The sequence below is a fragment of the Mobula birostris genome, chromosome 12 (genome assembly GCF_030028105.1).
Source record: "Mobula birostris isolate sMobBir1 chromosome 12, sMobBir1.hap1, whole genome shotgun sequence".
NCBI classification, from domain to species: domain Eukaryota; kingdom Metazoa; phylum Chordata; class Chondrichthyes; order Myliobatiformes; family Myliobatidae; genus Mobula; species Mobula birostris.
The window spans coordinates 83,916,241-84,204,598 of NC_092381.1; the positions used below are offsets into that span (position 1 = coordinate 83,916,241).

At 41.8% G+C, this 288,358-nt stretch overlaps 2 protein-coding genes, 1 long non-coding RNA gene and 1 pseudogene across 5 annotated transcripts; 2 read left to right on the plus strand and 2 right to left on the minus strand.

Annotated features, from left to right (window-relative positions):
* The first annotated feature begins 786 nt into the window (after window positions 1-786).
* On the plus strand, window positions 787-16,945 carry LOC140206106 (uncharacterized). The gene is made up of 3 exons (XR_011888062.1): window positions 787-875; window positions 1,884-2,034; window positions 16,770-16,945. It is a non-coding gene; the product is annotated as an uncharacterized lncRNA (long non-coding RNA).
* Window positions 16,946-76,952: 60,007 nt separating this feature from the next.
* On the minus strand, window positions 76,953-120,746 carry tmed5 (transmembrane p24 trafficking protein 5). The gene is made up of 4 exons (XM_072274274.1): window positions 120,459-120,746; window positions 92,522-92,619; window positions 82,796-82,976; window positions 76,953-78,466 (listed from the first exon to the last, which is right to left on the minus strand). The coding sequence occupies exons 1-4, from the start codon at window positions 120,624-120,626 to the stop codon at window positions 78,248-78,250; spliced, it is 666 nt and encodes a 221-aa protein (XP_072130375.1). The 5' UTR covers window positions 120,627-120,746; the 3' UTR covers window positions 76,953-78,247.
* A 142-nt stretch (window positions 120,747-120,888) lies between these two features.
* suco (SUN domain containing ossification factor) lies at window positions 120,889-232,116 on the plus strand. 3 transcript variants are annotated; one of them, XM_072274272.1, is made up of 25 exons: window positions 120,889-120,963; window positions 121,291-121,522; window positions 164,542-164,632; window positions 165,292-165,393; window positions 169,259-169,401; window positions 169,710-169,841; window positions 170,030-170,210; window positions 173,354-173,474; window positions 173,953-174,074; window positions 178,750-178,817; window positions 181,488-181,595; window positions 182,057-182,162; window positions 186,409-186,429; window positions 188,107-188,162; window positions 189,690-189,781; window positions 203,438-203,503; window positions 207,691-207,771; window positions 209,510-209,600; window positions 216,407-217,648; window positions 224,794-224,881; window positions 226,378-226,482; window positions 226,976-227,115; window positions 228,746-228,837; window positions 230,274-230,332; window positions 230,470-232,116. In XM_072274272.1, exons 2-25 carry the CDS (start codon window positions 121,470-121,472, stop codon window positions 230,911-230,913), a joined length of 3,804 nt encoding a protein of 1,267 aa, XP_072130373.1. In that variant the 5' UTR covers window positions 120,889-120,963; window positions 121,291-121,469; the 3' UTR covers window positions 230,914-232,116. The 3 variants fall into 3 exon arrangements, with proteins under 3 accessions (XP_072130373.1, XP_072130371.1, XP_072130374.1); XM_072274270.1 differs by lacking the exon at window positions 120,889-120,963 and having other exon boundaries at window positions 121,254-121,522; XM_072274273.1 differs by lacking the exons at window positions 120,889-120,963; window positions 186,409-186,429 and having other exon boundaries at window positions 121,254-121,522.
* A 26,081-nt stretch (window positions 232,117-258,197) lies between these two features.
* LOC140206476 (U2 spliceosomal RNA) lies at window positions 258,198-258,425 on the minus strand (annotated as a pseudogene).
* Between the last annotated feature and the right edge of the window lie 29,933 nt (window positions 258,426-288,358).

The following is a 288,358-nucleotide window of genomic DNA, read 5'->3' on the forward strand; positions in this document are numbered from 1 at the left end:
AGGGTCTGTTCCACCTGGAGTTTGTGGCCTTCTGCTGCTTTGGCCCATCCACTTCAAGGTTTGATATGTCGTGCATTCAGAGATGCTCTTCTGCACACCGCTATTGCAACACATGTTTATTTAAATTACTTTCTCCTTCTTATCAGTTTGAACCAGTATGGCAATTCTCTTCTGACCTATTTTACGAACAAGGCGTTTTTGCCTACAGAGCTGCCATCATTGTCTATATTTTGTTCATCACACCATTTTTCTGCAAACTCTATGGACATGAAAATCTGAGGAGATCAGCAATTTCTGAGATCCTCAAGCTACCCCGTCTGGCACAAGCAATCATTCCACAGTCAAAGTCACTGAGATCACATTTCTGATATTTGGTCTGAATTACATATGAACCTCTTGACCATGTCTGCATGCTTTACCGTATTGAGTTGCTGTTACATGACTGGCTGACTAGATATGTGTATTCACAAACAGGTATACCTAATAAAGTGGCCATTGAGTGTATGTCTTTCTGAGTCACACTGAAAAGATTTGTCCAGTAACAGGAATATTTACCAATGCCTCCAACAAGTGTGAATGGAAATGTAATTATAGGGCCAAATTCTGTCAGTGTCAAGAGAGAGAACCTTGCACGTCTTTATGTCTGAGTTTTGTGTAACTTCTTGTTCTCTCAAGATCTACAGATGCCAAATTAAGCTCAGAACAATGAAGATGCAGAATATTAATAGCTAGTGTTTTACATTGGCTTAAGGATAAATATGAGTTGACTGCGAGTAGGCTTTCACGGGCTAATTTAATCCCTCTCATAATTCTAATTGTTTCTCAGTTGGAGTATGTATTAGCCTTATCTTGGAAGGAGGAGAAGGTAACACCAGGTAAATTGGAACAGATGCAATTCGTATCTGATAAGATGACAGAGCAGTTTCACTGAATAATCTGTATATGAAATCAATGTGGCCAAGTTCAGTAACCATGAACTGGAAATCCACAATTACTGATTATTGTCTTACCAACTTGTAAATTGCATTTGAGAAGTAAACAAGTCATTTTTGTTCAATAAGAATAAGATTAAGACTCTTATTCTTATTGACTGCGTGTATTAAGGACAACACTCAGTATGAATAAGAGTCACTTAATGTACGTGTGTGAACATTAAATGTTTTGTGCATTTGCTAGTAATATAAAACCTACATCTGCGAGTTTTTTTTACGGTTCAAGTCCCTTCTTGGTTTCTGAATGGTGATTGACGTTTGTTAGCCAAGGTAAAGTGCAGTTGTGAGATTTTTCCTGTAGAAATTACAAAACTAAACTATGCAGTGTATAACACTTGTGTAAACTGCACATCTGTCTGCGTAGGGAAGAGTAAATAGTGCTGTGCTGCTCTTTCAATACATGAACAAAGATTTGATCTGTTCAGATTGATACATAAAATGGTTCTAATGTGGGGCTATTCAGCCTAGAGCCCTGTTAAATTAAACCACATGGGATCTATAGCTCAGCCTGTTCTATCCACCCTTGTTCCACATTCCCCAAACCACCCCCAAACAATGTCTGCCCAAATTAAAACAGGCTTAACCGCCACAACCTCTTGGGACAGCAGATTCGAAATGTACAGCCTTTTCGTTTCAATATTGCCTAATTGGAACTTCAGACCAGATGATAAAACAGTTTTTATCCAGCCTATGAAGTTTCTTAATTATCTTAAGCATCCTCAACCTAATAAGCTTAAAACCCATTCTCACAACTTAATCCTTTGAATATCTCATTTCTAATCACTTGCATCTGTATCTCACCAGAAAGTATTCCATTTTGGTGAAAGTCTTCCCTTAACATGCACTTTTCTCAATTCTAATTTAGGTTTTGTTTTTGCTGCTTCACTACAGCAGACCATGAGGCTGTGCCTGAAACCAGCAGGCAGCAAGAAGGACAAGGATTGTTGTGACCTAATGAAGCAACAGACCCAGGCTGGAAACATTCGTCAGATCAGGGTGCACACACCGAGAAAGAAACTCAAACCCCATTCGAAACGGTGATGTAAGCAAAGTTGTGCTTGTTTCTATTTAGGCAGCAACGGGTGTCATGAGAACAGGCAGAATAGAATTGGGGGGTGAATCAAACAACTCTGAAAGTCTGCTTTATAGACTCATTTCCTTTGGGTAAATTATTTGAGTGTTGTTGCATGAATTGGACATAAAAGAGCAAGCAACCCACACCCTAGAGACAGTGCACCTTTGTATGCATGTGTTAGAGAGAAATGAAGCAAGTATTCTGTACCACCGTGTCAGAGCCGACACTCAAGCAGTACAGCCGGGAGCTGCACGTACAGCAGGCCATGCAAGGTATGTTTAATAAGAAGCGGCTGCCCAGATGAAATCCACGCTGGTCTCCCTGACTCCCTGCCTGTGGACACTCCCTGCTGGTCCCCGGGGTTAAACCCTGCCCCGTCCACCACCAATCAGCCAGGTGCACACAGAGCTCCCACTAGAAGCTCTTCTCAGCATTTTGTCAAACTCTGCAACCAGGTAATGCTGGGCGCGCTGCACGAGCCAGCTGCGGAGAGGGGAAAAGGGCAGGGAAGAAGGAATATATTTTACATTTTATATTTATTTACAAGGCCACGGCAGAATAATAATAAACTGGGAAGCAGTGTGTTGCAAAACATTGGAAATATATGCTCACCTCCACAGTTCCCTCTAGAGTGCACGGCTACGCAGTAACTGAAATGCTCCCGTGCACATACCCTTTGTTGCTGTGCAGCTGGAATTTTCTTTTACTGTATATAATGTTAATTTAAAGTGCTGCACGGTTTTCATGCTGTGTAAAATTTTCCTGCTCAGAGCAATGGTTTGTCGGCGCAGCTGTAAAAAATATTAGAGGGAACATAGCTCACCTCCCAGCATCCAGGAATGTTGACCCTTTCCTGCCGTTGGCTCTGGCTTTTCACATTCCTTGTAGCACAGCACTGTAATTGAACATTCTTACACTCCAGAGAGTAGCACTTACAAAATGTTCAGAATACGGAGCCTCCGTAATACGTGGCTTTAGGTCAAGTCTGAGGGAAGGAACACACTAGTAAAAAAACGTTTGAAACAGCTATCCAGCAAGTCTTAAATGCTAGAGAGGAACTTCCTGCAGCATTATTTTGTGGAGATCAACTCTATGCATTGAAGTTTTGTTTTTAAGAGACAAGTGGTGGCTAAAGCACAACCTCCCTTTCAAATGAATAGATTGAGGAAGAGTAAGAGGTTGAAGGGATATTGAAACAGACAATTTAATGTAAATAAGCAACATCTGCTTGCAAGAGTAAAAAGGGAAGTGTCAGTTGTGCAGCTTGGTGGCATGCTTCTTTCTGAATAGTAAAAGTGTTTCTGGAGTGAGCCCTAGAAATCAGTGAAACAAATACAAACACCATTTTGTTTAAGCTGCAAATGTTGGAATCTGGAGCCACAGACGGGACGCTGGAGGAACTCAGGGTGTCAGTCAGCATCTGTGGAGGGAAACATTATGGATCAAGGCCCATCGTCTGGACTAAAAGACAAAGGGGAGGTTGCCTATACAAAAAAGTGGAGGGAAGGGGTGGACCAAGAATTAATCTCCTCACAATAATGCGCGATAGGAGATAAATGGATCCGGGTGGCGGGGGCGGGGGTTGCAATTGATAGGTTGATGGGGAGGAGAAGGTGTGATTGACATTAGAAGCTGGGAGGAAGGTGGGAAGTAGAAGAGGAGGGAAACACTCCTTCCACGAGTCCCCTGCTGCCTCTCACCCCCACTTTTCCACTCTGCCCTTCCTCCCTGTCTGTTTCATTCACCACTGTCCTCTGCTATTGAATTTCATCATCTTTCGACCAATTTTCCCTTCCAAGTTTCACCCCCAGCTTCTACCACCATTACCACTCTCCCCTTACACATCTACCTATCACCCCCTCACCTGGATCCATTTATCACCTTCCAGCTCTTGCTTCACCCTTCCCTCACCTTTCTGTACTGGCTACATCTCCTCTTTCTTTCCAGTCCAGGTGAAGAGTCTCAACCTGAAGTAATGGCTCTCCTTTTCCCTCCATAGATGCTGCCTGACCTGCAGAGTTCCTCAGCAACTCATGTGCTGTATTATTTTATTTAGAATCCGCGTAAATCTCAATGCGCCTTCCAGAAATATAAACAGAAAATGCTGGGAACATTGAGAAGCTCAGATCTCTGGAGAGAGAAACAGTTAAAGTTTCAGATTAATTGACCTTCCGAAGAACTGGAATAGGACTTTCCAACTGGTTAAATTTACACAGGTTCTTGCAGTCTGAAAAATATACAATGCAATGTCAAAGGGAATAGTTAGGTTATTATATTTATCCTTGGAGTTACCTTGCCGATGGAAAAGACCACATTATTACTCATCTCCTTACTATGAGGAGAGGACTGCAGTCCTGCACTTTGGTGGAAGAAATGAAAGGGTTGACTATTTTCTAAATGTAGAGAAATTACAAAAAATTGAGGTGCAAGGGGATTTAGGAGTCCCTCTGCAGGATTCTCTAAAGGTTAATTTGCAGGTTGAGTCTGTGGTGAGGAAAGCAAATGCAATGCTAACATTCGTTTCAAGAGGACTGGAATATAAAAGCAAAGATGTAATGTCGACACTTCATAAAGCACTGGTAAGGCTTCACAGAGAATTGTGAGCAGTTTTGGGCCCCTTATCTAAGAAAATATGTGCTGAAACTGTAGAGGGTTCAAAGGAGGTTCATGAAGATGACTCCAGGATTAAACCATTTATGAAGAGCGTTTGATGGCTCTGGGCCTGTATTCACTGGAATTCAGAATGAGGGGTGACCTAGTTGAAACTATCAAATGGTGAAAGGCTTTGACAGAGTGGATGTGGAGAGGATGTTTCCTATGATGGGAAAGTCTAAGACTAAAGGACACAGCCTCAGAATAGAGGGACGTCCATTTAGAATGGAGGTGAAGAAGACTTTCTTTAACCATAGAGTAGAGAATCTGTGGAATTTGTTGCCACAGGCAGCCATAGAGAGCAAATCTTTATGTATACTTAAGGCAGTGGTCGATAGATTCTTGATTGGTCAGGGCATGAAAAGATGGGGATGGGGTGGGGCACAGGAAGACAGCAGATTGGGGCTGAGAGGAAAAATGGATCAGCCATGATGAAATGGCAGAGCAGACTCAATGAGTCAAATGGCCTAATTCTGCTCCAATATCTTATGGTCTTATGCAGAGTTGGGGAGAGATGCCCCAGATCTCAACTCAGTTATGATGAAAGGACGTCAATATGTACTCAGTGGCCACTTCACGAGGTGCACCTGTACACCTGTACACCTCGTTAATGCAAATATCTAATCAGCCAAGCATGTGACAGCAACTCAATGCATCAAAGCATGCAGACATGGTCAAGAGGTTCAATTATTGTTCAGACCAGACATCAGAATGGGGAAGAAAAGTGACTTTGACTGTGGAATGATTGTTGGTGCCAGATGGGGCGATTTGAGTAACTCAGAAACTGCTGATCTGCTGGGATTTTCACACACAGCGATCTCTATGGTTTACAGAGAATGGTGTGGGAGAAAGTCCAGTGAGTGACAGTTCTGTAGGTAAAGACGCCTTGAGAATGAGAGCAGTCAGAGGAGAATGATCAGGCTGATTCAAGTTGACAGGAAGATGACAGTAACTCAGATAACCACGTGTTACAAACGTGGTGTGCAGAAGAGCGTCTCTGAATGCACAATACATCGAACCTCAAAGCGGATGGGCTCAGCAGCAGAAGACCAGACCAAGTTACACTCCTGTGGCCACTTTTTTAGGTGCTCTCCTGCACCTAATAAAGTGGCCACTGTATGTTTATCCAGACTGGTATATCTGGATATTGGGAGGGAATTTTTGCATAACAATACTCTAGTATAAGTAGTGATTGCAAGTCTGGGAACTACAGTGGACATGCCTTGGTGAATTTATTTATTTATTTGGAGATGCTGTATAGAACAGGCCCTTCTGGCCCAAAAAGCTGCACCACCCAGCTACTCACCTATTTAACCCTACCCTAACCACAGGACAATTTATAATGACCAATTAACCTACTAACCAGTGCGCCTTTGGACTGTGGAGGGAAACTGGTGCACTGAGAGGAAAAGCATGCGTTCATGGGGAGAATGTACAAACTCCTTACAGAGGGCGTTGGAATTGAACTCTGAACTCCAACACCCTGAGGTGCAATAGTGTTGCACTAACCGCTGCGATACCATGGCGCCCCATGGTTTAGCTGCTATAGTGCATTCTATAAGGTAGAAAACATGACTGAAGGAGGAAATACCTGAGTTGTAAGAAAAGATGATAAAATTAACAGTGTTATTTAAAGACCATAACACATATTTGCTTTGTTAAATCTGGAACAAATTTCTTGAGTTACTGCCACTAATATTTTTAATAGTTCCAGCAAAAATGACTCAATTACTGTGAAGAACTACTTCTACATCTGAAAGGAGGCAATGGCCAAGATTTTGTGGTCAGCAACTCACTGGTGTTCTTAAAGAAGGCTGCCACAAAAATCAAATTTGTGCGGTGTGGACTCCCCCCTTTCTGGCGTCTGACGCTGCAGCTCAAAGCGATCTCTTGCATCTGCCAACTATAATATCAACAGGCTGCCTGGCTTTCAGTCACTTTGAAAAGTTCTCCCTGAAAATAAACTAATTTGGAAAAGGAGTGCACAAAATCAAAATACAGCGGATGCTGCAGATATGAATATAGACCATAAAAGTGCAGGAATTACTCAGCAGATCAGATAGCAGTTGTGGAAAGAGTATGCTTCAGATCATGTGGTTCATGGGGAGAATGGTTATTAACCTGAAGTGTTACTTTCATCTTCTTTCACCACAGATGCTGCCTGCCCTGCAAAGAAAAGCTGCAATTATAATTTAAAATTGTAATCATTTCAAAGCGGTGTAATCAATGTTGGAAATTCCATATTACATTGAGACAGAAAGTTAAAAAGAATTCAATATAATGGGATACTTTACATTGTGCATTGAAAGATCTGTTCCCGTGCTACATGACACTGACTCGATGGATTACAATCTACAAGTGTAATTTTTCGGTGACTAGAAAAGCTACCAAGCATTACGAGAATCCTTACTCATCAGGCAACAAAGCATTATGCATTGTGGCTATTTTGAAGTCATATTCATTGTTAAATATTTGACATTCCCATGAGTTTGCTGATTGATAGCAATAATACCAGTCTCCTCTGATTGAGAAAGGGTTAACTTCCTAAAGGGATCTATTAAACAGGTAGTGAGTTTCATGTTGGTACCCCATCTCAAGAAGGTTGTGGTGAAGAAGGTGGAAGTGGACCTTTGAGGTTTTGGAGTGGGTCGGCTCCATCCCAACCAGTGAATCTTATTCCAGCCAGTTTAACCAAATGAAAACTTACTGTCCTTGGACAGGTGTAATTTCTCCATCTGAAAGCACCGATTCCCAAGAAGGCAGCTCACCGACTGACATCAGTACATTTGTGCCCATCATTCTCCAGATGGTTGTTCTTTGCTTGGAGATCCCAAGGCAGATGGGGTGCTTTTCCAGGTCCAGTTGACCCACCTGGATAGGTGCCCCCCCCCAAAGGCACATGGTGTGTTTATCCGGGTCCAACTGAGTCTGGAGAAGTGCAGTTTATTTTCTGGCCTTTGTTGTAGTCCAGCAAAACTTTTGTCAAGTGAAGGATCGCATTCAGTAACAACCTTTGTTGTCGTGAAAATTTGTTCAGCCTGTGTTGCCCAACTGGGTGAGACTGTTCTGCAGAAGGACACAAAATTATACCCGCTTTGGGGGTGAAAGGATCAGAAGTGGAGAGAGTGACTAATTTCACGTTCCTGGATGTCAAGATCTCTGAGGATCTAACCTGGTCCCAATATATCCATGCAGCTATAAAGAAGGCAAAGCAATGACTATATATCATTTGGAGTTTGAGGAGATTTGGTTTATCACCTGAAACTCGAAAACCTCTATAGATGTACCTGGAGAGTGTTCTGATTGGCTGCATCACCGTCTAATATGGGGGAGGGGGCAACACTGTACAGGACCGAAGTAAACTGCACAGAGTGGTAAAGTTAGTCAGCTCGATCATGGGTACTGGCCTCCATAGTGTCCAAGACATCTTCAAGGAGAAGTGCCTCAGAATGGCAGAGGACCCCCACCACCCAGGACATGCTTTCTTCTCATTGTTACCATCAGGTAGGAGGTACAGAAGCCTGAAGGCACACACTCAGCGATTCAGAAACAGCTTCTCACCCTCTGCCATCTGATTTCTAAATGGACATTGAACCCAAGAACACTTATTTATATTTCTCTTTTTGCACTAGTTATTTTAATTTAACTATTTAATATACATAAATACTTACTGTAATTCAATTTTTTTCTATATTTATTGTGTACTGCACTGAACTGCTGCTGCAAAGTTAACAAATTTCACAACGTATGCCGGTGATATTAAACCTGATTCTGATTTTGATTCTGACAGCAGCTAGATTATTTCACTTAACTGTGCCCCTACCCCCATCTCTTGTCTTAGAGTCACATAGTCATACAGCACAGAACACAAGCCCTGTGGCTTCCAATCTAAATGGAAGTTAGATCCATTTAGATCTAAATGGATCCTGCCAACCAAGATTCCCATCTAAACCAATGTCATGCGCCAGCATTTGGCCCATATCATTTCCATCCATGTACTTGTCCAATGGTCTATTAAATATCGTTGATATATCAAAGTTCAAAGTAAATGTATAATCATATCAAGTACATATATGTCATCATATACAACCCTGAGATTCATTTTCTTGTGGACATACTCAATAAATCCATAGAATAATAACCATAACATGGAAGACCTCATCTACCTAGGCATTCAACCAGTGTACAAAAGACAACAAACTATGCAAATATAAATAGAGAGAAATAATAATAATAAATGAATTAGCAATAAAAACATGAGATGAAGAGTCCTTGAAAGTGAGCCCATAGGTTGCGGGAACATTTCAATGACGGGGCGAGTGATGTTATCTCCTTTGGTTCAAGAACCTGGTGGTTGAGGGGTAATAGCTGTTCCTGAACCTGGTGGTGTGAGTTCTAAGGCTCCTGTACCTTCTTTCTGATGGCAACAGTGAGATAAGACCATAAGACATAGGAGCAAAATCAACTCATTTAGCCCGTTGAGTCTGCTCCACCATTCAATCATGATTGCTAAATACGATGTCTTAAGTATGTGTAAAAATGGGTCTACCTAGGACATTATTTCTCTCCATTCTGTTACTCTAAATGGAACATGTGTTCTTTAGCCTGTGCAGGTAGCAATTATAAATATTAATCGAATTCAAGCCCCCACTGCAAGTATGATGGGCAGAGTATCCAAATCTTCAGTGGCTCGAACTCCTTCCAGTCACGGTAAAGTTGCTAAGAAGTGTAGACTGCCTGCATCTGACTGTTAAGCTTAAGCTCAGCTAATGCAAAGATAATGTGCTCACAGGCTGTATTGTATATTTTAGCAGCAAAAAATCTCGGTAGGTTTACAATTGACTGCATCTATCAGTGGTTGTGATTATTCTGAAATAAGGGACACAATATGGCCCTCTGAAGGAGCAGCTATGGAAGTCTTTGTTCAATACTGTCCCATTGGTCAATCAGACTGTAGTTGCTGGACCAGCAATCTGGACAAGAGCTTAAATCCTGTTGTGGCAGCTGAGAATGTTAAATTCAGTTAATTCAGATCTGGAATTAGTGTCAGTAATGCTGATTGTTTTGTTGTCAGAGCCTGTTGAATAGAGACGTGTCGTTGACCTGGCCCATGTATAAAATCAGGCTTGGGACCAGATGGCAAACAGGGAATTCTGGCCCTTGGCACTCGAAGGGAGAATAAGTAGTAGACGGTGCATATTCTGCCTGGAGGTCAGTGATTAGTGGTGCTCTGCAGAGGTCTGTTCTGGGACTCCTGCTCTTTGTGGTTTTTTTGTCAATGACTTGGATGAGAAAGTGTAAGAGTGGGTTAGTAACTTTAGAGGTGACAAAAAGATTGGTGGTGGTGTGGTTAGCGTAGAGGATTGTTATAGTTACAATGGGATATAGACAGGATACATTCTTGGGTGGAGAAGTGGCAGGTGGAGTTCAATCCAGAAAAAGTGCAAAGTGATAAACTTTGGAAAATTGAACTTGAAGGTGGAATACAGGGTTAATGGCAGGAATTTTAGCAGTGTGGAGAAACAGAGGGATTTTGGGGTCCAAGTCTATATATTTCTCAGTTTCCAGACAAGTTGATATGGTGATTAAGTAGATGTATGGTATGCGGGCCTTCACTTGTTGGAAGATTGTGTTAGTTGTTTCTCCACTTCCTGAGGAGGCTGAGGTGAGTGAGGCTATCCACCCACCCTAACCAATTTTTGCAGGAGTGTCCTGACCAGCTGCATCATCATCTGGTACGGAATTGCAAGGCATCTGACAGCGAGTCCCTGCAAAGGCGATTGCAAATACTGCAGAGTACCATCAGGGTCTCTCCTCCACCATCAGAGATATTTTTCAGGAGTGCTGTGTGCACAGGGTCCTTAACATTGTCAATGATTCCTCCCATCTGTCCAGCAAGTTCCTTGATCCCTGACCATCAGGCAGGAGGTACTGTAGTATTAGGACAAGAACTGTACAGATGGGAAACAGCTTCTTCTCCCCACCCCACCGCCACCCAGGTCTCATCACGTGTGAAGCACCGATAGCGTTATACTGTTTACTTGTTCACTTGTGCCGTAGATGCACCTTATTATTTGTTAATTTATTTGTGATACTATCACTTTATGTGTTAAGTGTGTGAGTTGTATGAGCTGTGCTGTGCACCTTGGTCCAGAGGAATGTTGTTGCATTTGGCGGTGTACGTGTGTACAGTTGACTGACAATAAACTGAACCTAAACTTGAGCTTGAACTTGGTGGCTGAGGTTGATGCAATAAAGACATTTAAACAGGCATGTACATTTCAGAAAAATAGAGGCTTAAGGGTTATATACATAGGAGGGAAGTGTTAGATTGATAAAGGTTTATACAGGTTGGCATAACATAGTGGGCCAAAAACCCTATACTGTTCTATGTTATAAGTTTTACCTTTAGGCAAACAGACCTCTAGGTACTTGTGCATACTTGGCAGAGCCTGTGAAGTTCAGGGAGCCAGGGTCAGCATCATTGGCCAAGTGATGAGATTGCTCTGTCCTGCACACAGTGGCTGATGATTGGTTGATAGGTGTATCATGCCAAAACAAGACAGCTTACTAGCCCAACAGTGACCCTGCTCCTCATACAGATACAACTTTGCTGTTTGGATACACTGATTACTGGGAACAGAGCCCGGTCTCCACAGAACCTGACATGATTAAATAAGGTCCAAAAAAGCAAGACAAGTCCACATAACAGCCAAATAGTCTGTGGAACGGTTGGAATATTCTGAATGTGGAATATCCTGAATGGTTGGTTTCTGATAGGTGCCACTTGCATGTCTAACATACCTGAATGAGGTAGTGCATTATGTGACAACAAATGCCACCTTTCCTCTGCTGTTGTTGCTAGCTCTGGCCCAACATCCCTTCACATAAAGGTGCAGTTTCCCCATTTCCTGCCATCTCACTCTGGCCACCACGAAGTGATGATCCCATCAGTCTAGGCTGAGTTTGCAATTAGGGATTCGAGATGCAAGATCAGCAGTTTAACTAAATGGATTCAGCTTGCCGTCTCTTGCTCCAGCTTTCCTGCTCACCTCCCTGTACTTGCTGTCTCCCCTTTACTCTTTCAGTCTAGTTGAAGGCTCTGAAACTGAAATGTCAATTGTTCATTTCCTTCTACAAATGTTGCCCAGCCTCCTGAGCTCCTCCTGCAGCTTGATCCAGCAGCATGACCTCAAAGGTAGTAATCCCGGGATTACAGCCTGTGCCATGCGACAGTGAGTATAGGAATAGGATGAGGTGGAGGATGAATGTGTGGCTGAGGGATTGGAGCAGAAGGCAGGGATTCAGATTTCTGGATCATTGGGACCTCTTCTGAGGCAGGCATGACTTGTACAAGGACGGTTTGCACTTGAATCCCAGGGTGACCAATATCCTGGCGGGGAAGTTTGCAAAGGCTATTGGGGGGAGTTTAAACTAGAATTGCTGGGAGGTGGGAACCGAACTGAAAAGATGGAGGAAGAGGCAGTTGGCTCACAAATAGAGAAAGCTTGGAGACAGTGTGTGAGGGAGGATAGGCAGGTGATAGAGAAGGGATGTGCTCAGACCGATGGTTTGAGATGTGTCTATTTTAATGCAAGAAGTATTATGAACAAAGCGGATGAGCTTAGAGCATGGATCAGTACCTGGAGCTATGATGTGGTGGCCATTACAGAGACTTGGATGGCTCAGAGACAGGAATGGTTACTTCGAGGGCAAGGCTTTGGATGTTTCAGAAAGGACAGGGAGGGAGACAAAAGAGGTGGGGGTATGGCACTGTTGATCAGAGGTAATGTCACGGCTGCAGAAAAGGAGGAAGACATGGAGGGATTGTCTATGGAGTCTCTGTGGGTGGAAGTTAGGAACAGGAAGGGATCAATAACTTTACTGAGTGTTTTTTATAGACTACGAGGAGCAGATAGGGAGACAGATTCTGAGAAGGTGTAATAGTAACAGGGTTGTTGTGGTGGGAGATTTTAATTTCCCAAAAATTTCCCCTCCTTAGAGCAAGGGGTTTAGATGGTGTGGAGTTTGTTAGGTGTGTTCTGGAAGGTTTCTTGACACAATATGTAGATAAGCCTACAAGTGGAGAGGCTGTACTTAATCTGGTATTGGCAAATGAACCTGGTCAGGTGTCAGATCTCTCAGTGGGAGAGCATTTTGGAGATAGTGATCATAATCCTACCTCCTTTACCATAGCATTGGAGAGGGATAGGAACAGACAAGTTAGGAAAGTGCTTATTTGGAGTAAGGGGAAATATGAGGCTATCAGGCAGAAACTTGGACGTATAAATTGGAAACAGATGTTCTCAGGGAAACGTATGGAAGAAATATGGCAAATGTTCAGGGGATATTTGCGTGGTGTTCTGCATAGGTATGTTCCAATGAGACAGGAAAAGGATGATAAGGTACTGGAACCATGATGTATAAAGGTTGTTGTAAATCTAGTCAAGAAAAAAAAGAAGAGCTTATGAAAGGTTCAAAAAACTAGGTAATGATAGAGATCTAGAAGATTATAAGGCTGGCAGGAAGGAGCTTAAGAAATAAATTAGGAGAGCCAGAAGGGGCCATGAGAAGGGGACAGGATTAAGGAAAACCCCAAGGCATTCTACAAGTATGTGAAGAGCAAGAGGATAAGACATGGGAGAATAGAACCAATCAAGTGTGACAGTGGAAAAGTGTGTATGGAACCGGCGGAGAAGTAGAGGTACTTAATGAATACTTTGCTTCAGTATTCACTACGGAAAAGGATCTTGGTGATTGTAGTGATGACTTACAGCGGACTGAAAAGCTTGAGCATGTAGATATTAAGGAAGAGGATGTGCTGGAGCTTTTGGAAAGCATTAAGTTGGATAAGTCACCAGGATCAGACGAGATGTACCCCAGGCTACTGTGGGAGGCAAGGAAGGGGATTGCTGAGCCTCTGGCAATGATATTTGCATCATCAATGGAGAAGGGAGAGGTTCCAGAGGATTGGAGGGTTGTGGATATTGTTCCCTTATTCAAGAAAGGGCTTAGAGATAGCTGAGGAAATTACAGACCAGTGAGTCTTTCTTCAGTGGTTGGTAAATTGATAGAAAAGATCCTGAGAGCAGGATTTATGAACATTTGAAGAGGCATAATATGATTAGGAATAGTCAGCATGGCTTTGTCAAAGACAGGCCGTGCCTTACGAGCCTAATTGAATTTTTTGAGGATGTGACTAAACACATTGATGAAGGTAGAGCAGTAGATGTAGTGTATATGGATTTCAGCGAGGCATTTGATCAGGTACCCCATGCAAGGCTTATTGAGAAAGTAAGAGGTGTGGGATCCAAGGGGACATTGCTTTGTGGATCCAGAACTGGCTTGCCCACAGAAGGCAAAGAGTGGTTATAGATGGGTCATATTCTGCATGGAGGTTGGTCACCAGTGGTGTGCCTCAGGGATCTGTTCTGGGATCCCTACTCTTTGTGATTTTTACAAATGACCTGGATGAGGAAGTGGAGGGATGGGTTAGTAAATTTGCTGATGACACAAAGGTTGGGAGTGTTGTGGATAGTGTGGAGGGCTGTCAGAGGTTATAGTGAGACATTGATAGGATGAAAAACTGTGCTGAGAAGTGGCAGATGGAGTTCAACCCAGATAAGTGTGAGGTGGTTCATTTTGGTTGACTCTGTGGTTAAGAGGGCATACGGTGCATTAGCCTTCATCAGTCGTGGGATTAAGAGCCGAGAGGTAATGTTGCAGCTCTAAGGGACCCTGGTCAGACCCCACTTGGAGTACTGTGCTCAGTTCTGGTCACCTCACTACAGGAAGGATGTGGAAACCATTGAAAAGTTGCAGAGGGGAATTATAAGGATGTTGCCTGGATTGGGGAGCATGCCTTATGAGAATAGGTCGAGTGAACTCGGCCTTTTCTCCTTGGAGCGACGAAGGATGAGAGGTGACCTAATAGAGGTGTACAAGGTGATGAGAGTCATTGATCATGTGGATAGTCAGAGGCTTTTTCCCAGGGCTGAAATGGCTAGCACGAGAGGGCACAGTTTTAAGGTACCTGGAAGTAGTTACAGAGGAGATGTCAGGGGTAAGTTTTTAATGTAGAGAGTGGTGAGTGTGTGGAATGGGCTGCCGGCGACGGTGGTGGAGGCAGATACGATAGGGTCTTTTAAGAGACTCCTAGATTGGTACCTGGAGCTTAGAAAAATAGAGGACTATGGGTAACCCTAGGTAATTTCTAAGGTAAGGACATGTTCAGCACAGCTCTGTGGGCCGAAGGGCCTGTACTGCGCTGTAGGCTTTCTATGTTTCTATGCTTCTAAGACACAGGATTCCAAAATGTGGGTCTAACTTCGAGTTTACTTTACATGAGGCGCACAAGTATCTCATGGTAGCGGGATGACATATGCAATTCACATATGTATACATATAACCCGTAATGAATTATTTAAACAAACAATATATTTACGAGATTACTCTAATATTACTTAAATATTAAATAGAGAACAGAAGCTATAGCACTAGAGCAGGGGTTCCCAGACTCCTCAGTTAATGGTAGGGGCCCACGGCAAAAAACAGGTGGGAACCCCTGCTCTTGTGTGAGGCAGCAGCGAGAACAAACGAAGCGACTGAACACATGTAACTGAATTTAATAAGTTAGCATTTAAAAGATATTTCCTGGTAACATACTTGGTACCTCGTTATCACTTGAAGAGTTACATCCGATCTTCCAAACCGCCACTCAATTTATTTATTATATTGACTATAAAGCAGATGGCTCTATTGCAACCCAGGGAAACTAAAATGTTAGAACGGCCCTGAATCAGTTGCTCACTTGCCTTGAAATATTCCCTCAGGTCAGACACCAGCGCGGTTGGTGAATAGGGTGAAAGTAGGAGGGGTGGGGAAGAACCTGCCCCTTTCTCTGGGGCTGCACTAAACAATGCCACAGATCGTGTGCCCGCAAAAAAACTGGAGTGAATGAATAGCCTGGGGAGGAATTCTGATGCACTTTGAAATCTTTGCCTGTTTGATTTGAATGAAATTTTGAATTCAGTTCCATTAAGTGGAATTTGATCTTCAAAGGGTTAACTCTAAAAAAATGCCCCTCTACAAGGAAATGGGATTGGATCAGTGAGTGGGACCCAGGCAGAGTAATCAGTTCTGCCCTCCCCCAGTTACGTTTCTTGCCCCGAAAGTTGGGGTTTGAAGTAAATTGAGAGGCCTTTCATGCTTAAATGTTTTCTATTGGGCACATCAAGATGCTTATCTGAACAGATAATGCAAAGGGTCCAGCCTGAAGTATGATGGCAGATTTGATTATCAGGAGTTCCTATCTCTGCTGCTGCAAGAATTGACACCAAATTGACAGCCGTGGAGAATTACTTTCGATTTGGACTTACAATTGTCTCAACACGGGTCTGGAAGGTGGGGGCAATGGGAGATATGACGCAGCAATGTTGCTGAATTTAACAGGCTCGAGACTCCCTGTGACAGCCCTTGGTCACATGATCGAATAACTGCATATCAGACCGGATCTCTCTCCAGACTGTATGTAATGAAGGAGATTGTTGACCGCAAGGAGTATCTCATGTTGGCCTGTGCAACCCACCGCCCCATTACCAAACCTTACAGCCCCATTTATTATTCAGCAATAATACATTTGAAACCCAAGGTGAGCATCGATGATTCACTTTGATTGCTTGACTTTTTTTTCCAAACGCGGTCTAGCCACACGTTTAAGAATTTGTTGAAACAGCTGGTTTCACATTCTGGCAGAGCAAATTTTGATTCCTTGTTTTAAAGGAAAACATTTGGTTCTATACTTAAATATCACGTTTTTTGAAAGTGCAGTTTTTAAATAATGGTAATTTGGATCATAACTGAAAGAGCTCTTTGGTACCCACCCACAGGACATGCTGTGATTTATTAATGTGAGCTCAGTGCATATTTATACCTCGGATTCAGCACGCTGCTCTGAAGGGGCATTTTATGTTACACAGCTGTGATGCATATGAGTGGGTGTTTTCAATATCCCCCTCCCATATCACAAATTTCTTTCTTTCCTCTTTTAGATCTCTTCCATTATGTACTTCCTCAAGCAAAAGAACAGAATAAATGAACTGTCCCCAGGCCCTCTTGAACTGGCTGCTGTTGGCATCTTTTCAGCCATCTCTCCCTTTTCTCTAGCTTCAATTACCTTGTACCCACTTGGCGTCTCTCCCAAATGCATGGCTTTGATTGGAAAATGTCTGGGGAATCCTGTGGCGTAGAGCATTTTTGCTTTAATGTGTCACACAATGTATATCTCTGTTGAATTTGTAATTTCCTATGGTTCTGAGTGGACCTATGTACATGACTAACTTTTCTGGTAATGGCTTTACCCCATAGTTTTCCTGCTAACCCAGCAGCGGGAGCAGTGAATTTGGGGACTGGCTCAGCCAGAGTTCGCAATGATCTGCCTAAGACAGCACAAGCAAAAATAAATCATTTGGTTAGCTCTCCTTTCAAACAGAGCAGTGTACCTCGCCTCCATCACATGGTGCGTCATTGCAGTTTCTTTTTGGAAAGAGTGAATCATGTAGGTTTTATTATGTCTTGGCTAGCTCAACAGTCAGGCTTGTTATTATGCTTACTCTCAAATGCTCATTGAGGGTTCTTTATGCATGTTGCCAGTAACTTACTTTCATGCGTTACAATAGCTCTCTGGTTGTGGGAATGTGTCAGCCCCAAAGCAAAACTGCAGCCTCAAGATGTGCTAACCTTGCTTTTATTACTGTGAGAAGCAGAAATAAGCAGAATATCATTTGTTTGTTGCTCATATCCCAGCCCTGGGGTGCAGTGCATCACCAACAGAATGAAGGTACACTGCGGGCTCTGGGTTTGTAGAGTTTGATACACTGACAGGGTAGAGTTAGTCATTATGTTTGCAAAGGTGGTAGCACTCACAATGAAACTGAAATTCTTCCAGTTAAACAACTCAAGAACCTTTCAGTGGACACGTTCAGCTCCTGCCCTCCGGCTGTACTTTCATCTTCCACTTTCCCTTTGTTGCACTTATCCACAAGTGGTTCTCTTAATTTTCTCCTCACCTCTTTGTTCCACTTCATCTCCCACCCCCTCTCTCCCCCAACACTGAGTGGATGCTGCCAACACTTCGACTGGTGAATCTTGCCCGAGAGCAACCGTAAACTGTGATTCAAAGTTGCACCCAGTGTTGGGCCCACTTTGCTCATGGGATAAAGTGTTTGAGAACCCCCTAAAGTTTATTGGCACACTCGGAAAACTTAAAATTGAGAAATACCACTGCAAACCATCAGGGGCCAGCCAAACGTTCTTACCTAAATGCTCCTAACAACACACACTCAGCCCACTGGGTTCATGCCAGCTTCAGGGAAAATAATTCCATTAGTTATATTCCCTTCTTATTTCTCTGCAACCCCGCAACTTTGTCTGTTTATTTATTTAGCGATACAGTGCAGGGTTGGCCTTTCCGACCTTTGGGGCTACACTGCCCCAGCAACTCCACAACCCCGATTAACCCTGACTTAATCACGGGACAATTTACAAGGACCAATTAACCTTCTCGTTATGTCTAAGGACAGTGGGAGGAACCCGGAGCACCTGGGGAAAACCCGTGAATTCCATGGGGAGGATGTACAGAGATTCATTACCGAATGGCACCAGAATTGAACTTTGAACTTTGAACTCTGAACTCTGAACTCTGGAACAACCTGAGCTTAATAGCGTTTTGCTAACTGCCACATTACCGTGCCTCCACTGCCTCTCATACCTGTATGTCAGCTCCCTTCTGATTCTTTGTGCCATTAATCCACACTAAGGGGTCACTTACAGCAGTCAATTAACATATCAACATATCTCTGGGATGTGGAAGGAAACCGGGGCAGCACTGGATCGGAATTGGAGCAGCAACAGCATTGGAAATCAGGATCAAACCTGGGTCTCAGGAGCCGTGAGGCAGCAGGACTAACTGCTCCACACTAATGTTATTTTGCTTTGAGTCTTAATATTTTAAAGTTAATTTGTTCAACCATTAGACACATACTCAGAAAGACATTAACATTTTCCTGTAACATATGCAGCCCCCTCACAGGGCTCATATGAGACTTGGCTTGTTAGCCAGCCCTGCTAAGAGCCACAGACAGGACGCAGAGGTCAGAAGGGCACCCTTCATAAAGAGTAGGTGTCAAGGCCTGTGGTATGATTTGAGGTTCAACCAAACAAGAATGTCGTGATGTTCTGATTAAAGAAACCTTGATTTGAGCGAATGCTGGGTAAATACTGCCCATACACAATTGTCGGTCGGCAAGAAGTAACAAATCGGACACCACATAAAATTATAAAGAAAGTTCAAACTTCAGCTTTATTGAACAATTAGTAGGAAAAAGAAAAAGGGGAAAAAAAAATAAAAGGGTACATTACAGTAAGCCGGACTAAATGTGCATGTTGTTGGAGATCATCTTGTCTTTTTACTCACATGCTGGATCCACGGTCTGTGGGAAAGCACACCCCACATTCCGAGCTTCACTCGACATCCATCTCGAACAAATGGGCTCTCTCTCTCTCAGGAGTATTGGCCTTTCCTCCTTGGAGCTATTCATCTGCACAAAGCATCTTGTGCAACAGGGACGCTCCTTCCCATGGCATCCTCAGCCATCTTCCCTCCTGTCCACTCCGCAGATCCTGCCAAAAAGACCACGAACCCCACCAATGTCTGATACGAATCTCTTTCCACCCATCTATCTCTGGAACCTTCTCCCAATTCCACCATCCAGGTTGGCTGACACAACATTCCTAAGTTGAACATCCTAGCCCCTCATCTTCAGCCAAAAACCCAAACATGCTACCAGCAGGACACACTGCTTCTACAGAAAGCTACTAAATGAAATACCCTACAGTATTAGCAGTAAAGAGTCTTAACCAGGGCATTACGCAAATGAAAGCAGAAAAACAATGTAGGAGATAAGATCATAGTAATGGGGTTTCTTATGTACAATGCTGAAATCCTGCAGAACACTGGGAGTGGGAGAATGAGTTTACCTCACAAAACTTTGGTTGTGACTTGCAGCAGTTTTAGAATAGATGCAGTGAGGGGTGTAAAGTGAGGGTAGAAACAAAAAGTACTATGGAGAAAAGTAAAAGTGGCAGGCCGACAAATCCAGGGCAAGCATTAAAAAGGGCCACTTTTCAGCATAATTGTATAAGGGCTAAGAGAGTTGTAAAAGAGCGCCTGAAGGCTTTGTGTGTCAATGCGAGGAGCATTTGTAATAAGGTGGATGAATTGAAAGTGCAGATTGTTATTAATGATTATGATATAGTTGGGATCACAGAGACATGGCTCCAGGGTGACCAGGGATGGGAGCTCAACGTTCAGGGATATTCAATATTCAGGAGGGATAGACATGAAGGAAGGGGAGGTGGGGTGGCATTGCTGGTTAAAGAAGAGATTAATGCAATAGAAAGGAAGGACATAAGCCGGGAAGATGTGGAATCGATATGGGTAGAGCTGCGTAATACTAAGGGGCAGAAGACACTGGTGGGAGTTGTGTACAGGCCTCCTAACAGTAGTAGTGAGGTCGGAGATGGTATTAAACAGGAAATTAGAAATGTGTGCAATAAAGGAACAGCAGTTATAATGGGTGACTTCAATCTACATGTAGATTGGGTGAACCAAATTGGTAAAGGTGCTGAGGAAGAGGATTTCTTGGAATGTATGCGGGATGGTTTTTTGAACCAACATGTCGAGGAACCGACTAGAGAGCAGGCTATTCTGGACTGGGTTTTGAGCAATGAGGAAGGGTTAATTAGCAATCTTGTCGTGAGAGGCCCCTTGGGTAAGAGTGACCATAATATGGTGGAATTCTTCATTAAGATGGAGAGTGACATAGTTAATTCAGAAACAAAGGTTCTGAACTTAAAGAGGGGTAACTTTGAAGGTATGAGACGTGAATTAGCTAAGATAGACTGGCTAATGACACTTAAAGGATTGACAGTGGATATGCAATGGCAAGCATTTAAAGGTTGCATGGATGAACTACAACAAACGTTCATCCCTGTTTGGCAAAAGAATAAATCAAGGAAGGTAATGCACCCGTGGCTGACAAGAGAAATTAGGGATAGTATCAATTCCAAAGAAGCAGCATACAAATTAGCCAGAGAAAGTGGCTCACCTGAGGACTGGGAGAAATTCAGAGTTCAGCAGAGGAGGACAAAGGGCTTAATTAGGAAGGGGAAAAAAGATTATGAGAGAAAACTGGCAGGCAACATAAAAACGGACCGTAAAAGCTTTTATAGATATGTAAAAAGGAAAAGACTGGTAAAGACAAATGTAGGTCCCCTGCAGACAGAAACAGGTGAATTGATTATGGGGAGCAAGGACATGGCAGACCAATTGAATAATTACTTTGGTTCTGTCTTCACTAAGGAGGACATAAATAATCTTCCAGAAATAGTAGGGGACAGAGGGTCCAGTGAGATGGAGGAACTGAGCGAAATACATGTTAGTAGGGAAGTGGTGTTAGGTAAATTGAAGGGATTGAAGGCAGATAAATCCCCAGGGCCAGATGGCCTGCATCCCAGAGTGCTTAAGGAAGTAGCCCAAGAAATAGTGGATGCATTAGTGATAATTTTTCAAAACTCGTTAGATTCTGGACTAGTTCCTGAGGATTGGAGGGTGGCTAATGTAACTCCACTTTTTAAAAAAGGAGGGAGAGAGAAACCGGGGAATTATAGACCGGTTAGCCTAACGTCGGTGGTGGGGAAACTGCTGGAGTCAGTTATCAAGGATGTGATAACAGCACATTTGGAAAGTGGTGAAATGATCGGACAAAGTCAGCATGGTTTTGTGAAAGGAAAATCATGTCTGACGAATCTCATAGAATTTTTTGAGGATGTAACTAGTAAAGTGGATAGGGGAGAACCAGTGGATGTGGTATATTTGGATTTTCAGAAGGCTTTTGACAAGGTACCACACAGGAGATTAGTGTGCAAACTTAAAGCACACGGTATTAGGGGTAAGGTATTGGTGTGGGTGGAGAGTTGGTTAGCAGACAGGAAGCAAAGAGTGGGAATAAACGGGACCTTCTCAGAATGGCAGGCGGTGACTAGCGGGGTACCGCAAGGCTCAGTGCTGGGACCCCAGTTCTTTACAATATATATTAATGACTTGGATGAGGGAATTAAATGCAGCATCTCCAAGTTTGCGGATGACACGAAGCTGGGTGGCAGTGTTAGCTGTGAGGAGGATGCTAAGAGGATGCAGGGTGACTTGGATAGGTTGGGTGAGTGGGCAAATTCATGGCAGATGCAATTTAATGTGGATAAATGTGAAGTTATCCACTTTGGTGGCAAAAATAGGAAAACAGATTATTATCTGAATGGTGGCCGATTAGGAAAAGGGGAGGTGCAACATGACCTGGGTGTCATTATACACCAGTCATTGAAAGTGGGCATGCAGGTACAGCAGGCGGTGAAAAAGGCGAATGGTATGCTGGCATTTATAGCGAGAGGATTTGAGTACAGGAGCAGGGAGGTGCTACTGCAGTTGTACAAGGCCTTGGTGAGACCGCACCTGGAGTATTGTGTGCAGTTTTGGTCCCCTAATCTGAGAAAAGACATCCTTGCCATAGAGGGAGTACAGAGAAAGTTCACCAAATTGATTCCTGGGATGGCAGGACTTTCATATGAAGAAAGAATGGATGAACTGGGTTTGTACTCGTTGGAATTTAGAAGATTGAGGGGGGATCTGATTGAAACGTATAAGATCCTAAAGGGATTGGACAGGCTAGATGCAGGAAGATTGTTCCCGATGTTGGGAAGTCCAGAACGAGGGGTCACAGTTTGAGGATAGAGGGGAAGCCTTTTAGGACTGAGATTAGGAAAAACTTCTTCACACAGAGAGTGGTGAATCTGTGGAATTCTCTGCCATAGGAAACAGTTGAGGCCAGTTCATTGGCTATATTTAAGAGGGAGTTAGATATGGCCCTTGTGGCTACGGGGGTCAGGGGGTATGGAGGGAAGGCTGGTGCGGTGTTCTGAGTTGGATGATCAGCCATGATCATAATAAATGGCGGTGCAGGCTCGAAAGGCCGAATGGCCTACTCCTGCACCTATTTTCTATGTTTCTATGTTTCTATGAAGCTTGCACTGAGGATTTGGGGACACGTTAAGTTTTCTGGCTGGAGATATGTCCATGTAGACTGGTGTAGAAGGTTGAGAAAACCAGGATGTACTTAAGTATGGTTTGTGCTTCATCCTCACATCTAGTCCGTCTTTTAAACTGCGTTTAAAACTTTTTATTTTCCATCCAAACTACAACTGTATCTGGGTATAAATGTGGAGAACACTCATCCCTCTAAGACTTTCTGCCTATTTTATGGAGTTCCATCAATAACATGAAACGTGTTAACTGCGATAAGGCAAAGCTAAATTCGTCATCAGGTGAAAACATGATCAATGGGGCAGAATTTGAGGTTCAGTTTAAGGCCAAACCACTTGCTGTTGAGCTAATAGAAAGCTGCCACAAAGATACACCCTGCCCATTAAATGAGAATCATTATTTTAAGTTGTCAGTTGAAATGGATACCTAGTGTCTAGTGCAATCAGAAGCGATAAAAATGAAGCTTGCCATTATTGTTCTAATTTTGGTTCAATGACCTTTGGAGTATTTCCTTCCTCATTCACCGCCTTCACACAGTCTTCTTATTTAGGACATTTAGGACCTGAGTTTTGGAATTCCCTTGCAAAGTCAGCATGGCTTTGTGAAAGGCAAGTCGTGCCTTACAAGCCTGATTGATTTTTTTGAGGATGTGACTAAACACATTGACGATGGCAGAGCAGTAGATGTAGTGTATATGGATTTCAGCAAGGCATTTTACAAGGTATCCCATGCAAGGCTTATTGAGTAAGTAAGGAGGCATGGGATCCAAGGGGACACTGCTTTGTGGATCCAGAACTGGCTTGCCCACAGAAGGCAAAGAGTGGTTGTAGACAGGTCATATTCTGCATGGAGGTCGGTCACCAGTGGTGTGCCTCAGGGATCTGTTCTGGGACCCTTACTCTTCGTGATTTTTACAAGTGACCTGGATGAGGAAGTGGAGGGATGGGTTAGTAAATTTGCTGATGACACAAAGGTTGGGTGTGTTGTGGATAGTGTGGAGGGCTGTCAGAGGTTACAGCGAGACATTGATAGGATGCAAAACTGGGCTGAGAAGTGGCAGATGGAGTTCAACCCAGATAAGTGTGAGGTGGTTCATTTTGGTAGGTCAAATATGATGGCAGAATATAGTATTAATGGTAAGACTCCTGGCAGTGTGGAGGATCAGAAGGATCTTGGGGTCCAAGTCCATAGGACACTCAAAGCTGCTGCGCAGGTTGACTGTGATTAAGAAAGCATACGGTGCATTGGCCTTCATCAATCGTGGGATTGAGTTTAGGAGCCGAGAGGTAATGTTGCAGCTATATAGGACCCTGGCCAGACCCCACTTGGAGTACTGTAAACACTAGAAAATCTGCAGATGATGAAAATTCAAGCAACACACACAAAGTGCTGGTGGAACGCAGCAGGCCAGGAAGCATCAACAGGAAGAAGTACAGTCGACGTTTCCGGCTGAGACCCTTCATCAGGACTGTACTTCTTCCTATAGATGCTGCCTGGCCTGCTGCGTTCCTCCAGCATCTTGGAGTACTATGCTCAGTTCTGGTCGCCTCACTACAGGAAGGATGTGGAAACCTTAGGGAGGGTGCAGAGGAGATTTACAAGGATGTTGCCTGGATTGGAGAGTATGCCTTATGAGAATAGATTGAGTAAGCTTGTCCTTTTCTTCTTGGAGCAATGGAGGATGAGAGGTGACCTGATGGAGGTGTACAAGATGATGAGAGGCATTGATCATGTAGATAGTCAGAGGCTTTTTCCCAGGGCTGAAATGACTAGCACAAGAGGGCACAGTTTTAAGGTGCTTGGAAGTAGGTACAAAGGAGATATCGGGGTAAGTTTTTTACGCAGAGAGTAGTGAGTGCGTGGAATGGGCTGCTGGCGACGGTGGTGGAGGCGGATACAATAGGGTCTTTTAAGAGACTCCTGGACAGGTATATGGAGCTCAGAAAAATAGAGGGTATGGGTAACCCTGGGTAATTTCTCAGGTAAGGCCATGTTTGGCACAGCTTTGTGGGCCGTATTGTGCCGTAGGTTTTCTATGTTTCTAAACTCTTATCTTGTTTTTGAGGCAGTCTTTAAATTGTCCAGACTTTCAAGGCCTGTGATAATATCTGCTCATGTGAATCAGTGTCTGGTGGTACTCCTGTGAAATACCTTGCGGCTTTTCACGGTGTTGAATGTATTATGTAATTGCAAGCATGATTGCTATCTCTACATTGGATGGATCACAGAAAGTGTTTAACATAGATATCTATAGTCCGTTCTTTTCATAGAACCTTGAATGAACATCAGGGCATCTTTTTCAGGATGACAGACTGGTAGCTAATCTGGAATAACAAAATTGAATGGTTTGGGGGTGCAAGAACAGAGTATGTCACTTTGCATTCCATAGACAGCTGTATAAAGTGAGAATAGATTCAACTGCCAACTGTCCAGGACCACCTATATTCACTTTATCAATCAGCTTGATTTCAGAATTGATGCTGAGACAAACATAATCTTTAAGCCAGCTTTCCCATGTAAAACATTATTCAACTTGCTAAGCTTATCTGAATGTTGGAAAATTTCAAAAAATAAATTAAACTAGTATTTATTTCTAATGCACTATTCAGTTCAGATAATAAGGCACAAATATAATTACGTATTATTAATCACCAGCAACCTGAAACAAAATACATAGGGAAATAGTCATAGTTATACTTTATTGATCCCGGGGAAATTGATTTTCGTTACAGTTGCACCATAATAATAAATAGTAATAGAACCATAAATAGTTAAATAGTAGTATGTAAATTATGCCAGTAAATTATGAAATAAGTCCAGGGCCAGCCTATTGGCTCAGAGTGTCTGACCCTCCAAGGGAGGAGTTGTAAAGTTTGATGGCCACAGGCAGGAATGACTTCCTATGACGCTCTGTGCTACATCTCAGTGGACTGAATCTCTGGCTGAATGTACTCCTGTGCCCACCCAGTACATTATGTGGTGGACGGGAGACATTGACCAAGATGGCATGCAACTTAGACAGCATCCTCTTTTCAGACACCACTGTGAGAGAGTCCATTTCCATCCCCACAACATCACTAGCCTTACGGATGAGTTTGTTGATTCTATTGGTGTCTGCTACCCTCAGCCTGCTGCCCCAGCCCACAACAGCAAACATGATAGCACTGGCCACCACAGACTCGTAGAACATCCTCAGTATCGTCCGGCAGATGTTAAAGGACCTCAGTCTCCTCAGGAAATAGAGACGGCTCTGACCCATCTTGTAGACAGCCTCAGTGTTCTTAGACCAGTCCAGTTTATTGTCAATTCGTATCCCCAGGTATTTGTAATCCTCCACCATGTCCACACTGACCCCCTGGATGGAAACAGGGGTCACCGGTACCTTAGCTCTCCTCAGGTCTACCACCAGCTCCTTAGTCTTTTTCACATTAAACTGCAGATAATTCTGCTCACACCATGTGACAAAGTTTCCTACCGTAGCCCTGTACTCAGCCTCATCTCCCTTGCTGATGCATCCAACTATGGCAGAGTCATCCGAAAACTTCTGAAGATGACAAGACTCTGTGCAGTAGTTGAAGTCCGAGGTGTAAATGGTGAAGAGAAAGTGAGACAAGACAGTCCCCTGTGGAGCCCCAGTGCTGCTGATCACTCTGTCGGATACACAGTGGCTGTCTACCCACACCACACTAAATACAAACCTTGGCTGCAAATTGCATCTTTAAAACCATTGACATATTGCAGTGATAATGTTTGTAGTACAGCTTATGTTTTTTTTCATTGTGTTGGAATGAATATTAGCAATAAAATATGTGAAATTCCACTATTGTGTAACATTTTAAATTTTAAATGTAAGTTTTACGCGCCAATATTTAGTCCATTTTGATAGTATGTAAAGCATCTCCTACATTTAATTATTATTACTTCATATAACTTACAGCTCTCGAAAGGTGTTTGTTTTATAACTGTAAACCTGTTGAAGATTGATAATAAAATGTCATTTGATACAGCTGCTAATCTTAGTAAAGAATTCTTGCACACAGAGTACCAGAAGGTAAAAAGCCCAATTTTTAATGAACTTTTACAAGTTTTCACAAACTATGAAAGAGAAATTGGAATGTACACACATGATTAAGATAGGAACTGCTTCTTCTTCTCTTGCATCCAATTTCTAAATGGACATTGAGCCCATAAACACTACCTCACTTCTTTTTTGTACCACTTCACTTCACTTCACTATTTAATATGCTTACATTTACTTACTCTAACTCAGCTTTTTTCTATATTTATCATGTATTGTATTGTGCTGCTGCCACAAAGTTACCAAATTTCATGACATATGCTGGTGATATTAAACTTGATTTTGATCCTGATTCTGATATATTGAAAAGTTATTGTTTGTGTGCCAGATCATTTCATACATAAATTTATTGAGGTAGTAAAAAAAAATAGAATGCAGAATACAGTTCCAGTTCCAGAAGAAGAGTGGTGCGGGTAGACAGGTAAAGTGCAAGGGCCACAGTGAGGTAGATTGGAAGATCGGAATTGGATAAATTGCTAAATAATAATGATTGTCCAGTACTCTATTAGACCTCACCCAGCAGCATAAGTCAGTGTTCAGGGGATCTTGCTGAGAAACTGATTTGTAATGAGCTTGTTCCTGACAATTCATGCGAATTCCTTTAATTTCACTGCTGAAGGTACACTATGAAGAAGCTGAGCAACTTTCTGTATTAAACAACATGTAGATGGAAACCCCTGGTGTTGCGGCCACTTAATGATAATCAGTGCCAAGAGGTTCACTATTGTAATAACTACAGAACTTGGGTAATTGACTATAAATACAAAGAACTGACTACCCCTGCACCAGTCAGCCAAAAGGACCCCATAACACAGCAAAGCTGCAGTTTTTTAAAGATCCTTCACTGAGGTGGAGAATTCTGCAGGGGAGACGTGTACCACCTGGGGTGGCCATCTCCCCGTCCAATCAGTTACAAAGAGTGACCACTGCTTCAAGCGGCTGAGGTAGTCAGACAATCTGGTTAGAAAGATGATGCATAAACAAAAGAGATTTTGCAGATGCTGGAGGATTCGGCAAGTGAGGCAGCATCTATAGAGAGAGATAAACAGTCGATGTTTCAGGCTGAGACCATTGGGACATTCCTGTTGAAGGATCTTGTCCGAAAACTTTGACTGTTAATTTCCCTCCATAGAAGTTTCCTGCCCTTTCTGTATTCCAGAAAGCTGGTACGATAGCACTGCACACTGATTAAATTTATCCTTGTTTGTTTGGTTGAACTCTGTTTGTTGGAGTCTAAGATCCTGTGTGCCAACCACTGTTTTTGTTTTGGAGGCAGCACTTTTCCCCAGGCAAGGAGCTGAAGTATGAAATCCTCAACGAAATAGAAAAAATGAAGAATCTGCTGAGCAGCCGGAGACCTGTTTGTGAGCGCCGCCTTGTGGCTGGTCAACTGCTCAAAGCCAGGTACAGAATATCAGGTGAAAGAACAGGTCCACCATGTGAACACTTGTGGGATATTACTGTGTTTAAAAAAAAATGTTGTTGAGTTTCCTATACCACACTAGTGACAGTACATTTATAAGTATCTCGTTGCTCGGTGCTCTGGAATGACCTGCAAATGTGAAGATTGCTGTAGTTCTGGGATGCAAAATATTCTGCATATCATTTGACATATGCACTATGTGTTTCTTTTTTTGAAGCACTTTATGAAAGTTCAGTGGATCAGGAGCAAAGACAGGCCCTTACTCAAGGCGTCATCCCGGTAGGATCTTGTCCGGCAGTGGGCATGTTATTATCGCATCATAATTCCAAATCTAAATTTGGGACTATCTATTTGCTGATTCCACGTACACTCAATGTCAGTGGTTCAAATGATGAAGAACCTGGATTTCAGGCCATGGATCCCATGATAACATAAATGGTGCTCTTGTAGGAACATAGGTGGAAGGTTAACTTTCTGATTTCCAGGCAGATGATTGGCAGCAAGTCTGGAGAAGGAGGTCTGGTCACATTTTGGTAGGGAATAGGGTGAGGTGCTCTCCAAAGTCTTGTTGGAAAATCAGAAGTTCTAGGAGATCAGGGGTGAGGCTGGAGGGACGATACAGTTCATGGTTGGGAAGAAGGCATAAGAATTAAGTGCTGAGAGTAAGGCCTCAGAGTAGACAACATGATAAGAACCTAATCTTTTCTTTCCTCTTACATGGTATTTTGAAGTGGGCTTTCAAGGGGTCCCCAACCTTGTTTGCACTGCGGACCAGTTTAATATTGACAATATTCTTGTGGACCGGCCGACCCATAGGGGTGGGCGGTTAAGGGTTGCCAACGGACAAGAGTAGCAGTCAAATACGTTGTGTTCACCCAGAAAAGACTACAATGACCATGAAGCCTTGCGGGACCTGCGCATGCGTGTACCTGCCGATTTTTCCTCCACTAATTGTTTTTGGTGATTCTGTTCGGGGGGGCGCAGGGAGGTGTTAATCACGACCGCAATATAGGTGATAAGTGGCTAATACACTCAATTTCATTTCTAAAAGGGTTTATCTAACGAATTTAATATTAAATACACAGCGCATATTTTCCTCGCATGAATACAGAGATAAATCAATTATCGGGGAGGACAGAGGAGCTTGAAGTAAGTGTTGAACGAACTTCCAGTAGAAGTGGCAGAAACAGGTTTGATATTATCATTTAAAGAAAAATTGGATAGGTATATGGACAGGAAAGGAATGGAGGCTTATGGGCTGAGTGCAGGTCGGTGGGATTAGGTGAGAGTAAGCGTTTGGTGTGGACTAGAAGGGCCGAGATAGCCTGTTTCTGTGCTGTAATTGTTATATGGTTATATAAGTCACTTATAAGTCAATAGCATCATAACATTTTAAGTAACGTTTGGATATTAAACACATAGCACATATTTTCCCCGTATGAACATATAAAGTCATTGCAAAACACCAGTATCGCTGAATCAGTGGGAGCCCTGGGCTTGTTTCCCTGAAACAAGACGGTCCTATCGAGGGGTGACGGGAGACAGCGATACTCGAAGGAGGTTCCTTATGTCCAGTCTGTTCCGCGATTTAGTTTCCATTGCATTCATTGCAGAGATATGTTGGAAGTGGAAGCAACGTTTTCAGTGCTTTCGTGGCTATCTCAGGATATTTAGCCTTGACTTTGATCCAGAATGCCGGCACAGATGTTATGTCAAACATACTTTTCAGCCCGCCGTCATTTGCAAGCTTGAAGAGTTGATCTCCTTACCGTACTGACATGGATGACGCGTGGGTAATGACCTCACATGCGTAATGGCTCAACAGTGGTTGTGACGGAGAATGAGGAAAGGTGCAGCTGACTCCTATCGCCAAATCATATCATTTCCTCGCGGCCCGGCAGCGCATGCTTTGCGGCCCAGTACCGGTCCGCGGCCTGGTCGTTGGGGACCGCTGTTCTAAAGAGACCATCTTCAATATAATTGCAGTCCAGATAAGTGAAAATTGACAGTGTTCAGAATGTACCAGTGGACTAATGCCCAGTCCAAGTGTGGGCAAATGATGCCTTGTGTTTGCTTGTAGTCAAGGTTGCAGCTGGTGTTGTTCCAATCAAAACTATACATCGACATTCTGTATGTTTGTGTGTTGGGGATTTGAGTGATACCTAAAAGATGGATGAAGCAATGAGAAAATTCAGTTTGGAAATGTACACCTTCTTTAGAGAGTGCCTTTTCTGTTGCAATACTGCCTAACCATCTTCTAAATTTTCTTGCTCATCAGAATGAAGCCGCTTTGTCCAACAATTGTTGAAGGACTAAGTATTAGTCAATGCCTCGGTATTTTACCAGGTTAGTTCCAAGTGATTATACTGAGGGAAGGGAAGCTAACATGTTGGTGCTCTGTTAATTCGATAATAGTACAATGAGTCTGAGAAATGATTTCTCATGTTGGTATGTGTAATGTCTTTTATTATCACCACCATGGATTTAGCTGCAGTGTTCTCCCAGTCCCTGGACTGCCTTGTGAGGTGAGGGTTTGCACTTCTTAGAGCCATTGTTTCCTCAAGAGGCCTTCTCTCCATCAAGTCCATGATCTTACACTAATTCCATTTTATTTTCCCCATATTCCTTTCAAATGTCATCAAGTTCTACACCCACCCAGTAACCAATGCTCTAGACACAATTTAAAGTGGCCTGCTAACCTACCAATCTATACACCTTCATGAATTCCTTTTCCCATTTGTTCTCTGAACCCGCTCTTTGTTAGTTGACCTTTTCCTATTGAGTGATGAGGTCCTTGAGAAGCTAGTGGGGGGGGGGGGGCGGCTAGAATTTGGGAGAGGGGCAGAGGAGGAGAAATTACCTTCTCAATAGGACATCAGCAAATGCTGATCTCTGGCAAGACCTGGACAATATTCAGCCTTGGCTGATAGTTGATAGGTGATATGTGCACCATACAAGTAATGGACAATGACTCTCCAGTGAGGGAAAATTTGACCATCTGCTGAGTAAAACATTACTGGACTGGCCATGTAAATATTAGGATGACACCAAAACCTAGGAAGGCATGTGGGGTCTCTTGGGTTGACGACATAAAGTTTTTTCCAGCACATACAGGAAAGTGATGGAGTTCTTTTCACTTGGCTGGATGAGTGCATCTCCAACAATACTCTTGAAACCAAACTATTCAAGGCATGCAGCCTATATGTTCACTCCTGCATTGTAGGTACAGCAAGAATCAACTACAAATGGCACTGTAATGAATCAACAAGGCTTCTTCAATGCCACCTAAATCCTTGACCTCTACAACCAAGGAGAGGACAAGAACAGCAGACTCATGGGAATACCACCAAATATCATGCAGCATAGAAACAGTCCCTGTGACCCAAACCTACAAAGTCCATGCCAACCATCAAGTACCCATCTGTACAACCCCATTTACTCTCACTTCTTTTCTGTGCCCTGGTGATTTATGTGCTAGAGACATTTTAACTATTGTGAGATTACCTGCCTCCACCACCTCAGGCAGTGTGTTCCAAATTGCAGCCACGCTCTGGGTGAAAATAAATTTTCTCAGGTCCTTTGTTATCATCTTAATGCTCATTTTAAACCTTAGCCCCTTGGTTTTAAATATGTCCATTATCAGGCAAAGTTTTTCACTATCTATGCCCCTCATTATTCTGTACATCGATATCACATCCCCCTTTGACCTCATTCGCTCTAAGGGAAACAAAACTGATATCTGCTCAAAACTGATATGTTCCATCCCAAGTACTCTGTCCAGTACAATGCCATCCTTCCTATGGAGCTGCAGACGGAACTACACAGATTCTTCCAGCTGTGGCCTAGATGAAGTTTTATAAAGTTGTACCATGACCTCAATGTTCTGATGATGAGCATAGACAGGGAGAAGAATCTAAGTTTAATTAATGAATTAATAAATTAATGAAAGCAAGTATTCTTTCTCCACTTTCTTAACCACCTGTGCTGTCACTTTCGGGATTTATCATCAAAGTCCCTCAATACTACCGAGAGTCCTATCATTCATGGTGTGCATCGTGCCCTTACTGTACTGCCCAACATGCATCACAGTGCCCTTGTTGAATTACCTTCTGCCTGCCATTGCTCTGCCTAATTTAAGCTAACAAGATAGTCTTTGATGTTGAAACAATCTCTCACACTATCAATACTACCAATTTTTGTGTCTTTTGTAAGCTTATTAGTCACACCTCCAGCATTCACATCCAAATTGTTCACATGTATGGCAAACAGTGAGGGTCTCAGAACTGATCAATGTCATCACTGGAATTCACTACTCAACAGTGCTGAAGTACTGCAGTGGTTCAAGATGCCTTCAAGGGGAATAAATACAGTCTTGCCAGCAATGCCTACATCGAATACAGGAAAGTTTTCTAAGTTGGTTGTGAGGGGACAGGTTGGTGGGAGTGGGCAGTCTAGAGGGTAGTGCAGTTACCAAGGGTACAGGTATATACCATCTACCTCAGTTAATAATCTTCAGACCTCTTCACTCACCCTCACTTGAGATTTTCCTTCTGTATTTCAACATCCCATCTCTTTCAGCATCCTCCCCATTCATGACAGAGATAATATCATGATTTATCTAATATTACATTTGTTTATTCCTGGTGCCCATGCTTTATCAAACAATTTCCCTTTTGAAGTGTTTCCCAATTCAATTTTAAGTGTTACAATTGAATCTATCACTGGCACTCTTTCACAAGAATGTGCATTCCAGGGTCATAGTTCACTGAGTAAGGAACCTTAACTGATCTGAGTCCTCTGGTCACTGCATGTTCTGCCAGTGGGAAAAATTGCTCCTTAATTATTTTGCAAGAAACATTCATGGTTTTGGAATATTGGCTCCAGTCTGACACATGCTCAATTATTTAAAATTGATGCCAAATCATTTAAAATTTGAAGTAAATAATTCAACAGTAAGAATTATTCAACTGTTGAGGAAGTAGGAGGCTGAATGGTACAGCTGGAAGAGCTGTAACCTCAGAGTTTTAGCATTCCAGGTTAGACCATAAGACCGTAAGAGCAGAATTAGACCATTTGGCCATCAAGCCTACTTTGCCAATTGATCACAGCTGATTTGTTTTCCCCCTCAACCCCATTCTCCTCCCTTCTCTCAGCAGCCTTTGATGCCCTTACTAAACAAGTACCTATCAAACTCCATTTTAAATACACTTGGCCTCCGCAGATTAACCACCCTCTGGCTAAAAAAAATTCTCTTTGTCTCCGTTTTAGAGGGACGTCCTTCTATTCAAAGACTGTGTCCTCTGGTCCTCAAAACCCCCACTATAAGAAACATCCTCTCCACATCCACTCTATCTAGGCCTTTCAATATTCGATAGGTTTCAAAGAGATCCTCCCTCATTCTTCTAAACTCCAATGTGTTCAGGCCCAAGCTATCAAACGCTCCTCATACGTTAACCTTTTCATTCCTGGAAGAGACTCTCCAATGCCAACACATCCTTTCTTAGATATGGGGCCCAAAACTGCTCACTATACTCTGAGTGTGGTCTAACCAATGTAATGCCTCAGCATTACATCCTTGCTTTTGTATTCTAGCTAACATTGCATTTGCCTTCCTGACCACCAAGTTAACCTGCAAGTTGACCTTTAGTGAATCCTCCACGAGGATGCCTAAGTCCCCTTGCACCTTTGATTTCTGAACATCTTCCCCAGTTAGAAAATAGTCTGCACCTTTATTCCTTCTACTAAAGTGGACAACCATACACCTCCCAACACTATATTCCACCTGTCACTTCTTTGCCCATTCCCTTAATCTGTCTGAATCCTTCTGCAGACTCTGCTTTTTCAACACAACCTGTCTGCATATCTAACTTTCTATTGTCTGCAGACTTGGTCACAAAGCTATCAATTCCATCATCCAAATCATTGACATATAATGTGAAAAGAACTGTCGTTACACCGACCCCTGCAGAACAACATTAGTCACCAGCAGCCAACCATAAAAGGCCCCCTTTATACCCACTCCTCGTCTCCTGCCAGTCAGCCAACCTTCTATCCATGCTAGTATCTTTCCTGTAATACCATGGACTCTTATCTTGTTTAGTAGCCTCATGTGTGACACCTTGTCAAAAGACTTCTGAAAATCCAAGTAACATCATCCACTGATTCTCCTTTGTCTATCTATCCTGCCTGATATTTTCTCAAAGAATTCCAACAGAATTCTTTGTGAGGGAAGATTTTCTCTTCAGGGAAAATGCTGACTTCAGCCTATTTTATTATGTGCCTCCATGTACCCCGAAACCTCATCCTTAATAATAGACTCCAACACCTTCCTAACCATTGAAGTCAGGTTAACTGGCGTATAATTTCCTGTCTTTTGCCTCCCTTCTTAAAGAGCTTGGTGACATTTGCGATTTTTCGGTCCCCTTGGATCATTCCAGAATCTAGTGATTCTTGAAAGATCATTACTAATGGCTCCACAATCTCTTCAGCTCCCTCTTTCAGAACCCTGGGGTGTAATCTATCTGGTCTAGGTCAATATCTAGTCTAACCTCAGATCTTTCAGCTTCCCAAGCATCTTCTCCTTAGTAACTACACCCACTTCTACCCCCTGATACTCTTGAATTTCTGGCATATTGCTAGTGCCTTGCACAGTGAAGACTGATGCAAAATATTTATTAAGTTAGAAATAAGCCAAGCTAAATATTTATTAAGTTTTTATTAAGGATTCAGTCCTAATCTTGGGTGCTGTCTGAGTGGAGTTTGTACATTCTTCGTGACTGCATAGGATTCCTCCTGATGCTCTGGACTCCTCCTATATCCCAAAGACACACAGATTAGTCGGTTGATTGGCTGCTTTAAATTGCCCGTAGTGTATAGGTGAGTGGTAGATTCTGGAGTGAGATGATAAGAAAGTGGAGAAGGTAGGTGACAGGATGACAGGGAGTGGAATTGCTCTGTGAGCCGGTACAGACTTAATGGGCTGAAATAGCCTCTTTCTATGTCATTATGGAAATAGGTGTAACTAAAAAGAGTGAACTGAATTAAAGTAATTAAAACAATAACATAGAATTGAACAATAAATAAATATAGGTGAATTTAATACGAATAGATGCAGTGATGCATTTTGAGAGGTCTCGTAAGGGTAGGACAACGATGGGGCAAAATCAGTTTATTATCAATGACATATGAAGGGAGATTGATAAGTTCGTGGCCTAAGGTAGAAGGAGTCAATTTTAGAAAACCTAGCACATTTACCTTTCAACATAGTGCCCTCCTACATTTACACACATAGTCCAGCGGTCGTGGAGCATTCGGATCTTGGACCTCCAGAAAGTGCCCACAGATCGTGGCCTAAGGTAGAAGGAGATGAGTTATACAGCTCTTGTTACATACACATGCAGGTCAGCTCTTTGAGTGATTATGCAGAAAGTTTGAAGTTAATAACTCATCTCCTTCTACCCTACGCCACGAACTTATCAATCACCCCTGATGAGTTATTAACTGATTAATGCATGACCTCTAGTTCTAGTCTCATTCAACTTCTGTGGAAAGAGCATTTACCTTATTTATACCACTCATAATTTTGTATATCTCCATCAATCTCCCCTCATTTGCCTACACTCCAAGGAATAAAGTTCTAATCTATTTAACCTTTCCCAGAAACTCAGGTCCTCAAGTCCTGGCAGTATTCTTGTGAATTTTCTCTGTCCTCTTTCAATCTTATTGACATCTTTCCTGTAGGTAGGTGACCAGGACTGCATACAATACTCACAATTTGGCCTCATCAATGCCTTATACAATTTCAACATAACATCCCAACTCCTGTAATCAATTATTTGGTTTCTGAAAATAAATGTGCCTGAAGTTCTATTTATGACCCTAACTACCTGTGACACCACTTTCAAGGAATTATGGGTCTGTATTCCCAGTCCTTCTGTTCTACCACACTCCTCAGGGCGCTACTGCTCACTGTGTAATTCATCATGTAAAGGGCAACACCTCACACTTACCTGCATTAAGTTCCATCTGCCATTTTTCAGCACATTTTTCTAGCTGTCCAGATTACACTGCAAGCTTTGAAGGCCTTCCTCGCTGTCCACTACATCCCAATCTTGGCGTCATTCATGAATTTGCTGAGCCAGTTTACGAAATTATCATCCACATCATGGATATAGATGACAAGCAACAATGGACTCGTTGCCAATTCCTGTGGCGCACCACTAGTCACAGGCCTCCAGACAAAGAGGTAAAATTCTGGAAAATAAGTATTACATTTGTTGAACAGGCCAGAAAGGTGCCCAACCAAGTTAGATCAAAGTCAATACTCTCAAATGAAGTATCTGAAATATATCCATAGTCCTTTCCTCGGGACAAGAACAGGTATATATATATATATATACCTCCAGTAAACCATCTCACCTCTGCACGTCTGAAAGAGATTTTGGCTCCAAAACCAGTCACAAATGAGAAAGCTGCAGTTTGATGTTCTGGGTTTGATAAAGTGAATGAATGTCACCACCATGCTAGGAGCACTGTAGAGTTCAGGTTCAATATACCAAGGGCCTCTTATCATCAAAAAAAGTGTCTAATTAGCACAAACTGCAAAGCCAGAAAATTTCCTCTTGTAAAACACTCTCGCAGGCAGACACCAATGCAACATGCCCTGCTGAAATCATCCAAGGATTTTAAAATATTTGCTGTTTTTATAGCTGTCTTTTCTTAACAAATCATAGTTTATTTTCTTCTCTCACACATACCAAACATGGCCAAATCAATGGGACATCTTATAAATAGCTGTGGATTCAATGCACTAGAGCAGTGATTCTCAACCATTTGTAGGAGCTCTTCTCAGGTTTCAGGGACCCCCTTTCCAACAGGGATACAACACAAACAGATAGACAGAAAATAATTTATTATTGAACACCAAGAAAACTTGAACTCCGACATTCTGTTCAAAACTTTTAAAAAGTCTGTATGAAATTAAACATCTATCAGGCCTAATGTGATCCTTGAGTTTGGTGCTTTTCTGCAAGTTTCATGATATTGGGCTCCAAATTAGACAATGACAGTTGGAGGTCACCTCTTGTTGTAATATCAATTCTGTTCCTGGATTTTGTCAAGGAAACTACCTTTTTAGAATCTGCTCTCAACCAAATATGTTGAGGGAAAGGCAATAAAAAATCTTTGGGCTTTTTCCCACAGTGTTGTAAATTTATTCGGCAGATCACTCTTGATCCAAAACTCTTTGGAAACTGACTGAACTGACGATGTGCAGTTATATCACTCTGAAGATCAATCAAACTCTCTTGAAATTCTGCCTCAACTTGGGTAGGTTGTACTTCAAATGGATTCAAAATCCAATCTGGGACACCGAGGTTTAACAGGTCATAATATCTTTCTTGCATATCCTTGTGTACCTGCTTGAGATGTTTCACATAAACCCTTGGAAAGCCACCTCACCTCAGTATGCAGCAGCAGCACCCGGAAGTCTTCATCATTTTCTTCACACAGCTGCCGGAAAAGACGATCCTGAAGGGCATGGGATTTGATGAAGTTTACAGCCTTTAAGACAACTGAAAGCAAAAGATTGAGACGTTCTCCTAAGTTTTTAGCTGCTAGGTGCTCCCCCTGTGAATGATGCAATGAATAGTAAAGACAGAAGGTATAACTCTTTTTAGATGGGCGATGAATCCTCTGTATCGACCAACCATAGAAGCAGCACCATCAGTTGCACAAGCAATTATATTCTCCATTGGAATATTGTTCTCGCTTAAGTAACATTTCATTTCTTCAAAAATAGACAGTCCCTTAGTACCCGTTTTAATCCTCCAGGCAAACAACATCTTTTCCATCTCTTTTCCATCAGTTCGTTTCCGTTCCAGAATCTCACATAAGCCATGAGAAGAGCATCGTTATCTTGTAGAGTAGTTTCATCTAATTGTAAAGAGAATTTCTTGGATTGTAATGAACTGACCAATCCCTCTTCAATATCCCGTGCCTTCTCATCGATTCTTCTGGTAACAGTAGAATTACTGAAAGGAATTGCCTGAATTATTTCTTTGGCACTCAAATTCATGACATCAGATATTATTAAGGACACTGAAGGCAGGATAAGCGACTCGCCAATGTTGTGAGCATTTTCAGTTTTAGCAATCAGTTTACTAATTTTGTATGATGCAACAAGACCCTCCTCTAATTTCTGCGACGTTTGAGTAAGCATTTGTTTCAGCATTGGCCTTCTCTCAAAATTATCTCGAAGGTTTTTGAAGAAATCTAAGTGTTCATCCTTCTTCTCTGGATGCAAGGTATCCAAATGTTTTTTTCAATTTGCTTGGCCTCATGCTTTCATTTGACAATGTAGTCATGCAGTTTAAACACATGGGCAAAGATGGGTTTTGCGGAGATGCGGTGAAACCATACGATAAGTATTCCACTGAATACTGCTGACACATTTTTTTCGCCAAGGAACTCATGGGTAGAATTATTTCTGAAAATAATAAGCGCGCAAAATACAGATACATTACTGACAAAAAATGCTGTCACCCGGAGCCAGGGATTCCTTTTTTCAGTAACTTCATATGCAGTAATAAACACTTTTCACAACCTACCTTAACGTATAATATATCCAACCACATATACTTTAAAGTTACTAGACTAAAAAAGGCCTAGCAAGACACGCTGATCTTCGGAGAATGAAGTATGGCGATAATGGATGTGAGAACCCTTGACTGAATACGTTGACCTGGTGCAGTCTTATTCGCGACTGACTCTGAAGTGAGGCTGTGTGGGAGGAGCTGAAGCAATGAATTTACCAGGTGCACTGAATTCAAACGGTGTGTTGGAAACAGATTATAAATAGGAGGGAAGCTATTGACTCCAACGAAGGTTGCTGCTTGGGTATTTCTTCGGTTCAGTTACCAGGGCCCCCTTAAACCCTTGAGGCTCCCCTTCTCACAGTTTTCAGTTGGTGGCCCCCTTCAAGTGTGGCAGGGCCCCCGTTGAGAATGGCTGCACTAGAGTACAAAGTTATTGTTTTCTACAGACTGACAGTCATTCCATCAATAGCAGAATCAGTTTTTTTTCTTTCTCTCTCTCTCCCTTTCTTCCTTCCCCTCCCTCTTCCTCTCCCTCTCTTTCCGTCCTCCTCTTTCTCTATCTTTTTCTCTCTATTTCTCTCTCCTGCTCCCCTTCTCTCTCTCTCTCCCACTCTCCCCTTTCCCTCCTTCTTTGTCCCTTTCCCTCTCTTTATTTCTTTCTCTTTCTCTTTCTCTGTCTTTCTCTCTCTCTTTCTCAATGGTTTAATGGTGTCATTTAATATCAGAGGATGTATACAGTGTACAACCTGAAATACTATTCGCAAACATCCATGAAACAAATGAAAATCCAAAAGAATGAATGACAGAAAATTGTTAGAACCCCAAAGACCCACTCCCCCACTCCCATACACAAGCAGCAGCAAAGCATTAACCCTCCCCTTCCCCCACTTGTTCCAGGAACCATCAGCACCCATCACCCACCGAGCAAGTAATAGCAAGCCCCCAAAGATAGTCCATGATCTGCAGAACAACAAAAACTACAAAAACCCAGCACTTTGACATGCCACAAGCTCTCACTCTCTCACGAGCAAGGGGCAGAGAGGTATCACCCTTTCCACAGCAAGAGTGAGAGGGACAGATCACCGTTTCCGTGTTACAACCTGAAGCGACGCTTACTTAAACTTACTCAACTCGAGAACCAGCAGATTCTTCCCCCCCACCCCCACTGAGAGGGAGAAAGAGGGTGATCGTCTGAGTACAGAGGCCTTCAATAGCCACATCCATTGTCTTGATGTTCCAATCTCCATGGCGTTTCAGTTGGCAACCCTGGCAAGGAATCGAGTCGTCCACAGGCACCAACCGAAGCTGTACCCCCAAAGGCATATGTCTTCCAGGCCGCTCCTGGAGACATCAAAAATGCTGAGCCAGTTGGTGAGCTCCAGAAGCGGGACCCCATCATCGTACTGGACCGCAGATTCAGTGCAGGGTGTGTGAAGCAAGCCTAGTAGGGAACAGAGTCTGAGCATAAAGGATGAGGGCCCTGGTAGTCATGAGGTAAAGGACAAGTTGCTCCATATTAAGGGTAGGGCAGAGGTACGAGTAGTGCAGCTGGTGCTCCACAATTCTGGAGACCCAGGTTCTCTGTGTGGAGTTTGCATGATCTTGTGGGTTTCCTCCAGATTCCTCCCGCATCCCAAAAATATTCAGGTTCGTAGATTAATTGGCCGCTGTAAAATTTTCCCAAGTGTATTGGTGAGTGGTAGAACCTTTGAGTTGATGAGAATGTATTCTAGAGTAGGATTCGCATAAATGGGTGGTTGATGGTCAGGATTGACCTTGTGGCTGAAATGTGCTACATCTCCTTGACTTTCTTAAGGCAATCTTATCGATGACATAGACAACTAGTTGCAAGTTCATCCTGGGATTTAAAAAAAACAGTGAGATGCAAGCTGTCAGACGGCAGGTAAGAAGAGCAGTTCTGTGACCCATGCAACCATCTTCAGCTCTCAGGCAAGAACGTTTGAGTTCCAGTCAATATGCTTCAGGCACAAATGCTACTCTTTGTATCTTGTAATAGTTATTAAAGTACCCTAATGTGGTGCTTCATGGTTTTGAAGAACTGAATACTTCTGGCATGAGGCAATCACTGCTAGATTCCCAGTTTGAATACTACCGACAATTTCCTCTAAACAGATAAGGTAGTTTCAAGGAGGATTGTGATCTCTCGAAAGCTTCAGAGACCCATAGGTCATTGAAGACTCCCCACTGAGAACCCCGTGAATGATTTTATGACATAGGGGTAGCACCCTCATCTTCGATGGGAGATCAGAATGATATCTCTGTCCACTTTGATCTCCCATTTAATTATCAGACTATATGCAATTGATTATTAGAAGAACTACAAGAAGGGTGGCTTGCAGAACACTTTGCTCTTCCCTGATTGAAGCAATCTTCTTTATTCATATGGATGGATGAATTAAAGAACTGATTGTACAAGCTACAGTTGCTGACCACTTGAACTGTACCACTTCACAAACCACTTTGTACCTTGTCAAGAGAGACCATTCACTCATTCCACCTCATCGTGTTAGGTTGGATGCTGGAAACCTCCACCAGTCTTGTCAAAAGATCACTGAATGCATGCATCAATGTAATTCAGATCAAAAATTCAATTGTTAATGATGGTTAGTGCCCTGGCACTCATCCACAGAAACCAGGTATTTGTTCCAATTCTTTCCAATGGTGAATGGATCATTTTGAATAGGCATCAGCTTACTTGAAGATAATGATTAAGTTTCCAAATCAATAGAATAGAATAAATCTTATTACATTACAATTTTAAAAAAGTAATGGTATTGAGAGCAGTCCTGATGTGAGATGATAGTTAAGCTTCATTGCAAAACTGCAAGTGCCTGGATAAAATGCCGAATAATTTAACCATCACATTGACAGAAATTTACTTCACTTCAAACTAGAGCAAATTATTACAGACAACATAACAATGAAGCCATTGTTCTTCAAAACAGCAACACTCTCATTTATGGACTCTATGCATGAATAGTTGCTTGAACTGCTGTGTGTTTGTTTCAGTTATATACTGCTGCACATTGCTACTTTAATTGCCATAATAGAGTTCAAGGTTATGTTTACAAAAGTATTGTTTGTCCCCGTCGTCATAAATCAGCTGTGCTCTGACATCTGGGGAACCCCTAATCTTGGACAAAGAATTTGATCCCTTAAGATCCAAATAATATATTATTTTTTATAACCAGATTTAAAACTTGCAAAGATCTTGTAACAATGGATTAAACTAAATTAATGGGGTTCACTTGTTATACTTTTGGAAATAAATACTTATTCCTGGGACAAGGATGATAGTATAAATTGCAGCTGTTTCAGATCTGAAACTATGCTGACCCTCACTGGCAAATTATTGAGTGAAACTGAATGACACAGACCGGACATAAAACAAAGATAGCAACAGTAATCTTCACTAATCCCATTATCCCTTTCCTTAGCCTGATGTCTATTTCAATTTGCACACATCAGTTGATTTTAATTCAAGAATGTATGAACGCCCGTCAGGGAAATTTGCTTTTTATGAAATGCCCCGACAATTCCATAGACCTAACTGGGTCTTAAAATCTGCATGAGGAATCTGATTAAATAAAATGCACATGGACATTATTTTGGGTCCGATTTATGGAATACTAACTTCGAATATAACAAGTTCATAAATATTTGGCATGATTCATACATAGGCATCATTTTTAAGGTTATAAGTTCGCTTCAGATTAATTATCAGACTAAAAATAAACAGCCAGTGAAAGTATCCTCTATCTGATATTTATGCTAATGTATCCTGTAAATTTCCTCACACTATCCGCTACCGAGTATTTCCAGAATGTTGCTGCAATCTGAGCTGGGATTTCCTAAAGTTTGGTCAGCACATTGAACTTGATGCCGGAACTGGTGAATTTTGACACCTGCCTCTGAAAGAGGAAGGATTAGATATTTCCGCCGACAACTATCTGACCGCATCCATTTGTTCGACCAGTATCAATCATCAGGCATATCCAAGCTACGTTACAGGGATGATTGATATAGAATACTTTTTCAATTTAATTGATATTTAAGGGTGCCGTGCATTTGTCAGAATTGGGAACATTTATTCTTTGGTTCCAAGGCAGATTTACAACAACTGTCACAAATTCCAGATAAACAGCAACTACCATCATCATAGAGTCACAGAAACAGATTCTTCAGCTTATCACATCCACACAAATCTCATTTGTCTGCATTCTTCTCTGCTTTGACTATTCAATTGTGTCTCTAAATGTGACATAAATTTAGTGAATGTACATACCTAACCACCCACTTCTCCAACAGCACATATCAGGTATCAGTCACCGATTGTGTAAAACGCATTCCCCTCAAATCACTTTTAAAACTCTTTCCTCTCACCTTAAACCTATGCTTCTTGATTTTGATAAGCCTGCCATTGAAAAAAGATTCTGACTAACTACCCTATCTATGTCTCTTACAATTTTATACATTTTGGGTAATCCCTGAGCCGATTTTATTCCAGGGAAAACAAACCCAGCCTTTCCAATCTCTCCACATAGCTAAAGTCCTCCTATATAGGCCATGAGCTGGTGGATCTGCTCTGTATTCTCTGCAGTGCAATCACATCCTTCCTAGAGTATGGCGTCCAGAACTGAACATACGAGGGGTGATTGATAAGTTCGTGGCCTAAGGTAGAAGGAGATGTTATACAGCTCTCGTTACATGCACATGCAGTTCAACTCGTTGAGTGATTATGCAGAAAGTTTGAAGTTACACGAACAACTTATCAATCACCCCTGCTGTGGACCACTTCTGGAGGTCCAAGATGCCGACTCCTACAAAGAAGGGATCCGTATGCTCCACGACCGCTGGACTAAGTGTGTAAATGTAGGAGGGGACTATGTTGAAAAATAAATGTGCTAGGATGCAGTAACTGGGACGTGGACCACAGATTACAACAGGATATAGAAAAGACATGTCAAAAGTTCAATGCTATGACAGTCATGGGAGATTTCAACATGCGGGTCAATTGGGAAAATCAGGTTGGAAATGGAGAGAGTGGATTTGTTGAATGTCTACGAGATAGATGTTTAGAGCAGTTTGTCATTGAGCCTACTAGGGAATCAGCGAAACTGGATTCGGTGTTATGTAATGAACTGGAGGTGATTAGGAAGCTTAAGGTAAAAGAACCCTTAGGAGACAGTGATCACAATAAGATTGAGTTCAACTTGAAATGTGATAGAGAAAGTAAAGCCTGACATAGCAGTATTTCAGAGAAGTAATGGAAATTACATGGTATGAGAGAGGAGTTGGCCATAGTAAATTGGAAGGAGATTCTGGCAGGGATGACAGCAGAGCAGCAATAGCATGAGTTTCTAGGAAAAATGAGGAAAGTGCAGGATAGATATATTCCAAAAACAAGGAGATAACCAATGGCAAAATAATACAACTGTTGCTGACAAGGGAAGTCAAAGCTAATGTAAAAGTAAAAGAAAGGGCAAACAATAAAGCAAAATTTAGTGGGGAGACAGAGGATTGGGAAGCTTTTAAAATCCTACTGACAGCAACTAAAAGAATCTTTAGGGGGGAAAAGATGAAGTACGAAAGCAACCTAGCAAATAATATCAAAGTGGATAATAAAAGCGTTTTCAAGTATGTAACAATATAAGAGAGATGAGCGTGGATATTGGACCACTAGAAAATGAGGCCAGAGAAATAACAACGGGGACCAAGGAGTTGGCAGATGAACTAAATGAATAGTTTGCATCTGTCTTCACTGTGGAAGACATTAGTAGAGTGCCAGATGTTGAAGGGTATGAGGGAAGAGAAGTGAGTATATTTACTATTAAAAAGGGAGAAGGTGCTCAAAAAGCTGGAAGACCTAAGGGTGCATATGTTACCCAGGCCTGATGAACTGCACCCTACGGTTCTGATAGGGGTAATGGCAGAGATTGAGGAGGCATTTGTAATGATATTTCAAAAATCATTGGACTCTGGTGCCAGAGGACTAGAAGCATCCTGTTTCGGGTTTGATTCGAAGAAGGAGTCTGAGAGTCTGAGTGGGAGTGCCGAGAAAGACATTTTTGAAATTTTCGTTATTTTTTTTCCTCCAACGGCGTTCTGAGAGGCGGGACTGTGCAGGCGTGTGACGTCGGGCTGTACAGCGTGGTAGATTTAAAAGGAACAGAGCCTCGTACAGCGGGCAGCGTAGTTTGCGGGCTGCGGAGTGAGCCCGGAGCAGAGTGAAGACTTAAGGGCTTTGGCTCAACGGGCTTAGGCGGAAACAGGCGAGGAAGGATTGGCATTCATTTTCTGTTGTTATTTGAGGAGAGGGGCAGTATGAGTGTGAGAGCAGTTTGCTGTTCTCGGTGTTGGATGTGGGAGGCCCTGGAGTCTCCAAGCCTCCCGGCCGTCTACATCTGCGCCAAGTGCATCGAGATGCAGCTCCTAAGGGACCGCGTTACGGAACTGGAGCTGCAGCTCGATGACCTTCGTCTGGTCAGGGAGAGTGAGGAGGTGATAGAGAGGAGTTGCAGGCAGGTGGTCACGCCGGGGCCACGGGAGGCAGACAAGTGGGTCACGGTTAGGAGGGGGAAGGGGAAAAGTCAGGTAATAGGGAGTACCCCGGTGGCTGTGCCCCTTAACAACAGGTACTCCTGTTTGAGTACTGTTGGGGGGGACGGCTTACCCGGGGGAAGCGACAGTGGCCGTGCCTCGGCACAGAGTCCGGCCCTGTAGCTCAGAAGGGTAGGGCAAGGAAGAGGAGGGCAGTTGTGATAGGGACCTCGATAGTAAGGGGGTCAGATAGGCGATTCCGTGGATGCAGTCCAGAGACCCGGATGGTAGTTTGCCTCCCTGGTGCCAGGGTCTAGGATATTTCTGATTGTGTCCAAAATATCCTGAAGTGGGAGGGTGAGGAGCCAGAGGTCGTGGTACATATAGGTACCAATGACATAGGTAGGAAAAAGGATGAGGTCCTGAAAGGAGAATATAGGGAGCTAGGAAGGGAGTTGAGAAAAAGGACCGCAAATGTAGTAATCTCGAGATTACTGCCTGTGCCACGCGACAGTGAGAGTAGGGATGCGATGAGGTGGAGGATAAATGCGTGGCTGAGGGATTGGAGCAGGGGGCAGGGATTCAAGTTTTTGGATCATTGGGACCTCTTTTGGCGCAGGCGTGACCTGTACAAAAAGGACGGGTTGCACTTGAATCCTAGGGGGACCAATATCCTGGCAGGGAGATTAGCGGGAGCTGCTAAGGTGACTTTAAACTAAAGTGGTTGGGGGGTGGGAATCAAATTAAAGAGGCTAGGCGTGAGGAGGTTAGTTCACTACAGGGGGATGGGAACCAGTGCAGAGAGGCAGAGGGGTGTAAAGTGAGGGTAGAAACAAAAAGTACTATGGAGAAAAGTAAAAGTGGCAGGCCGACAAATCCAGGGCAAGCATTAAAAAGGTCCACTTTTCAGCATAATTGTATAAGGGCTAAGAGAGTTGTAAAAGAGCGCCTGAAGGCTTTGTGTGTCAATGCAAGGAGCATTCGTAATAAGGTGGATGAATTGAAAGTGCAGATTGTTATTAATGATTATGATATAGTTGGGATCACAGAGACATGGCTCCAGGGTGACCAGGGATGGGAGCTCAACGTTCAGGGATATTCAATATTCAGGAGGGATAGACATGAAGGAAGGGGAGGTGGGGTGGTGTTACTGGTTAAAGAAGAGATTAACGCAATAGAAAGGAAGGACATAAGCCGGGAAGATGTGGAATCGATATGGGTAGAGCTGCATAAGTGACTTCAATCTACATGTAGATTGGGTGAACCAAATTGGTAAAGGTGCTGAGGAAGAGGATTTCTTGGAATGTATGCGGGATGGTTTTTTGAACCAACATGTCGAGGAACCAACTAGAGAGCAGGCTATTCTAGACTGGGTTTTGAGCAATGAGGAAGGGTTAATTAGCAATCTTGTCGTGAGAGCCCCCTTGGGTAAGAGTGACCATAATATGGTGGAATTCTTCATTAAGATGGAGAGTGACATAGTTAATTCAGAAACAAAGGTTCTGAACTTAAACAGGGGTAACTTTGAATGTATGAGATGTGAATTAGCTAAGATAGACTGGCAAATGACACTTAAAGGATTGACGGTGGATATGCAATGGCAAGCATTTAAAGGTTGCATGGATGAACTGCAACAAATGTTCATCCCAGTTTGGCAAAAGAATAAATCAAGGAAGGTAGTGCACCTGTGGCTGACAAGAGAAATTAGGGATAGTATCAATTCCAAAGAAGAAGCATACAAATTAGCCAGAGAAAGTGGCTCACCTGAGGACTGGGAGAAATTCAGAGTTCAGCAGAGGAGGACAAAGGGCTTAATTAGGAAGGGGAAAAATGATTATGAGAGAAAACTGGCAGGAAACATAAAAACGGACTGTAAAAGCTTTTATAGATATGTAAAAAGGAAAAGACTGGTAAAGACAAATGTAGGTCCCCTGCAGACAGAAACAGGTGAATTGATTATGGGGAGCAAGGACATGGCAGACCAATTGAATAATTACTTTGGTTCTGTCTTCACTAAGGAGGACATAAATAATCTTCCAGAAATAGTAGGGGACAGAGGGTCCAGTGAGATGGAGGAACTGAGCAAAATACATGTTAGTAGGGAAGTGGTGTTAGGTAAATTGAAGGGATTGAAGGCAGATAAATCCCCAGGGCCAGATGGTCTGCATCCCAGGATGCTTAAGGAAGTAGCCCAAGAAATAGTGGATGCATTAGTTATAATTTTTCAAAACTCGTTAGATTCTGGACTAGTTCCTGAGGATTGGAGGGTGGCTAATGTAACTCCACTTTTTAAAAAAGGAGGGAGAGAGAAACCAGGGAATTATAGACCGGTTAGCCTAACGTCGGTGGTGGGGAAACTGCTGGAGTCAGTTATCAAGGATGTGATAACAGCACATTTGGAAAGCGGTGAAATGATCGGACAAAGTCAGCATGGATTTGTGAAAGGAAAATCATGTCTGACAAATCTCATAGAATTTTTTGAGGATGTAACTAGTAGAGTGGATAGGGGAGAACCAGTGGATGTGGTATATTTGGATTTTCAGAAGGCTTTTGACAAGGTCCCACACAGGAGATTAGTGTGCAAACTTAAAGCACACGGTATTGGGGGTAAGGTATTGGTGTGGGTGGAGAGTTGGTTAGCAGACAGGAAGCAAAGAGTGGGAATAAACAGGACCTTTTCAGAATGGCAGGCGGTGACTAGTGGGGTACCGCAAGGCTCAGTGCTGGGACCCCAGTTGTTTACAATATATATTAATGACTTGGATGAGGGAATTAAATGCAGCATCTCCAAGTTTGCGGATGACACGAAGCTGGGTGGCAGTGTTAGCTGTGAGGAGGATGCTAAGAGGATGCAGGGTGACTTGGATAGGTTGGGTGAGTGGGCAAATTCATGGCAGACGCAATTTAATGTGGATAAATGTGAAGTTATCCACTTTGGTGGCAAAAATAGGAAAACAGATTATTATCTGAACGGTGGCCGATTAGGAAAAGGGGAGGTGCAACGAGACCTGGGTGTCATTATACACCAGTCATTGAAAGTGGGCATGCAGGTACAGCAGGCGGTGAAAAAGGCGAATGGTATGCTGGCATTTATAGCGAGAGGATTTGAGTACAGGAGCAGGGAGGTACTACTGCAGTTGTACAAGGCCTTGGTGAGACCACACCTGGAGTATTGTGTGCAGTTTTGGTCCCCTAATCTGAGGAAAGACATCCTTGCCATAGAGGGAGTACAAAGAAGGTTCACCAGATTGATTCCTGGGATGGCAGGACTTTCATATGAAGAAAGACTGGATGAACTGGGCTTGTACTCATTGGAATTTAGAAGATTGAGGGGGGATCTGATTGAAACGTATAAGATCCTAAAGGGATTGGATAGGCTAGATGCAGGAAGATTGTTCCCGATGTTGGGGAAGTCCAGAACGAGGGGTCACAGTTTGAGGATAGAGGAGAAGCCTTTTAGGACCGAGATTAGGAAAAACTTCTTCACACAGAGAGTGGTGAATCTGTGGAATTCTCTGCCACAGGAAACAGTTGAGGCCAGTTCATTGGCTATATTTAAGAGGGAGTTAGATATGGCCCTTGTGGCTACAGGGGTCAGGGGGTATGGAGGGAAGGCTGGGGCGGTGTTCTGAGTTGGATGATCAGCCATGATCATAATAAATGGCGGTGCAGGCTCGAAGGGCCGAATGGCCTACTCCTGCACCTATTTTCTATGTTTCTATGTTTCTATAAAATTGCAAATGTCACTCCACTCTTTAGGAAAGAAGGAAGGTAGCAGAAGGGAAATTGTAGACCAGTTAGCCTGACCTCAGTAGCTGGGAAGATGTTGGAATCAATTTTTAAGGATGAAGTTATGGAGTACTTGGTGACACAGGACAAGATAGGACAAGGTCAGCATGGCTTGCTTAAGGGAAAATCTTGCCTGATGAACCTGTTGGAAGTCTTTGAGGAGATTACAAGTAGGATGGATAAAGGGGATGCAGTGGATGCTGTATATTTGGACTTTCAGAAGCCTTTGACAAGGTGTCACACATGAGGCTGTTTAGAGGTTGCCAAGTTAAGAGCCCATGGTATTACAGGAAAGTTACTAACATGGTCAGAATATTGGCTGATTGGTAGGAGGCAGCATGCGGGAATAAAAGGATTATTTTCTGGTTGGCTGCCAGTGACGAGTGGTGTTCCATAGGGATCGGTGTGGGACTTTTTATGCTGTATATTCATGATTTAGGTGATGGAATAGATGGTTTTGTTGCCAAGTTTGCAGATTATATGAAGATTGGTGGAGGGGCAGGTAGAGTTCAGGAAACATGTAGGCTGCAGAGGGATTTAGACAGATTAGGAGAATGGGTAAGAAGGTGGCAAATGAAATACAATGTTGGAAAATGCTTAGTCATGCACTGGGTAGAAATAAATGTGTGGACTATTTTCTAAATGGGGAGAAAATCCAAAAATCTGAGAAGGAAAGGGACTTGGGAGTCCTTGTGCAGACCACCCTAAAGGTTAACTTGCAGTTAGAGTCAGTGGTGAGGAAGGCAAGTGCAATGTTAGCATTCATTTCAAGAGGTTTAGAAATCAAGAGCATGGATGTGATGCTGAGGCTTTACAAGACATTGGTGGGGCCTCACCTTGAGTACTGTGAACAGTTTTGGGCTGCTCATGTAAGAAAAGATGTGCTGGCATTGGAGAGGGTTCAGAGGAGGTTCACAAGGATGATTCTGGGAATGAAAAGTTTATCATATGAGGGACGTTTGATGGCTCTGGGTCTGTACTCACTGGAATTTAGAAGGATGAGGGGAGATCTCATTGAAACCCTTCAAATATTGAAAGGCTGAGACAGAGTGAATGTGGAAAGGATGTTTCCCATGGTGGGGGAGTCTAGGACAAGAGCGCACAGCCTCAGGATAAAGGGGCCTCCACTTACAACAGAAACGAAGATAAGAAGAAATTTCTTTAGCCAGAGGGTGGTGAATTTGTGGAAATTATTACCACAGGCGGCTGTGGAGGCCAGGTTGTTGCGTTTGATCAGAGTTTGATCAGTTCTTCATCTGACACAGCATTAAAAGTTATGGGGAGAGGCAGGGGAGTGGGGCTGAGGAGGGGAAGAAAGGATCAGCTGTGATTAAATGGTGGAGCAGACTTGAGAGGCCAAATGGGCTAATTCTGCTCCTATGTCTTATGGTCTTATGGTTAATCTTTTGGGACTCCTGCACAAGGACTTCCGAATCCATTAGCACCTTGGATTTTTGAATTTTCTCCCAGTTTAGAAAAGCCTAAGCATTTATTCTTCTACCAAAGTACATGACCATGCACATCCTGACAATCTATTTCATCTCCCTCTTCTTTGCCCATTCTCGTAATCTGTCTAACTCCTTCTACAGCCTCCCTGCTTCCTCAACACCTCCTGCCCCTCCGCCCATCTTCATATCATCCATAAACCTGGCCACAAAGCCATCGATTCCATCATCCAAATCATTGACATAAAATGTGAAAAGAAGCAGTCCCAACACTGACCCCTATGGAACACCACTAGTCACTGGCAGCCAGTCAGAAAAATCTCCTTTTATTCGTACTCTTTGCTTCCTGCAAATCAGCAAATCCACTATCTATGCTAGTATCTTTCCTGTAATACCATGGGCTTTTATCTTGATAAGCAGCCTCAAGTGTGGCACCTTGTCAAGGAATTCTGAAAATCCAAGTACACAATATCCACCAATTCTCCTTTTTTCTCTCTTGCTTGTTACTTCCTCAAAGAATTCCAGCAGATATGTCAAGCAAGATTTTCTCTTAAAGAAACCATGCTGACTTTGGCCTTTGTTATCATTTGCCTCGAAACACCCCAAAACCTCATCCGAAACAATCAACTCCAACATCTTTCAACCACTGAGTTCAGGCTAACTGGCCTATAACCTCCTTCCTTCTGCCTCCCTTCCTTCTTGAAGAGTGGAGTGACATTTGCAATTTTCCAGTCTTCCAAAACCTTGCAGATTCTAGTGATTCCAGAGAGATCATTCTCCACTGTCTCTTCAGCGAGAGCCGTTGGGGAGAGTTTAAACTAATTTTGTTGGGGAATGGGAAACTGGGTGATAGGGCTGAGGTGACAGTCTTTTCAGCTACCTCTTATAGAACCCTGGGTTGTACATCTGGTCCAGGTGACTTATCTACCTTCAGACCTTTCAGCTTCCCAAGTACCTTCCCCTTAGTCATAGCTTCATTATCTCTCTTTTGAATGGAAGAGCCCTGGCCAGGGCTACTGTGCGTGGGAATGAAGGTCAAAAATTTGCTCGAATTTGGAGGAATTCCTGGCTGCCATGAGGTAGGTGTTCCATCAGTCTGCCACAGACAACTGAGGCTCGGACAATCTGATGAAGATTCAACGGGGCAGACAGTCAGCGGCCAACTTCACTATCGAGTTTTGGACCTTGCCCCAAGGGAGTGGCTGGAATGGGGTGGCGCCGGTCACTCTATGGCCTCTGAGATGAACTGAAGGATGGACCCACCTCAGGAAGCCAGCAGAGGACTTAAAGATTCTGATCAACCAATCTATTCATCTCGATAATCATTTGGCAGAGCGTAAGTGGGATTACATCAAGAGGTCGAAGGGGGCTAATCCAAGCCTGGCCTCAATGCATTGTAGTTCCAATCTCTGATCTCGACCCATGACCGGCCCATCTCCTGCTCAGGATCCCATCGAGCCCATGCAAATCAGCTGCATGAGAATCATTCCCGAGGAGAGGTTCTAGCGATGGAGTCGAGGTTGCTGCTATTACTGCGGGGAAGCAGGTAACCAATGGGCTGAATGTCCAAACCCGCAGCCACTAGAAGAACTGCTAAGACTGGCCAGTGTCAGTACCAGCCTACCCCCAACCTCATGGAGTTTGATGTCGTGCTAAGGGCGGAGATCTCCTGGCCTACGAACCAACGAGAGGACTCTGGGTCAGCTGGAAATTTCCTGGGCCTGAGGACCAGCTGCCGGCTCAGCATACCCCTGCAGGAGGTGAACCAGCCCACGCCCACAACTATCTTGGATGGCCGCCCGCTTGGTTCCAGGCAGACCCGGCAGCAGACACCAGTCTTGTGGACGAAGGTAGAGGATCATACGGAGGACATTAGTTTCTCACATATCTGATGTGGATAGAGAATTGGTTGGCAGACTGGAAGCAAAGAGTGGGAATAAACAGGACCTTTTCAGAATGGCAGGCAGTGACTAGTGGGGTATGCAAGGCTCAGTGCTGGGACCCCAGTTGTTTACAAAATATATTAATGACTTAGACGAGGGAATTAAATGCAGCATCTCCAAGATTGTGGATGACACAAAGCTGGGCGGCAGTGTTAGCTGTGAGGAGGATGCTAAGAGGATGCAGGGTGACTTGGATAGGTTAGGTGAGTGGGTAAATTCATGGCAGATGCAATTTAATGTGGATAAATGTGAGGTTATCCACCTTGGCGGCAAGAACAAGAAAACAGATTATTATCTGAATGGTGGCCGATTAGGAAAAGGGGAGGTGCAACGAGACCTGGGTGTCATTATACACCAGTCATTGAAAGTGGGCATGCAGGTACAGCAGGCGGTGAAAAAGGCGAATGGTATGTTGGCATTCATAGCAGGAGGATTCAAGTACAGAAGCAGGGAGGTACTATTGCAGTTGTACAAGGCCTTGGTGAGACCACACCTGGAGTATTGTGTGCAGTTTTGGTCCCCTAATCTGAGGAAAGACATTCTTGCCAAAGAGGGAGTACAAAGGAGGTTCACCAGATTGATTCCTGGGATGGCAGGACTTTCATATGATGAAAGATTGGAAGGGTTATACTCTCTGGAACTTAGAAGATTGAAGGGGGATCTTATTGAAACGTATAAAATTCTAGAGAGATTGGACAGGCTAGATGCAGGAAGATTGTTCCCGATGTTGGGGAAGTCCAGAACGAGGGGTCACAGTTTGAGGATAAAGGGGAAGCCTTTTAGGACCGAGATGAGGAAAAACTTCTTCACACAGAGAGTGGTGAATCTGTGGAATTCTCTGCCACAGGAAACAGTTGAGGCCAGTTCATTGGCTATATTTAAGAGGGAGTTAGATAAAGCCCTTGTGGCTAAAGGGATCAGGGGGTATGGAGAGAAGGCAGGTTCAGGGTTCTGAGTTGGATGATCAGCCATGATCATACTGAATGGCGGTGCAGGCTCGAAGGGCCGAATGGCCTACTCCTGCCCCTATTTTCTATGTTTCTATCTCTGATCATTGGGGACCCTTGGCTGTCCCAGCATCACCCATTGATGAACTGGAAGGGAAGGATCATTGCATGGTCCAGTTACTGCAAGAAGTATGCTTTCAGCTTTGTGTTCCGACCCCCAGACTCTCCTGAGACCAGCAGCTGATGGTGGGTGGGGGGGGGGCGGGTGGTGGGATGTGTGGACGGGGAAGACTTCTGTTCGGGGTAACTTGAAGCCTCCAGGAAACCCAGTCGTGTTTTTGAGGGCAGAGAAGCCAGATCCAGCCAACAGGCCTGTGCGGGTCCTGACCCTGTCCACTCAGGGGTGCGCTAGAATAATCTCTAGTACGGGAGCAAGCCAAGGAGGTGCCCAAGCAGTCTGAAACTCTAGCAGCTAAGCCAAAGGGCTCCAGTTGCCAGGTTCCATCTAAGGGGGAAGGCTCCAAAATGGAGACCCTTGGAGCCTAGTCCCGAAACTTCTCGCGCCTCACTGCCAATACCTGAGGATACAGATGAGGATTTGAACTGGGATTTGGCCTCTGTTTCCACTGAAGACTCTTGTGAACCTATGGAGGAGACTTGGGAGACTGTCAAATCACCCCCACTACCTAAGAAGCCTCAGGAGTCGTCCTTGGAGGAAGATTTGGGAGTAATTGCAGTACCCAAGCCAATCCTTCTGTCTACAAGGATTTGGAAGAGGTCTTCAGCAAGGGAAAGGCCTCGACTCTTCCACCACACTGACCCTACAACTGTGCAATAGATCTACTGCTTGGTCATTGACCTCCGTGGGGTCGATTATCCGTGGTCTCAGGCCCAGAAAGAAGTGCAATAGAGGAGTACGAGGGGTGATTGATAAGTTAGTGGCCTAAGGTAGAAGGAGTCAATTTTAGAAAATCTAGCACATTTATTTTTCCTACATTTACACACTTAGTCCAGTGGTCGTAGAGCATACGGATCCCTTCTTTGTAGAACTCAATGTCTTGGACCTTCAGAAAGTTGCCTGCATCAGAGGTGATTGATAAGTTCGTGGCCTAAGGTAGAAGGAGTTGAGTTATTAACTTCAAACTTTCTGCATTTTCACTCAAAGGGTTGAACTGCACGTGCATGTAACGAGAGCGGTATAACTCATCTCCTTTGACCTTAGGCCACGAACTTATCAATCACCCCTCTTATATAAAGGAGTCTCTTGCCATGGTAACACACATCAAAGTTGCTGGTGAACGCAGCAGGCCAGGCAGCATCTCTAGGAAGAGGTACAGTTGATGTTTCAGGCCGAGACCCTTGGTTCTGTTCCAAGGAGGTCCTTCAGTTAGTCCTGACAAAGGGTCTCGGCCTGAAACGTCGACTATACCTCTTCCTAGAGATGCTGCCTGGCCTGCTGCGTTCACCAGCAACTTTGATGTGTGTTGCTTGAATTTCCAGCATCTGCAGAATTCCTCGTGTTTGCGCTCTTGCCATGGTATTCATTTGGCCTTCCATCTCTCCAGCCAGTGCTGGCTTCTTCCTCATACAGAAAAAGGATGGGAGCCTGTGGCCATGCTTTGTTTATGGAGGGCCGAATTGCATAAAAGTCAAGAAGCATTATTCTCTTCCACTCATGAACACTTCCAAGGAGCAAAAGTATTCTCGAAGCTAGACTTGCAGAATGCATACGATCTAGTTTGCATAAAGGAAGGTGACAAGTGTTAGATGGCATTCAACACACTGACTGGACAATATGACTACCTGGTCATGCTTTTCAGCCTTGTAAATGTGTAGCAGTTTTCTCGACCTTTACAAACAACATGCTCTGGGATGCTCTCCATAAGTACACCTTTGCCTACTGGGACGACATCCTAATTTTCTCGAAGTCCATGGAGGAGCACATCACTCATGTCAGAATCAGAATCAAGTTTATTATCACCGGTATGTGTCGTGAAATTTGTTAGCTTAGCAGCAGCAGTTCAACACAATACATAATATAGAAGAACAAGAAATAAATAAATTACAGTATTTGCATATTGAATAGTTTAAAAATTGTGCAAAAACAGAAATAATATATATTAAAAAAGTGAGATAGTGTTCACGGGTTCAACGTCCATTTAGGAATCGGAAGAAGCTGTTCTTGAATCGCTGGGTGTGTGCCTTCAGGCTTCTGTACCTCCTACCTGATGGCAATGTTGAGAAAAGGGCATGCCCTGGGTGCTGGAGGGTCCTTAATAATGGATGCTGCCTGTCTGAGCCACCACTCCTTGAAAATGTCCTGGGTACTTTATAGGCTAATACCCAAGATGGAGCCGACTAAATTTATGACCCTCTGCAGCTTCTTTCAGTCCCGTGCAGTAGCCCTCTTCCACCCCCACCCCATACCAGACAGTGATGCAGCCTGCAGATTGCTCTCCACGCTATACCTATGGAAGTTTTTCAGCATTTTTGTTGTCGTACCAAATCTCTTCAAACTCCTAATGAAGTATAGTCAGGACCAGGTTAGGTCCTCAGAGATCTTGACAACCAGGAACTTAAAACTTCTCACTCTCTCCACTTCTGATCCCTCTATGAGGATTGGTATGTCTTCCTTCTTCTTACCCTTCCTGAAGTCCACAATCTGCTCTTTTGTCTTACTGACGTTGAGTACAAGGTTGTTGCTGCAACACCACTCCACTAGTTGGTATACCTTGCTTTGTACGCCCTCTTGTCTCCATCTGAGATTCTACCAACAATGGTTGTATCATCAGCAGGTGGAACTACTGAGATGGTATTTGAGCAATGCCTAGCCACACTGTCATGGATATAGAGAGAGTTGAGTAGCGGGTTAATCACACACCCTTGAGGTGCACCAGTGTAGATCGTCAGCAAGGAGGAGATATTATCAACAATCTGCACAGATTGTGGCCTTTGGGTTAGGAAGTCAAGGATCCAATTGCAGAGGGAGGTACAGAGGCCCAGGTTCTGTAACTTCTCAATCAGGATTGTGGGAATGATGATGTTAAATGCTGAGCTATAGTCAATGAACAGCATCCTGACACAGGTGTTTGTATTGACCAGTTGGTCTAATGCTGTGTGAAGAGCCATTGAGATTATGTCTGCTGTTTGAGATGTTCTAAAGAGGCTTCTTGATCATGGACTTTATGTCCAGCTTGAGAAGTCCAAATTTCATGTAACCACCATTTCATTTTTGGGCTTCATCATCTCTAATGGCAATCTCAAGATGGACCCTAGTAAGACTCAGACAGTTGGAGATTGGCCACAACCCTCCAGTGTGAAACAAGTCCAGTGATTCCCAGGATTTGCCAACTTTTATCGAAAGTTCATCAGAAACTTTGGCTCAGTGGTGGCTCCACTGACAGCACTAAGCAAGAGACCTGTGAGCCTTTTTGTTTGGATTACCAAGATGGAGGCTACTTTTGCAGAGCTCAAACAGCAGTTCATGACAGCTCCCATTTTGGTCGCACCTAACCTGGACCTTCCCTTCATTGTGGAAGTGGGCGCCTCAGATGTTGGAGTGGGTGCAGTGTTGTCTCAACGACACCTTCGGGCTATAAACTGCACCCACGTGCATTCTTTTCCAGGCAGCTATCCCTGGCAGTGGTGAACTATGACATTGGGAATAGAGAGCTGTTCATGGTCAAGTTGGCTCTGGAGGAATGGCATCACTGGCTTGAGGGGGCCAAAGAACCCTTTTATCATATTGACAGACCACAAGAATCTGGCTTTTTTTCAGGAGGCCAAGAGACTGAATTCCTGTCAGTTTGATGAACCCAAATGAGAAAAGCAGTCTACCACCATATTGCCTCGGCCAAGGTGATAGCGCTAATTCATTGAGGAATCGACATACTTGTTCACAAGGTCTGGATGCAAGGGGAGGTTCCTCAGAACAGCCTTCTGGGTCGGCTGTTCATTCCTGGTCCTGTTCAGTGTCAGGTTTTTCAATGGGGACATGCATCAAGAATGATATCTCACCCAAGGATTGCCAGGTCCCTCAAGTTCATTAAGAGAAGATACTAGTGGCTGGAATGGTGAAGGAGGTCTGTCAATATGTGCAGGCATATGAGGTGTGCACCCGGAACAAGGAGCCCCGCACCGAACTTCAAGGGCTTCTTCACTCTCTGCCTGTTCCAGACAGACCATGGGCACCCATCTCCATGGATTTGTCAAGGGTCTTCTTCCTTCCAAGGGGAAGACCATTATCATAGTAATTGTAGATCATTTATCAAAGGTCTGCAAATTCATTGCCTTAGGCAGACTACCATCTGCAGCGGAGATGGCCGAAATTGTCCTACACCAGGTCTTCAGGATCCACAGTTATCTGATGGACATTGTGTCAGACCGCAGTCCGCAATTTGCGTCACATTTTTGGAGGACATTCTGTAAGGCAGGGTCCCCAACCTTTTTTTGCACCGTGGACTGGTTTAATATTGACAATATTCTTGTGGACCGGCCGACGGGGTAGGGTGTTAAAGTTCAACAGTGCGTGACGGGGAATGAGGAAAGGTGCAGCTGACAAATATCGGTTCATGTTGCCAAGTCATATCATTTCCTTGCGGCCCGGTAGCACATTGCAGCCCGGTACCGGTCCACGGCCTGGTGGTTGGGGACCACTGCTGTAAGGTTATTGGGGCAACAGCAAGTCTTTCCTTGGGGTTTCACCCGCAGTCCAATGGCCTGATGGAGCGGATGAACCAAGATTTGGAACAAACCCTAAGGTGTATGGCCTCTGAAAGACAGGATGACTGTTTGTTTGGGCAGAGGTTACCCACAGCACTTTACAGCATTCAGTGCACAGGTTGTCCCATTTTGAATGCCTATTTGGGTATTCTCCACCACTCTTCCCTAAGCAGGAGGCCGAGGTTGGGGTTCCTGCAACTGAAGGTCTAGCCTGATGCTGCAAGGAGAAATGGTCTGGGGCAAGGGAGATTTTGTTAGCTTTGACCTGGAAGGTTGAAATAAAGGCTAACCACAAGAGAAAACACGGACCAGTTTTGCGGCCTGGGCAACAGGATTTGCCTGTCTGAACGAAGTTCAGGAAATTGGCGCTCAAGTTCATTGGATCCTTCAAGATTCTCAGGAAAGTAAGTAGGTGTAACCCAGTGGCTTACACCTTACAGCTCCCCAAGACTCTCAAGATCAATTCCACTTTCCATATTTCCAAATTAAAACCTGTGAACACCAGCCCTTTAGCCCCACCATCATCAGTCCCACTACTGCCCAGGTTTGTCGATGGGAATAGATTTTCACCATGAGAAGAGTTTTGGATTCCCGAATTGTTCAGGATGCTTGGAGGTTCCTCATGGACTGGAAGGTTTTGGACCTGAAGAAAGGTGCTAGGTTCCTGAAAGGGACATCTTGGATCTGACTCTCAACTGTGACTACGATCATTCTCTCTCTGAGGAGCCAAGGGCTGGCCATAGGGGAGGGGGTCCTGTTATAACATGCACCCAATCACGCCAGCTTGCGGGGCTTAGACACAATAAATCTCTTGAATAGAGATTTAGCAGCCTTTTTAAAGATTCAGGATCATCCTGCTAATTGGTATTCATGTTTTGGGCGCAAAGAACTGAGTATTTACAGAACACCTGAATAGAGCATCAGTTCTCAATCGTAAGTTGTACTAATGATATTGCCTAGTGTTTGTTTTGTGCTCAGTTCTTGATCCATATCTCAATCTTAGCCTTGGATACTCCAGCATTTGGGTCCAAACCATCCTCTTCAAGGACTCTCGTCATACTTACAGCTTTTTTGAAGCAAGCATAACCAAGAAACAAAGATGTGTTACCTGGTAAAGCTGACTCATCCAACTACAGAGCAAATTCTGTTGTGGTAAGTACAATACGTTGTATAATGTGTCTTCCACACTCTCAGACATTTTATCTATTTGTCTTTCAACAGAGTTATCACTGAGTGGAATCAATTTGATTATTTAGTTCTGTACTCAGAACCTCCCTGACTGCTGACACAATCAGTTCTTCTCCAATTATATGCGGCTTTTCAGATTAAGCAATGAGCAATGAATTGTTGTATGAAGCACGCAAACCATCACTGTCATGTTGTGAAGTGCTGGCAAAGATATTTTGAAGCATTTTCCGTTTCTGAAAGTTTTCACAAAGTGACTGAAAATAAGGCAAGTTCTTATTTGCTTTATCAGAGTGTGTTATCTTTAAATGTTCAAGGAACCTGGACAGTTTCATTGTCTCATTTGAAAAAACTTGTTCACACAACAGACACATTGTTGGCTGCTTGGTGCTGGTATAAATCCATATTGTAGATACTCTGCTCTATACTGTCTATACTTCTTTTTCTCTCGGTCTGCTTCCACCTTTTACTTTATGGATTAATGCACGCAGTCAATAGCCTTTTGCTAAGTCCAACCTCAAGTTTGTGAAGTCCAAACTTCTTTTTCTCTTGGTCTTCTGCCATTTATGGATTAATGTCCACAGTCAATAGCCTTTCGCTAAGTCCGACCTCAAATGCTGTGATCGATAAAGGGGCAAGTTATGATGTCATAATAGCTCAGGCAAAACCTGACTCTCTGCCTGAAGGTGCATAAAGTGGGGCAGCAATATCTCAGTTGGGCCATGGGTTAGAGAAATGTGGTCAAGACCATTCAAAAGAGAAGATACTGAATGCCATACCATACCATAATTCACAAAAACTGCGTCACAGCGTGATTAGAGTATGGGGATCTTACTGGCTAATAGTAGTGAATGGCAATAATGCACAAGCCAGGCCTGGAAATAACATGATTTCTTCACTCCAGATTGCTCAGGATAAGCCAAATACAGAAGTGTCATACTACTTTTCAACCACTATGATATGCTTCAAGAAAACTTGAGATCGGTAGGTTAGCATGAGATGAGGTGATTATGTGATCATTGTAATCAATTATGAGGCACTGAGGATCAAATGTTTATAATAAGTAATTTATTTCTTTGATGAAGCCTGTAATCCTTCAGGGGCCCCTCTTGCTACCCAAGGTCCCTCTGCCCCCTTTAGCTTTATCGTCCTCTTAGAAATTCTCATTGCGCCAGGGAAGTGGAGGGGATATCGCCCACGTTAGAAACCACCGATCTATGCCCTGGTCATTGAATCCAAATGCTTATTAAATTTTGTGGAGTGTATCTGCCTCTACCACCCACCCAGGCAATGCTATCCAGATTCCAGCCACCCTTGGATCATAAAATTCTTGCACAGATCTCCTCAAATCCTCTTCCGCATTACCCACGTACAGCTGAATGCACAGCAATCTAGAAATGCAAAAGACCAACATTGGCTAAGGGCAGGGATTTTGGATGTTTGTAAGGTTGGAGAGGGTTACAGGGAGTGGGAAAACAGAGGAATAATTAACAAATAGACACAAGGGTGCTAAAATTGAAGCATGCCAGACTGGAAAGTTGTGTAAGGGAACAGGCCCAGAAGTACTTGGTGAATGGTTTCTAATGCAAGCTACATGGAACCGAATTCTGGATGACCTTACATTTAAGGAAGGTGATTCTTGAAAGGCTGGGCACAATAGTGAACTACAGTGAACAAGCAGGTGCACGAGTGTTCCCGCGTCAGATGAGCTGTGGTGGGAGTAGAGGTGGGTGACAATACGGAGATAGAATGAAGTGACCTTGCTGATGGACTGATATATAGATGGGGGCTCTCTTTTGGGCTCAAATGCAATAAAAGGGTTGCATTGTCTCACCGAGTGGGAATGGGGTGGCAGTGAATAGGGTATGTATGCCCTTGACGATAAACTCAAACCTAAACAAACAGATCACGTAGATGTACCAGAATACGATGGTCAGTTCTGCATATTTGTTCCATATGAAGCCATCTGGGTTTCCAGTAGCAACAAATAAAATTATTGATTTTTACCACACATATTGACAACATTCTATGAAAGATGGTAGTAATGCCTTACAGTTTAAGAAGGGAGGAATCTCATTCAGATATTTTAATAATTATCTAGACAAAACCCTTTAAAGATAATTAAATATTCCTGACTAATCTTTGATAACTAATCTAAAGCAGGAGAAATGGATAGAATTTGATGGAAATCCCTATCTATAGCACCTCTGCATTTTGTTCCTTGAAGATGCTGCTTAAAATCTACCACATTTAGAAGTGTTTGGTCACCAGACAGATTCCCGGGATGGGACAGACTAATAAGAAAGTTGGGCCAATAAGACATATATTAACTAGACTTTAGAAGGCTGAAGGGAGGTCTCATAGAACCCTTCAAAATTTTTAAAGGTACAGAAAATGGAATATTATGTTGCAGTTCTACAAGATGTAGAAGATGGCTGTGTTTGAAATATTGTGTTCAGTTGTAGTCACACTGCTATAGGTCTGGAAAGTGTGCTGAGTTTTATGCAATGTTGCCAAGACTTAAGGGACTGTGTTATGAAGGTTGAACAGGTTAATAGACAATAGACAATAGACAATAGGTGCAGGAGTAGGCCATTTGGCCCTTCGAGCCAGCACCGCCATTCACTGTGATCATGGCTGATCATCCACAATCTGTATCCAGTTCCTGCCTTATCCCCATAACCTTTGATTCTGCTATCTTTAAGAGCTCTATCCATCTCTTTCCTGAAAGCATCCAGAGACTTGGCCTCCACAGCCTCCTGGGGCAGAGCATTCCATACATCCACCACTCTCTGGGTGAAAAGGTTTTTCCTCAACTCCGCCCTAAATGGCCTACCCCTTATTCTTAAGCTGTGGCCTCTGGTTCTGGACTCACCCATCAGCGGGAACATGCTTCCTGCCTCCAGCGTGTCCAATCCCTTAATAATCTTATATGTTTCAATAAGATCCCTCACAGCCTTCTAAATTCCAGAGTATACAAGCCCAGTTGCTCCAATCTTTCAACATATGACAGTCCCGCCATCCCGGGAATTAACCTTGTGAACCTACGCTGCACTCCCTCAATAGTAAGAATGTCCTTCCTCAAATTTGGAGACCAAAATTGCACACAGTACTCCAGATGTGATCTCACCAGGGCCCTGTACAGCTGCAGAAGGACCTCTTTGCTCTTATACTCAATTCCCCTTGTTATGAAGGCTAGCATGCCATTAGCTTTCTTCACTGCCTGCTGTACTTGCATGCTTGCTTTCAGTGACTGATGTACAAGAACACCTAGATCTCGTTGTACTTCCTCTTTTCCTAACTTGAGTCCATTTAGATAATAATCTGCCTTCCTGTTCTTACCACCAAAGTGGATAACCTCACATTTATCCACATTAAACTGCATCTGCCATGCAACTGCCCACTCACCCAGCCTGTCCAAGTCATCCTGCATTCTTGTAACATCCTCCTCCTCACCTTTCACACTGCCACCCAGCTTTGTGTCATCGGCAAAGTTGCTAATGTTACTTTTAATTCCCTCATCTAAATCATTTATATTGTAAACAGCTGCGGTCCCAGCACTGAACCCTGCGGTACCCCACTGGTCACCACCTGCCATTCCGAAAGGGACCCGTTAATCGCTACTCTTTGTTTTCTGTCAGCCAGCCAATTTTCAATCCATGTCAGTACTCTGCCCCCAATACCATGTGCCCTAATTTTGCCCACTAATCTCCTATGTGGGACTTTATCAAAGGCTTTCTGGAAGTCCAGGTACACTACATCCACTGGCTCTCCCTTGTCCATTTTCATAGTTACATCCTCAAAAAATTCCAAATTAGTCAAGCACGATTTCCCCTTCATAAATCCATGCTGACTCAGACCAATCCTGTTACTGCTATCCAGATGTCGTAATTTTATCTTTTATAATTGACTCCAGCATCTTTCCCTTCACCGACGTCAGGCTAACCAGTCTATAATTCCCTGTTTTCTCTCTTCCTCCCTTCTTGAAGAGAGGGACAACATTAGCCACCCTCCAATCCACAGGAACTGATCTTGAATCTATAGAACATTGGAAAATGATTACCAATGTGTCCACGATTTCTATATATAATTGAATATTTTATATATAAATATATATATATATTTATGCCTAAGACTTTTGTGCAGTACTGTGGATAGAATGAATATGCACAGTCTTTTTCTCAGGGAGTGTAATGAAAATCTTACTTGCAGCAGGTTCACAGGCACATGGCATCATATAAACATCATTCATAAGAAAGTATTGGATATCTTTCTGAGAGGTAAAGGGATCAAGAGATCAGAAAGAAAGATGGAATAGACTCCTGAATTTGGATGATCAGTTATGATCATATTGAAAGGTGTAGCAGGTTCCAAGGGTTGAATAGCCTTCTCCTGCTCCTTTGTGATTCTTTGCCATCAGTCCTCATAACGTGCTTTTTGACAGTACCAAGTTTTTGATACTTTATGCTCCTGTAAAACACCTCAAAACATTTTATTTGTTGAAGGCATTATATAAATGTATGTCATTAATTAAATAATTATTGATTCAAACTTGCTAGACTATCTATCATTCACTGTGGGAATATCTTCATTGATTGGATTTATAACTAACAATCTTTGATACTTCTAATAATGACTAGAGGCCATTAGAATAGCAAAACCATTGAAATATTACCAGGATAGAGTTGGACTACTTGCATTTTGATTGATAATTTCATTCAAACTTCAGGAAAATTTATCCTATACCATTGAATATATCCATAGCAAAGACAACAGCAAAGGCAGATTAATTCTCTCACAAAGAAATTCTAATATGGTTGGGTTTGCAAAAGCAGAGGAAAGCAATATGAGTGATGATTATTACAATAAAACATTAAAGTATAACTTGGATGACAAGAAAATGTTTCTATGAGTTTATAAAACTCTAGAAAGCTACAGAAACGCCAGTAAAACTTGGGAAAATATGGATTGTTCTGCCACCTAGTGCCATTAATATTAAATTACAGTACTCATACTTATTCCAACTTTAAGAGTGCAGTCCACCTATCACCTTCCTGCTTCTCATTTCATCTCCCCTCCCTCACTCAACTACCTATTCCCTCACCAGGCCTCACCGATCACCTGCCAGCTTGGACTCCTTCCCCTCCCCCAACCTTCTTATTCAGGCTTCTTCCCCCTTCTTTTCCAGCCCTGATGAAGGATCTTGCCCTGAAACGTTGACTGTTTATTCCCCTCCACCACATGTTGCCTCACCTGCTGAGTTCCTCCAGTATTTTTTTTTGGGTGATTGTTTTTGCAGAACCATAAAACCATAACAGCATAAGGTAATAAGATATAGGAGCAGAATTAGGCCATTCAGCTCATTGACTTTTCTCCACCATTAATTGTGACTGATTTTTTTATCAATATATTTTCCTGCCTTCTTCTTGTATCACATAACCTGCCCCCTTACCAATCACAAACTTATCAATTTCTGCCGATTCACCAGTTTCTAACCAAATAAATTCCTCCTCATGTCATTTATAAAGGGAAGTCCCTTTATTCTGATCTTTTGATCCTAGATTCTCCTACTAATGGAAAATCCACTCTATTCAGTCTTTCAGTATATGGCAGGTTTCAATGAGATCCCTCCTAACCCTTCTGAACTCCATTGAGTACAGGCCCAGAGACATCAGACACTCTTCATATTTTAAGCCTTTCATTCCTGGGATCACAACCTACTTTGGACCTTCTCCAGGGGCAGCACAACCTTCCTTAGATATGTGGCCCAAAAGTGCTCACAATACTACAATGTGTTTTGACCAATGCCATGTAGAGCCTCAGCATTACCTCCTTGTTTTTATATTCTAGTCCTCTCGAAATGAATTCTAACATTGTATTTGCCTTCTTTACTACTGACTCTCACAACATGCTGGAGGAACTCAGCAGGTCGAGCAGCATCTGTGGAAACGTTGACTGATCGTTTCCACAGATGCTGCCTGACCTGCTGAGTTCCTCCAGCGTGTTGTGAGTGTTGCTTTGACCCCAGCATCTGCAGAGTATTTTGTGTTTACAATTACTACTGACTCAACCTGCAAAGGTGACTTTAAGGGAATAATGCACTAGAGCTCTCAGGACCCTTTGCACTTGTGACTTCTGATTTTTCTCCCCATTTAGAAATTAGTCCACACCTATACTAACTCTTGAACATCCCAAGCCTGGCTACAAAAGGAGGATGGTTGGTCATTGAGCTAGCAACCCTATCCTGTAAAAAAAAACCCAAAGCTACAGGAATGTGAATAATCTCCAAAAAGTTCATCCCTGGGAGAGGAAGGATATATCAAGAAGATAGGCTACATCTTGGGACAATGTGAAAGTCTGGCCCAGAACAGCAGACTCTGGCGAACTACTGTCCGTGGCCTATGCCCCAGTAATGGTGATAGGCTTAAGTAAGTAAGAAGCTGCATCTATGTTCTTCCTACCAAAATGCATTACCCCACACTCCCATTCACTGTGTTCCAGGAGCACCAGTGTTCAGTCTGCAGTAGGGAACTTGAGCTTTTAGTTTCTTGTCACTTTAATTCACCTTCCCCGTCCCACTCTGACCTTCCTGTCAGTGCAAGTTTGAGGAATAGCACTTCATCCTCTGCCTAGTCATGTTTCAGCCTTTCAGACTGAGTGCCAAATTCCCCTACTTTAGATAGCTCTCTCTCTCTGTCTGTGTTTTTCAGAAATGGTAATTTCTGTCTGTCAACATCTGGGCTCAGTTTTTATTTCTGCTTCTCTATACTGACCTGCCAGGTATGTCTCACCATCTTACTGTTGACATCACATTTCAAAGACGGAGTTCAAGTTCACGTGTATTGGCATGGGCATACATACCCAAGGTATAAATGTCATGAAAATTAGCTTTCTGCAGCAGCAGCACAGTAAACATGACCAACATAACTAACATGAACTTAAATGAATATAAATCTACATAACTTACATGACAAAATAAACAGAAATAAACAAAATGAAATTAGTTGAGGGAAATAAAATCCTACAAAATAAGCATAATGTGAGTGTAATTTCTACTCAAGCTGCCCCAATTAACCCAGATGGTCATGTTTTAACAAGAATATTCCCTTTGTTCTGTCCATCTCTTCTCCACCCTCTCAGCTACTGAGAATCAATTTGTTCTTCTCTTTCTCAGCTCTGACAAAGGGTCTCAGACCTGTTTCTCAATCCAAAGATACTATCTACATGCTGCGTGCTTTTAGCTGTTTATATTTTATCCACTCAGCTGGCGGTAAACTTTGCAATACATGTGGTCAGGCAGTGGTAATTGTTAACTAAGAATGTTCAAGCATTGGAGCAAAAGAGCCTCAGCTCAGAAGCTAGAGTTGCTACAGACGGTGATAATTAAAAAGGCTGAGGGTCACATTGGGAGATAAGAGCATCCACACACAAGATAAATAATAAAGTGAGCAAGATAATACTATCAGAATCAACACAGAATGCTGGAGGGATTCAGCAGGTCAGGCAGAATTGAATAAATAGTCGACATCTTGGACTGAGATTCTTCTTCAGGACTGGAAAGGAAGGGGTGAAGATAGCAGAATAAAAAGTTGGGGGGAGGGAAAGGAGGATAACTAGAAGGTGATAGGTGAAGCCAGGTAGGTGAGAAAGATAAAGAGCTGGAAAGCAAGGAATCTGATTAGAAAGGAGAGTGGACCATAGGAGAAAGGGAAGGAGGAGGCCATCCAGGGGGAGATGAGAGGAAGGTGAGAAGAGGTGAGAGGCTGGAGTGTGGAATAGAAGAATGTCACCAAAGTCTCTTGCAAATTTTTGTAAATGTGGAGAGAATTCTGACTGCTTGCATCACCATCTGGTATGGAGGCTCCAACGCAGATTATAAGAGGCTGAAGACTCAACCATCTTTAAGAGGTGGTGCCTAAAAAATGTGTCATCTATCGTAAAGGACACACTGTCTGGGACATGCCCTCTTCTTGTTACTACAGCCAGAGAGAAGATACAGGAGCCTGAAGACCCACACTCAACATCTTAAGAGTGGATTCTTCCCCTCTGCCACTGAACAGTCCACAAACCCATGAACAATACCTCATTATTTGTCTTCTACTCTATTTATTTATTGTTGTAACTCATAGTAATTTTTATGTCATGCATTGTATTGCTTCTGCAAAATAACAAATTTTGTGGCATATGTTACTGATAATAAACCTTTTTCTGAATCTGATTCACATTGGTATCTCAGCAGGAACATCAGGTCTACCAGGGATATTTGGGGAAGGAAGCAAATAGAAGCACAAACTATCTATCATTTAAAGTGAGTCTTCACATACTGCAGCCTTCTCAAATTTTCTAGAGTGTCATCACAAGTCTGGTGTTCTAGTGGAAGACATTTGGTCATACTCTTAGACTTGGACTGCACTCATTCCTGGAGACCAGCACCATGTTGACATTCATCTTCCTTTCCAAGTGGCCACAACACAACACTTCACTCACTTTGCTGCTCAGATGGTTCACTGTGTCCTTGAAGAAATTATTTTGTCTGATTTGACCACTAAAGGACTGGTGGCACCTTAGGCAATGGGATTGGGAAACATTATTGGCTCCCCACTACCCATTGACTTCACTCAAGGGTTACTACGATGTATCCATTCACCTCAGAATCAGAATTAAAATTATCACCAATTTATACGCCATGAAATGTGTTTTTATGGCTGCAGTACAGTACAAAGTCATACTTACTATAAATTACAAAATAAACAGTGCAACAAAGAAAGTAAGTCAACAATAAAGGCTTCTATTCATTGAATGGGTTTCGTATTATGAGGTGAAGCCCTCAAGTTCCATTTTGTATTTCCAGAATCATGCATGACTAAGGCATTGACTTGGGACTGAGGGATAATGAACTCAGAAGGAAGGATCACAGGGTCAATTTTTATATGGTGCACACACCAGGGGAACATTAAGTTCTGTACAAATTTGTGGGTGCAACAAAATGCTTTAAAATTCACTTCACAAGTATTTATTACCCATGCTAAACTGCCATTGAGAAGGTGAAAGTGAGCCACCTTGCTGTACCGATAAAGTGATAAGGTGAAAATATATTTCAGGATCGGGAGTCCTGGACTATCAACCACTAACAAAGAAGGAAAGGTGGCACTGTTGCAAGTCAGGTTAATATGCCAAGAGGATGAACATAGAACATAGAAAACCTACAGCACAATACAGGCCCTTCGGCCCACAATGCTGTGCCGAACATGTACTTACTTTAGAAATTACCTCGGGTTACCCATAGCCCTCTATTTTTCTAAGCTCCATGTACCTATCCAGGAGCCTCTTAAAGGACCCTATTGTATCCGCTTCCAACACAGTCACCGGCAGCCCATTCCACGCACTCACCACTCTCTGCATAAAAAACTTACCCTTGACATCGCCTTTGTACCTACTTCCAAGTACCTTAAAACTGCTCTCTCATGTTAGCCATTTCAGCTCTGGGAAGAAGCCTCTGACTCTCCACACGATCAATGCCTCTCATCATCTTATACACCTCTATCAGGTCACTTCTCATCCTCCGTCGCTCCAGGGAGAAAAGGCCAAGTTCACTCAACCTCTTCTCATAAGGCATGCTCCCCAATCCAGGCAACATCCTTGTAAATCTCCTCTGAACCCTTTCTATAGTTTCCACATCCTTCCTGTACTGAGGTGACCAGATCTGAGCACAGTACTCCAAGTGGGGTCTGACCTATCTAGCTGCAACATTACCTCTCGGATCTTAAACTCAATCCCATGGTTGATAAGGCCAATGCACTGTATGCCTTAACCACAAGTCAACCTGTGCAGCAGCTTTGAGTGTCCTATGGACTCAGACTCCATGATCCCTCTGATCCTCCACATTGCCAAGAGTCTTACCATTGATACTATATTGTGGCATCATATGTGACCTTCCAAAATGAACCATCTGTTGCATCTTACACTTATCTGGGTTGAACTCCATCTGTCACTTCTCAGCCCAGTTTTGCGTCTTATTGATGCCCTGCTGTAACTTCCGACAGCCCTCCACACTATCCACAACACCCCCAACCTTTGTGTCATCAGCAAATTTACTAACCATCCCTCCATTTCCTCATCCAGGTCATTTATAAAAATCAGAAAGAGAAGGGGCCCCAGAAGAGATTCCTGAGGCACACCACTGGTCACCGACCTCCATGCAGAATATGACCAGTCTACAACCACTCTTTGCCTTCTGTGTGCAAGCCAGTTCTGGATCCACAAAGCAAGGTCCCCTCAGATCCCATGCCTCCTTACTTTCTCAATAAGACTTGCATGGGGCACCTTATCAAACGCCTTGCTGAAATCTACTGCTCTACCTTCATCAATATTTTTAGCCATGTCCTCAAAAAATTCAATGAGATCTTGAGGGATGTGGTATTCTCATTCGCTTTTGCCCTTGTTTTTCTTCCTGGGTTTGACAGTGGAAGCTGGTAGATCCACTGCTTCACAGCACCAGAGACATGGGTTTGATCCTGACCCTAAAGTGGTCTCGTATGACTTCGCACTTTCTTGACGACTACATGGGGTCCTTCTGGATGTTCAATTTTCTCCCACATTTTGACAATGAGCAGATTGATTTAGGTTAACTAGCTGCTATAATTTGCCACTTCTCTGTAGGCAAGTGGTGGGAATTTGGGAGGAATTGAAGGAATGTGAGGCAAAGAGAAAAAAAGTCGGTTAATGTAAGCTGAGTGCAAATGGGTGATTGATGGACTTGGTGTGCCAAATGGCCTTTTTCTATGTACACCACCACCATGACTCTAAGATGCTACCCAAGAACTATACTAGGTAGCTGTAACGTTTCTCAATTATTATGGGCACGGCCACAATGGTGATGGTAGGAATTTGAATGTGCTGGAAACTCTGAGAAATAGATAAATGAAAAATGGATCAGTTGAACTGCTTTGTCTCGGATGGTTTTGAGCATTCCAAGTGTGGAGCTGGATGTGAACGGCCAAGGAAAGAACTTCCCTTCACTAGCTTATGCCTTGTGGATAATGGAAAGTTTTTGTGAAATCATGTGAGATACTTGTAACCCATCCTTGAACTTCATCTATTGCTGCATGCAAACAGACTGATTCATTATTTACAGTGCTGCAGGTTTAGACTGCTGGTTTGTAAGAATAATCTGTTCTTACACTTGAGTCCCTAAATATACATCACAAAACAACTTCATAATCTTCCAAATCGTAACACTTGTTTGTTCAATCACCTTGACTGCTCTGTCTACTGGACCCCTAGAGTTAGGCTGATTACACATAGAGACACTGGGTAATGGCAATACCTGCCTTAAGTCTGCCTGAGTAAACCATTTACCAATAATTTAGAATGGCAAGAAGCCCAAATCTCTCGTGCACCTAGTTCCATCAAGTTCCATGCATATTAATCAAAACACAAAAAAATGGAAATCAGACATCCCATCAGGGCACTCTTCTGAAATGTTAATTGAAGATAACTAAAAAGGTAATATGCAGAGAAAAAAATGAGATACGAAGGTAAACTAGCCAAGAATATAAAGGAGGATAGCAAAAGCTTCTTTAGGTATGTGAAAAGGAAAAAAATAGTTAAGACCAAAATTGGGCCCTTGAAGACAGAAAAGGGTGAATTTATTATGGGGAACAAGGAAATGGCAGACGAGTTGAACAAGTACTTTGGATCCGTCTTCACTCGGGAGGACACTAACAATCTCCTAGATTAATAGTGGCCAAAGGACCTAGGGTAATGGATGAACGGAAGGAAATTTATATTAGGCAGGAAATGGTGTTGGATAGACTGTTGGGTCTGAAGGCTGATAAGTCCACGGGACCTGATGGTCTGCATCCCAGGGTACTTAAGGAGGTGGCTTTAGAAATTGTGGATGCATTGGTAATCATTTTCCAATGTTCTATAGATTCAGGATCAGTTCCTGTGGATTGGAGGATGGCTAATGTTGTCCTTTTCAAGAAAGGAGGGAATGAGAAAACAGGGTATTATAGACTGGTTAGCCTGATGTCAGTGGTGGGAAAGATGCTGGAGTCAATTAGAAAAACTGAAATTACGACACATTTGGACGGCAGTAACAAGATAGGTCCCAGTCAGCATGGATTTACGAAGGGGAAATTGTGCTTGACTGATCTCCTGGAATTTTTTTGAGTATGTAACTATGAAAATGGACAAGGGAAAGCCAGTGGATGTAGCGTATCTGGACTTTCAGAAAGCCTTTGATGAAGTCCCACATAGGAGATTAGTGGGCAAAATTAGGGCACATGGTATTGGGGGCAGAGCACTGACATGGATTGAAAATTGGCTGGCTGACAGAAAACAAAGAGTAGTGATTAACGGGTCCCTTTCGGAATGGCAGGCGGTGGCCAGTGGGGTACCGCAGGATTCACTGCTGGGGCCGCAGCTGTTTACAATAGACATTAATGATTTAGATGAAGGGATTAAAAGTAACATTAGCAAATTTGCAGATGACACAAAGCTGGGTGGCAGTGTGAAATATGAGGAGGATTTATGAGAAAGCAGGGTGACTTAGACAGGCTGGGTGAGTGGGCAGATGCAGTTTAATGTGGATAAATGTGAGGTTATCCACTTTGGTGGTAAGAACAGGAAGGCAGATTATTATCTAAATGGACTCAAGTTAGGAAAAGGGGAAGTACAACGAGATCTAGGTGCTCTTGTACATCAGTCACTGAAAGCAGGCATGCAGGTACAGCAGGCAGTGAAGAAAGCTAATGGCATGCTGGCCTTCAATAACAAGGGAAATTGAGTATAGGAGCAAAGAGGTCCTTCTGCAGCTGTACAGGGCCCTGGTGAGACCACACCTGGAGTACTGTGTGCAGTTTTGGTCTCCAAATTTGAGGAAGGACATTCTTACTATTGAGGGAGTGCAGCGTAGGTTCACAAGGTTAATTCCCGGGATGGCAGGACTGTCATATGTTGAAAGATTGGAGCGACTGGACTTGTATACACTGGAATTTAGAAGGATGAGAGGGGATCTGATTGAAACGTATAAGATTATTAAGGGATTGGACACACAGGAGGCAGGAAGCATGTTCCTGCGATGGGTGAGTCCAGAACCAGAGGCCATAGTTTAAGAATAAGGCCATTTAGAATAGAGTTGAAAAAAACTTTTTCACCCAGAGTGGTGGATGTATGGAATGCTCTGCCCCAGAAGCAGTGGAGGCCAAATCTCTGGATGTTTTCAAGAAAAAGATGGCTAGAGCTCTTAAAGATAGCAGAATCAAAGGTTATGGGGATAAGGCAGGAACTGGATACTGATTGTGGATGATCAGCCATGATCACAGTGAATGGTGGTGCTGGCTTGAAGGGCCAAATGGCCTACTCCTGCATCTATTGTCTATTAAATTTGTTTCCATCACAGAGATGGCATGACTGGTGGAATATTTCTTGTCATTCTTTTTATTTTATATTATAACCAAACATTGAGCATGATGAAGATATTCCCTTGAGATGAGAATAGACTACATAGTATTATTGAAGAGATCGATCCAAGTAATGAACAAAATAGTGAAGTAAGATTGGTCCATCCAGAGATGATATGTCCAAGCCAGAATTAGAAATACAGCTGTTTAACTGAGGCATTGCTATTACCACAAATGAATTGTAAATCAGTCTATAGTAGGGCATACAAAACATATACATTTCTTAAAAGTTCAACAGTTGCAACATCAAAGTAAGGCCATCTAGGACTGCAATGAGTTTTACTAAAAACTCAAATAGTGGCAAATCCCTGGTGGTCCGGGGATTAACAGAATCATTGATTGCATTCAAAACTGAGATTGATAGATTTCTGGATATTCAACAAATCAGGGATATGGGATAGGTCAGAAAAAAGGCATTGAGAATGGTCAGCCATGGGCTTACTAAATGGCAGCAGATATGGGGACAGAATGGTCTTCTTTTGCTCTCATTATCGTACTCCTATGGTTCAAAGCAAAATTTATTATCAGAGTACATACGTTACCACAGACAACCCTGAAATTCTTTCTCTGCGAGTGTACTTAGCAAGTCCCTCGAACAGTAACCGTAAATAGTATCAATGAACAACAAACTGTGCAAATGCAAATACAAATAAATAACAAGATAAAGAGTCCTTAAAGTGAGACCATCGGTTGCGGGAACACCAGAAATAGAATGAGTGTAGTTATCCCCTTTTGTTCAAGAACTTGATGGTTGAAAGGTAGCAACTGTTCTTGAACATGGTGTTGCGAGTCCTGAGGCTCCTGTACCTTCTACCTGGTGACACCAGCAAGAAAAGAGCATGGCCTGGTTGGTGAGGATCTTTGATGATGAGTACTGCTTTCCTCCAGCAACATTTCATGTAGATGTACTCAATGGTTGGGAGGGCTTTACATGGGATATACTAGGCCAAATCCACTGCCTTTTGAAGGATTTTCCACTCAAGGGCATTGGTGTTCCCATACCAGGCCGTAATGCAGCCAGTCAGCACACTTTCCACCACACATCTATAGAAGTTTGCCAAGGTTTTTGATGATATGCTGATTTTCCACAGACTCCTGAAGAAGTTGAGGCATTGTTGTGCTTTCTTTGCAATTATATGTATATGATAGATCCAAGATACCCAGGAACTTAAAGTCACTGACCCTCAGCCAAGTTTTCAATCTCCCTCCTGTATGCTGATTCAGTGTCTCTTAGTAAAATGCTAAGGTAACTTAGCTTTTACAGTGGATTGTCCTGTGATTTAATTAGGTCCAAACTTTAAAGTCTGCATGTTATCCAGTAGCAGAAAATATCAGCCATTAGTTAAATGGCAAATAAAGGCCAGAAGAAACTGCTGTGCACCATTTAGTGGCTCTTTTTCACAGCTGTTCCCAAGCAAAGCAAGATGATTGAAGTTACTCTACAGAGGCTGTCCACAGCAATAAAGAACATAAAGTACATGTAATCAAGGAACCCAATGTGCAATAAGCCAGCTTCTAGCTCTGAAAATATTTTGATACAATTATACAAGGACAAAGTCAAACATGATTATGTTTATTTTATTTCCAATGCTTGAACTGAACTTACAAACAGTGCATTTTTTCTTTTACCCACAAAGCACACCATTGAAAGATATGCACCTGAAGTGAAGAACAAAATTGTTTTGTTTGGCTCAGTCTAATTTGCAATGCTTCAGGGAAAGAGCTGCAATCTGTGCATTTGTATTTATAATGGAAGAATATCAGAAATGTTCTTAAACAAACAGTCTGAGCTTGGGGAGATGGCTTCATAAACTACAATACGTATCCATACCTGCAAATATAGACATAATATTATGCAATTAAAAGTTTTAATGGAAGAAAAATGGCCTGGTTTTGATTCATTTTGTGTTTTTGAAAGTTATTGGTGTAAAACGTGCAAACTATGCATGAGATGCAAGAACCTCTTTTTCAATCAAGAAGTGTAAATTAATAGAGAACTACAATATCATTTGTGGGGTTACTAGTAAATTTATTAAATATCACAGTACTTGGCCAATCACTTATCAGTTCAGAGAGATTATTGCCTGATGTACCACTTGAACATTTTTAAAATATTATGAATAAGTTCATTCTATGTAAACAAAGTCTTTGATAATCATTCTAATTACACTGAAGACTTACTGTAAAAGAGCTTTCATTACCCTTGCTTGAATACATTTGACATGATTTCACTGCTGTCATGTTCAGTTGACAATTGTGTTCTACCATGGTTTTTGCTTGCTGGTCATTTACAGGACAGGTTGCATCAACACAGCATGCTATAAAATTGCATCTCTAGAATAAATCTACAATATCATGAGTTTTAACATGTGCAATCTTCTATCGACTCCTGGAAAAATAACCAATACCAAGTGAAAAGTGGATTCAATCTAGTTTCAAAACAACAACAGTATTATTTAAAAAGGATTAGCTCAAATAATAAAACATCATGACTGTTGAAATTTAGTCACATACTGACAGAAGTCAAGTAATGTCTGTAATAGACACGCAGGGATTAGCACGTTAAGCTTAAGCACTAAAACCAAGATTACATGCATCTTTAAAATGTTTGCTGCCATTTTATTTTATCAAAAAGGAGTCAGCTATTTGGCTTGCAAAACCAGAATTTACACTGTACCTCCATACATATGACAATAATAAACCAACTTACTGGATCCCATCAAGCTGACAAAATCCAAATCATGGGACACTCCATGATCCTCTCCTATCCCCTTTTGCCTATCACCTGTCCAGCTCTTGGCTCCATCCCTCCCCCTCCTGTCTTCTCCTATCATTTTGGATCTCCCCCTCCCCCTCCAACTTTCAAATCCCTTACTAACTCTTCCTTCAGTTAGTCCTGACGAAGGGTCTCGGCCTGAAACGTCGACTGCACCTCTTCCTACAGATGCTGCCTGGCCTGCTGCGTTCACCAGCAACTTTGATGTGTGTTGCTTATATTATTCCAGGAACAGCTAATGGTATCCACATATTTTTGTATCCCATACAGAACTTATAAGGAATGAACACAACCACCTCCTCCCCCCCCAGATACCTGCCTGACCTTTAAGTCTCATAACAGGTCACAATCACAAAACCCTCGGCAGATCCCTGGGTCCAGCGTGCACTCCTCTTCCAATACACAGCCCAGCCTTGCCCCATGAACCCCACCTTTACCCCTTCCAACCATTATTGCCCTTTCTTCAATATTTTCCCAATCAGCACTCGCCCACCCCCATCTCCTCCTCAATCCTGCTGTCATCACCACTTCCCTTAATACCTATGCTTTCAGGCCAAGACTGGTCCTGGAAACAGTATTTATTAACTGTTGTATGAGGCAGCATTTTTTTCACTGAAAATACAATATCTTGCAAGTCATGCTGAAGACACAAGACCGAACCCAATGTCAACATGGGCTTATAACCTGAATTGTTGGAGGCCCATCACATTACTTTATCCACAGAATGTTATGATAGACATCCTCCAAAATCTGGGTTAAGGTTTTTCTTAATCTGACACAAGGCACAAACTTGCCCTTGTATAGGAGGTAAAGGAAGGTAGGTTTCAGAGACAAAAATATTCTCGTTATCAGTTTTTGTTGGGGAAACATGCAGCAGTTCCAGTAGAGTAATCGATCCTTGAACAATGAGACTAAATTTCCCCCCAAGAAAACACTGCACATGAAACTTGGAAATCATATTATGGACAAAAAAGTACTTTATAGAATGGCTGTAATTTGCGTGACACAAAGCAAATTTCTTGAGAGTTGTCATTGTACAGCTCTAAACAACATTAAGTGAAACACTTGTAGCCTATAGTCAATTTCCTGTTTGCACTTGCTTTCCTTGATCAGTAACACAGAAGAAACCAGTGAAAAGTACCTAAAAGATCTGTTAAATCAGTATCTTTAATTGTTATACAAGCCCTTTCCAATGTTCGAATCAATTATAAGATCATTCATGGGGAAAAAAGTAAAAATGGGTTCAACCATATCAAAATTTATACGTGATGTTTTAAAGAATCCAAAGGGAATTGTTTTCCAGACAACAATATCTCAAGGGAACAAGACTGACAATATTTGTGAAAACTGCTTTCATAATATGCAACTACACTTAAGATTTTCCATGAAACTATAATTCTACTGAAGCCACAATTAATGGGGCTGAGACAACCTTAAAATGATGAGTAAGGCAGATTATAATACTAATAACCTTCACACTGTACCACAAATGTGCAAGAGAAAGTAGCAAAAAAAAATGCCCATAATAAAATAAATGAGCTCAGATTATTATGGGTATCCTGGTGAAGGGTTTTGGAGAACAGTGCATTTCCTAGATTGTTCAACCTTTGCAAATCAATTTGATGTTGCTTCCTTACATTTTGGCTTCAAGTAGATCTATTGAATTGCTGCACACATTGATAGAGTAAATGGATGAAATTTTACATCAGAATATTCACAGATTGTACCATCACAGTTTCTGTTAAGAATTCATTGCTCTTTTTGTCATGTATGAAAATTAAAAAATATTATTACATAATTTCTGCAATGTGTACTAATTAACTTCTTCAAAAAAAAAGGCAGACCGAGTGAGTAGGAAGCCAACTTGTACTTTGACCCCAGTCAGCATGTTTTGCTGCTGTGGACTATGAAATGTTCAGGTACAAATGTCCAGAGCATCATTACTCATATACAACAGCACATTAGCCTTTGTACTTTAGAACAATCTATTATACTTGACTTAAAAGGCTCAGACATTCAAGTCCAAGTACAATGTTGACAGATACCAACATTCAATGTCATAATATCGCAACCTTGAAAACTGGTGACTCCGTCCAAAGCAGCTTTCAGGATGTGGCAGATGGCTAGTGGTGAGGATCCAGCATTAATTGTTTTATTTATGTGCTAGCAGAGATCACCAGCTTGTTTTGGCAGTGAATTTAAGGCTTTAAGCTCTTAGCTTGTGTCGCTAATAGTACTAAAGCTCAATGTATCCATTTATTCTCCCAAAGAACATGACGTTTCTCTTTTTCTGACCATTTTGTTGCTTAATTATAAGCCTTATAGAATATCTTTAAATATAAATGTCTACGGTAAAGGAAATCCCTGCATACACGATTTTTAATAGTTACAGTGCCCTTCCAGACACCATCTTGTCTTCTTAATCAACAATCACTTCTCAGCCACTACGTTCGGCTTCTTCGCTTGTCATTGAATAAATTTTTCAGCATGTATACCTGCAGACCTGAAACAATGAGCATCACAGCCAGGTTCACAACTGACCAGAAATTCACCCGATCATAATTGCCTTCTTGGAGGTTCCGATCACGTGCCTCATAGGCCCGAAGCAGCCCCTGAATCTGGTTGCTTTTACTCAGTCTTCCTTTCACACTGTTTATAGTTTCCTAAATAACACACCGCAAAAGAAAAAAAAAATTTGCATTTCAGAATACAGATGTTCGAGTTACAAATGAAAAGCTGCATGCAATTCTGTTTTAAAACAAAACTTTTTAAACATACATTTCATATTAATGCAACAATTTACATGATCTAAAATACTTTTTAGAGTCATGTTTATTACACAGAACAAATAACAAACTGTTGGAGGAACTTGGTGAATCAAGCAGCGTCTGTGATGCGGTGGGAGGAATTGTTGACATTTCAAGTTGAGCAGCACCTATGAGATTTGGTCAGGGGAGGAATGATGCAGGGTTCTGGTGCCTGAAATTCTGCCATTAGGACCCTGCATTATTCCTCTCCCTCACCCTGCCATAAATGCTGCTCGATCTGCCGAGTTTCTCCAGCAGATTGTTTGTTTATTCAGATTCCAGCATCTGTAGTCTCTTGTGTCTGCATTACACAGAACAAGTTTCTGTCAGCTGACCCAATTCTCCCTGTGAGACTTTTGACAGGCTGATTATCACCTTCAATAATGAACATAACCACAAATGAATTAGTAGTGACCTCAGTTATCCTCCAAATGAAGTGCATGGAACAAGATTATTTGCACAATTGCACTTGTTTCCGAGTGGGGAAAAATTCCCTCCAAAACAAACTCTACTTTCCCCAGCTTGCAAACCTGTTTTCCACACTTGCCATTTTTTGTATTTTCCCTCAGATTCTCATAATCATTTGTAGTTGGAAATAGAAAATTAATTATGGTTGACATATCATTAATCTCCGGCAGATTATGCTATCAAGCAAGTGAGATTTGGCTCCATGAACTCTGGAGGGAAGGCTAAAAGTTAAAAAGCTAAAGGGAAGTGAATATATGAAGAAAGAATCTATACTGGAATTTCTACTTCTTTAGTTTCTCCTCCTCCCACACAAATCCCAGAGTAGAGCCCGAAAGCAGATCAATGGAGCCAAATTCTATAGCATTCAGCTGAGTCTTTACAGATATGTACACACAGTAATTTGAATTTTTAAAAAGCACCACTTTATCATAATGTACTATACAATGCTCCTATTTATACTATTTAAAATTGTCAGGACATTTGTGGTTCTCAGCATTAAGTAACCTGGGTCTTGCATTATATCAATTCTGTACGGTATCCTTCGATGCACCAAATGTCAAGGTAGGATCAAAATGTTGCTATTTCCTGTTCTATTTCTACCTTTAAATGTTTATAAATGCAAGTACTTCTGTCCTGCAGATTATTCAAGCAGAATCAAAGTGAAACTGCATTGTTAGAATTGTTATACTTACTGAAAATAATAGCAAAGTAAATTTGTAGAGTAGGGAGTACACAGAGGGAAAAAATAAATGCCCAGGGGAAAATACTGAGAATTTGGGATAGCAGGAATCAGGAATTCCAATTTGTAATTGCGAATTAGGAAAACCAGGAGGGGCTATGTAAAGTCTTTGGCAAGTAGGATTAAGGTGAATCCCAAGGCATTCTATACATGTACCAAGAGCAAGAGGATACCAAGGGAGAGGGTGGGACCACTCAAGGATAAACAGGGGAACATTTGCTTGGATGCGAAGAATGTGAGTGAGGAACTTAGTACTTTGTTTCAGTATTTGCCAAGGAAAAGGACACAAAGGACCAGAGGATCAGTGCTGATTGTATAAATATGTTAGGGCATTTAGAGGTCGAGGAGGAGAAAGTGCAGGGCCTCCGAATGAGTATTAAAGTTGTGTCTTACCAACTTGAGTTTTTGACAGTGACAAGAGATATTGATGAAGGTACGGCAGTGAATATTGCCAACACAGATTTTAGTAAGTTCGACAAAAGTCTATCATTGGCTGTTTGGATTCAGAACAGTCTTGCGCATAGAAGACAGAGGGTAGTGGTTGAATGAACTTATTCCGGCTGGAGGTCTGTAATTAGTGGTGTTCTGCAGGGATCTGTATTGGGACCTCTACTGTTCGTGATGTACATAAATGACCTGGATGTAAATGTACACGGGTGGATTGGTAAATTTATGGATGATACCAAGATTGGTAGAGTCGTGGATAGTGTAGAAGACTGGCAAAGATTATAGAACAATACAGATCAGTTGCAGATATGGGCTGCGAAATGGTAGATGGCGTTTAACCCAGATAAATGTGAAGTGTTGCGTCTTGGTAAGGCAAATGCAAGGCGACAGTACACTGTTAAGGGCAAGATCTTGGGATTCAAGTTCACAGCTCCTTGAAAGTGGCTACACAGACCAATAGAGTGGTTAAGGCGGCTTATGGCATGCTTGCTTTTATTAGTTGAGGCAATGAGTTCAAAAGTCAAGAGGTTACGCTGTAACTTTATAAAACTTTGATTAGAACACATCTGGATTATTATGTACAGTTCTGGTTGCCCCACAATAGGAAGTATGTTGAGACTTTGGAGGGTGCAGAAGGGGTTTACCAGGGTGTTGCCTGCATTAGAGGGCATGTGCTATCATGAGAGGCTGGACAAACTTGGGTTGTTTTGTTTGAAGTGGTGGAGGCTGAGGAGAGATCTGATAGAGGTCTAGAATATTATGAGAGGCATAGATAGCGCAGACATGAAGTATCTGTTTCCCGAAGTAGAAATGTCTAATACCAGAGGGTAGGCAGAGGGGGTAGGTTCAAAGGGGATGGGAGGGGTAGTTTTTTTTAAAACTCAGAGTGGTGGAAGCCTGAAATGTGCTGCAAATACATTAGAGGCTTTTAAGAGATGTTTAGATAGGAACGTGAATGTGAACAAGATGGAGGGATATGGACATTGTGTAGGTAGGAGGTAATAGTATTTGAGTATTTTTAATTTACTTTTTAGATGGTTCGGCACAACACTGTGGACTGAAGGGCCTGTACCTCTGTTGTACTATGTTCTAGCAATCGAACAGAAAAATAGAATAGTTTTAGAAGAGTGAAAAGCAAATATTGAACATAGCTTAATCTTTGATAAATCAAAATAAGGGCAAAGGGTGGGTAGGAAAGCAAGAGAAGCTGTGGTTTCCCTCCATTTCAGGCAGCACCTCAATAACGAGGATTACTTATTTCCTCTGAGGCGGGGAGGGCGGGTTTGGCAGATGGGACAAGAGGTGCCCGGTAAGCTGGTTGCTGAGTAATTTGAGAGTTACTGTACTACTCCTGCTATCTATCGGGAAGTGTATGGTCATGCACTTTAGTAGAAGAAATAAAAGGGTTGACTATTTTCTAAATGGAGAGAAAATACAAAAAGCTGAGGTGCATATGGACTTGAGAGTCCTTGTTTAAGATTGCCTAAAGGTTAGTTGGCAGGTCAAGTCTGTGGTGAGGAAGGCAACTGTAATATTAGCATTAATTTCAAGAGGTCCAGAACATAAAAGCAAGGACGTAATGCCGAGACTTTATAAAGCACTGGTGAGACTTTACTTGGAGTATTGTGAGCAGGTTTGGGCCCCTTATCTTCAAAAGAATGTACTGAAACTGAAGATGGTTCAAAGGAGGTTTGTGAAAATGATTCAAGGATTGAATGGCTTGTCATATGAAGAGCTTTTGATGGCTCTGGGCCTATATTCACTCGAATTCAGATGAGGAGTGACCACGTTGAAACCTATCGGATGGTGAAAGACTTTGATAGAGTGGATGTTGGGAGAATGTTTCTTGTGGTGGGAGAGTCTAGCAGAAGAGGACACAGCCTCAGAATAGAGGGGCATCCTTTTAGAACGGAGATGAGGAATTTCTTTAGCTAGAGAGTAGTGAGTCTGTGGAATTCTTTGCCACAGGCAGCTGTGGAGGCCAAGTCTTTATGTATATTTAAGGCAGAGGTTGATAAGATTCTTGATTGGTCAGGGCATAAAGGGATATGGGGAGAAGGCTGATTGGGGTTGACAGGAAAATTAGATCAGCCACGATGAAATGGCGGGGCAGACTCAATGGGTCAAGAGGCCTAATTGCGTTCCTATATCTTATCTACAGAGTTTGTCTGTGCTCCCAAAGTGGACCCAAGATTTCATTCCTAATGTTTTCTTCACTTTCACTGGCATGAATCACAGAAAGTTTTAGGAATCAGTGGGGATGTTGCACCTAATCTTTAAAACCACATTATCCAGGAAAATCCAAATAGACAGTCAACTCTGAGTTTGTTTAATTCCCATAGTGGAAGGAAGACAACATCATTTCTGCCATGCATTGCTTTAGCAACCCATTTTATCACTCAGCAGACTAACAAGATAAGAGTTATGAGTTTACTGGCTGTTAAACAGTGGTTGATTGCTGTTTGTTCCCCATTACCCACTTTCTTGCACACTTGCAACAGAATAAAAGCCACAGGAAAGCTGACACGTACTAGAATGTCTTCCAGTTTCATATCAAGCAACTCCCCTCCTGGTAGGAAATCATTCCACTTGGCTGAGTCACCCTCAGGTTCCATGTTGTCCAGAATAAGCTCAAAGAACACTACCTTCTCTGATATAGAGCTAAATGAGTTGTCGAAACAGAACATGTAGTCTCCATTCTCAGTTTCGATGCTAAAAATGAAAGAAACATGTTTTTTTAAAGAAATAGTAAATTTGTTCATTGTATGTACAAATAACAAATAAATGCAGGTGGTGAAGGAGGAAACAGCTAGATGGTTCTGCATTTTTAACTCTTTATAAAATAAAATAGGCTATAAATGTCATAGAGGATTTGTCCCAAGTTAGAAAGCAGCAAAGTTTAAAGCAAAATAATTAAAATCCCAGACTTATTTTATCATTGCTACAGATTTGATTTCTGAAAGCTACCTACCTTTAATCATAGAATATAATGTTAGCACTCAATATGTGCACAATTCATAAGCATCTTATATTATCACATGATTACTATTCCTTGTAATGAGTGCCATTGGAAGTCCAGAGCTTAAGTATGTCATGAACAAGTTTCTGCCTTAAATTTTTAGCTAACACTGTTGAACATTAACCTCAACTGTTTCAGAGAACTCATCTTGCTTCCCCTTTGGCTCTACTGAAATTCACCCCAGCATTTCCCTTCTTTCTTATTTCCCGTCTAAGGTAGTTCCTTAGGACTGAGGTTAACTTGTTTCTACGCTGATTTTTGTGGAGTCTGAGTGGGCTTATGAGACCAACATTGGAACCACAGATCGAGAAGATGCTTTCTGGCACAGGTCAGTAGAACATTTGTAAGGTGGTGCGCTTCTTTTGGCATGACCATCCAGAAACTGTGTACCTACTATTTCCCCCTTTAAAGAAACATCTTCAACATCGCACTGATGTCAAAGAGTTGGTGTTCCCAGGCTGTGATAGCTGATGAGTATTCAGGTCTGTCACTGCTATGATTGTCCAGTACGATTGTGACTTCCAGGCCCTGAACTTCCCGAAGTGGAGTGAAACCTGCCCAAGAATGTTTCCTCTAATAGCACACATGGAGCCTTAAAGCTAACATTGAAGAGGTCCAAGGAGACCAGAGATCAGCTCTGTTGAATGGGATTTAATACACAAATGCAGTAGGCAAATGAATAGGTGTCACCTAGAAGGTACACACTTGCTTGTACACAGATGCATGCACTTAGCACCTTGTCTATTCTCTGTTGTATGTTAAATACTTCAGTAATATTTGAGTAATATTGTAAGCATATTGCTTGAGTAAGCATTCTTAACACTTAAAGGAGCAGTTGAAATAGCTGTATCAGCAGACGGATGCAATTGAGGTGCAGCCAGGAATGAAAGTGAGGGCGAATAAAATTGCAGCAGCCAGATCAGGGTTCCCAACCTGAATTTGAGTGAATATAGGCCCAACCCCTCAGTTAATGTTAAGGCTCCATGGCATAAAAAAGTTGGGAACTGCTGGTCTAGATGGAGGCCTGCCTGGCTGAACAAAAGTTACTGTTGTGGCAGGGCCTCAAAGAGATCAGACCAATGCAGATTTGAAGGTGAAACTTGCAGAGAAAGCAATAATGTAGGACACATACAAAGAACACGTTGGCAAAAATAAATGGATTGCACATAGAAGAGTAAAAGATAAAAAAGTTGTAGTTTCAGAAAGAGCACTAATCTGCATGCTGTTGATGAAAAATTTGATAATGATGAGAGTTATGCAGGTATGGGTAGCTTTGGGATTTATAATGTGAAAACTAACAATAGATAAGCAATATGGCTTGCACTAGAAGTGAACGGCAAATTACTTAAAATGGAATTGGACCCTGGCTCGGCCGTTTCTGTCATTCTGCAAAATGAATTTGAACGGCATTTCGAAGATACTAAACTGAAGCCTGAAGATATCAAACTAAGAATTTATACTGGAGAAAGATAATTCCTGTATAAATGACATTTGTAACAGTGAAATACAACAAACAACAAGCCACATCGGCCCTGTACATGGTAAAACAGGAGGGCCAGCGTTGTGGGGACAGAAACAGCTGAGAAAACTACAACTTGATTGGAGACCCATTCACCATCTGCATGCCACATCCCCTGCAGAGTCAACTGAAACTGGATTAAGGAAGGTACTTGATGATGCCACAGATGATATTGGAAATCTCAAACATATCAAGGGTAAAAGTGTTAAAGTGCCACACCCAAGTTTTACAAAGCCCATCCGATTCCTTATACCATATAAAGTGGCCAGTGAGCTAGATTACATGTAGAATGAATGAATTCTTTCCAAGGTTGGGTGGAGTCCATGGACAGCACCACTAGACAAGAAGAATGGTTCTGTTAGGATCTGTGGTGATTTTAAGGTCAACATCATTCCTATACTGAAAGTGGATCAATATGATCTGCCCAGCATAGAGGATTTCTTTGCAAACCTCTCAGGTGGAAAACACTTCAAAGTGGACTTAGCTGAGGACTAACAGATGGAGATGGAAGAAGAGACCAAAGGGTTTTTCACCTTAAACCCTCACAAAGGGCTTTATCGCTATAATAAGCTTATTTTGAAGTAGCATCTGCACCTGCACTCTGCCAGAAAGCTATGGGCCAGATGCTGCAAGGCTGTCCAGGCACTCAGTGTTACCTGGATGACCTCATGATTACTGGTGAGGATGGCAAGGAACACCTCCAAAATCTCAGGATATTGTTAAAAAGATTAGATCATGGGCTCAAAGCACGACATGTTATGTACGAATTCTTTAAACCAAGCATTATTTAATGTGCTCACACCATTGATGGCACAAAAATTACATGTGCTGGGAAAAGTTAAACAATGGTGAATGGCCCAAGGTCAAAAGACACGACACAGATGCAATCCTTTTTCAGATTTGTCAATTATTATAATAGGTTCCTGCCACACCTGGCTACTGTGCTCTACCCCTTGAACTCATTACTACAGATAGGGAAGAAATGGCACTGGACACAGCAGTGTGACATGACTTTCCAAAAAGTAAAGGAAGGTCTACAGTTAGACATTGTACTCACATATTATGATCCACATCATCCAGTAAAGCTTGCCATGCATTGTTTGGGATGCCAACAGGTCCAGAAGAAAAGTGTCCAGAGTTAACTCCAGAGCTGTCAGAAACACTTCTGCAGTCCCAGAGTCAACTCCTACAACCATCACAGAGGAGGCCTCAGAACCTGAGGTTGTTTTTACAGCCACAAGTCTCACTTGCCAAGCAGGGACCTCCCTTGTCAGAAAAGACATTACCCCACAAGAATAAGAAAACTACCACAGCCATCAAATCTTTAGGCTGAATGGGACAATTTAAAATATACTATGCTGTGGGTGTATTATATAGTACATCCTTTATAAGTGTTGAGATGTATTCTACAGTACCATGCAAAAGTCTTAGGTACATATTTACGGTGCCTCTATAGAAATTATTCACCTCCCCTTGGAAGCTTTCATGTTTTATTGTTTTACAACATTGAGTCACAGTGGATTTAACTTGGCTTTTTTGACACCGATCAATAGAAAAGCCTCTTTCGTATCAAAGTGAAAACGAGTTCCTACAAATTGGTCTAAATTTGTTACAATTACACTGGACAACAATTTTTTTCAAAAGTGTTGCTTCCTCAGAATTTTTTTTGTTTATGACTGACTGCTTAAAGATGAACACAAATATAATTTCAGACTACTTGTATCACGTAAGAATTTGGAGAAACAACAAATTAAATTATGTGTTTAAATGCATAATGGTGCCGGTACTTTGCAATAGTTCAACTGAGATAATAATATTTTGTTAATGATTTTCATTTGTACTCAGTGTCTGAGGCTTCTCGCTTAAGTGTCCAACAATAATTCACCAGCATTGATGGATTCCAGTTGCCCTGGTATCTTTTCTCCATGACCGCAATGTCCTGGTAAAACCTTTCACCATGCTCGTCACTAACAGCACCAAGATTTGCAGGGAAGAAGTCTAAGTGGGAATGCAGAAAATGAATCTTTAGTGACATGTTGCATTTCATGGTTTTATATGCTTGAAGCATGTTTTCAACCAGCTGCATGTAGTTTAGTGCTCTGTAGATGCCGAGAAAAATTTCAACAACTTCTCCGGTCCCACTAGAAATTCTTCAAATTGCCTGCCATTGATGACCTGTTTGATTTGTGGCCCAACAAAAATGCTTTCTTTAATCTCGGCATCAGTTATTCTGGGAAGCATGTGTCTCAAATATCAAAATCCTTCATAGAAATTTTTGTGCTTGGTGATAGTAAATTCCATCTTTACAGTCCTGAATCCAATAATTATTACTAAAACATGTCCTGCTATGCAGCAGCTGCGCTGTCTAAGCATGCTCAAACATGCCTGGACAAGACAGGAAACTTTCCAGCTTACACTGTAGGCAACATTTTAATTGACTTGAATTGTGAATTGAAATAATAAACATAAGTTTATCTAAAAAAAGTGCGTGATAGGGAAATTTCATGGTGATTTTCATGATCAGTAGCCCAAAATTCTTAAGATACACCTAAAGGTATTCAGGAAGCAAAATCTTTGTTGTCGAGTGTTATTAAACACAAAATAATTGGGTGCATAAATATTCACCCCCTTCTAGTAGATGCACCTTTGGCAGCAATTACAGCCTCGAGTCTGTGTGGATAGGTCTCTATCAGCTTTGCACATCTGGACAAGCCAATTTTCCCAAATCTTCTTTACAAAACTGCTCAAGCTCTGTCAGATTGCATGGTGATTGTGAGTGAACAGCACTTTTCAAGTCCAGCCACAAATTCTCAATTGGATTGAGGTCTGAACTCTGACTTGGCCACTCCAGAACATTAACCTTGTTGTTTTTAAGCCATTTCTGTGTATTGGCTTTATGCTTACGGTCATTGTCTTGTTGGAAAACTAATCTTCTTTAAAGTCTCAGTACTCTTGCAGACTGCATCAGGTTTTCCACCAGGAATTCTCTGCATTTTGCTGTATTCATTTCACCCTCTACCTTCATGAGCCTTCCAGGGCCTGCTGCAGTGAAGCATCCCAACAGCATGATGTAGCCATCACCATGCTTCATGATAGGGGATGATGTGTTTTTGATGATACATGGTGTTTGGTTTATGCCAAACATAGCATTTAGTCCATAGCCCAAAATTTTGGTTTCATCAGACCAGAATCTTCTTCCAGTTGACTTCAGAGTCTTCCACATGCCTTCTGGCAAACTCTAGCCAAGACTTCATAAGAGGTTTTTCCCCCCCATCAGTGGCTTTCTCTTTGCTGTTCTCTCATAAGGCGGTGACTGGTGAAGCACTTGGGCAACAGTTGTTGTATGCACATATTCTCTCCCATCTCAGTCACTGAATCTTGTAACTCCTCCAGAGTTGTCATAGGTTTCTTAGTGGCCTCCCTCACTAGTCCCCTTCCTGCACGGTCACTCAGTGTTTGAAGACGGCCTGCTCTAGGGAGATTAACAGCTGTGTGATCTTCTTTCCATTTCTTGATGAGTGACTTAACTGTACTCCAAGGGATATTCAGTGACTTGGAAATTTTTTTGTATCTATCTGCTGAGTTGTGCTTTTCAATAACCTTTTCGTGGAGTTACTTGGAGTGTTCTTTTCTCTTCATCATGTAGTTTTTGCCAGCATACTGACTCACCAGTCGTTGGACCTTCCAGATACAGGTATATTTTCACTACAATCAATTGAAACACCTCGACTGCACACAGGCCTCAAAAAACATATCTCCATTTAACAAATTATGTGACTTCTAAAATCAATAGGCTGCACCAGCGATGATTTGGCATGTCATATTAAAGGGGGTGAATACTTATGCGATCAATTATTTTGTGTTCTATATCTGTAATTAATTAAGATCACTTTGTAGAAATATGTTTTCACATCGACACAAAAGAGTCCTTTTCTTGTGTTCAGTGTCAAAAAAAGCCAAATTAAACCAATTGTGATTCAATCTTGTAAAACGATAAAACATGAAAACTTCTGGGGGGTGGGGTGGGGGGGGGAGGGTGAATACTTTTTATCAGCGCTGTATAGCGAGGGTACCTAAGACTTTTGCACAGTACTGTAGTAATTTTATATATTGCACTATATGGCTGTTGCAAAAAAAAAGTTCATGACATATGTGAATAATGAGAAACCTGATTCTGATATGAGTCTTTGTTATGCACTGAGTGGGAAGGGGGCAGGGAGAGGGAAATCATGGTTGTGAAAAGGGGAGGAGGGGAGCGGGAAGCACTAGAGACACATTCTGTGATGATCAATAAACCAATTGTATGGAATTAAATGATTTTGCCAGATATCAAAGCTGGGTGTGCTTGCACCTATGCCAGCCACCACCCCAGCATTCCTTCTCTGCCACCTGTCCCACACCTGCTCCACCCTCGCCATTCCCAACATCTTTTGCTCCTGCCAGATTTATAAACTCTCGCCATTCCACATTGACAAATACAGCACTGTGCACTGTGTCTTAGGCATCCTAGCTACACAGTATGTGTACCCCACACTTTTGCACATACTGTACTCTGGGTTGGAGTTTATAGCTAAGCAGGGATGAGTGTTATGTATTTCAGTAATATTTGAGTAATACTGTAAATATATCATTTGATCAAGCATTCTTGTTTAAATAATTCATTACCAGTTATATGTAAATGGCATTTCATCACATCACCATATCCTATGTGGACGTCTCGCTAAAAATAAAAACAAAACCAATGTACACACATTCCAGACTCCCTTGTTTTTATTTTGATTGGTTTTATGTTTTGAGTTACAAAATGTAACACTCCCGTACTTAGGATTTTCACACACCCACCCTGATCTTTTATCTCAAGCACTCTGCAAATAGACTGCATTAAAGGTTAGATCCAGAGTACACATAGCCACAAATATAAATTGCACTAATTCCTCCTCCATTCTTGCTTGTCCTTAAGGTTGTTATAAGCTGGGGTGGTAACGGGCATGATCCTACAACCTATTAAATGCTCCACATGGCGTGTGCCTGAAATAGCCTCATACAACCAAGGCCAGCTCCCGGCCTTCATGTGTGGCTTAGCTACTAAGCCCAGTGGAACAGTTTCTATTGACAGGAGAAGGCGCAAAGGCAGATTACTGGCGCCTTAAAACGAGTCACTTTGGGCAGATGGGGCTCGACAGCTGTGGTTGGCAGCTCACTTAGAAGGAAAACTCTGATCTCAAACCTCCACTGCCTTGTAGCTATACCCACTCACAGGGAAGGCTTTGACAGTAGACCCAGAGGGAAAGTCCAGAGCTGGAGTCCTTAAGGCAGTCCTACACTGAGTTCAATGCTGACTGGCAACTCCTGCGACGCTGCTGGTACCAAAATGTAAAGATCCCTGCTGTTCCTTTAGGTTCATCAGTTGCGTGGAGAGGGAGTTTACTTGCTCTCCATATCATACTGTCTAGGCTTGCAGATCCAGACAGCTAGGATGCAATCTCCATGGTCAGCTCTGACTGAAGGAGGCCATCACTCACTCTTGCTTGTCACTTCAAACTTAATTAATTTTTTAAAAAGCTTTGGTGGGTATTACAATATGGAATGTGTATCAAAATGTGCAGAACAAACATTCAAACACTAAATCCTGCATCATAATGCAGATCAATATATCTCACATGTGTCAAAAATACACTGCTGCTTATAGACTATTTTGATTTAAAAGCAAAATTAAACTTCAATGAGTTGCTTTTAATATATTATGTGCACATTTGTAAAAAATGAAATCTGCCAAAGATGGCGCTCTGGCTAGTCATGTATAGAAAGCTGTTGGATAAGGTTGGTTTGTGGGGTGATGTTAGCTGGTGATCAACTTTTCAACCACTCAAGTTTTTTTCCCCACAAATCCCTGCCAAAACAAATACTTGCCGTTTCATAAATGTATTATTAAATCACATGATACCTCTTGGTACAAAACAGGTACAAGTCAAATCAATACAATTAATACTGTTAATATTTTCACTCAGATTCTAGATGCTAATCCCCACCATTCAGCTCCTGGAATTTATTTCATTGACTTCTTTCCTAAGCATTTGACTCCTTGGCATCTGCAGAACAGTTTTGCACAAATTGGTAGCTGTGTCTCTTACATTAGGACTATGGAATCCTTGGGAATGTATGAAGCTTTGAAAACCTCTCTTTACTCACTTTAAAATTCAGATAATTCTGGGAGCATGCCATTTGCAAACCTGTTTCCATATTATGCTATATTTCTATATGGTGCCACACCTTCCCCACCATCTGATGGTAAACATCACTGGGATCAGAAACCACGTAAACGTACACCAATGTCATGTATGCACTGCAAACAGTTATTTACTATTCAAAGAACTCGGAACAGAGAGCTACCATAAACAGAAAACACTGTAAAGACTTAGGTCAGGAAGCATCTCTAGAAATGGATAAAGAGTTAACACCTCAAGCAAACACCTGTTGTGTGATTATCTGAAACTTAACTGTTTTTCCATAGATGCTACCTGACCAGCAATTTCTGTTTTTAATTCCAAATTTCCAGCACCAGCTGGAAATCCTTTTTTTTTTTAAAAAAAGGATTTAGAAGGGCAGAAAAAATTTGGAAATGATATCTGTAGCCTACTTGAGAAAGATTCACAATTATAACTGTCAACTAAGCTTTGAAGTTCATTGTTCTGTAACTTGGAATTATGTGATATATTAAGCAATGTTTTGCAACATTCTACCATTTCATAAATTGGTAAAACGTATTTTGGGAGTGCTGGATATTTTACCTTGGTTTGAATTTAATCGATTATGGCATTAACTTTAAACTGGAGACAATGAAACTATCTACTGGAATCATCTGATATTAGCTCCATGACATATAAATTGATCTGAAAGATCTTTAGACAGGTTAGGAGAAAAGCTTGAAATGTCACAAGGATAGAATTGACAAGCAGTTTGGAAAATAAATTAAAATGTAAGACAGCAGAGGCAGACATTTATGGAGGCATTTCACAAATCTCACCAAAGGTTCTAGAAAGAGGGTAAAAGGTTAAAAATGCTATTGACTGAAAGAAAAGGCATACAATGTGATAAGCAACAGGACTGGGAACCATTGGTTATATTAAATAAGCTGGGGAATTAATAGAAAACAGAAATGGCAGGGAAGACACTAAGTCCCAATGATAAAGAATGTGGAACAATCTTTCATTAGAAGAAAAAAAACTACAAGCAAACCAATGGGGCAACAGGACATTGCCCCCAGCACCTGACAGCCAGCACCTAATGGTTTCAAAGGAAAGTGGCTGCTGATACTCATTAGGTGCCATTTTGAACATTTATTTCTACATCCACACCCTGAGTTCTAAGTGAGATACAAATTACTATGTTTAGGTAAGCAGAACTTGATAGATTCTTGATTAGAATGGCATCAAAGGTTATGGGGAGAAGGCTGGTGTAGGATAGAAATCAGGTATGATGGAATGGGGGAGCAGGCTTGATGGGCTGATGGCCTAATTCAGCTCCAGTGTCTTATGGTCTTATACTTATTGCTCAGTCTGCACTCCCCATGTGTCACAGAAGACAAAATGTATGTGGTATAAAATAATTAAATGAGTTACTCAGTTTAAAGTTCAAACTGAATTCAATGACAAAGTACATTTAATGTTTTTGACAAGACAAACTTCCAAGATGAATAAAGTTACAGTGTCTGTCACTTACCTGTGCACGCCATCAGATTTTCTCTGATCAAAGTACAGAATGTTTCCATTTGGAGATGAAATATAGAAATCCACATCTAATCCTGCCCCGTCAATCACCTAGAGGGTAGGAGACAAAATATTTTTGTTCAAAATGATACAATGATTACAGGATTACACTGTTAGATTGACCTTTCTTGATACTTTTTTCCTCCATATCAGCTTAAAATAATATAACATTACTGAAAGCAAAAGTAATTTACTAGTGTCTTATTAATATACTATTTCATTCAACAAATACTATAGATCAAATTACTTGTGGAAGATCCATCAGCCAATGCAACCGGTAGGTTTCAAAAGCTTGTGGTAAAGGCAACAGCAACAGTATTCAGTATTGTTGTCTCATTGCTTCAAAGACCCAAGCTTTGGAGAGTGGATTTCCCTGCAAATATGGATTTCTACTGGGTGCTCCAGTTCCAAAATCCTAAATAAGTGCTGTTAAGTCAACAAGTCGATTGGCTACTGTAAAGGCACCCCTCAACAAGGGTAGAAGTACCCCTTAGTAAATGAAGAGACAAAAGAATCAGAAGGATGTTGGTGGGCATACGTGAGAGAACATGTTGCAGGGCTACGGGAAAATAAGAGGAAAAATGGGACTGATGGGATTTTTCGGTGGATTAGGCACAGACCACGTATAGATCTATCTGCATTGCAGTAAGTTACATCTATTAAAGTGAGCACATGAATACTGTACAACATCTAGAGATTGCAGACTTAAAAAAGTTCTTCCCCTCACTTGTACAAATACAAGGCTTTTCTTTCCATTATACGAGTGCTCCATCAATCAGAAAGATAAACTAACTCAAAGAATGTACATTACATGAACTTTTTACAAGGCACAGCAGATTCATTTGTGCAAAGTCAACTAGATTCTGCTAAAATTGGGTTGAAACCCTGCTCACCAACAGTACTCTGCATTCCACATCACAGCCCAAGAGCTGAGCAGAGGAAATTTAAAAGCTGCAGTGGGTGCTTGGCCAATGATTAGCATCTTTGACTTTGTATACTTGGTGAAAGTGGCTGGTCTTTCAAAATGTAGCAATTTCAGTTCTGTACAAGTACCTGAAGAGGTAGTTCATAGTGTCATTCCTGTGCTACTCCTGTGCTACTTTATTGATAATCCTGCTTGTATAGTATATGAATTCCTCCCATGTGCCACTCCCACATGGGAGGAATTCATATACTATACAAGCAGGATTATCAATAAAGTTCAGTTGAGTGTCCTGCATGCTGGTGTCCTGGTGCGCTCTGCACTCTCCCTCAATACTGAACACCATGATGTCAGAAGTGGTTGATCATCAATGAATTGGTGCTACAGACCAAGTGAGATCCCCAACAAGAAACAACTTACAGTAGGACTGTTCTTGTTCACATATATCTATGAAAAATATCCAGAGACTTATCAACCTAAACTGCCTATGCTAGTTTGCTAACTGCATCCACCATGAGACTGAGCTGAGAAAGGGCCAGGGTTGCTAGGCAACAACTTCAAGCTACATCCGAAAGTGGATGCATTGTAATAATTTGTGGGCCACTAGCCTGGGGAAGTGCACAGAGACATAGACTCAGCCGGGTAGTCAAACTCTCAAGGAGAGCAAAGAAAGACTTTTGTAGTCCAAATAAAGAAAATATTAAACAACAAAGCAGGAAAATGGAGTAAATACTTGCAGTTCAGTACCTACATCTACTATCTAATAAAGCCCCTGCCTCCATCCAGGACATTTGATTTCTCTAAACCAGAGGACTTTGAGATGGCTCAGATGCTTTGAGAGATTTAGGGTTGCAAGCAAACTCGCTCAGGCTTCAGAAGAGCATAAAGTGAGCACACTGATAAACTGCATGTGTGATAAAGCAGATGACATCATGGGTGGACTAGGACTGGCAGGTGTTCAGAAAAAGGAGTATAAAACAGTACAGGGCAAATTCAAAGAATATTTCACAGGAAAGCAAAATGTACTTCGAGAGGGCAAAGTTCAACTCCAGAAAACAGGAGCCAGATGAAAGTGCAAATGACTTAATCATAGCATTATATGCCCTATCAGATGACTGTGCATTTCGAAATCTGAGAGATAAGCTCAATAGACAGGATTGTTGTTGGGCTACTATACACTAAATTGTCAGAGACATCAGTTGCAGGCAAATCTCACACCAGAGAAAGGTATTACTATAGTCAGGCACAGTGGGCATGTTTGTCAGCAACCGGCAGAACTCAGGCACAAAAACAATGCTGAGGTAAGGCTAGAAAGCTGTCCAAAATAGAAGGGTACAAACAAGATTCAGTCAAAGACTACAGAAAGAGGTTACAATAGAGCTCAGCTCAAACAAAACAGATAAGTGAAACAAAGAACAGGTAAAATGGAAAACTGCAGATGTGGTAAGTCTTCATTCTACAAATCAAAGAGCTCTGAAAAGCACAAGAAGTGAAATGCCATCCATGATAAAAGCCACTGTCACTCAAAAACTGTTCATGAAGAACATGATTCAGATGAAGAGACAGCTTTTCTTGGGGCTCGAGATTCAAATAGATAAGGCTGGTGTACTATGGTTCAGTTACAAAATGAGGTGGTGACGTTCAAACTGGACTTGGGGCAGATGTCACAGCCATCCCCAGGTGAAGAAAACAGATTATTACATTAAACCCAACAAAGAAAATGCTCATGTGGCCAGGGAAACACAATCTCAGTGTGAAAGGAATGCTTACTACTTTCATCTGTAAAAAAAGAGGATGCTCATGTTGTTCAAAATCTCTTCTCACCACTACTGGGACAGTACACCATCAAGAAGCTAAACCTCATTGTAAGGTTGGATTCACTAAATGATGTTCAGTGACAGAAGTACCCAGAGTGTTCACAGGACTGGGGGTACAGAAAGAAGAGTACCATATCCAACTGAGGTCAGGAGTGATGCCCTACTCTCTGACCACAGCGAGGTGTATACCAGTCCCATTGATGAACAAAGCCAAAGATAAACTTGAGAGAATGGGGAAGAGGTATAGTCCAAGCAGCTGTGAGAATCACTGGACTTAATAAAGGATGTCAGTGGATATTCTGTCTCCTAAGATAGAGTAAGAGATTGAGAAAGGGAAGCGAGGTGTCGGAAACGCACAGGTAAATTTGAGGGCAGGGTGGGAGTTGGAGGCAAAGTTGATGAAGTCGCTGAGCTCGGTATGGGTGCAGGAAGCAGAACCAATGCAGTTGTCCATGTAGCGATGGAAGAGTTAGGGAGTGATACCGATGTAGGCTTGGAGCATAGACTGTTCCAAGTGGCCGACAAAAAGCCAGTTATAGCTGGGACCCATGCAAGTTCCCATGGCTACACCTTTTTGTTTGTTTTTCTTCCTCTCCTCCCTACACCTTCTGACTCTTGACTTCTCATCTCTTTTTCCCCTGTCCTGATGAAGAGTCTCGGCCCAAAATGTCAACTGTTTACTCTTTTTCATAGATGTGGCCTGGCCTGCCAAGTTCTTCCCGCATTTTTTGCCAATTTATATTTGTATCCAGGATGAATAGCAAAGGAACAGGAAATTATCAACCCCTTTATGCTTGTTCCACCATTTAATACAGTGGATCTGTGAACAAACTCCACAAGTCCCTCTTTTCTACATTGACGAATATAGCTATGGCTAACTAAATATATTCATTTCACATATAAAGCTAATCTAGAATAAACGGTTATTTTTCAGTTTTCTAAATTTCTTCAACCACTATTTTGAAAGGTTTCCCAGCTTCAGTATTACTTTTCAATTATATCTTCATTTCTAGGTTTTCCAATAAATGAAAACAGTTTCGCTCCATCTTCCCTGCCAGTTTCAATTAAAATCTTTAGAAACAAATCTCAGTCTTCTAAATTTGAACTCCAGTTTGTACAAACTTTTCTCGAAACCTGACCTCCAAGACCAGGTATCATTACAGTAAATCAGTGCTGCATTTCCAAAGCCAATACATCCTCCCTAAGCTGTGGTGCATAGATCTGCTCAAACTGTCCAAGTGTAATCTACCTTGGGCTTTATACAATGCATCTGCAGAACAACTTTAAATATAAAGGCCAGTATTTCATTATTTTTCTTTTGGTTTCCTCCTGATGCTCCAGTTTTCTTCCACACACCAAAAGATGTATGGGTTAGGGTTGTCAAGTTGTGGGCATGTTATTTTGGCTATGGAAGCGCAGCAACAATTGTGGGCTGCACATCTTGGACTGTGTTAGTCATTGATATAAATGACACAATTACACAATTCACTGTATGTTTCAATGTACATAGAAGATAGAATATTACAGCACAATACAGGCCCTTCGGCCCATGATGTCATGCTGACCTTTTAACCTACTCTAAGATCAATCTAACTCTTGCCTCCTACATAGCCCTTCATTTTTCTAAAACCCTTGTGCCTATCTAAGAGTTCCCTATATGCCCCTAATGTATCTGCCTCTACCAGCACCCAACAGGGCATTCTACACACCCACCACTCTGTGTAAAGACACGTCCCCCCTACACTTCCCTCCAATCACCTCAAAATTATGCCCCCTTGTATTAGCTATTTATGCTCTGGAAAAAATGTCTCTGGCTAATCACTCTATGCCTCTTATCATCTTGTACACATCTATCAAGTTACTCTCATCCTACTTCACTCCAAAGAGAAAAGCCCTAGTGTGACAAATAAAGCTAAAGCTTATTTTTAAAGATAGATAATCTTCAAACATTTATGATATTCAAAGATGCTTTCTGTTCTATCCTATTTTGGTGCAAAGTTAATGACCATATTTACTCACATTTAAACTTGTTTTACGCAAACACTGTCCATGCCCTCACCTTATTAATACCTCTGTCATTTAATGTTGCTAATGGAAAACTGTATAAAGCTGCTTTATCTCTGCCTCGTTGGAGAATGTGTAATTGTTTGGATTTTATCCCCTTATCCAGGTCATCTCTAAATACAAAAGAGCTCACAGTTTTGAGAGAAGTGCATTAATGTGCATTTTAGAATTGGTAACTACACAGAAGACAAGTCAGAATAAAAGAGTCCGTTCAGGAGGCAGGATACTAATGCTGTGACCTTGTGAGTCTCAAATAAAGGGATAGTTATTTAAAACAGATGCCTAAGAATTTGTTCCCCAAAAGGTAGTGAATTTCTACAATTCTCCATTTTGAACACTCTTTGAGAAAAAGAGAATTTTTCAAAAGATTGGCCCGAGTCAAATCAGTCCTGACCACAGTGAACAGCTGGGCACACTTGAGAGGTTTGGACTGCTCTCATTTTTTTTTGTATTGATGAACTCTGGCAGAATCAACAGATTTGGATACCAAACAGCAAGAAATGTGCCACCTTTTTCTGCTAAATTTTAAGTGGTTGATATGTTCGAACCTTTATAAATATGACTTAAAAGAAGCAAGGCAAATTAAGTAGTGTGTGAGGACACACAAAAAAGAATTGGCCGAAGAAACAATTTTGCAAGTCAACATACAAAATGCTGGAGGAACTCAGGTCAGGTAGCATCTATGGAAATGAATAAACAGTTGCCATTTTGGGGCAAGACCATTCATCAGGACTGGAAAGGAAGGGGGAAGATGCCAGAATAAAAAGACAGTGATGGGGGGGGGGGGGAGAGAGAGGGAGAGGAGGACAAGCGAGAACAGGGGTTGGCAACCTTTTTGCTTCTGTGGGCCGGATTGCGTATTAATGAGCCGACGGTGGGCCAGATAAATGCCATAAAAGAACTTGAAATATGGGAATTATCCATTTAAATACATCTATTTATGTTTTGCCTCAAATTAATGAATAACGCATGCTAGAAAATCATTTGTGCTTAACCAAGGATGCCAATTAGTAATTAAAGAACTCAGTTTACTTGCAATTTATTTCAATCAAGGCATCTTTTGAATCTATTAAAGGGACACAAAGAACCTTTAAACATAAAATGTATGAACATGATGCACTGAATGGTGGTAAATTAAGTATAATAAGAAAGAAAATTTTAATGCAAACAGTCGATAAATCAATGTGAAACTTGATGCTGTTTGTTGCTTGAAAGCTTCTCAATATTGGGTGTCAGACTTGTTGATGCCCAGCGGAAGACATTATCCAGATGGGCATCAGTCAATCTTGTTCTCAAATGGTTCTTGGTGTGCTTCATTTTTGAAAATAATTGCTCGCACAGATAAGTGATGTCAAACAATGATGCCATCTTTTTTGCATGGTCCACTAAGTTAGGATACTTCCCACTTGGATGAATATATTTTCTATAGAAGTCAAGCACTGACACACCTTCAGAATGAAATTTTGATCTCAATATGTCATCACACTGCATCTCAATCAATTCCATTTGAAAAATTTCTGATGCAGTGTCCACTTCCACATCAAATGGAGTAGCAAACAGCTTGAACTCATTTGCACGCAAGCGAAAATCAGCAAAACGAGATGAAAACTCTTTTTTCAATTTTGGATCTTTGTCTCATTTTCTAGGCAAATAAGGCAAACTGGTTTCCAAGCTTGCTCGATGAAGAAGTAATCTCGTGTCCAAGTGTCTTGGAAATTTCAGAACTCAGTGTCCACCTTCCTGCGTTTTGCATTCATTGCCATTGGAATTTTTTTCTTCAATTTTATTTTGAAACGAGAGTTTTTCAACAAGTATCATAGCTCATGTAAATATCTAGATATTTAGCGTGGATTTCTTGTTAAAACAGTGACGCTGTTTTTGTTTACAAATTTGAATGATCCCATCTGAAAACCTGCGCATGCACGGAGATATCTAATACATATTAATAAGGTAGTCTGCCTTCCAGTCATTCGTATATACCAGTGTTTGGTGTGGAACAAAACGGAACCTGGGGCCAGTGTAACAAGACGCCACGCATGTCCATTGGTGTGGTCGTGTGAAACACTCAGAATAAGGAAAAATCATTTGTGGGCCGGATAAGCATAGTATCCCAATATTTGCTCGTGGGCCGGATCTGGCCCGCGGGCCATAGGTTGCCTATCCCTGAGCTAGAAAGTGATAGGTGAAGCCAGGTGCGTGGGGAAGGGGGTATGAAGTAAGAAGCTGGGAGGTGATAGATGGAAAAGGCAAATAGCTAGAGAAGGCACCTGATAGGAAGACCTATCACCTCCCAAATTTTACTTTATTCTCCCCTTCCCCACTCACCGGGGTTCACCGATCACCTTCTAATATGTCCTCCCTTCCCACCCCCCCACCTATTTCTGCATCTTCCCCATTCCTCTCCAACCTGATGAAGTGTCTCAGTTGGAAACATCAGCTGCCTGACCTTCTGAGTTCCTCCAGCACTTTATGCATGTGGCTCTGGATTTCCAGCATCTGTAGGAACTTCTGTCCAAAATTTTGAAGATCACTCAGGATTGAAACCCACCCTGCTTTAGCAGAGCAAAATGAAGAGTACTGTCAAAAAGAAAGAAGCACAGACCCAACCAATATTACTGTTACCCAGTCCCAAATGTTTGAGTGAGCAGACAGAAATATATCAATATGTATGACAAATCATTGTTTAAGATATCTTTGATAAGTTCAGAGATGGTGTACTGTATCAGTAGTCAAACAGAACTTTGACACATCATTTTTAAAATCCACCTGCCAGGTAGATACAGGTTGTTAAATTTTGTGGCCACAACATATTGCAAACTAATTATCAGAGTTCAATGTAAGAAAACCTTTGAACTACTGGGCCAGCAATATTTACTTTGAACTTGCAATGGGTGATTAGGTCATAATGATCCATTAAATTATGAAGTATAATACTACCATTCGCAAGTTCAGGCTGGATCTAACCACAGGGGCAATCATTTTTGCTTCCTGTCTCTACTCCGTGGTTTTTTGGCTACCTGAGGGGATTCCTTATTGAAGTCTTCTGTGAAGAGTTCACATTGAGGGACTGCAATGAGTACCAGGCATGGAATCATTGTTCTTTAATTTAACGTTTCTTAACAACGACATTACTTCTGTGTTTATTGGTTGTGGTCTTCCAAAAGGCATCCTTATTAGCATCTGGAGCATTTATGATATTTGAAGCAATCCACTGACACCATATGGGCTATATTGCCAATCCCATTTTTAAGAAAATGTTTTGCTCTCTCACGTTAAGGGCCCTGCTTCTTCATCATCATTATATGTGACTGCATAACTTGGAGATTTATAAATTATCTATGGAGATTTCCCTTCATCAACCGGCACATTTTCCAGAAACATACACTTTCATAGATTCACAGCATGCTTATTTTGAGTTTATTTTATAAGGCCCAGATATAGATGTGTGACTGTAATTGTGGCTGAGGTATAAACATATAAAATTGAATAATTCATCTTATTATATTGGAACAAAAGGTTACAGATGAGTAACATATATGCATGCATGACTGGTTACTGACAGAAATATTCAAATGAAACTGATAAAGTTTTGCATGCCAAGGAGCAATGGGTTTGTGTGGGAATGAGGCTTGTAAGCTGGAAGTAAATGAGAACTGAGAAATCAGGCTGCACTTTTATTTCTTAAGCTAATTTACTAACTCAAGGCATAATTAGATTTAGTTCAAAATAATAAAGTAATAATGAGAGTTCTCTGATGAAAATGGTAAAACAAAAGGAAGTGTTACAGACAAGAGAATATTGGAACTCTTAAATAAAAACAGAAAATTATGGAAACACTCAGGTCATACAGTAACTGCAATGCGCTCACACGAAATGCAAACTGCTTGTGTTGTGCCTTGTTGGAACAATGCAGGAAACTACAGGTAGGGATGAAAAGCAGAACAAGTGACAGGCAATAGAAGCTTAAGGTCATACTTGCAGACTGAACAAAAAAAAAATGGCCCGCAAAGCAGTTATCCTATCTGTATTTGTTTTCTCCAGTGGAGAGACCATATCAAAGTTCAAAGTACGTATACGTCAACATGTAAAAACCATGAGATTTGTTTTATTGTGGGCATGCTCAATAAATCCTACAACCATAATAGGATCAATGAAAGACCGCACCCAACAGGGCGAACAACCAGGGTGTAAAAGTCAACAAGCTGCTCAAATACAAAAGATAAAAATAATAAATAAATAACCAATAAATATTAAGAAAAAAAATGAAGAGTAACAAATGAAATGGATTGGAAATGACTGCAAGGTTGGGAGGACTAATAAGAGCATGACATGCACAATTCATGATAATGATCCAGGAAGTACTGGGGAACATTCAACAGATTTCTGGAGGCAGCAGCACAGGTACACAAGGGTATAGAAATCAGAAGTAGGTTTATTATTAGCAGCATGTGTCGTGAAATGTGCTAACTTAGTAGCAGCAGTACAATGTAATATGTGGTAATACAGTAAGAAAAAACAAAATGAAGTTGTAAATCAATTACAGTATATGTATATAGAACAGATTAAAATTAGTGCAAAAACAGAAATAATATAGGTTTAAAAAAAAGGGGCAAGTAGTGTTCATGGGTTCAATGCCCATTTAGGAATCATACGGCAGAGGGAAAGAAGCTGTTCCTGAATCACTGAGTGTGTGCTTTCAGGCTTCTGCACCTCCTTCCTGACAGTAACCATAAGAAGAGGGCATGTCCTGGGTGCTGGGGGCCCTTGATAATGGACATTGTCTTTCTGAGGTACCGCTCCTTGAAGATGTCTTGGGTACTACGGAGGCTAGTACCCAAGATGGAGGTGACTAATCTTACCACTTTCTGTGGCTCCCTCCCCTCCCACCCCCCATACCAGACAGTGATGTAGCCTGTCAGAATGCTCTCTCCCCCCACCCCCCATACCAGACAGTGATGCAGCCTGTCAGAATGCTCTCCCCCACCCCCCATACCAGACAGTGATGTAGCCTGTCAGAATGCTCTCTCCGCCCCACATACCAGACAGTGATGCAGACTGTCAGAATGCTCTCCCCCACCCCCCATACCAGACAGTGATGCAGCCTGTCAGAATGCTCTCCCCGCCCCACATACCAGACAGTGATGTAGCCTGTCAGAATGCTCTCTCCCCCCACCCCCCATACCAGACAGTGATGTAGCCTGTCAGAATGCTCTCTCCCCCCCCCCACATACCAGACAGTGATGCAGCCTGTCAGAATGCTCTCTCCCCCCACCCCCCATACCAGACAGTGATGCAGCCTGTCAGAATGCTCTCTCCTCCCACTCCCCATACCAGACAGTGATGCAGTCTGTCAGAATGCTCTCTCCCCCCACCCCCCATACCAGACAGTGATGTAGCCTGTCAGAATGCTCTCTCCCCCCCCACCCCCACATACCAGACAGTGATGTAGCCTGTCAGAATGCTCTCCCCCCCCACATACCAGACAGTGATGCAGCCTGTCAGAATGCTCTCTCCCCACCCCACATACCAGACAGTGATGTAGCCTGTCAGAATGCTCTCCCCCCCCACATACCAGACAGTGATGCAGCCTGTCAGAATGCTCTCTCCCCACCCCACATACCAGACAGTGATGTAGCCTGTCAGAATGCTCTCTCCCCCCCCACCCCCCATACCAGACAGTGATGCAGCCTGTCAGAATGCTCTCTCCCCCCCCCACATACCAGACAGTGATGCAGCCTGTCAGAATGCTCTCTCCCCCCCCACATACCAGACAGTGATGCAGCCTGTCAGAATGCTCTCTCCCCCCACCCCCCATACCAGACAGTGATGCAGCCTGTCAGAATGCTCTCTCCTCCCACTCCCCATACCAGACAGTGATGCAGTCTGTCAGAATGCTCTCTCCCCCCACCCCCCATACCAGACAGTGATGTAGCCTGTCAGAATGCTCTCTCCCCCCCCACCCCCACATACCAGACAGTGATGTAGCCTGTCAGAATGCTCTCCCCCCCCCACATACCAGACAGTGATGCAGCCTGTCAGAATGCTCTCTCCCCACCCCACATACCAGACAGTGATGTAGCCTGTCAGAATGCTCTCCCCCCCCCCACATACCAGACAGTGATGCAGCCTGTCAGAATGCTCTCTCCCCACCCCACATACCAGACAGTGATGTAGCCTGTCAGAATGCTCTCTCCCCCCCCACCCCCCATACCAGACAGTGATGCAGCCTGTCAGAATGCTCTCTCCCCCCCCCACATACCAGACAGTGATGCAGCCTGTCAGAATGCTCTCTCCCCCCCCACATACCAGACAGTGATGCAGCCTGTCAGAATGCTCTCTCCTCCCACCCCCCATACCAGACAGTGATGTAGCCTGTCAGAATGCTCTCTCCCCCAACACCAGACAGTGATGCAGCCTGTCAGAATGCTCTCTCCCCCACCCCACATACCAGACAGTGATGCAGCCTGTCAGAATGCTCTCCCCCCCCATACCAGACAGTGATGTAGCCTGTCAGAATGCTCTCTCCCCCACCCACCCCCCATACCAGACAGTGATGCAGCCTGTCAGAATGCTCTCTCCCCCCACCCCCCATACCAGACAGTGGTGCAGCCTGTCAGAACGCTCTCCCCCCCCACCCCCCATACCAGACAGTGATGTAGCCTGTCAGAATGCTCTCCCCCCCCACATACCAGACAGTGATGTAGCCTGTCAGAATGCTCTCTCCCCCACCCCACATACCAGACAGTGATGCAGCCTGTCAGAATGCTCTCTCCCCCCACCCCCCATACCAGACAGTGATGTAGCCTGTCAGAATGCTCTCTCCCCTCACCACCCCCCATACCAGACAGTGATGTAGCCTGTCAGAATGCTCTCTCCCCCCACCCCCCATACCAGACAGTGATGCAGCCTGTCAGAATGCTCTCTCCCCCCACCCCCCATACCAGACAGTGATGCAGACTGTCAGAATGCTCTCCCCCACCCCCCATACCAGACAGTGATGCAGCCTGTCAGAATGCTCTCTCCCCCCCACCCCCCCATACCAGACAGTGATGCAGCCTGTCAGAATGCTCTCCCCCCCACCCCCCATACCAGACAGTGATGTAGCCTGTCAGAATGCTCTCTCCCCCCACCCCCCATACCAGACAGTGATGTAGCCTGTCAGAATGCTCTCTCACCCTACCCCCCATACCAGACAGTGATGTAGCCTGTCAGAATGCTCTCCCCCCCCCACATAACAGACAGTGATGTAGCCTGTCAGAATGCTCTCTCCCCCCCCACCCCCCATACCAGACAGTGATGTAGCCTGTCAGAATGCTCTCTCCCCCCACCCCCCATACCAGACAGTGATGCAGCCTGTCAGAATGCTCTCCCCCCCCCACATACCAGACAGTGATGCAGCCTGTCAGAATGTTCTCTCCCCCCCCATACCAGACAGTGATGTAGCCTGTCAGAATGCTCTCTCCCCCCACCCCCCATACCAGACAGTGATGTAGCCTGTCAGAATGCTCTCTCCCCCCCCACATACCAGACAGTGATGCAGCCTGTCAGAATGCTCTCCCCCCCCATACCAGACAGTGATGTAGCCTGTCAGAATGCTCTCTCCCCCCACCCCCCATACCAGACAGTGATGTAGCCTGTCAGAATGCTCTCCCCCACCACATACCAGACAGTGATGCAGCCTGTCAGAATGCTCTCTCTCCCCCCACCCCCCATACCAGACAGTGATGTGGCCTGTCAGAATGCTCTCTCCCCCCACCCCACATACCAGACAGTGATGCAGCCTGTCAGAATGCTCTCTCCCCCCACCCCCCATACCAGACAGTGATGCAGCCTGTCAGAATGCTCTCTCCCCCACCCACCCCCCCATACCAGACAGTGATGCAGCCTGTCAGAATGCTCTCTCCCCCCACCCCCCATACCAGACAGTGATGTAGCCTGTCGGAATGCTCTCTCCCCCCACCCCCCATACCAGACATTGAAACATAGAAAATAGGTGCAGGAGTAGGCCATTCGGCCCTTCAAGCCTGTACCGCCATTTATTATGATCATGGCTGATCATCCAACTCAGAACACCGCCCCAGCCTTCCCTCCATACCCCCTGACCCCCGTAGCCACAAGGGCCATATCTAACTCCCTCTTAAAGAGAGCCAATGAACTGGCCTCAACTGTTTCCTGTGGCAGAGAATTCCACAGATTCACCACTCTCTGTGTGAAGAAGTTTTTCCTAATCTTGGTCCTAAAAGGCTTCCCCTTTATCCTCAAACTGTGACCCCTCGTTCTGGACTTCCCCAACATCGGGAACAATCTTCCTGCATCTTGCCTGTCCCATCCCTTTTGGATTTTATATGTTTCAATAAGATCCCCCCTCAATCTTCTAAATTCCAATGAGTACAAGCCCAGTTCATCCAGTCTTTCTTCATATGAAAGTCCTGCCATCCCAGGAATCAATCTGGTGAACCTTCTCTGTACTCCCTCTATGGCAAGGATGTCTTTCCTCAGATTAGGGGACCAAGACTGCACACAATACTCCAGGTGTGGTCTCACCAAGGCCTTGTACAACTGCAGTAGTACCTCCCTGCTCCTGTACTCGAATCCTCTCGCTATAAATGCCAGCATACCATTCGCCTTTTTCACCGCCTGCTGTACCTGCATGCCCACTTTCAATGACTGGTGTATAATGACACCCAGGTCACGTTGCACCTCCCCTTTTCCGAATCGGCCACCATTCAGATAATAATCTGTTTTCCTATTTTTGCCACCAAAGTGGATAACTTCACATTTATCCACATTAAATTGCATCTGCCATGAATTTGCCCACTCACCCAACCTATCCAAGTCACCCTGCATCCTCTTAGCATCCTCCTCACAGCTAACACTGCCACCCAGCTTCGTGTCATCCGCAAACTTGGAGATGCTGCATTTAATTCCCTCATCCAAGTCATTAATATATATTGTAAACAACTGGGGTCCCAGCACTGAGCCTTGCGGTACCCCACTAGTCACCGCCTGCCATTCTGAAAAGGTCCCGTTTATTCCCACTCTTTGCTTCCTGTCTGCTAACCAACTCTCCACCCACACCAATACCTTACCCCCAATACCGTGTGCTTTAAGTTTGCACACTAATCTCCTGTGTGGTACCTTGTCAAAAGCCTTCTGAAAATCCAAATATACCACATCCACTGGTTCTCCCCTATCCACTCTACTAGTTACATCCTCAAAAAATTCTATGAGATTCGTCAGACATGATTTTCCTTTCACAAAACCATGCTGACTTTGTCCGATCATTTCACCGCTTTCCAAATGTGCTGTTATCACATCTTTGATAACTGACTCCAGCAGTTTCCCCACCACCGACGTTAGGCTAACCGGTCTATAATTCCCCGGTTTCTCTCTCCCTCCTTTTTTAAAAAGTGGGGTTACATTAGCCACCCTCCAATCCTCAGGAACTAGTCCAGAATCTAACGAGTTTTGAAAAATTATCACTAATGCATCCACTATTTCTTGGGCTACTTCCTTAAGCACCCTGGGATGCAGACCATCCGGCCCTGGGGATTTATCTGCCTTCAATCCCTTCAATTTACCTAACACCACTTCCCTACTAACATGTATTTCGCTCAGTTCCTCCATCTCACTGGACCCTCTGTCCCCCACTATTTCTGGAAGATTATTTATGTCCTCCTTAGTGAAGACAGAACCAAAGTAATTATTCAATTGGTCTGCCATGTCCTTGCTCCCCATAATCAATTCACCTGTTTCTGCCTGCAGGGGACCTACATTTGTCTTTACCAGTCTTTTCCTTTTTACATATCTATAAAAGCTTTTACAGTCCGTTTTTATGTTGCCTGCCAGTTTTCTCTCATAATCTTTTTTCCCCTTCCTAATTAAGCCCTTTGTCCTCCTCTGCTGAACTCTGAATTTCTCCCAGTCCTCAGGTGAGCCACTTTCTCTGGCTAATTTGTATGCTGCTTCTTTGGAATTGATACTATCCCTAATTTCTCTTGTCAGCCACGGGTGCACTACCTTCCTTGATTTATTCTTTTGCCAAACTGGGATGAACATTTGTTGCAGTTCATCCATGCAACCTTTAAATGCTTGCCATTGCATATCCACCGTCAATCCTTTAAGTGTCATTTGCCAGTCTATCTTAGCTAATTCACGTCTCATACCTTCAAAGTTACCCCTCTTTAAGTTCAGAACCTTTGTTTCTGAATTAACTATGTCACTCTCCATCTTAATGAAGAATTCCACCATATTATGGTCACTCTTACCCAAGGGGCCTCTCACGACAAGATTGCTAATTAACCCTTCCTCATTGCTCAAAACCCAGTCCAGAATAGCCTGCTCTCTAGTCGGTTCCTCGACATGTTGGTTCAAAAAACCATCCCGCATACATTCCAAGAAATCCTCTTCCTCAGCACCTTTACCAATTTGGTTCACCCAATCTACATGTAGATTGAAGTCACCCATTATAACTGCTGTTCCTTTATTGCACACATTTCTAATTTCCTGTTTAATACCATCTCCGACCTCACTACTACTGTTAGGTGGCCTGTACACAACTCCCACCAGCGTCTTCTGCCCCTTAGTGTTACGCAGCTCTACCCATATCGATTCCACATCTTTCCGGCTTATGTCTAATCTCTTCTTTAACCAGCAACGCCACCCCACCTCCCCTTCCTTCATGTCTATCCCTCCTGAATATTGAATATCCCTGAACGTTGAGCTCCCATCCCTGGTCACCCTGGAGCCATGTCTCTGTGATCCCAACTATATCATAATCATTAATAACAATCTGCACTTTCAATTCATCCACCTTATTACGAATGCTCCTTACATTGACACACAAAGCCTTCAGGTGCTCTTTTACAACTCTCTTAGCCCTTATACAATTATGCCGAAAAGTGGCCCTTTTTAATGCTTGTCCTGGATTTGTCGGCCTGCCACTTTTACTTTTCTCCATAGTACTTTTTGTTTCTACCCTCACTTTACACCCCTCTGCCTCTCTGCACTGGTTCCCATCCCCCTGTAGTGAACTAACCTCCTCACGCCTAGCCTCTTTAATTTGATTCCCACCCCCCAACCATTCTAGTTTAAAGTCACCTCAGTAGCCCCCGCTAATCTCCCTGCCAGGATATTGGTTCCCCTAGGATTCAAGTGCAACCCGTCCTTTTTGTACAGGTCACGCCTGACAGGTCAGACAGTGATGTAGCCTGTCAGAATGCTCTCTCACCCTACCCCCCCATACCAGACAGTGATGTAGCCTGTCAAAATGCTCTCTCCCCCAACCCCCCATACCAGACAGTGATGTAGCCTGTCAGAATGCTCTCTCCCCACCCCACATACCAGACAGTGATGCAGCCTGTCAGAATGCTCTCTCCCCCCACCCCACATACCAGACAGTGATGCAGCCTGTCAGAATGCTCTCCCCCCCACCCCCCATACCAGACAGTGATGTAGCCTGTCAGAATGCTCTCTCCTCCCACCCCCCATACCAGACAGTGATGTAGCCTGTCAGAATGCTCTCTCCCCACCCCACATACCAGACAGTGATGCAGCCTGTCAGAATGCTCTCTCTCCCCCCACCCCCCATACCAGACAGTGATGCAGCCTGTCAGAATGCTCTCTCCCCCCACCCCACATACCAGACAGTGATGCAGCCTGTCAGAATGCTCTCCCCCCCACCCCCCCATACCAGACAGTGATGTAGCCTGTCAGAATGCTCTCTCCTCCCACCCCCCATACCAGACAGTGATGTAGCCTGTCAGAATGCTCTCTCCCCCCACCCCCCATACCAGACAGTGATGTAGCCTGTCAGAATGCTCTCTCCCCCCACCCCCCATACCAGACAGTGATGTAGCCTGTCAAAATGCTCTCTCCCCCAACCCCCCATACCAGACAGTGATGTAGCCTGTCAGAATGCTCTCTCCCCCCCCACCCCCCATACCAGACAGTGATGTAGCCTGTCAGAATGCTCTCTCACCCTATCCCCCCATACCAGACAGTGATGTAGCCTGTCAGAATGCTCACTCCCCCCACCCCCCATAACAGACAGTGATGTAGCTTGTCAGAATGCTCTCTCCCCCCCCATACCAGACAGTGATGTAGCCTGTCAGAATGCTCTCTCCCCCCACCCCCCATACCAGACAGTGATGCAGCCTGTCAAAATGCTCTCTCCCCCTACCCCACATACCAGACAGTGATGTAGCCTGTCAGAATGCTCTCTCCCCCCACCCCCCATACCAGACAGTGATGTAGCCTATCAGAATGCTCTCTCCCCCCACCCCCCATACCAGACAGTGATGCAGCCTGTCAGAATGTTCTCTCCCCCCCATACCAGACAGTGATGCAGCCTGTCAGAATGCTCTCTCCCCCCCCCACCCCCCATACCAGACAGTGATGCAGCCTGTCAGAATGCTCTCTCCCCCCACCCCCCATACCAGACAGTGATGTAGCCTGTCAGAATGCTCTCCCCCCACCCCCCATACCAGACAGTGATGTAGCCTGTCAGAATGCTCTCTCCCCCCCACCCCCCATACCAGACAGTGATGAGACTGTCAGAATGCTCTCTCCCCACACCCCCCATACCAGACAGTGATGTAGCCTGTCAGAATGCTCTCTCCCCCCACCAGACAGTGATGTAGCCTGTCAGAATGCTCTCTCCCCCCACCCCCCATACCAGACAGTGATGCAGCCTGTCAGAATGCTCTCTCCCCCCACCCCCTATACCAGACAGTGATGCAGCCTGTCAGAATGCTCTCTCCCCGCCCCACCCCCCCATACCAGACAGTGATGCAGACTGTCAGAATGCTCTCTCTCCCCACCCCCCATACCAGACAGTGATGTAGCCTGTCAGAATGCTCTCTCCCCCCACCCCCCATACCAGACAGTGATGTAGCCTGTCAGAATGCTCTCTCCCCCCACCCCCCATACCAGACAGTGATGTAGCCTGTCAGAATGCTCTCTCCCCCCACCCCCCATACCAGACAGTGATGTAGCCTGTCAGAATGCTCTCTCCCTCCCACATACCAGACAGTGATGCAGCCTGTCAGAATGCTCCCTTCGGTACACCTATAGAAGTTTGAGTGTTTTGGTTGACAAATCTTTTCATACTCCTAATGAAATCTAGTCATTGTCTTGGCTTCTTTTCACTGCATCGATATGTTGGGACCAGGTTAGATCCTGAGAGATCTTGACACTCAGGAACTTGAAATTGCTCACTCTCTCCACTTGACTTCTCTTACAAGGATTAGTTTACCATTCCTGAAGTCACAATCAGCTCTTTGGTCTTACTGACGTTGAGTGCCAGGTTGTTGCTGTGATGCCACTTAACTAGCTGGTATATCTCGCCCCTGTACACCCTCTCATCTCCATCTAAGGTTCTACCAACAATGGTTGTAATCACTACACAGTCATGGGAATAGACGGAGTAGAGCAGTGAGCTAAGCACACACCCGAGGGGTGCCGCCAGTGTTGTCTGTCAACAAGGAGGAGATATTATCACCAATCCGCACAGATTGTCTTCTGGTTAGGAAATCAAAGATGCAATTGCAGAGACAGGTACAGAGCCCCAGATCAGGGCTGTGGGAATGATGGTGTTAAAATGTGGAGCTATAGTCAACAAACAGCATCCTGACATAGGTGTCTGTATTGTCCAGGTGATCCAAGGCTACGTGAAGAGCCACTGAGACAGCACAAAGGATACTTGTCCTTATTAACCAGTAGATAAAACACAACAGCATCAAAGTTATGATGGAACAAAAGTTAGGCCAAGGCTGAAGTTTCATTTACAATTCTGATTATCATACTATGTAAAAAAAAAAGGGACTGCCTCATACAGGATACAGAAGAAATTCACCAGGATGTCACCTGTTCAGCCATGTAGGAAGACTGGACAGACTGGTTTTTGTTTTCTTTGGAATGGGAAGGCTAAGTGGGTGGGAAACATTTTGATGCACACAAAATTATGATTGGGTAGATGGTGAAAACCTTTTCGTTGACAAGATTGACTATGATCAAAGGGCAGAGGTTGAAGATCAAGGATAAGAGATTTAGGTAGCTTTGACCTACGCACTGCCTGTTATGCACTGGCGTTTAGGACAGCAATAAAGGTCCTCCATCTCTGGTGGGCTTCCTTCATTGTGTCTGTAGTTGGGATTTCACTACTGTCAGTCATGTAAGTTCTCGGTGGAGAATCAGGAATACCATCACACTCAGATGTAGGAGGGTTTTTCATTGCTGTTTCTGTAAGTCTTGTTTTACCGGATAGGATTGTTAGCCCTGAGCAGAACCTCTGAACCTGGAGGACTGATGGAGTACTCAGTCTGGCCTCTACCCTTTTGACCTATTTGGCATTGGTAACACTACCAAGAGCTAAAGCACAAGGCCCTGACTCCAACCAACATTACTCCCTGGGTCATCGAAGCACACAAGCTTCCAAACCTTACAGCAAGGCCATGGTCCTTTCGTATGTCAGAGGGCTTTTAGGTAAGATTTTTCTTTCTATTTAGAAGGTAGCTGCAATCTGGAATTCACTGCGAAGAGGTAGTTGAGGCATACTCTCAAAGCTTCAGAAGGATTTGGAAGAGCACTTGGATCTTTGAAATTGATAACGTCAAGGATGACATTAACATGAGAAGGCATAGTTTTAAGGTGTTTGGAAGTAGGTACAGAGGAGATGTCATGGGGTAAGTTTTTTTTAAACGCAGAGAGGTGAGTGCATGGAATGGGCTGCTGGCAGCGGCGGTGGAGGCGGATACGATAGGGTCTTTTAAGAGACTCCTGGATGGATACATGGAGGTTGGAAAAATAGAGGGCTATGGGTAAGCCTAGGTAGTTCTAAGGTAAGGACATGTTCGGCACAGCTTTGTGGGCCGAAGGACCTGTATTGTGCTGTAGGTTTTCTATGTTTCTATGTTACTTTTTGAGATCGTATGCTCAATTGGCGATAATCTCAAAAATTTTCTCGCAGGCCATGGCAATTTTGCACCAAGACTTTTAAGGAAGAAGGATGTATCATGTTGCTTATTTATGGGTATTCATGTTTTACTATTAATAAAAGTACAACAAACATTTAAATAAATGAAGCATTTCAGAAAATATTTTCAAAAAGTATGAATACAAATCTTTTAAAAAGTCAATTGAACATTAAGTATTAATGGAAGTGATAAATTAGTATTTACCCTCATTATCACTGAATATTCAAGTTTTTCGATCATTGGGACCTCTTTTGGCGCAGGCGTGACCTGTACAAAAAGGATGGGTTACACTTGAATCCTAGGGGGACCAATATCCTGGCAGGGAGATTAGCGAGGGCTACTGAGGTGACTTTAAACTAGAATGGCTGGGGGGTGGGAATCAAATTAAAGAGGCTAGGCGTGAGGAGGTTAGTTCACAACAGGGGAATGGGAACCAGTGCAGAGAGACAGAGGGGTGTAAAGTGAGGGTAGAAGCAAAAAGTACTAAGGAGAAAAGTAAAAGTGGCAGGCCGACAAATCCAGGGCAAGCATTAAAAAGGGCCACTTTTCAACATAATTGTATAAGGGCTAAGAGAGTTGTAAAAGAGCACCTGAAGGCTTTGTGTGTCAATGCAAGGAGCATTCGTAATAAGGTGGATGAATTGAAAGTGCAGATTGTTATTAATGATTATGATATAGTTGGGATCACAGAGACATGGCTCCAGGGTGACCAAGGATGGGAGCTCAACGTTCAGGGATATTCAATATTCAGGAGGGATAGACATGAAGGAAGGGGAGGTGGGGTGGCGTTGCTGGTTAAAGAAGAGATTAACGCAATAGAAAGGAAGGACATAAGCCGAGAAAATGTGGAATCGATATGGGTAGAACTGCGTAACACTAAGGGGCAAAAGACGCTGGTGGGAGTTGTGTACAGGCCATCTAACAGTAGTAGTGAGGTCGGAGATGGTATTAAACAGGAAATTAGAAATGTGTGCAATAAAGGAACAGCAGTTATAATGGGTGACTTCAATCTACATGTAGATTGGGTGAACCAAATTGGTAAAGGTGCTGAGGAAGAGGATTTCTTGGAATGTATGCGGGATGGTTTTTTGAACCAACATGTTGAGGAACCGACCAGAGAGCAGGCTATTCTAGACTGGGTTTTGAGCAATGAGGAAGGGTTAATTAGCAATCTTGTCGTGAGAGGCCCCTTGGGTAAGAGTGACCATAATATGGTGGAATTCTTCATTAAGATGGAGAGTGACATAGTTAATTCAGAAACAAAGGTTCTGAACTTAAACAGGGGTAACTTTGAAGGTATGAGACGTGAATTAGCTAAGATAGACTGGCAAATGGCACTTAAAGGATTGACGGTGGATATGCAATGGCAAGCATTTAAAGGTTGCATGGATGAACTACAACAATTGTTCATCCCAGTTTGGCAAAAGAATAAATCAAGGAAGGTAGTGCACCCGTGGCTGACAAGAGAAATTAGGGATAGTATCAATTCCAAAGAAGCAGCATACAAATTAGCCAGAGAAAGTGGCTCCACCTGAGGACTGGGAGAAATTCAGAGTTCAGCAGAGGAGGACAAAGGGCTTAATTAGGAAGGCGAAAAAAGATTATGAGAGAAAACTGGCAGGAAACATAAAAACTGACTGTAAAAGCTTTTATAGATATGTAAAAAGGAAAAGACTGGTAAAGACAAATGTAGGTCCCCTACAGACAGAAACAGGTGAATTGATTATGGGGAGCAAGGACATGGCAGACCAATTGAATAACTACTTTGGTTCTGTCTTCACCAAGGAGGACATAAATAATCTTCCAGATATAGTAGGGGACAGAGGGTCCAGTGAGATGGAGGAACTGAGCGAAATACATGTTAGTAGGGAAGTGGTGTTAGGTAAATTGACGGGATTGAAGGCAGATAAATCCCCAGGGCCAGATGGTCTGCATCCCAGAGTGCTTAAGGAAGTAGCCCAAGAAATAGTGGATGCATTAGTGATAATTTTTCAAAACTCGTTAGATTCTGGACTAGTTCCTGAGGATTGGAGGGTGGCTAATGTAACCCCACTTTTTAAAAAAGGAGGGAGAGAGAAACCGGGGAATTATAGACCGGTTAGCCTAACGTCGGTGGTGGGGAAACTGCTGGAGTCAGTTATCAAAGATGTGATAACAGCACATTTGGAAAGCGGTGAAATCATCGGACAAAGTCAGCATGGATTTGTGAAAGGAAAATCATGTCTGACGAATCTCACAGAATTTTTTGAGGATGTAACTAGTAGAGTGGATAGGGGAGAACCACTGGATGTGGTATATTTGGATTTTCAAAAGGCTTTTGACAAGGTCCCACATAGGAGATTAGTGTGCAAACTTCAAGCACACGGTATTGGGGGTAAGGTATTGATGTGGATGGAGAATTGGTTAGCAGACAGGAAGCAAAGAGTGGGAATAAACGGGACCTTTTCAGAATGGCAGGCGGTGACTAGTGGGGTACCGCAAGGCTCAGTGCTGGGACCCCAGTTGTTTACAATATATATTAATGACTTGGATGTGGGAATTAAATGCAGCATCTCCAAGTTTGCAGATGACACGAAGCTGGGTGGCAGTGTTAGCTGTGAGGAGGATGCTAAGAGGATGCAGAGTGACTTGGATAGGTTGGGTGAGTGGGCAAATTCATGGCAGACGCAATTTAATGTGGATAAATGTGAAGTTATCCACTTTGGTGGCAAAAATAAGAAAACAGATTATTATCTGAATGGTGGCCGATTAGGAAAAGGGGAGGTGCAACAAGACCTGGATGTCATTATACACCAGTCATTGAAAGTGGGCATGCAGGTACAGCAGGCGGTGAAAAAGGCGAATGGTATACTGGCATTTATAGCGAAAGGATTCGAGTACAGGAGCAGGGAGGTACTACTGCAGTTGTACAAGGCCTTGGTGAGACCACACCTGGAGTATTGTGTGCAGTTTTGGTCCCCTAATCTGAGGAAAGACATCCTTGCCATAGAGGGAGTACAAAGAAGATTCACCAGATCGATTCCTGGGATGGCAGGACTTTCATATGAAGAAAGACTGGATGAACTGGGCTTGTACTCGTTGGAATTTAGAAGATTGAGGGGGGATCTGATTGAAACGTATAAAATCCTAAAGGGATTGGACAGGCTAGATGCAGGAAGATTGTTCCCGATGTTGGGGAAGTCCAGAACAAGGGGTCACAGTTTGAGGATAAAGGGGAAGACTTTTAGGACCGAGATTAGGAAAAACTTCTTCACACAGAGAGTGGTGAATCTGTGGAATTCTCTGCCACAGGAAGCAGTTGAGGCCAGTTCATTGGCTGTATTTAAGAGGGAGTTCGATATGGCCCTTGTGGCTACGGGGATCAGGGGTATGGAAGGAAGGCTGGGGCGGGGTTCTGAGTTGGATGATCAGCCATGATCATAATAAATGGTGGTACAGGCTCGAAGGGCCAAATGGCCTACTCCTGCACCTATTTTCTATCTAGTGTTCACTCACACACAATACAAGAAGAAACACGAGCAGAGCAAAGTAGGGGACTCGATTCTATCATTGCTTTTTTTGTGGGGGAGTGGGTGGGGATTTTGGGGTCTGCGAGTTTTGTTTCCTTTTTCACGTGCGGGGGGGGGGAGGTTGATGTATGGCCTTTCTGTATTTCTTGGCTCTTTGGAGAAGACGTATCAGAGTTGTATTGTACATGCATACTTGGACAATAAAATGAACCTTTGATCATTTGGCCCAACTATTTGCTATACTGCTACTGATGTGTCCACCAGGTCTGTGAGGATTTCACAACATATTATCCAAAATTCTATGTTCTCACGACTATCTAGCTGAAGCCAAACTGACGTGAGACATCTACTGTGAAGACATCTCATTGCTGTTGGGTTGTAAGAAAATCATTCACTACTCCATTTAGAAGTAAAGATAATCATCAAGTTCAAGCTCAATTATCATTCAAGCAGACACAGGAATACACCTAAATGAAACAGCAACACACACAAAAAATGCTGGTGAACACAGCAGGCCAGGCAGCATCTATCGGAAGAGGTACAGTCGACGTTTCGGGCCAAGACCTGAAGGGTTTGACGAAGGGTCTCAGCCCGAAACGTCAACTGTACCTCTTCCTACAGATGCTGCCTGGCCTGCTGCATTCACCAGCATTTTTTGTGTGTGTTGCTTAAATTTCCAGCATCTGCAGATTTCCTCCTGCTTGTGTTTTTAAATGAAACAGCGTTCCTTTGGATCCAAGATGCAAAACACAGAACCAACAGTCACACACAGCACTTATATCACATAATTATAATAGCAGATAACATAGCTATATAGCAAAAAACACTAATTTGGCCGAATCCCTGAGAGCCACGTTTCTGCAAGAACAACCTGCAGCAGCTCCCCATATCACTCAGTGCAGCTGCAGACGAAAGCAATCCAGCTCGTCTCCCACTGAGCAAGCACTGGAGAGCAGCACAGTGGGAGGAGTCTGCCTGAAACCCCGCACAGAATCTACAGCACACAGCCAGCTCTGGCATCTCCTTCCTCGGTGGCTGAAACCTCTAACCCCAAGGCATAAATGAGGCCTGGTCTGTACCACAACCGAGGTCACGCAGCTCCCTTGCTGTCAGACCTTGCAAATGAATCACTAAGTTTTACACGCCATATTAAGACAATTACAAAGTCAGCCTACTACCATCTTAAAAATTTAGCAAGAATGAAAGGGTCTCGGCAAGATTGAAAAAACACTTGTCCATGCATTTATTTTTAGTAGGCTTGTCAACTGTAATGGTGTTTTCATAGGTCTCTGTAAAAATATCCCTCAGACAGCTGCAGCTCATTCAGAACACTGCTGCTAGAGTCCTCACTGAGACCAAGCAAGTAGAACACATCACCCTAGTTCTCAGATCGCTACACTGGCTTCCTGTCCATCGGAGATTTGTCTTTAAAATATTACTACTGATTTATAAAGCACTGAATGGTCTAGGGCCAAAATACATCTTCAATCTCTGTTGCATTATGAACCTTCCTGAGGTCTCAGGTCATCTGGGGTGGGTTTGCTTACTGCCCCCGGGGTCAAAACTAAACATGGCGAAGCAGGTTTTAGTTACTATGCTCCACATATCTGGAAAAACCTTCCAGAGGATTTGAAGTCTACCCCAACTTTAAGCTCTTTTAAAATCAAGGCTTAAAACTTTTCTTTTTGCTTTAGCTTTTAGTTAGAATCTCCTGCACTGTAACTTTTATCCCTCTTTAAATGTATTTAACATTATCTATTTTTTGCATGATTTTATTCTCCTTTGTATGTCTGAGATTTGATGTTTGATTTTTATATCTTGCTCTCTGTAAAGCACTTTGAACTGCCCTTGTTTGAAAAATGCTATACAAATAAACTTGCCTTGCAGTATTCCACATAATCATTTTCCAATGTTCTATAGATTCAGGATCAGTTCCTGTGGATTGGAGGGTAGCTAATGTTATCCCACTTTTTAAGAAAGGAGGGAGAAGGAAAACAGGGAATTATAGACCATTTAAGCCTGACATCAGTGGTGGGGAAGATGCTGGAGTCAATGATAAAGGATGAAATTATGACACATCTGGATAGCAGTAACAGGATCGGTCTGAGTCAACATGGATTTACGAAGGGGAAATCGTGCTTGACTAATCTTCTGAGATTTTTTGAGGATGTACCTATGAAAATGGACACGGGAGAGCCAGTGGATGTAGTGTACCCGGACTTTCAGAAAGCCTTTGATAAGGTCCCACATAGCAGATTAGTGGGCAAAATTAGGACACATGGTATTGGGGGCAGAGCACTGACATGGATTGAAAATTGGCTGGCTGACAGGAAACAAAGATTAGCGATTAACGGGTCCCTTTCGGAATGGCAGGCGGTGACCAGTGGGGTACCGCAAGGCTCGGTGCGGGGACCACAGCTATTTACAATATACATTAATGATTTAGATGAAGGGATTAAAAATAACATTAGCAAATTTGCAGATGACACAAAGCTGGGTGGCAGTGTGAAATGCGAGGAGGATGTTTTGAGAATGCAGGGTGACTTGGACAGGTTGGGTGAGTGGGCAGATGCAGTTTAATGTGGATAAATGTGAGGTTATCCACTTTGGTGGCAAGAACAGGAAGTCAGATTACTATCTGAATGGTGTTAAGTTAGGAAAAGGGGAAGTACAGAGATCTAGGTGTCCTTGTTCATCAGTCACTGAAAGTAAGCATGCAGGTACAGCAGGCAGTGAAGAAAGCTAATGGCATGCTGGCCTTCATAACAAGGGGAATTGAGTATAAGAGCAAAGAGGTCCTTCTGCAGCTGTACAGGGCCCTGGTGAGACCACACCTGGAGTATTGTGTGCAGTTTTGGTCTCCAAATTTGAGGAAGGAAATTCTTGCTATTGAGGGACTGCAGCATAGGTTCACGAGGTTAATTCCCCGGATGGCGCGACTGTCATATGTCGAAAGATTGGAACAATTGGGCTTGTATACACTGGAATTTAGAAGGATGAGAGAGGATCTGATCGAAACATATAAGATTATTAAGGGATTGGACACGCTGGAGGCAGGAAACATGTTCCCGATGTTGGGGGAGTCCAGAACCAGAGGCCACAGTTTAAGAGTAAGGGGTAGGCCATTTAGAATGGAGTTGAGGAAAAACTTTTTCACCCAGAGAGTTGTGGATCTGTGGAATGCTCTGCCTCAGAAGGTTGTGGAGGTGAATTCTCTGGATGCTTTCAAGAAAGAGTTAGATAGAGCTCTTAAAGAAAGTGGAGTCAAGCGATATGGGGAGAAGGCAGGACCGGGGTAGTGACTGTGGATGATCATCCATGATCACAGTGAATGGCAGTGCTGGCTCGAAGGGCCAAATGGCCTACTCCTGCACCTCTTGTCTATTACCAATATCCAACAGGATCTTGCGATCAACAAAAATGTGCAAAAAAATCCTTTTATAATGGATGGGTTTTAGAAAATCAAGGGGTGGCACTGTATGCCAACATTTTGTGTTCCACATGGCACCTTGGGCATACTTGCCTCTTGGTCGCCATTCTAGGCTATGGCAGTGGCAGAGTGCTAGCAAATGTTAGTATAGCGGTACCTCATTGACCAATAGGCCTGGTTGGAGTAGGATTTTGACTAATTTGCTGCTTTTCATCTACAATTGTGCAGGACTGAGCTGTGACAGGGGATTCTTTGAGGAAAATGGAAGAATAGACCAGGGAGTGATAAAGGGAACTGTCCCTCCATAAACACAAGACACTGCAGATACTGGAATCTGGAGCACAAACTACCCAAAGAGCAACATCTATGGAGACAATGGGATGGTCCTTTTGGAATGCAAAGAGGAGGGGAAGATATGTCTGATGGTAGAATATGGCAGAAATTGCCAAGGATGATCCAATGAATGTGGAGGTTGGAGGAGCAAAGTAACATAAGTACTGATTCTGACAAAGGCAAGGGCTCATGATGGATAGGGATCAAGTAAAGGTTGAGATAGGATGGGAATTGGCCACGAGGGTAATGAGATTTTCAAGTTCTGCATAGGTGTTTGGTGGAACACTAATGTAGTCTTGAAAAAGTTTCATCTTACAGGGTCAGATAAATTGTGTGTTTGCAACAGCATGAGCTATTAATACTCAGTTACTTTTCTAGATTGGTTGTCTTTGTGTATATTGCATCTTACAACAATGTGCTGGAGGAGCTGAGCAAGTCAAGGAAGCATCTATGAATGGGAATAAACAGTTAATGTTTTGGGCCAAGGCTCATCTTCATCATCTCGGTCCAAAATGCCCACTGCTTATTCTTGTCCATTGGTGCTGCTTGACCTGCTGAGTTCCTCCAGCACAATGTGTGTATTGCTCTAGATTTCCAGCATCTGCAGTACCTCTTGGGTTTGTTATAAAGGTGCATGTTCTTACTGATAGTTAAGAAACAGAGAAATATACTAATACCCACACAGAAACTACGACCACTACAGGAATATTATTGAACAAGTATCCCAAATACTTTGTATTTATACTCACTTTCATAATAGTGCCATAATTTTAAAGAAAACATCACTAAACGGCTGTATACAGAAATAACACTAAGTACAGAAACGCGCCTGTTGCCAACCTGATATTCAATCTCCAGGGTGGCATCTTTCTTCATAGTTTGGTAGAAACACTCCTTCTGCCCCGCCGGCAGAGTGAAAGTGAAATCGCTATCATAGGACTGAGAGAAACCGAACGCGACTCTCGCCAAACCGCAGACCATAAACGGCAGCCATGACATCGCACCCATCGTCGCCCGTGGGAGGCAAAGGAGACAGACGGATGGATGAAGTGAGGAGCCCAGGCAGCGGCCCAGGACGAGGAGCGAAGATGGGGGAATAAACTTGCCCACCGGAACGCACGCACTGCGCGACCCGTCGCTCTTGCCCACTGGTCCAATCACAGCGCCAATTCAGCACTACGTCATTCAACCAGCCGCGAGACCTTCCATCATTCCCGCCGTAGTCGGTCGTTAAATATCTCGTCTTGGTTATTTGGGGAAACAACTACGCCCTAAAAAAAGCACAGCCACCCATCTGAATTAACTTCACATCACGCCAGTGGAGTGCTCAGAACATCCGTCTCTGGTACAGTTACTCTTTCACCACGTGCCTCATGTCGCGTCGGTAACGCGTTTCTCTACACTACAACTACAACTCCCATCGTGCATTCCGGCTTGACGCGGTGAGCTCAGTTGTCGACGCAACAACAGATGAGGTTGCTGAGTGGGCGGTTCCTCGCCCCTGTTTGTTGCGTCAATAGGTGCAGGCGGGAGGAGTTTTTTTCACACTCTGCTTTCAATGGTCGGCATGGTTAGAGGAGGAGGGGCGGGGAGGAGGTGAGATGGGCGGGGGCACGGGCAGCCAGGCGGCGTGGCCGAGTTTTTAAATACTAATGAGGTTCCAACTCGACAGCGCGAGTCGGCGGACGGGGCTCCCATGTGCAACGCGCGGCGTCGCGGCCTGTTGGTTCCCGGCGTCAGTGGAGGCGACGGGCTGCTGAGCCTCCATGGAGCCCAGTGACCGAGCGAAGGACGATTAAAGAGAGCGTCCGGTGGAGGAAAGGCTACGAGGATGTCAATTACTGTGAAAAGATGAACCAGCGGCACGTTTTGTTTGTATGTTTGAGTATCTCGGTGTTATACTGGTAAGTGATGCAGGGGCAGCCCGCCTTCCCCTTCAACAACACTATACTCTTCCCCCCCCCCCCATTTCTATCCCTCACCCCAGACGTGTCCCTAACCCACAGGCTTGCATTCCAACTAGGCCTGGTCTTCAGCTAGGGCGCTGTTTCGCTTTCAACAGTTTCTGGCTGAAAATGGGACGGACGGAGGCTCCTAACAAGTTTGAAGTTTCATAATGTAATTGGGGGATTTCTTTCGGGGGGAAAATACCTCAGAATCCTGTCTTTGTACTGATAGAAAATATGAGGCCATTATTATGGGGTGGTGTGTTTGGTTTCTTCATCTGTCTCTCTGCCAATCTACGGTCGCTTTTACGTGCTGTCCGAATGATTCTGAAGGTTTTGTGCCCTTACGACGCCTCTTGTAATTTTTCATTCTTCGTCTTCTCTCCTCAACTGACATCTGCATTTAAAAGTGTTATTTTTATAGCTTAAAATCGCTGTATTTATTTTTAAAATGTTTTTCTGCATGTGACATGTAATTCTATTTTAGTTTTCATTTCGACTCTGAACCAAGCCTTATAATTTGGAATTGGTTCTCAAAAGTTCTTATGGTGCTACTGTAAAGTTTACAATTGCTTTTGAAGAGTTGCCAGATAGCAGGTCTGTATAGGGTAGCATGTTGTGAACACCATATGGCTCTGAATGTGATGCCCTTAGCTGCAACTATATCATCAGTACATGTGGATGGATGCCTGGTGGTGAAAGGAGTAAACGGATTGCATGCTTTCCTTGAGCAAGAAATCATTTAGACATTAGATCCTTGACTGTAGTATCAACATTGCCAACTGCATTCAAGGTCACCTCCTATCTTAACTTTCCTGCCTCTGGCTCTTAAGGTGACATGATCATCTGCAGTCTCAGCTACTTTATTGTCTGTATAAAACAAGTGACTAATTTGTTGTCTATATCAAACACCTGTTTCCTATCTTTTTCTCTTAAAGCTGTTTAATTTCTCAGTCTTGTTGAATTTTCCAAAGCACTGTGACACTTGAATTATTTAAGTTCACTGGGCTTAATATTAACAGAAATTATATGTAGTTTACAATGTTAGTTTTAAGTAACCATCTAGATCCAGCATACTTTGCAAAATATTGTTTCTAATTTCTGGCTCCTGTAAGAGAGCAAGAGCCCAAGTGGGCACAAGCTAATGTATTGGATAATCATGTCCAAGATCTAGCTATTAACTTTTTACCCCAATTTACATATAATGCATGACCTCAAGTAAGTTTTTAGTTGCCCTACTTTTTAGTACTAGTTTTGCTTTCAAAGTTGCATTGAAAATGTGTTGATTTGCTTAGATATTAAGGATTTTTCTCAAAACTTAAAATGTGTTCACTAGCCTGCGAGTTACATTGCAAAGAAGTGGGAACAGATTGTACTGGTGCTTGGAGAATAATATTAATATCTGAAAATTTGTCCTCGCTATATTTTTATTCTCTAACAATTAAATATTTTAGTTCATAATAAAAGAAAAAAATGAGGCAATTGATACTTGCAATTATGCACAAATGAAAAACAACTATAAAAATGGGTGAGAGGAATGTGAATATCCAAAAGTTGTTGACTGAGTTGCAGTATTCCACATTTGCCTTCCGAAAGCTTTGACTTTCTGGTTGTCTTGAAATGCACTGAATGGCTGAAGATGCTATAGTTGGATGATTAGTGCAAGCTAAGTTCCTGCAATTGTTTTTTTTAATCAATTTAACTTCATGGTCATTAAGGGTTATTTACTGCTAATTGTTCCTCTAGACCTATAAGTTAACTATTATATTTCTTTATTTAAATTTTTTATTTATCTTCTGCTTTTATTCACTTCTCTTTTCACTCTATCTTTCTGCAAACGATTTGAAATTGAACTGAGCCACTCAAATTTGCACACATCAGTGCACTGTCAATTTCACAATTCTTTGATCTGATTAAATAAGACAAGCCGTGTTGCTTATCTTGTTAACTTGAAGGCTCTTGTCCCTCACCAAAAACAGAGGAAAACAAGCCTAAGAAAAAATGTGCAGTAAGAAGAATAATTTTAATTTTGACATGAAATGGCATTTGATGCACAATTTTAAGATAACTGCAAAGGGATTCAGAGGATTAAGATAGATGCATTTCAGGGCAAATATTTGAAGTTAAAATTTGCTTAACTACCAATAGATGAGGTCCTCTGGGAGGAAAACGGAAAATTTCAGGAATGTCTAAAGAATGATGTAGCTAAGAGTTGCTGCCAACACCAGTGATTCCAGTTCAATCCGGATCACCAGTGTTACCTTTGTGGTGTTTGTACATTCTCCCTTTGCATGGGTTTCCTTCCACTTTCCAAAAACATACGCAGTGTTGGGGTTAATTGGCCGCTGAAATAAGCCTGCAGCATGTATGTGAGTGTTAGAATCTAGATGGGGAGTGTGTGAGGTGTGGGTGGTTGATGGAGACAAGAGAATAAAATGGATACAACAGGAATTCTGCAGATGCTGGAAATTCAAGCAACGCACATCAACAACAAGAATTCTGCAGATGCTGGAGATTCAAGCAACACATATCAAAGTTGCTGGTGAATGCAGCAGGCCAGGCAGCATCTCTAGGAAGAGGTACAGTTGATGTTTCAGGCCGAGACCCTTGGTCAGAATAAAATGGATGATTGTCAATGGGTGCTTGATGGTCATATGGGTGAAAGGGCCTGCTCTGTGACTCAGACTTACAACGAAGATGTGCAAAGTTCCTGATCTGCAGCACCAAGATGAAAGAAATGTTTTCAATAGGTTACATTATTGCAAGAGAATGATAAAACAAATGGATTCCTTGATTTTTTTTTTAAAGTAAGCTACAACACAGTATCTAACTGCAATTTTCAGAATTTCTCAGTGGAGATTCCTGTAGCTTATCAAAATTTGTAATGATTACAAGTGTTCATTTTCTAGAAGGATAAGAGGTGTACACGTTAAAATTATGCATTGAGCCAGGAGATTTAATATTTTGATTCAGTCGGAAGAATTCATTTGTGTACCATGTGTTTTCTGCCAGCTAATCAGTTACAATATGTCATAGCTGTTTATTATTCTGGGTTTTGATAATAAAACAGTTCTACTTTCTGGTAAACTTGGTCATCTTCCATGATCTATGTGGCATTTACTGAGTCCTTTGCTGTTTAATGATTTGTAGAATTTCATTGCCTACGATGGTTGGTAGTGAGGCATCTTGAATGTGTAGAGTTAAGGACATCAAGGATTAACATTACCAATATTCACCATTTTGTTTGTTCCTCCTTCAATAACTTGGATGCATTATGATCATGACCTCCCTTGTTCTTCAAGCACTCTGTTCACTGTCTCCCCTCCCCCTCATCTCATGGCTATACCACCACATGTCCTGCCCACCCATTAGTCAATGTCAGCTTCAGCAAGGTCTTTGATGAGATTTGATACAGTGGCCAACTCTGGAAGGTTAGATCATATGAGATCCAAGGGGAATAGCTAATTGGATTCATGATTGGTTTGATGGCAGTAAGCAGAGTAACAGTTAGAAGGTTGTTTCCTGGAATGGAGGCCTCTCACTAGTGGTGTGGCATGGAAATCAATGCTTGGACTTTTACTTTTCATTGTTTATATAAATGACATGGATGAGAATGTACGAGGCATGATTAGTAAGTTTTCAGATGACACTCAAATAGATGGTATTGTTGACAGTGAAGAAGGTTATCACAAAATACAAGGGGATCAGCTTGGTGAGTGGGCCACAGACTGGCAAATGGTTCTCAGTTTGGATAAGTGCAAAATGTTGCATTTTGGAAAGTCAACCAGGATAGGACTTGTACAGCAAATAGTGGGATGTTGGGGAGTATTGTGGAACATCAGGACCAAGGAATAAAGATGCATGGTTTCCAGAGAGCAGCATTGCAGGTGATGTGTCTGTAGTTATACTGTGGAGAGCATTCTGACAGGCTGCATCACTGTCTGTTATGGAGGGGCTACTACACAGGACCGAAAGAAGCTGCAGAAGGTTGTAGATCTGGTCAGCTCCATCTTGGGCACTAGCCTAGAAAGTACCCAGGACATCTTCAGGGAGTGGTGTCTCAGAAAGGCAGCACCCATTATTAAGGACCTTCAGCACCCAGGGCATGCTCTTTTCTCACTGTTACCATCAGATTGGAGATACAGAAGCCTGAAGGCACACACTCATCAATTCAGGAACAGTTTATTCCCCTCTACCATCCGATTCCTAAATGGATGTTGAAGCTTTGAACACTACCTCACTTTTTTAATATACAGTATTTCTGTTTTTGCACATTAAAACAAAATTTTTCAGTATGTGTAATTGATTTACTTATTGTTTTCTTTTTATTATTTTTCTCTCTCTACTAGATTATGTATTGCATTGAACCGCTGCTGCTAAGTTCACAAATTTCACATCACATGCCGGTGATAGTAAACCTGATTCTGAAGTGGTGAAACAATCATTCCCCTCCCTAACCGGCAACAAATATCAAACCCAGTGATGAACTAAAAAGTAATTGAGTTAACTGTTCATTATTGGTTATAATTCTGCTCTACTTCACTGAATCGAAGTCCAGATATGTTCCTTTCCTTTGGAACATGGGTATGATTTTTTTTTTGCCTGACTTGCTAGCTGATTGACTACTATCCTATTACTAGGCATGGAGAACAAAAATGGTTCCTATTGGCTTGTGTCAGTTTTGATGCACAGACAGCATTACATAATCTGTTCTCTCTACAAGTACTGACTGTTTTCAGCTTTTTGTACCAGGTTTTGTAGTTTTTTTCCCGAAGTCTTTACATCTGATATTTTTAGTTGTTGATTGCAATTAATCTTAAAACGTGAAGTCAAACTTGATCAACTTTCTTGAGGATTCTATTTGTCTTTTAAATATCTTTGTTTTGCTTTTAATCTGTTTAAATGCAACGTCCTAAGATTGAGGAGCTGAAACAGTCAATGTGGCTTCACTTGCCCTTCCTGCTTGAGCCATCCAATCAGTTTCACAAGTACATTTTTTGTTCAGTGCCTTGTAATATGTTGCTCCTCAATTTAGTTCATGGCTGGAATGGCGATGTATAACCAGAATGTAGCTCATTTACTGATTTTTGATGTTTCAGAGCACATTAGAGATCATAACTTCAGTGGCACAGGATATCAAGGTGCTAAATTGAGTTGAACCAGTACTACTTCCCATTGTCCCAACCAAAGTGCCTTTTACACAAAAAATGCTGCTGAATGCAGCAGGCCAGGCAGCATCTCTAGGAAGAGGTACAATGAAGGGTCCCAGCCCGAAACGTCAACTGTACCTCTTCCTAGAGATGCTGCCTGGCCTGCTGTGTTCAGCAGCATTTTGTGTGTGTTGCTTGAATTCCCAGCATCTGCAGATTTCCTCGTCTCAATGTGCTTTTCATCTTGCTTGCCTTCTGCACCTTTAAGTCCAGTGGAATGGGACGAATAAAGGTGGGGTGTGAGTGGTGTAAAAACAAATTTCCTGTCATAGCCAGCAAAGTGGCTGGTGAGGCTCTGCTGATTGCTAAGGCTATAAATATTTTAAATGTCAAGTTCTAAAACGTACAATTAAAAACATTGAAGCAAATTTAAACAAATAACTTGGCTTCCTACTCTTTGTCTCTGAATCCATTTAGCTCAGTGAAATCAATGTCATTTGATAGCACAGGATTTGAGAATTCATCATTTACCCCATTACATTTTTGGTATAATGTTGATGTAACCACAACAAGACTAGGATCTGCCCCTGGGTGTAGCAAAAGATCAAGGACAAAATTCAGTTTACTGTCGGATGCGTAAATGCAGGTATGCAGAAGTGCAGTAAAAACTTATTTGCTGCAATAAATTTTATTATAAGCATTCACAAAATATTATACACTGATACAAGAACAACTTTAAAAAGTGCATTTTTGTGCAAAGAAGTCATGTTGCTAAACTGTGCTGGTTAGGGTTTTGTCAGTTATACAATCAATTGCCATTCAATAGGTCCCAAATTTCTGTGCTTGAAAGCAATGTTGGGATAAGGCTTTTCATGATTTTCAGAAGATTTTGTTGGAACTGGCTGCAAAACATCCAGTCCTTAGAATGCATGGCACAGGATAGTCATACTTTATTGATCCCGAGGGAAATTGGTTTTCGTTACAGTTGCACCATAAATAATTAAATAGTAGTAAAGCCATAAATAATTAAATAGTAATATGTAAATTATGCCAGGAAATAAGTCCAGGACCAGCCTATTGGCTCAGGGTGTCTGACCCTCCAAGGGAGGAGTTGTAAAGTTTGATGGCCATAGGCAGGAATGACTTCCTGTGACGCTCAGTGTTGCATCTCGGTGGAATGAGTCACTGGCTGAATGTACTCCTGTGCCCAACCAGTCCATTATGTAGTGGATGGGAGATATTGTCCAAGATGGCATGCAACTTGGACAGCATCCTCTTTTCAGACACCACCGTCAGAGAGTCCAGTTCCATCCCCACAACATCACTGGCCTTATGAATGAGTTTGTTGATTCTGTTGGTGTCTGCTACCCTCAGCGTGCTGCCCCAGCCCACAACAGCAAACATGATAGCACTGGCCACCACAGACTCGTAGAACATCCTCAGCATCGTCTGACAGATGTTAAAGGACCTCAGTCTCCTCAGGAAGTAGAGGCGGCTCTGACCCTTCTTGTAGACAGCCTCAGTGTTCTTTGACCAGTCCAGTTTATTGTCAATTCGTATCCCCAGGTATTTGTAATCCTCCACTATGTCCACACTGACCCCCTGGATGGAAATAGGGGTCACCGGTGCCTTAGCCCTCCGCAGGTCTACCACCAGCTCCTTAGTCTTTTTCACATTAAGCTGCAGATAATTCTGCTCACACCATGTGACAAAGTTTCCCACTGTAGCCCTGTACTCAGCCTCATCGCCCTTGCTGATGCATCCAACTATGGTAGAGTCATCAGAAAACTTCTGAAGATGACAAGACTCTGTGCAGTAGTTGAAGTCCGAGGTGTAAATGGTGAAGAGAGGGGGCTAATTGGCCATCTTGTCCCTATTGTAGCTACAGGTTCTTCCCCACCCCTCCCATTTGCATTTCAAATGATATAGTTTTCTGGTTCCTGAATGGAGAGATCTTAAATTGTTCAATTTGCTGCTTTTTAAAATGACAGCCTTGAAGTTGTTTTGATCTAATGTCATAAATGTTTAAATGGTTATTGTTTTATTCCTTTTCAGTACAAGTAACATGCATGCTTCCGAAATAAGCAATAAGGTTTCAATATAACACCTGAGAAACCTTTCAAAAGAAGGTAGTCTACCAGAGAGGTTTTAACAGCATGCTTACTAGAAAATCTATCATTTTTTTGTGGTGGAAGTAATGCATAATCATAAATTTCTTTGGTAATAGGGCCCAACAGAACAAATATTTATGCTTGTAATAGTATAAATAGTTTTTAACTACTGAAAGCACTTTAAATGCTCAAACTACCCAGCAGTTAAGGGTTTGCACAACTGTTTACTAAATTGCAGCCTTGGGTACTTGCCTTGCAGTTCATCTTAAAGAACATTACAGCACAGGAACAGGCCCCATGCACTCTGTATGCCTGTTCCTGTGCCTGTAAATAGCTCCTAAATGCTACTATCATATCTGCTTCCACTACTTTCCATAGCAGTGTTCCAAGCACCTACCAGTCTGTGTATAATAGGTTTTGCAATTTTCCTTTGTTTCCTGCTCTCATCTTAAATCTAGTATTTGATGTATTTCTCTTGGATATAAAGACTCTCTACTCTATCAATGCCTCTCTTGGATGGGCTTCACTTGCCTCAGCACTGAACAAGCTCTACAGCCTGTGGATTCTGCAGTTCATGTTCCAAGTGAATTTGTTTACATTTTTTTGTAATTTGCCTGATTTGTCCTCTTCTGCAAATTTGATATTTGGCAGTCTTTGTGTGTGCTTTTTTGGGGGAAAATTTGATGGTGTTTCTTTGAGTGCTTGCAAGATGAATCTCAAGGTTGCATATCGCATACTTTGATAATAAATTTGAACCTTGTACTTTGAAATCATGGGTGAAAAAATTCTTCTGAAAGGGTTGTCATTCTTGTGAGTTCTCTACCACAGATATGGATGCTGTCATTAATGCTCAAGGCTTTTGTATTTAGACATTATTTGTTTCAAAGTTGATCAGGACAAGAGGAAAAGTGAAATGGAGGCCAAGATCAGGACCACCTCTTTTATTTAATGCAAGGAAATAAGTGCGACCCATTCCTCTCGTTTCTTGTATTCTTGAATTCTTAAGCTTTATTTTGCATTGCATTAAAAAGAACAGGTTGTTAACTGACATTGGAGGAGGTTGAGGATGACTGAAATTTTGTGGAATTCTGAGCTTTGGTTGCAGGCTATTTTCACTCTCCATTCCCATACTTACCTCTCAGTCCTCTGCCTTCTCCATCACTAGAGTGAGACTCATCACAAATTTGAAGAGCAACACCTTTTATTCTGCCAGGGTGGTCTACAATCCTGGGTGGCGCTGTAGAGTAGCAGTTAGTGCAATGCCTTAGAGCAAAGGTGCACAGGGGAAGCTCTGTGATCCACAACCTTAAGGAAGAGGACGGCTCAGTTGCGTCCTCGCAGACCGACATACTGAGGATCTGCAAGTCCTTCTATGCCAGTCTGTACAACGAAAAGGCCACAGAATCCACAGCCTCCCGCAACTTCCTGTCATCTATCACGCAGGTCTTAGACGACGGCAAGCGGGAGAGTCTGGATCAGCCACTGACCCTGGACGAGCTGACAGGCTCCATCCGTTCCCTTGGGTCGGGTAAGACTCCCAGAAGCGACGGCTTACCGACTGAGTTGTACTTGGCTCTGTGGAACTGGATGGGCCCAGACCTGCTGGAAGCGTACAGCGCTATGCTTCTGGCCGGCAGTATGTCTGAGTCCATGAGGAAGGGCATCATCACCCTCATCTACAAGCAGAAGGGGGAAAGGGAGGACATTAGAAATTGGAGACCCATCTCTCTCCTGAATGTGGACTACAAGATCCTGTCCAAGGCTATCGCCAACAGGGTCAAGTCTGCTCTGGGACAGGTGATCCACCCAGACCAAAGCTGTGCTGTACCGGGCAGGAAGATCTCAGACAGCCTCGCACTGCTGAGGGACACCATCGCCTACGTGCAGGACATGGGGGTGGACGCCTGCCTGGTCAGCTTGGACCAGGAGAAAGCCTTCGACAGGATATCGCACACGTACATGGCGGACGTGCTCTCCAAAATGGGATTTGGGGAGGGAATCCGGAATTGGATTAGACTGCTCTACACAGACATCCGCAGTGCAGTCCAGGTCAACGGGTGGGAAACAGACAGCTTCCTCATCAAGTCTGGAGTCAGGCAGGGCTGTCCCCTCTCCCCTGTCTTGTTTGTCTGCTGCATAGAACCCTTTGCGGAAGCCATCAGGAGGGATGAGGGCATAGGATGGGTGACGCTGCCAGGCAGTGGAGGGACCCAAGTGAAAACCTCCCTGTACATGGACGACGTCACCGTCTTCTGCTCTGATCCGAGGTCAGTTCACAGGTTGATTGGCACCTGCGAACAGTTCGAGCTAGCGTCGGGGGCTAGGGTCAACCGCACGAAGAGCGAAGCCATGCTCTTTGGCAACTGGCCCGACCGATCCAGCGTCCCCTTCACCATCAGGTCTGACCACGTGAAGGTGTTGGGGATCTGGTTCGGAGGGGCTGAGGCGTGCAACAAGAACTGGCAGGAGCGGACTGCCAAGGTGAAACAGAAACTGGGACTGTGGGGAGGCGCTCCCTGTCGATAACGGGCAAGAACCTGGTCATCAGGTGTGAGGTGCTCGCAGGTCTGGCCCGTCCCCCGCTCCTACAGCTCGGAAATCACCCGGGCTGTCTTCAGGTTCGTCTGGGGATCCAAGATGGAGCGGGTGAGACGGACCGTCATGCACAAGTCCCTGGACAACGGGGGCAAAAACGTCCCCAATGTCGCCCTCACCCTGATGGTCAGCTTCGTATGTGGCTGCATCAGGTTGTGTGTAGAGCCCAGGTATGTGGGCACCAAGTACCACTATGTGCCCAGGTTCTACTTGTCGCCCTGGCTACGAAGGATGGGTCTGGCCCCACTCCCGCGCAACGCCCCAGTCAGCTGGTCGTTGCCGGCATACCTGTCCTACGTAGCAAACTTCTTCCAGGAGAACGCCTTTGACCACAGGGCCATCAGGCAGTGGTCGGCACGTAGTGTCCTGCAGGCACTGCAGGAGAAGGACGTGATGGACACAGTGGGGTGGTTCCCTGAGCAGACTGCCCAGTTCATCTGGCAAAATGCCTCATCACCAGATCTCACCAACAAGCACCAAGACCTCGCCTGGCTGGCGGTGAGAGGGGCCCTCCCAGTCAGAGCCCTCCTGTACGCCCAGAACGTCGTCTCCGCACCCCACTGCCCACGGGAGGACTGCAGTGAGGAGGAGTCTGTGACCCACCTCTTTGCACACTGCCAGTTCGCAAAGAGGGTGTGGAGGAGGATGGACGGGCTAGTGTCATGTTTTATCCCCAGCAGCTGCGTAACAGAGGACTCTCTGATCTACGGGCTGTTCCCGGGGACGCACACGGAGACCAACATCCGGTGCTGCTGACAGATCATCAACTCGGTGAAAGACGCGCTTTGGTCTGCCCGAAACTTGATGATCTGCCAGCACATGGAGATGTCCGTGGGAGAATGCTGCCGACTGGCACACTCTCGGCTGCAGGAGTACGTGCTGAGGGACGCACTGAAACTCGGTGCAGCCACCGCAAGGGCCCGGTGGGGAAGGACCACAGTATAGGTTTCACCACCTGTGGGAGTGGGAGGGGTCGGTGGGCGGGGAGTATACCCCTCAACAATGATATGGTAAGCTGAACTACTGGAGTGCCACGTGGGTGGCTATAAATACGGATATGTACTGAGTATAATGGAAATGTATGAAAAGTTATTGAATGGTTTATTGTATATATTTATTTTTGAATAAAGTATATTTTGAAATAATAAAAAAAAACTTGCAATCAGCAATTCCTCTTACTGCCTGTTAGGAATTTATGTGTTCTCCTCATGATTGTGTGGGTTTACTCTGGGTGCTCTGGTTTCTTTCCAGAATCCAAAGACGTGTGGGTTAGGATTAATAATTTGTGGGTATGCTGTATTGGCAATGGACGCATGGTGACACCTGTAGGCTGTCTCAACATATTGGCCTCTGTTGACCCTTGACATGAGTAATGCATTTCTCAATTATTTGATAAAGGTGTCAAGCTGCTGTAGTGAAACTGACCTAATCTAACCCAATCGTATGAGTATGGATTTTTCCAATTTCACATAACCTTTTGCCTCATGCTTTCACTTTCTCTTTAGGCAGATTTTCCCCTGTTAGCTGTTTTTGTCCCTCTGTACCTCATGGTTTTGTCCATCTACCACCTGTACACTTCACCCCTGAATGCACTCTCGGGTTTCATCTGCACTTAGTCTCCCTCTGAATAGTTCCTGTTACCACTTTCCCTACATGTCAGATTTTATTACTTTTAGTCTGTGTCCCTGCTTACCGTCTTTCCCCTTTCTTTTTCCCACCCCACCTGATTCCATATGCAAACAACAGGAATTCTGCAGATGCTGGAAATTCAAGCAACACACGTCAAAGTTGCTTGATGTGTGTTGCTTGAATTTCCAGCATCTGCAGCATCTAGAGATGCTGCCTGGCCTGCTGCGTTCACCAGCAACTTTGATGTGTGTTGCTTGATTCCATATGCCTTGTTTCTTGTCTGCTTCCACCTATCACCCACCTGTCTCCACCTCTTTTTTGCCTTCCCACTCCCAACTGGTTCCTTCACCCCATCATCCCTAGCTCCACCTATCTCTTGCTGGTCCCTGCCTCACCTATGTTCTCTCCCCACCCACCTTTCTGTCTGCTACGTCCCTTCAATCAGTCCTGATGCAGAGTCTTGGGCCAAAATGCTGTCAATTCCTTCTCCTCCCTCACAGGTGCTGCTTGATCTGATAAGTTTATTTGTTCCTGATTCCTGCATCTGTAGTCTGAAGATTATTAACTATTTTTTAAAATCCTCATGCTATGAGCATTTAGTTCTGTACTAGTTCCTGCTATTGGAAACAAAACAAAAGCAGTGGAAGTCTCCCAGTATATGCATATGAAATATCCCAAATGTACAGGTATGAGCAAGCTAATTTTATTGTGTTTTTGAGAATAGTATATTCTTTAAAAATGGAACTGTTTCAAGTTCTGAATTGGATTTTTTTAAACATCCCTCTGCTGGTTTAAAGGAATTGGCAGCATAAACTATTTTAAGTCTCAAGGTTATTTTAGACACATCTGGAAGCTTTGAAGTGACAGGATCCATAATCATACCATTTCAACCAATGAGGTATCTTCCTTCATGGACAGGAATGGAAGTGTTTGTTACAGTAGAAGGTAACATTCCCTTTTACTGCAAAATTTGTGCATTTAATGAAGTATCATCTGGAATGACCAACTAAATTGAGAACAAATTGGTTAATGACTATGAGAAAAAGTCAATTTAAACTTAAATTAGAATTGGAGAGGAAACAAACACAAAGGAAGAGCAAAGGATGAGGGAATTGATCTCACTGGAGCAGTTTGCTGTTTGTGGCAACGAGACTCTAGTTTTAATAGGCCTCGGCCCCTGAGGCTCCTTCAGTTGCAAGAGCATATATTTCGCCACTTAAAGGTATCCTTACATTAACAGTGTGGAGGGCTTAATTTTGTATTTAAGATGCATACTTGGTTATTTGTTGAAATAAGTGGAGATTTTGATAGTGAGATCATGCTGTAGTGAACTGCTCAAGTACAGATCCTTTTGCATTTTGTGATTTGCAAATAGATGCACCCCATCTTATTTTTGCATGGTGAGGCAATTGACGACAGCTGTCCAGTTTTTAAACATATTTTACACGTAGGGTGACAAAGATGAGGAACATAAGGCTATCATATTTGATTCAATTAAATAAAATTTGCAGGACACTTGTTCTTTATTATCCTCTTAGCACCTATTTTACCCAATTCTTATCTTTTTTTCCTCCTACCTGTAATTTGAGCTTATCCAGTGTTTTAGCAATTGAGTTTTTACCGCTGTACCATTGAGGGCATATTCACCAACTGCATCTCAGTGTGGTATGGCAATTGTCGTGTATCGGACTGCAAAGCACTCCAGCATGTGGTGAAAACTGCCCACCATTGAGAACATCTACCATAAGTGCTGCCTAAGCGGGGCGAAAAGCATTATCAAGGATGCATCTCACCCTTACCATGGACTTTTTACTCTCCTCCCATCCAGTAGGCACTACAGGAGCCTCTGCGCCTGCACCAGCAGGCACAGGAAGAGCTTCTTCCCTGAGGCTGTGACCCTGCTTAACCTCACATCACAGCACTAAGCAGTATTGCAGCCATGTTGTACTGTCTCAGTACTTTTATATTTGTGTGCTGTAACACTTCTTATTTGCAGTTATTTTGTAAATAACGCTGTTCTTTGCATTTCTGGTTAGATGCTAACTGCATTTCATTGGCTTTGTACAGGTGTCCCCCGCTTTTCAAATGTTCGTTTTACGAAACCTCACTGTTACGAAAGACCTACATTAGTTCCCTGTTTTCACTAACAGAAGGTAATTTCACTGTTACGAAGAAAGGCAGCGCGCGCCCCGAGCAGCCGCTCTCCCCCGGATTCGGAACTGCATTCTCGCTGGCATTGCTTAAACACGTGCCTGTGAGCAGCTATTTGCAAGATGTTGGAAAAGCCTAAAAGAGCTCGTAAGGGTGTTACACTTAGCATAAAACTAGACATAATTAAGCGTTTCGATCGTGGTGAACGAAGTAAAAGCAAAGTGAGTTTGGCTTGTGGAAGTTGATGAAGATGATGTTGGAGGTTTTGGCATCCCATGACCAAGAACTGATAGATGAAGAGCTGATGCAATTGGAAGAGGAAAGGATAACAATTGAAACCAAATTCAGTAGCGAAAGTGAAGTCGTCCAGGAATTGAATGTGAAGCAACTACGTGAGATTTTCACTGCAATGATAAAGTATGACTTTAATTTTGGAAGGGTACGTCAGTTTAGGGCATATTTGCAAGATGGCTTGAGTGCTTACAAAGAACTGTATGATCGAAAAATGCGCGAGGCTCAGCAGTCAAGCAAGCCTTTCACATCAGCCACAGCAGATGACGAACCTCGACCTTCGACATCAAGGCAGGCAGACGTAGAAGATGATGACCTGCCTGCCTTCATGGAAACAGACGATGATGAGATGACACCCCAGTGTACCACCACCCCAACCCCCAGGCCACAGACAGATACCGATTCGTGGAGAATGCAGTGGTAGCCGGGAGGCACCCAGCACATCTTTAAGAAAAAAGCCAAAATAAACATGCTAATTAATTAGGTGCCGCCTGGCACGTAAATGTCGGCCCAGATCAGAGGTGATTGCCGATTGGGTCGCCCCTGATCTGGGCTGACATTTACATGCCAGGCGGCACCTAATTAATTAGCATGTTTATTTTGGCTTTTTTCTTAATGTGCTGGGCGAGTACCGGCTACTGCTGTGCCCCTGCATGCGTCGCGGATCAGTATCGGTCAGCGGCCTGGAGGGTGGGGGCCACTGCACCACCCCAGCCTCTGATGACTCAATCTAACACACTGTCATCAGTGTGCTCGATGTCTTCCCGATTCCTGTAAGTGATACTACACATTATTTCTACTTTATATAGGCTGTTTATTTATCATATCATTCCTGCTTTTACTATATGTTACTGTTATTTTAGGTTTTATGTGTTACTTGGCATGATTCGTTAGGTTATTTTTGGGTCTGCGAACGCTCACAAAATTTTCCCATATAAATGGTAATTGCTTCTTCGCTTTACGACATTCTGGCTTACGAACTGTTTCATAGGAACGCTCTACCTTCGGATGGCGAGGGAAACCTGTATCTGTACTCAGCACAAGGACAATAAAGTTGTATCTAATCTAATTTGATCTGAAGCAGTTTGAGAACATCTTCATTCTGTAGATTTAACTGTAGTTGAGTACTGTCCACAATTTTTTAAGATACAAGCAGATGTAATTCATAAATGTATGAAAAAGATGACATGAGATCAGAAGATGCAGAATTGTGGGCAGAGTTGAGGAATTGCAAGTGTAAAAAGACTGGGAGTTATATACAAGCTTCCAAACACTAGCCATTATGTGGGCTGAAAGTTACAATGGGAGACAGAAAACGCATGTTTAAAAGGGCCATGTTGCGACAGTCATGGAAGATTTTAATACACAGGTAATTGGAAAAATCAGTTTGCTGCTGATTTTGGAACCTAATAGAATTTGTTGAATGTCTAAGAGATAGCTTTTTAGAACACCTTGTGGTTGAGCCTACCAGAGGATCTGATATTCTAGATTGAGTGTTGTGTAATGAACTGGAATTGATTAGGGGGCTTAAGGTTAAGGAGCCAGTGATCATAATGTAGAATTTACTCTGCAATTTCAGAGGGAAAAGCTAAAATCAGATGTATAAATATTACAGTGGAGTAAAAGGGATTACTGAGTCATGAGAGAGGAGCTGGCCAAAGTTGATTTGAAGGGGATACTAACAAGCATTATGGCAGAGTAGCAATGGCTGGAGTTTCTAGGAGCAATTCGAAAGGTGCAAGATAGATCCATCCCAAAGAAGTAGTGGTGTCCTAAAGGCAGGATGACACAACTGTGGCTGACAAGGGAAGTCAAAGCTGACATAAAGGCAAGAGAGGGGGCAAATAACTGAGCAATAATTAGTGGGAAGGTAAAGGATTGGGAAGCTTTCAAAAACTAACAAGGCAACTAAAATAGCATAAGGAAGGAAAGATGAAATCTGAAGGTAAGCTAGCCAATTATATCAAAGAATACCAGAAGTTGTTTTCAGATATATCAAGACTGAGGAGAGAGTAGATATTGGACTACTGGAAAATGGTGCTGGAGGTGTAGTAATGGCGACAAGGAAATGGCAGAAGAACTAAAATATTTTGTCAGTTTTCATTGTGGAACACTAACAAAATGGTGGAAGTTTGAGTGTGCCAGGGCAGAAGTGAGTGCAGTTGGTATTACTGGGAAGATGCTTGGGAAGCTGAAAGGTCAGAAGGTGGATAAGTCACCTGGACCAGATGGACTACACCCCAGAGTTCTGAAAGAGGTAGTTAAAGAGATTATGGAGGCATTAGTAATCATCTTTCAAGAATCTCTAGATTCTGGAATGGTTCTGGAAGATTGCAAAGTTGCAAATGTCACTCCACTCTCCAAGAAGAGAGAGAGAGGCAGAAGAAAGAGAACTATAGGTTAGGTAGTCTGACCTCAGTGGTTGGGAAGACATTGGAGTCGATTATTAAGGATGAGGCTTTGGGGTACTTGAAAGCACATGGTAAAATAAGCCAAAGTCAGCATGGTTTCTTTCAGGGGAAATCTTGCCTGACCAATCTGTTGGAATTCTTTGAGGAACTAACAAGCAGGCTAGACAAAGGAGAATCAGTGGATGTTGTGTGCTTGATTTTTAGAAGGCCTTGTACAAGGTGCTGCATATGAGGCTATTTAAGAATTTAAGAGTCCTTGATAGTACAGGAAAGATACTAGCTTGGATAGAGCATTGGCTGATTGGCAAGAGGCAATGTGTGGGAATAAGGGGAGCCTTTTCTGATTGGCTGCTGGTGACCAGTGGTGTTCCATAGGGGTCCATAGTGTGACCAAGTTTGCAGGTGAGATAACGATTGATAGAGGGGCAGGTAGTGTCGAAGAAGCAGGGAGGCTGCAGAATGACTTAGTTTAGGAGAATGGGCAGATGGAATACAGTGTTGGCAAGTGTATGGTCATGCACTTTGCAGGAAGGAACAAAAGCATAGACTATTTTCTAAATGGGGAGAGAATTCAAAAACCCATGGTGCATTGGGAACTGGGAGTCCTTGTGTAGGATTCCCTAAAGGTTAACTTGCAGATTGAGTTGTGGTCAAGAAGGAAAATCCAGAATATTAAAAAAAAAGGATGTAATCAAAGTCACTGGTGAGGCCTCACTTGGAGTATTGTGAGCAATTTTGGGCCCTTGTCTAAGAAAGGATGTGCTGACATTGAAGAAGCTTCAAAGAATGTTTATGAAAGTGATTCTGGGAATGAAAGAGTTAACAGGAGTGTTTGATGGTTTTGGGCCTGTACTCACTGGAATTTAGAAGAATGAAGGGGTATCTCATAGAAGCCTTTTGAATGTTGAAAGGCCTCAGAGTAGATCTAGAGAGGATGTTTCCTGTGGGGAGTGGAGGACCAGAGGACACAACCTCAGAATAGAGGGACATCCATTTAGGACAGAGATGAGTAGGATTTTCTTCAGCCAGACAGTGGTGAATCTGAAACTTGTTGCCACAGGCAATTTTGGAGGCCTAGTCATTGGGTGTATTTAAAGTGAAGGTTGATTTTTGGTAAGTCAGGACATGAAAGGTTATGGGAAGAAGGCAGGAGAGCTGGGGCAACCTGTAGATAACAAATACTGAGCTGAACTGATTATGCCAGGACTCAAACTTTCTTTTGGTTTGTTTTTTACATTGTGTTTTTGGCTTTTTTTGCCATTTGTGAGGCTTGTGTATGTTTTTCTTTGGAGGGTTCCATTTTCTTTGTTCTCATGGTTGTCTGTGGGGAAGATGAATCTTAAGGTTGTATACTGAATCCATACTTTAATAACAAATGCTCTTTGAATCTGGTTGAGAGGGAAATATATCCACCATCTTTAAATGGTAGACCAGACTCGGAAGATCTCAGTGGCCTAATTCTGCTCCTATGTCATATCGTCTTATAAAAGCTTTCAGCATTTTAATTTATTTGCATCTTCTTTGGATGATGGAAATAGTTTTGAGCAGATAAAGTTCTCATTCGCTGTCTAAACAAAGCCTTGTCCGTTTAATGAAATATAATGTAGAAATACACATCAAAGTTGCTGGTGAACGCAGCAGGCCAGGCAGCATCTCTAGGAAGAGGTACAGTCGACGTTTCAGGCCGAGACCCTTCGTCAGGACTAACTGAAGGGAGAGCTAGTAAGAGATTTGAGAGGGGGAGGGGGAGATCCAAAATTATAGGAGAAGACAGGAGGGGGAGGGATGGAGCTAAGAGCTGGACAGGTGATTGGCAAAGGGGATATGAGAGGATCATGGGACAGGAGGCCCAGGGAGAAGGAAAAGGTGGCAGGGGGGAACCCAGAGGATGGGCAAGGGGTATAGTCAGAGGGACAGAGGGAGAAGGAGAGTAAGAGAAAGAATGTGTATAAAAATAAATCACGGATGGGGTACCTGGGGGAGGTGGGGCATTAGCGGAAGTTAGAGAAGTCGATGTTCATGCCATCAGTTTGGAGGCTACCCAGATGGAATATAAGGTGTTGTTCCTCCAACCTGAGTGTGGCTTCATCTTTACAGTAGAGGAGGCCGTGGATAGATATGTCAGAATGGGAATGGGATGTGGAATTAAAATGTGTGGCCACTGGGAGATCCTGCTTTCTCTGGCGGACAGAGGGTAGGTGTTCAGCAAAGCGGTCTTCCAGTCTGCGTCGGGTCTCGCCAATATATAGAAGGCCACATCGGGAGCACCGGACACAGTATATCACCCCAGCTGACTCACAGGTGAAGTGTCGCCTCACCTGGAAGGACTGTCTGGGGCCTGAATGGTGGTGAGGGAGGAAGTGTAAGGGCATGTGTAGCACTTGTTCCACTTACAAAGATAAGTGCCGGGAGGGAGATCAGTGGGGAGGGATGGGGGGGACGAATGGACAAGGGAATCGCGTAGGGAGCGATCCCTGTGGAAAGCGGGGGGGGGAGGGGGGGAGGGAAAGATGTGCTTAGTGGTGGGATCCAGTTGGAGGTGGCGGAAGTTACAGAGAATAATAACACATTCTTTCTCTCACTCTCCTTCTCCCTCTGTCCCTCTGACTATACCCCTTGCCCATCCTGTGGGTTCTCTCCCCCACCTCCACCTTTTCCTTCTCCCTGGGCCTCCTGTCCCATGATCCTCTCATATCCCCTTTGCCAATCACCTGTCCAGCTCTTGGCTCCATCCCTCCCCCTCCTGTCTTCTCCTATCGTTTTGGATCTCCCCCTCCCCCTCCCACTTTCTTTCTTTCTTTTTAAATCTTTTTATTGAATAAGTATACAAAAAGGTAAGCCATAAAGGCACTAATACACTGTTAGAATATAATAAAATTACAGGAGATATTAATACAAAAAAAATGATACAATGTAATTTAAATATGACATACTAAGGTAACATAATAGTATACTAATTTTTATATATATACACCAATAGAGAAAAGGAAAAAAAAAACCCCAAAAAAACCACCGTGCAACTAACTAAAAGCAAAGCAATGGGCTAACTTGGAACCAAGCAGAGTTAAAAATAACTTAAAATCACGTCCTCAATCCTGACCTCCATTAAAAACAGTAAAAAAAAAACAAGAAGGGTATATAAATATGGAGCAAAAAAAGAGGAGAAAAAATTACATTAAATGAAAATATTGAGTTAAAGATCTCCAGGTCTGTTCAAATTTAAGTGAGGAATCATAAAGATTGCTTCTAATTTTCTCCAAATTCAAGCATAATATCGTCTGAGAAAACCAAAAAAAGGTAGTTGGAGCATTAAGCTCTTTCCAATGTTGTAAGATGCATCTTTTCGCCGTTAAAGTAAGAAATGCAATCATTCTACGGGCTGAAGGAGAAAGATTACTGGAAATTTTAGGTAGTCCAAAGATAGCAGTAATAGGGTGAGGAGAGATATCTATATTCAATACCTTGGAGATAATATTAAAAATGTCTCTCCAAAAAGTTTCCAGAGTAGGACAAGACCAAAACATATGAGTTAGAGGCTATCTGCCCCAGACACCTATCACAAAAAGGATTAATATGAGAATAAAAGCGAGCTAATTTATCTTTGGACATATGTGCTCTATGAACAACTTTAATTGAATTAGGGAATGTTTAGCACAAATAGAGGAAGTATTGACTAATTGTAAAATCTGCCCCCAGTCATCCACGGAATTGATAGACCCCAATTCCTGTTCCCAATCTACCCTAATCTTATCAAATGGAGCTTTCCTAAGTTTCATAATAATATTATAAATCGTAGCCGATGCACCTTTCTGACATGGATTAAGATTAATTATAGTATCTAAAATGTATGTAGGAGGAAGCATTGGAAAAGAAGAAAGTATAGTACTTAGGAAATTTCTAACTTGTAGATATCTAAAAAATGTATTCTTTTTAAATTATATTTATTAGATAATTGTTCAAAAGACATAAGGGAACCATCTAAAAATAAATCCAAAAACCGTGAAATACCCTTAATCTTCCAAATTTGAAAAGCACGATCCGTAAAAGAGGGAGGAAAAAATATGTTACCTAAAATAGGAATCGCTAGCCCAAATTGGTTAAGATCAAAAAATTTTCTGAATTGAAACCAAATACGTAAGGTATATTTAACTATCGGGTTAGATACCTGTTTGAGGCGTTTCAAATCAAAAGGAAGAGAGGAACCTAAAATAGAGCCAAGTGTATAGCCCTGAACAGATTATAATTCCAATGCTACCCATTTAGGAATGGATAGTATATCCTGGTCAAGTAACCAAAATTTCATATGTCGAATATTAATTGCCCAATAATAAAATCTAAAGTTGGGTAATGCTAAACCTCCATCTCTCTTAGCTTTCTGTAAATGTATTTTACCCAGTCTCGGGTTTTTATTTTGCCAAATAAATGAAGAAATTTTTGAGTCAACTTTATCAAAAAAAGATTTTGGAACAAAGATTGGTAATGCCTGAAATGTATATAGAAATTTTGGCAAAAAAAACATCTTAACTGCATTAATACGACCAATCAAAGTTAAATATAAAGGAAACCATTTAGATGAAAGTTGAGTAATATGGTCAATTAAGGGTAAAAAGTTAATCTTAAATAAATCTTTGTATTTACAAGTAATTTTAATCCCAAGATATGAAAAATAATTATTAATCAATTTAAATGGAAAGTTATGATATAAGGGAAGTTGTTTATTAATTGGGAAAAGTTCACTCTTACTAAGATTTAATTTATAACCTGAAAAAAGACTAAATTGTGCTAATAACTCTAAAACGGCAGGGATGGATTTTTGAGGATTAGAAATATATAAAAGTAAGTCATCAGCATAGAGTGATATTTTATGGGAAGATAAGCCCCGAGTTATCCCAGTAATATTTGAAGATTCTCGAATGGCAATTGCAAGAGGTTCTAATGCAATATCAAATAATAAAAGACTAAGAGGACAACCTTGTCGAGTGCCTCGAAAAAGAGGGAAAAAAGGTGAGCTTAGAGAGTTAGTACGGACCGAGGCCACAGGAGAATGATATAACAGTTTGATTCAGGATATAAATTTCGAGCTAAAATTAAACATTTCAAGCACTTTAAATAAGTAAGGCCATTCTACTCTATCAAAAGCTTTCTCAGCATCTAAAGAGATAACACACTCAGGAGCATTTTGTGAGGGGGTATAAACAATATTTAACAGTGTGCGAATGTTATAAAAAGAGTAACGACCTTTAATAAAACCCGTTTGGTCTTCCGAAATAATAAAAGGAAGTACTTTTTCTAATCTGTTTGCTAATAATTTAGAAAAAACTTTAGAATCAACATTTAATAAAGATATTGGTCTATAAGATGCACATTGAGCAGGATCTTTATCTTCCTTTAATATTAGAGAGATTGACGCTCTATTGAAAGATTCGGGAAGTTTACCAAGTTTTAATGAAGCCTCGAAAACCCTACAGAACCAAGGGATTAATGAAGGTGCAAAACATTTATAAAATTCTACGGTAAACCCATCAGGGCCAGGAGCTTTCCTCAAATTCATAGAGGAAATAACATTCTTAATCTCATCAGTAGTAATGGGAGTATCTAACATAGAAGACATATCCTGTGAAATCTCAGGGAAGTCTAGGTTATCTAAAAAATCATTAGAGTCTCGAGACTCTGATTGATATAAGGAAGAATAAAAATCACAGAAGGTTTGATTAATCCCCGCATGATCAAGTATCAGTCGGTCATTTTGATTATAAATCTGATTAATTTGATCTGATTAATTTGAGATTTAGCATAATTAAACTTCAGTTGGTTAACCAGCAGTTCGCCAATTTTGTCACTGTGTACATAAAATTCACTACTTGTTTTCTTTAATTGGTTTACAATTGAGGATGAAAGTAATAAACTGTGTTCCATTTGAAGTTCAATTCTTTGTTTATATAACTCCTCAGAGGGAGCTGTAACATATTTCTTATCAATTTCCTTAATCTTGTCCACAATTACCAACTCCTCCTGCTTCAGCTTCTTCCTCAAAGCAGCAGAATACGAGATAATCTGACCACGAATATAAGCTTTAAAAGTATCCCAAAGAATGTTCACAGAAATATCCTCTGTATAGTTGATTGTAAAAAAAAAGATCAATCTGTTCGTTCATAAAGTTAACAAAGTCTGAGTCCTGAAGCAACAGCGAATTAAAACACCATTGTCTATTATTTTGTGTATTGGCCTGAATTTTAATAGAAAGCTTAAGTGGAGCATGATCCGAAATGGTTATAGAGTCATAATCACATTTAATCACTGAAGAAATAAGACGAGAGTCAATAAAGAAATAATCAATTCTTGAATAGGAATGGTGAACATGTGAAAAAAAAGAAAAATCTTTTTCCTGAGGATGCAAAAAACGCCAAATGTCCATCGACCCAGAATCAGAGAGGAATGAATTAATCAAAGTTGTAGATTTATTAGGTAAGGTCCGTAGAGGAGCCGAACGGTCCAAAGCTGGAGATAAACATTGATCTCTGCCCCAGATCAATGAAAACTCATTCAAATTCGGGAACTGATTGAATAATGATTTATAAAATTCTGGACAGTCTATATTAGGAGCATAAACATTAACCAAAACTACCTTTTTATTAAATAGTAGACCACTAACCAGTAGAAATCTACCATTCGGATCAGAAATAATATCATGTTGTATAAAAGTAACTGAGGAATCTATAAAAATAGAGACGCCTCGAATCTTAGCGTTGGAGTTCGAATGAAACTGTTGTTTCTTCCAGAATTTAAAAAAACGTAGTCTGTCCCCCCCCTCCGCACATGGGTCTCTTGTAAAAATAAAATTTGTGCTTTAAGTCTCCGGAACACTTTAAAAACTTTTTTCCTTTTAATAGGATGATTAAGACCATTAGTATTCCAGGAGACAAAATTAATAATAGACTCCATAAACCCTAAAGTCAACCTGTAACAAGGAGGATTGACGATAGGCTCGACCCATGAACCTGGAAAGGGAACAGAACAAATAAGAGATACCGGGAAGGAGAACGCAACCAATACTTCAATAGTGTACATAGCCCAAGAAGAAAGAAACTAAAACGTGAAGCCCCTCCCACCACCCCCCACCCCATGACCCCAAGGCTAAACCTAACACAGACCAGCCAGAAAGAAGCAAGCACTAAAACTACCCCCATGACTTCCGTTATACGCTCCCTAAAAAAAGTGTAAATATAAAAAAGATCAGCTAGTTATAAAACAGTAAAAGAATAAAAAAAGGTAAATCAATTAAAACAAACACTTAATATAACAGAGAAAAAGTCAGAAAATATAAAAAAAATCACAACAAACCCCAGACCCTATGAGTAAACAAAAAAAGAAATGAAATTATTAACATAAACTAGTTATGAAAACCTACAAAAAGAAGTAGATTTAAAAACTACAAAATTTAAGGCCTCAAAGGAAATACGTAAAATGACGGTGAGGGAATAACCACGCAGAATCCCCTGGGAAAAAGAAAGGAATGACGCAGATAGAAAGGAAGTTTAGCAACCATATTAATTAATCCAAAAATAAACTTTTCTGCCCATATAAGGCAAAAAAAATTAAGACTGACAAATTCACAACCTCCGATCAAATGGAGATGGTTAAAAATTACGATTAAGATGTTGAAGGTGAAAATTGATCCAGATAACTCTGGACATCCGATGGAGATTCAAAAAAACAGAGGGCTCCATCCAACGTACGAATCCTTAGACATGCAGGGTAAAGCAGCGCTGGTTTTAAATCCATCTTGTAGAGTTCCAACATCACAGATTTGTAACGAACCCGTTGATCCCGAATTGGTTTACTGAAATCCTCCACGAATCGGAACTTAAGATCCAAAAAATCAATGTAACCTTTAGGTCGAATGAAACGAAAAAGTTTCTCCTTTTCTTGAAAGTAATGAAAGCGTAAGATGACATGTCGAGGTTTATCTAACTTAGACGAGTATGATGGAACTCTGTGAACGCGATCCAATAACGGTGGTTGGTCAGGAAATACAGTAGGAAATGCATCTTTTAAAAGTTGAGAAAAATATTTCATAGGGTTATCAGATTCAACAGCTTCACGCACCCCAATCATTCGAAGATTCTGCCGTCGCATTCTGGATTCTAAGTCAGAGTTTTTAAAGGTCAGAAAGTCAAGTTTCTTCTTCATTACATTAATTGTTTCTTCGATTTTCTCCATCTTAAGTTCATTTTGTTGCGTGGATTTTTGAAGATCAGATATAGCCGACTGATGTTCCGTAATAGATGTTTGTATCTTATCGATTGAATCGGCAATTTTCTGGAAATTAATTGAAATTTCCGCACGAATCAGCTCCGTAACAGAGGTTGAGATTTCCGCACGAATCAGCTCCGTAACAGAGGTCGAAATTTCCCTTTGAATTAGCTCTGATATAGCTTTCAAAGTCAACGGTGGTTCAGTCGGAGGAAAATCGGTACCTTTCAGTCTAACCGGAGGTTTGCCGTCCTTCCCGTTTTTTCCATTCTTAGACATAGCAGACCTTAAACGCATCCGATTATCAAAGAGCCCAATTTATTTCAAAATATTGTAAAAGTCGATACCTTAATGGTTAATTAAAATATAGCTGATCATAAGAAGAAAAACTCAGAGGTAATGGAGCGAGTCAAGAACACGACTTCACTCCATGAGCTCTGCTGGAAGTCTCCCCCCTCCCACTTTCAAATCTCTTACTAACTCTCCCTTAAGTTATTCTTGATGAAGGGTCTCGGCCTGAAATGTCGACTGTACCTCTTCCTAGAGGTGCTGCCTGGCCTGCTGCATTCACCAGCAACTTTGTGTGTTGCTTGAATTTCCAGCATCTGCAGAATTCCTGTTGTTTGCATAATATAGAAATCCCATGTTTCAAGATTCAAAAGTGCATGCATTAAAATGTGAGAATGTTGTACCCTTTGCAACTGTAAACTGACTTAATTCCAGTGTAACTTTTCAAATTTTCATTTACTTGTATATCAGAAAAGTAGAAAGCAACTTTGAAATACACAATGGTATTTCTAGAGCAGCTATAAATGTACTTGTTTGCTAATTGTATAAACTGCCATCTCTTGATTTCTACAACTATTCCATTCAATTATGTTCAAATGAACTTGAATATTTTAATACCTCTTGGTGTGTTTCTGTGCACTTCGCAGTATTGTAGCTGCACTTTGCAGTGTTATATTAATTTGTATGAACTGTACAGCTTTAAATGATTATTCTCACTTTGATCTTGTATCAAATCAATGATCACTGGAAGACTTAAATTACTTCGTTCAGTACATCTGGCAACTCTTGGGCTGTATTCCTTGGAGTTCAGGAGAATGGGGGGGGAGGGGAATCTCAAGGAAACATTCTAAATGTTAAAAGGCCTGAACAGATTACATATGGCAAAGTTATTTTCCATGGTAGGGGAGTCTAGGACAAGAGGGCACGACTTCAGGATTGAAGGATATCTATTTAGAACAGAGATGCAGAGAAATTACTTCAGTCAGAGGGTGATAAATCTGTGCAATTTGTCACTGGGTGCATTTAAGGCAGAGATAGGTTCTTGATTAACCAGGGCATCAAAGGGTATGGGGAGAAGGTAGAGGATTGGGGATGACTGGAAGAAATGGATCAGCCCATGATTGAATGGCATAGTGGACTCGATGGGCTGAATGGCCTACTTCTGCTCCTATATTTTATGGTCTTATTGCTGGCAGGTATTAAGTGAGATTCAGTATTGGCCTGTTCTTTTGTATCTACAGTTCATAGTTGTACTAATTTTATGTGGCCACTTTTTTGATCAGCATTTTAATTCCTGAAAATAGTTTTTCTGAGATCTGTCTTTCTCTGAGTTAATTAAGAACCTTTCTGTTTCTCTATATGTATTAAAAAAGGTATTTAGATCTGTTTGTGACCTCCATATGGCCCCCCACAATACAACATTGCGATATCTTTATTAATCATTATTGTTTAACCTATTGTAAGATTCAACTGTAATAGTGTTCACTGGGTCAAGATTGAAATAACAAATAATTCTCAATTTATTATTTTGTACAGTTCGTGAACTGTCATGTCAGTAAATGATAGACACCACACTTTTTATTGTAAGACTATGAAATGAAAGGAACTGTAGTTAAGGCAAAGGGATGAAATTTTTTCAATCCATTGTTAATAGTTTCCTCTCCAGATTATGATTGGACAAAGTTCCTAGTACACACAAATTGTTTGTTTAGCTTGTATCAAATGTTTTGTGGGAGGGTTTGGGATTAAGAAAGTGAATATATAGGGCTTAAATGAAATTTTAAACATAACTGACGAATGGAAGCTCTTCACTTCCCACTGTTTCTGCACTGTTATCACTTCTGCTTTTTTGTTTTTTAAAGAAAAAGTACTTGAATGCAGATTTGATATTAAGACAAGGGCTTGCTATCAGCCTGGGCCTGGCCGGACACGTGCCTGAACATCAAACAGGCTGTGTTGCTTAACTTGTTTTTGAATTTTAATTCCTTTAATTTTGTTTTAATGTTTTAGGTTGTATATGAAATGTCTAATTTTTTGGTTTCTTATTCTGTTCTCTTTAAACACAATGCTACTTTGATTATGATGAAATGTTAAGGAATATTAAACTTAAAGATGGGACATTTTAGTTGTGCTAGTGAGAATTTGCTGATTATAGAGAAACTTTAGAATTGTTAGTATTTTTTACTTTTGAGTTGGAGTTGGGGAGATTTTTTAAAATTTTACAATGCTACATTATGAAACTCCTGTTTTGGTGGCATTAGCATGACTGTCACCATCTAAATCAAAGAGCTTTAAATAAGTTCTATTCATAGCTGTTGATAGTTTGTGTATTTGCAGACCTGAATTTTGTTAAGTTGCTGGTCTGCCTGGGTGCATTTTAAATTGATTGCCATGCAAATAATCAAAATCAGGAATAATTAGTAACAAAATTGTTTAAATATATTGAATTGCAGTCTCAAAATAATTGTAGAAGGAATCTGACTGAATATGGACTGGCAGCGAGTGTTTTCAGTCTGTATACGGTTAATTTGGTTAAAAAAATGGGCGTCTTAATTTTGCAATAGGGAAATACCCTGTAAGGGACTAATGTGGCGACCCACTTTCTAGCACACACGAACCGGCTCATGAAACAGTGCACGCAGGCAGAGAGGCCGAAAAGGGCGCCAGACCATCTTCACCAGCAGGGGGAGAATCCCGCGCGTGGAAAGGGTCTGGGAATATGCATTCCCCACAGCAGTCCCGCCCAGGGAGGGTGGGAACGGGAAGGCTTTAAAGCAGGCCGCGGTTTGAATAAACCTCTTTCATCGCAACTCTAACTCGCCGACTACATGTGGTTATTTTAGCGCTGTGTGTAGCACACCGCTACACTAATTCATTTTTATAGGTTGCTTTCCTTGATTTGTGTTCTTTCCGTGATTTTTTTTTTACTTTGCCTGTGGTGAATAATTTCTGCAAGGCCTAAATATTAAAATAAATGAATACTACAGTAATCTATGTCACGGATATCTGTTTTTATTAGCAGATATCTTGTGACATCGCTGACAGTAAGGTGATTTGATGTTTTATAATGGGAGCGAGAAATGGTATTCTACAGTTTATTTTCATGTCTTTAAATGGAATTTTCTGAAGTTTGTGTTGGCAAGGTGTATGAAGATTAACGGGGCTTTCTAATGTCTTTTATAAATTTCTGGTCGGTAGAAATAAGTGTGCTTTCTTTTAAAATGTATTCATATGTCTACATTCAACCAAAAAGTGCGGCAGCCAGCCTTTATGTCTCCATTAATGCCTCTTTAGTTCTGGCTGCTAAAGTGATCTCTAATGTTGGAAGAAAGCTGGCTGTGTTGTGTGTTGGATGTTTTTAGTAAGCTTTAATATTTGCTGGTGATTACAGATTGAGTTTCACTGAGCTAAACAGAAATTTGTACACAGGCATTTTGTTTTCTACCACAAATGGTACTTCTGACTTTAGATTCCTGATGTTATTGAGGATAGCTGGCACTCGGCAGAAATAGTGCCATATCCTGAGTTCCTTCAGTTCTATATTGAACTCAGTTTTTGGTTAACACATTCTGTTAAATTCTGAAATTTAGCTTATTGGTGTTTCAATAAATTTTGGGGAATTCCACAGACATCTGTATGTCAAGACCAGTTGACACTTGAGCTTGGAGCCTGTTTTAAATAGAACGAGTTGGTATTAAAATGCTGCTGTTAGATTGATATTTTGTATAAGCTATTTCCCAGGCTCCCTGGATGTAGTATCCAGCTTGTGACACTTCCATTAATGGATCCATAAATCAAATGCATCTTGTGAGATGATCAAAAACCAGTCTCAGTACAATCTGCTACTTCGCAAACAAAAGGACTTTTGTGAGCGATCAATTTTAGCATTTGTGCCCAGAGCTCTCAGACTCATTAACAGTCCCATTCTCTCTAGTATGGAAAATATCATATTTCTTTTTACATATACAGTGCCTTAACAAGTATTCTGCCCCCACATTGATATTCATATTTTACTGTCTCATGTTTAAAATTTAAAATATATTGAAGTAGGATTTTATAAGCTAATCTGTAAAACATTGTGCATCGTGTTAAATCAAAAGAAACATTTCAAAACCTGTCAACCGTTTAGTAAAAATTAAAAACCAAAAGTGATGCTGAAAATGTTCATCACCTTTGTCGTTGCTATGCTAACTTTTCTCAGGTGAAATTTGCAAATCTGCACAAATCTGGGGAAGGATCCAAGACTCTCAAAGGCACTAAACATACCTTGGGGCTCAGTGCAGCCCATCATGAAATTACAGCCACACTACCTAGGTCAGGCTACTCTTCTAAACTTAATCGCAGGAGAAGAATGTAAGAGAGGCTACTGTGTCACCAGCAGTGCGTGAGCTGCAGAAGTCATTGGCTGCAACTGGAGATGAAGTTTATGGCTCCACAATCCCCGAGGCCTTGCACAAAATGGTTATTTATTGAAGAGTGGCAAGGAAGAAGCCTGGGCTTAAAAATAAAGAGCACATTCTTGCCTGTAAAGACTTGGCAAAGCATCATTTAGATTATGCTGTAAAGATGTTTAAGAAGGTCTTGTGGTCGGATGAAACTAAGATGAAACTTTTTGGCCTCTACGTAAGTGGTATGTGTGGTATAAATCTAATATATAATTTTATATATAAAAAAACTAATAATAAGTCTGCTTGGTGACACCATCCCTACTGTAAAGTATGGTGGAGGTAGCACCATGCCATGGTTTTCAGCAGCAAGGACTGGAAATCTGGTCAGAATTGATGGGAAGATGAATGCTGTTAAATACAGAGAGATCCTGGATTTAAAAACTCGATAGCTTCTACCAGAAAGCTTAAACTGGGTATGAGGTTTGTTTTTCAGCAGGACGGTAACCCAGAGCACACTGTCAGAGCAACCATCAAGTGGCTTCGAATGAAGAGAATTTATGTTCTTGTGTGGCCCAGTCAGAATCCTGACCTTAACCCATTGAACATCTCCGGCAAGGTCTCACTGTTGCTGTCCACTGCCACTCCTCACTTAACCTAGCACAGCTTGAGCAAATTTTCAAGGAGGAATGGGAAAATCATCATGTTGTGCAAAACTAATAGAGACTTATCCAAAAAGACTATTGGCTGTAATCGCTGCAAGAGGTGGCTCAACCAAGTACCGAGCAAAGGGGGATGAACTGTTGACCTTGCAGTTTCTGAATTTTTAGTTTTTCATGGTTCATAATTTTCTGTTTTTTGGGCTCAAAATTGAAAAACAAGCATGTGATTCACAAATAAAAATTCTCAGTTAAATTGATAAAATCCCTGGTTGTTATTTGAACAAAGGGTTGGGGACTGAATACTTTTACAAGGCATTGTATGCTTGGGGAAAGAGTGCAATTCATTATTATTACTACAGGTTACCACAATCCAATGCATATGCACTGCTCCTCAGTGAGTCTACATTGAGGTTTTTTCCCCTTCACTTGGATCTGGTGGGCTACAATGGCCTGGCCTAATTATTCGTTGGCCTGAGTTCCTGTTATTGCTTTTGCTATGGCAATGGCCAGCTCTGGTATCTGCTTAGCCGCCCTGTGTGCGATTGGAGATATCCCAGCAGTAAACCCATTGTCCCTTATCTCCTTGCAAGTTTTGCTTAGAAACAGCTTGTCTTGATTATCGTTCCTTTCTTAAGTGTAACACCCTGGTAAAGGTTTCACTGCTAACATAATGGTCTTTCTGTAGAAGCAGAGTGTGGGTTATGGTTAGAGATAACAGGTGCTTTGCAATGTGAGCCATCCAATCAGGGGAGCAGGTTGAACATAGGGTTGCCAACTATCCCGTATTAGCTGGCGCATCCTGTGTATTGGGCTAAATTCATTTGACCCATATGGGACCGCCTTTGTCCCGTATTTCTCTTCTCCTCCCCCCCACCCCCCCGGCTAAGGTAGAGCGTTCTATGAAGCCTTTCATGCCGAAATGGCGTGAAGCGAAGAAGCAATTACCACTAATTCTTATGGGAAAAAATTTTGAGCATTCCCAGACCCAAAAAAAACCTAACAAATCATACCAAATAACACAAAACGGAAAATAAATAACACTTAACATATAGTAAAAGCAGGAATGATATGATAAATACACATCCTATACAAAGTAGAAATAATGTATGTACAGTATAGCCGGGAAGATGAAGGCAAAATCGATTTGTGGGGGAAAAATTGGCGTGTACGCGCATGCGCACATTACATGTGTTGTAGCGTGGATGAAATTACCGGAGAGACAGAGTCACTGGTAGATACAAAGCAGCTTCTTTATTCAACACAACAAGGTACAGTAGGCATCTTATGGACGGAGACGCTTTCCGCAGAAAGGTCTGCTAGCTAAATGTGGGCTCGATATTTATATGCTAAACACAAAGGCAATCACTACTTAAAAAGTTACAGACAATGCATAGACAATGCTTCCTTTTGAAGTTACATACAAACATCACACCTTCGGATTTCATCCTTTCTGACGCCAACATGTCTGGGTTGGTATCCACAGCCTTCAGTTCAATCCACAATACATTTATTTGGCATTTTACGTGCTAACATAGAAGACAATTAATATTTATAATGTATAGATCATACTGCCTTCGAAGCTACAGCATCAGGCACCAGAAGTATCTGGTATTCACACCTTTTAGGAAGCCCATTGTGGTGGACTCAATCCACAGTCCTTTGTCAAACAGTTAAAATAGAATTCTGGTGGCCAAAGTAATTTAAGTGTGAACAAATCATCTACCCAAAAAGAAATCCACTCTAACAACATGCGCACTTCACGCATGCGCACACCGGTGCCCGCGCAAGGCTTCATGGTCATGGTAGTCATTGTAAAGTGTCCCAGGATTTGACTGCTACTTTTTTTTCCATATTTGAGAGTGAGAAAGTTGGCAATCTTAACTGTGAAAGACTCCCCCGCCGGTCGGCTAGTCCGCAAGAAGATTGTCCATATTAAACCGGTCCGCGGTGCAAAAAAGGGTTCGGGAACCCTGCGGTATATCACCCCAGCTGACTCACAGGTGAAGTATGGCCTCACCTGGAAGGACTGTCTGGGGCCCTGAATGGTGGTGAGGGAGGAAGTGTAAGGGCATGTTTAGCACTTGTTCTGCTTACAAGGATAGGTGCCGGGAGGGAGATCGGTGGGAAGGGATGGGAGGACGAATGGACAAGGGAGTCCCGTAGGGAGTGATCCCTGTGGAAAGCAGAAAGGGGGGGGAGGGAAAGATGTGCTTAGTGGTGGGATCCCGTTGGAGGTGGCGGAAGTTACAGAGAATTATATGTTGGACCCGGAGGCTGGTGGGGTGGTAGGTGAGGACAAAGGGGACCCTATTCCTAGTGGGGTGGCGGGAGGATGAAATGAGAGCAGATGTGCGTAATGGGAGAGATGCGTTTGAGAGCAGTGTTGATGGTAGAGGAAGGGAAGCCCCTTTCTTTAAAAAAGGACATCTCCTTCGTCCTGGAATGAAAAGCCTCACCCTGAGAGCAGATGCGGCGGAGACGGAGGAATTGTGAGAAGGGGATGGCATTTTTGCAAGAGGCGGTGGGAAGAGGAATAGTCCAGGTAGCTATGAGAGTTTGTAGGCTTATAGTAGACATCAGTGGATAAGCTGTTTCCAGAGGTAGAGACAGAAAGTTCTAGAAAGGAGAGGGTGGTGTCGGAAATGGACCAGGTAAACTTGAGGGCAGGGTGGAAGCTGGAGGCAAAGTAAATGAAGTCAGTGAGCTCAGCATGCATGCAGGAAGCAGCACCAATGCAGTCATCGGTTTAGCGAAGGAAAAGTGGGGGACAGATATCAGTATAGGCTTAGAACATGGATTGTTCCACAAAGCCAAGCTGGGACCCATACAGGTGCCTATGGCTACACCTTTAGTTTGGAGGAAGTGGGAGGAGCCAAAGGAGAAATTAAGAGTAAGGACTATTTCTGCTAGACAGAGGAGAGTGGTGGTAGAGGGGAACTGGTTAGGTCTGGAATCCAAAAAGAAGCGGAGAGCTTTGTGACCTTCCTGGTGGGGAATGGAGGTATATGGGGACTGGACATCCATGGTCGGGGCCAGGGAACTTAAAATCATTGAAAAGATTCAGAGCGTGAGAAGTGTCACGAACATAGGTGGGAAGGGATTGAACAAGGGGGATAAAACCTTGTCGAGGTATGCAGAAATGAGTTCGGTGGGGCAGAAGCAAGCTGAGACAATGGGTCTACCTAGACAGGCAGGTTTGTGGATCTTGGGTAGGAGGTAAAAAGGGGAGGTGCGGGGTGTGGGAACTGTAAGGTTGGTAGCAGTGGATGGGAGATCCCCTGAGCTGATAAAGTTTCATAAGTTACTCCTGTTGGTGAGACCATGACTCTCAATAGAGAACAAGGTGGACAGGTACCACAGTGGGGCATTGTTTCTAATCTCATGCAGCTGTATATTAGCTGTTGGTGCCAGCTGCTCAGCCTTATAGGACTTAATTTTGTCTTTCTCCAAATAGTGGCTAACTATTTCCTACTGTTTTCCTTCCATTTCCTATTAATAGTATGCAAATGAAAAACACTACTCAATGCATTCTAAATATAGTTATATACTAGTGACCTGTTTAATGTGGAGTGTGCATGCATCTGTCTACCACTCCAGCAGCCCTTTCCCGAACTGACCATGCTAATTTAAACATTCAGCCTAACTTTCTCAACCTAAAGATGCTACCCTGATGTTGTTGGCCATCTGATAAGATGGGTGTGCCTAGAACATGACTTGGATAAATTCCCTCTGCATTCTTTTCATCTGCTATTCTCTTTCCATATTGGCAAGTTATTCAGACCAATTGCTGGTCACAATGCAGTGTTATGTGTTCCCATGGGTACATTTCAACATTAAGACTCCACTTCTAGAATATTCAATGTTAGCCTTCTGACTTGCAGGCTGAATCATGCCCTTCTGCACCTTGAGGTTCTACATGAAGGATAATCTATTGTTAAAGCACCTGCAACTGATCATTTAGTGTAAAATATTTTTGGAGGGGTATAACTTTCCAAAGATACGAAGATATTGTCTCAGTGTTTTGCACATTTGGTTATCATGTATCCTGGCTTAGATAATGGGAAATAGTTGGCACAGCCAGTAGTGATTCAAAACTTTGGTGTCAGATCCAAGCAGGTGATAGTTCAGCTTCCTCTACTTGCACTGAGGTGGTTTTCTTCCTCAGTATTCTGTAGAGATAAAGTGGTGGGAAGAATATATTTCCAGGATGCATCTTTATTTGATTGAACCTGCAGGCATCCTTGAACCTAATGTCAAATTCCCTATGGTGCCATCTATAATGTCCCAAATGGAAGCAACCTTTTTTTTTGTAGATTATTCCATATGTTTCTGCAGGCCAATTTGAAATGTGTTGTGAAGTCCAGTGAGACTTGAATTGGTTATAAAGTTGTCTTGTCTGATTAAGCTATTTATAGACTTGCCACGTCAGTGATCATGCTCACCACAGCTGGGACTGCCAGGGCAGAATATTGTTGTTGAGCTGTACTCTATTATGGAGCATCAAGCTGTTCAATGGGCTGGATCATTAGATTAGGTGAGTGTAAGCATGCTTTAAATGAATGTTCTTCAGTCCTGTGCGGTCAAAGGTTGCACTGAAAGCAGCCTTTTTTGTGGGCCTTGCCCTTGTGGGAATGCTGAATTCTGGCAGATGGTGGAATTAAAAATCTGCGTGGATTGTGAGTGATTTGGGGAGAAGAGCTTTAAAGCTCTGGATCATTTCCTGTACACACTGTGCTGATCATTTAATGATGTTTTCTTGAAACAGAGCAGGCTGCGTCAAGTTTGTTGGTAATCAGTCTTGAGTAGATGCAAACTAGAAACCACAAGCATGTTCCAAAATGTGTGAAGACATGAGACTACTGAGATTGGAATCTGGACCAAAAGAAGAGCAGCTGCAACTCAGCAGATCAGGCGGCGTTTGTGAAGGGAAATAGACATTTGACATTTTGAGTGTAAACTCTTAATCTGGACTGAGTATTAATGTATTTTTGAAGTGCTACTGGAAATCCAGTCCATACATCTTATTTTGTCATTTTTAAAACAGATTCAATGTGACACAAGTAATTAAGGATCTTCATAATTTACAGCATTCCATTAAGCTACAGGAGCTGTGTAGAGACAAGGTTAAAGGTAAAATTAGAGGGTGAATTGGATTGTGTCAGCTGGCGTGGGCATATAAGGATGATGAAGACTTGTGCCGTTTATGTTCTAATCTTGTTATTTTGCCAGAGCTATCTGAACTTCTGGTAACAAGAACAATTCTTGAAATTAATATATTTCAGCCCTAATTTCTACAGAAATTGTTGGTTGTAATGATGGAAATGTTATGCCACCTAGGTCTTCCACAAGTTTTGCTCCCAAGTCACAGGATCCCTTCCTGTACAGTCATGAACAAAATACTTTGTGGCATTTTTCATTTCATCTCGCATCTCCTAACCAGCCCATGTATGTGGTATCTGAATTACATATTTCAGGTAGAATGTTTTGTCAAGAGTAAAAGGCATCCTTAGTGTTTAATTAAAAATACATAAGTTAAATTTTACAATGCCTGATGTGCAATTAAATCAGAAAGGTGTGAGAATGTATATATCCCTAAGTCTGACATACTTTCTTCTTGAATATTATCCGGTTTCTCTGCATTTGCCACATTGCCTTTCTAGAGCTAATGTCTATATATTGGGGACCAATACTCTTCAATATCATATACTTCCCTAGTACAGGTCATAACATTCTTTTCAGGCTGTATACATTTTGTGCCCATTCTTGCTAAATATTAATGTTCAAATTTTTTTTAAGTTACTAAGTTTTTTACACGGTGCATGGGAGAAACCACCTGATAAGGGGTGTTGGTAGAGTATTTTGTACTCCATCTGCCAGACCCTTGCCCACTCTGTTAACCTTCTATATCTCTGCAGACTCTCCGTATCTTCTGCTTAATTGTTTTTCCACTCAGATTAGTATCATCAGCAAACTTAGATACACTACACTCTTTTAGATCATTAATGTATATTGTGAACAGTGTGGGCCCAGCACAGACCCCTGGCACACCGCTCACCACTGATTGCCGACCAGAGTAACACTCAAGTATCCCAACTCTGCTTTCTATTAGTTAACCAATCCTCTAACCATGCTAATACATCACCCCCAACTCTATGCGTCCTTATCTTATGGATAAGTCTTTTCTGTGGCACCTTATCAAACGCTTTCTGGAAATCCAAATTACGTACATCTGTTCCCCTCTATCCACTGTACTCATTATAAACACTGCCTAGACAGGGCGAAAAGCATTATCATGGATGCGTCTCACCCTAACCATGGACCTTTTACTTCTCTCCCATCTGGTAGACGCTACAGGAGCCTTCGCTCCTGCACCAGCAGGCACAGGAAGAGCTTCTTCTCTGAGACTGTGACCCTGCTGAACCTCACATCACAGTGCTAAGCAGTATTGCAGCCATATTGTACTGTCTCAGTACTTTTATATTTGTGTGCTGTAGCACTTCTTATTCGCAGTTATTTTGTAAATAACTCCCTTTGCATTTCTAGTTAGATGCTAATTCATTGGCTTTGTGTCTGTACTCGGCACAATGACAATAAAGTTGAATCTAATCTAATGTCCTCAAAGAACTCCAGTAAGTTTATCAAACAGGATCTGCCTTTCCTGAATCCATGCTGCATCTGCCTGATGGATCCATTTCTTTCCAGATGCCTTGCTATTTGTTTAATAGCTTCAAGTGTTGGCACGTGGCCAAGCGGTTAAGGCATCGGTCTAGTGATCTGAAGGTCTGGATAACATCGGTGGCTTAGAGAGAGGAGACTTGCAGCATGGGTAACTGTCAGTCTTCCATACAACCTTGCCCAGGCCTCAGTCAACATCGAAATCGATGGACAGCCGAAGAAGAAGAATAATTTCAAGCATTTCCTAACTGCAGATGTTAAACTAACTGGCCTATAGTTAACTGCCTTTTGCCTACATCCTTTTCTGAACAGTGGCATGACATTTGCCGTCTTCTAATCCTCCGGGATCTGCCCAGAGTCTAGAGGCTTTGGTGATGATTTTTTGGTAAATCATCACCAATGCCTCTATGATAACTTCTGTCATTTCTTTCAGTACCCTATCTTCGAAAGGTTGTGATGAAACTGGAGGTTCACGAAAATGATTCCAGGACTAAACGGCTTGTCATAGGAAGAGTATTTGGCTCTGGGCCTGTATTCACTAGAATTCAGAAGAATGAGGGTGACCTAATTGAAACCTATCGAATCAATAAAACTAGCTCAATTAAAACAGGTTGGACTGGTTCAACATAAAGGAAACATGGAGCCACCTACTTTTTCTTTAAGTACACGTGAAGATTTGGCACGTGTTACGTACCCCGTAACTGGGTTGCCAAACCAGCAGAAATGGATCACTCAGTTGGAGTCTGGATTACTAGAACTAAGAAAGTTTTATTAAAGAAACAAGCAACACAGTAATCGAAAGGATAATAAATGCAACAGTTCAGCAATGATAAACACATGTGCACAGAATTAAGATAACAGCATCAATCAAGCTCTATCGTTGTCTAGGGGTAAATGACCAATTTCAAAGTGACACAAAGTTCAGTCCAATTTAGTTCAGTTCGCAGTAATCGTTGCCATGGCGATGGACAACGTGGGGGGAGGGAGAGAGAGAATGAGAACGACTGATCATTCAGAACGGCTTCCACTCACAGACCGGCGATATTGCTCACAAGCAGCTTTCGGGTGGGTCCTTTGTGATGTCACCTGAGGTCACCGACTGTGACCCCTCCTCCAGATGCGGTCGATCCTCTGCAGTGAACCCGGCACCCAAGTGAAGGTGGACACACACCGGGTTCCCGCTGATCGTACCTTTCCACCCTGTGCGTTTATGGTCTGGTACTTCCCACCGACTTGTGAGAGGCGCACTGCTTCCAGGGTCTCGTTACCTCGGGTGTCGTGTGTGACTTGCCTTAGCGAACCTGTCCCTTTTTATCCCCCTGCTGGGCTATCACCTGTCCATCACTTCAAACAGTTCAGGGTTCAAAGGGGGAGCCGCTCTAGACAGCTCTCTCTCCCGTCCCTTCATTACACATCTCCAGATCGCCTGTCCATCACTTCAAACAGTTCAGGGTTCAAAGGAGGAGCCGCTCTTGACAATACCCAGACTGATGGCTCCTTCATTAACACCTCCAAATGCTGCTTCATTGTGTGCCTTATCTCTCCCTCCCCTGAGGACAGGTGGCAGACCAACTGCTGATGCCACTGTTGCTAGCCCAGGCCAGCAAACATCTTAATTTATGTGTATTCTCATCACACACGTCATCTCAAATGTTGACAAGCTTCTGTAATGTCCGGGTTGAGATGCTGTGAGGTTGTTTATATTAGCAGTTTTCTGTAAAAGCAGTGTGCCATGCTGGAAAGTGTTTTGCTTTCGGCTAAGATAAGGACTCGTGTTGTACAGCTTAGGAATGTGAGTCAGCCAGTTAGGATTGTGGTTGTGAGAAGGTTCTAGAGCGTGTGTGGGGTAGAGTTTTCTGAAGGATGGTAGTCTAGTTTAGGGCCTTTTTGATGAGGGCTACGGAGCGGGGCTCTAGGGAAGATGCTGATGAATGCCATTGGAAGGAGAGTCCCTGTTGCAGGAAGTGCTTTGTGAAGATGAATGGATCTAAGGAGGAAGAGACAGTACGCCTGAGAGAGAGCCAGTTTGTTTGAGATGGATTAAAAGGGAAGTGTGGAATGTGGCAGGTGCTGATCCAGTGCAAAGTAAGAGATACACCTCCATTATGAGCTCCAGTGGTTATGTGTTAATTGGATTGGTTGAATTGTTTTTGGCCCTTTTATTTTCTTTTTCCTTTTAGCTGGATGAAGCTGAGGTTGGTAAATATACTTCCTTTATAATTTGGGGTGCATGAGCTGTTTTTTTGGCTGTCTGATTCGTTAAAATCGAGCTTCCTACTTGGTTGAGCCCCAGATCATTTCAACCCCAGACGTGTATTAGTAGAGTTAGCTAATGAGCCAAGTTTGTGTATAAGCTCTGGTGAGAGAGTTACATTTGTGGGGACTCGTCCAGGATTTCAGATGCTGTGTGACTGCTGTTTGTGTTTAAGCCAGTGGTTGGGCTTGTGTTGAGGAAAGTGATTAAGGTACTTTATTGTGGATGCTGCAGGGATAAAGGGTTGGTGTGATTCAAAGCAGTTATCTACTACAAATAATGTTTGTGTTTGAGTGGGGTGGATGTCCAAATTCCTGACGAACTGCTACTGAGAGTGCTGAGTCCTCTAATAGATGTTGGAACGGTTGCATTGATGTAACGGCATTTTGTCCAATCAGCTGGTAAGGATGTCACGTTAGTCCAGACTAGCAGTGACATAACTGAAATTGCACTGCCTGAAAGGTGCAGTGTGGAGAGATGTGGTCATGCGTAGTCCATATTTTGAGAGAAGAGGGGCATATAGCTGAGGGTGAAGACTTTAAAGACAAGTTGTTTTTGTTTCTGTGAAATGAGAAAGTTGTCTCATGTGAAAGGTCTAATAGGTCTTTCAGCGGTTGGCGAAAATTCTATTTCTTGTTTTGACTATTACATCACTGGTTGATAAATGCCAAAGTTATCGTAGGCTGTGGGTGTTCTCTGGAGTTAAGTTCACATCTGATGGGGAATATGTGGCTTGGGTGGAGCAGACATCTCAGTTAATAGATAAGTGGCAGTGCTCAGATAATATGAAAAAGGAGACATGGAGAGTTCAAAGGGTCCAACGGTTGATATAGTGAGGTTCCTAAAGGCAGCTAATTACCTGCAAGCTCTAGAAGATGCTTTCAGCACTGATGAAAGTACAGCAGATTTTAGGACGAAATTCAGGCACTCATTCTAGGGGGATGGAGAGAAGTTGCCTTCCTTTTCAGGTTGGAGAAACTGCTACATTGTTTGTCCCACAAAAAGGGCATTTAGCTGTCTCAGAAGAATTGCTTGAGGTTGGGGTAAGTTGTGAATGGCAAGCTGTCACATGACATGATTGCTCTGTTGTCACGTGACCAACAACAATGAATATAGCATTGAGTCAGGTTTTAAAAACAAACATAAACATTTATTAAACTCTGCTCAACAATAGTGAAAAGTATTCAAACGACTAACTTAACTGGAAGTTAACTGCTATACGGAAACTCTGGAACAGTTCTTAAAGTGGTAAATTGGAACACAGTCTTAAAGTGAGACTTCTCTGGAAACGGATTTCTTCGAAGACGTGACCTTACTGCTGATTCTGTTCAAAGGATTCACGACGAAGGAAATAAAACGGCTTAAAGGAACTGACCTTTTCCCTGGTGAATAAACACTGCACAAACCTTCCTGATCTTACAGGGGTTATCTCAGATGCAGGCCACTATTTCTGAATGAAGATTCAATAAGGTCGATCTTGTATTAAACTACGGAACGAGACCAACTTTACTCAATCGTTCAGGTTCCCATACTTTAGTAAGGTCTTCACTCTCCAATACTAGACTTACAATAGAAAGTAAAACTCCACTTCAAAACGAAACTCCACTTCAAAACGAAACTCCATCATGAGACGAATACGCAGCATAACGGAGTAACTGACGAATTAACAAATCAACTGCGTAACAACAGGGGTTTCCCGTTATATTTCTGTTGGGAACATGTCTTCACGTGATCTCACACTGGCGGGAAAATTACATCACCCCACCATCACAAGACCATTACATCATGCTCACAAGATATTCAATTACATCATGGTCATAAGATAGTCACAGGATACCCAAAAGGTATGTAACAGTGTATTCAAATGATGCGCAAGATGCACCCTCCATCTTTTACCAAGTTACTCAGGAGGAAAACATGATTAAGAAGTGGAGCATTTCCAAAAGCAGTTGTATCTTCAGTGGTAGCTTCTGCTAAAGTGAGCCTTGATGCCACAGAGAAAGAGCTTTAGAAGAATGAGGTGGAAAATCTTCAAGCTGAGCTAACTCGATGGATGTCTGCTAATGTTTCAGCAAAACGTGACACATCCAGTGGAAATCTAGACCCACCTGTACGACTTACAATGCAGAGGAACGCTGCTGAATAGCTTCCATTTTTGTGGGAACGAATACTTCCATTGTGACGAGGCTCATGGGAGCATCCAAGGAGAGAAATGGAGAGCACTTTTTGAAAACCTTATCCATTCACCCTTTGTTCAGAGCTGCCCTTGAGAAGGTTCAAGTTCTTCCTAAGCAGAATGATGAGCGGAAGCTAGTAACTGTGTAGTACATCAGTCCAAGCATGTCATTGTTGTGTCCTGGAGTGAAAGGAGCCCCCAAATTTTCCGGAGTGCCCAATGCCTCGATCATTCAGGTGGATGCTCCTGATGATCAGGAGGAAGAGTCATGCTTGCCTGCAGGAGTGCTGGTGAGACCTGAACTGCAGAAATCTTCAGCTGTCTATGCAAACAGGATGATGGTGATTATCAGGAACACCTTAGGAAAAGATGTTACCTTAAGACATGGAGTGCAGATTGCCCATCGTGTTCCTGTGACAGTAGTATCTAGTTTCACAGGGAAAATGGAAGAGGAGGTCTCATGGATTGAGGAAGTTGATGTCGAAGTCATTCAATTTTGGTGATTCACTGATACCGAAGAATGGAAAAGGAGATTAACGGATGATGCAGCTGGAAATTACATAGCACTTCTACTTTCTCAATAGGCTAAGAAAATTGGCATGTCCCTGATGATTCTCACGGATATTTACAGATGCACTGCGCTAAGAATGCTATCAAGGGCATCCAAGAAACTGCAGAGTTGTGAACATAGCCCATAGCATTATGGAAACCAGCTTTCCAATCATGACTCTGTCCATGGAAAAGCAGCCAACCTAATCAAGGATCCCTTCCACCCTGGTCATCCTGCTTCCTGTTCTTCCTCCCATCAGAGAGACGATGCAAAATCTTGAGAGCGTTCACCATGAGGCTCAAGGATGGCTTCTGTCCTGTTGTCATAAGACTATTTTGAATGGATCTTCTATATGATTAAAAATGAGCCTTTGATCTGTCTACCTAGACATGGCCCTCGCCATTATTGTCTACCTGCACTGCACTTTCTCCACCATAACATTATAGTCTGCATTCTGTTTTTCTCTTTTATACTTGATGTACCTGTGTATGGAGTTATCTGTCTAGTTTAATGTACAAATGAAAGCATTCCATTGTATCACAGTGCATATGCCAATGTGTATAACCCAATTACCAACTCTGCTTTAGATTTGTGCTTTGTGTCTCCCATGTCAAATGAGTATCTTGTGCAAGGTGGCGTAAGGACAGTGTTTTACTTGGAGAGAAACCAGGCAGTTGGATTTGCTGATGTATGCATTTTCCTGAAACAAAATAATATTCAGGAATTTAGAAAACATTCTAGTCAGCTTCAAGTCCACTGTTGGCTTTGTGTTAATCCAATGTCTCTATTCATAGTCTGGAAACTTTGATTCTATTGTCAATGCATAACTAAGGGATTATTCTGAAGTTACAGCATGGTATTTTTCTCCCTTTTGTCTTCCCTTCATTCTATTCCGTTTATTTTTTCTAAATTAATGCTTTAGTTGAAGTGTGGGTTTGTGGTCCTGATGTTAGATGTTGGCGATTTACGTGAAGTTGTTTGGGGGTGGTGATGAGCTTTAAAGAAAAAGTTTAAATGATATATTTGTCGTCTTTACTTTTGAGTAAAACCTTGTGAGTGGATTGTTTATTGTTTCATTACAATTTTGAAATGAATTTTGTTTTATTGCTGATGGTGAGTCTGGGGTGTGTATGGAAGTGTTCCAGCACAAACTAAAGAATGACGATTGATATGGTTTTAAATGTAAACTTGGGGAAATTTCTGCTCATTTAGTCAAGTGAGCAGTCTGATAATTGACCTGATGAGGGGGGGGATCTGGGTTATTGCCAAAATATGTGTTGAAAGCTGTACTTGGGCAAGTTGCTCATAAATGTTGCAGATTACTTTGTGCTACTCACAAAATGATAATTCTGAGTGCCACTTTATGTTGCTCATGAACATTTCTCTGCATTGACAGGTGCCCTCATTGGCATGTAGGTTGTACTGGGCAGCAGGAGAGTTCCTCATCAGTAACACATGTTGCACAAAATGAGCACTTTGAAAAAAAGGTAAGAGGTTTTAAGGATCACAATAAGATTTGTACTTTTTCCAAGCTCAGATGTTGGAAGGTAAAATGTCCTCTTATCCTTCAGTTTCCAATAAATATTTTTGGCAATTGGTGACGCTGTAATTACATTCGTCATTTTTACATTTATGGATCCTGTACCTGTCTGGGTCGTAGGGGTGTTGTACAGATGAGCGCTGCACCAGTTGCCTTCGTCTCTTATGTCGTGAGTGAGTGCCTGGGTTGAGGGCAAAGCTCCTCTCCGATCTACTCTGCAATGTTGTCTGTCAGTTTCTTCCTCTGCCTGCCCTTTTTCTTTTCCCCTGAACTGTTCCCTGAAGAATGGTCTTTGAGAGTCCACTTGATCTTGTTATGTGGCCGTACCATCTCAGTTTCCTCTTCTTTACTGTGGACAGTCACTCTTCGTAATGTCTTGTGCTGGATGATGGTTCTTTGTATCTTACTGTTTGAGACCTGGTCTGTATAGGAGATGCCAAGGAGTCTTCTGAAGCATCTCATTTCTACTGCCTGGATCTTCTTTTGCAGATTTTACTTGGGCATGAACTAAGTGTACTTTCTGTAATTCTATTGTTTTATTACCATTTGTTTAGATTAACTGTCAGAATTCCATTTAACTTCAAGTTACATTTTAATATCATCTAGCCCAAGCAGGATACAACTGATGAATCCACAGATGTGAAACGTTCAGATATTGGCGGACAGCTAGATCCCCTGCCAGAAGAGTACACAAAAGCAAGCCATCAGGTTAAGATTTATATAAGTTGATATGCTATCTACAAGTTTTCATTTGTGAAATGTGACTTACTATTTGCATGAAGTCCAGTGGCTCTAAAGGCAAAACAGTACCTACCTAGATATTTGCATGTTTTAAGTTTACCATTCCTGCTATTTGAGTAAAACTGTTAAGTGGATTATTAATTCATAGCCTTTTATTGTTGTGATAGTGGCTGTCATTGCAAAAGCCATGTGAAATATTTGCTGAAGCTACTTTGTGCTGATGACACGAAGCATGAGAAGTTGGAAAGATAACATTGCAGTACTAGTAAAGTGTTGATGGAAGAGAAGAACATTTTTTTTGCTGGAAGGATGAAGCAGATTAAATAGTACAGTATCTATAGCTGGAACAGGCACGATTTTTGATGACTTGAAAATATTTTGCCTTGAAATATTAAATTGCAATAGCAACTCGGTCCTCCCGATGTGGCCTTTTATATATTGGCGAGACCCGACGCAGACTGGGAGACTGCTTTGCTGAACATCTACGCTCTGTCCGCCAGAGAAAGCAGGATCTCCCAGTGGCCACACATTTTAATTCCACATCCCATTCCCATTCTGACATGTCTATCCACGGCCTCCTCTACTGTAAAGATGAAGCCACACTCAGGTTGGAGGAACAACACCTTATATTCCGTCTGGGTAGCCTCCAACCTGATGGCATGAACATCGACTTCTCTAACTTCTGCTAATGCCCCACCTCCCCCTCGTACCCCATCTGTTACTTATTTTTATGCACACATTCTTTCTCTCACTCTCCTTTTTCTCCCTCTGTCCCTCTGAATATACCTCTTGCCCATCCTCTGGGTGTCCCCCCCCCCCCCCCGTCTTTCTTCCCGGACCTCCTGTCCCATGATCCTCTCATATCCCCTTTTGCCTATCACCTGTCCAGCTCTTGGCTCCATCCCTCCCCCTCCTGTCTTCTCCTATCATTTTGGATCTCCCCCTCCCCCTCCAACTTTCAAATCCCTTACTCACTCTTCCTTCAGTTAGTCCTGACGAAGGGTCTCGGCCTGAAACGTCGACTGCACCTCTTCCTACAGATGCTGCCTGGCCTGCTGCGTTCACCAGCAACTTTGATGTGTGTTGTTTACACTGGAAAAGATGTTTTTAATACTGACTTGACAGTAGGTGATCTAAAATCATGTCATTTTATAGGATCATATAGGAGTCCAGCTGATGCAAGATTTCATTCCTGCCTCTAAAAAACAAGTTTACCCTAATTTTTTTTACATCATACAATTTTAATAAATATTTGCAACGTTCTCCTCTTGAAGGAACATTTTGTTTGAATAACTACCTTTGGATGTTCTTTGATATCTTATACAAAAGATCCATTATTCACATATAAACCAGTGCAGTCAATGGCTGTTTGTCCAGAATGGGGAAACCAGTTAATTGTGACAGTGCCCAGTAATAGCTTGCGTGTCAAGGCTCATAGTTTGGATGTGAGTGTATTTTTAACTCTTCATAGCCTGATTGTAGAAAAAGATTTTGTAGTCCTTTTGTTTACTTTGAGTCATCACAAAAAGTGAGTATTGTTGTCAAAAATCCTTATTGACTGTTCTTAATTTTGTATGAGAGTGAAAGTTCCATCTTCTCTCACTGCTGCAATTCATATGAGGAAGGTCTGTCAGTTTTGTTAGCGAGTTCCAGCCAATTTTCCCACTTACTGAAAAAGATGTGATAGAATCACGAAATGGTATCTGATTTGGATGATTGTTTGGAAGTGTGGGTTTTCAAGTTAATTTTTTGAGATATATGTATTTTAAAAAACTGGCATACAGTTAAGGTTTGTGATGTTCTTAAAATAGTGTGCAGATTGTCTTACAAGATGTATTTTCAATTGCTGCAATAGGAAATTAAAATTTAAAAAGCAATAGAATAAAACCATAAGCAATAAGTCCACTGTTCCCATTTGCACTGTTAGTTGATAAATAAAAAAGGTTGCTCCACTTGAGGAAAATGGAGTTCAAAGCAGCCATAACAATATTCAGCCAGAAATGCCAAATAGATTATCCATCTGGATTGTGCTGATATCAAAGCCATCACGTCGGTTTATGCTAATTCAAGCCACTACATGTGATATGAAGAAATGACTGAGTGAATTGAATATATTAGAGACAGAGCATTCCATCTGCAGTATTGAAGACATGCTGCCGAACAAATGGTTCCTTTAACTAAGCTGTTCTAGTACACTTTTAACACTGTTTACTGATATTGTGGAAAAATAAATCCAATCTAGTTAATTATTGCTCAGCTTTTCTGCTTCCTACCAAAGTGGAAGCTGCTATCCACAATACCATTATATAGCACTGATTGCTAAGGCCTACTTTGGGGTTCGGGATCATTTTGCACCAGGCCATAATCCAAACATGCACTACAGAGCTGAATATCATATGTGAGGTGATAGTGATTACCATGACATCAAGGAGCCCTGGGCAAACTGAAATATAAAAGGTAAATATTCCAGTGTCTAGAATAATAGCTTGCACAACAGAAGATGGTTGTGATTATCAGTGTCAATCATTTTTACTGCACTAGGTTTTGAGGCAGTTCTCTTGGCCCAGCTATTTTGTTGATTACATTCCTTCCATAATAACATCGGAGTTGTGTTCAACCATAATTGGTTCTATCCCATCACATCTTAGCAAATGAAGCAGCTCAGGCCTACGTTCATTTGATAACATTCGGAGGGGCAGATTAGTGACAAGAAGCATTCATAAAAGTACCAGGCAATCACCATCACCAATAAGGGGGAGCCCAACCACCTAGGCATTCAGTGGTATTACTATTGTCAAGCACCCCGCCGTCAATATCTCAGGTGGGGTGAGGGTGTTATCAGTATTAATGAGAAGTCTGGCTGAACCACTATATAAGTGCTGGTGTTACAAGAGACTGGGTATCCTGCAGCAAACTGGCTTGCTTTTTCGCAAGTAATCTACAAGACATTCTGGAATGTGCTTCACTTGACTGAGTGGAGCACCAGAAATTTAAGCTGCTTAGCACCATACAGGACCAAGTAGCCCTGCTTGATTGTACCCCAACAGCCCTACTAGTATTCACCCCACCACTGGTGCATGATGACTATGGTGTCTGTCACTACAAAATACATAGTTAACTTGCACAGACCATTATACAGCACCTCCCAATCAATGCACTCTGCAATCAAGTGGGATAAAGATAACAGGTATATGGGAACATCATGATCGGCAGGTTTTCTCAAAGATGCACATCATTCTGACTATAAAATGTATCAGCAGTAGCTAGGTCCAAATCTTGGAATTAACTATTCAACAGCAGTGTAGGGATACCTTCACCAGTAGCAACAATTGAAGAAACTGACTAGCATCTTAAAATAGTTAAAGATAGGCAATAAATGATGCCTTTGCCTAATGCCTGGATCCGAAAAATGAATTTTAGTTCTTTTGTGAATTGTTCAACTATAATCAACCTTAGAAACTAGTAACTCCAGTTGAGCTAGATTTGTACAAGTAAGAGGGCTCGTCTCAATTTGTTTCAGCATTCAGAAAATGGAAAATTGTTTTGGATTAAAATAGAAGTCTTAAGGTATCTAGTTTTAAATTGAATCCATCATAAATTGTATTTTGATGTTTGAAAGATTTTAGTCTGCAAACTCTAATCAGGCACGTTGTGCCAGAGCCACGGTGGCTGATAAGTTTCTTGACAGAATATGATATGTTAATCAGTGTTTTAAGTACATACTGATATTGTGTTTGAATTGATGAGTATTGAGTGTCCATTGCATCCACATTAGACTTTTAATAGAACATATTATTTTACTTTTTAACAAAACTATTTTCTTTACAAACAGCATGTGAAGTCTGAAAAGTCTGATTTTCTTGAACCTGGATTGGAGCGTTCTGTAGGACAAGTGGAACCACCTCGCAGCATAGCTGCTAATATTGATAACATTTCCAGTCCGTCTACCTCAGAAAACACCTTCTCTCAGCATAGGCAAGTGTTCTGCACTATGTTGCAACTTACCTGAGTCACTAATTACCCTCTGAAATGTAAATAACCAAAATATGACGTTTTAATGGAATTATTTTCTGCAAGGTATGGAAATCGCAATGTGGATTAATTCTTAGGGATATGAGAAGCAATCACAATTAAAGTACCTGTAAAATAAGTTTTTTTTATACCTTTAAAACTAATATTTGATTAGTTTGGGATGTGTTTCTATCTTTAAGGTTATTCAGGCAGGTTTGAGGAAGATCTGAATGAAGGAAACGTTAATCAATGTCATTATTTCTTTTTCTTAGTGCAATAGAAAATTCCAGTGATGATATTCCCATAATAAGCTATGAACAGTCAAAAGCTGACTGTGAAGCTGGAAGGGACAGTGAGGCTATTCCGCAAAGCAAGCCCCTGTCCTCTACCAGCCTACCTGAAAGGTGAGTGTTCTTCAAGGCTTGTGGTTTTGCAAGATGTATTATTTTCTTTGTGGTGCTAGATGTGCAGTGCCTGATGAGTACAAATAGAATTGTAAGGAATAACTATAATTTATACGGAAAATGAGTTAATGGTAATGTTTCTGGCTGTAGAATGAAGGATTTAGAAATCATTTGATTCTTTATTATAGCCCTCAGGAAAAATCTAATGATGGGGAATCTTCAAATGGCAAGGGAGAAGTACCTAATTCCAGTTCTGAACCCGTTCTTTCTGAGATTCCAAAGAGTGTGTCTGAAGCTGATAAAGAGAAGCCAGCAATAGAAAAAAAATCCAACAAAAGTCAAGTTCTGCAAAAGGAAGACTTGGTAGAAGTAAGAATTATTTCAGCACAACATTGTTATATGTGATTCTTTTTGTTATTGATTGAATTTTCAATCTAGGGTATACTCATTTTTTAACCAGAAGTTGCGTGTATTCTTATTTACAAGCCTTTTCTCCCCAATTATCTTGTTCTTCACCCCACACCTCCCAAAAAAAGTGCAAAGGCCACCTCCATACTGAGATTTCTCATGCTACTGCTGGGTCGTATTACTTCCTTCTACAATCACCACTCCCACATACCTCTGGTGTCTCACACCTCCCCTGCCCCTTATTTTCCTACCTTCATTCCTCTAAGCCCTCATTCCTCTCACCTGACTCTCTTTGACTTCTCCAACCCTCTACCTTTGACCGATCACAGCTCCAATCCCTGCCATATCTTCGCTATCACTTCTGACCTTTAACTCTTTGAGGAAGAATGCTGTGTCCTCAGTAGGGGCCTTATTGTTTTGCCTCCTCTGCCTGCACTTCAATGAGTTCTATCCATCACTTCTGTTTCAGGGCCTACTTCTTTAGCAAGGATTCCCCACTCCTCACCAATGACTCCTTCAGCCTTCTTCCACCTCTTGGACCGTGCACTCTGGACCCTTTCATTTCTGGCTGTAAAGAGGACATTCATCATCTCAACCTCACTTCCCCTATCCTATTTCAACCTTGCCCTCCTGAATGCACTGCTCTTCACTATCACAGCATTAATCCCAACCTTGCCTTTCAAGCACACGTGGTGACAGAGTCACAATCCCCAAACCTAGCTGCCCTGCTTAGCCCATTGTTTTTCCCAGCTCCTGCTCCACTGAACATGTATTCTTCTGTTTCTACTCCATTTTGTTCCCCTTTGTTCAGTCCTCCCCATCCATGTCTGTGACGCTTTGCCTGCTGTCATGACCATATCAAGTACTTTCAGATCCCCAGCCATGTGCCTCATTTTCACCATAGATATCCAGTCCACCATCATCCCCCCGACAGGAGGACCTCAAAACTCTTGATGACAAACCCTACCAATTACCCTTAGCCATCATCATCCTCTATTTGACAGATCTGATTCTTAACTTGAAAAACTTTGCTTTCGGCTCTTCCCACTTTCTCTCGGACAAGCATATAGCTATGGCACCTGCATGGGCCCCATCCTTTTCATTGGCAACATTGAACAAGCCATATTCTATGCTTACACCAAGAATGCTCCCCAACAGTTTCTCAGCTACATTGACGACTGCATTGGTACTGCTTCTTGTACCACGTGGAGCTCAGCAATTTCAGCAACCTTGCCACCACCTTCCATCCTGCCCTCAAATTCACTTGGTGTCTCCGTCCTTTCATAGATGCTGCCAAACTTGCTGAGCTCCTCTTGTGTGTATTGCTTTTGAAAACTCAGCTTCAACAGTAAAGTGAGCCAATATTAAAATATCAATGAAATGGGTTATAAATTAAATTTGATTAACAGCTTTAAGATCATTTCGTAATGTGTTTTTTTTGTGGGGTATTCTTCAAATTGAACAGTGGCAGGATTTTCCAAGTTTTTAATAACTACAAACAAATATTTGTGCAGATGTTAATTGCTGAAATGTTATCCATTCTGAAATATTTTTCTCTTTATCATGTCAGTTGAGTTGCCCGATATTAACCAGTGAGAAATTGGCTGTTATTTTTTTTAAGTAGTTCAGGAGACATTCCTTGAGTACACTTGGTAATGTTTGATGAATTGAGTTGAAAATTTGTTTACCACAAAAACAGGGTCATTCAAAACTGGTTTAATTGACTGAAAGTGACATGCTGTCTCCAAAAAATACACAAGACACTTGTGCCTTTTGAGTCTTTCCAGTAAATTTGTGATTTTTAAAATAATCTTTACGTGTACCTGTTAGCACTGCTGTATCTTGGTTTCAGCTTTATATTTTTAACCAAACTAAAACAGCTTTAGATTGATTCTACTTGGAGTTTGTGACCATTTTTGCAAACAAATTCTGATGCTATATTGTCTTTTAAATGAATGTGTTAAAAATTGTATGTTTTTTTTTCCACCTTAAGGCTGACAGTCCTTTAAGTGAGCTGACAATGTAGTTGAACAGGAATATATGAAGCAGGTGTAGATCTTGGTGACCCTTGGGCTTGGTTCTGACATTCATTGGAATCGTGACTAAACTAGTTTTGACCATTCGTCAACTTTCCTGACTAACTAGTTGAAAAATTTATGATCTTGAATGTATTTAATGACTCTGCCTTCACGGTTGTCTTGGGTAGAGAGTTGGAAAAATTAGTGGTCCTCTGAGAGAAGAAATTGCTTTCATTTGTCTTATCCTGAAACTATGCCTAGTCTTTTTGATTTTCCCCAACAGGGAAAACAACCACTGAGCATCTACCTTGTCTAGTTTCCTTGGAATCTTACAGCTTTCAATTCTTGTTCTACTAAAAATTCAGTGAGTACAGGTGGTCAAAACTGCTTCATCGTTCCTCATTAGACAAACCTTTCATTCTAAATCAATTTAGTGAAATGCCAGCTCTCAATGCTATTATACTTGCTGTAGCACTTGGTATTTTCAGTTGTTTGTTTAATTCAATTCCACACTTTTATCTAGAAATTTTGTTAGACGACCAAAAGTTGTAAACCAGTTTGGAAACTTGTTTGACAAGGAATTAATGCTGTGACTGTCAAGCAATTTATAGGCAGCAATTTAACCGAGTGGATGGGTGGGGGAGGGGAGGATTGTTGTGAAGGGAATTTATCATCTCGAAAGAAAAAATAACAAGTGGCTGGAGGAACTCAGCGTCAGGCTACAGTTCCTCCAGCAGCTTCAATGTCTTTTCTCCAGTTTCTAGAATTTGCTTTCTTGTGCATCTTCATTATACGTGCATTATGTGAGGGTTATTTGCCAGGAGGCAAAAGAAGTTTCAGTTGGTGGGAAAGGTTTCAAACTTGTATCTGAAAATTGTAAACACAATTTTTTTTGGTCACAAGTGGGAGGTATTGAGCTTGGAGTGCATACAGACCTCGGAGTTGCAGCAAAGTACTAAGTAAAAATACTCATATGCTTGCAAAAATCTTGTGATTGAAACAATGAAGCACTTTTTTAAATCGGTCAAGTATTAACAATAAATGCAAGATCATATGAATCCGAACTTTTGTTTTTGACCCAAATAGAATACTGAAGTTCCAAGAGGAGTAGATGCTGGAGATCCTTCGATTGCATCTAAAGATCCAGGAGATATTCCCTCATTTGATGAATGGAAAAAAAAAGTCATGGAAGAAGAGAAGGAGAAAAGTACGCATTGGACAATCATTGAGAGATTACCTGAGTATATGAACATGTAGGAGATGTCATAATGCTACAGTGGTTGTTCTAATGACCTGGGTTCCATTCTGACCTCTGCCACTCTGTATGTGGAGATTACGCATTTTTTCTTGAATTTAATTGTATTCTCCTCCTAGGTGCTCAGGATTAGAAGAGTTGCTGCAGTCTGGTTGCTTGTTACTCGGTCACCTAGTTAAATGTTTATTTGATTCCTTTTACAACTTAATTCCACATTATCTGCCATGAAGGATCGCTAGATTTAGTGTTAATACTTTTTGTATGTTGATCAACTCTGAACTAAGTACACATGCTTTGTAAGCTTTTACCTGTATTCCTGTACTCATTCAGGAGAGTACATTTTCCATAGCCTTAAATTTGACTTGAAAATCCAAAGAGAGAATAACCTGGATTTTATAAGTTAAAATATTAATATCCAGCTTTCTTTCAGGTCAGTCATTGCATACGTCTAGCAGTGGGCTTCATTCTGGGAAAAAACTACAGAAAAACTTCAATAACTATGCCTCTGTGGAATGTGGAGCAAAAATTCTGGCTGCTAATCCAGAAGCAAAGGTATTACATGTTTTAATCGAGGACTTTTTTTCCCCCCACTTGTAAGTGTGTTTTCTATCTTTTATTTTATGGCTCCTTTTTAGTGTTTCTGTTGGTGATGGGTTTGCCCTGTCTTACGTGCTATACGTGCTATCGAAGGGACAGAAAGGTGGGCAGAGGGGGTGGGGTGGCCCTGTTGGTGAGGAATGAGATTCATTCCCTTGCAAGGGGGGGACATAGAATCAGGAGAAGTAGAGTCAGTGTGGATAGAACTGAGGAACAGTAAGGGCAAAAAGGCCCTAATAGGTGTTATCTACAGGCCCCCAAACAGTAGCATGGATATTGGGTGCAAGTTGAATAGGGATTTAACAATGGCATGTGGCAAAGGAAATGTCGCAGTAGTTATGGGGGATTTCAACATGCTGCAGGTGAACTGGGAAAATCAGGTTGGTACTGGACCCCAGGATAGGGAGTTTGTAGAGTGCCTATGGGATGCATTTTTGGAGCAGCTTGTACGAGAGCCGACCAGGGATAAGGCTATTCTGGATTTAGTGTTGTGCAATGAACAGGATTTGATAAGTGACCTTGAAGTAAAGGAGCCATTAGGAGGTAGTGACCATAATATGATAAGTTTTTATCTGCAAGTTGAGAGGGATACGGGCAGATCAGAAGTGTCAGTATTGCAGTTGAACAAAGGAGACTATGGAGCCATGAGGGAGGAGCTGGCCAAAGTTGACTGGTCGGATATCCTAGCAGAAAAGACAGTGGAACAGCAATGGCAGGTATTCTTGGGAATAATGCACAAGGTGCAAAATCAGTTCATCCCACAGAGGAGGAAGGATTCAAAGGGGGGAAAGTGGCCACAGTGGTTGACAAAGGAAGTCAGAGATAGCATAGCATTAAAAAAGAAGTATAACAGAGCTAAGGTGAGTGGGAAGACGGATGATTGGGAAATTTTTAAGGAGCAACAGAACTTAACTAAAAAGGTAATACGGGGAGAAAAAAAGAGGTATGAACGCAAGCTAGCTAGGAATATAAAGGAGGATAGCAAAAGTTTTTTTAGGTATGTGAAGAGAAGGAAGATAGTTAAGAACAATGTTGGGCCCTTGAAGAATGAATTAGGAGAAATTGCAATGGGAAACAGAGAAATGGCAGACGAATTTAATAAGTACTTTGGATCTGTCTTCACTAGGGAAGACACAAGCAATCTCCCAGATGTATGGATGGGCCAAGGACATAGGGTAACAGAGGAACTGAAACAGATTGACATTAGGAAGGAAACGGTGATGAGTAGACTGATGGGGCTGAAGGCTAACAAATCCCCAGGTCCAGATGGTCTGCATCCTAGGGTACTAAAGGAGGTGGCTCTGGAAACTGTGGATGCATTGGTGATCATTTTCCAATGTTCCTTCGATTCAGGATCAGTTCCTGAGGATTGGCGAATGGCTAATGTTATCCCACTTTTTAAGAAAGGAGGGAGGGAGAAAACAGAACTATCACCCTGTTAGCCTAACATCAGTAGTGGGGAAGATGCTAGAGTCCATTATTAAAGATGAATTAGTGGCATATCTTGATAGCAGTGATAAGATTGGGCCGAGCCAGCATGGATTTACCAAGGGCAAATCATGCTTGACTAATCTATTGGAGTTTTTCGAGGATGTAACCAGAAAGATAGACGCGGGAGATCCAGTGAATGTGGTGTACCTTGACTTTCAGAAGGCATTTGATAAGGTACCACATAGGAGATTGGTGGGTAAAATCAAAGCTCATGGCATTGGGGGGCAGGATATTGACATGGATAGAAAACTGGTTGGCAGATAGAAAGCAAAGGGTAGCAGTGAATGGGTGTTTCTCGGAATGGCAGGTGGTGACTAGAGGGGTGCCACAGGGCTTGGTATTGGAACCATAGCTGTTTACGATTTACGTCATTGATTTAGAGGAAGGCATTGTGAATAACATCAGCAAGTTTGCTGATGATACTAAGCTGGGTGGCAGTGTGACATGTGATGAGGATGTTAGGAGAATTCAAGGTGACTTGGATAGGCTGGGTGAGTGGGCAGAAACTTGGCAGATGGCGTTTAATGTGAATAAGTGTGAGGTTATTCACTTTGGGAGCAAGAACAGGAAGGCAGATTATTATCTGAACGGTGTGGAGTTAGGTAAGGGAGAAATACAAAGAGATCTAGGAGTACTTGTTCATCAGTCTCTGAAGGTGAATGAGCAAGTGCAGCAGGCAGTGAAGAAGGCTAATGGAATGTTGGCCTTTATTACAAAGGGAATTGAGTACAAGAGCAAGGAAATCCTTTTGCATTTGTACAGGGCCCTGGTGAGACCACACCTGGAGTATTGTCTGCAGTTTTGGTTTCCAGGGTTAAGGAGGGACCGCCTGGCTGTGGAGGAGGTGCAGCGTAGGTTCACTAGGTTAATTCCTGGGATGTCTGGACTGTCTTACGCAGAGAGGTTAGAGAGACTGGGCTTGTACACGCTGGAATTAAGGAGATTGAGGGGGGATCTGATTGAGACACACAAGATTATTAAGGGATTGGACAAGACAGAGGCAGGAAATATGTTCCAGATGCTGGGAGAGTCCAATGCCAGAGGGCATGGTTTAAGAATAAGGGGTAGGTCATTTAGGACAGAGTTGAGGAGGAACAACTTCTCCCAGAGAGTTGTGGAGGTGTGGAACGGGCTGCCTCAGAAGGCAGTGGAGGCCAATTCTCTGGATGCTTTCAAGAAGGAGCTAGATAGGTATCTTATGGATAGGGGAATCAAGGGTTATGGGGGCAAGGGAGGAACTGGGTATTGATAGTAGATGATCAGCCATGATCTCAGAATGGCGGTGCAGGCTCGAAGGGCCGAATGGTCTACTTCTGCACCTATTGTCTATTGTCTTTGCCCTTCAGCCATTATCATTTACCACATGAAGGATGTGTATGTGTGCTTTTACAAGATCAGAATTCTTCCACATGTCCTTGTGATGCCCAGTTCTTCTGTGGCAAAGATCGCACTGAACCGTTTTGGTTGTGCGGTGCAGTTTAATGTTTTCTCTTTTTTTTTAAAAAAAAGCGCGCTCAAAAGTACTTTCCAGATGAGGAAAAGAACATTCTCAAAGCAATACTCAATCTCTGTTGGACTAACTGGGATCGGAATGGAAATTCGAACTTTCAAGTATTCATAATTTCTGATGAATGTGGTCATCTTGATTTACATTGGATTTCTTACCAACCAAATTAGGATCAATTGCGATGGTGACATGTCTTTGAAGGGAAGGAACTTGAAAGTGAATAACCAATATTAGTACATAAGTCACATCAATGTCTGTGCTAGCATTTATTGTTCCTTGCAATTGGCTGTTTGTCAATGTACTTTGCAAGAGTGAATATTTAGCATGGTGGATGGGGTCCCAATCAGTCAGGCTGGTCTGTCCTCAATGTGTTTGATCAACAAATGCTATTAGAGTTGCATTCATCCAAGCAAGTTGAGAGTAGCACATTGCTCTTGTGATTTACCTTATTAGATTGTAGAAAGGCCTTTTAAAAAGTCAGGAACTGAGTTAGTCATTACACAAAGTCTAGCCTCTAACCTTGGTTACCAGTCACATTAAACTCCTGGGTAATATTATGTTTAGTGTGGCATCTCATGAGTGGTCATGCGATTGAATGTCAAGGGGAGATGTTTAGGTTTCCATTGGAGATGGCTATTACCTAACAAACATGAATGCCATCTGCCACTCCTTCAGTCAAACCATGAAAGTGTCTGTGTCTTGCTGTGTTCAAGCATTGTCCATGAAGTTGTGATCAACATTGAATGTTGAGCAGTCAGTCAATGGTGTGTATTTACTTTTCTGACCTAATGAGTGACAGAAGATTTATGAATATTTAAATATGTTTAAGCTTCATGCATTGTTTTATGAACTCCTGCAGTAATGTCCTGGAGCTGAATTGATAGGCCTGCAAATAATCATTGAAGGCGGAAAGATATAGATTAATTCCGGATGACCAATTTTTGCAAAGCTTGTTAATGAAATGGTCAATCTGATGCTTCCTCGATCTCTGGTTATTTGCTGCTGCTTTTTGGAACTTAGTGTTTTTTTGTCTGATTGGATCTTGGTTATAATGAGGTCTAGATCTCAGGGTAGTGAATAAATGGAGCACGATTCTATTGCTGACTAACCCTTTAATGATTCAGGATAGATTAGTGAAATTCTAGGTAAGATTTAACCTGTCTTGCTTTTACAGGACTGGATGTATCTATGCAATGTTCCATTTTGTGAGGTTGGTTAACTGTTATAGCTGTACTCGAACAGTGAGTACTAGAGTAAAGGCACTGGCACAATATCTAGAGTGTTTGTTTTCGAGGTTTGCTATATTTGGCATGCTCAGCTTTTTGATATTAAGTATAGTGAATTTAAGTGATTTGAAGATTGGCTTTTTTGCCAGTAAGAATGTTAAAAGATCCACCTTTTCCTGCATCAGTGTGATTTAAGACGAAAGTAATCCTGTATTCTGTAGAATTCTGTTTCTTAAAAAAAAGCGCAAGAGTTTGTTTCTGCTTTTGGAATGTGAAAGACAAATAAGGTTTAAGCTTGGCTTTTGCATTTCCTTTTTGAAATTTCGGGTAATGGAGTATTTATTTATTTACCAATCAGTATAAACACTTCATTACTGAATGTGTTTATTACAATTTTGACTTTCAGAGCAATTCAGCAATTCTGATGGAAAATATGGACTTGTACATGTTAAATCCATGCAGTGCAAAGATTTGGTAAGTAGTAAACTTGGGTGAAAAAATGCTCGTTAACTGTTTAATTTGTTTCTTGATGCTATGATTTGATGCAGGTTATATGCTATAATAGAATGTAATGAGTAGAAAAACAATTTTCATACTTTCATATTACACATAGTATGACCATAAGAATTGGGAGCAGAGCATTGTTCCCTTAAGCTGCGGGGGTGTGTGGCTGCGCATTGAATGAAGTGCTTCCTTGCACCTTGCCTTTGTTGCCACACAGCTATAATTTTCAATTTGAAATAATGCTAATATAATTTTGAAATTCGTTAATATAACTGAAGTACCCTGTAATTACGTGTTAATGAATATAATCCATAAATTTTCACAAATGTATCACATCCTTTCCTTTGATTCATTTTAGAACTCCAGTTTATTTACATAGTCAGTGTTTCAACCACAACAATAACCACAGATTGGAAGTCAATAGCTCATTGTTAATAAAGTGCCAGCCTGCTAAACACTGACACAATCTAGTCAAAACATTTCACTGTGCCTGTCGATTGTTTTGATCGCTTGATATCGTTTACTTGTGTTGTGAGTTATGGTTTGTTTGATGTGCATATTACAAAAAAGCATTTAAATTGCCATGCAGTTTTCAGGCCCTGAAAAGAAAATATAAATAAATGATAATTTCTTGCTCAGAGCAATGGTTGGTCTGCACAGCTGTAAAAAAAAACAATTAGAATGTCAGCACAAATTAGGCCATTGTGCCCATTGATTCTGCTTCATGGCTGATTTATTATCCCTCTCAAACCCGTTCTCCTTCCTCCTTTCTGTAACTTTTGACGCCCTTAAATTGTAAATGTCACTTCACCCTTTAAGAAGGGAGGGAGGCAAAAGACAGGAAATTTTAGGCCAGTTGGCCTGATTTCAGTGGTTGGCAAGATCTTGCAGATGAATTCAAACCTACTTCTCCCACACCAATCTTTGAGCTATGCATTTAGTCTTATTAACCCTATGTAATGCCCTGGTTAAAGTTTTTACTGCTATGCTGTAGGTATTTCATTTTAATAGTTCTTGAAGGGCAGTCTGTTCTGCTTTCAGCCTGTTTGGGTTTGAGCTGAGATAAGGGGGCTTTATTCAGTTTAGGAATGTGGTGTCAGCCAATCAGATGGTGAAATTGGGAGAAGATTCTAGAGAGTGATAGGTGGAGAGGTTTTGTGAGGGGCACTGGCGTGGATCGCGGTCTTCTTTGGCAGGAACTGGGAGAAGATTAGAGAGAGGATAGCTGAGGATGCCGTCCCTGTTGTGCAAGGTGCTTTGTGCAGATGAATGGCTTCAAGGAGGAAGGATCAAATACTCTGTGGGAGAACACGTTATTAGAGATGGTGGTGTGTGCTTTCATGAAGACTGAGGGTCTAGTGTTTGAGTTACAGACAAGTTCAAGATGAGCTCCAACTTATGTGCATGTTTGACTGTTTAATTATAATGGGCCCCTTGTTTTTCTTTAATAACTCTGGTCAAGTTAACGTTCATAACTATATAATTTGTGCAGTGAATGATCTGTTATTTCTTGCCGATGCGATTGCGGGGGGGGGGCGTGGGGGCAGTCAATCGTACAGCGTTCACGCAAGCCAGGGTTTTGGTGGGCGAAGCATCCCAACCTCACGGTTTTGGCAGGACCAAAGTCGTATACACCTTCAGCACCCAGTAAAAAGGGGTTTCGCCTGTACCAATTGGACATGGCTCAGGTAACAATCCAGAGATTTACGTTTTTGAATCTGTTTTAATTTAGTCCCTAGCTACTCAAATTCCCTCAGCAGAACCTTTCTTTGTACTTGCTATGTCATTGGTACACACAGACCACAACAACTGGATCCTTTCCCTCCTACTCCAAATTCCTTTGCAGGTCAGATGAGATGTTCTGAGCCAAGTGACCAGGCAAACAATGAACCTAGCAGCAGAGAATTGTCTATCCCCAATTACAACTTCATTTCTCTTCTCCTCCCCCCCCCCCACCCGCCCTTAATGGCCCTCTGAACCATGATTTAGTTACTCATCCTTCCAGCAGCCCCCGCTGTCATCCTCACAGGGAGCAATGGTGTCAGACCTGTTGGGCATGAAAGTGTCTGGGTAATTCTACTTTCCCTGATGGATCACAGTATTTGAAGCTTAGATTCCAGGTCATCAGCTTCAAGTCTGAGTTCCTCAATGAACACTTGCTCAAATGTGGTCATCAGAAACCACAGTTGGATCCACCGGCTCCCACATCATGCATCTCCTGATCCTGCATCCCTACTTGTAGTTGTAATTTTTTCTTTTAATTAACTAGAATATATATTTTAAAAATCCATCCCTGTTTTTTACCTACTCACTTGTGTGATCCTTGCCAAAGTGTCCTCATACCTCAGACTTCTAGGCTGACCCACAATGCAGTGGCCAATCCATGATGGATCTTATCCACGCCTCTTCTCGCAATAGTATCTTAAGCTAAAGCCTCAGTTTCCCCACTCTAATTCTACTCTCACATTGTGACCACTCCCACATGGCTGTTTTGCTTAAATCTCATTTCTTCATTTTGGCCCAAGCGAAACTTGTACACAACAGGACTTATTCTTTTTAATGGTTCCTGCTCTATCACAAATCTCGTTCTTGTTACTTCAAGGAACAACACTACAGCAATATTTCATTTTCTTTTTGTAGGTTTGTAATTGAGTTGTGTGAGCCCATCCAAGTCAGGCAGCTTGATGTTGCAAACTTCGAGTTATTTTCATCTTCGCCAAAGGACTTTCTAGTTTCCATCAGTGATAGGTATGTTTTATGGGTATTTAATGGGGTTATTCTAAAATTTTTGTTCAATATAACATCAGTGTTCATTCACCTTAAATGAAGGTGATGTAATTAACTCCTGTATGCATAAATTCAGCTTCATGTAACTTCAAAATCAAGATGCCACAGATGTTAAAATTCTGGGGGGAAAATAATGTTGCAAGTAGTTCAGATCAAAATATATCTGGAAAGTTGAGCAAGATTAACATTTTGGGTTGCTGATGTTTTGTTAAAGGTTCTAATAGAAGGTAAGAAACCTGCAAAAATAATCTTATTTGTCCATGAATGTTGCTTAAACTATTTACAACATCTTTTTATTTTGTGCAGGGAGTGATCTTCCTCTGCTTGAAGATGAATTTTGCACTGTGTAGCTAAAATCTAACTTTAAATGGTTTTCTAAGTAATAACTGAACCACAATTCTGGTCACTTTTATTACTTTCAGGTATCCTACCAATAAATGGGTTAAACTTGGCACATTCCATGCTCTGGATGAGAGAACAGTGCAGAGCTTTCCTTTAGATGAGCAAATGTATGCCAAGTATGTCAAGGTAAAAGTACATTTTGTTTTCAGAATTGGAGCAAATGAAATAAGTAGCACTTCAATACTGCTTAATTCCACTAGTTTCAGGAATACTTCATAATGAAATCAAATATTAAGTACTTTTTGCTTTTATGAATTTTTTCAATAATAGCTTATTCAATCTGCTTGATCTTGCAGTGGCATTCTCATTATTTAAGCCAAGCCGTAATAGTACTCAAGCTACTACGCACTTTGTCTAAGCCTATATGCTTTATAAGATATGTCTTGAATGGTTATGTGCACTACAATTCTAAATACCTAAGAAATCTTCCAGCTTAAATTTGCTGCAATGTTTTCAAATGGTTCAAATCATCTATTCCAGCAGCTTGTGTTAGAAAAATCTTGCATACCCCGAAGGAGCTCCAAAGTAATTACTCTGTCCTGAATGTGGACATTTACTGCTTTTTACTTAAACAAAAATATTCACAATGTGTGATCTTTGAGTAATCTTCCAAGTTTACATTGCAATTGGTGCTTGAGACATATGAGAACTAATGAGTGTGAACAGCCACCTTGAAAGGATGTTTAAAAAAAAAAACTAATACTTCATTTTAGTTTTCAATTGTAATTATTAATAATTAAGGATTCCTTGAAGTAACTTCTTTCCAACATGTGGGCTTTAGGACTGAAGTGACCTTGAATGGCAAAACGTGTGAATCCAATACAGATTGACTGGGTTTGTTAGACTTGATCTGGAATGTCAGTGTGGAAATGGGTATATGTAAAATCCTGAAGTGGAGAATGCAGGAAGGCTGTTGAAGTTTACTTTCATGCTCAGCCAGGTATTGAATTTTATGATGTAAATGATGTACCAGAGGAGGCGCATAAATGTTTGTACAGCATATTGCATGTATGTCAAACGATTTGTACTTTAGGATGCAATTGTGCATTGTCTTATAAACTAATATTTTGTATCTGGAAAATAGGTTATAGTTAGTAGCTTGATAATAGGTACTTTGGTTGCTTCATTCAATGATTTGAGTGTAGGAAAATATTTTGTGGTGAACCTCTATGATATTTTCATGGCAACAAGGCCTTAAGACCATATAACATAGCAGAATCAGGCCTTTCGGCCTACAGTCTCTACTCTGACAATCCATCATGGCTGATTTATTATGCCTCTCAACCCCATTCTTCTGCCTTCACCCTGTAACATTTGACGCCCATACTAATCAAGAACCTATTAATTTAATGACCTGGCCTCCTCCGCCACCTGTGGCAATGAACTTCATAGATTCATCACCCTCTGGCGAAAGAAATTTCTCCTCATTTGTTCTAAAAGGATGCCCCTCTCTTCTGAAGCTGTGTCCACTCTGGCCCCAGACTCCTCCACATCCACTCTTATCTAGGCCTTTCACTGTTTAATAGGTTTCAATAAGATTCCACCCCCCCCCCCACCCCCACCCCATTCTTCTAAACTTAAGCGATGCAGGCCTGGATCCATCAAGTGCTCCTCATATGTCAACCTTTTCATTCTCAGGATTGTTCTTGTGAACCTCCTCTGCATCCTCTCAATACCAACAATCTTTTCTTAAAGGGGTCAAAACTGCACAATACTCCAAGTATAGTCTGATCAATGCCTTGTATATTCTAGTCCTCTCAAGATGTGGACTAATCTGCTCAACCTGTGAGTTAACTTTTTAGGAAATCCTGCATGTGGACTCTCCAGTCCCTTCGCATCTGAGTTTTGAATTTGCTTCCTTTAGAAAATCGATGCCTTTATTCCTTCTACCAAAGTGCATGACCATACACGTCCCTCCACTATATTCATTTTGCCACTTTGCCTATTCTCCTAGTGAGTCCTTCTGCAGACTGCTTGCTTCCTCAACATTACCTGCCCGTTCACCTATTTTGTATCATCTACAAACACTGTCACAAAGCCATCAATTCTGACATCCAGATTATTAACATATAAAGTGAAAAGTAATGGGCCCAACACAGTGAGGAGCACCAGTAGTCTCTGGCAGCCACCGGAAAAGACCCCCTTTATTCCCACTTGCCATTCAGCCAGTGCTGCCATGCCAGTATCTTTCCTATAATACCTTGTGCTTCTATCTTGTTTGGCAGCCTCATGTGCTGCACCTTATCAAAGACCTTCTGAAAATTCAAGTAAATAACATTCACTGACTCTCCATTGTGCCTGTTATTTCCTCAGTGAATTCTAGCAGATTTGTCAGGGAAGATTTCCCTGAAGGAAACCTTCTGACTTTGGCCTACTTTATCATGTGCCTGCAAGTACCCGAAAGCTCATCCCTAATGAACTCCAACATCTTCTCGACAACTGAAGTTGGGCTCTAACTGGCCTGTAATTTTGTTTCCTTTAAGAAGGGGAGTAACATTTGGAATTTTCTAGTCCTCCTGAACCATTCCAGAAGCTAGTGATTCTGAAAGATCATTAATGCCTCCACAATCTCTTCAGCTACTGTTTTCAAAACCCTGGGGTGTAGTCCATTTGGTCCAGGTGACTAACTATTTTCATGTATTTTGGTTTCCTAAGCACTTGCTCCTTAGTAATAGCAGCTACATTCACTTCTGCCCTCTGACTCTTGTATTTCTGGCATACTGTTGGTGTGCTCCACAGTGATTCAAAAGATTCATAGTGCATTAATTATCAAAGAATGTATAAATTATACAACCTTGAGATTTGTTTGCTTACAGGCAGTCGCAGAGCAAGGAACCTGAAAGAACCCAATTTAAAAAAAGCAACCTCCCAGTACCCACAGAAAAAGAGGGGAAAAAACCCGAAACAAATCATGTAAATCTGAGGAGCCCCCAGACTATTTGGGCGGGTGCTTAAGTTGTTTGAACCTCGCACTAGGACCTGGGCCCTGCCACGGCGAATTGTTCCAGGCCAAGATTTTGCTGCCACAGAAGCCATTCTCGACCTCTTCAAATCAGCTTGGTGCCCAGGGCAATTGAGCCTTTCCTGACTCTCGATACCCTGCCTGTCTTGTCTATCTGGGCTGGTGTTTAGATTGTCCAAACAGCGTATTGTACCTCGCATTAGGATCTGGGCCTTGCTGCTGCGAATTGCTCCAGGCTTAGAACACGCTGCCCAGTAATTTGCTTCGAACCTGGATTTCACAAACAATGGGAGCAGGTAGCAACAACAGCATTCCAAACCAAATTGTATCCTTGGATCCAGATCCCCGGAGCAGCTCAGAGTAGGCCCAAAGCCGCAAGTCATCATTTGCTGAAGAAGCCGTTCTCGACCTCTTCAAATGGGCTTGGCACAGAGCGATCTACTCTCGCGTCTGGGTTAGTTGTTCGGGCTTTGGAACTCCTCCGTCCCATCTTCTCCCCTCCGAATCGTCCACTCTAACCAGCACAGCTCCAACTCCAAGTGCGTCGATTTTGCAGTGTACCAGCAGGGCACGTCTCTCGAATTTGCTTTGCTCTCACCTTGCCTCTTTGTTTGCGGTGATAGTTTACCACATTGTACTTTTTTTAAAAAAGTGTTAATAATGTTCTTGATTGAATTCCTTTGTATTTGAACCACCGGTAAGCTGTTGCATGTCTTCAGTAGCACCATCTCAAACTGGGCAGGATAAATACTTAAGCTCATCAGCAATTTTCTTTTGTACCCCCATTACTACATCTGCAGTGATTTTCTGATGTCCACATTCTCCTCTCTTTTTATATATGAAAAAACCTTTGTATCCTCTTTATATTGGCTTATATTTACAGTCATGAACAAATTAATTTTTTTCAAATTCATTTGGTTTGCCAGCAATGACATTGTTTTGCTGAACTAAAAACTGTAAATTGCAGATTAGCACTGTTTCCTTTTTTTCCTGTCCACACTTGAAGGCATGAGAGCTTTTGTGTTGAACTTCCAATTCTGTGCTGTTGTAGTATTAATGTTATGATCTTTTTAACTGAAATATAATCGGAATCATTGTGAACACTTTTTTGCCTTGTGTAGCTGAAGTCATTCAATGCGCAATATCTTTATTATAAAATTGAAATTAATAAAATGTTGGAGTTATCCTGTAAGGGTGTATTTGCAAATCTGTAATCTTAGATTTATGGCTGATTTTGAAGAGTTCTAAGCACATGGACAACTTTATGTTGTTACTTCTCCAAGTTCTTCAAATGGAGGAAGACTTGGAAAATGTTTGCCAATAATGGTACTCTGATATTTTTATAAAATGTAGTGAGCAATGTTGGCATACTTCTTACTGACATCTTTTTCTCCCTTTCTCTTGCTTCAGATGTTCATCAAATACATAAAGGTTAGCATGGATAGAAGTTAGTCATGGATTGGAAGTTTCCTTTCTGGAGGCACTGCTAGCATGCATGAAGCACAACATTGCATGCCTTTACTAATGAAGTCATGTGCATTGGCAAAACTAACCAAATAAATCGTACTTTTAAATGCAGCACCACTGCAATTGGGAAAATTTATTTACTGGAATGTTTGTCAACAAATTTTCATTAACTATTTTGAGATCCTTCATGAAGTTTGGTGAAAATCTTAATTATACAACTGGAGTTGCAGCATACACAAAATACCCCTTTTGTGGAAACGGGTCTCAAATTTTGTTGTTATTGTTGGTTTCAATTATTACTCGTATGCGGGTTTAATCAAATTTAATTTTCCTGTTCAATCTAGTAAAGTCTAATTTTCCAGTTAATGTAAAAAGTGACGTCTTGCAATTCAAGTCTAGCCTTTAAAAAAAAAAATTACTAGTATACCTGAAATGTCATTTATTCCCCCTCTTTTCCTACACAATTGGCGAAATAAGTAATCTTCTGTTTCATACTGTGGAAAAATCAATACTGCAGATTGTTTTGCTCTTTACAATGACTGTACAGCATAAAATTGGGTTGTCACTCCTAGTTCTAAGTCTTTTATTATAAAGGTGATATTTAGATTTTTGATTGTTTAAAACTGTCCGAACAGAAAATAAGTTTGAGAAAATTGACAACTAGTGCTAATAAGTGTCTCCAGACCAGAGCATTGTTTCAATACCTATTGGATTTTCATCAAACTTAAACCCATATAGTCATTTATCAAATTTTCAAAATGACTCTCTAAAAACTATTAAGACATCTGATTTATACTTTGATAACTTTCAAGAATGATGTTTACAGCTGTATTCTCAACACTGTGATTTGTTAGTAAAGAAGCAGATTTCTTTTACAAAATAAATTCTTAACCTAAATATGTTGAATTATGCTAGCTTATTAATGATCTCATTAATAGAAATGTGTGGTCTTGCCTGTAATTCTGTGTTTGAAGTGACTCATGATAAGCTTTAAAAATATTTATTTGTAATAATGAACTGATCATTGTATGCAGGTCTCATTGAAGTCTTGATGTGTTGAAAGTTTCTTTCATGCAGATGAAGTTCTAATCACTTAGTAAAAGATGCCTTGTATTGTTCAGGTCTTGTAGCTTTGAATTCATTTTGGAATTATTTTCAACATTTTTCATTGTTAGCATTTGTAGTGGATGATTGAATTCAGTTGCGAAGGCCATTGACTCATTGCATGAGGAGTTTAAATTTCTAAGCATCCATCCATTTATATGCAAGTGATATTGTTGCTTGACTTGGGTAAATACGCACAGAATTAAGTGTTTATTCATGTGTAAGTAGCTTTTTAAAATTCTTCAGAATATGTTTTTCTATATAGTTTAGAGCCTCTGTGCATATTTACTACATTAAAAGTTGCAGAATTGGTTATTATAAACCTGCAGATTTCCAATATTTACAATATCTTTCACAAATTGCACTTGAAAGGTAGCAACCCAGCACTTCCTCAACTCACAGGAGCATTTCTGTTCTTTTAAATTCTTGTGTGGTTTTACTTCTGATGAATGATTTTTCTGAATTTATCGCCAGTTTTCTCCTAACTTGAATTGTTGAATATTGTCTCATATTAATTCAGTATTTGTTCTTTTGTAGGTGGAGTTAGTTTCACACTTTGGATCAGAGCACTTTTGTCCCCTTAGCCTTATAAGGTAAAGTTGTAGTGAGATTTACAGATTGCAGAAATCGGTGTTCCCTTTTGAGTAAAATAAATATGAAAACCAGCTTTTCACCTTGTGATTCTCCCTAAAACCTTGCTCTAGAATGTTACTAGAACTATTAATTAATGTGTCTCTCACTGGCAATTGCTGAATTAAAGTCGGGGTAATTCAATACATGTAGTATTTTTGTTTTAGTATTGTCTTTCCTGCTTTTAAAAGTCAAGTACAATATATAAACATGACATGCTGCAGAAGCTGGAAATCCAGAGTAACATACAAAACGCTGGAGGAACTTCTGCAGGTCAGGCAGCATCTATAAAAATGGATCAGTGTTTTAGGCCGAAGAGGAAATGGGAGGAAAAAAATTACCAGAATGAGAAATTGATGTTCATGCCATCAGATTGGAGGCTACCTAGATGGAATGAGGTTTCGCTCCTCCACCCTGAGAGTGGCCTTATCATGGTAAAGGAGGCAGCCATGGACTGGCATGTTGGAATGGGAGTGGGGATAGAAATTAAAATGGTTGGCCACTGGGGAAATATCACTTTTGGCAGAGGGAGCAGAGCTGCTTGACAAAGCAGTCCCGAAACTTATGTTGGGTCTTACCAATGTAGAGGAGGCTGCATCGGGAGCACTGGATACAATACACTACCCCAGCAGATTCGCAGGTGAAGTATGGCCTCACCTGGAAGACTGGGGCCCTGAATGGAGGAGGTGAATGGGCAGGTATAGCATTTCTCTAACCTGCACAGATGTATGCTAGGAGGGAGATTATTGGGCGACGAATGGGCAAGGGTATCACAGAGGGAGTGATCCCTGTGGAAAGCAGAATGTGGGAGGGAGTGAATGATGTGTTTGACGCTAGATCCCGTTGAAGATGGCGGAAGTTGCGGTGGAAGGGAACCACCGTTCTTTGAAGGAGGAGGACATCGCTATTCTGGAAAGGAGTGACTCGTCCTGGGAACAGAGTGGTGGTTATGAAAACATTGAGAAAAGGGAATAGTATTATATAGAAAAGTTTAGCCAATCAAAAGAAATCAAACAAACACTGCCTGATGCGTCATAAGTTGAGAATTATTCCAATGGTCTAGACCCCAGAAGAGGAATTATGCTGCTTTTCAACCAACTTGGCAAATTTTTTGAACTGTTACCTATTGCAAATCTCAAAAGCTGGACTGATTTTTGGAGCAATTTTTCTACTTGCAAAACAAGGTATATTATTGAAATATTACCAAAATAGTAAGGCTGTGATAAACCTTGAAGGATTGGGAGCTGGTACTTGCAAATTAAAATTGTTCAAACTACAAATCCAAAAATCGAAAGTTGAAATATAGCAATATTCAGTTATTCTATTTAAAAATGGCTTCATCAAAGCTAGACTATAGTACTTCAGTGTAACATTTTAGAGGTAATATCGTGGTGATGAAATAAGTAACTACTGGGCCGACAGTGGATCTCTTTATGTACTGATGTAATTTTACACTGCTTTCAAAATAACATCGAACATTTTTGTGTTAGGGTGTTTGGTACCAGCATGGTGGAGGAATATGAGGAAATTGCTGAATCTCAGTACAATACAGAGCGTCTAGAATATCTTGATGAAGATTATGGTATGGATGTTTTATTGCTATTCTTTATCTAAATACTGCTTTTCATCTTGAAGATATCAAGTAAAGTAGTTCTCAGTTTCTGTGCATTGTACGAGTAGCTTAGAGTCTGTAATTACAACATACTACCTTAGATAATTCTATTCTGAAATGGAGATAATGTCTTAACATAAGCTTACCAACTTGTATTAGTATCTTGGTAATGCTTCCTGCCACATCGCACGTTGCCTTCCATGACGACTCCAATACATTTCTCAGTATTCCTGCTTTATTTTGTCTATCTGATGATGCCACTTTTCTGACCAGTACTTACTATGTCTTTTTCTGCCTCACCCAAAGATTTGTCATCAACAGGTTTGATTGGATTCATTATATCCCTCTAACTTTGATTGTCTTGGCTATCCCAGCCTTTTCCTTATCCCATTCCCCTGCTCTGTACTTTTCACCTCCATGTTCTGCATTCCCAGGTGTATGGACATTTATTTGTGCTACTTCAAGTTTACTGAACTGCAGTTCACTTGCAGTGTGGTCACTTCTATTTTGTGTGTATGCAATTCAGTGTTTCTTTTTAATCTGTCTGCCATTTGTCTTTTTAAATCTTCATCCTACAGCATTCCAACCTTTAATGCTATGTTTCCTACACTATGCAAATGCAACTCAATGCAGGCTTGAGGAATAACATTTCTGCAAAAGTACATCACTATTTCTTAAGTGTTGAATTCAATAAGTAATGACAGTCATTACTATTTTCTACTTCAGATTTCCACCACCCATAATATTTTTCTTTAGTGATTTCAGGTTCTGCTGTTCTAATTTGTCTCCCGAGATTGATCTTTTGTTTCTTGCTCCATTTCTAGTCTTGTCTGCACTTGGACATTACCATCCATTTTGTTATTTGTTTCTTGTTTTAGCATTTTAGCATGGGCATTTCATTTTGCTTCTAGTCCGCAGCTGTTCACTACTTATTGATCTGCAGGAGGCAATAAAATTCAAGGGTATATCGAAGTGTGCGGATGATACAGAATTAGCTGGAGGGAATGTCGTGATGACCTTCCCATTCTCCAATGGGATATTAAGGATTTGAGTCATTTGGTGAAAATATGGCAAATGGAATTTAATACTTCTCTGCACTTGCTATCACGTTCCGGTACGCATCCTCCTTCCCTTTCTCCCATGGTCCACTCTTCTCTCCCAGAAGATTGTTTCTTCAGCACTTTACCATTTCCATATATCACCTCCCTGCTTCTCAATACTTCTACCCTTCCTCACCCACCCACCTTCCCTTTCACCTGGCTTAACCCATTGCCTTCTAGCTTTTACTCTTTCCCCTCCCTCCACCATTTTTATTCTGGCTTCCCCCTTCCTTTCCAGTCCTGATGAAGAGTCTCAGCCCAACTCTTCATTCCTGTAATGCCCTGCTGAAGAGTCTTGGACCAAAACATCGACAGTTCATTCTCCTCCGTAGATGTTATCTCACCTGAGGAGTTCCTTCAGCATTTTTGTATTACTCTATATTTCCAGCATCTGCAGAATCTCGTGTTTATTTCTAACTTGATCTCCATTTCTGATAGAAGCTTGTTGATGGTGTTTCCATTCTGTTTCATCTGATTTTTCAGCATACTTCATGGTTTATTAATAATGTAATCTTTCCCTCGTCAAAGTCTGGAACTTTCCTAATGAACTGGAAAATAACATACTTTTGTATTCTGTGCAAAGGTATATTCATGAAATTTGGTTGCTGTTTCTGTAGTGTTTATTGAAAAGCGTATTTGGAATTTGAGCAATGTGCAATGATCACACAGACCGAATACATTAAACATATAGAACAGAAACACAGAATCTGTGTAGCACTCAATGCTGGAGGAACTGAGCAGACCATGTAGTATCCACATGAAGGGGAATGAACTGTCAGCATTTCATCAGGGCATTACAGGTCTTGAACCAAAACGTCAACTGTTCATTTCCCTCCATAGGTGTTGCCTGACCTGTTATGTAAAACAAAAACAAACCTGTTAGACCATGCTCATACTTGAAACAGTCTCTTAATCTATTTCATCCATGTTATTTAAGATATGCTGCAGATCTGTTCTGTTTTTATGTAAAGAATCAAGACGATGTAATAAAAGCTATACCTGGGAGCTCTATGACTGACTGTCTGGTTTCCATTCCTATGCAATCTTCCTCTTTCCACCTGCATTTTTTTCTTTCATTTTATCTTGCCTGTTCCCTGAACAAGATATTGCCAATTTTTCTTTCACTGGAAATAGCGGAAAATGTGGTAATAAGGTGCCTACTTGGTTGGAAATGGCAATCTGTCTTTTGTTTTTGAATTGGGCTTCAGTGCCAAAATTTAAAGTAATGAATAAATAATACTGGTTCCAACTTTCAGCTGTAGGCCATGTGTAGTGGAAGGAAAGTCTTCGTGATATGCCTTGCATATTGCGGTATATTAATTGCAATGACATTGAAGTTTAAAATTCATTGATGCGATTAGTAACTGTCTGCTTGCTGTATACACACAGTGGCATTTGAAACTTTATTTCACTTTGTCAACTTTTAGTGGGTGGTTCAAAGTGACCAAGATCCTTTACGTGTACATCTAAGGAAAGAAATCTTGGAGCATTGCTCAAATTTCAAAATCTCGGTCTCTTGTATCAAAAGAGAATCTGGACTCATGGGATGTCCTAAATTAACATTCACTGAACCTCTGCTGATTAAATAATTAATCCACGATGAATCATAGACACGGGGGCAATACAGACCTTAATTGTTCTGTGTCATAGCCACACAGATGTGTCAAAACTAATGTTACTTTTCAAGTGTTGTAGCAAAAGTCCTCTTCTAATTAATAGTGAAAGATCTGTTAACACAGGTGGGTTTTGGCAAAAATACTCTCGACTATTGGCTTTGGTTTAAATTGAACATCCTGTGAGGAAAAAGTCGACTGACTGACTCGGGAAGCAGAAGCTTTACGTTTTTCTCCCTTACAATTGTACCTTTTATAAAGTTATGGTCATGCAGACCTCTGTTTTCAGTGGGGTGATGAGACACCAGGTTGTTGTCTGGGCATTGATTTTAAGAATGTATTCTCCAAACCACCTTTTTTTGAGATGAGTAAAGAACATAACAGATATGCCTGGAGACAGTATTTCTTTGTCTCCATCACTGTTTTGTCATGAACTTGGTTCTGAGGCATACTTGGTACCTCATTCAATCAATATATAGTTGCAAGAAAGTTTGTGAACCCTTAGCACTTGTCTAGTTTTCTGCATCAATTACTCATAAAATGTGGTTTGATCTTCATCCGAGTCACAATAATAGACACAATCTGTCTTCAACTAATAACACACAAACAATTGTACTTCGTGTCAATATTGACTATACCATTTAAACAGTCTGAGTCCAGGTTCAAAAAAAGGTATGTGAATATCTGGGGTAATGCTTTCTATAAATGTTTTTGGGAGTCAGGTGCTCCAATCAATGAAATGAGATTCGAGGTGTGTTGTAGAGGTGCCCTGCCCTATAAATTAAAAACAAAAAGACTCATGGTCAGGCCGCTGACGGAGCCTGCCCTTATCAAGAAAGATCTGTTTATGTGCACCATGCCTCGATCAAAACAACTTTCAGAGGACCTTAGAAGAAGAATTGTAGAGATGCATGAAGCTGGAAAAAGCAACAATGACATTCAAGTCTCTTGAAATGTTTGTTATGTGGACAGTTAAGTCTGAACGTTTTATCAGAAATGCACATTGCTATGTTTAGAGGGAAAAGGGCTCTACACACCAACACCAAGACTACCTCCGAACTGTGAAGCATGATGGAAGGACCATCATGGTTTGGGGCTGCTTTGCTGCCTGAGTGCCTGGACAGCTTACAATCATTGAGGGAACAATGAGTTCAAAATTATGTCAAGACATTTTGCAGGAGAATGTCAGTAGAGCGGTTTATTACCTGAAGCTTAATAGAAGTTCGATGATGCAACAAAATGATCCAAAAGACAAGAGTAAATCAACAACAGAATGGTTTAAAAAGTAAATTTGTGTTTTGGAGTGGCCAAGTTCCAGTCCAGACCTGAACCCGATTGAGATGCTGTGACATGACTTGAAGAGGGCTGTTCTTGCAAGATGTCCCAGAAATATTGAACTGAAACAGTTTTGTATGAAGGAATAGTCTAAAATTCCTTTTCGCTGTTGTTCAAGTCTGATCAGCAGCTACAAGAAACATTTGATGGAGGTTATTGCTGCTAAAGGAGGTCCTACCAGTTATTAAATGCAAGGGTTCACATACTTTTTCCAGCTTGGACTGTGAATGATTAAACATTCATTCCCACAAAGACTTACTGTACGTTCCCAAACCAAAAGCCGTGGACGAACCAGGAAGTACATTGTCTGTTGAAGGCTAGATCTGTGGCATTAACATCTGGTGACCCAGGCCTGCACCAGAAAACCAGGTATGATTTGCGGAGGGCTATTTCAAGGGTGAGGAGACAACTTCGAAGGACATCGGATGCATGGCATCTCTGGCAGGGTCTGCAAGACATTACTTTCTACAAAGCAAGACCCGATAGCATGAATGGTAGTGATGCTTCACTACCAGATGAACTCAACGCCTTCTATGCACGCTTTGAAAGAGAGAACACAACTACTCCTGTGAAGATCCCTGCTGCACTTGTTGACCCTGTGATCTCCGTCTCAGAGGCCGATGTTAGGCTGTCTTTAAAGAGAGTGAACCCTCGCAAGGCGGAAGGTCCTGATTGAGTACCCGGTGTGCCACCCATCCAGCGGGAGTATTCAGGAACGCAAACACGAGGAAATCTGCAGATGCTGGAAATTCAAGCAACACACACAAAAATTGCTGGTGAACGCAGCAGGCCAGGCAGCATCTATAGGAAGAGGTACAGTCGACATTTCGGGCTGAGACCCTTTGTCAGGACTAACTGAAAGAAGAGAGATTTGAAAGGAAGAGGGGGAGATCCAAAATGATAGGAGAAGACAGGAGGGGGAGGGATGGAGCTAAAAGCTGGAAAGTTGATTGGCAAAAGGGATACCAGGCTGGAGAAGGGAGAGGATCATGGGGTGGGAGGCCTAGGGAGAAAGAAAGGGGGGGGAGCCCAAGGAATGGGCAAGGAGTTATAGTGAGGGGGACAGAGGAAGAAAAAAGGGAAAAGAAAAAAAATAATAATAAATAAATGGATGGGGTACGAAGGGGAGATGGGGCATTAACGGAAGTTAGAGGTCAATGTTCATGCCATCAGGTTGGAGGCTACCCAGATGGAATATAAGGTGTTGTTCCTCCAGCCTGAGTGTGGCTTCATCTTGACAGTAGAGGAGGCCGTGGATAGACATATCAGAATGGGAATTGAACGTGGATTTAAAATGTGTTGCCACTGGGAGATTATTATTATTATTATGATTATGAGGACACGCAGTCCCCTTTTATTGTCATTTAGTAATGCATACATTAAGAAATGATAAAATGTTTTTCCAGAATGATATCACGAAAACACATGACAAACCAACTTAAAAACTTTTAACAAAAACCACATAATTATAACATATAGTTACAACAGTGCAAAACAATACCGTAATTTGATAAGAACAGACCATGGCACAGTAAAAGTCTCAGTTTCTCGAAAGTCCCATCATCTCACGCAGATGGTAAACCTCCAGCACCGATGCAGCATCCTGGAAGCATCCGACCACAGTCCAACTCCGAGTCCGTCCGAAAACTCCGAGCCTCCGACCACCTCTTCGACACCGAGCACCATCTCTGCCGAGTGCTTTGACCCCGACCCTGGCAACAGGCGATACGCAAAGCCGAGGATTTGGGTCCTTCGTCTCCGGAGATTCTCGATCGCACAGTAGCAGCGGCAGTGAAGCAGGCATTTCAGAAGTTACTCCAGATGTTTCTCAGCGTTTCTCACGGCTGTCTCTATCAAATCCGGATTGTGCACGGTCCCCTAGTTACACATAATCGATAATCATTCGGAACGGCTGCGTCGCACCGCCATCTTCTCTCTCCCTCCCTCAATAGAGATCCTGCTTTCTCTGGTGGACAGAGCATAGGTGTTCAGCGAAACAGTCTCCCAGCCTGCGTCCGGTCTCGCCAATATAAAGAAGGCTGCATCGGGAGCACCAGATGCAGTATATCAAGCCAGCCGACTCACAGGTGAAGTGTCACCTCACCTGGAAGGACTGTCTGGGGCTCTGAATGGTGGTGAGGGAGGAAGTGTAAGGGCATGTGTAGCACTTGTTCGGCTTACAAGGATAAGTGGCAGGAGGGAGATCGGTGGGAAGGGATGGGGGGACGAATGGACAAGGGAGTCTCGTAGGGAGCGATCCCTGGGGAAAGCAGAAAGAGGGGGGAGGGAAAGATGTGTTTAGTGGTGGGATCCCGTTGGAGGTGGCGGAAGTTATGGAGAATTATATGTTGGACCCGGAGGCTGCTGGGGTGGTAGGTGAGGACAAGGGGAACCCTATTCCTAGTGGGGTGGTGGGAGGATGGGGTGAGAGCAGATGTGCGTGAAATGGGAGAGATGCGTTTGAGAGCAGAGTTGATGGTGGAGGAAGGGAAGCCTCTTTCTCTAAAAAAGGAGGACATCTCCTTCGACCTGGAATGAAAAGCCTCATCCTGAGAGCAGATGCGGCGGAGACGGAGGATTGCGAGAAGGGGATGGCATTTTTGCATGAGACAGAGTGGGAAGAGGAATAGTCCAGGTAGCTGTGAGAGTCTGTAGGCTTATAGTAGACATCAGTAGATACTTCATTATATTGGCGACAGCGAGATCCGACGCAGACTGGGAGATCGTTTCGCTGAACACCTACGCTCTGTCCACCACAGAAAGCAGGATCTCCCAGTGGCCTCACATTTTAATTCCACGTCCCATTCCCATTCTGATATGTCTATCCATGGCCTCCTCTCCTGTCAAGATGAAGCCACACTCAGATTGGAGGTACAACACCTTATATTCCGTCTGGGTAGCCTCCAACCTGATGGCATGAACATTGATCCGTTAATGCCCCACCTCCCCTTTGTACCCCATCCCTTATTCGTTTATTATTTTTTTTTTCTTTTCCCTTTTTTTTTCTTTCTCCCTCTGTCCTTCTCACTATAACTCCTTGCCCATCCTCTGGGGTCCTCCCCACCCCTTTCTTCCTAGGCCTCCCACCCCATGATCCTCTCCCTTCTCCAGCCTGGTATCCCCTTTGCCAATCAACTTTCCAGCTCTTAACTCCATCCCTCCCCCTCCTGTCTTCTCCTATCATTTTGGATCTCCCCCTCGCCCCCCCCCACCACTTTCAAATCTCTTACTATCTTTTCTTTCAGTTTGTCCTGACGAAGGGTCTCCGCCCGAAACGTCGACTGTACATTTTCCTATAGATGCTGCCTGGCCTGCTGCGTTCACCAGCATTTTTTGTGTGTGTTGCTGGGAGTATTCAAGGACATTTTCAACCTCTCACTGCTATGGGTGGAAGTTCCCACTTCAAAAAGTCAACAATTATACCAGTGCCTAAGAAGAATAATGTGGGCTGCCTTAATGATCGTCGCCCAGTAGCACTCACATCGACAGTGATGAAATACCTTGAGAGGTTGGTCATGACTGGACTGAACTCCTGCCTCAGTAAGGACCTGGACCCATTGCAATTTGCCTATTGCCACAATAAGTCAACGGCAGACACTATCTCAATGACTTTCCACATGGCTTTAGACCACTTAGACAACACAAACACCTACATCAGGATGCTGTTCATCGATTATAGCTCAGCATTTAATACTATCATTCCTACAATCCTGATTGCGAAGTTGCAGAATCTGGACCTCTGTACCTCCCTTTGCAATTGGATCCTCAACTTTCTAACCGGAAGAGTGCAATCTGTGCAGATTGATGATAACGTATTTTCCTCGCTGACGATCAACACTGGCGCACCTTGGGTGCGTGTGCTTAGCCCACTGCTCTATTCTCTGTATACACATGACTGTGAAGCTAGGCATAGCTCAAATAACATCTATAAATTTGCTGATGATACAACCATTGTTGGTAGAATCTTAGGTGGTGACGAGAGGGTGTACAGGAGTGAGATATGCCAACTAGTGGACTGGTGCCACAGCAACAACCTGGCACTCAACGTCAGTAAGACGAAAGAGCTGATTGTGGACTTCAGGAAGGGTAAGACGAAGGAACACATACCAATCCTCTTAGAGGGATCAGAAATGCAGAGAGTGAGCAGCTTCAAGTTCCTGGGTGTCAAGATCTGAGGATCTAACCTGGTCCCAACATATCGATGTAGTCATAAAGAAGAAAAGACAGTGGCTATACTTTATTAGGAGTTTGAAGAGATTTGGCATGTCAACAAATACACTCAAAAACTTCTATAGTTTGAAACATAGAAAATAAGTGCAGGAGTAGGCCATTTGGCCCTTTGAGCCTGCACCGCCATTCAGTATGATCATAGCTGATCATCCAACTCAAAACCCTGTATCTGCGTTCTCTCCATACCCCCCGATCCCTTTAGACCCAAGGGCCATATCTAACTCCCTCTTAAATATAGCCAATGAACAGGCCTCAACTGTTTCCAGTGACAGAGAATTCCACAGATTCACCACTCTGTGTGAAGAAGTTTTTCCTCATTTCAGTCTTAAAAGGCTTCCCCTTTATCCTTAAACTGTGACCCCTCGTTCTGGACTTCCCCAACATCGGGAACGATCTTCCTGCATCTAGCCTGTCCAATCCTTTTAGGATTTTATACGTTTCAATAAGATCCCCCCTCAGTCTTCTAGATTCCAGCGAGTATAAGCCTAGTCGATCCAGTCTTTCATCATGTGAAAGTCCTGCCATCCCAGGAATCAATCTGGTGAACCTTCTTTGTACTCCCTCTATGGCAAGAATGTCTTTCCTCAGATTAGGGGACCAAAACTGCACACAATACTCCAGGTGTGGTCTCACCAAGGCCTTGTACAACTGCAGTAGTACCTCCTTGCTTCTGTACTTGAATCCTCTTGCTATGAATGCCAGCATACCATTCGCCTTTTTCACCGCCTGCTGTACCTGCATGCCCACTTTCAATGACTGGTGTATAATGACACCCAGGTCTTGTTGCACCTCCCCTTTTCCTAATCAGCCACGATTCAGATAATAATCTGTTTTCCTGTTCTTGCCACCAAAGTGGATAACCTCACATTTATCCACATTAAATTGCATCTGCCATGAATTTGCCCACTCACCCAACCTATCCAAGTCACCCTGCATCCTCCTCACAGCTAACACTGCTGCCCAGCTTCGTGCCATCCGCAACCTTGGAGATGCTGCATTTAATTCCCTCATCTAGCGGTACCCCACTAGTCACTGCCTGCCATTCTGAAAAGGTCCCGTTTATTCCCACTCTTTGCTCCCTGTCTGCCAACCAATTCTCTATCCACATCAATACCATACCCCCAATACTGTGTGCTTTAAGTTTGCACACTAATTTCCTGTGTGGGACCTTGTCAAAAGCCTTTTGAAAATCCAAATATACCACATCCACTGGTTCTCCCCTATCCACTCTACTAGTTACATCCTCAAAAAATTCTATGAGATTCGTCAGACATGATTTTCCTTTCACAAATCCATGCTGACTTTGTCCGATGATTTCACCGCTTTCCAAATGTGCAGTTATCACATCTTTGATAACTGATTCTAGCATTTTCCCCACCACCGATGTTAGGCTAACTGGTCTATAATTCCCCGGTTTCTCTCTCCCTCCTTTTTCAAAAAGCTGGGTTACATTAGCCACCCTCCAATCCTCAAGAACTAGTCCAGAATCTAAAGAGTTTTGAAAAATTATCACTAATGCATCCACTATTTCTTAGGCTACTTCCTTAAGCACTCTGGGATGCGGACCATCTGGTTCTGGGGATTTATCTGTCTTTAATCCTTCAATTTACCTAACACCACTTCCCTACTAATATGTATTTCCCTCCGTTCCTCCATCTCACTGGACCCTCTGTCCCCTACTATTTCCAGAAGATTATTTATGTCCTCCTTAGTGAAGACAGAACCAAAGTAGTTATTCAATTGGTCTGCTGTGTCCTTGTTCCCCATGAACAATTCACCTGTTTCTGACTGTAAGGGACCTACATTTGCCTTAACCAATCTTTTTCTTTTCACATATCTATAAAAGCTTTTACAGTCAGTTTTTATGTTCCCTGCCAGCTTTCTCTCATAATCTTTTTTCCCTTTCCTAATTAAGCCCTTGTCCTCCTCTGCACGACTGAATTTCTCCCAGTCCTCAGGTGAGCCGCTTTTTCTGGCTAATTTGTATGTTTCTTCTTTGGAAATGATATTATCCCTAATTTCCCTTGTCAGCCACGGGTGCACTACCCTCCCTGGTTTATTCTTTTGCCAAACTGGGATGAACAATTGTTACAGTTCATCCATGCGATCTTTAAATGCTTGCCATTGCATATCCACTGTCAACCCTTTAAGTATCATTTGCCAGTCTCTTAGCTAATTCATGTCTCATATCTTCAAAGTTACCCTTCTTTAAGTTCAGAACCTTTGTTTCTGAATTAACTATGTCACTCTCCATCTTAATGATGAATTCCACCATATTATGGTCGCTCTTACCCAAGGGGTCTCTCACGACAAGATTGCTAATTAACCCTTCCTCATTGCTCAATACCCAGTCTAGAATGGCCTACTCTAGTTGGTTCCTCGACATGTTGGTTCATAAAACCATCCCGCATACATTCCAAGAAATCCTTTTCCTCAGCACCCTTACCAATTTGGTTCACCCAATTTATATGTAGATTGAAATCACCCATTATAACTGCTGTTCCTTTATTGCACGCATTTCTAATTTCCTGTTCAATGCCATCCCCAACCTCACTACCAGTGTTACGTGGCCTGTACACAACTTCCACCAGTGTTTTCTGCCCCTTAGTGTTATGCAGCTCTATCCATATTGATTCCACATCCTCCCGGCTAATGTCCTTCCTTTCTATTGCATTAATCTCCTCTCTAACCAGCAATGCTACCCCACCTCCTTTTCTTTCATGTCTATCCCTCCTGAATATTGAATATCCCTGAATGTTGAGCTCCCATCCTTGGCCACCCTGGAGCCATGTCTCTGTGATCCCAACTATATCATATTCATTAATAACAATCTGCAATTTTAATTCATCCACCTTGCTACGAATGCTCCTTGCATTGACAGACAAAGTCTTCAGGCTTGCTTTTACAACACTCTTAGCCCTTATACAATTATGTTGAAAAGTGGCCCTTTTTGATTTTTGCCCTGGATTTGCTGGCCTGCCTCTTTTACTTTTCACCTCACTACTTTTTGCTTCTACCCTCATTTTACACCCCTCTGTCTCTCTGCACTTGTTCCCATCCCCCTGCCACATTAGTTTAAATCCTCCTGAACAACAGTAGCAATGGTCCCCCTGGGACATTGGTTCCAGTCCAGCCCAGGTGTAGACCATCCTGTTTGTACTGGTCCCACCTCCTCCAGAACTGGTTCTAATGCCCCAGAAATTTGAATCCCTCCCCCTTGCACCATTTCTCAAGCCACGTATTCATCTGATATATCCTCCTATTTCTACTCTAACTAGCACGTGGCACTGGTAGTAATCCAGAGATTATTACCTTTGTGGTCCTACTTTTTAGTTTATCTCCTAACTCCCTAAATTCACCTTGTAGGACTTCATACTGTTTTTTTTCTATATCGTTGGTACCTATGTGCACTACAACCACTGGCTGTTCACCCTCCCACTCCAGAATGTCCTGCAGCCGCTCAGAGACATCCTTGACCCTTGCACCAGGGAGGCAACATATTCTCCTGGAGTCTCGTTTGCGGCTGCAGAAATGCCTATCTATTCCCCTTACAATCGAATCCCCTATCACTATAGCTCTGCCACTCCTTTTCCTTCCCTCCTGTGCCGCAGAGCCACCCATAGTGCCGTGAACTCGGCGGCTGCTGCTGCCTTCCCCTGATGAGACATCTCCCCCAACAGTATCCAAAACAGTATATCTATTTAGGAGGGAGAGGACCTCAGGGGACTCCTGCACTACCTACCTACTGCTATGCTGTTTAGTGGCCACCCATTCCCTTTCTGCCTGTGTAGCCTTTACCCGCGGTGTGGCCAACTCACTGAATGTGCTATTCACGACTTTCTCAACATCGTGGATGCTCCAGTATGAATCCAGTCGCAGCTTCAGCTGCTCAGTGCAGTCTGCCAGAAGCTGCAGCTGGACACATTTCTTGCACACATTGTTGTGTCATGGAGAGCATTCTGACAGGCTTCATCACTGTCTGGTATGGAGCGGCTACTGCACAGGACCTAAAGAATCTGCTGAAGGTTTGTAAATCTAGTCAGCTTCATCTTGGGTACTAGCCTACAAGGTACCCAGGACATCTTTAGGGAATGGTGTCTCAGAGTGGCAGTGCCCATTATTAAGGACCTCCAGCGCCTAGGGCATGCCCTTTTCTCACTGTTACCATCAGGTAGGAGGTACAGAAGCTTGAAGGCATGCACTCAGCAATTTGGGAACTGCTTCTTTCCCTCTGCCATCAGATTCCTAAATGGACATTGAATCTTTGGACAGTACCTCACTTTTTTTTTAATATACAGTATTTCTGTTTTTGCGTGTTTTATCTATTCAATATATGTAATTGATTTGCTTGTTTATTTTTATTTTGTTAGTTTTTTCCCTGCTAGATTATGTATTGCATTGAACTGCTTCTAAGTTAACAAATTTCACGTCACATGCCGGTGATAATAAACCTGATTCTGACTCTGTTCAATAAAGACATGAAAAGTACAATTGTTCATGTGTTATTTGTTCAGGTAGATTATGTTTGTCTATTATTGTGACTTAGATGAAAATCAGACCACATTTTATGAGTAATTAATGCAGAAAACCAGGTAATTGCAAAGAGTCTACAAACTTTTTCTTGAATCTGCACATCTCTTGTCTTTTTAAATACAAAATGCAGTACATGGTTGAGTTTTTAGTTATAAGTTTGAATCTTTTTTTCCCTTCTCTTTAATACCAGCATTTTCCCCCCCAAATCATCATTCGGTAGGGGGCTTGCCTCTCAGAAGTCAGTAGAGGATTATGAACATTGAGTAAAAGCTGCATAAATATGTTGTGTGATTGGATCTAGCTTTTGAAGTTGTTACTCCTATAATATAATCTTCAACAATAGGGAGGGAATTGATTACATACTTTGGCACCAAAATTCTTTGTGCCCATTATTTTGAGGTTGCACAGTTGGGAAGTTGTAAGAAGCTGTTAATGTTTTTCAACGTGCATTACCTAATGATTAGTGAAATCTGAAGTGACCTTTGTTAAATTTTAATAAAGTTGCTTTAACTTGATTCTGATGTTTAAAAATGCAGCTTACTTTTATTTCTTGTTTGTGCTTGGTTTTTGGCAGAGTGTGATTGCACTGTTTTCCAGAGATTGTGTAGAGTTTGAGCTTGTAAAAAGCAAAATTGTTATAAGCATCTTTCTTGAAAGGACCTGAATGGCTTTGTACATGTGTTATTTCTACAGTATGGTAATGATCAGCAATTTTGATAGTTGCTTTCTTCAGCTAGCAATTGATGCACACCTTGCTATCTAATGTTTGCATGTAGCTGTTGTGAAAATGTTTGTATGTCATTGCTATTAAACAGATTATCCATTGGATTATGGTACTCGAGAAGAAAAATCATCGAAAAATCTACTGGGTTCAGCCACGAGTGAGTTTTTAATACATTTTTAATTCCCCATTTTGAACTACAGACAGATTTCAAAATTTGTGACTGTGGATCCATAGCCAGTACTTAATGCCTTTTCTCTGCTTTTCTTCATACACGACCCAACTCTGATCCCTCATTAATCATGCTTTTTTGTTTATTTTGGTCCCTCTTTCAATTTTCTTAATCACTTTGCTTAATCTTATAACCTGTTTGCAGAACTTACTATTAGAAGTTGAGTGTCCCGAGCTGATTTTAGATAGATGTAACACATTATAGTATTGTCCAAATCTGTAACAAGTAACAATATCCAAATTACCAACTGGCATTTGTAATTTTCAATTGACTCTTAAAAGTACTTGCGTTTTTGTTAATGAGAGGGAGTTGATTCAGTCTGTCCAGCTTGTTGATAAAAAATTTTTTGGTATGTGTATGGCTAACATTAATTGCCCTGTGTCTGATTGCCCCATAGCTGTCACCTTAAACCTTCTGGTAATAAAAGACTGGTGATAGGTCAGAATGGTTGATAATTTGCAGGGAACCTGCAGGTTCTGGAGTTCCCATGTGTTTGAACACAAAAAATTTAAAATGTTTTGCAAGTATCTTTGTCCAGTATATGTAATTGGGATGTCCAGTATATGTAATTGGTTCTAAGATGACATTAAACCTCAAAAATTTAAAAAATGCAGGCTGTGATTAGAATCTCAGTGACTTGAAGCATTCAAAGGACGATCATGTCACTATCCTTCATGCTGAATACAGCCGGGAATTTCAAAACTGGAATCTTGTCAAGGATGAGGTGTATTGTTCACTTCTTAGTTTAAAACTATTAAGTTATATTGATTAGTTTCATCAGACTGAAGCCCGTAACTTTTTGAATTTTTAGTTTTGCAGATCAGTATTTGGAGCTATTCACATTCAGCAGACTTTGCTCTAGGGGTCCCAGACAATGCCAAGAACAATATTTAAAAATAGAGATTTGGCATATTTCATTACCTGTGTCATTGAATGTTAAAGAGAGTCAAAGAAAGAGCTTGAATGGCACTAGTTCCAGCTTCTGACAAATTGTTCCATGTCTCTCGTTGGAAATATAAAAACTAGGGAGGATTTGGTAGGGGTATAACATCAAACTCTTTCTATAATGTTCCTTGTCATGCAAAACATTTGTATGCTCTAAATTGGGGCAAGGTAACAGCTTGATTTCTGTTAATCTGGCAGATGAAGAATGTGTAGGATCCTGGGGAGAGGAAAGTAATAAGTTGGAAAGTATGTGGTTAGATGTCTTAATTTTTTTTGAAAAAACTTATGCTTTAGTACATCAGCCATAATGTTGCTGAAAAGTGGAGCCAATTCAAAGGGCCAGATGGCCTGCTGCTTGAATTATTTTCTATGACATTCTTGGCCTGTCTCATGCAGCTTACACTGTTTAGTATGCATGTAGTTCTTTTCCAGCTTTTATCAGATTATTTGTTCACTTTGGGTTTATCTGGTTCTGGCATGCTCCCTATTACTGTAGCTTTTCACTGTTGATTTCTCAAAATGAAGCTTTCTGTTGCTTAACAGCATTGCACACATCGCTTTTTAACAGTTATGTAATGTGATCAACGCATTTCTGTTTCCCAGTTGCTTTATTACTGGTTTAATTGTAGTCTACATAGAATTGATTTCTGAACAAGTTCTCTTGGTTATTGCTATTTTATCTACAACTACATTTTAATTGTTTTATTTAAATCACCATGAAAGCTGACTGGTAACAGCTATGCTGATAATAAAAATATAGTCTGGCCCAGTTTCTGTCAAAGTGCATCACAATGTGCCAGTGCCGTGGTACAGTGAACTTGCCAAAGGCAGTAAAATTGCAAATGCTAAATTCATGGAGATTTTCTTGCATCCTGAGAGAAGGTGAAAAATGTTTTTGCTATTTATTGAGAGCTAGTATATTCATTGGAGTTCACAGGATTTGCCAAGCACAAGTAACACTGTCTTGTTTTTGAATACAAAAATTTAATTTCAAGTGGAATGTCATGCTGCATATAGTTTCATACCTGCCCCTTTCTTTAACAAAAGTTAGCTGCTAAATGCTTGTATATATAAAAAATCTTGGTGATGTGAAGGAATAATGGGAATATTTTTCAAAAAACTTGTTTTCAAGGGTGAGCTGTGTGTGTACTTGCATATTACATATTTAATTTTGTGTACTGATTCTGTTAACACTTGAGCACTTTTCTTTATCCCTAGGCATTTTGACTTTTAACAGGTTCCTTGTTAATTTGCTAATTTGCTAATTTATGGCAATTTATTTTGTAAAACAAGAGAAGTAGCAGGAGGGAATGAAATTGTTCTTTCTGATGGAAATCCTGCATAGGACTGGAAGATGTAGTCTAAATTTGGACAGAAAATCGGGGCGGGGAGGGGGGGTTGAGGCTGTGGTGAGGAGAACAAAATGATATTAATGTAGTAATTGTTAATGTGGACTACTTTGCAGTATTGATCCCTACTCTTCTGAGACATGGACCCAATATGTCATCTCAGTCACCCAGTGAAATTCACCAAGTCCATGAGCAGGATAAACAAATCTGTCACTTTCTCAAGCCAGCATCCCAGGCATTGAGACTCTTAATTGCTGTTACTTGGCTAAAGTGGGTATGCTCTTTGACTTGCATGTCTGATACCTAGATGGTTAAATAGACACTGTAGTCCAAGCTTCTTCATGGCAAGAGATTACCAGATGAGCAGGGAAATCTTTGAGCAGGTTCTGTTGGATTAGGAACAAGTATAAAAACCCTATCATTTTGTGCATATTCCTGGGCTATGACTGTCAAAATTCAGTGTTCATGAAGGCATTGAAAAGCTTGTCTATTTGATGGGAGGGCACAGAAGTCTGGTCAAGCACTTTCTTCCCCCATCTGTGACAGGCTGCCAAAGTTGGTGGCCTCAGTCATCTACAGAATCCACTTGGAAATGGATGGAAACAATCTTCATTCTAAAGGGGGGAGTGTTAGGGAACAGGGCAGTTCTGTTTGAACTATATACAGCATGGTTTGACCATCGCTGACTACATGTGATCTTGGTTGCCATGTTCCAGGAAACAAAATTGATTGAGAAGAATATTGCTGAGATTGGCAAATGTTATGAAGATTTTTTTTTCATGATGCTGAATTATCTTGAACGGAAGAATTAGAGGAAAGACCTTATTGTATATAAAATTAAGAGGAGCTGAGATAAAGTAAATGGAAAGGATTTGTACTTAATGTGATCACTGTTTGTTTCCATCGTTCAAAAGGGTCAACAACCAGCAGGCATGGGTTAAAGTAATTGGAAGAAAGCTTAGAGGGGGCATGAGGAGAAAAAATAGTTTGGAACTCGTTACCTGAAAGAGCTTTATAATTGGGTATACATTTGAAGGGCTGTAACTGCAAGTCTACAAACTCCCTGAAATGTGAGATTCGGGTGGGTAGCACTTCCCCATCTGACGTGTACACAAAGGGATATTAGCCAACATAGTACATTTTCCTATGACTTTCTTAAACCTCTTATTTCTGTTTTTAGAATTTACTTGAATTTTAAGTATACTGTATGCATCTAATGTTCTTTCTAGGTAATTTCTTAACTGACTGAGTTATATTTGCTGGGGTACAAAATGACAATCAGTGTAATTTGCAATTATATTGGAGAGGCAGGCCAGAAGGCATGTTCTTACTGCAAATTATTGGCTTTTGAGTTGGAGCTTTTACTTGTCTACACTGATTAGCATAAATATTTCTGCAAACGTTAGTTTGCACCTAACAACTAGTTCAAAACTGCTTTACAATGTAATAAAATTATGTTTTGGTTGCAAGTGAATTGAAAAATACTTGATATTGGAATCAGATGTGACATTTTTGGTGCATTTTATTAGGGGCTTATGTAATCCTTTCAAATTGTCCTAATAGTTTACTTTGAGGTGTAGGATTTTACTTACAAACTTGATCTAAAATTTTAGAAGCTGGTTTACTAGGTTTAAATATTATTGAGTTTATTGCTTTCAAATAGGTTGGGGAAGAAATATCCATTTAAAATAATTTGCATTCTTTTGTGTAACACGATTTTTCAATTTGTTAGGCAAAGTTTGATCTTTGATTCAAACGTTAAAGACTTGTCGAACAAACCTCTCACAAAGAAGCCTCTTTGCCATTATTGTTTCTTTATAGATGCTATTCTGAACATGGTAAACATCGCTGCCAATATGCTTGGGGCCAAGAAGGGAGGAGAGGACATTACTGAATCAGAAGGTATTTTCTTTATTGGCAGTTTAATGATCTCTTGTAATGGCATGTATTTCAAAGTAATTCTTTGTAATTCTATTGAGTGTTTTAATATTGGTACAACTTCGCATTTGAATCAGTTTTAATATCAACCTCATATGTCATGAAATTTGTTGACTTCGTGGCAGCGATACAATGCAATACATGATGAATATAGAAAAAAACTGAATTACAGTAAGTTAATATATATTAAATAAAGTACTGCAGAAACAGGAAAAAGTGGTGTGATGGTGGTCATGGTTTCAGTGTCCATTTAGAAATCAGATGTCAGAGGGGAAGAAGCTGTTCCTGAATTGGTGAGTGTGTTGTGTGCCGTCAGGTGAGTGAGTGTGTGTATCTCCTTAATGATGGACAGCGCCTTCCTGAGGCACCACTCCTTGAGGATGTCTTGGATACTACAGAGGCTCGTGCCTGTGAGGGAGCTGACTCATTTCACAACTTTGCTACTTATTTTGATCTTGTGCAGTTGTCCCCCCTTCCATATCAGAGAGTGATGCAGCCAGTCAGAATGCTCTCCACAGTATATCTGTAGTGGTTTTTGAGTGTCTTGGATGACAAAACAAATCTCCTTAAACTCCTAATGAAATATAACTGCTGTCTTGCCAATCTCTATAGCTGTGTTAATATGTTGTGACAGGTTACGTCCTAAGATATTGACACCCAGGAACCTGAAATTTCTCACTCTCCACTTCTGATCCCCATTACATGTGTGTACTTTGCCAAAATATTTCTCTTGTAATTGTAGGTGGATGGAACGAAGAGATTATTTGGCTGATTGGTGTCAATTCTGCTGAAAAAGCTATTCAAACTGATCTGAGCTCCCTCTCTAGCTTTTACTATGCAGCCTATGAAATGCTCATGTTAATTATGTTCAGGATTTGTGCCTGAATTTGTGCAGTGAATTTCAGGTGTCCAAATTCCAAATGCTTCATGCTTTTCAGATCTTTGTTTTGTTTGAGATTTACAACCCATTGAGTTATTTTTACAGTTGATATTTAGTGTCTGGTTGTCTGGGAGCAGGACCTGGTGTTGCATCTGCTGAGTCACCACTTGAATACTGCTTTGGTTTGAGGAACAGAGAGCTTTACTGGGGCTGTGGGCAGGAGGAAAGTATGGTGCATGATCCAAATCATCACCCGCTGAGTAAAGTAAAGAGACCAAGTGCTGATCCTTTCACTTCCAAATATGAATGGGTTTCTGATTACTTAAAGCAGAAAAATTCAGCCATTGCTGTAGCATCATAGTGTACTATGATCCTCAATGGATATAAAAGGTCTTAAAAATAGAACTTGCCACTATGTGATTTCATATCTTCATGTTATGAAAGATTCACATTAATTTAACTGTTTTGTAGTTGCTATTCGCTTATAGGCAATGTATCTTTTTATGTAGCAGAGATCCAAATAAGGTAACTTTTTTTTCCAAAGCTGTATCTTTGACCTTTTGTCATTTGCCTAAGTAAGTAATTTAGGAAGCAATACAGGTTTCACCGCTATCTCTGTCTGGATAATACATTCAAGGCTTGAAATAAGATTTCAACCCACGATCTCTTTACTTGCATCTGTTGTCACAGATCCAAGCTGATGTTTCTTGTTAAATAGCACAGCTTTCATCAAACTTTAAAATATATGCATTGCCTAGTTTAATCCATTCAAACGTAATTTCTGTCCTTTTTTAAACATTGGAATTAATTCATATTTTACAGTTAATGAAAGTATAAGATCTGACAATGAAACCTCAAAAATGAATATTTCTGATCCTGTGATTAGCATCAGCCCTACCTCTTTAATGCCTGAGTAAGTAGTTGTCATCTTTGTATCAGGTCTGTTTGTTACCGTCTGGAATATTCAGTTCATGTTGAATAATATGAATGAGTTTGGAATATGAACATGACCAAGTAAGCTTGGGCTTTGAAACATTAAGTTTTGAGTACTTAAGTGGACATTAAGCCTTAAAACTTAATTACATGATTTTTTTTTAATGCTTATGCTGTGCTAAAATGTAATAATGAATAATTGATATGTGCCCTAAGAGGTACAAGGTGCTGACAATCTTATTCGATGTTTTGTTTGGAGCATTGAGGGAACCTGACCGCTGCCAGTGCTTTGTAGTTCACTGGGTACTCCTGGGGATGATGTGGCCTTGCATTAAGAGAGGCTGGAATGTCAGCCAAATAATTGAATAAAGTGCCTTCATTCTTCAGTCCCTTCCCTGTACACCAGCCATAGCCCTGATCTCTAGCTTGCTCCTTCACAGTAGCATAGCAGTTCGTGTGACGTTATTAAAGCTTGGAGGCGTCAGAGTTTGGATTTCAATTTCAGTGTCCTCTGTAAGCAGTTTTTATGTCCAGCCCAAGGAATGCATGGGTTTTCTCTGGGTGCTCATGTTTCCTCCCACAGTCCAAAGGTGTACTTGTTACTAAAAACTTGTTACTACAGTCTTAATGTGCTTTGCACATTATTATTGATAGTATGTGTGAAGTCAAACATGCTATATGTATAGTGGAATCTAAGTCTGTTAAATGAATATACAGATTTTACACAATAAGCCCGTAAGATATAAGAGTGAATTAGCCCATTTGGCTCATCGAGTTTGCTCAACCACTTCATCATGGCTGATCCATTTTTCCTCTCAGCCCTAAATCTCCCTTCTCTCCTCCCCCGTCCCCCACCCCCGGATCCCTTCTTGCTCTGACCAGCTGAGAATCTATCAAACTCTGCCTTAAATGTACATAAGGACTTGGCCCCACGGCTGCCTGTGGCAATGAATTCCACAGATAAACCACACGCTGGCTAAAGAAATTGCTACTCATCTCCATTCTAAGTGGACACCCCTTTATTTTGAGGCTGTGTCCTCCAGTCTTGGACATTCCCACCATCGGAAACAGGCTTTCCACATCCATTCTATCGAGGCCTTACACCATCCAGTAGGTTTCAATGAGGTCACCCCTTATTCTTCTAAATTCCATTGAATACAGGCCCAGAACCATCAAACGCTCTTCATATGACACCATTTAATCCTTGGAATCAATTTTGTGAACCTCCTTTGAACACTTTCTAGTTTCAGTACATCCTTTCTAAGATAAGGGGCTGAAACCTGCTCAGGATATTCCAAATGAGGCCTCACCAGTGCTTAATAAAGTCTGAACATTACATATTTGCTTCTGTATTCTAGTCCTCTTGAAATGATTGCTAACATTGCATTTGCCTTCCTCACCACAGACTGAACCTGCAAGTAATCCCTTGGGGAATCTGGCACATGAACTTCCAAGTCCCTTTGCACCTATTTTTTTGGTGTATTTTTTCTCCATTTGGAAAATGGTCAACCCTTTCATTTCTTCTACCAAAGTACATGACCATACAACTCCCAAAACTGTATTCCATCAGTCATTTCTTTGCCCATTCTCCTAACTGAGTCCTCCTGTAGCCTCTCTTTCTTAAAACGACCTGCCCTTCCACCTATCTTCATATTGTCTGCAAACTTTGCAGCAGTCATCCAAATTATTGACATAATATAAAAAGAATGAGTCCCAGTACTGACCCCTGCAGTGCATCACTCGTTATCAGCAGCCAACCACAACAGGCTCCCTTCGTTTCCACTCTGTGCCTCCTGCCAATCGATCAATGCTTCATCCATACTAGAATCTTTCCTGTAATACCATGGGCTTGTTGTTAAGCAGCCTCACGTGTGGCACCTTGTCAAATGCCTTCTGAAAATTCAAGTACATAGCATCAACCGATTCTCCATTATCTATCTTGCATTTCGTTTCTTCAAAAAATTCCAACAAATTTGTCAGGCAAGATTTTCCCTTAAGGTAACCATGCTGATTCTGGCTAATTTGATCATGTGCCTCCAAGTATCCTGAAACCATATCCTTAACAATCGACTCCAACAACTTCTCAACCACTGAGGTCAGACTAACTGGCCAAAAATGCTCTTTCTTCTGTCTCTTCCCCCTTCTTGAAGCATGGAGTGACATTTTCAATTTTCCAGTCTTCTGGAACCATTTCAGGATCTAGTGATTCTTGACAGATCATTACTAATGTGTCCACAATCTCTTCAGCCACCTCCTTCAGATTTTTGAGGTGTACATCATCTGATCTAGGTGACTTAATCTACCTTCAGACCTTCCATTTTCCCAAGAACCTTCTCTCTTGTAATAGTAACTTCACACACTTCATGAGTCCTGGCACCTGGAACTTCCACTATATTGCTTAGTGTTTTCAATGTTACTACCTCTCCAACATAGTTTTCCAGCAGTCCAATAACCACTCTTGTCTCTTTTACACTTTTAAGTATCTGAAGAAACTTTTGGTATCCTCTTTAATATTATTGGCTAGCTTACTTTCATATTCCATCTTTACCTTAATAACTTTTTTAGTTGCCTTCTGTTGGTATTTAAAAGCTTCCCATTCCTTTAACTTCCTACTAGTTTTTTGCTCTATTATATGCTTTCTCTTTGGCTTTTGTTAACTGTGACTTCCCTTGTTAGCCATGGTTGTGTCATCTTGCCTTTAGAACTGCTATCTCTCTGCTTCATCCTGTGCCTTCTGAATTGCTTCCAGCCATTGCTGCTCTGCCTTCATCTCTGCCAGTGATTACCAATCGATTCTAACCAACTTCTCTTGTACCTCTAATTTCCTTTACTCCACTGTAACACTGATATATCTGACATTAGCTTCTCTTTAAATCAATCATATTAGGATCACTTGCCCCAAGGGTTCCTTTATCTTAAGCTCTCTAATCAATTCCAGTTCATTGCACAACACCCAATCCAGAACAGCTGATTCCCTAGTGGGCTCAACCATGAGCTGTCTTTTTTTTTTAAAAGAAAAGTCTATCTTGTATGCACTCTAGTGATCCCACCTCTTGGAATCCTGCTTGAGCTTGATTTTCTCAATTTACTTGCATATGGAAATCCCCCATGACTATTGTAACATTGCCCTTTTGGCATGCATTTTCTATCTCCCATTGTAATTTGTGGACCATATCCTTACTGATATATAGGGGTCTGTATACAACTCCCATCAGGGTCTTTTTACCCTTACAGTTCATTGGCTGTATCCACAACGATTCAACACCTTCAGACCCTCTTTCAAATAATTTAATTTCATTTTTACCAACAGAGCCACGCCATCCCCTCTACCTTCCTGCCTATTCTTTTGATACAACGTGTATCCTTGAACATTAAGCTCCCAGCTATAATCTTTCAACCATGATTCATTGATGCCTACATCATACTTGCCAATCTGTAACTGTGCTACGAGTTCAACTTTATTCTGTATACTGTGCACATTAAAATATAACGCCTTTAGTCCTGTATTCACCTATTTTGATTTTGTCCACCTTTTACATTGCAACTCATCCTGTTGACTTCAATTTTGCCCCATCATCAGCCTCTCTTTGCTAGGAGTCTATCTATACATTGCCTCTCTGAAAACCAGCTACCTCATCTTCAGCACTATTACTCCAGTTCTCATCCCCCTGCCAAATTAGTTTAAACCCACCGGAGCAACTTGAGCCAACCTGCCCGCAAGTATATTCTGCCTCCTTGGGTTCAGGTGTAACCTGTCCCTTTTGTACAAGTCATACCTTCCCCAGAGGCGATCCCGATGATACATAAATCTGAACTCCTAGACCCTACACCAGTTACTCAGCCATGTATTCACCTGCTAAATCATCCTATTCTTGCCCTCGGTGGTGAGTGGCACAGATAGCAGTCCACAGCTGACTACCCTGGAGGTCCTGTTTCTCAGCTTTCTACTTATCTCCCTAAAATCTCTCCACAGAATCTCCTCACCTTGTCTGCCTATGTCATTGGTGCCAATATGTACTAAGACTTCTGTTCTGCCTTGCCCTTGAAAACGCTATGGGCACGATCCAAGACATTCTTGATCCTAGCACCAGGGAGGCAACATGTCATCCGGGTGTCTTTATCACATCTACAGAACGTTGTCTTTGTTCCTCTGTCTAAGGAATCTCCTATCAACACTGTAGTCCTCTTCACCTCTGCTTTTTTGAGTCACAGCACCAGACTCAGTGCCAGAATCCCAGTTACAGTGGCTCCCTCCTGGTAGGTCATCCCCCTCAATAGTGTCTAAAGTTGTATACTTATTATTGAGGGGACAAACCACAGGTGTACTCAGCACTGACTGTGTACTTCACTTTCTCTTGACAGTCACCTAGTTACCTGCTTCCTGCAACCTAGGGGGTAACCACCTCCCTGTTGCTTCGGTTTATCACCACCTCATTCTTTGAGTTGAAGGTCGTCAAGCTGCTGCTCGGTGCACCTCGTACAGACACCTCCCACACTTGTACCACACAGTACAAAACACTGCCTTGGAGCCATTCTCACCACACTGTGCACTAATAGTTGAATGAACAAACAAGTGTACAGAGAGAGAGGGAGAATAACTTGCAACACAATTTATTTCACCCAAGCCTGATGAGCAAACACCACTCTGAAGACTGGCGCACTCAAAAAAAAAATGTTTTGCATTTAAGAAAAAATAGTTTTGTTTTACTCCTGTAATACTTAGCTGGTATTAAATATTCTTTGTATTCAAATAAATTAAATTTTCTTCGATTTGGCACTTTTAGTGACAAACCTTGGAGGTGATATTTCCTGTTTTCCCTCAACACTAGTACAAAAGCTACGCTTTTCTTACCTTAAGGATAGCATATTAAACACAACTATGAAAAGCATCTCTCACATGGTTCATACATATCAAATCATTAGACAGTATGTTGAAAGTAGTACAAGGGAAAACAATAACAGCAGAGCAATGTGTAACAGCTAGAGAAAAAAATGCAGTGCAGATAAACAAGGTGCAAGATCATAGAAACCTAGAAAACATACAGCGCAATACAGGCCCTTCGGCCCACAAAGCTGTGCCGAGCATGTCCCTACCTTAGAACTACCTAGGCTTTACCCATAGCCCTCTATTTTTCTAAGGTCCATGTAGCCATCCTGGAGTCTCTTAAGAGACCCTATCGTTTCCGCCTCCACCACCGCCGCCGGCAGCCCATTCCATGCACTCGCCACTCTCTGCGTTTGGAAAAACAACAACAACAACAATTTACCCTTGACATCTCCTCTGTACCTACTTCCAAGCACCTTAAAACTATGCCCTCATGCTAGCCATTTCAGCCCTGGGGAAAAGCCTCTGACTAACCACACGATCAGTGCCTCTCTTTATCTTGTAGACCTCTATCAAGTCACCTCTCATCCTCCGTCGCTCCAAGGAGAAAAGGCTGAGTTCACTCAACCTATTCTCGTAAGGCATGCTCCCCAATCCAGGCAACATCCTTGTAAATCTCCTCGGCACCCTTTCTGTAGTTTCCATGTCCTTCCTATAGTGAGGTGACCAGAATTGAGCACAGTACTCCAGGTGGGGTCTGACCAGGGTCCTAGATAGCTGCAACATTAGCTCTCGGCTTTTAAACTCAATCTCACGATTGATGAAGGCCAATGCACTCTATGCCTTCTTAACCACAGGGTCAACCTGCTAGCAGCTCTGAGTATCCTATGGACTTGGACCCCAAGATCCCTCTGATCCTCCACACTGCCAAGAGTCTTACCATTAATACTATATTCTGTCATCATATTTGACCTACTAAAATGAACAACCTCATACTTATCTGGGTTAAACTCCATCTGCCACTTCTCAGCCCAGTTTTGCATCCTGTCAATGTCCCGTTGTAACCTCTGACAGCCCTCCACACTGTCCACAACACCCTAACCTTTGTGTCATCAGTAAATTTACTAACCCATCCAGGTCATTTATAAAAATCACAAAGAATGGGGGTCCCAGAACAGATCCCTGAGGCACACCACTGGTCACTGGCCTCTATGAAGAATATGACCCATCTACAACACTCTTTGCCTTCTGTGAGCAAGCCAGTTCTGGATCCACAAAGCAATGTCCCCTTGGATCCCATGACTCCTTACTTTCTCAATAAGCCTGGCATGGGGTACCTTATCAAATGCCTTGCTAAAATCCATATATCATAACTGAGTAACTTGAGCTGGAGTCTTTATCATATTAGGCAAGAGTCCATCCTATCATAAGGTGTCCCTGAGCCTAGCGGTTGCTTTCAGGCTTTTGTAAGTTCTGCCTGATGGGTGAGGTCTTTGATTATGTTGGCTGCTTTACCGAGGTGGTGAGAAGTATAGATAATCCACGGAGGAGAGACTGGTTTCTGTCATGTGTTGAGTTCTATCAATAATTCTCTGCAGTTTCTCCCTGGCAGAGTAGTTACCAAACCAAGGGGATGCTTTCTATGGTGCATTGATTAAAAATTAAGGGACATACTAAATTTCTTTAGCCTACCGAGGGAGGAGGAATTGGTGTGCTTTCTTCCCCATGGGTTATACTGGGATGCCAAACTACTGTAGTATCCTACTGAAGTTGAGGGGTTAAGCCATTTTAGTTTTTGTAACTGGGAGAGGGAGTTTACCTAGCATAGTGATTCCATGATGCTTGATAAGGCAGTGCTCTCCAGATACTTGATTGTTACTTGGTGCTGAAGATAAATTGCATACTTAATGACAGTTAATAAACTATTTGAAATTTTTTGGCATTTGCTCTACTCCTTGTAGGTTGGACTCAGTTACATCTATAATTGAGGAAGAACCAGAGCAAAAATCTTCTGACTTGAGTTTTCAAAAGAAGGATTTCATTGTACAACTGGTACCTGAAGATGAGGAGGAATTAGCGAATCGGCTGTCCACGGTCACTCTTCTCAAACCTGAAGATGACTATGATGTAGTCAGTTGGTATGAAGCTGAAACTCAGATATACTGCAGTGAACTGCCAAGGATTTCCTGCATTGCAAATTTTGTGGATTATATTTATAGATGGTGTTCTATTATTGCAGCCCTTCAGAGGCCACGCAGTATAACACTTAGAAGTGAACTAAAAGTTGAATCAGTTTCAAACATTTACCAGTTTCTACCTGGACAGGACGGAATGATTCTGGTAAATGCAACTAAAGAAATGAGAGAGGATGAAATGGACAGTGTGCCTGCTGAAATCGTGTTTAAAAGTTCCAGTGAAAGTCAGTCCAGCACTTACTTGTCTGAGAAATTTGTTAATCAGACTGACTCAGAACTGGAACCCAGTCATCCTCCACTTGCTTATTCTCCTGAAGTCAGTACACTTAATACAAAGTATGATGTGAAATGTACTGCCGTACTTCAAAGTTCTGTTGATGCTGCTGACAAAATGGCTGACCAGCTCTACCTCCATCCAGAGTCTGGTGTACCCATTTTGGATCAAAGTACAGAAACTAAACTGGAGATCATGCATATGGAAGCAGCTGAAGAACTGCAGGAAACTTCGCTTGCTTTAGAAACTGATGCTGCTCATGACCCAGATGTGGATATTTCAGTAAATGGGTCCATGGATGAAAATAAAAGTACTATTCAAATATCAATAATGCCCACAGAACCCTTCCAAACAGCTGGTAGTGTGGATGAGTATCCAGTGACTGAAATTCAGAGTGAAAGTACTGGTACAAAAGTGGCTGCGGCAGATATGGGAGAATCTGTGTTACCATCAGGTTCAGATGTGCCTGTCTCATCAGCAGCAGAAACAAAAGATGAGTACCAAGCTGCAGAGGAAATCCTGCTGTCTGTTCCATCCTCAAATGGACTAAATCGAACAGTTACTGATTTCTATGCAGAACTGCACAATGTTACTGATCTGGGATACACTAATGGGAATCAGGTGCATGGATCCAACCAAAAGGAATCTGTGTTCATGAGACTCAACAACCGCATCAAGGCACTAGAAATGAATATGTCCCTGAGTAGTCGGTATCTTGAAGAACTGAGTCAAAGGTGTGTACAATAGTCTTTAGTGTTCATTATAACATTGCTCAATAGAAAATGATAATCCAGATCTGTTTTATGCATTGATTTGCTTCAAATCATATGTATATATTATCCCAAAAAGCACAATTGCAGCTTTTTATTGAAACTGTAAATCCATTCTTTTGTTTTTGTTCTGTGTAGCTTAGGAAAATGTAGCCAAGCTACCTGTTAAAATCACTGGTTCAGTGTTGGTCCAGTGACTACCAAGAAGTTTGTGGTATCCTTGGTGTTGCTGAAGATCAAAGGGAGGATGGATTTGGATTGAAAATCAAAAATTGCAGACACTAGAAATCTGAAATTAAAGCAACAAGTGCTGGGAGCACGGCTAGTCAGACAACATCTGTGGAAAGTTAGCAAAGAGTCTCTGACCCAACATGTTAACAGTGCTTCTCTTTTCATCTGCCTGGCTTATTGACAGCTTCCAGTATTTTCTGTTTCAACTTTTGAGTTTTTGGAGTGACCATTAGCATTTACTTGCAAGATATGTGCTCCCATTTCTGCTCCAGTCCTGCCGAAGGGTTTCAACCCAAAACGTTGACTGTACTTCTTTTCCATAGATGCTGCCTGGCCTGCTGAGTTCCTCCAGCATTGAGTATGTTGCTGTCATTTGTTTGCTGAAGGTCGTGACTTAATTGGAAGTCTTTCTGGTTTTGACTGAAAAATAACTGAGTTTAATATGAGAGTTCTTTTGAGACCGGAGTAAAAATTTTTTATGGTGATTGCAATCCTTTACTCAGTTGCTTTTAAGGATGTAAGTGCAGCCATCTTGATCAACACATTCTTAAAATGTATGTGTGATGGGAGGTCAGGAGGTGCACTTAGTGCAGATACTAGTCTTTCTCCTCTTCTCATTGTGTTTATGGTGACTGCCAACTTGTTTATAGGGGTCTTGGATTGAAAGAAGGCTGGACTTGAGGTTATCTATTGCCTGGCACTTGCAATCTGAATGCTTTCATTTTGGTTTCTAGTGTCAGGTGATGGACAACACAAACAAGCTCTGAACTATTGGAATTCCTTCTGTGTGGTATGGACTTCAGGGGTGTTCCGAGGGAAGTTAATGCTCTTATCATTTGCTACAAGTTGTCCTGTTCCTTCCTTTAATATTCAAGAAATATTTTTTTAATGGGGAATGACTGTGTCAAGAAAGTTTAATTTTTGTGTTGTGCTTCATTGTGATCACTTTTGTTCTCTACCTTACAACTGTCTTCCTCTGCATAAATGTGTTTTTACTGTTGAGGTTGAGAGCTTGATGTTTTCAATGGTGAATGATTCAAATGAGTAGATAAGAGAATCTTATTCCTTCTGAGTAGTTGGTGGAATGGAGGAGAAAGGTGAAAAAGATATAATTCCAAGATTAAAGCTAGTCAATTTGGATGTGAAATTCAGATATTATCTCTTCCCCCCCCCCCCCCAAAGGATGTTGGAAATGTGGAATTTTGCCTCAATTTTGGGTTGTCAATAGATTGTAGTTTTCAGAACTGGAATTCCTTGATAAATGTGTATCAAAATTAGTTTATTTGGAATGAAGGTCACCATCAAACCCACCAGCCTGGGTGTCCAGTACATAATTCTCCACATCCTCTGCCATCACCCACAGGATCCTACCACCAAGTACATCTTCCCCTCTTCCCCCCCTCCCCCCCCCCCAACTTTCCACAGCATTCGTTCCCTATGCGACTCACTTGTCCATTCGTCCTTCCCCCTTGATCTCCTTCCTGGCACTTATTCTTACCAGCAAAACAAGTGCTGCATCTGCTGGTACACCACCTCCCTCACTACCATTCAGGGCCCCAAACAGTCTTTCCAGGTGAGGCAACACTTCACCTGTGAGTCTGTTGGGCTCAAATGTTGTATCCGGTGCTCGCAGCGTGGCCTCCCCTGTGTCAGTGAGTCCCAACATAGATTGGAAGGCCGTTTCACCGAGCAACTACGCTCCAGAAAAAGTGGAATCTCCCAGTGGCCACCCATTTTAATTCCACTTCCCATTCCCATTCCGATATGTCTATCCATGGCCTCCTCTACTGTCGCGGAGGCCACATTCAGTTTGGAGGAATAACACCTTGTATTCTGTCTGGGTAGCTTCCAAACCTGACGGCATGAATATTGATTTCTCGAACTTCCAGTAATGCGCCCCGTTCCCCTCACTTAATCATTCCCCACCCCCTTTCCCCCTCTCACTTTATCTCCTTGGCTGCCCATCACCTCCCTCTGATGCTCTCCCCCAACCCTTTTCTTTCTTCCATGGCCTTCTTTCTCCTCCTATTGGATTCCCCCTTCAGCCCTGTATCCCTTTCTCTTTCACCAATCAACGTCCCAGCTCTTTACTTCACCCCTCCCCCTCCCAGTTTTATCTATCACCTTGTTTCTCCCTTCCCTCCCCTCCCCTACACCTTTCAAATCTACTCATCTGTATTTCAAATTTCCCCAGTCCTGCTGAAGGGTCCATAATACATAGGAGCAGGATTAGACCATTCAGCCCATCGAGTCTCTACTGCCATTCCATCATGGCTGATCCTGGATCCCACTCAACCATACACCTGCATTCTCACCAAATCCTTTGATGCCCTGACCAATCAGGAAGTGATCAATTTCTGCCTTAGATATACCCATGGACTTGGCCTCCGCTGCGGTCTGTGTCAGAGTATTCCACAGTTTCACTATCTTTTTAAAAAAATTCCTCCTTGCCTCTGTTCTTAAGAAGTTACCCCTCAATTTTGAGGCTGTGCCCTCTATTTCTGGATATCCCCACCATAGGAAATATCCTCTCCACATCCACCCTATCGAGTCCTTTCAACATTGTGAGTTCACCATGCATTTTTCTAAATGCCAGCAGGTACAAGCCCAAAGCTGCCAAATGCCCCTCACGTTAACCCCTTAATTCCCGGAATCATCCTTGTGAACCTCCCTTGAACACGCTCCAATGACAACACATCTTTTCTGAGATATGGTGCCCAAAGTGCGGCCTGATTACGGTCTTATAAAGGCTCAGCATTATCTCCTTGCTTTTATGTTCTATTCCTCTTGAAATAAATACCAATATTGCATTTGCTGCCTTTTATCATGGTTTCAACCTGTAAATTAAACTTCTGGGAGTTTTGCACGAGGACTCCTAAGTCTCTCTGCACCTCTGATGTTTGAACCTTCATCCTATTTAGACAACAGTCCTTTTACCAAAATATATTATCATAAATTTCCCAACACTGTATTCCATCTGCCACTTTTTTGCCCATTCTTCCAATTGGTCTAATTCCTGCTGCAATCATATTGCTTCCTCAGCACTATATCCCCTCCACCTATCTTTGTATCATCTGCAAACTTTGCTACAAAGCCATCAATTTGGCCAGAAATGTTAACTCAACCAACACACATCAAAGTTGCTGGTGAACACAGCAGGCCAGGCAGCATCTCTAGGAAGAGGTACAGTCGACGTTTCAGGCCGAGACCCTTCGTCAACCCTTCGTGTTGCTTGAATTTCCAGCACCTGCAGAATTCCTCGTGAGAAACGTTGACTGTACTCTTTTCCATAGATGCTGCCGAACCTGCTGAGTTTCTCCAGCATTTTTTGTTACCAGTGGCTAGTGGTATCTTGTAGGGGTCAGATGGAACTTCTGTTATTAGTTATTTTTATGAAAGGGATTTTGAATGCAAAAGCATAAGGTTCGATCAATATATTTGCGGATGACACAAGACCAAGAAGATAGGCCAAAGCCAGCATGGTTTACTGAAAGGAAAATCCTGCCTGACAAACCTACTGCAAAATTATTTGAGCAAATTACAAGCAGGGTAGACAAAGGAGATGTAGTGGACGTGGTGTACTTGGAATTTTAGAAGGCCTTTGACAAAATGCCACAGATGAGGCTGCTTAGCAAGGTAAGAGCCTATGGAATTACAGGGGAGTTACTAGCATGGGTGGAGCATTGGCTGATCAGCAGAAAACAGAGTGGGAATAAAGGGATCCTATTCTGGCTGGCCGCCAGTTACCACTGGAGTTCCAGAGGGGTCAGTGTTGGGACTGCTGCTTTTTACAGTGTTTGCCAGTGATTTGGACTATGGGATTAATGGATTTGTGGCTAAATTTGCCGATGATACAAAGATAGGTGGAGGAGCGGGTAATATTGAGGAAATAGCCTGCAGAGAGACTTGGATAGTTTAGGAGAATGGGTAAAGTGGCAAATAAATAGTGTTGGAAAGTGTATGGTCATGCACTTTGGTGGAAGAAATAAATGGACAGACTATTATTTAGATGGAGACAGAATTCAAAATGCAGAGATGCAAAGGGACTTGGGAGTCCTTGTGCAGGATACCCTAGAGGTTAACCTCCAGGTTGAGTCGGTGGTGAAGAAGGCAAATGCAATGTTGGCATTCTTTTCTAGAGGTATAGAATATAAGAGCAGGAATGTGATATTGAGGCTCTATAAGTCACCCATGAGACCACACTTGGAGTATTGTGTGCAGTTTTGGGCTCCTTATTTTAGAAAGGATATACTGACATTAGAGAGGGTTCAGAGAAGATTCACGAGAATGATTCCAGGAATGAAAGGGTTACTGTATGAGGAATATTTGGCAGCTCTTGGGCTGTTTTCCCTGGAGTTCTGGAGAATGAGGGGGGATCTCATAGAAACAGTCCAAATGTTAAAAGGCCTGAACAGATTAGATATGGCAAAGTTATTTCCCATGGTAGGGGTGTCTAGGACAAGAGGGCATGACTTCAGGATTGAAGGACATCCATTTAGAACAGAGATGCAGAGAAATTAGTTTAGTCAGAGGGTGGTAAATCTGTGGAATTTGTTGCCACAAGCAGCTGTGGAGGCCAAGTCATTGGGTGTATTTAAGGCAGAGATGGATAGCTTCTTGGTTAGCCAGGGTATCAAAGAGAATGGGGAGAGTTGTACCATGAATTTAGTGCATTGGGCAGTGTAATGGAACAGAGGGTTCTAGGAGTAAAAGTGTGTAGTTCATTGAAAGTAGTATCACAGGTAGATAGGGTGATGAGCGGTCATTTAGTACATGTCTTCATCATTCAGGGCACTGAGTTTTGGAGTTGGTTTGTTATACTGCAGTTGTATGAGTAGTTGAGACTGCATTTTAGAGTACTGTGTTCAGTTTTGGTCACTAGGAAGGATGTGGTTAAACTGGAAAGTGCATGAAAGATTTGAGGATGTTGCCAAGACTAGAGGACCTGAGTTATAGGAAGCGGTTGGCTGGACTGGGGTCTTTATTGTTTGGAATGTAGGAGAATGAGGGATGACCTTGTAGAAATGTTTAAAATTATGAAAGGCAGAAATAGTGGATGATAAGTCTCTAGGGTAGTAGAGTCCAAAACATTTCTGGTATCCATTCCCTGATTTCATGTTTGTTTGAACCATTACGTTGGAAAAAATAGGCATTAAATAGTTCTGCTGAAACTAGAATAAGCATTAAGATAGTGTTTTAAAGAGTAGATGGTTGAAATGCATAATTTGTGAGATTGCATGCTTGATTCTTTTTCCAATAGTTTTCTGATGATTAAGGAAATTAAGTGCATTGTTATTTGGCCACGCCAGACTTAACTCATTAAAGAACAGGTTAACTCGCGGCTCTCCGTCTCGTCAGCTGAATGGCAGTATTGAAGTTGTACACAATTTGCTTGGTCAGATGTTAGATGGATCACGTGTGCAGGTCTTCAAGGTTACATGTAGGATACATTCAAGATGCCATCCTCTATATTTTTATCCACTTAGTGCCGTGCAAAATGAACAAATCAACTGGATAGTAGAATGTTATATTTAGCATTGGCAACTGGATTGGAACCATCCGGATGCCATTATGCCAAGAACAAGTTTGTGTTTTTTTTACTAGTTTTAAAACCAATCTATAAGTGGTATAATTTAGGGGAATACAGCAGCCAATTTGCGTCAAAGTCCTCCCCTCAGCTACAGAAGGGTTAGATGATCTGTATTGGTCATGGGATGAATGTGGTTTAGAGTGGTAGAAGAACTATCATATGTCCTTGGCACAGATGAAATGCTGCCTTGGGTCATATGCTCATTTCATTATACTAGATCTCAATCAGTTCTGGGGGTGAGTGTGTTATCACTGAGCTAAGGTTTACATTTTTTTGTATGCTAATTTTTTTTTACATAGTTTTCCTGTTGCCCACTTTCTAATACAAGAATTACAGACTATTATACAGTTACTGTAATTGGCTGCTGATACTATTTTGTCACACGATGTGGTGCGTTATCAAATTTCAGTTATTGCATAACTTCATTTGAAAGCTTGTGTTTTTTATAGAAGTATCACCACCATGTTTTACTGGAGAGTGAAGCATTGTGCCATCATATTATAGATTGGTATACCTTCTATGCTTGGATATATTTGTTCCATGTGGGCAGTGCATGTCATCAGCCTGCCTGACTGTAAGAAATTGCTCTGTCAGGCCCAGTTCAAGAAAACGGATTGCACGAGCAGACAAGCTGCCTAATTTCACCTTTTTTTTTTATCCTCCTTCCTTGATGTGCCAGAAAGCCAGTTATAAAATTCTATGCTATTACTAATGGCAGGGATGGGTTAATGTGACTAACATTTGTGATTCAGCCTTTTGTTTATATTCTCATCTTTTGTCCTGCTGAGCAATGTTTAGCTAGTGAAAATATTTTGAAAAATCTAAAGGGAAATGATACATTCTGGCACCTTGCTATCATTGCATTCACAGTAGAAACTGGAGCATTAAAGGACTTTCATTTTGTTTCCTTTCCTCGTGCTGCTCACCCTCCTTCAGTTGCAATACTTGATGTTGATATTTATTGGAATAAAATTGCTTCATTCTCTACTAATTATTGGACTGTGTAGGTGCCATTGGAACCACTAATCTTTGGTTAAGTTCAGATAGTGAGGTAGAATTTGTAAACTGTAGGTGTTGTCTAATTAAATAAGTGAAATTATATTTTTAAAAGGTTATCAGGCAAGTTGTGAGTGTATTAGTTTCATAGGTTCAACATTTGTATAGTCTATGTATTTTAACTGTTCTGTTAAGATTATTGTACCTCAAGTGTGTATTATATATCAAACAGATATCCATTTAAACTGTAGAATGGTGCCTCTGCAGTGTAATGATATATTTTGATTTCTAGGTATCGGAAGCAAATGGAAGAAATGCAGAAAGCATTTAACAAGACAATAATTAAACTACAGAACACTTCAAGAATAGCAGAGGAAAAGGTATATCGTTTGCATTTCTAAACATCATTTGGTGTGGAAAGCTGATGGACACTGGAGATCATGAACATTCAGTGTATTTCCTAAATTAGCCAATAGGGGTGGTAGACTGTCAGTACCTACAGGATAACAGTGGGGAAGGAAGTGTCATGTGTGTTGGTCACCAATTTGGCAACAAAATCGATGTGTATTGATATTCAGGATCAGTGGCTTGAGTTTGGTAAAGAGTCCATCTGACGATATTTAAACAAAAGGAACAGACCACACAGTCTTGAAAAATTCGTGAAGAATATGACTGATATTGAATCAAATTATGACTGTTCCTAAATCTTGAGTCCACTTCCCCAGTTTATCTTAAATGCAGCTCATTTTATTCAAGCCTACTGGATCGGGTAAAGGATTTCATTTTGAGTAAAGAAATTTCAGGTTTAAACAATTGCTTTCTTGCTCAGAAGCTGTGCCGTTTAGTTCTGGATTGTCCATCCTGAGGAACAGCTTCGGCACTCTTGGATTCTTGTTGTAATTTTGTATGTTCTTTCTTCCAGATTTCTGGGATTGTAGGCTGATTTTTTTATTCCATCATATAGGACATCTTGTTCATCCTAGACTTTAAATGAGGCTATAGGACATCTTGTTCATCCTAGAGTTTAAATTGCACAATTAAATGAAGGCTTTGTTTTTAGACAGTTCCTTGCTGTTCCAGCTTATTTGTAACTAAGTTGATATGAATGATTGATGGTCAACATGGACTCAGAGAATTGCAGGACTAGTGTTTATCTGTATATGCCCATGCATCTTGAAAAAAGCTGGCAATCTAATCAACTGACTATTTAGCTTCAACATCTTCTCTTGAGGCTTAGACAGTGAGGAATTCTGTGTCTCTTTGCCTGTTTTTCCTATTTGCTATCTTTTGCAAGTAACCAAGAGATTAGATTATCAATAGAAAATCTCTAAATGGTACAGTACAAATGTAATAAAATATACTGATGAAGATAGGAAAATATACTATTTTACTGGGGTTGGTTACTTCAGAATGTTTTGCAACTATGGGCTGCCAATCACTGACTAAAGATTGCAGTCTCAATGCTTTCGCCCAAGTTGTTGAATACTTTGAGATCTTTGAATATGTTGATTTTCATTGTATTTAGTAATTTTTTTTGTATTAGCCATTTCCACTGCATACATCTTGTACCCAGAGCCATCGAGTAATATTTCACACAGCAAGTCAGGTTTTCAGCATTTGTATTGCTGTTGAGGGCTGAATGGAAGCAAGATTTCATTTTCATTATTCTTGGAGAGAAAGAATTATTAAACCAGTATGTAAATTAAATGTTCATGTTTTGTAACTTTAAGGTGAATCAACCTACTTGAGAAAAGTCTTTCAGTTTCCAAAAAAACCCCACAATTTGGGGTGCAAATTTACTTGGCCCACTACTGCGAGTTATGTTTGGGAGAACAATTATTTGTTTGCTAATTGATCTTTTTACCCTTAAATACAGGACCAACGACAAACTGAAACAATTGGTTTGCTCCAGGGTCAGCTTGCAAACCTCACTGAACTGGTGGGAAATCTAACAGAAACAGTGAAACGGCTGGACCGTGAGGTAACTAATATAAGCCCTTTTTAGTGTTTCCTGTTGTGAAATTGTGATGGTTCTCCAATCTATGACTTAATTAATTTGCATTTATTTATTGTAAATTGAAGGGAAAATCCAGTTGAGCAGATTGGACTATTTGTGTATAAAACCCTTATACTGATAAAAGAATCCTGTTTATGTGTTGTGTGACCTATAACTATTTGGACTTGAGTGTGTTGTAGCTAGTGATGATCATATTTAAGTAAAACTGTAAATAGTATGTTTTATGAAGTACTGAATATTAGTCATTTGAATAAACTTTGTGTATATATTATTAAAAAATAACTACTTTTGTGTTATTGACAGAATAAAGGGATTGTGCAGTTTTTCTTTGGGATATTTCTGTTTTTATTTTTTTCTTTAGACCATAAATAGATGGCAATTTTGAGTTTTGTAAAGTTGAAATGTAAAGCTTTACCCTGCCAACATGTCCTGAGGTATTTAGTGCTTTTTCTCCTAGGTTTCTGACCGTCAGAACTACCTGGTAATTTCCTTGGCTCTTTGTGTAACTCTGGCTGCACTGTTATGTGTGCAGCGATGCTGGAAAAATCCAAGATCGAGGAATGTTCACTCGCCTTCGGTTCCCAAAAGTCCAAAAAGGTAGATCTTTTACCACTAAGCGACCATAAACAATTTCAATAGAAACTGTTAAGAGAACTGCTTTCAGATTTTTTTTAACATTTATAACTGAAACCTTTGACCAGCATTATCCTAAATGAGATTGTTTAAAAATACGGACATAAGGGCAAATAAACTCTTCTAAGTTCACAAACAAGTGCATTAATTATTACTGTGATTCCTGCTTTCATTTGGAAGCAAATAATGAGAAGACGAGCGGATTTTTGTGAACTAGTTGGTAACGGTTATGTCACAAGGCATATATAGGAAGGTGTTCACAATATGCTTGTTTTAATTTAATCATAGAGCAATACAGGCTATTCAGCCCAATGAGTCTCTGCTGACCAGTTAGTCCCAATTTGGCCCATATACCTTGAAGTCTCTCTTGTCCATATACCCATCTAGGGGTTTAAATAGTACCATTGTACCTGCCTCAACTACAGGTCGACCCTCACTAATTTGACTATCTGTAATCTAGTTACTTCGTTAATCCGGCACTGATTATGCTTAATGTGATCCTTCTGTAATTCGGCATTTTCACTAATCCAGCACTCATCAGGTCCCAATGGTGCCGGATTAGTGAAAGTCGGCCTGTACTTCCTTTTGTAGCTTGTTCCATAAACTCATCACTCTCTGCTTGGAAAAATTTGTCCCTCGGATCCCTTTTCAATCTCCCCCTCACTGTAAATCTAGGTCAGTGAGGTTTGGATTCCCCTACCGTGGGATGATAACATTACTATAAGGTTGCCCCTCATTCTCTACATTTCAATGAATAAAGACCTAGCCTGGCCTATCTCTCCCTATAAATCAGGTCACCTTGTCTCGTTTAACATCCTTGGGTCTTCACTCTTTTTTTTCCCAAGTTTAACCATATCTTCTATAATGGGTGGCCAAAACTGTACACAATACTCCAAATACAGTCTTACCAATGACTTGCCACACTGCAGCATTATGTCCCAACTCTTAATTTTCAATGTTCTGACTGAAGGCCAGCATGCTAAATGCCTTTTTCACTGCCCTGTCTAACTGCCAAACTAAACTTGTGCTTTTTGAGGATGATCTACTCAACTCGTATAAATCTACTGTACCAAAATATAATTCCATTTTAGTTAGGCTTTTAAGTGGCCCCTTATCAAACACCTTCTGAAAATCCAAGTAAATGACATCCACTGCCTCTCCTTTGTCCACCCTACTTGTTACTTCCTCGAATTCTCGAAGATCTCTTAACAGATTCGTCAGGCAAGATTTCCCTTTACAGAAACCATGCTGACTTGACTTATTTTATCATCGGTCTCCAAGTACCTTGAAATCTCATTCTCAATAGACTCCAACACTTCCCCGAGGCTAACTAGCCTATAATTTCTTTCCTTTTGCCTTCCTCCCTTCTTGGTGTGGAGTGATATTTGCAATCTTACAGTCCTCCGGGACTGTGCTGGAGTCAAGTGATTCTTGAAAGATCATGACCAATGCATCTGCTATCTGTTGTGACCTACCTTGGAATTGAAAATCTAAAGTTCAAACTTAAGTTGTAACTTTTTTTAGTTAAAAGTTGAAAGTTTATATTTTTATTTAATAATATACATCTTTTAACAAAGTCTTTTGTATTATAAAGATGTTTTTCTTCCTATGATGATATGAATCTTCTCAGAAGAACGTCATTTCCCCTTGTTCGTTCAAAATCTTTTCATCTGCCTGCAACTGAAGGTAGGTATCTAAGTGGCAACCATTTTACCTTATTTATGAAAGCCTTTATTGAACTTAAAAATTTGAGCAGTGTATATAAGATAATTGTTTAAAAGATTAGATTTATACCGTTGGCTTATTTTAATGTTTTTCTTCCCTCATTATTTGTTAGCAAATGATAATCCACGAGAGAAGAGTGTATCAGCACCAGAGGAAAGGTTCAGGGGCCAAAGCAATAAGTCAGTCAGTGAAGCTAACCCATCGGAAGGCAGTGCATTTCAAGGCAACTCAGTGCAAGCAGAATCTTCTTAATTGTGTATACTGTTGAATTAGTTGAACTTCGGAGATTTAACAACAAAGGATTTTAGTATCAAGAACTTTCATGGCCATATGTGAGCTGTGTTTTCTTAACGGATTTGAAGACGGTTTCTTGATACCTTAAAGTTGCACCCAGCTGAATAACTAAACTATTTTAGAAAACATGCCCTGTTTTGGAGTCATTGAATTGCCAGGAGGCCTTCGTGAAATGGAAAACCCCGCAGCATAGTATTTTGTTACTGGACTAGGAATAAGGAGGCCTGGAATTAAAGTATAGAAAATGTGAGTTAACATCTCACGATAGTTGGAGAATATTTATGTGTATATTGTTTTTTAAAATTCTGGTATTGTGAAAGCAGCTGCTATATTTACTTCAGGGAAGAAAATGTCACCTGATTTGCTCTCATTGTTAACCATAATGGAGTCGCATTTAATATTGATTGAAGGCTTTTGTTGTATTAACCTTTATAAAGAATATGGGCTATTCACAGTTGAATAAGGCATTTTGTTACCATCTTTTGACGATCCCTGCCACGCAAAGATTCCCATATTAAATAAGAATTTGAAAAATGCTTGTAAAATGAGTTTATTCTTACTCTAATTGGCTAAAATTTGGTGATAAAAACAAAACCTACCATATTCCCAAGTTGCTTGTTACTTAAGACAGAGGCCATTAAAATATCTGTCCTGATCATTCTTCTATCCATTTGAACAGTGTTATTGTTATAACATACATCCCTTCTTCTCTTTTGAGAAGAACTTTATCTAAATTCTGAATGCCTAAAGCAAAGAAGTAAGAAGGTTAATCCAGTTGTATTTTCCCCCTCCATGTTAATAATTTTGAAATAAATCCATTTAGAATTATTTTAATGTCTTTATGAAATATTCTTGCTTTTTAAACCCCTTCTACTTTTCACTTTCTTTTCTTCAGGGAAGTGAGATATATTTGCATATAGCAATACAGCAAGAAAACAGGCCCTTCGGCCCAGTGAGAAATAGTTGCCTTTTAATATCCAAGTCCTAAAATTTTATTATATATACTTATTTGATTCAAAATTTTCCCTCTGACTGTGCTATGAAGTATAAAACATGGCTTTTATCAATTTCACTGCTGATATTTGTACCACTTTTTGTTTCAGTGGGGCCAGATGACTTGTACATTGTAGAACCACTAAAATTTTTACAGGACAATAAAAAGGTACTGTGCTATTTATTTTACTTTTTGAACTTTTAATTCTAGTCGGTCAGTAGTTTAATCTGGTAAATGTAACAAGATATTGGTATTTCACTTTTAAAGCAAACAACCTCTGAAAGCATTTATTTTTAATTTAATAGAAAAAGCGCTGCAGAACAAAAATTGAGAAAGTTGAAATCGTAAAACCAACAGAGTCTGTCATCCCAATAGTTAATGGAGGAATAAAACCTTGCAAAGCTCCTTCAAATCCAAGTGACTTTTCGAACACCAGTGTTGTCTATAGTTCTTCGCTCAAAGATCCCCCATCTGAAGGGAGTTCAGAGACCTCATCCCAGTCAGAGGAGTCCTACTTTTGTGGCATCACAGCATGCACGAGCCTTTGCAATGGACAAACACAAAAGGCTAAAAATGACAAACGATCTTTGAAAAAGAAAAAGTCAAAGGTTACAGATCAAACGAAGTTCATTAGCAACTTGATGCAAACTAAATCAGGATCAATGCCAAGTTTGCATGACATAATAAAAGGAAATAAGGACATTACAGTTGGGACATTTGGTGTCACAACAGTTTCGGGCCATGTGTGATTGAAACGTATTGACTTTGAATTGGAGCACTCTTTCTCATTTATGGTTTACGAGGCACTTTTGGCCTTGCAACACCTGAACTTTGAAATAATCTGCTGGTGTGAGTCTGTCTTCAGGGTTGATTTGAAGCAGAAGTGATTTGTACTTCAATGGGGAGCAACTTTCTACAAGTCAACTCCATGTGAATTTTGAAGAAGGCATATAAGACATAGAAGAAGAATCTCTCAAATCTCTCAAGAGGATACACAGTGCAATTAATTGGATTAAGAATCATAATTAACTGGGTACAGATGGAACAGGGATTAATGCATAATTTCTGCATTGAGCTGTATTCCTCCTACTTGCACCTTTCCATATTTGTGCCTTTTGTATATTTATAATGTAGCTGAAAACGGGAGATGTTTCATCTCCAATTTATGTACTTTGTGTTCATCTTTTTTCCTTTCGATTGTATGGGATTTGATACTGTAACACTAGAGTTCTATAGATGATCTGCACATCAGATGAGTTTTGACTCCAAAGAAACTAAATATGAAATGTTTGGGAGGGAAGGGGAGGTGGTCCTTTTGAAATCCTGTTTTAATTTTACAATTCAACTTTAAATTCAGTCCAATGTACACAAGTCAAAATTTCTAAATTGACTAGAGTGCAGATTTGTATGCTTCTTACCTGGTACTTTCACATCATGGTACAGTGTTTTAATTTCTAAGGCATGTATTAGAAAGTTAATGTATGAAAATGAGCTCTTCTTTTTGGAATGTATATATTTGAGTGTGTTCAAGAAGAGCGTTCCTTAATGGCAGAACATCTGATGTCAAATCACTAACTTGCAGTTCAATGTGCACTTTTACCTTTTATTCCAATGCTTTTTTTTTTGCTGAGTTGAAGTTTGTCTTAGTTTGTAATGTAACTAATTTAATGTTTTAATTTTCTTCCACCCTTTTGCCTCCTTAGAAAAGAGTCTGACTCTGGTACATTTGTACCCTGCTGATTTGCGGATTAGCCAGTCACAGAACTTAAGGACAGTTTGTTGTGGGCCTCTATGAAAGGGTCCAAATTTAAGCAACTTATTTATATGTTTTTAAACTTGTATGAGTGCTATGCACAACACTGTGGAACACAAGGATAATGTGACTGCAGAGCTGTAGTGCCATTAGAAAACTGTGAATTTCTAAATAAAATGGATCACTTTACTGTCTTTAATCAGTTCACGTGATTAGTTGATTACTTTTTAAAACCCTTTTAGATCTAGAACCTAATAAAGGATGTTTAATTACACCAGTAAAACTAAGGGGCATAGTATTTCATAAGTAAAGTACAGGAAACCATAAATCAGGACAAAAAGAGGTGCTTGGCATTAAGAAATTGGTTTTATTTTTTAGGGCAATCTAAATAATCCCATTCACTGGCTCAATATCCTTTCAGTAATTGAATCTGCTTTTGACACCTTTTGCAACAGTACATTCCAGGTAATTTCCTTTAGAAACATAGAAAACCTGCAGCATAATACAGGCCGTCGGCCCACAATGCTGTGCCAAACATGTACTTGCTAGAAATTACCTAGGGTTACCTACAGCTCTCTATTTTTCTAAGCTCCATGTACTTATCCAGGAGTCTCTTAAAAGACCCTATCGTATCTGCCTCCATCACTGTGGCTGGCAGCCCATTCCACACACTCACCACTCTGCATAAAAACAACAATTTACCCCTGACATCTCCTCTGTACCTACTTCCAAGTACCTTAAAACTGTGCCCCCTCGTGTTAATCATTTCAGCCCTAGGAAAAAGCCTCTGACTATCCACATAATCAAAGCCTCTCATCATCTTATACACTTCTATCAGGTCACCTCTCATCCTCTGATATTCCAAGGAGAAAAGGCAGATTTCACTCAACCTATTCTCATAAGGCATGCTCCCCAATCCAGGCAACATCCTTGTAGATCTCCTCTGCACCCTTTCTATAGTTTCCACATCCTTCCTGTAGTGAGGTGACCAGAACTGAGCACAGTACTCCAAGTGGGGCCTGACCAGAGTCCTATATAACCGTAACATTATCTCTCTGCTCTTGAACTCAGTCCCATGATTGCTGAAGGCTAATGCACTGTATGCCGCCTTAAACACAGTCAACGTGCGCAGCAGCTCTGAGTGTCCTATGGACTGGGACCCCAAGATCCCTTTGATCCTCCACACTCCCAAAATTCTTACCATTAATACTATATTCTGCCATCATAGTTGACCTACCAAAATGAACCACCTCACACTTACACTTAGGTTTTTGACCTCTGCCACAAAGGGGTGCGTCCTTATTTCTTATGGTTAGACCCTTCATGATGTTGAACATCTCTCCCCCTCACCTCAATTTTCTGTCCAAGAACAACAACTTCAGCTACCTCCAATCTAATTGCTGTACCTGAAATCCTCTGTCTGAAAGCCATTTTAGTAAAACCATTCCAGGCCTTTGTTTATTTCAGTAGCGGTGGCCAGAGCTGGATCAGGATGTTGCTGAAACAGTGTTTGAGATTGAATATATCTTGTTTTTGTGATCCATCCCATAGTTCAGGTTCCACAGTCCAAATGAAGGGTCTAGACAATTGCTGCCTGACCCACAGAGTTCCTCCAGCAGTTTTTTTGCTTCAGATTCCAGCATTTGAAGTTTGTCTCCATTTGTAATATGCCTGCTTTTTAAGTAAGTTTTAAACTTTAATTTGCATTCATAATTGTTTAACCACTTCACTATCAATATTTATTCTCTGTATCTTTCCCACTCTGATTACTGATAGAAGATATAATTATAATGATACCATTATTTCTCAAACATCCTCACTCCAGCACTGTTTTTCCCCTTAATTTCCCTTTTTTACTTATAAACCACACATGCCCACACAAAACTTCCTGACGACCTGCTATGGTTTTGGTACCCAGCTCTACCTAGAGGACCAGTTGTTATGACCATGAGATTATAGCTCCCATGTGACTATTAGAATATGCAGCTCATGGGTGTTACAGTATTGTGTTCTGCTCTAGCAGCAGTCTATTTGCTGTTTCTTACTCCAGTTTTGTCTTCCAATCCTTGGGGCACCTTTTGCCGAGATATTGGTTTCATCCATTTCTGATGTACTAAGACATAGCTCTTGCAAAAAAATATTAATGATACTGGCCAAGTTACACTTTTAAAAAAGAATTGTCATAACTTATACCCTGATGGATGCACTAAAGCAGGACTTGCATGATTCCGGGTGGGATATAACTCTGAGGTTTGTACATCTCACTTTACTGCACAATAACCTGAGAAGGGTAATAGGCCCTTAAATCACACTATAATAGTATCATACAATAGCAATAGACTTGCACTATGTTGTATTGAAAAATACCTGCAGTTTACTTGCTGTTTGTGAAATAATCTTTTTTTAAACTACCTGAGTTAGTGTCATTTGCCTGCATCCCTCTTCTTAACCTTTTCTATCTGTATACCCTGCCCAAGTGACATTTAAACATTTTAATTGGACCTGCCTCTGTGGCTGCCAATGGCAGCTTGTTACATGTACTCAACACCTTTTAAAAGGTTTCTCCTTCGGTCCCTTTTAAATCTTGTCACTTTTGCCTTAAATCTGTGTGCTCTGATTTTAGACTTGTCGACCTTGGGACGCAAACTGTAACCATCCATCTTGTATCCTTATCTATGCCCCTCTATACAACTACTGTATGTAGTGTCATCCCTTAGCCTCCTATGCTCCAAGGAAATAAAGTCACAATGTATCTAGCCTCTCTTTACAACTCAAACCCTGTAGTCTTAATCCTAATGAATCTTTCCTGCACCTTTTACAGCTTAATAAGTTCCTTCCAGCTGAAAGACCACAACTGAGCACATACTGTGTCATCTTCGTAAAGACTTTTATAGTTGCAATGTAATGTCCTAAATGTCGTGGCTGAGTGCCAAGTGCTTTATTAACCAGCCCGATATACCTGTAGTAAACAAAGAATATGGTGAGAGTTGGCTCTGATGGAATGCTAAAACAGTATAATAGAGAAAACTTGGCAGAATAAGGCTTCTCATGTGGATCATCTATTGTCAATGACAGATTGACTCATTAGTGGCTTCAGCTCTTTTTCTCAAAATCTTAACTTAAGCCAACTGGGAACCCAATGATAACTTTACAGGTAGTAAAGGATTAGGAAAATTACTAAGTTCTGAAGAAGTGTCTCAGCCCAAAACGTCAATTGTTTATTCTCCTCCCATTGATGCTTGACTTGCTGAGTTCTCCAGCATTTTGTGCATTGGCAGCAACAAGCATTCCCTAATTAGATACAAATGAAATGTCCCTCTGGGATCTAAATTGATCCAAATCCTATGGCCTTTTGTTCTTGTCCCTTCTGTAATAATTTTTGGAATTACATGGGATGAACAAGCAGAAATCAGCCAGTATGTTGACATTTATAGTCTCTGGGCATCTCTCATTTTTCCTTTGCCCTCATGTTTTGTTTCATTGTCCTATTATATGCATCAATGCTATTTGCTTCAGCCATTCCCTGTGATAGAAAGTCAAATATTCTCACCAATCTTTGGGCAAGAAAGATTGAGCTTAAAATCTGTTTGATTTTTCAGTGGTAGTCAGTAACAAAGTAGTTGAAATATCCTAAATACAATTCATGTTTTATGCTTGCATCCATCTGTTTGGGCTAGGTTTAACTCCAGATCAGAGGGTCTGTGTGTTGCCAAAATACCATCTCCATCCATTGAGCTTCTGAGATATTGCTCTGTTATGTCACTAGGTGGTGCCAGTAGAATGTGAAAAACCAAAGTGAAGATGATCTTAATAAATTGTTATCTAATGTGTGCCAGGAATACTCAATTTGAGAAGTCACGTAGAAGACTGATCAAAAGTATTCAAACAATAATATGGGAAATGTTGAACCTTTAGAAAAATAAGATTGGATAAGAATAGAGACAATAGAATGAGTTTTTTTTCCCCAATTCACTGAAGCTTAAGGCTCTGTAGTTTATGGTGTCTAGCTGTGTTATAGTTAACATTTGATCTATTCTACCTCTGAAAAGAAGACACTACTTTTCTACCTCTATGAAAACATTGTTAGAAATTTTTTGTAAAAATTTTCACAATTTATAACAAAGCAGTTGTAGGCATGATAGCTATGACTAAATAAAAAATTATGTGCATAACAAGGTTCTGAAATGAAAACAGAAAATGCAGCAAATATTCATTAGTTCTGTAAAGAGACAATGTTTCAAGTTTGCAATATCAGAAAATGCTAGAAAAATCCAAGCAGCAACTGGGAAAAGGAAACTCATTTAATATTTTGGTCAAAGACTGGTCAGAATATCCTTGAGTCCTCACTGAACTCTCATCGTTTAAGTTCTAGGACAGTTCTACTGAATACATTTTAAGACAATATCTGTTAACTAAATTTAAACAAAAATACTGGAGTAGGAATTCCCCAGAGTTGAACAAGAATTGATGTATTGAAAGGGAAGGTGTCTATTTTCTGCCTTGTGATGAATGTTTTAAGCATATAGGAGCTTTCCCTCATATTAGTAGCAAATGAATTTGTACATTAGCTGTAATTGGCTTCTGGTTAATTGAGTGTTGGCCTTAATTATTTGAAGTGTCTGGACTTTGAGGATGAATGGCCAATCTGAAACAATGTAAATACAGTTTTACTTCTGTCTAAATTGTATATTTTTACTGAAAGAGTTCCTGTTAAGTCAATAGAAATAGAGAATACTGGAAATACTGACCAAGACAGGTTAGCAGTTCTGTGGATGGACAAAGTTGATATTTTGACTGAAAGTCCCAACACCAAATTGAGAAGAGTTTGAGAAACACTTATTCAAAGCGCAGGGAATGGAGGGAGGGAAGGAGAGAATAGAGAGAGCTTGTGATAGGGTGAATAGTGATAGATGATGCCAAGTGGTAGCATAGTCATACAGTGGCAAACAGGCCCCTCAGCCCATCAAGTCAATGCCTAACACCCATTTGCAATGATCCTGCTCCCATTTTATTCTCTCCTTGATCCTAAATTTTACCACTCCCCTGTACACCAGGGCTAACTTATTTATCAGCCTGTTATACAAAACACAGGGTAAGGGAGAGTTGGCTCTTTTGGAATGCAAAAACAGTATAATAGAAATAAATTGGCAGAATAAGGCTTCTCACATGGCATTGCAATTGCTACCCTTACCCCCGACTCAACCTGCAAGTTAGCCTTTAAGGAATTCTGTATGAGGGCTCCCAAGTTCTTTTCTATCTGATTTCTGAATTTCTTCCACATTTAGAAAATAGTCTATGCTTCTATTCCTTCTAGCAAAGTGCATGACCATACACTTTCCTACACTATGTTGAATTTGTCACTTATTTGTCCATTCTCCAAATTGTCTAAGTCATTCTGCATACTCAACACTACCTTGCCCCTCTATCTATCTTTGTATTGTCTGCAAACTTGGCCACAAAGTCATCAATTTCATTTTCCAAATCTAAAAAGAAGCATTCCCAATACTGACCCGTGCAGACACCTATAGTCACTGCCATCCAATCAGAGAAAAGCTCCTTTTGTTCCCACTCTTTGCCTCCTACCAGTCAGCCAATCTTCTATTCACATCTGTGTCTTTTTAATATCATGGGCCTGTAATACTATGGTCTCTTTTTGATTAGCCTCATGTGGTGCCTTGTCAAAGGCTTTCTGAAAACCCAAGTAACATCCACTGACTCTACTTTGTCTATCTTGCGTGTTATTTCTTCAAAGAATTCCAACAAATATGTCAGGCAAGATTTCCCCTTAAGGAAATTTTCCTGACTTTGGCCTATTTTATCATGTGCCTCTAAGTACCCTGAAACCTCATCCTTAATGGATTCCAACATCATCCCAACAACTGAAGCCAAACTAACTGGCCTATAATTTCCTTTCTTTTGCCTCACTCTCTTTTTAAAGAGTGGGGTGATATTTACAATTTGCCAGTCATTTGGGACCATTCCAGAATGTAGTGATTCTTAAAAGATTACTAATGCCTCCACAATCTCTTCATCTACCTCATTCAGCACCCCTGGGTGTAGTCCATCTGGTCCAGGATTTCTTACCTATCTTCAGATCTATCAGCTTCCCAAACACCTTCTCCTTAGTAATACCAAAAGCACTTACTTCAGTCCCATGACGCTCTTGAATTTCAAGCATACTGCTCATATCTTCCACAGTGAAGACTGATACAAAGTACTTAAGTTTGTATACAATTTCCTTGTCCCCTAGTTCTACCTCGCAGCGTCATTTTCCAGTTGTTTGACATGTATTCTCACCTTTCTCTTACTCTTTATATATCTGAAAAAGCTTTTAGTATCCTTTTAAGTTATTGGCTTGCTTACCTTTGTATTTCACCTTTTGCTCCTTGCTTTTTCAGTTGCTTTCTGTTGATTTTTAAAAGCTTTCCAGTCTTCTAGCTTCCCACAAACATTGTTTAGAGCATCTACTTGTATAACAACTGCCCCATCCTCAGCCCTATCACTGTGGTTCCCAATCCTCTGCTAAATTAAACCCTCCCCAACAACTCTAGCAAACCCACTCTTAAGGATATTGGTGTCCATTGAGTTCAGGTGCAACTTTTTGTGTTGACAGCCTTCAGCCTGACTGGTGTAAGAGCTACCATTAAATCAGGAACAAGACAAATTCTGCAGAGCAGAAACTTTTACTCCACCCTTTCTCACCATCTCTGTAATCCTTCTATCTTTCAATACACTTAATTAAGGGACTTGACCTGAAATTTCGACTGTCCATTTCCCTCTGCAGATGCAGCCAACTTTCTCCTGCATTTTGGCTGTTGCTTGTGATAAGCTTTGGAGCAATGAAAAAAGGCAAACAGTAACATTGGAGAAGATGTGGAATGCATTATTTGAGTGACAAGCATCTTGGAGGCTGGATCAACCTTGCAGCTGTAAGGAGAAGGAAAGGAAATGGGCAGCAAGTGCAGAGTGCTCCTATGGCCATTCTCCTCAATAACAACTTTGGATACTGTTGAGTGGGCAATCCACCGGGTGGAGCCACAGACACCTGGTCTCTGGTGCTGTGGCTCAGAGGTGAAGAGAGGTGATGTGGACTGCAATGGAGACTCCATTGAGGAACAGAGATGAGATTCTGTGTTTGTGATAGAGGCACCCGTATGAAGTGTTGCCTTCCAGTTGTCAGGGTCAGGGCCCTATCTTAGACTGGATCCATGGCATTCTGAAGTGGGTGTGTGAGTAGCCAGAAGTCTTGACACCATATTGGCAACAATGACAGGTCGGAAAGCTGAGGAGGTCCTGAAGAGTAAAATCCAGAATTGATTAGAAAGCTTAAGGTAAAGGAATCTTTAAGGAACAGTGATCATAATATGATAGAGTTCACCCTGCAATTTAAGAGGAGGAAGCTAAAGTCAGTATCACAGTGGGGTAAAGAGGAATTACAGAGACATGAGAGATGAGCTGGCCAAAATTGATCGGAAAACAACTATAGCAAGGATGATAGAGCAGCAATGGCAATCTGGGAACAATTCAGAAGGCACAGGATATGCACATCCCAAGAATAAAGAAGTGTTCTAAAGGTGGGATGACAAAACTGGCTGACAAAAGAAGTCAAAGCCAACGTAAAAGCCAAAGAGATGGCATATAATAGAACAAAAATTAGTGGTAAATTGGAGGATTGGGAAGCTTTTAAAAACCAGCAAAAGGCAACTAAAAAGTGTCATTAAGAAGGAAAGGCTAGAATATGAAAGTAATCTAGCCAATAATATTAAAGAAGAAACCAAAAGTTTATTCAGATATACAGTATTAAAATGAGAGGAGAGTAGATATTGGACCACTGGAAAATGATACTGGAGAGATAGTAATGGACAAGGCAATAGTGGATGAACAAATTAAGTATTTTGCATCAGTCTTCACTGTGGAGGACATTAGCGGTATGCCAGAAGTTCAAGAATGTCAGGGGTAGAAGTTTCTGGTGTTGCCACTACTAGGGAGAAGATTCTTGGGAAAATGGAAGGTCTGAAGTTAAGTCATCTGGACCAGATGAAGTACACCCCAGGGTTCCATTAGACAGATTCAGCATGGATTCAGAAAGGAGGGAGTTCCTGTTTGACAAAGTTACTGGAGTTCTTTGAGGACATAATGAGTGTAATGGATAGAGGGGACCAGGAAGATGTTGTATACTTGGATTTCCAGAAGGTGTTTGATAAGGTGCAGCGCAAGAGACTTATAAATAAAATACAGATGTATGGAGTCGTAGGGAGTGTATTGGCATGGATAGTGGATTGATTAACCAACAGAAGGCAGAGAGTCGGTATAAATGGGTGTTTCTTTGGTTGGCAGTCTGTGGTGAGTGAGGTGCCGCAGGGGTCGGTGCTAGGCCCATGGCTGTTTACCATTTACATTGATGATTTGGAAGAGGGGACTAAGTATAGTGTAGCAAAATTTGCTGATGACACTAAACTGAGTGGAAAAGCAAATTGTGCAGAGGATGTGGAGAGTACAGAGGGATGTAGATAGGTTAAAAGTGGCCAAGGTCTGGCAGATGGAATACAACGTTGGTAAATGCAAGATTATTCACTTTGGAAGGAATAATAGAAGAGCAGATTACTACTTAAATGGTGAAAGATTGCAACATGCTGTTGTGCAGAGGGACTTGGGAGTGCTTGTGCATGAATTGCAAAAGTTGGCTTGCAGTACAACAGGTTCTTAAGAAGGCAAAGGGAATGTTGGCTTTCATTGCTGGAGGGATTGAATTCAAGAGCAGGGAGGTCATGCTGCAACTATACAGGGTACTAGTGAGGCCGCACCTGGAGTACTGTGTGCAGTTCTGGTCTCCATACTTGAGGAAGGATATACTGGCTTTGGAGGCAGTGCAGAAGAGGTTCACCAGGTTGATTCCAGGGATGAAGGGGATTAACCTACGAGGAGAAATTGAGTCCGCTTGGGAGTTCAGAAGAATGAGAGGGGATCTTATAGAAACTTACAAAATTTTGAAGGGGATAGATAAGATAGAAGTAGGAAAGTTGTTTCCATTGGTTGGTGAGACTAGAACTAGGGGACATTGCCTCAAGATTCAGGGGAGAAAATTTAGGACTGTTTTTCCCAGAGAGTGGTGAATCAGTCAAATTCTCTGCCTAGGGAAACAATTGAGTCTTCTTCACTAAAATATATTTAAGAAACAGGTTTTTACATAGTAAGAGAATTAAGGGTTATGGAGAAAAGGCAGGTTGATGGAGCTGAGTTTACAGACAGATCAGCCATGATCCTATTGAATGGTGGGGCGGGCTCGATGGGCCGGATGGCCTACTCCTGCTCCTATTTCTTATGTTCTTGTGTTCTGAAAATCGTGTCTGAAGAGATTGTTGAGGCATTAGTAATGATCTTTCAAGAATCGATTGATTCTGGAATGGTTCTCGAGGAATGGAAAATTGCAAACATTACCTCACTCTTCAAAAGGGGAGAGAGGCAGAAGAAAGGAAATTATAGGCTAGTTAGCCTGACCTCAGTAGTTGGGAAGATGTTGGTGTCAATTGTTAAGGATGTGGTGTCAGGATACTTGGAGGCACATGATAAAATAGACTAATCAGCATGGCTACCTTAAGGGAAAATCTTGCCTGACAAGTCTGTTGGATTCTTTGAAGAAATAACAAGTGGGATAGACAAAGAATTGGTGGATGTTATGTACTTGGAATTTCAGAAGGCCTTTGACAAGGTGCCACATACAAGCTATGAGCCCATGGTACAGGAAATATTCTAGTATGAATTGGCAGGAGGCAAAGAATGGGAGCCTTTTTTGGTTGGCTGCTGGTGATTAGTGTTCCATAGGGCTTTGTGTTGGGATAGATTCTTTTTGTGTCAACGATTTCGATGTTAGGATTTGTGACCAAAGATTTGATACAAAGATTAAGTGGAGGGGCAGGTAGTTTTGAGGAAGCAGAGTCTACGGAAGGTCTTAGACAGGTTAGGGAAATGGGCAAAGAAGTGACAGATGGAATAAAATTTATGGTGGTGCACTTTGGTAGAAGAAATAAAAGTGTAGACATTTTCCAAATGGAAAATTCAAAAGTCGGAGGTGTAAAAAGACTTGGGAATCTTTTTGCAGGATTACCTAAAGGTTAACTTAGGTTGAGATGGTGGTGAGGAAGGCAAATGCAACGTTAGCATTCAGTTAGAGAGGACTAGAATATAAAAGCAAGGATGTAATGTTGAGCTTGAGAAAGCACTCGTGCGATCTCACAGAGTATTGTGAGCAGTTTTGGACCCCTTGTGCAAGAAAGGATGTGCTGACATTGGAGAGGGTTCAAAGGAGGTTTACAAAAATGATTTCAGGATTGTCATATGAGGTTTATTTGATGGCTCTAGGCCTCTACTTACTGGAGTTTAGTAGAATGAGGGCTGACCTCACTGAAACCATGAAAAAATGTTGAAAGGCCTTGATAGAGTGAATGCCTCCTATGGTGAGAGCATCTAAGACTACAGGGGACAGCCTCAGAATAGACGGACACCCAATTAGAGCAGAGATGAGGATGAATTTCTTTAGCTAGAGAGTGGTGTCTGTGGAATTTGTTGCCACAGGCGTCTGTGAAGGCCAAGTCATGAGTATATTTAAGGCAGAGGTTGATAGATTATTGAGTAGTCAGTGCGTGAAGGGATATGGGGAGAAGGGAGGATATTGGGTCTGAGAAGGAAAATGGATCAACCATGATGAAATGGTGGAGCAACCTCGATGGGCTGAATGGTCTATTTCTGCTCCTATGTCTGATGGTCTAAATAATAAACAGGAGAATGCCGTTCCATACAATCTTGCCTGACTTTTTTTTGGCTTCTGCACTGCTTTCTGCACTGACCCTGTAGCTTAATACCCAAAAAATATATAAGGTATTACCTGGAATATATGCAGTGACTGATCCTCCTAAGCACCTGGAATAGAAAGTTCCAAAGATTTGTTGCCTTCTGGGTGAAACAATCCTTATTTCAGTCTGAAATGGCAGATTCCTTTTGCTGAGACTGTTACTCCAGGTTCTAGGTTAGATTAGATTCAACTTTATTGTCATTGCACCGAGTACAGATACAAAGCCAATGAAATGCAGTCAGCATCTGACCAGAAATGCAAAGAATAGTGTTATTTACAAAATAACTGTGAATAAAAGGTAAGTGCTACAGCACACAAGTATAAAAGTACTGAGACAGTACAACATGGCTGCAATACTGCTTAGCGCTGTGATGAGAGGTTCAGCAGGGTCACAGCCTCAGGGAAGAAGCTCTTCCTAGGCCTGCTGGTGCGGGAGTGGAGGCTCCTGTAGTGCCTACCGGATGGGAGGAGAGTAAAAAGTCCATGGTTAGGGTGAGATGCATCCTTGATAATGCTTTTCACCCTGCCCAGGCAGAGTTTATGGTAGATGTTCTCAATGGTGGCCAATTGGGTGCCAATAATCCGCTGGGCAGTTTTCACCACCCACTGGAGTGCTTTGCAGTCCGATACAGGACTATTGCCATATCACACTGAGATGCAGTTGGTGAGTATGCTCTCAATGGTACAGCGGTAAAAGTCCGTCAGTATCCTGGGACAGAGGTGAGCTTTCTTGATGCTCCGCAGGAAATAAAGGCGCCGTTGCGGCTTTTTGACCAGGATTGAAGAGTTCAGGGACCAGGTGAGATCCTCGGAAATGTGGACACCAAGGAATTTGAAGCTTGATGCATGCTCCACTACAGCTCTGTTGATGTAGATGGGGACGTGAGTGTGGCTCCTTGCATACCTGAAGTCCACAATGACCTCGGTCTTCTGGGTGTTAAGGGCCAGGTTGTTGTTGGTACACCATGTGGCCAGGTGCTGGACCTCGTCCCTGTAGGCCGTCTTGTCATCCTCTCTGATCAGGCCAACCACCGTGGTGTCGTCTGCGAACTTGATTATGGCGTTAGAACCATGTACAGGAATGCAGTCGTAGGTGAAAAGGGAGTACAGAAGAGGGCTCAGCACACAGCCTTGAGGCTCACCGGCGTTCAGGGTGAGAGTGGAGGAGGAGAGGTTGTCTAATTAACTGATTGGGGTCTGTTAGAAAGTTCAAGGTCCAATTGCAGAAGGATGAGCTGATACCAAGCTGGCGAAGTTTGGCGATCAGCTTGGAGGGGATCACAGTATTGAATGCCGAACTGAAGTCAATGAACAGCATTCTGACATAAGAGTTGGGCTGTCCAAGTGGGTCAGGGCAGAGTGAAGTGCCCTGCTAGACTCCACAGCCAAAGGAAAACATTTGCCTTGCATCTACCCGGTTAAAGAATTGTGTATGTTTCAATAAGATTGCCCCCCTCTTTTTCTTAAACTCAAGAGAAAATATAATTAATTTCTCCAATGCCTTTTCTGCCCACTTCTTGGTTTCTCATTCATGCTAGGTTTTTTTTCCTATTGTGAGGCTTAACTTTAACAACCTACTCAAGTAAGCAAGCAGTTCACCCAAATCAGGCAGTATTGGCATAAGTGGCTGAACATCCTCCTACTCCTAGTTTTGTGTTTAATCAATGGAGCTTTTCTTCTCCCAACATACTATTTGCTGTGTGTTCAAGCATAGAGGGCATCCTGTTCAAGATATCATTAAGATCGAGATCATTTCTCAACTTCATAATGACATTTTAACCTCAGTTTTCATTGGTAAATTGGTTTATTGTCACATGTATCAAGGTACTGTGAAAAAATTTGATCTGATTGCCATTCATACAGATAACTTCAGCAAATCAGAGCCTTACATAACATAGAGAGCTACAGCACACTACAGGCCCTTTGGCCCACAACATTGCACCGACCATGTAACCTACTTCAGAAACCACCTAGAATTTCCCTACTGCATAGTGCTCTACTTTTCTACGCTCCATGTACCTATCTAAGACTCTCTTAAAAAACCCTATTGTATCCACCTCTACCTCCTTTCCTGGCAGTGCATTCGATGCATCCACCACTCCTGTGTGAAAAACTTACCTCCGGCTTGTACCTACTTCTAAGCACCTTAAAACGAACCCCCTTCGTGTTAGCCATTTCAGCCCTGCGAAAAAGCCTTTTGCTAAGCACACATTCAATGCCACTCATCATCTCATACACTTGAGGTAGTACAAAGGAGAAACAATAATCCTGAATAAAGTGTTACAGTTGCAGATAAAGTGCAGTGCAGGCAGGCAACAACGTGCAGCGCCATGACAAGATAAATTGTGAGGTCAGGAATCCATCTTACTGTACTTGGAGATCATTCAATAATCTTGTAGCAGCCTGGATACCTAGAACAATACATGAGGCCTTGGCCTACAATGTTTGCACTGAACACAGGTAGAAGAGAATTAAACTAATTTTCTTTTCCTGTACATGATCCAGATCACTGTTCCCTCCAAATTCATGTGTGTCTCTAACAGCCCTTTAAGCACGACTGTCGTACCAACTTCCACCACTCCTGGCGGCTCATTCCAGGAACCTGCCACTCTGCTCTGCCAATCCTCCTTTAAGTCTTTCCCCTCACTTTAAATACAGCCTTGACATTTCCACACTGAGAGAAATATTTTGATGATCTACAATATGCTTCTCTTGCTCTTATGAAATTGTATCAGGTCTCCTCTCAACCTTGGATTCTTAAGAGAAAACAACCCAAGTTGTCCAACCTTCCTGTACAGCTCATGCCCTCGAATCCAGGCAGCATCCTGGTAAACCTCTTCTGCACCCTTTCCAAAGCTTTCACTTCCATCTTGTAATGCTCCTTGGTGCAAACATTACTCCATATAGAATGATTCCCAGTAATCTCCAAAGGAACGTGCATTTACATTGCTTGGAAATCATAACAGTCCAGCAATATCAAGGAATGGTGCCAGTCTGACAGTTGTGTTTGTATGGAATTACATAAATTCCAATGTACAGTTAACATTTCAGAGATGTTAGGGACAGCGTTAACTGAGGAAGGATCTGAAAAGAGCTGAACAAAATTAAATGTATTGGGAGGCTTTGGGAATATACATTTTACAAATTGTTTTCTTTGAGTTTCTAAGAAATTTCTCTTCCGTTATTATTGCATAGGTAGAGCAGTGGGAATGGAACCCAGGATGGTGGTGTGCTCCTCTTGCAGGATGTGGGAAGTCAGGGAGACCTGCAGTGTCTCTGATGATTACATCTATGAGAAGTGCATCCGGCTACAGCTCCTCACAGACCACGTTAGGGAACTGGAAATGGATGACCTACGCATATTTAGGGGTGGTGGTGGGGTAATGGACGGGAACTAGGCGAGACAGTCACGTGCAAGTTGCAGGAGGCAGGATGCTGGGTGACAGTGCAGAGAGGGAAAGGGAATAGACAGAGAGTGCAGAGTAGCCTGCAGCTTTTCTCTCCAATGCCAGTACAACTTTTCTTAGAAATAGGGCCCTAAATTGCTCACAATACTCCAATTACGTTCTGACCAACGACTTATAAGGCCTCAGAATTACGTCCTACTATTACGTATTCTACTCCTCTGGAAATGAAAGTTAACATTGCATTTGGTTTCCTTCCCACCGACTCATCGTGGAAGTTGACCTTCAGGGAATCCTGCACAAGGACTCCCAAGTCACTCTGCACCTCCGAGTTTTGAATTTTCTCTCTATTTAGAAAATAGTCTATACCTATATTCAGTTTTTTTAAAAAAAGTGGTCCTAGCGCCAACCCCTGCAGTTCACCAGTAGTCACTGGCAGCCAGCCAGAAAAGGCCTCTTTTATTCCCACTCTGCCTCTTGCCATTCAGCAATCTTCTTTCCAGGCCAGTATCTTTCCTGTAATACCATGGGCTTGTGTGCAGTACCTTGTCTGGCAAGATTTCCACTTAAAGAAACCATGCTGACTTTGGCCTATTTTGTCATGTGCCTCCAAGTACCCCAAACCTTTATCCTCAACAATAGACTCCAACATCTTTCCAACCACTGAAGTCAGGCTAACCTGCCTATAATTTCCTTTTTCTTTCTTTTCTCCTTTCTCAAAGAGTGGAGTGACATATGCAATTTTCCAGTCTTCTGGAACCATTTTAGAATCTAATGATTCTTGAAAAGTCATTACTAATGCCTCCACAATTTCTTAACATAGAATAGTATAGCACAGTACAGGCCCACAATGTCGTTCCAACCCTCAAACCCTGCCTCCCATATAACCCCCCACCTTAAATTCCTCCATATACCTGTCTAGTAGTCTCTTAAACTTCACTGGTGTATCTGCCTCCACCACTGACTCAGGTAGTGCATTCCACTACCTCTTTCCAAACCCTGGGGTGTAATCCATCTGGTCCAAGTGGCTTATCTACCTTAAGAATTTTCAGCTCCCAAGCACCTTCTCCTTAGTAATAGAAACGACATTCACTTCTGCCCCCTGACACTCTCACAGTTATGACATACTGCTAGTGCCTTCCACAGTGAAGACTAGCACAAATTACTTAAGTTCGCCCATAATCTCTATGTTCCCCATTACTACCTGTACAGTTTCATTTTCCAGTGGTCCGATGTCCATTCTCATCTCCATATAGCATATAACTATATAACAAATCAGCATGGAAACAGGCCAACTTGGCCCTTCTAGTCCATGCTGAATGCTTACTCTCACCTAGTCCCATCTACCTGCGCTCAGCCCATAACCCTCCATTCCTTTCCTGTTCATATACCTATCCAATTTTTTTTTAAATGACGAAATTACTCCTCTACCACTTCTACTGGAAGTTCGTTCCACACAGCTACCACTCCCTGAGTAAAGAAGTTCCCCCTCGCGTTACCCCTAAACTTTTGCCCCTTAACTCTCAACTCATGTCCTCTTGTTTGAATCTCCCCAACTCTCAATGGAAAAAAACCTATCCACGTCACTATCTATCCCCCTCATAATTTTAAATATCTCTATCAAGACCCTCCTCAACCTTCTATGCTCCAAAGAATAAAGACCTAACTTGCTCAACCTTTCTCTGTAACTTAGGTGCTGAAACCCAGGTAACATTCTAGTAAATCTCCTCTGTACTCTTTCTATTTTGTTGATATCTTTCCTATAATTCGGTGACCAGAATTGTACACAATACTCCAAATTTGGCCTCACCAATGCCTTGTACAATTTTAACATTACATCCCAATTACTCTCCCTTTCATTCTTTATATATCTGAAAGAAACTTTTTATTTCCTCTTATATTATTGCCTAATTTACCTTCATATTTTATCTTTTGTCTCATTGGTTTTTTAGTTACCTTCTGTTGGCACAGGTTTTCAGAGCCTTACCAGGTACTCCATTGGGACCTTCCGCTTTGCGTGGGTTCACACTCTTTGAAGACAGCCTAACATCGGCCTCTGAGACGAAGATCACGGGGTCATCAGGTGCAGCAGGAATCTTCACAGCTGTAGTTGTGCTCTCCGTTTCAAAGCGTGCATAGAAGGCATTGAGTTCATCTGGTAATGAAGCATTGCTGCCATTCATGCTATTGGGTTTCACTTTGTAGGAAGTAATGTCTTGCAGACCCTGCCAGAGTTGCCGTGTATCCTATGTCTCCTCCAACCTCGTTCAAAATTGTCTCTTCGCCCTTGAAATAGCCCTCCGCAAATCATACCTGGTTTTCTGTACAGGCCTGGGTTGCCAGACTTGAATGCCACAGATCTAGCCTTCAGCAGATGATGTAAAGAGTTTGCTAGAGAGTTTAAACTAATTTGATAATGGGATGGGAACCAGAGTAATGGGTCAGTGAACAGAGCAGTTAGTATAAAATCAGATCCAAAGTGTAGAGAGATTGAGATAGGTTAGGCAGAGGAGAGGGCATAAATGCAGTCAGTTGGATGGGTTGAAGAGTGTTTACTCTAATGTGATGAACTGTGAGCATGGATCAATACATGGAACAACAACATTGTGGCCATTAGAGACTTAGCTTTAACATGGGCAGGAATGGCTGCTGGATGACCTAGGGTTTGTATGTTTCAAATCAAACAGGTAAAATAAGTGGAGAAGTGGCATTGTTAGGGATAGTGTCACAGTTGCCGAAAGGGAAGATGTCATGGAAAGATTGTCTACTCAATCAGTGTAGATGGAAGTTGGAAATAGGAAGAGAACAATCATTTTATTGGGGTATTCCATGGACCCCTCCTCCAAAAGCAACAAAGACTCAGGAGGAGATCAGTAGTCAGATTTTAAGATGCAAAAATAACAAGGCTGTTGTTATGGGTGACTTCAACTTCCCTAATACTGTTTGGTACTTCCTTAGTGTAAGAGGGATCAATGGGTCAGAATGTATTAAGTGTGTCCAGGAAGGATTCCGAACACAATATGTAGATGGGTTGAGAAGAGGAGAGGCCATACAGGATCTAGTACTAGGCAATGAGCCCAATCAGGTGACAGGTCTCTTGGTGGATGAGTATTTCATAGACAGTGACCATAACTCCTTGACCATTAGCATAGCTTTGGCTAGGGATAGGAGCAGAGAGTATGGGAAAGTAATTAGGGGAGGGATAATTTTGATGCTATTGGGCAAGAGCTTGGAAGTGTAAATTGGGGACAGATGTACAATGGAAATATCGAAGTTGTTTAGGCAGCACTCGTGTGCATTTCTGGATAAGGTTGTCCCATTGAGGCAGGGAAAGCATAGTCGGGAAATGGAACCACTTTTGACAAGAAGAAGAAGGGAGCATTCTTAAGATTTAGGAAGCAAAAATCAGGTGAGGATCTTGAGAATTATAAGTTTGCCAGGAAAACTTAAGAAGGGGTCTTAGGAGAGCTAGAAGGGGGCATGAGAAGGCCTTGGCAAGTAGGATTAAAGAAAACCTAATGTGCTCTAGTCATCCTCCTCTTTTTCACATATGTGTAGAGTGAGGGTAAGACCATTCCAGGTTAAAAGAGGAAATATGTACCTGGAGTCGGGGGAGGTAGGAGAGGTCTTTAATTAATACTTTGCTTTAGTATTCACCAGTGACACTACAGGGGTTCCCAACCATTTTTATGCCATGGACCAATATCATTAAGTAAGGGGTCCATGGACCTCAGGTTGAGAGCCCCTGAGTGAGAGGCACCTTTATGAATGTGAAGATATCATAGACCAGGCTAATATGATGGAATATGTCGAGGTTAAGAAAGAGAGTGTGCTGGAATCTTAGAAAACCATTAGGATAGTTAAGTCCCCAAGGCTGAACTGGCTATACCCCAGGTTATTATTGGAAGGAATGGAAGAGATTGCTGTGCTTCTGTCAATAATCTTTTTGCCTTCAGTGGCCATTGGAGTAATACCAAAAGATTGGATGATGTCAAATGTTATTCCTTTGTTCAAGAAAGGGAGTAGGGATAACCCTGAGAATTTTAGACCAGTGTGACATACATCAGCAGTAGGCAAACCATTGGAGAGAATTCTTAGAGACAGGATTTACGAGCATTTGGATGCAGAGGAGTCTGATTAGGGATAGTCAGCATGACTTTGTGATGGGCAGGTTATGGCTCAAGAGTATGACTGACTTTATTTGAGAAAGTGGAAAACAAATTGATAAAGGTGGAACAGTGGATATGGTGTATATGGATTTTAATAAGGTGTTTAACAAGGTTCCCTATGGTAGGCTCATTCAGAAAATCAGGAAACAAGGGATCCAAGGAAACCGCGCCTGGATTTGGAATTGTCTTGCCTACAGAACGCAAAGGATGGTAGTAGATGGAGCATCTTCTCTAATATTAGTTTCCACGGGGATTTGTTCTGGGACACATGCTCTTCTAAGATTTTTATAAATGACTTAGATGAGGAAATGGAAGAGTGGATTAGTACGTTTGCAGATGATGTGAAGGTAGTGTTTGTGAAGAGTGTAGAAGGTTGTTGTGGGTTACAGTGAGACATAGACTAGGTGCAGAGCTGTGCTGAGAAGTGGCAGATGATGTTCAATCTGGAAAAGGGTGAACTGATGTACTTTGATATGTCAAATTTGAAGGCAGAGTGCAAGATTAATGGCAGAATTCTTGGCTGTGTGGTGGAACAGAGGGATCTCAGTCCAAGTCCATCAATCCCCCAATGTTGCCGTACATTTTGATCGGATGGTTAAGAGGACATATGATGTTGCTGGTTTTCATTAGTTGGGGGATTGAGTTCAAGAGCTGTGAGGTAATATTACAGCTCTATAAAACCATGGTTAATCAACACTTGGAGTATTATGTTCAGTTCTGGTTGACTCATCATAGGAAGGTTATGAAAGCTTTAGAGAGAGAGTAAAGGAGGTTTATCAGAATGTGCTTGGATAGAGAACATGCCTTAAAAGAAATGGTTGAACAACTAGGCCTTTTCTCTTTGGAGCAAAGGTGGATGAGAGATGATTTGATAAGAGTGGGCAGCCAGTATCTTTCTCGAAGGGTGGCAATGGGAGGACGTACCTTAAGGTGACTGGAGGAAAGTACAGGGTGGAAATGTCGGAGGTGTTTTTTTACACAGTAAATGGTGGTGCATGGAATGCACTAGTGGAGGTTGTGGATGAGGCAGATATATTAGAGACATTTAAGAGACTGACAGGCACATGGATGAATAAAATGGAGGGCTAGGTGGGAGGGAAAGATTTGATTGATCTTGGAGTAGGTTAAAACATTGCACAACATCATGAGACAAACACTGCTGTAATATTCTGTGAACATAGCCTGAAGGTACTGAGACCAAGCATTCTTTCATATGACAACTCCAAAGTTGAGTAAGCAGTGGTCTGCTCAATAAATTGTAAAGGTCTTCCAGATGCCTTGTAGTAGCCCAGAGAGAAGAGCTGCTGCCTCAGAGCTCCAGAGAACAGCTTTGATCCTAACCTTCAGTATTGTGCATGTGAAGGTTGCACATTCCTCCTGTGGCAGCAAGGCTTTCCTCAGGATGGTTTGGTTTCTTCTCTTTTTTTTTCTTTTTTGTTCTTTTTTACCCAACTAATTTAATTTATTACACACACACACACACACACCCCTTTTGGTAGTGCTCTAATCAGAGCAGTACTATAGAACTGTGTATTAGTTCCTAATAGTTATTGACAATGAACAAGATCAGTGTGAACACCTTGTGCAGATAATGGACTGGGTTCATACAATGCTGTCGTCAATTGCATCCTCCAAATCTTTATTTTCATTGTAACATTCAAGATGATTGTCGATGCCTTCAAATTCTTTGTAGGTCCTAACTTGTTGACGTAGTGAAATCATTTCAATTTTCATTCCTGCCCATTTCTGGCATCTCAAGACTAAATGCTTGAAACCACAGTGAGCAAAACAGTTTTGAATTGTCTTGCTGCCTATTTCTTGCCAACTATCAGTGACAAAAATCACTGCTTTTTGAACACATACACATACACATCTAACACTATTTAAAAGCTGATTGTTATAGAATCTAACCACTACATTGTGCATGACTGATGCAAGTTAGAACCTATTTGGCAACAGTCTCCTGTCACAATTAGGTGGCAAAGAGTCCCAAATAAACAAAGGGAATCCTGGCCATTTTGTCAAATAGTTTTTGTTCTTTAAGAATTGTCCCAAATCACTAATTACCCAATTAACCTGTCACCGCAGAGATATAGCTGGTAGATATTAAGTAGTCTTTTATTCGGAGCACACACACACACACACACAAGATGACAATCTTTTGAGGTCTCGAGGTAGAAAGACGTAGAGAGGGAGAGGGAGAGATACACCCCGACCCAACATTACAGCACATTTTTATATGTTAAAGAACAAAGAGAAGAGGACAATTTCTACAGTTACAGTGCCCTTCTAGTATAGTTACAATGATGCTTCTTTTGAGTTAGATGTAGTTTTTAAATGCCTGGATCTTCCCACCAACATACCCAAAATAAGTTGCTTAGTCTCTGAGTTCTATTCATGCAGTGGGGGATTGATTGCATTCATGCAAATGCAGACATATACCAGTTAAATGGATATTCCATGATCCGAAATTTACTGTTCCAAGCTGCATTTTGAATTCAATCCACTATCCATATTCAGGCCGGGAAATTGCATGCTGAAGTTAATGCTTGCTATATACCCTAATTCCAGAATATGCCCTAGCAAACCAATAGATCAATTAACTGGAATCCACTGTATTTATATTTCTTATTGTAATTTATAGTTTTTAAAATACTGTATTGTAATGTCCTGCCGCCACTAAACAACATATTTCATGAGATATGCCAGTGATATTAGACCTGATTCTCTTTCTGATTCACCTACACCAATACCATCTGAATCGTTCGGATATTTGATCTGGTGCAGATTTGCTGGGTTGAAGGGCTTGTTTCTGAGCTGGTCTATAACTCCTGAAAAAGATAAAGATTATTTCAAAGTGTAAGTCCATTGAGGTAATGCAAAGGAAAACACAATAAAAGAATATAAATATATTTTTACAGAAAATGCACTGCAGGCAGATAATAAAATACAAGGACCGTGATGAAAAAGGTCGTAGTGTCAAGAACAGGAAAAAATCTGCAGATGCTAGAAATCCAAAAAACGCACTGAAGGAACTCTGGAAAGGAGTCGACAGTCGATGTTTCAGGCCGAAACCGTTCTTCAGGACTGGAAAGGAAGGTCAGAAGTCAGAATAAGAAGGTGGGGGCAGGGGAGGAAGAAGTATAAGGTGACAGGTGATAGGTGAAACTGGGAGAAGGTGAGGGGGCGAAGTAAAGAGCTGGGAAGTTGATTAGTGAAAGAGACAAGGGCTGGAGGAGGGAAATCTGATATAGAAGACCATGGAAGAAAGGGAAGGGAGAGGAGCACCGGAGGGAGGTGATGGGCAGGCAAGGAGATAAGATGAGAGAGGGAAACAGGAATACAGGAATACAGTGGTGAAGTTGGGCAGGGGGCAATTACTGGAAGTTCGAGAAATTGATGTTCAATCCATCGTTTAAGTGTACCCAGACAGAATATGCTGCTCTGGCAAGTTGGAATGGGAATAGGAAGTAGAATTGAAATGGATGGCTACTGGGAGTATCACTTCTTCTGATGGACAGAGTGAAAGTGCTTGGCAAATTGGTCTCCCAATCTACATTGGGTCTCACCAATATACAGAAGGCCACACTGTGAGTACCAGATACAGAATATAACCCCGGCAGACTTGCAGGTGAAGTGTTGCCTCACCTAGGAGGACTGTTTGGGATCCTGAGTGGTAGTGAGAGAGGAGGTGTAGGGGCAAGAGAGGCACTTGTTTCACTTGCAAGGTTAAGGACCATAATCGTGATCGGTGAGGAAGGATGAGTGGACAAGGGAGTTACGTAGAAAGTGGGAAAAGCTGCGGAAAGCGGGGAGAGGGAAAGATGTGCTTAATGGTGGAATTCTATTAGAGATGGTATAAGCTATGGAGAATTATACGTTGGATATGGAAGCTAGTGAGGTGGTAGGTGAGGACAAGAGGAACTCTATCGCTGAAATAGTGGTGGGAGGATGGGGTGAGGGCAGACTTGCGCAAAATGGAAGAGATGTGGGTGAGGGAAGCGTTGATGGTGGAGAAAGGAAAGCTTCTTTCTTTGAAGAAGGAGGACATCTCATTAGTTCTGAAATGAAAAGCCTCATCCTGAGAGCAGATGAGGTAGAGGTAGAGACAGAGGAACTGAGAGAAGGGGATGGCATTTTTACAAGTTTAGTGTGTGATGTCAAGAGCTCATCTTTGGAGAACTTTTGGAGAGTCTTATGACAGTGGGATAGAAGTTGTCCTTGAGCCTGGTGGTGTGTGTTTTCAACTTGTGTATCTTCTGCCTCATGGAAGGAGGAAAATATATTGTCCAGGGTGTGAGGAGTCTTTGATTATACTGGGGGCTTCCCCGAGGTAGTAGGATGTACGTACCGAGTCCATGGAGGGGAAGCTGGTTTTCGTGATAGGCTGTGCTGTCTCCACACTCTCTGCTGTTTCTTGCAGTCACAGGCAGAACATTGCCCTCACTAAACCATGATACATTTGGGTAGGATGCTTCCTATGGTGTGGTAAAAATTAGTTGGGCCAGTGGGATCTCATGTCATTTTTAAATGCATTTGCTTTTGCCACTTGGATTAAACATTGATAGACATGTGAGATTAAACTTTTAATCAAAGGCTATTCTTACCATGATAAAAGAGATAATTTGTGGTTTCGCCAAAGTTGGGTTATCGAAGGAATTTCCACCAGAAAAGAAAAAGAGTAGTGTAACCAAAGTTGTGGGTAGGGTACGTCAATTGTACTGGATAATATCAAGACCTCCAGTCAAATAATACCCTGTCACCAAATAATTGAAAAGCCATTAAGATTGAAACTTTAGCTTTCGGCTCTTCCACCCACCTGTTACGTGATGATAACTGAGAACATTCAATAGCAACTAGACAGTTATTCAGAACGTGGGTAGAAGATCATCGAGAAGGGTGAACTCTCTTTGTGTATGCAAGAATTAAACAACATAACCTATAATTGGAAAGGTTGGTTTAAAACAACCTATAGAATCTATAGGGTAAGAAAGGTCTGAACCTAGTACACCAGACTGGGAATGCACTGTAGTGATATTGTTGGTTTTATGGTGATGTGAGCAGCACAGAGGTGCAGTTAGCAGAGCTGATGCTTCAAAGCACTAGTTTTATCCTGGCCTTTGCAGCTGTCTATGTAGATTGACCAGTCGATCTTTGAGACTTTCCCAGTAGATCCCGAAAAAAATGAAAAATAAATACACAAATATTGTTGTAATGTGAGCATTATAAAAATAAGTAATACTAATAAGGATAATGGTAATATAGCAACGCTTCCATTACTGAAAGCTGTTTGTAAAGAGAGATTGTTTCCTGGTTGCAGGGTTTTAGTTCCGTTCTTTCTGCCCAGTCCGCATGTGTGTAGCTCCTCCGCCATGCACTGCGGTAGAAAAGACCGGAGGTAAAACCCCACAACCCGGAAATACTATCATAATTAGTATTACTTATTTTTATAATGCTCACATTACAACACCTTTAATTCTATGTTTCATTATTTAATTTTATTTCAACACGAAAAATAAATGAATAAAAATTCACTGTTGCACTCAGTGTGATGACTGGGGCTGAATACTTTCTGCTAGGTCCCTGAAATTTGGCTCATAACTAGGCAGCCAGTTTGAGACAGTCTGTGAGGTGTCTGTCAGTAAGACAGCTCCACAGATGTAGTAGTGAGGTGGCCACTTTAACTCATATGTTTTGGTCTTGTATAAAGCTAGACAATTTTTGGAGAGATGTTTTTAAAACATTATCAAAAGTCTTGGATCTGGACCTACAACCTAATTTACTTACGACAATATTTGGGATTACCCCATCGAAACCAGGAAATATTCCTGTTTCTGCTCAACGTATAATAGCCTTTTCAACTTTATTGGCTAGGAGAGCCATTTACTGAAGTGGAAGGATTCTAATCCACCTACTGTCTTTTATTGGCTTTCCTCCATTATGTCTTGTTTAAGTTTAGAGAAAATAAGAAGTCAGACATTTGATACATCCTTTAAATTTGAGCAAATCTGGCGACCTTTTATTCAATATTTTCATTTAATTTGATTTATTACTCTTCCAATTTTTTTTTTTGAAGTTTTTGATTTGATCAGAAAGTTTTTCTTTTTTTTTTGGTCGTATCCTCAGAATGGACTGCCCAGTCCCTTGTTTTTTTCTTTTTCTTTGTATAGTGTAGTGGGTTTTTTTCTTCATTTAACATTCAACGTTTTTGCTTTCCTCTTCATGAACTGATAAGAGGAGAATTGCTGTTTTCTTTTTTATTATATATTATATACTAACTTAACACTATGTATGATTTTGATAATGTCTATTTTAATCTCTGTTTGTATTGTTATTGATATATATATTTGAGATAATGCTCCCCTTGTCTGTATTTATGTTCCTTTTAAAATAATAAAACGATTAATAAAGAAAGAAGAAGACAGCTCCTGTACTTAGCTTTCATAATTTTCATCTGTTGCAGCACAGTGCCCTCACAAACCTCCTGACAGACTGAATATTTGAGTGGACAGTTTCCTTTGTTGGAATGAATGTTGAATCTGCCACGTTCTTCAGGTGTTTTGTATTGGTAAATTGTTACTTAGACAATAGTATAAGTTTCAGAGGTACGCAAGATATTGACATCACTGTTTTTTATTTCCCAGTTCTTTTACATTTGGGGAATGTTGGAATTTAAAGGGGGAGAAGGGTGAGCATCATAAAGATAAGTTAATACCTATTAGGATAATGGTAATATAGCAATACTCCCGCTACGAAAAGCTGTTTGTAAACAGAGGTTGTTTCCGGGGCTGCAGGGTTTTACTTTCGGTCTTTTCTGCGCATGTGTGTATAAGCCCCTCTGTCACATTGGTTTTGCCGTCCCAGATAAAGTTGGTCCTTTGGACATGAAGTTGTCGAGTGGTCCTTTTTCAAAGTAGAAGTTACTACAAAAGGTATGAAGTATTGTAATATTCTTAAAGAAAGACAGCTATGGCCTGTTTAATATGCTAGCTACAGTGTTTTCTTGGTTGAATTAATTTGAAAGTTTGACAAAAGCATTTTATGTAATTCAAATACAATTAGCCCAAATAAAAGACCTCAAGTTGGAAGTACAATCTGCGTTGTTTTTTCTCTAAACGATTTGGTGGGTAGATCTTGCCTTTCACTAAGGCCGAGATAGGGGATCTTGGGCTTAAAAAGGTTGGCGACCACTAATGTAGAGTTTGCACATGCTCCCTGTGACTGTGTGGGCTTCCCCGGGTGCTCTAGTTTTCTTTCACATTCCAAGGATGGCTGGCTGTGGCTATTGTAAATTGCCACCTAGCCTTGAGGGGTGGTGATGATTCTTGAAGGGTGGTTCTTCGCTTGCAAAGATCAGGAGGGACAAAACTTCCATCTCCGTAGGACCCTTCTTCTTGCCTGTGCTGCGTAGGTTTATAGTGAGGATTGGTCCACTCTTTAGGCTGGGGATGTTCCATAAAAACGTAAGAAATAGGAGCAGGAGTTGGCCATCTGGTCAATTGAGCCCGCTCGCTATTCAATAAGATCATGGCTGATCTGACCATGGACTCGTCTCCACCTACCCGCCTTTTCCCCACAACCCTTAATTTCTCTACTATGCAGAAATCTATCCAATAGCACAGCGAGCTGCAACGACAACAAGGCTGCAGGTTGAGTACTGGAGTTTTCCTTCTCCTAGACAGACTGCTTGGTAAGGCTCATGAGTCTCATCTACCCGGGTTTGGAATCGGAGCTGTCCCTCTCCTAGACCGGCTGCCAACCAAGGCTGATGAGCCCAGCCTGCCTGCCTGGTTGTACCGCCAATCACTCGGTTGCGCCTTGACATAGAAAACGCAGGAAGACAGAGACAGCATGTGAAGGCGTTGCTATGGACACAGTAGTGTAGGACAGGCCATATGTGAGTGACCTCTTGGCAAGCCAAACAGTGGTCCTGTGGCGATCACCACACCTAGAAAGGAGAGGCTATGAAACCTTCACCTTCTTTAAGTGAGCAGGACATCCAGCCCAGGACTCACCCGTCCCCAGATATTAAACTGATAAGAACAGATGCTACACCTGATTTCAGCCAAAAGGCCGAAGCATAGATGGATGTGTTTAAGTTTATGAGCAGAGGAAAGAGGGTGGGTTCCAAGAAACATAACAAAGGATGAGGATTGGTGGATTCGCTCTGAGTGCCTGCAGAGCTCTGATAGACTAAATTTACCCAGTCGAATAAAATATGAAGAAAATATATCCTTTACAGGACTGTGAGGTAATGTATTGTTGTAAGATCCAGAGCTGAAGGAAGACATTGAGGATTGTAGGGTAAAGTTGAGTGTTGTAGTGATATTCAGCACTGGATTGATAGCAGCTGGAATTGCTAGCACCCACTTATACATCGGGTGGCATAACGCTTTACAGTACCAGCAATCCAGTTTCATTTCCTGTTGCTACTGTAAGGAGTACGTACCTTCTCCCTGGTACTGGTTGGTAGGTTAATCAATCATTGTAAATTGCCCTGTGATTAGGCTAGGATTAAATTGGGGGATTGCTGGGCGGCCTAGCTCAAAGAGCCAGATGGGCCTATTCCGCACTCTATCTCGGAGTTACAAAATACACGTGGACTAAGATGTTAACTGTCCTGTGCTATCACCAGTGGGATCATCCGTTGATCTGCCACCTGTCTTCAGGAGTTTCGGCCCGCTTATGATCAAGACTCCTTCGAGGTGGTGGGCCAGCAGTGCTAAAGCACCACCTCCCACTGGTGAGCTTAAAAACTTGGCATCTGCCTCTATCAGAGTTGTTGGTCACTTCCATCCAACAGATAGTCTACTCTTCAGATGTCTATGCAACTTCTGAAGGGTTTGCAAAAGATGTATACACTGTCTGACTATCTGCCCCTCTAGACATACTTGGTCCACACCCATGCTGATCCTTTCTCTGCTGCCTCTGCTACAGCCCTGCTGGTTGACTTGATCTCTCTTCTAGTGAAGCCAAGGTCACGCAGCCACTTCTGGAAAGTGAACGCAATAAACCCACGGTAGCCTACTTCGAATGGATAGCATGAGACCTTCCACCCTCTGTCTCTGCACTCTGATCTTAATTCTGCATACTTGGTTAACTTGCGCTCATGGGCTTCATCGATGTTGTCTTCCCAGGGGACTGTGAGTTCACCAATAACCACTTCTCTACTGATGTCAGACCATACGATTACATCTGGACGCAATGTTGTGAAAGCTATTTGCTCCGGGAAACTGCCTTTCCCATCCAGGTCGGCCTTGACACACCAATCATTGGCTGAAGAAAGTATGCTTGATCGTGAGCCTGTGCTGTACACCCTTGACTTGGAGCCTTCTTTCACAAATGATATGTGATGTTCTGTGCAACGTGGGGCATAGTCATAGTCAAAGTCATAGTCATAGTCATACTTTATTGATCCCGGGGGAAATTGATTTTCGTTAGAGTTGCACCATAAATAATAAATAGTAATAAAACCATAATGGAATTATGATGTAGTGGCCATTACAGAGACTTGGCTGGCACCAGGGCAGGAATGGATTCTCAATATTCCTGGATTTCAGTGCTTTAAAAGGAATAGAGAGGGTGGAAAAAGGGGAGGAGGGGTGGCATTACTGATCAGGGATACTATTACAGCTACAGAAAGGGTGGGTAATGTAGCAGGATCCTCTTTTGAGTCAATATGGGTGGAAGTCAGGAACAGGAAGGGAGCAGTTACTCTACTGTGGGTATTCTATAGGCCCCCCTGGTAGCAGCAGAGATACAGAGGAGCAGATTGGGAGGCAGATTTTGGAAAGGTGCAAAAATAACAGGGTTGTTATCATGGGTGACTTTAACTTCCTTAATATTGATTGGCACCTGATTAGTTCCAAGGGTTTAGATGAGGCAGAGTTTGTTAAGTGTGTCCAGGACAGATTCCAGTATGTGGACAGACTGACCAGGGGGAATGCCATACTAGATCTAGTACTGGGAAATGAACCGGGTCAGGTTCAGATCTCTCAGTGGGTGAGCATCTGGGGGACAGTGACCACCACTCTCTGGCCTTTAGCATTATCATGGAAAAGGATAGAATCAGAGAGGACAGGAAAGTTTTTAATTGGGGAAAGGCAAATTATGAGGCTATAAGCCTAGAACTTGCGGGTGTGAATTGGGATGATGTTTTTGCAGGGAAATGTACTATGGACATGTGGTCGATGTTTAGAGATCTCTTGCGGGATGTTAGGGATAAATTTGTCCCGGTGAGGAAGATAAAGAATGGTAGGGTGAAGGAACCATGGGTGACAAGTGAGGTGGAAAATCTAGTCAGGTGGAAGAAGGCAGCATACATGAGGTTTAGGAAACAAGGATCAGATGGGTCTATTGAGGAATATAGGGAAGCAAGAAAGGAGCTTAAGAAGGGGCTGAGAAGAGCAAGAAGGGGGCATGAGAAGGCCTTGGCGAGCAGGGTAAAGGAAAACCCCAAGGCATTCTTCAATTATGTGAAGAAAAAAAGGATGACAGGAGTGAAGGTAGGACCGATTAGAGATAAAGGTGGGAAGATGTGCCTGGAGGCTGTGGAAGTGAGCGAGGTCCTTAATGAATACTTCTTTTCAGTATTCACCAATGAGAGGGAGCTTGATGATGGTGAGGACAACATGAGTGAGGTTCATGTTTTGGAGCATGTTGATATTAAGGGAGAGGAGGTGTTGGAGTTGTTAAAATAAGTTAGGACAGATAAGTCCCCGGGGCCTGACGGAATATTCCCCAGGCTGCTCCATGAGGTGAGGGAAGAGATTGCTGAGCCTCTGGCTAGGATCTTTATGTCCTCATTGTCCACGGGAATGGTACCGGAGGACTGGAGGGAGGCGAATGTTGTCCCCTTGTTCAAAAAAGGTAGTAGGGATAGTCCGAGTAATTATAGACCAGTGAGCCTTACGTCTGTGGTGGGAAAGCTGTTGGAAAAGATTCTTAGAGATAGGATCTATAGGCATTTAGAGAATCATGGTCTGATCAGGGACAGTCAACATGGCTTTGTGAAGGGCAGATCATGTCTAACAAGCCTGATAGAGTTCTTTGAGGAGGTGACCAGGCATATAGATGAGGGTAGTGCAGTGGATGTGATCTATATGGATTTTAGTAAGGCATTCGACAACATTCCACACGGTGGGCTTATTCAGAAAGTTAGAAGGCATGGAATCCAGGGAAGTTTGGCCAGGTGGCTTCAGAATTGGCTTTCCTGCAGAAGGCTGAAGGTGGTGGTGGAGGGAGTACATTCAGATTGGAGGATTGTGACTAGTGGTGTCCCACAAGGATCTGTTCTGGTACCTCTACTTTTCGTGATTTTTATTAACGACCTCGATGTTGGGGTAGAAGGGTGGGTTGGCAAGTTTGCAGACGACACAAAGGTTGGTGGTGTTGTAGATAGTGTAGAGGATGGTCAAAGATTGCAGAGAGACATTGATAGGATGCAGAAGTGGGCTGAAAAGTGGCAGAGAAATGTGAGGTTGTACACTTTGGAAGGACAAACTCCAAGGCAGAGTACAAAGTAAATGGCAGGATACTTGGTAGTGTGGAGGAGCAGAGGGATCTCGGGGTACATGTCCACAGATCCCTGAAAGTTGCCTCACAGGTGGATAGGGTAGTTAAGAAAGCTTATGGGGTGTTAGCTTTCATAAGTTGAGGGATAGAGTTTAAGAGTTGCGATGTAATAATGCAGCTCTATAAAACTCTGGTTAGGCCACACTTGGAGTACTGTGTCCATTTCTGGTCGTCTCACTATAGGAAGGATGTGGAAGCATTGGAAAGGGTACAGAGGAGATTTACCAGGATGCTGCCTGGTTTAGAAAGTATGCATTATGATCAGAGATTAAGGGAGCTGGGCTTTACTCTTTGGAGAGAAGGAGGATGAGAGGAGACATGATAGAGGTGTACAAGATAATAAGAGGAATAGATAGAGTGGATAGCCAGCGCCTCTTCCCCAGGGCACCACTGCTCAATACAAGAAGACATGGCTTTAAGGTAAGGGATGGGAAGTTCAAGGGGGATATTAGAGGAAGGTTTTTTACTCAGAGAGTGGTTGGTGCGTGGAATGCACTGCCTGAGTCAGTGGTGGAGGCAGATACACTAGTGAAGTTTAAGAGACTACTAGACAGGTATATGGAGGAATCTAAGTTGGGGGCTTATATGGGAGGCAGGGTTTGAGGGTCGGCACAACATTGTGGGCCGAAGGGCCTGTACTGTGCTGTACTATCCTATGTTCTATGTTCTATGTTCTATAAATAGTTAAATAGTAATATGTAAATTATGACAGGAAATAAGTCCAGGAGCAGCCTATCGGCTCAGGGTGTCTGACCTTCCAAGGGAGGAGTTGTAAAGTTTGATGGCCACAGGCAGGAATGACTCCCTATGACGCTCTGTGTTGCATCTCGGTGGAATAAGTCTCTGGCTGAATGTACTCCTTTGCCCACCCAGTACATTATGTAGTGGATGGGAGACATTGACCAAGATGGCATGCAACTTAGACAGCATCCTCTTTTCAGACACCACTGTCAGAGACTCCAGTTCCATCCCCACAATATCACTGGCCTTACGAATGAGTTTGTTGAGATAAGTTGTGCTGCAGTACTCTCTGCTCAACAGCTTCTGTTACAACTTTGAGAACGTTGTTATGTCTCCAAGTGTAAAGATTGACCCTGCATTCACTCAATAAAACTCTCCTTCATTCTTCATCCTTTGTGTGTAATTCCTGCTTTCATATGTTTGTACTTTATCCAGAAAGCTTCTCCCAAAATATCTTGCTTCATCAATCTCTCATTTAAATCCCTCAAGAGTCCAAGATTTTTGATCCGAGATTATTCCTCTCCAACTCCACCTCTCCACCTACCGTTCCATCTTCTGTCAGCTCCTTTAATTAAATACTCATGTCTGATAAATGCCTTGTGAATTTCTTTGACGTTGTGTTGAAGGTGCTCTGAAGATGTGTTTCTCGTTCAACTGGGAATTGAATACACTTTCACACATCATGCGTAAACTAAAGATCAAAGGGTGATACATTGTACTTTCCAACAGTATATTGCAGAAAAAGAATTTCCTTTAAATTAGGATGGGTTAAATGTGGGGAACCACAGTTTCCTCTTTCTGTTTCTTTGTAGTGGACATTTTTAAGTGCAGCAACTTTTGTATGTTTTATTATGACAGTATCTTGCAGTGAAAAGGAGACGGCATATATATTGCCTTTTAATGTGTTTAGGCATGTAGGTACAGCTTCTGAAATATGATTCTGAAAACACTTATCATGGCTTCAAAAGACCTTTATTTCAAGAAGAAATAACTTATGCTTTTCACAACATTGGAATGATTTAAAATATTTCCGGCTAATGATCGACATTTGAAAGATTTTAATGTAGGAAGTTACAAGACATTGGTTTTAATTTCTCGGAAACTTGTAAACAGCTTTCTTAACTTTGTGATGACATCATTATAATCAAATTCCAAATAAATTCACAACATTGTTTAGAGTCTCAAACTTTTTGGCATCTTTGTTAAGGTGGTAGATAGAATAATAGTTTATATTCTTTGTTAACATATTGGACATAGATACTGCTATTCTTCTTGTTAGTATTGCTAAGTACTGGTAACAAGAATAAAGAAAATGTTTATATTCTCTGAAAGCTGACTTTCAGTAAATTAATTTATCTCTTTTAATTTACTTTCAATTACACTCTTCGCTGCTTGTGGAGTTTGTCTTGGATGATTTGCCTTCCACCTATACCCACCAGTAATATGCCAGTAAAATTTCAGAAATAATTTATTTGTTCAAAACTCTTTTATATATGTTTTGTACACAAGTTAGTTATTCAAGCGACTACTGGACACCATGATTGGAACACATGTGAGTCACAATACCTTCAGGGACAAATGTTGGTCCATTTCGGAGTTGATGTGCTGGCCATTTGGCTTTAGTGAAGGACTCTTTTTATTTATCTTTTACCTCATCAAGCACGGTAAAACTCTACAAGTCATAAGCTTGACATTACAATTCATGAGCATGTTTTCTTCTCTTTCAAAGCAACTTATATTTCTGCCATTTGGATAAATGTTATATATTTAAAGTTCAAGGTATCAAAGTACATATATGTCACCATATACAACCCTGAGATTCACTTTCTCGTGGGATTACTTAGAAAATCCAAGGAATTTAATAGAATCAATGAAAGACTGCACCCAACAGAACGGATAAACAGCCAATGTGCAAAAGGCAGCAAACTGCGTAATACAAAAGGAAAGAAAAAGAAATAATAATAATAAATGAATAAGCAATAAATATCGAGATCATGAGATGAGGAGATCTGAAAAGTGAGTCCGTAGGCTTTGGGAACTGTTCAATGATGGAGCAAGTAGAGTTTGGTTCAAGAGGGGTATAACTGTTCATGAACCTGCTGGTGTGAGTCCTGAGGCTCATGTATCTTCTTCCTGATTGCAGCAGCAAGGAGAGAGGATGGTGAGGGTCATTGATGATGGATGCCAGTGCTCTGTGTAGATGTGCTCAATGGTGGGGAAGCCTTTACCCATGATGGACTGGGCTGTATCCACTATTTTTTTTATAAGGTTTTCTGTTCAAGGGCAATGGTGTTTCCATACTAGGCTGTGATGCAGCCAGTCAATATATTCTCCACCACACATCTATAGAAGTTTGTTGAAGTTTTAGATGTCATGCCAAATTTTCACAAGCCTCTGAGGAAGTAGAGGTGCAGCAATGCTTTCTTTGTTATGACACTTAGGTGCTGGGCCCAGGTCAGGTCCTTGGAAATTTTAACACTGAGGAATTTAAAGTAGCTAACCCTTTCCACCTCTGATCCCCTGATGAGGACAGGTTCATAGACCTGCATGAAAGCCTTCCAACAAAAAGCAAAACTCCTCAAGTAAAAAGGAGAGTAAACTGAAAGGGAGAATTGAATTTAGTAAAAGAAAAGGAGTTTTCAAAGAATGCAAAAAATTTTGTGAAGTCTTGTTACAATTAATAGCAATATGAACAAGAAAAATAGCAGTAACCCTGCCCAATGTATTAATAAGCAACAATGATCCTCTCCACTACTTTTAACAAAAGTGGTAAAATGTTTGGAATATGTAATGTTACTTAAGTGTTAAGTAAACAATTACAATGAAGGTTCTAACCAATGACAGTGGCAGTGAATAGCATGCTGGGAAATCTGAACTTTTTGGCAAGGATAAAGGCAGATATCAAGTAAAGTAGGTGAGTGGGGTAGAGTGGTCAGTGTGGTGATGAAAATGTAGGTTTTCAGATATAGACCCTTCTAACATGATAAATGTGGCTGCTGATCATTTCTCAAGGTGGAATATGAATGATTACAAATATTGCTTATAGATCTTCCATGAAGGTCAAATTTATAATAATTAATATTTTATCAAATGTCACATTGACTTCAATCCTTTGAGCATTGTAGGCATGCTGTGTTGGTGCCGCAATGTGTGGTGACATTTGCGGCTGCTCTCAGCCCACCCCTGCATGCGTTGGTTGTTAATGCAAATGACACATTTCTCTGTGTTTCAATGTACATGTGATGAATAAATCTGAACCCTTGGTTAGTTGATCTGTATGTTATGGTTTCCTGCTTAGCCTCTTCAAAGGATGAAGGCTGTCCTAGATCATGACACAAGAGTTCAGTTATTAATTTTGGCCACATCCTAAGCAAGATAATAAAGAGAAAACCTTTGCATTAGTGCTAAATTGTCCACATTCAGCTATTCACTGAATGTCTTTTTTTCTCATCCTCATGTGTCTTCAGCATTTACTATTTTAAGAATGAGATTTTTTTTGCAACTGAGGAGATAGAAATCAGTTTTCCTTGTTTCACTGGATACTTACACAAATCCATACATGAGACGACCATATCACAGATTATGAGCTGCTCCATTGCTTGAAGCATTGATGAGAAACAAATGGATAGACTTCTGTTCCAAAAAATATTTGAACATTCTTAAATTGTACAAACATCTTGTGTTGGAGAAAACATGCACAGAGCTGTACTTCTGTGAAAGTCAATGCAGCGTAACTCGAGTAAAGAAACCTGTGTTACCCTATGTTGGCAAACCGAATATGCTCTTATTTAATTGATTCTAGTTATTAGTATAATTCCCTGGGAAAGGTTTTACTGCTAAGGTTGCAGGGCATTTCATGTAATAGTCTTTCTGCTGGCACTGTTTGGGCTACCATTAGAGATAAGGGATGCATAGGAATGTGTGTCATCCAATCAGGAGAGTGGAACTGGGAGAAGGTTCTAGAGAATGCTGGGGGAGAAGTCTTTGTGATGAACACTGGCAGGGAGGTTGGGGTGGGGTGGGGTTGAGGTCTTTGTTAGGCGGGAGATGAGGAGAGAAGACACTGGGGAGAGCCAGCCATAGGATTCATTCTGGTGGGTAACGCAATTCGATGGAGCCCAAGGCACAGAAATCTACCAAGGATCAGTGAATAAGGCTTTTGGAAGATTTGAGTTCCAGTCTGTGCATATTTGACTGTATACTTATAATGGGCCCTTTTTGTGTTTTTTCCCCCTTTCTTTTCTTTACTAATTCCTTGGTTAAGTTAACGTTCATAAATGTAATTTCCTTGTGATTGCATGCGGTGTATGATCCGTTATTTCATGTTGACAGACGATTGCAGGGGGCAGTAAATCATACACCATTCACACAAAACAAGGTTTAAGTGGGCATGACATCCCGGTCCCACAGAATTGGTGGGACCAAAGCCGTATACACCCTAGACATATGAAGCCCGAGGAAGGTGGGTTTCACAGAGTCCAGTGGCTGTTAGTGAGGGGAGAACGAGCCGCATTTCCAGAGACACCCAGCAAAAAAGGATTTCATTGCTTTTGATGTTAGTTTGGTATTGATCCATTATTATTGTCACGCACAGAGATAGAGTGAAAAACTTAGTTTTAACATTTATGGATTTGGAGTCTTCCTTGAAGTGACATATTCTCTGTAACTGCAAGATTAACATCAATAACTCGGTCCTAATTTTAGCTTCCTCCTCACTCTGCCACTCCCTGCCCACTCTTATGACAGTTATTGCACTGGCAAAAGCAGGTTATAGTGTTACTGCGTGTGATCTTAATAACTTTTTGTGACGTGTTTAGGATAAATCTGACATCTAATTAATTACCTGATCTGATTAGGTATATTGCACAGTCAATATTTTGTTTAAGGCATCACAATAATTGCCCTTATGCTTCCAGCTCCAGAAACAGTTCAGGAATTGTCCTCTGGGTCCCCTTTTACCCATTCTCTTTTCCCCTCTTGCCCATTATCTCCTCATTTCCTTTCCCTCATGGTCCACAATCCTCTCCTATCAGATTCTTCCTCCTTCAGCCCTTTACCTCCTGCACCTCCCACCTTCTCACTTTATCTCCTCTCCCCCACCCACCTATCTTCCCCCTCACCTGGTTTCACCTATCTCTTGTCAGCTGTACTCCTTCCCCTGCCATCTTAGTCTGGCTTCTTCCCCACTTCCTTTCCAGTCCTGATGAGGGGTCTCAGAAACGTCAATTGTTTATTCCCCTCCACAAATACTGCCTGACCTTACCTCCTCCAGAACCTTGTTTTGTTCATCTGGTTTTCCAACATCTGCAACCACTTTATCTGCAGGTTTAGCAGCCTTTGTTGCACAGCTTGGAACCCAGGAAGTTTTTGTCCTGCAACAAGCAATGTAGGACACATTTTCACTCCTGTTTGCAATAGCCTGGGTCCGATTTTCATGCATTTCTTCCATAAAGTTTTACATGAGCCTTGGTAGATCATTGATTATGAAAGTTGCCATAAACCCAGAAGAGCTGGAGGGAGTTTTACAGTTCCTTGATATTTTTTGAGAGAGTACTGAGTTGGTTCAATGTTATCGATAGTATCAAAAATACGTTTGTTATACAAAAGAATCAGACATATATGGCATGAAAAAGTTATTCAACCCGTAGTGCCAATGTTCAAAGTTCAAAGTAAATTGTATTATCAAAGTATTTATATGTCACCACATGTAACACTGAGATTAATTTTCCTGCGGGCATACTCAGCAAATCTATAGAATAGTAAATATAACGGGAACAAGAGCCTGATGGTTGAGGGGTAGTAACTGTTCTCGAACCTGGTAGTGCGAGTCCTGAGTTTCTAGTACCTTCTACTTGATGGCAGCAGTGAGAAGAGAGCATGACCTGGGTGTTGAGGATCTTTGATGACGGATGCTGCTTTCCCACAACAGCGTTTCATGTAGGTGTGCTCAATGGTGGGGAGGGCGTTACCTGTGATGTACTGGGCTGAATCCACTGCTTTTTATAGGGTTTTCCATTCAAAGGCATTGGTGTTTCTATACCAGACCATGATGCAGCCAGTCAATGCACTTTCCACTACACGTCTATCGAAGTTTGTTAAAGTTTTTGATGTCATGTTGAATCTCCATAGACTCCTAAGGAATTAGAGGTGCTGCTGTGTTTGCTTTGCAATTTTTTCTTCTTTACTAATCAGCTTCGGTCTTGGTAGTGGGTTAGATTTTTTTTCATATAATAAATTTACTATGTTTCAATATTATGAATTAATCAATTTGTATGTATATAGAGTAAGGAGTTTGTATGTGCGATTCAGTATAATGTATTTGATATATTTCTTTTTTCTTGAACTCTGTATTCTCCTGTGTAGAAAATTAATAAAAATATTGAAAAAGGAATCTGAAGTTTTTAAAACATACCTTGTACATAAACAAAAATTGTTTATTGAATCTCCTTAGGGCTTGTGGCCAGCTCCACATAAAGAGAAGGCCATTTTGTGGGAAGGACAGTTTCGAGGGAGAGGTCGGTTAGTACTGTGAAAATTTGATTTGAACCAGCTAGAATTTGTGCTTGAGATTCCAAGACTTAATATAATGAAAATATCTTTGTGTCCAGTTTTCCATTTCATGAGGCTCAATTATAATTGAAAGTGTAAATAAAAACCTATCCAATAGCCACACGGTGTTCCTATTCTATCGAATCAAATCAGGTCAAGCACCGTAGAGGACAGTTTTATTCTCTATCCAGCCCAGTGTGAGAGCAATTTAACCTGTTTCACCGCCCTGCTCTCTCTGCACTAGAACCATAAAACTTACCATAACATGTGTTAGTTAAACTCTTCCGACAGTACATTGCTGATGCCTACAGGAAAATGTCATTTTATACACTTAAGGTCAATGGGCTTCACAGGCAAGAAACATATATTTAATGTGTTTCCGATTGTGATTGAGGAAAAGACTATGAAATGCCTTGGCAGCTAAATGACTATCTAACCTTTCATGAGGGAGAGGGAGAGGGATAGAGGGGGAGGTAGAGAGAGAAGGAAAGAGAGAAGGAGGGAGAGAGAGCTTTTCCAGAGTTAATAAGAATATATTTCCATTTTGGAGATTCTGAATCAGAATCAGGTTTAATATCACTGACTTATGTTCATGAAATGTATTGTTTTGTGGCAGCAGTACAATGTAATATATAATAAAAAATTATGAACTACAATAAGAGTTATATTGGCAGAAGGGAAGAAGCTGCTCCTGAAACTTTGAGTGTGTACCTTCTCCTTGATGGTAGCAATGAGAAGAGGGCATGTCCTGGGTGATGGGGGTCCTTAATGATGGATGCCATCTTTCTGAGGTATCACCTTTTGAAGGTGTCCTCAGTGCTGCAGAGGCCGGTGCCATGATGGATCTGTTTAAGTTTACCAACGTCTGCATTGTTTCCCTTTGATCCTTTGCAGTGGTCCCTCCATACCAGATGGTGATGCAGCCAGTGAGAATGCTCTCAGTGGTACATCTGTAGAAATTTGCGAGAGTCTTTGATGACATACCAAGTCTCATCAAACTCTTAATGAAATCTAGCCGCTGCCATGCCTTCTATGTAATTGCATCAATATGTTGGGCCCAGGATAGAACTTTAGAGATGTTGACACCCAGGAGCTTGAAACTGCTGATCCCTCGATGAGGACTACTGTGTGTTCTGTCAACTTCTCCTCCCTGAAGTCCACAATTAATTCCTTGGTTTTACTGCCGTTGAGTGCAAGGTTGTTGCTGCGACACCACTCAGCTAGCTGGTGCACCTCGCTCCTGTACGCCCCCTTGTCACCATCTGAGATTCTGCTAACAATGGGTGTTTCATCAGCAAGCACATAGATGGCATTTGAACTGTGCCCAGCCCCACAGTCATAAATTTTGAGAGAGTAGAGCAGCAGGCTAAGCACACATCCCTGAGGCGCACCAGCGTTGATAGTCAGTGAGGTAGAGATGTTATTTCCAATTAGAACAGAACATGATCTTCTGGTTAGGAAGTCAATGATCCAGCTGCAGACAGAGGCCCAAGTTCTGGAGCTTTTCGATCAGAACAGTAGGAATGATGGTGAGCTGCAGTCTATAAACAGCATTTGACGTAGGTATTTGTTTAGTCCAGGCCGTGTGAAGAGCTAATGTCTGCTGCGGATTTATTGTGGCGATAGGCAAATTGCAATGGGTCCAGATCCTCGCTGAGGCAGGAGTTAATTCTAGCCATGACCAACCTCTCAAAGCACTTCTTCGCCGCAGATGTGAGTACCACTAGGTGATAGTCATTAAGGCAGCTTACCCTGCTCTTCTTGGGCACTGGTATAATTGTTGCCATTTTGAAGCAGGTGGGAACTTCCAACTGTAGCAATGAGAGATTGAAAATATCTTTGAACACCCCCGCCAGTTAGTTGGTACAGGTTTACAGAGCCTTACCAGGTACTCCATCGTGGCCTGCCGCCTTGCGAAGGTTCATCATCTTGAAAGTCAGGCTGACGTCGACCTTCAAGGCAAAGATCACAGGGTCACCGGGTGCTGCAGCAATCCTCTTAGTTGTAGTTTTATTCTCCCCTTCAAAGCATGCATAAAGGGCGTTGAGCTCATCTAGGAGTGAAGCATCACAGACATTCATGATGTTGGCTTTTATTTTGCAGGAAATAATAGCCTGCAAACCCTACCAGAGTTGGCGTGCATCTGAAGTTGCCTCCAACCCTGCTCGGAATTGCTCCTTAGCTCTTGAAATAACCCTCTGTAAGTCATTCCAGAACCAAAGGCCACAGTTTAAGAATAAGGGGTAGACAATTTAGAACGGAGTTAAGGAAAAACTTTTTCACACAGAGGGTTGTGGATCTGAGGAATGCTCTGCCTCAGAAGGCAGTGGAGGTCAATTCTCTGGATTCTTTCAAAAAAGAGTTAGACAGAGCTCTTAAAGATAGCGGAGTGAAGGGATATGGGGAGAAGGCAGGAAAAAGGGTACTGATTGTGGATGATCAGCCATGATTACAATGAATGGTGGTGCTGGCTCGAAGGGCTGAATGGCCTACTCCTGCACCTATTGTCTATTGTCTATAGCTGGTTTTCTTGTATAGACCAGGGTCACCAGACCTGAACGTCACAGATTCTGCCCTCAGCAGTCTATGAACCTTCTCAATCATCTACACATTTGATTTGGGTATGTACAGTAAGCTCTTGTAGGCACACACTCATCCACACTGGTTTTAATGAAGTCAGAGACAGCTGTGGTGTACCCATCCAGAGCCAAAGATAAATCTCTAAATACAGTCCAGTCCACTATTTCAAAGCAGTCCTTCTCCTCTAGCTTCCTTGACCAAACCTTCCTGGTCATCACTGCTGGGGCTGTGGTCTTCAGATAAGAAATTCAGAGGATCGTAAAACTGGAAATGTTATATCCTTCTTTAAAAAACAGTGCAGGGATAAATCCAGTAAACACAGATCAGTCAGTTTATCCTTGGTGATAGGTGAAGCTTTCAGAACCAAGAATTAGCAGTCATCTGGCCAAGTGTAGATCGACTGGAGAAAACCAATGTAGATCTAACATAATGCAGAACACCGATCAGGTCCAGCTCAATTTTTCACAGGTAATGCACAAGAGGATTAACCAAAGTAATTTATTTTGTTGTTGTTATTCCTTTCTGCACCTTGTGACACATCGGACTGCAACCTTGCTGTTTCTTTAGCATTGTTGTCTGTTTTTATGAAGCCGAGTTGCCAGCTCTATGCTCAACCCAGCTCAGATGGGCAGCGTGCCAGGAGTCGGCCGGATTCGAACCCAAGACCACTCACCTTGAAGTCCTGGTGCGGATGCCACTGAAACACTGGCTGGCAAAAATTTCTTTTACTTCCCAATAAAGGAGAATATACATGTTCATCTTCAAATGACATAGATAGTTCTGCTGTTATAAAACAGTATGATAAGATAGACTCTTGACCTCACAATCTACCTGATTATGATGGTGCACTTTGTTTACCTGCACTGTACTTTCTGTGTGGCTGTTGCACTTCATTCTGTATTGTTATTGTTCTACTTTGTTTGACCTCAATGCACCATGTAATTATTTCATCTGTATGAACAGCTTTCAAGCCAAGCTTTTCACTGTAACTTTGTAAAAGTGACAATAATAAATCAATTCTAGTTCTAGCCATTTATCCCTAGATTTGTCAATTGGTTGAGTCAGATAATTGTTTGATTTCAAAGGTTCAAAGTTCAAATGTCCAATTCAATGTCAGAGAAATGTATACAATATACACCCTGAAATGCTTTTTCTTCACAAACATCCACGAAAACAGAGAAGTGCCCCAAAGAATGAACGACAGTTAAATGTGAGAACCCCAAAGTACCCCCCAGCTCCCCCTCCCACGTGTAAGTGGCAGCAAGGCACTGATAACCCCCACCCCCCCACCAGCAAAAAATGTGCACCCACTACCGAGCACAAGTGTGAGCTAAGCGATAGCATAGACACAGACCTTGCAGTTACCCCAAAGGTTATCGCATTTCATCTGGCTTTCAGCAAACCACAGGTTCTCTTTCTCCCTAGTAAGGGAGAAGAAGGTGTCCCCCATTTTCACAGCGACCTGGAGACATAACAACAACCCACTGGTTTACAATGTTAACAAGTCAATTTCTTCACTTTTTACAAGCTCTGTGCCAGAAGATCACAAAGATTTCGGGTCTTCGGGCCCACAGTGAAAGATTTTCCAGCCTCCCCGATGACACATGAGTCTCCTGCTGTGATAGCAACCCTCAATCCGGCCGTCTCCAGAGCCCTGAGATCTTAGGCTTCCAAACACAAGGCCGACTCTCAGGCCGAACCCTTGGCATGCCAAACATCAGCGGCCAATCCTGAAACCCCGAGAACGGATCCCATTCCCGCAAAGAACCGAAATTTCTTAGCTAATTCTTAATTTCTTAACTAAATGGACAGCCATAATTGTGGCTTGGATTCTGGGGCATAATGTGCTAATATGATGTACTGATGCATTTAAACAATGAAACAGAGTTTATCTTTGCACTGTACGATGTAAAGAAAACCTTTAGTATTGTGTGATGATACAGAGAGTTCTCATCACTTCCAAATCCAGTTAATCAGTTTCCTTATCTGATATTTTCATTTATGAGGACGACGGCTTCAAATGGAACAATTATACCACCTAATGAGATATAAATGAACACTGAAAGCTTACTAAAGCATCCTGTTGCCTCAATATAACACTGAGAAGCTTTTAGAATATAAAGAAACATAGAACTTAGAAACATAGAAACTTAGAAACACAGAAACATAGAACTTAGAAACATAGAACTTAGAAACACAGGTCCTTCAGCCCACAATGCTGTGCCGAACATGTACTTACTTAGAAATTACCTAAGGTTACCCATAGCCCTCATTTTTCTAAGCACCAAGTATCTATCCAGGAGTCTCTTAAAAGACCCTATCGTATCCGCCTCCACCACCATTGCCGGCAGCCTATTCCATGCACTCACCATTTTCTCACAAAAAACTTACCCTGACTTACCCTGCCTGAGTCAGTGGTGGAGACAGATACACTACTGAAATTTAAGAGACTACTAGACAGGTATATGGAGGAATTTAAGGTGGGGGGTTATATGGGAGGCAGGGTTTGAGGGTTGGCACAACATTGTGGGCCGAAGGGCCTGTACTGTGCTGTACTATTCTATGTTCTATGTTCTATCTCCTCTGTACCTACTTCCAAGCACCTTAAAACTGTGCCCTCTCGTGTTAGCCATTTCAGCCCTGGGAAAAAGCCTCTGACTATCCACACGATCAAAATTTTTTTTCCTCTGACCATCCCTGACTTTCTCCGATAACTCTGTAGAGGCCGATAGATTCTTGATTAGTCAGGGCATGAAGGGATATGGGGAGAAGGCAAGAGATTGAAGCCAATGGATCAGCCATGATGAAATGGCCAAATGGCCTAATTCTGCTCCTATATCATAAGGTCTTATGGACTTTAGAAAATGTAAATATTGTTAGCTCATATCCTAACTTTTAATGTTTGGCACAAAGTTTTCTGAGTTGCTCACAATGACCATCAGGAGGGGAAATGTTGTTCTTTGGGTGTGCTCTGAGAATAGAACTGAAAACTGTGTTCAGAACACTGTTCAGAGTTTCACTGTGCAAATGGCTATCATTCATATGATCATTTAATGCTGATGTTACCAATGTGGGCAAGATAAAGAATGCCAGCCAACTTAGTTACCATGTTTTTGAAATCAGATTGAAAATATGCTCCAATTATGTTTTATTCAAATTCACAATGATCAATTGCTTGAACTTACTGCTTTTATAACAAAAAAACTGAGGCTTTATAAGGCATTGGGTAGACCACATTTGGAATATGGTGAGCAGTTTTAGGCCCTTATCTAAAAAAGGATGTGCTGGCATTGGAGAGGGTCCAGAGAAGGTTCACAAAAATTATCCTGGGAATGAAAGGGTTAATATATGAGGAGTGTTTGATGGTTCTGGGCCTGTACTTGCTGGCATTTAAAAGAATGAGGGAATTTCCACTGAAATATTTCAAATATTAAAAGGCCTAGACAAAGTGAATGTAGACAGGAGGATGTCTACTATAGTGGGACAGTCTAGTACCAGAGAGTATAGCCTCAGAATCGAAGAACATCCCTTTTTAACAGAGATGAGGAGGAATTTCTTAAACCAGAGAGTAGTGGATCTGTGGAATTCGTTGCCAAGGACAGCTGTGGACTCAAAGTCATTGTGTATACTTAAAGCAAAGATTGGTGTGTAATGTATGAATCTATTTCTTTTAGAACAATGACCCCACCCGCCAAAACTAAGTATTAATTTGTTGTCTGCTCATGCGCTGTTGTTTATGCATCTGCATTGTTTTCTCTCTCTCTCTCTCTCTCTCTCTCACTGCAGTGTGAATATACCAGTTAAAGCCATCTCCCATGTGCATGCTTTTTTAAAATTGATATGTAGTTGTGCACAGACACAACATATTGGTGGTGAGTATGAATCTGAATATCAGAAAGCATCAAGAACTTCACCGACAGTTACGGCACGATTATGGGATGAAACAGAGAGAGTTAAATAGCACAGGAACACAGAAGGACCTGTGATAATCAGTGAAAGATGCGCTGAATTTAAAGTGAACATAATGTGGTGATGAAAGTCAGGAAAGTTGATGAATTTGATAGCTCTAATGAAGGCTGGGAGTCATGTATTGAGAGGGTGGAATTGTATTGTAAAGTGAACAACGTGGAAGAACAAAAGAGAGCTCCTACACTTCTTAGCATAATGGGGCCTAGAACGTAGAGTCTGTTATGTAACTTAGCAATCCCTACAAAGCCAGCAAGCAAGACATTCTTTGAAATTGTTACAATTTTACAAAATCACTGGAACCCTAAACAGCTGGTAATAGCTGAGGGATTTAGATTTTACAAAAGGAACCAGTCAAAAGATGAAAGCATTTCTGAATACAAATTTTCCCAGTACTGTGGCTTTAGAGATGGACTCTCTGATGCATTAAGGGACAGGCTTGTATGTGGCATGCATAGTGAAAACATTCAAAATGGGCTACTGTTCGAAAGAGACCTAATCTTAGAATGGTCATTGACCATTGTAAAATTATTGGAGTCTACAGCAAAGGATGCAGCAGAACTGCAGACAAGGAGGTTAGAATGTGATATGCACAAAATATCCCTGAATGATGCAAAAAAGCCAAAAATGTTATCAATGTGGCAAATCCTCCCATGATGCAAATGACTGTTGTTTCAAAGAAAAGGTCTGTAGAAAGTGTCACAGACAAGGTCACCTAGAGAGAATGTGCAAGGCAGACAAAAAGCACAACTGAGTGAAAAGTCTCAAACACAAAACAAAGCAAATGCATAAAGTTACTGAATGTAAAACAGAATCAGACAACATAGAGTCTGACCAAGGAGCACTGTCATGCCTAGAACTGCATAGCATAACCGAAGCAGATCACAACATCATCTGGATCACAATAGGTATGTCTGGTGTAAAACTGAAAATGAAGCTGGATACAGGGTTAGTTTTGTCTATAACTCCAGAGGCTGACTACAAAGGACCATTTTCAAAGCTACCATTAGAGAAGACCTCAGTGATGCTAAAGACTTACACAGGTGAAGAAGTGTCTCCCAAAGGCAAACTGAAGGGAAATGTGATATATGGAGGCCAACACACAACAGTTAGAGCTTTATGCACTGGAAAGTGAAGGGCCAGCACTTTTTGGATGTGAATGATTGAGAAAAATCCAACCAGACTGGCACTCAATCAAAGCTTTTGGTATGGCATCAACAGGAAATTGCAGCCCAAGTGGTAGAACTAACCAGAGATTGTCGCAGCCGGTTAATGCTAATGGAAAGGTGTTTGAGAAGGAAATAGATAAGCAGATTGAAGACTTGGCCCAAAGCTGTTCGGGAAGCCAAAAAGTTCAGAATGCACCCTCATAGGAAGGTTTACAGCCATAGGAGTGACCGTCATCACATGGCAAAGAATGCATATTAACTTTGCTGGGCCATTCATGTTTCTGATTGCTGTGGATACTCATTTGAAGTAGGCAGAGGTCATACCAATGAAGTCAACCACCTCAGCAAAGACAATCTCTGCTCTGAGGACTATCTTCACCAGAACAAATTTTGAGTGACAATGGACCACAATACATGTCAGAATAATTCCAACTGTTCATGAAGAAAAATGGCATCAGACATTTCAAGTCAGCTCCTCACCACCCAGCAACGAATGGGTTAGCTGAACGGTTTGTCCAAACATTCAAGAAGTCCATTAAGGTGATGGATGAGAAGGACAGTTCTCTACAGCACAAGGTGGACAACTTCCTTTTTGTGTATCGGAACTCTGTCCATGCAATGAGAAATCAAACACCTGCGATGCTGTTCATGAGCAGGAATCTGAGATCTCGCATAGACCTCCTGAAACCAGATCTACAAAGGGAAGTGCAGAATAAACGGGTCAGCCAGTTGCCAGGTGAAGCAGCAAGCAGCTTCAAGATTGGACAGGAAGTCCTAATGCACGATTCCCGAGTAGACAAGTAGACACCTGGTAGGACAGCAGCGAGAAATGGACCACTGATGTACACAGTGGATGTTGGAGATCAGACGTGGAGACGTCATGTGGAACAGATACTGGATGCTCAACCAAAGAGCACACCTGGGTCAACTGCATTCAACAAAATGGATACATTACAGTCACTGGACTTAACTCTCGGTGATGATGTCATTGGCACCAACATGACACTGGAAACCGAGAACGTTGTCTTAGACAAGGCATCTACCAAACCTGATGCCACACCACAGGTCCAGAGGCATAGTGAGAATGTATCGTTGACAAGGCATCTGCCAAACCTAATGCCACACCACAGGTCCAGTGGCGTTATCCTGTTGAAATAGAGTGCCAGCCAAAAGACTGAACCTTTAGAACTGTGAAGTTGTTATGGATAACTGTGAAAACATGTTTATTTGAAATATGCATTTATGAAAGGGAGATTGTATATTTTCTACAGAAACAGTTTAAAGGTGAATTAATCTAAAGGGGAGGAAACGTAATGTATGGATCTAGTTCTTTTACAGCAATGACCGCCCCCCCCCCCCCACCACAGCACTACGTATGATTTGTTGCCTGCGCATGAGTTGGGGTTTATGTATGCACATTGTTGTCTCTCTCTCTCCCTCTCTTGGTGCAATGTGAATACACCAGTTAAAGCTATCTCCTGCATGCATTTTTTTAAAAACCCTTACGTAGTTATGCACAGATACAACAGATTGGTTCTTGAATAGTCAGGGTGTCAAATATTACGGGGAGAAGGCAGAAGAATGAGGTTGAGAAGGTTAATAAATTCGCCATGATAGAATGGCGGAGCAGACTCGATGGACTGAATTGCCTAATTCTTTTCCTGTGTTTGTGGTCTTAATAGTTTTATGATGAAGTAGCAAAGATTAATGAATGAAATGAGATTAATACAGTATAAATATGCTTTTGATAAGACACTTGATAAGTTGTCGCTTATTTGGTTTGTTATCAAGTATATGTGTGCTGAAATGAAACCGGATACTGTATAGCACCATTGAGTAAGTAATAGGAAATAGAGTGTAGTAGTGAAAGGTTGTTTTTCAGACAGTGGGGTACTACCCACTGGTGTCCCAGGTGTTGGCACATAAGATGGTGATGTGCTCTGTCACAGCAGCCTCTCTGGGTCCAAACAAAGGTGTAATCGTCCATCCTTTGCATCTTTTGTACAATCGCAAAACCTGCTAGATATTGAGAACATCAAGTGCTGTAGGACTGTCCCACTGTTGAGTTGCTTGATAGCGGTGGAGCTAAACTTGTTGTGCACCATATTGCTGCCTGCTACAGACAGCCAAGGAGGAAGGCGTCAAAAGCAGTCCGTGGTCCAACAAATGGTGCAGATGATTGTCTTGGATGTTTTTCTTGTGTTTGACATTGGTAACACAGAGTAGTGGAAGTCCGTTTACTGGTTCATTGGCGAGAGCAGCTGCATAGAGCTGAGTAACTTTGGTTGCCATGGTGACCAGGCCCTCATGCCGCGGGGTTACCTGTTGGAGCTGCTCGGGGAGGGAGATGCCAGAGGCAGTGTGGGAAGAACTGGGGAGTGGCTCTCCTATTGATGCTGCCCTCCAGTGTTTCTTTGGTGGAAGACAAACTGGATTGCGTGTGTCTGCAGCACGTGATGAAGACTGCTGCTGGCTTGTTCCTGCAGAAACTTGGCTCCATGTATTATGTGCTGTGTTTTGCACCTTGGCCCTGGAGGAATGGTGTTTGTTTTGGCTGTATTCAGGTGTATGATTAAATGACAATTCAACTTGAACTAGGACCACTCCTTTACTTAATAAACATTAATAACTTGGACTTGACTGTACAGGGCACAGTTTCCAATTTTAGAGACATAGTGAGCTGTAAGGAGGATGATAGCAGGTAACAGAATTTAATGCAAAGAAATAGAAAATTGTTGTATTTTCGTAGGAAAGATGAGAAGAGGCAAAATAAATTAAAGAGCAGGATTTAAAAGAGAGTGTAAAGATATTGTTGACAGATCCCAAACTGATTACACAGACCTGGGCATTATAAATTGAGGCATGGAATACCTGAAGATAAAAGCAAGGCTGAGGCACTGGTGTAGGCGGAAGGGGTTCTGATTTATGGATCATTGGGATCTCTTCTGGGGAAGGTATAATCGGTACAAAAGGGACAGGTTACACCTGAACATAAAGGGGTCCAATATCCTTGTAGGCAGGTTGGCTAGAACTGTTTGCGTGGGTTGAAACTCTTGGTAGAGTGATAGAGCTGAAGATGAGGTAGTTGGTTTTCAGACAGAGGCAATGTGTAGTTAGACTTCTAGCAAGGAGAGGCTGATAATAGGGAAAACTTGCAGTCAACAGGATGAGCCGCGACATAAAAGGTGGACAAAACCGAAAACAGTGAGTACAGGATTGAAGGTGTTATATTTGATTGTGCGTAGTATGCAGAATAAGGTCGATGAACTTGTAGCACAGTTACAGATTAGCATGCATGATACTGCAGGCATCGCTGAATCATGGCTGAATGAAGATAAAGGCTGGGAGCTTAATGTCCAAGGATACACATTATATCGAAAGGACAGGCAGGAAGGTAGTGGGGGTGGCATTGCTCTGTTAGTAAAAAAATGAAACCAGATCACTAGAAAGAGAAGTCATAGAGTGGAAGGTGTGGAATCATTGTGGATGGTGCTAAGGAACTGCAAGGGTAAAAAATCTCTGATGCGAGTGATATACAGACCCCCAAACAGTAGTAAGGAGGTGGTCTACAAGTTGCAACAGGAGTTAGAAAGTGCAAACCAAAAGAGCAATGTCATGATAGTCATGGGGGATTTCCATATGCAGGCTGGCGCTGGATTCTAAGAGGGTAAACTTGTAAAATTCCTACGAGAAGGTTTTTTAGAGCAGCTCATGGTCGAGGGGATCAGCTACTCTGGATTGGATGTCGTATAATGAACTGGAATTGTTCAGAGAGCTTAAGGTAAAGGAACCTTTAGGGATAAGTGATCATAATATGATGGAATTAATGAAATTTAAGGAGGAGAAGCTAAAATCAGATGTATCAGTGTTATAGTGGAGTAAAGGAAATTACATGGGTATGAGGGAGGAGTTGGCCTGAATTGATTGGAAAAGAATACTGGCAGGGATGATGGCAGAGCAGCAATGTTTGGAATTTCTGGAAGCAATTCGGAATGCAAGGATATGTACATCCTAAAGAGGAAGAAGTATCCTAAAGGCAAGATGACACAACCATGACGAACAAGAGAAGTCAAACCCAACATAAAAACCAAAGAAAGGACATATTATAAAGCAAAAGATAGTAGGAAGTTAGAAGATTGGGAAGCCTTTAAAAACCAACAGAAGGCAACTTAAAAAGTCTTTAAGAGGGTAAAGATCGAATAGGAAAGTAAGGTAGCCAATAATATTAAAGAGGATACCAAAACTTTCTTCAGATAATAAATGTAAAAGAGAGGCAAGAGGGGATTCAGGACCACTGGAAAATGATGCTGGAAAGGTAGTAATGGGGAACAAGCAAATAGCCGGTGAACTGAATAAGTATTTTGCATCAGTCTTCAGTGTGGAAGACACTAACAGTAATCTGAAATTTCCAGGTGTCTGGGGTCATGAAGTGTGTGAAATTGCCAAAACTAGAGAGAAGGTTCTTAGGAAACTGAAAGATCTGAAGTTAGATAAGTGACCTGGGCCAGATGGCATACAACTCAGTTTTTTGAAAGATGTGGCTGAAGAAGTTGTGGATGCATTAGTGATCTTTCAAGAATCACTAGATTCTGGAATGGTTCTGGAAGACTGGAAAATTGTAACTGTCACTTCACTCTTCAAGAAGGGAGAGAGGCAGAAGAAAGGAAAAGAAAGGGAGAGAGGCAGAGGTAGGGTCAATTTTGGAGTCAATTATTAAGGATGAAGTCTCAGGGTACTTGGAGGCAATTGATAAAATAGGCCATAGTCAGAAATAAGAAGCAGGATAGACAAATGAGAATTGGTTGATGTTATGTACTTGGATTTTCAGAAGGCCTTTGACAAGGCTCTAGCATGGATAAATCAGTCTGATTGGCAGGAAACAGACTGGGCATAAACGGGGCCTTTTGTAGTTGGCTGCCCATGACTAGTGGTGTTCTATGGGAGTCGATGGTTCAAAGGAGGTTAACCAAAATGAATCCAGGATTGAATGGTTTGTTGTATGAAGAGCATTTGATGGCTCTGGGCCTGTATTCACTGGAGTTCAGAAGAATGAGGGATGACCCCATTGAAACCTATTGAATAGTGAAATGCCTTGATAGAGTTGATGTAGAGAGGATGTTTGAGAGTGTCTAAGACCACAGCCTCAGAATAGAGGGGCATCCTTTTAGAACAGAGATGAGGAGGAATTTCTTTATCCAGAGAGTGGTGAATCTGTGGAATTCTTTGCCATGGGCAGCTGTGGAGGTCAAGTATTTATGTATACTTTTTTTTGGCATCTGTTAGTCTCATGAGACCATGGATTTGCGCCTTGGAAGGTTTCCAGGGGGCAGGCCTGGGCAAGGTTGTGTGGAAGACCAGCAGTTGCCCATGCTGCAAGTCTCCCCTCTCCATGACACCGATGTTGTCCAGGGGAAGGGCATTAGGACCCATACAGCTTGGCACTGGTGTCATTGCAGAGCAATGTGTGGTTAAGTGCCTTGCTCAAGGACACAACACACTGCCTCAGCCAAGGCTCAAACTAGCGACCTTCAGATCACTAGACGAATGCCTTAACCACTTGGCCACACGCCAACACTATGTATACTTAAGGCAGACGTTAATAGATTCTTGATGGTCAGAGCATGAAGGGATATGGCGGGAGAAGGCAGGAGAATGGGGCTGAGAGGGAAAATGGATCAGCCATAATGAAATGATATAGTAGACCTGATGGGCCAAATGGGCTAATTCTGCTCCTATAGCTGATGGTCTTATAATAACCATAGCAGAATCAATGAAAGCTCGCACCAATCTGGGAGTTCAACCAATGTGCAAAAGACTCTGCAAATACAGAAAATATATATAAATAATTATAATAAATAAGTAAGCAATAAATATCAAGAACATGAGATGAAGAGTCCTTGAAAGTGAGTCCATAGGTTGTGGAAACATTTTAATGATGGTGCAGGTGAAGTTGAGTGAATTTATCCCCTTTGGTTCAAGAGTCTGATGGTTGAGGGGTAATAACTTCTTGAACCTGATGGTTTGAGTCCTGAGACTCCTTCACCTTCTTCCTGATGGCAGTAGCAAGAAGAAAGCATGTCCTGGGTGGTGGGGGTCTGTGATTATTTTGTATTGATGTGCGCGATGGTGGGGAGGGCTTTTCCTGTCGTGGACCGGGCGGCATCCACCAATTTTGTAGGAATTTCCATTCAACACATTGGTGTTTCCACACCAGGCTGTGTTTCCACATCGGTGTCATGGAGAGGGGAGACTTGCAGCATGGGCAACTGCCGGTCTTCCACACAACCTTGCCCAGGCCTGCCCCCTGGAAACCTTCCAAGGCGCACATCTATGCTGAACCTCTGCGAACTCCTAAGGAAGTTCAACCCGTGAGTTAAAAACAGAAAGTTAGAAATACTTGTCAGTTCCATGGACAAAGAAAGGGAATTTACATTTCAAGCTGGTAAATTTCATCATAATCTTTTGTGAAAGTTTATTGACCTATTTCTAAGCAGCTTTTTATGAAATTTTATGAAATTTATAAAATTTCATTTCTGATCCTCTGTCTACAGATGTCAGTGTTGGGACCGCTTCTTTTTATGCTGTATATAAATGATTTAAATGATGGAATAGATGACTTTGTTACCAAGTTTGCAGGTGTTATGGATTGGTGGAGGGGCAGGTAGTGTTGAGGAAACAGGTAAGTTGCAGAAGGACTTAGATTAGGAGAATGGCCAAGAAAGTGGCAAATGAAATACAATGTTGAAAAATGCATAGTCATGCACTTTGGTAGTAGAAATAAATGTGCGGAATATTTTCCAAATGGGGAGAAAATCCAGGAATCTGAGGTACAGAGGGACCTGGGAGTCCTTGTGCAGAACACCCTAAAGGTTAACTTGCAGGTTGAGTCGGTGGTGAGGAAGGCAAATGCCATGATTATGATTATGATTATGAGGACACGCAGTCCCCTTTTATTGTCATTTAGTAATGCATGCATTAAGAAATGATAAAAATGTTTTTCCAGAATGATATCACAAAAACACATGACAAACGGACTTAAAAACTAAAAAACACATAATTATAACATATAGTTACAACAGTGCAAAGCAATACCGTAATTTGATAAGAACAGACCATGGCACAGTAAAAGTCTCAGAGTCTCTCGAAAGTCCCATCATCTCACGCGGACGGTAAACCTCCAGTGCCACCAACTTGCCGATGCAGCATCCCGGAAGCATCTGACCACAGTCTGACTCCGAGCCTCCGACCACCTACTCAGCATCGAGCACCATCTCTGCAGAGCGTTTTGACTCCGGCCCTGGCAACAGGCGATATGCAAAGCCGAGGATTTGGGGCCTTCATCTCCGGAGATTCTCGATCGCACAGTAGCAGCGGCAACAAAGCAGGCATTTCAGAAGTTACTCCAGATGTTCCTCTGCACTTCACATGGCTGTCCCCATCAAATCCAGAATGTGCACGGCATCCCTAGTTACACATACGATATTCATTCGGACCAGCAACGTGCGCTGCGTCGCGCCGCCATCTTCTCCTCCTCCATGTTAGCATTCATTTCAAGAGTTCTAGAATACAAGATCAGGGATGTGATGCTGAGGCACTGGTGAGGCCTCGCCTTGAGTATTGTGAACAGCTTTGGGCCCCACATCTTAGAGAAGATGTGCTGGCATTGGACAGGGTCCAGAGGAGGTTCACAAAGATGATTCCAGGAATGAAAAGGTTATCATACGAGGAACGTTTGAGGTTCTGGGTTTGTACTCGCTGGAATTCAGAAGGATGAGGGGAGATCTCATTGAAACCTTTTGAATGTTGAAAGGCCTAGACAGAGTAGATGTGGAAAGGATGTTTTCCATGGTGAGAGAGTCTAGGACAAGAGGGAACAACCTCAGGTAAAAGGGGTGCCCTTTCAAACCAGATGTGGAGAAATTTCTTTCGGCAAAGGGTGGTGAATTTGTGGAACTTGTTGCCACATGCAGCTGTGGAGGCTAGGTTGTTGGGTGTATTTAAGGCAGAGATTGATAGGTTCTTGATTGGACATGGCATCAAAGGTTATGGGGAGAAGGGCAGGAACTGGGGTTGAGGAGGAGATAAGAAAAAACAGAATCAGCCATGAATAAATAGCGGAGCAGACTCGATGGGCCAGATGGCCTAATTCTGGTCCTATGTCTTATGATCTTATGTGACCCCATTTGCTGAGTGTTTCCAACTTTCCCTGCTTTCAGTTCAAATTTCTGGCACTTGCTGCTTTGTGCTTTCTGAGTTCCTCAACCCTGGCAACCATCTCTCTGGCGATGCCTGCCCTCGCCAGACAGCCTTTCCCGCTTGTTGAATTGAACTTTGAGCATCCATAGCAGCTCCGAGGCACAAATTTGCAGGAGGGATGCAACTGCCCTGTAGAGATGGAATGCTGCTGTCACTGTTATACCAGAACATCGGATCTATCTGTTAGGCTATTTTGTACAATCTTCTGCAGATCTTATGGCAAGCTTTCAGTAAGTTACCCATTCAATAGTATTTGCCCCAAATCTTTACCAGAGCCAACCTAATACTTCCTCAGGGTGCACCAAAAGGTCTAATGTCATTCATCCTTCCCAGCTGGTTCTTCCCCCTACTTTTGGTTTACTTCCTCCCCTTAATGGTGCAGCTACAAATGAAACTTTACAGAGCATCTCAAAGCAACACTGGTTTGAAGTGCACCTGTCAAGGAATGCTTCTGGGTTTCAATCTGCGAGAAGCAACAATCTGTAAAACGGTTCTGTGAGCATATAGGGCTTTAATTCTGAAATTGGTAAACCACAAAGGAATGCAAACACCGAGTTGGTTAATTGAACAGACGCATAGTGATTCATTTGTTTCCATCCAGATAACAGATCTCTCACAGAACTTTTCTTTGAGATTGGAGGATCTTTGGTTTAATGCCTACTTTAATGTTGATGGTGTATGTCCCAAGCTATCAGCCCACCTAAGTAACGATAGGGTATTTCTTCCTTTGCCCCTTATCTCCTCATCAATGTGTGGGCCTGTTTCTGTGCTGTTTTGATCTATGACTGTGGTTGTGAAAGACTTTTCTTGATAAAGATACACAAGTGAAGTTTAAGAGACTACTAGACAGGTATATGGAGGAATTTAAGGTGGGGGCTTATATGGGAGGCAGGGTTTGAGGGTCGGCACAACATTGTGGGCCGAAGGGCCTGTACTGTGCTGTACTGTTCTATGTTCTATAACAATCATAGCTTCAACATTATTAAATGAAGTATTGAATGTAACTTAAGGGAGAGAAACAGGTAGACCTTACACTGGCCTGAGGTTAGTGGTCACCGGGGCCCCTGACTGGCCTGTTTCTTCTACCATTGGGTGGTTCAATTCCAGCACAAGGACAAAGCCCAGAGCAGCACAGATCATGTGGCCAGCTGCTCTGACAGAAGGGGTTTGACGGTGGGTGTAGCCCTAACCTTACAGCTGCCACTTAAACTGAAGGTGAATGTCTCTGAAAATCACTTCAGTGCAGATGCAAGTTAAAATAATAAAAAGTATAAAATTATTGAAGAAGATTAAACATTCTTCTTCTCGGACTGTCAACTCAGAATTGAGGATGTCATTCTACACTCTGGTTCTGTAGATTCCGAGGTGGCTGATGACGCTAGCCACAGAACCACTAACTCTTCCACAGATGGGGCAGGAGATGACTGAGGGTGTGGGTGGATGGGAATTTGTGAGGCAGTGTCCTCCTAAAGCTGTCTACGTAGGGGTTCTGTGTGCTGCTGAAGCCTTGTCACTTGAGATGTGCTACCTTGGGCCTTGCCTTGAATTCTTAATAGCCTTTTGACTGCCCCTTCACTCCACTTCGAGTGTTTGTGCACTAGAGATTCTCAGGACCCAGTGTGATTGTGGTCTATCCTCAAGGAGGTTTTGAGCGCATCCTTCAATCTTTTCCTCTAACCATCTAGTAATTCCTTCCTGTGATGCAGTCCAAACAGACTGTCCACCTCAGGAGTAAGGTATTGATGACACAGCTATCCAGTGCTGTCAACTAGGGCCTCAGAGCAGGGAATGCTGGCCTGGGAGAGGACAGTGATGTTAATTTGATCAATACACACACAAAGGTGTATACAATCTCTCTCTCACACACACCCACACACATATGTGTGACACTGTTGAAATCTGTTCAATTTAGTTATAAATAATCTTTCAAATAATTTTTAAAAGAGTTAAAATAATTCTTTTAATGTGAATATCATTTCTGTTGAGAAAAAAGAGAAATTACTTTAAAAACATGCAAATCTGTTGTGTCAAAAATTCTGAGAATCTGTGTGAAAGGTTTTCTCTTTAGTATTGAGCACTGAATCTGCCATTGACTTGTAAGGGCTTGTATTCAATCTTCAGCACATGATTGATTGCTTATGCTTGCCAGAGTGCCTGTTTTGGGGAAGGGGGAGGTACACATTGTACTCTTTCACCAAAGTTATTGATGCATCAACGGTACAGCGTTTCGTTCGCCATATCCCCTTTCCAGGGGTACTACAAAATTTAGGAGGCGCCACTGAGATTGGTTGAGCAGGTGGAGCATCTGCTTGCCAGACTGAGTTCATTCCAAGCCACACCCAGCCTTTTCTTAATTGCCTGGAGGAGCAGCAGCGGAGTGAGGCAGTTGATTGAGGTGAGGGTGAGGGTAGGATCTGGTGGAGCAGTGAGGCACAGGTGAATGTTGGAGGCTGCAGAATCCAGACAGCAGCGGGTAACCTTACAGTCACTATAATAACTTGCACCACTGTCAAGGGGTAAGGAACATGGATGTACTTAGGAATCTCCAAGGAGAAACTAGTGAGAAAGTGTGCGATTTACCTCAGTGTCTTCCTTCTGCTCCCAGGAGAGGAGATGGCTAAAAAAAAACGCATTGGTCCCTCGTATCCCTAATAAGTGACCATCGGGAAAGAGAGGAGCTCTTGTAGAATGCTACTTACAGGGACGTCGAAGTGGTGATATGGGACACAGGTTCACAGGTGTGCATCATAGATAAGCAGTGGAAAACTAGGCATTTAACTGGAGTGATGTTTCAGAGGCAGTAGAGTCACACGAGGCATTACAGCTGGTGGCAGCCATTGGTGCAAGCATCCCATATGTAGAATGGGTTGAGATCATTTTCATGCCAGTTAGGCTTCTGAAGGGCAGACTTCTACCCCATCCCACCATTGGCTTCGATGTGATTGAGCAGATTATAAAGGAGAATGACAAAAGACTGAAAGACCGGAAGGGAGGACATTTGCATGAAACAATAAGAGCTGCATTCCTTCATCTTAAGAAAAGCAAAATCACATCATTTATGAATCTGATAAGCATTGAGAATCCCTGTGAGCATCGAGTAAAGATAACAAAGGAGAGAGCTAACAAAGCAAAACATGCAACAACACAACTTCAATGCTATGTGCAGTCTCCATTTGTGAGAGAA

Coding starts and splice junctions, on each gene's coding strand:
- tmed5 (XM_072274274.1), bottom strand. CDS start 120,626: ATGGGTGCGATGTCATGGCTGCCGTTTATGGTCTGCGGTTTGGCGAGA. Junction 92,620..120,458: donor CCCTGGAGATTGAATATCAG/GTTGGCAACAGG, acceptor CCTACCCTCTAG/GTGATTGACGGGGCAGGATT. Junction 78,467..82,795: donor TGAAACTGGAAGACATTCTA/GTACGTGTCAGC, acceptor TGTGTTATTTAG/GAAACTATAAACAGTGTGAA.
- suco (XM_072274272.1), top strand. CDS start 121,470: ATGAACCAGCGGCACGTTTTGTTTGTATGTTTGAGTATCTCGGTGTTA. Junction 165,394..169,258: donor ACACAAAAGCAAGCCATCAG/GTTAAGATTTAT, acceptor CTTTACAAACAG/CATGTGAAGTCTGAAAAGTC. Junction 188,163..189,689: donor TGTCCCCTTAGCCTTATAAG/GTAAAGTTGTAG, acceptor TTTTTGTGTTAG/GGTGTTTGGTACCAGCATGG.